Source organism: Serinus canaria, chromosome 25 (genome assembly GCF_022539315.1).
Source record: "Serinus canaria isolate serCan28SL12 chromosome 25, serCan2020, whole genome shotgun sequence".
Lineage (NCBI taxonomy): Eukaryota > Metazoa > Chordata > Aves > Passeriformes > Fringillidae > Serinus > Serinus canaria.
The window spans coordinates 14,745,480-15,006,703 of NC_066338.1; the positions used below are offsets into that span (position 1 = coordinate 14,745,480).

The 261,224-nt window shown below is 54.8% G+C and overlaps 9 protein-coding genes and 2 long non-coding RNA genes across 37 annotated transcripts in view; 8 read left to right on the forward strand and 3 right to left on the reverse strand.

The window, feature by feature from the left end:
- Positions 1–14,150, forward strand: part of NRBP2 (nuclear receptor binding protein 2) — a 30,898-nt gene extending 16,748 nt beyond the window's left edge. The window contains exons 3-12 of the mRNA XM_050984872.1: positions 339–394; positions 1,739–1,834; positions 2,869–3,001; positions 4,181–4,283; positions 4,685–4,735; positions 5,330–5,465; positions 6,004–6,057; positions 7,741–7,804; positions 8,733–8,788; positions 11,272–14,150. Of these exons, the coding sequence (XP_050840829.1) occupies positions 339–394; positions 1,739–1,834; positions 2,869–3,001; positions 4,181–4,283; positions 4,685–4,735; positions 5,330–5,465; positions 6,004–6,057; positions 7,741–7,804; positions 8,733–8,788; positions 11,272–11,340 (818 nt within the window). The 3' untranslated portion in view covers positions 11,341–14,150. The remainder of the gene's footprint in view (positions 1–338; positions 395–1,738; positions 1,835–2,868; positions 3,002–4,180; positions 4,284–4,684; positions 4,736–5,329; positions 5,466–6,003; positions 6,058–7,740; positions 7,805–8,732; positions 8,789–11,271) is intronic.
- Positions 10,344–11,249, forward strand: LOC127060605 (uncharacterized). 7 transcript variants are annotated; one of them, XR_007779791.1, is made up of 4 exons: positions 10,344–10,789; positions 10,867–10,942; positions 10,981–11,018; positions 11,058–11,249. It is a non-coding gene; the product is annotated as an uncharacterized LOC127060605 (long non-coding RNA). The 7 variants fall into 7 exon arrangements; XR_007779785.1 differs by having other exon boundaries at positions 10,867–11,018; XR_007779790.1 differs by having other exon boundaries at positions 10,867–11,018; positions 11,096–11,249.
- On the forward strand, positions 11,961–14,150 carry LOC127060759 (ice-structuring glycoprotein-like). The gene is made up of 3 exons (XM_050984873.1): positions 11,961–12,057; positions 13,004–13,172; positions 13,278–14,150. The coding sequence occupies exons 1-3, from the start codon at positions 11,961–11,963 to the stop codon at positions 14,131–14,133; spliced, it is 1,122 nt and encodes a 373-aa protein (XP_050840830.1). The 3' UTR covers positions 14,134–14,150.
- A 4,080-nt stretch (positions 14,151–18,230) lies between these two features.
- PUF60 (poly(U) binding splicing factor 60) lies at positions 18,231–44,283 on the forward strand. Of its 3 annotated transcripts, XM_050983841.1 has the most exons (11): positions 18,231–18,361; positions 25,400–25,495; positions 27,708–27,797; positions 28,726–28,776; positions 32,818–32,979; positions 34,013–34,105; positions 35,065–35,278; positions 35,683–35,873; positions 38,950–39,085; positions 39,873–40,108; positions 43,807–44,283. In XM_050983841.1, exons 1-11 carry the CDS (start codon positions 18,335–18,337, stop codon positions 44,104–44,106), a joined length of 1,596 nt encoding a protein of 531 aa, XP_050839798.1. In that variant the 5' UTR covers positions 18,231–18,334; the 3' UTR covers positions 44,107–44,283. The 3 variants fall into 3 exon arrangements, with proteins under 3 accessions (XP_050839798.1, XP_050839799.1, XP_018769645.1); XM_050983842.1 differs by lacking the exon at positions 28,726–28,776 and having other exon boundaries at positions 43,807–44,282; XM_018914100.3 differs by lacking the exons at positions 18,231–18,361; positions 25,400–25,495; positions 27,708–27,797; positions 28,726–28,776 and adding an exon at positions 28,802–29,098.
- Positions 44,284–48,257: 3,974 nt separating this feature from the next.
- Positions 48,258–51,354, reverse strand: LOC103814858 (NAD(P)(+)--arginine ADP-ribosyltransferase 2-like). Of its 2 annotated transcripts, none has more exons than XM_018914287.3 (3): positions 51,216–51,354; positions 49,615–50,390; positions 48,258–49,208 (listed from the first exon to the last, which is right to left on the reverse strand). In XM_018914287.3, the coding sequence occupies exons 2-3, from the start codon at positions 50,354–50,356 to the stop codon at positions 49,123–49,125; spliced, it is 828 nt and encodes a 275-aa protein (XP_018769832.3). In that variant the 5' UTR covers positions 50,357–50,390; positions 51,216–51,354; the 3' UTR covers positions 48,258–49,122. The 2 variants fall into 2 exon arrangements, with proteins under 2 accessions (XP_018769832.3, XP_030089104.2); XM_030233244.2 differs by having other exon boundaries at positions 51,139–51,354.
- A 1,985-nt stretch (positions 51,355–53,339) lies between these two features.
- LOC127060577 (erythroblast NAD(P)(+)--arginine ADP-ribosyltransferase-like) lies at positions 53,340–62,842 on the reverse strand. Its single transcript, XM_050984245.1, has 4 exons — positions 62,787–62,842; positions 59,359–59,586; positions 53,812–54,590; positions 53,340–53,425 (listed from the first exon to the last, which is right to left on the reverse strand). Exons 1-4 carry the CDS (start codon positions 62,840–62,842, stop codon positions 53,340–53,342), a joined length of 1,149 nt encoding a protein of 382 aa, XP_050840202.1.
- A 14,306-nt stretch (positions 62,843–77,148) lies between these two features.
- SCRIB (scribble planar cell polarity protein) lies at positions 77,149–193,869 on the forward strand. 13 transcript variants are annotated; one of them, XM_050984939.1, is made up of 44 exons: positions 77,149–77,462; positions 97,543–97,660; positions 97,855–97,933; positions 99,268–99,357; positions 99,974–100,030; positions 103,873–103,936; positions 105,434–105,508; positions 105,638–105,782; positions 106,067–106,185; positions 107,881–108,080; positions 110,617–110,783; positions 111,325–111,449; positions 114,083–114,208; positions 114,769–114,993; positions 115,526–115,843; positions 118,536–118,598; positions 130,998–131,087; positions 131,855–131,932; positions 132,964–133,278; positions 133,896–133,976; positions 138,704–138,952; positions 139,510–139,620; positions 141,658–141,834; positions 143,136–143,252; positions 144,919–145,107; positions 149,411–149,530; positions 149,724–149,780; positions 153,096–153,152; positions 153,824–153,907; positions 160,842–160,910; positions 164,363–164,404; positions 165,190–165,318; positions 167,402–167,515; positions 169,116–169,163; positions 170,563–170,728; positions 174,502–174,667; positions 176,029–176,118; positions 177,887–178,060; positions 182,491–182,655; positions 183,335–183,474; positions 184,110–184,147; positions 185,481–185,555; positions 188,672–188,723; positions 191,697–193,869. In XM_050984939.1, the coding sequence occupies exons 1-44, from the start codon at positions 77,301–77,303 to the stop codon at positions 191,858–191,860; spliced, it is 5,490 nt and encodes a 1,829-aa protein (XP_050840896.1). In that variant the 5' UTR covers positions 77,149–77,300; the 3' UTR covers positions 191,861–193,869. The 13 variants fall into 13 exon arrangements, with proteins under 13 accessions (XP_050840896.1, XP_050840890.1, XP_050840887.1 ...); XM_050984927.1 differs by lacking the exons at positions 77,149–77,462; positions 177,887–178,060; positions 182,491–182,655; ... (3 more) ...; positions 188,672–188,723; positions 191,697–193,869 and adding an exon at positions 88,651–88,830 and having other exon boundaries at positions 176,029–176,159; XM_050984933.1 differs by lacking the exons at positions 165,190–165,318; positions 177,887–178,060; positions 182,491–182,655; ... (3 more) ...; positions 188,672–188,723; positions 191,697–193,869 and having other exon boundaries at positions 176,029–176,159.
- On the forward strand, positions 176,638–177,776 carry LOC127060768 (uncharacterized). Its single transcript, XR_007780074.1, has 5 exons — positions 176,638–176,863; positions 177,010–177,187; positions 177,218–177,307; positions 177,395–177,604; positions 177,635–177,776. It is a non-coding gene; the product is annotated as an uncharacterized LOC127060768 (long non-coding RNA).
- Positions 193,870–200,940: 7,071 nt separating the features above from the next.
- Positions 200,941–222,642, forward strand: FAM83H (family with sequence similarity 83 member H). Of its 3 annotated transcripts, none has more exons than XM_050983754.1 (5): positions 200,941–201,203; positions 215,274–215,734; positions 217,075–217,239; positions 217,549–217,673; positions 219,781–222,642. In XM_050983754.1, exons 2-5 carry the CDS (start codon positions 215,288–215,290, stop codon positions 222,422–222,424), a joined length of 3,381 nt encoding a protein of 1,126 aa, XP_050839711.1. In that variant the 5' UTR covers positions 200,941–201,203; positions 215,274–215,287; the 3' UTR covers positions 222,425–222,642. The 3 variants fall into 3 exon arrangements, with proteins under 3 accessions (XP_050839711.1, XP_018770200.1, XP_018770239.1); XM_018914655.3 differs by lacking the exon at positions 200,941–201,203 and adding an exon at positions 202,582–202,770; XM_018914694.3 differs by lacking the exon at positions 200,941–201,203 and adding an exon at positions 202,582–202,765.
- An 898-nt stretch (positions 222,643–223,540) lies between these two features.
- MAPK15 (mitogen-activated protein kinase 15) lies at positions 223,541–237,723 on the reverse strand. 2 transcript variants are annotated; one of them, XM_018914871.3, is made up of 14 exons: positions 236,688–237,723; positions 233,498–233,596; positions 233,206–233,235; positions 231,079–231,169; positions 230,818–230,948; positions 230,116–230,279; positions 229,061–229,200; positions 228,597–228,654; positions 227,685–227,822; positions 227,360–227,465; positions 226,666–226,969; positions 226,276–226,418; positions 224,586–224,813; positions 223,541–224,497 (listed from the first exon to the last, which is right to left on the reverse strand). In XM_018914871.3, exons 1-13 carry the CDS (start codon positions 236,811–236,813, stop codon positions 224,607–224,609), a joined length of 1,737 nt encoding a protein of 578 aa, XP_018770416.1. In that variant the 5' UTR covers positions 236,814–237,723; the 3' UTR covers positions 223,541–224,497; positions 224,586–224,606. The 2 variants fall into 2 exon arrangements, with proteins under 2 accessions (XP_018770416.1, XP_009083502.2); XM_009085254.4 differs by having other exon boundaries at positions 223,541–224,813.
- Positions 237,724–239,336: 1,613 nt separating this feature from the next.
- THUMPD2 (THUMP domain containing 2) lies at positions 239,337–254,094 on the forward strand. 3 transcript variants are annotated; one of them, XM_018914988.3, is made up of 10 exons: positions 239,337–239,483; positions 240,371–240,503; positions 241,653–242,068; positions 243,225–243,302; positions 244,631–244,683; positions 244,989–245,076; positions 245,768–245,839; positions 246,520–246,634; positions 249,226–249,343; positions 250,877–254,094. In XM_018914988.3, the coding sequence occupies exons 1-10, from the start codon at positions 239,385–239,387 to the stop codon at positions 251,325–251,327; spliced, it is 1,623 nt and encodes a 540-aa protein (XP_018770533.1). In that variant the 5' UTR covers positions 239,337–239,384; the 3' UTR covers positions 251,328–254,094. The 3 variants fall into 3 exon arrangements, with proteins under 3 accessions (XP_018770533.1, XP_050840220.1, XP_018770584.1); XM_050984263.1 differs by lacking the exon at positions 239,337–239,483 and adding an exon at positions 241,088–241,272 and having other exon boundaries at positions 239,622–240,503; XM_018915039.3 differs by lacking the exon at positions 239,337–239,483 and adding an exon at positions 241,192–241,272 and having other exon boundaries at positions 239,622–240,503.
- The last annotated feature ends 7,130 nt before the right edge of the window (positions 254,095–261,224 follow it).

A 261,224-nucleotide genomic window follows, 5' to 3' on the forward strand; every position in this document is an offset into this window, starting at 1 on the left:
GCCCAGGTGGGGCTGTCCAGGTGGGGCTGCCCAGGTGGGGTGCCAGGTGGGGCTGCCCAGGTGGGGGTGCCAGGTGTGGGTGCCCAGGTGGGGCTGCCCAGATGTGGGTGCCAGGTGGGCTGTCCAGGTGGGGGTGCCAGGTGTGGCTGCCCAGGTGGGGCTGTCCAAGTGGGGGTGCCAGGTGTGGGTGCCCAGGTGGGACTGTCCAGGTGTGCTGCCCAGGTGTGGGTGCCCAGGTGTGGGTGCCCAGATGGGGCTGCCCAGGTGTGCTGTCCAGGTGTGCTGCCCAGGTGCGCTCCAGCCCTGAGGCCCCGCCCCCTGTCCCTCTCCTGGCCCAGAGCAGGCAGATGGCACAGCCGTGGACATCTTCTCCTTCGGGATGTGCGCGCTGGAGGTGCGGGAGGGGCGGGGCCTGGGGACACTGTCGGGAGGTGTCACCGCTGGGGCTGTCCCCTGTCTGGGGCTGTCCCCTGTCCCTGCCCTACCTGGGCGTGTCGTCCCTTGTCTCCTGTCCCTGCCCTATCCCGGTCTGTCCCCTGTCGGGAGGTGTCACCGGCTGGGAATGTCCCTTTTCTGGGGCTGTCCCCTGTCCCTGCCTGGTCCTGGGCTGTCCCCTGTCCCTGCCCTGTCCCCTGGAAGCCCCCCCAGACTGCCCATGTCCCCTGTCTCTGCCCTGGCACCCCCACAGACTGGCCTTGTCCCAGTCCCCTAGAAGCCCCCTTGGACTGTCCGTGTCCCCTGTCCCTGCCCGGTCCTGGCCGTGTCCCATGTCCCTGTCCTTAGAAGCCCTCCATACTGGCCCTGTCCCTGTCCCCTGGCAGCCCCCGGACTGTCCCTGGAACCCCCCTAGACTGTCCGTGTCACATGTCCCTGTCCCCTGGAAGCCCTTGGGCTGCCCCTGTCCCTGGAACTCCCCAGACTGGCCCTGTTCCCTGTCCCTGCCCTGTCAAAGGCTGTCCCCTGTCCCTGGGAACCCCCCAAGCCTGCCCCTGTCCCTGTCCCTGCAGATGCCCGTGTCCCCTGTCCCTGGACACCCCCAGCCAGCCCCTGGCTGTCCCTGTCCCTGTGGCTGTCCCTGCACATGTCCGTGTCCCCTGTCCCTGTCCCTGTCCCCCCCAGCCAGCCCCTGTCCCTGTCCCTGTCCCTGCAGATGCCCCTGTCCCCTGTCCCAGCCCCTGTCTCTGTCCCTGCAGATGGCCGTGTCCCTTGTCCCTGTCCCCCCCAGCCTGTCCCTGTCCCTGTCGCTGTCCCTGTCCCTGTCCCTGTCCCTGTCCCTGTCCCTGCAGATGGCCATGTCCCCTGTCCCTGTCCCCCGTCCCTGTCCCTGTCGCTGTCCCTGTCCCTGTCCCTGTCCCTGTCCCCTGTCCCAGCCCCTGTCTCTGTCCCTGCAGATGGCCGTGTCCCCTGTCCCTGTCCCCATCCCTGTCCCTGTCCCCGTCCCCATCCCTGTCCCTGTCCCTGCAGATGGCCATGTCCCCTGTCCCTGTCCCCCCCCGCCTGTCCCTGTCCCTGTCCCTGTCCCTGTCCCTGTCCCCATCCCTGTCCCCGTCCCTGTCCCTGTCCCCATCCCCGTCCCTGTCCCTGCAGATGGCCGTGTCCCCTGTCCCTGTCCCCCCCAGCCTGTTCCTGTCCCTGTCCCTGTCCCCCCCATCCCTGTCCCTGTCCCTGTCCCTGTCGCTGTCCCTGCAGATGGCCATGTCCCCTGTCCCTGTCCCCATCCCCGTCCCTGTCCCTGCAGATGGCCGTGCTGGAGATCCAGACCAACGGGGACACGCGGGTGTCGGAGGAGGCGATCGCGCGGGCCCGGCACTCCCTGGACGACCCCAACATGAGGGTGAGACACGGGGACCTGAGGGGACAGCCCTGTCACCCCTGGGGACAGCCCTGTCACACGGGGGGACAGCCCTGGGGACAGCCCTGTCACCCCTGGGGACAGCCCTGTCACACGGGGACCTGAGGGGACAGCCCTGTCACACGGGGGTTCACCCCTGGGGACAGTCCCTGCCCTGTGCCACCCCTGGGGACTGTCCCTGTCCTGTGCCACCCCTGGGTTCAGTCCCCTCCTGCCAGCTCCCAGTGGGGGCAGCTGGGCTCTGGCCCTGTCCCTGAGTGTCCCCACCCTGTCCCTGCTGTCCCTCCCTTGTCCCTGCGTGTCCCGGGGCTCCTGCTCCCTTTGGGTTCATTTCCTGGGAAATGGGGTCACAGCCAGGCCTGGGGCAGTGCCCCCTGTGCTGGCACTGCCAGGGCAGGGCTGGGGAGGGGTCTGGGGTCCCCAGGTGAGCACAGGGAGGGGCTGGAGGGTGCCAGGGCAGGGCACAGGACTGGGGCAGCTGGGGGAGCTGGGCAGGGGGCTCAGCCCGGAGCAAAGGGGGTCAGGGGGCTCTGTGGCTCTGCACAGCCCCTGCCAGGGGGGCACAGCCGGGGGGATTTGGGATCTGACCCAGGAGCAGGGACAGGAGCAGAGGGAACGGCCCCAGGCTGGGCCAGGGGAGCTCAGGGGGCACAGCCGGAATTTCCCCATGGAAAGGGGGGGTCAGGGGTTGGCACTGCCCAGGGAGGGTTGGAGTGCCCAAGGGAGGCTCTGGGCACTCAGAGCTCTGGGCTGGGCAGGGCACAGGGGAGCTCCCCGGCTGGGAGCTGTGCCCGGGGATCCCGGGGTTGCCCTGGGAGCTGCAGGGCACTGCCCAGGGAGGGTTGGAGTGCCCATCCCTGTGTGCCCAAGGGGAGGCTCTGGGCACTCAGAGCTCTGGGCTGGGCAGGGCACAGGGGAGCTCCCCGGCTGGGAGCTGTGCCCGGGGGTCCCGGGGTTGCCCTGGGAGCTGCAGGGCACTGCCCAGCCCTGCCCAGCCGTGCCCCTGCCGTGCCCAGGAGTTCATCCTGTCCTGCCTGACCCTGAACCCCGAGAGGCGCCCCAGTGCCAACAGCCTCCTGTTCCACCGCGTGCTCTTCGAGGTGCACTCGCTGAAACTGCTGGCAGCCCACTGCTTCATCAACCACCAGTGTGAGCCTGGGGCTGGGAATGCTCGGGGGGGACGGGAGAGCCGGGATGGAGGGCTGGGAATGTTCAGGAGGGAGAGCTGGGACTGGTCAGGCTGGGGAACAGAGCCAGGCTGGAGGGCTGGGAATGGTCAGGGGGGAGAGCTGGGAATGGTCAGGGTGGAGAGCTGGGAATGGTCAGGAGGGAGAGCTGGGAATGGTCAGGAGGGAGAGCTGGGAGGGAGAGCTGGGAATGGTCAGGAGGGAGAGCTGGGAATGGTCAGGCGGGATGGGAGAGCCAGGCTGGAGAGCTGGGAATGCTCCCCTGGAGAACAGAAGGGTCCAAGGAGAGCTCAGAGCCCCTCCCAGGCCCTGAGGGGGCTCCAGGAGAGCTGGAGAGGGACTGGGGACAAGGCCTGGAGTGCCAGGACACAGGGAATGGTTTCCCACTGCCGAGGGCAGGGTTGGGTGGGAGTTTGGGAAGGAATTCCTGGCAGGGTGGGCAGGCCCTGGCACAGGGTGCCCAGAGCAGCTGGGGCTGCCCCTGGATCCCTGGCAGTGCCCCAGGCCAGGCTGGACACTGGGGACAGTGGGAGGTGTCCCTGCCATGGCAGGGGTGGCACTGGGTGGGTTTGGGGTCCCTCCCACACAACCCCCCCGTGATTCCATGTGCAGAGCCTGGGGAGGGGGCTCCCATCCTGGGGAGGGGGTTCCCATCCTGGGGAGGGGCTTCCCGGCCTGGGGAGGGGGTTCCCATCCTGGGGAGGGGGCTCCCAGCCTGGGGAGGGGCTCCCGGCCTGGGGAGGGCTCCCGGCCTGGGGAGGGGCTCGCAGCCTGGGGAGGGGGCTCCCATCCTGGGGAGGGGGTTCCCAGCCTGGGGAGGGGCTTCCCGGCCTGGGGAGGGGGTTCCCATCCTGGGGAGGGGGCTCCCGGCCTGGGGAGGGGGCTCCCAGCCTGGGGAGGGGCTCCCAGCCTGGGGAGGGGGCTCCCGGCCTGGGGAGGGGGCTCCCAGCCTGGGGAGGGGGCTCCCAGCCTGGGGAGGGGCTCCCAGCTTGAGGAGGGGGTTCCCTGCCTGGGGAGGGGGCTCCTGGCCTGGGGAGGGGGTTCCCAGCTTGGGGAGGGGTCTCCCAGGCTGGGCAGGGGTCTTGCCCCGCCCCGAGCGGGGCTGCAGGACCCCCCCCCCCAACCCCGTGCCTGTGCCCAGACCTGATGCCCGAGAACGTGGTGGAGGAGAAGATCAAGGAGCTGGACCTGAACATGGTGATGGCCGAGATCCGCAGGGAGGGCCGGCCCGGGGTGCAGTGGAGGTGAGGAGGGGGACACCCCGGCCTGGAGACCCCCCCCCCCAGAGCCTGGAGACCCCCCCCAGCCTGGGGACGACACCCCCCAGCCTGGAGACCCCCCCAGAGCCTGGAAACCCCCTCCAGCCTGGAGACCCCCTGGCCTGGATATCCCCCCCAGCCTGGAAACCCCGGCCTGGAGACCCCCCCCCCCGTCTGGAGACCCCAGCCTGGAGACCCCCCCCCGGTCTGGAGACCCCCCAGAGCCGGGAGACCCCAGAGCCTGGAGACCCCTCAGCCTGGGGACCCCCCCCCAGAGCCTGGAAACCCCGGCCTGGAAACCCCCCTGCCGTGGGCAGCAGCCCCCTGGACCCCCCCTGACCCCCCCCCGGCCCCCCCCAGACCCCCCAGTGCTGTTCCCTGCCCAGGTACTCCGAGGTTTCCTTCCTGGAGCTGGACAAGTTCTTGGAGGACGTCAGGTGGGTGTGAGCGGCCACCCTGCGGGGGGACCTGGGGACATGGGAGGGGACACGGGGGGGTCCCTGCTGTCCCCAGGGGAGGGTCCCTGCTGTCCCCTGCTGTCCCCATGGAGGACATGGGGCTGAGGTGGGGACACGGGGCTGTCCCTGCTGTCCCCAGGGGGATCTGGGGTCGGGATGGACACACAGGGGAGTCCCTGCTGTCCCCTGCTGTCCCTCCTGTCCCCAGCCCTGCCGGGCTGGATCAGCCCTGTGCCCCCTCGGTGTCTGTCCCTGCTGTCCCCACAGGGCTGTCCCCACAGGGCTGTCCCTGCTGTCCCCACAGGGGTGTCCCCGCTGTCCCCAGCCCAACCGGGGTGGATCAGCCCCGTGCCCCCTCGGTGTCTGTCCCCAGCTGTCCCTGCTGTCCCTGCTGTCTCTGCTGTCCCTGCTGTCCCCACAGGGGTGTCCCCACTGTCCCTGCTGTCCCTGCTGTCCCCAGCTGTCCCCACAGGGGTGTCCCCGCTGTCCCTGCTGTCCCCAGCTGTCCCCATGGGGGTGTCCCTGCTGTCCCCAGCCCTGCCGGGGTGGGTCAGCCCCTCGGTGCCCCCCCAGGAACGGGATTTACCCCCTGATGAACTTCGCCGCCCCCCGGCCGCACGCGCTGCCCCGCGCGCTGTCCCAGCCCCAGGAGGACCCCCAGAAAGCCAAGACCCCCACCCCGGAGCCCTTCGACGTGGAGACCAGGAAGGTGAGGGGGCACGGCCCGCCCTGCTGCCAGCCCTGCTGCCAGCCCTGCTGCCAGCCCTGCCCCGGGCACAGCGCTCCTGGCAGCCGCGCCAGGGAGAGCCGGGACGGGAATCTGGGGTTCCTGTGGGAATTCCCAAGGGCTGCACGGGCAGAGAGAGCTGGGATGGGAATTTGGGGTTCCTGTGGGAATTCCCAAGGGCTGCACGGGCAGAGAGAGCTGGGACAGGAATTTGGGGTTCCTGTGGGAATTCCCAAGGGCTGCACGGGCAGAGAGAGCTGGGATGGGAATTTGGGGTTCCTGTGGGAATTCCCAAGGGCTGCACGGGCAGGGAGAGCTGGGATGGGAATTTGGGGTTCCTGTGGGAATTCCCAAGGGCTGCACGGGCAGAGAGAGCTGGGATGGGAATTTGGGGTTCCTGTGGGAATTCCCAAGGGCTGCACGGGCAGAGAGAGCTGGGATGGGAATTTGGGGTTCCTGTGGGAATTCCCAAGGGGTGCCCACGGCCGTGCCCAGGCCGATGCCAGCTGGGCTCCTGCAGGTGGTGCAGATGCAGTGCAACATGGAGCTGAACGAGGACAAGAGCCAGTGGCACGTGAGTGGGAAATACTGGGAATGGGAATGGGAAATGGGGCTGGGAAATGGGAATGGGAATGGGATTGGGGAATGGGAAATGGGACTGGGAAATCTGTCAGTGGCACGTGAGTGGGAAATGGGAAATGGGAATGGGAAATGGGGCTGGGAATGGGGCTGGGAATGGGGCTGGGTAATGGGATTGGGAAATGGGAAATGGGAATGGGAAATGGGAATGGGAAATGGGAATGTGGCACTCAATGCCAGTGGCATGTGAGTGGGAAATGGGCATGGGAGATGGGAATGGGAATGGGAATGGGAAATGGGAAATAGGAATGGGAAATGGGGCTGGGAAATCTGCCAGTGGCACATGACTGGGAAATGGGAATGGGAAATGGGAATTGGAAATGGGAATGGGAATGGGAAATTGGACTGGGAAATCTGCCAGTGGCACGTGAGTGCCTGGGTCCTGCCCATCCCGCTGGGAATGGGAAATGGGATTGGGAATGGGAAATGGGAAAAGGAATGGTAATGGGAATGGGAAATGGGAATGGGAAATGGGGCTGGGAAATCTGCCAGTGGCACATGACTGGGAAATGGGAATGGGAAATGGGAATGGGAATGGGAAATTGGACTGGGAAATCTGCCAGTGGCACGTGAGTGCCTGGGTCCTGCCCATCCTGCTGGGCATGGGAAATGGGAATGGGAAACAGGACTGGGATTGGGGTTGGGATTGGGATTGGGACTGGGACTGGGACTGGGACTGGGACTGGGACTGGGACTGGGACTGGCAGTTGGGACTGAGAGGTCTGGCTGGGAAAGGCCTCAGCCAGATTCCCTGGCGCCCCAAGAACTCCCTGCTGTCCTGGGCAATGAAGGGATTCCCAAAGGAAACACGAACCCCCCCGAGCTCCCAGTTCCCCCAGAGCTCCCAGTTCCCCCACTTCCCCCAGTTCCCCCAGAGCTCCCAGTTCCCCCAGTTCCTTTGCAGCCCCCCCAGTCCCTGCCCACCCCCCCCAGCACCCCCAGTCCCTGCCCCCTCCCAGTGCCCCCAGCCCCCCAGTCCCTCCCCAGTCCCTGCCCACCCTCCCAGACCCCCAGACCCCCCAGTCCCTGCCCCCCCCCAGTCCCCCCGTCTCTCCAGTCCCTCCCCAGTCCCTGCCCCCCCCCCCAGTCCCCCCAGTCCCTCCCAGTCTCTCCCCAGCCCTCCCAGTCCCTGCCCACCCTCCCAGACCCCCAGACCCCCCAGTCTCCCCTGCCGCCCACCCCAGTCCCCCCAGTCCCCCCCAGTCCCTGCCCACCCCCCAGTCCCCCCAGTCCCCCCCAGTCCCTCCCCAGCCCTCCCAGTCCCTGCCCACCCTCCCAGACCCCACAGACCCCCCAGTCCCTGCCCCCCCCCAGTCCCCCCAGTCCCTCCAGTCCCTCCCCAGTCCCTGCCCACCCCCCAGTGCCCCCAGTCCCCCCCAGTCCCTCCCCAGCCCTCCCAGTCCCTGCCCACCCCCCAGAGCCCCCAGTGCCCCCAGTCCCCCCAGTCCCCCCCCAGTCCATGCCCACCCCCCAGTTCCCCCAGCCCCCCCCAGTCCCTGCCCACCCCCCAGTTCCCCCAGCCCCCCGTCCCTCCCCAGCCCCCCAGTCCCTCCCCAGTGCCCCCCAGCCCCCCCAGCCCCCCCCGGGCAGCCTCCAGCCCCCTCTCCGGTCCCTGCAGCTGACGCTCCTGCTGATCCTGGAGGACAAACTGCACCGCCAGCTCAGCTACGACCTGCTGCCCAGTACGTGCTGCAGGGAGGGAGGGAGGGAGGGAGGGGGGGGCTGCTCTCCTCTGGGGGGCCGGGGGAGCCCCCGTTGGGCATGGAAGGGGCCAGCTTCCCTGCCAGCCTCCCTGCCATCTTCCCTGCCAGCCTCCCTGCCAGCCTCCCTGCCAGCCTCCCTGCCAGCCTCCCTGCCAGCTTCCCTGCCAGCCTCCCTGCCGCTCCCTGCCAGCCTCCCCGCCAGCCTCCCTGCCAGCCTCCCTGCCAGCCTCCCTGCCAGCCTCCCTGCCAGCCTCCCTACCGGCCTCCCTGCCAGCCTCCCTGCCAGCCTCCCTACCAGCCTCCCTGCCAGCCTCCCTGCCAGCCTCCCTGCCAGCCTCCCTGCCAGCCTCCCTGCCAGCCTCCCTGCCAGCCTCCCTGCCAGCCTCCCTGCCAGCCTCCCTGCCAGCCTCCCTGCCAGCTTCCCTACCGGCCTCCCTGCCATCTTCCCTGCCAGCCTCCCTACCGGCCTCCCTGCCAGCCTCCCTGCCAGCCTCCCTGCCAGCTTCCCTGCCAGCCTCCCTGCCAGCTTCCCTGCCTTGCCTTCCTCTCAGCCTCCTCTTCTTCCTTCTCCCATTCCTTTCCTCTCTTCCTCCTCTTCCTTTTCCCTTCCCTTCCCTTCCCTTCCCTTCCCTTCCCTTCCCAAACCTTCCCTTCCCTTCCCAAACCTTCCCAAACCTTCCCAAACCTTCCCAAACCTTCCCTGAACTTCCCTTCCCACTTTCCCGAACCTTCCCTTTTCCCTTCTCCCTTCCCCCTTTTCCCTGGATCTCCCCTCAGGGAGCTGGGGAATGGTGCCTGGCAGCTGCTCCTGCCCCAGGCTGGTCCCTGCTGAGCCCTCCCAGCCTTTCCTGGTGGATCCCGCTGGATCCATGCTCCTCCTCTCCTCCTCTCCTCCTTGTCTCTGCAGCTGACAACTCCAAGGACCTGGCCACAGAGCTGGTGCACTACGGATTCATCCACGAGGTCAGTCCCTGCTGTCCCCAGGCCCTGCTGTCCCCTGCTGTCCCCTGGAGCCCCTCAGGATTCCTGGGATCTCTGCTCCAGGGGGAGCTGCCCGCTGTGGCACGTGTTAATTAGCTGCAGCCTAAATAATTCCGAGTGGGAGGGCCAGGGGAGCACCAGGGCAGGAGGCTGATTCCCTAGGGAATCCCAGAACCATTCCTTTTGGAGACCACCTCCGAGTCCGAACCCCCGAGGTCACCCCGAGGACACCCCCAGGTGTCACACCCAGGTGTTAATGGAGCTCTTCCAGATGTGGGGACTCCCCCCCTGCCCGGGCAGCTGTGCCAGGGCTGCACAGCCATTCCAGGAGGGATTTCCCCAAAATCCCACCCTGAGCTCCCCTGGCCCAGCCTGGGGCCGTTCCCTCTGCTCCTGTCCCTGTTCCTGGGAGCAGATCCCAAATCCCCCCGGCTGTGCCCCCCTGGCAGGAGCTGTGCAGAGCCACAAGAACCCCCCTGAGCCTCCTCTGCTCCAGGCTGAGCCCCTGCCCAGCTCCTTCAGGAATTCTCCAGCCCCTTCCCAGCTCCCTCAGGGATTCTCCAGCCCCTTCCCAGCTCCCTCAGCCCCTCCTGGGGCTCCAGTCCCTCCCTGGACACGCTCCAGCCCCTCCATGTGCTCCCCTGGGCACCCCAGAGCTGCTCCAGGAGCGGAGCCAGCGCAGGAGGGGCTCGGGATGGGCACTGGGGGGGGGGGTCAGGGTGTCTGGGGGGGCTGAGGGTGTCTGGAGAGGGGCTGGGGGTGTCTGGGGGTGTCTGGAGAGGGGCTGGGGGTGTCTGGGCCGGGGGTCAGGGTGTCTGGGGGTGTCTGTAGAGCCCAGCAAAAGGAGCTGCTGCCCTCTCTTGGGGAAGTTGCAGGCAGCCCCGACGAGGGGAGAGAGGAAATCCTGGCTCCGTGTTTCAGAAGGCTGATTTGTTATTTTATGATATCTATGATATTAAAAGGAAATGAGAGATTAAAACTAGACTAGAGAAAGAGAACGGAGACATCAGAAGGCTGGAAATGAGTGACAATGACACCTCGTGGCTGCTCACAGCCCCGACGCTGCAGGCTGTGGTTGGCCTCTTGTAGCCGTGATCTTTTCTGGACAATCCCTCTGCCCGGATCTGTTCCCTGAGAAGCTGAGAGGCCCCAGAAATGAAATTTAAACAATAATTACATTTCATTTCTGCTGCTGTGGAATTCCACGGGTGCATCCGGGATTGGTCTCACCTGGTTGTTTCTAATTCATGGCCAATCCCAGTCCGGCTGTCTCAGACTCTCTGTCAGTCACAAGATTTTATTATCATTCCATTTTTTCCTTTCAAGCCTTCTGATGAAATCCTTTCTTTCATTCTCTTAGTATAGTTTTAATATAATATATATGATAAAATATATTTTATATCATATTATATATATCATATATATCTCATATATCTCATATATATCATATATTTTATATCATATTATTATATATCATGTTATATATTTATATCATTTTATATCATCCATCAGTCAGATGTGGTTTTTATTCACAATATGGATTATAATCCCAGTTCTTTTGAAGCCCAGGCTCATCCACACCCCGAGCCAACACAGGGAGCTGCTTCATTAAAAATAATCCATCAGCCTTCCGGAGCACGGAGTCACCATTCCCATCCCCTCCCTGGCCCTGGCACCCCTGTGGCACCGGCACAGCCATTAATTAAAAACAATTCCCACGCTGGGGAAACGGCTCCAAATCCCAAATCCCACCCAGAGCAGGAAAACAGGGAGAGGCTGGAGCTGCCCGGCCTCTGAGGGGGAGAGCCTGGCAGAGGGATTGCCAGGGAGGTGCCATGGGAGAGCCTGGCAGAGGGATTGCCAGGGAGGTGCCATGGGAGAGCCTGGCAGAGGGATTGCCAGGGAGGTGCCAGGGGAGAGCCTGGCAGAGGGATTGCCAGGGAGGTGCCAGGAGGAGAGCCTGGCAGAGGGATTGCCAGGGAGGTGCCATGGGAGAGCCTGGCAGAGGGATTGCCAGGGATGTGCCAGGAGGAGAGCCTGGCAGAGGGGTTGCCAGGGAGGTGCCATGGGAGAGCCTGGCAGAGGGATTGCCAGGGAGGTGCCAGGGGAGAGCCTGGCAGAGGGATTGCCAGGGAGGTGCCATGGGAGAGCCTGGCAGAGGGATTGCCAGGGAGGTGCCAGGGGAGAGCCTGGCAGAGGGATTGCCAGGGAGGTGCCATGGGAGAGCCTGGCAGAGGGATTGCCAGGGTAGGTGCCATGGGAGAGCCTGGCAGAGGGATTGCCAGGGAGGTGCCAGGGGAGAGCCTGGCAGAGGGATTGCCAGGGAGGTGCCATGGGAGAGCCTGGCAGAGGGATTGCCAGGGAGGTGCCATGGGAGAGCCTGGCAGAGGGATTGCCAGGGAGGTGCCAGGGGAGAGCCTGGCAGAGGGATTGCCAGGGAGGTGCCAGGCCCTGTCTGTTTGCAGGACGACTGCGAGAAGCTGGCAGCGTTCCTGGAGAGCGCCTTCCTCAAGCACCGCTCCCAGCCCCTGTGAGCCCGGCCCGGGGGGATCCCGAGGGCGCCCCCGCCCCACCCGGCTCCGCAGGACCCCCCCGTGCCCTCGGGGGGCCCAGCCCCGCTCTGGGCAGGCAGCAGCTGGCAGAGGACTCGGCCGAGCCCGGCAGCTCCGTCCCAGGACGTGCCCTGGTCCTGCTCCGAGGGGGCTGTGGGGAGGGGGCTGCACCCCCCGGCAGCCCCTTCCCAGGGGTGGGTGGGAGCTGCTGCAGGAGCCCCCGGGCGGATCCGTTCCCTCTGGGAAATCAGCCCCTCTCCTGCAGGTCCCCAGCTGATTTCTCCCTCTTTGCCATCGGGGGTGCTCCTTGCTGAGGGGAGGAGCAGGCTGCGAGAGCCCCGCGGAGCGTCCCACCGGCCACATTCCGCCCCCAGCCCCGAAATCCTCCGGGTCTGAGGTCCCCAGCGTGCTGCCTGTGCCCAGAGCCCTCCCGTGAGCTGGGACCGTGGGAGCTGCACCTGGCTCCAGGAGGAATCCCCGACCCACCACAGGAATCTCACTGATGCTCCTCAGAATCCTCGTCACGTTCCCCCTGCAGCCTTCCAGAATCTCTGGGCACCCTCAGGAGAGAGCCCTGGTGCCTGCTCCTGCCTGGCCTGGAGATGGGGCACGGCCGCTGGCACCACCCCAGGGCTGCCCTTTGCCAGGGGCACACGGGGAGAGAGCTGCAAACAGGAATTGTCCCTGTGCAAGAGCCGTGTGGGGCTGCTCCTGGCAAAGATGGCTCTGAAATCTTTGGGAAAGATGGCTCTGAAATCCTGCTCCAAGGAAAGATGGCTCTGAAATCCTTGGGAGAGATGGCTCTGAAATCCTAGGGAAAGATGGCTCTGAAATCCTTGGGAGAGCTGGCTCTGAAATCCTTGGGAGAGCTGGCTCTGAAATCCTTGGGAAAGCTGGCTCTGAAATCCTTGGGAAAGCTGGCTCTGAAATCCTAGGGAGAGCTGGCTCTGAAATCCTTGGGAGAGCTGGCTCTGAAATCCTGCTCCAGGGAAAGATGGCTCTGAAATCTTTGGGAAAGATGGCTCTGAAATCCTGCTCCTGGGAGAGCTGGCTCTGAAATGCTGCTCTGTGCTGGTGCTGCTCCTGCTGTGCCAGGGAAAACCACCTCTGGCATCCTGCTCTGTGCTGCTCCTGCTGTGCCATAGGAAACTGGCTCTGGCACCCTGGGCTGCACTGCTCTGTGCCAGGGTTTGTGCCAGTGCTGCTCCTGCTGCTCCTGCCAGGGAAATCTGCCCCTGGCATCCTGCTCTGTGCTGGTGCTGCTCCTGCTCTGCCAGAGCAATCTGGCTCTGGCATCCTGTGTTGTGCCAGTGCTCTGTGCTGCTGGCATCCTGTGCTGTGCCAGGGAAATCTGCCCTTGGCACCCTGCTCTGCTCTGTGCTGGTGCTGCTCCTCCCTCTGTGCTGGGGGAATCAGCTCTGGTTCTGTCCTGGTGGTCTGCACCACGTTGGTGTTCTGTGCTGGTGCTGCTGCTGCTGTGCCAGGGAAAACTGGCTCTGGCACCCTGCTCTGTGCTGGTGCTGCTCCTGCTCTGCCAGGGAAATCTGCCCCTGGCACCCTGGTCTGCGCTGCTCTGTGCTGTGCCAGTGCTGCTGCTCCTGCTGTGCCACGGAAAGCTGGCTCTGAAATCCTGCTCTGCTCTGAGCTGCTGCTGCTGCTGTGCCAGGGAGATCTGCCCCTGGCACCCTGCTCTGTGCTGGTGCTGCTGCTGCTGTGCCAGGGAGATCGGCCCCTGGCACCCTGCTCTGTGCTGGTGCTGCTCCTGCTCTGCCAGAGCAATCTGCCTCTGGCATCCTGTGTTGTGCCAGTGCTCTGTGCTGCTGCTGCTGTGCCAGGGAGATCTGCCCCTGGCACCCTGCTCTGAGCTGGTGCTGCTGCTGCTGTGCCAGGGCGATCTGCCCCTGGCACCCTGCTCTGAGCTGCTGCTGCTGCTGTGCCAGGGAGATCTGCCCCTGGCACCCTGCTCTGAGCTGGTGCTGCTGCTGCTGTGCCAGGGCGATCTGCCCCTGGCACCCTGCTCTGAGCTGCTGCTGCCCTGTGCCGTGGGAAGCTGCCTGTGGCCTCCTGCTCCGTGCTGTGTTCCGCTCCCTGCAGGAGCTCCGTGTGCCGCCGCCTGCCCTGCGCTGCTCCTGCTCCAGCTGCATCCCACCGGGATTTCATCCACGCTCAGCCAGCGCGGGCTGCACTCCCGGCTCGGGCTGCACTCCCAGCAGTGCTGCACTCCCAGCAGTGCTGCATCCCCAGCAGTGCTGCATTCCCTGCAGTGCTGCATTCCCTGGAGTGCTGCATTCCCGGCTCGGGCTGCAGCCCCAGCAGTGCTGCATTCCCTGCAGTGCTGCACTCCCGGCTCGGGCTGCACTCCCAGCAGTGCTGCATCCCCAGCAGTGCTGCACTCCCAGCAGTGCTGCATTCCCAGCCGTGCTGCATTCCTGGCTCGGGCTGCAGCCCCAGCAGTGCTGCACTCCCGGCTCGGGCTGCACTCCCAGCAGTGCTGCACTCCCGGCTCGGGCTGCATTCCTGGCTCAGGCTGCAGCCCCAGCAGTGCTGCACCCCCAGCAGTGCTGCATCCCCAGCAGTGCTGCACTCCCAGCAGTGCTGCATTCCCGGCTCGGGCTGCATCCCCAGCAGTGCTGCACCCCCAGCAGTGCTGCACTCCCAGCAGTGCTGCATTCCCAGCCCTGCTCCATCCCAGCAGTGCTGCATTCCCAGCCCTGCTCCATCCCCAGCCCGGCTCCATCCCCAGCAGTGCCAATGTTCCACCTGACAAATCAATAAAGCCCATTCCCACTGGAGGGCTCTGCTTGTGATTCCTGACTGCCGGGAAGCCAAGGGGAGGGATTCAGGGAACACCTGCAGCTGCCCATTCCCATTCCTCCTGGGTGCTCTGTTCCAGCCTGCTCCTGATTCCGGACTCCTGGGAGGTCAAGGGGAGGGATTCAGGGAACACTTCCACCTGCCCATTCCCCCTGGGGCTGTGCAGGCTCTGCTCCATCCTGCTCGTGACCCCACTCCCAAGGGGAGGGATGCAGGGACACATCCAGCTGCCCATTCCCAGTCCCTCTGGAGGGCTCTGCTCCATCCTGCTCGTGATTCCCCACTCCCAAGGGGAGGGATGCAGGGACCCCTCACAGCTGCCCATTCCCAGTCCCTCTGGAGGGATCTGTTAATGATTCCCAACTCTCAGGAAGCCAAAGGGAGGGATTCAGGGACACCCCACAGCTGCCCATTCCCATTCCCTCCAGAGCAGCCCCAGCCATTCCAGCACATCCCAGGGCCTACTTGGCACCTCCTGGCACACCCCTCCAGTGAATCCATGGATTTAACAGGTCCAGTCCAGCCCTGAATCTATGGATGTAATGAGGTCCAACCCAGCCCTGAATCCATGGATTTAACGGGTCCAACCCAGCCCTGAATCCATGGATTTAACGGGGTCCAATCCAGCCATAAATCCATGGATTTAACAGGGTCCAACCCAACCCTGAATCCATGGATTTAACAGGGTCCAACCCAACCCTGAATCCATGGATTTAACGGGTCCAACCCAACCCTGAATCCATGGATTTAACGGGTCCAACCCAACCCTGAATCCATGGATTTAAGGGGTCCAACCCAGCCATAAATCCATGGATTTACCAGGGTCCAACCCAGCCCTGAATCCATGGATTTACCAGGGTCCAACCCAGCCCTGAATCCATGGATTTAACGGGTCCAACCCAGCCCTGAATCCATGGATTTCAGGGATTCCATGGATTTCAGGATTCCATGGATTTCAGGGTCCATGGATTTCAGGGGTTCCATGGATTTCAGGGGTTCCATGGATTTCAGGGTCCATGGATTTAATGGTTCCATGGATTTCGGGTTCCATGGATTTCTGGTTTCCTTGGATTTCAGGGTCCATGGATTTCGGGGTTCCATGGATTTCGGGGTTCCATGGATTTCAGGGGTTCCATGGATTTCCGGGTCCATGGATTTCAGGGATTCCATGGATTTCAGGGTTCCATGGATTTCGGGGTTTCCATGGATTTCAGGGGTTCCATGGATTTTGGGGTTCCATGGATTTCAGGGTTCCATGGATTTCGGGGTTCCATGGATTTCAGGGGTTCCACGGATTTCGGGGTCCATGGATTTTGGGTTCCATGGATTTAGGGGTTTCCATGGATTTCAGGGATTCCATGGATTTCGGGGTTTCCATGGATTTCAGGGTCCATGGATTTAACGGGTTCCATGGATTTGGGGGTTTCCATGGATTTCGGGGTTTCCATGGATTTCTGGTTTCCATGGATTTCAGGGGTTCCATGGACTTGGGGGTTTCCATGGATTTCAGGGATTCCATGGATTTCAGGGTTCCATGGATTTGGGGGTTCCATGGATTTAGGGGTTTCCATGGATTTGGGGGTTTCCATGGGTTTCAGGGGTTCCATGGATTTCGGGGTTTCCATGGATTTGGGTCCATGGATTTCAGGGTTCCATGGATTTCGGGGTTTCCATGGATTTCAGGGTTCCATGGATTTCAGGGATTCCATGGATTTCGGGGTTTCCATGGATTTCAGGGTTCCATGGATTTCAGGGTTCCATGGATTTCAGGGGTTTCCATGGATTTCAGGGTTCCATGGATTTCAGGGATTCCATGGATTTCGGGGTTTCCATGGATTTCAGGGTTCCATGGATTTCAGGGGTTCCACGGATTTCGGGGTTTCCATGGATTTGGGGGTTTCCATGGATTTCAGGGTTCCATGGATTTCAGGGGTTCCATGGATTTCAGGGTTCCATGGATTTCAGGGGTTTCCATGGATTTGGGGGTTTCCATGGATTTCAGGGGTTCCATGGATTTCAGGGTTCCATGGATTTCAGGGGTTCCATGGATTTAGGGGTTTCCATGGATTTGAGGGATTCCATGGATTTCCGGGTCCATGGATTTCAGGGTTCCATGGATTTCAGGGATTCCATGGATTTCAGGGTTCCATGGATTTAGGGGTTTCCATGGATTTCAGGGTTCCATGGATTTGAGGGGTTCCATGGATTTCAGGGTTCCATGGATTTGAGGGGTTCCATGGATTTCAGGGTTCCATGGATTTCGGGGTTTCCATGGATTTCAGGGTTCCATGGATTTGGGGGTTTCCATGGATTTCAGGGATTCCATGGATTTTGGGGTTCCCGGGCTGCCCCCTGCCCCGCCCAGCCTGCTCTGACCCTCCCAGGGATCCCGGCCCTCCCTCCCAAGGAACAATTCCCCATTCCCAAAATCCCATTCATCCCTGGGTCCCACCCCTCCCTCCCTGTCCCCAGCCCCATTCTCCGGGGCTCTGAGGCGTCTCTGGAATGTTCTGGAATGTTCTCCTCCCCAGATGAACATTCCCAGCCCTGCTCCATTCCCTGCTCTGGAATTTGGGCCCCGGGGGCAGAGCCGAGGGGTGAAAAACGTTCTTGACTTGAGATTAATACAGCACTACTTAGAGAGATTAATACAGCACTAATTAAAGAGATTGATACAGCACTAATTAAAGAGATTGATACAGCACTAATTAAAGAGATTGATACAGCACTAATTAAAGAGATTAATACACTAATTGAGAGAGATTAATACAGAACTAATTAAAGAGATCAATACAGCACTAATTAAAAGAGATTAATACAGCAATAAGGATCAGCCTAATTAAAGAGATCAATACAGCACTAATTAAAGAGACTAATACAGCACTAATGAAAGAGACTAATACACTAATTGAGAGAGATTAATACAGCACTAATTAAAGAGATTAATACAGCACTAATTGAGATTAACACAGCATAAATTCCAATTTAAAACACATAGCATTGATTTCAATATTTGTGTGAAAAATGCCAATCACTCGTTTTATTTTAATTTTAAATTTTTAATCGTAATAAGCGGTTATAACAATAGCAATATAATTGGAGTAATAATAATTTGGGCAATTAGGACAATATGAGGCAATAAAAACAAAGAGTTACAGACAGCCCGGGTACCTCTTTCTGGGCAGAATCAGCCCAAAAAGGCCCCAGGGGCACAGAGGATTAACCCTTAACAGCCACAGCCTGTTGCACACTCACCCAGCCCATCCCTGGGGCATCAATTCCAGTCTCACACAGGATTCTGGCTGGGCAGGGGCAGCTCCTGCCTCTGGATCCTGGCGGCGCCTCCAGCGCTGAGCAGGAGGAAGGAGTTCCTTTGTTCTGGTCATGGGGCAATAAATTCTCTTTTTTCTGAACCATTCAGGTGTCCTGTGGCTGCTCTCTGTGTCAGTCCTCTCTTAAAAAAATACCTTACATGGCATAGTTTCTATTTTAACATTTTGTTATAACCTAAAACTGTATTTAACACACTACTCAAGGAAAGTAACACAGCATCACCTTCTAACGCAACACATACATTATTCACGTGAATATTTGCGAAAAGCCAACCACAAAACACGCATTTTTCACACCTGCAATTTATGATTAATTGATCCGTGACCCATCCCGCACCTCCCGCTGCCCACGGCCGGTACCGGAGGGTTCCGCGGCTCCCTCCCCGGCTGCGACCAAAGGCCACCCGGCGGCAGGCAGATGTAGCAAGTTTTATCCCGTTTTAGCTGGGTTTACCCGGGTTTAACACATTTTAGCTCGTTTGAGCTCGTTTCATTCGGGGCCCGGCCAGGTGGCACCGGCAGCTTTGGACGTTCCCTGGCTGCCACTGGCGACCCAGAGGCGCTGAGGCTGCAGCAGCCGCGCTGGAGCCCCGTTCCCCCTGGGATCATACCATATTTTTTTAATTTTATTTTATTTTGTCCTGTCTTGTCTCATCTCCCCTCTGCGGCTGCAGGGCGGCGCCATCTTGGAAACCTCTGCGATCACATGACCTTCTCCCGAGCTCTCGCGAGACTTCTCCTCGCGAGGGCCTCCCCTGTTTCCCGCGCGCGCGCGCGCTCGCCCCGCGGAGCTCTCGCGAGAGTCGCGTGCTGCAGACGGGAAGGACAAGATGGCGGCGACAACGACGATGGCGCTGGTGAGGGGGCGGCGGGACCGGGCCGGGCTGGGCTGGCCGGCTCCTCGGGGCGGGATACAGCGCGGCCACCGAGCCGATCCGCCCGGGCCGAGCCTTCTCCGGACCCTCGGGGTGGGCTGGAGGCTCTGAGGGGAGGCACCGCTTCCCGCCGGGTCTGCTGTGGGCTCCCGTGGCGGCCTTCTCCGTGTGGGGAAGGTGTCGGGGCTCCCCCGCCGTCCTGGGCTCCCGCCCCGCCGTGCCTGTCCAGGCCTTCGGGGAGCGGGCCCCACGGGCAGGCAGGCCGCTCTTCTGGGCTGCTGCAGCTCCCAAAAGCATCGCTTGAAAGGCTTCCCGTTGGGGTTTAAATGCTCGGTGTTGGCCTAGGTTCCCCAAATGCATTGCTGTGGGAATGCACGCTGCTCTTTGGGCTCCCACATCCATCGCTTTAAACGCCTCTCTTTGGGCTCCTTTCCCCAAATTCATCGCTTTAAATGCTGCTCTTTGGGCTCCCAATCCCAAATGCATCGCTTTAAAAGCCTCTCTTTGGGCTCCCAATCCCAAATTCATCGCTTTAAACGCTGCTCTTTGGGCTCCCAATCCCAAATGCATCGCTTTAAACGCTGCTCTTTGTGCTCCCATTCCCAATTTCGCCTGTTTAAATGCTCGGTGTAGGGCTGGGTTTCCCAAATTCGCCTGTTTAAATGCTCAGTGTTGAGCTGAGTTTCCCAAATCCATTGCTTTCGATGCTGGTTTTGGGCGCTCATTCCCAAATTTACCAGTTTAAAAGTTCGGTACTGGGCTACGTTCCCCAAATCTGCTTGTTTAAATGCTGGTTTTGAGCTCCCGTTCCCAAATCCGCCTGGATAAAACCTGAACTCCCTGGTTTTACGGGAGCTCTTTTCGGGCTCTGGGGCATTTAGGCTCCTTGCTGGGTGGCTGCGGGTGAGGGAGAGCAGGGATCTCGGGGTGGGGGCTGTTGGTTTTTGGGAAAAACGCCAGTCACTTGTTTTTAGAATTTTTAAAAGTTTAATAGTAAAAAATGGTTATAAAATAATGTGAAAACCGCCAATCACTTGTTTTTAAAATTTTAAAAGTTTAACAGCAAAGAAATGGTTATAAAAACAGTAATATAATCAGAGTAATAAAAATTTGGACAGTTGAGATTAGGACAATACAAGACAATAAAAACAAAGAGTTATGGATAGTCAGGGTCCCTTGGTGTGCTGTGGGACAGAGCAGGGCCAGGGGATGTGTGTGGGATTCTCAGGGATGGCTCCTTGGTGTGCTGTGTGGGATTCTCAGGGATTGCAGGATGCCTCCTTGGTGTGCTGTGTGGGATTCTCAGGGATTGCAGGATGGCCCCTTGGTGTGCTGTGTGGGATTCTCAGGGATTGCAGGATGCCTCCTTGGTGTGCTGTGTGGGATTCTCAGGGATTGCAGGATGCCTCCTTGGTGTGCTGTGTGGGATTCTCAGGGATTGCAGGATGGCCCCTTGGTGTCAGTGCTGGCCCTGGGATCACCTGCTGAGGCTGGTCCAGCTGATTCCTTGCTGAAGGAATCTGGGCAGTCTGGGAGTTGTGTGGCTGTGCCCCCAGTTCAGTGTTCCCCTCATTTCTTGGGCTGGGTCCTTCCCATGTCCCCTGGTGTTCTCCTGTGCTCTCTCCTGCTTCCTGGCAATCTTTGGGCTCTCTGCAGCCCTGGGAATGACCACGATGTTCCAGGCAGCTCACCAGGGACCTTTGGGACAGTAAATCCTCTTTGGGGGCGTTTTGGAGCGCTCCTTGTGAGCACCAGCTCCTCTGGCAGTGCCTGGCTTCCTTCTGCATTCCTGCATCCCCGCTGGGTGGGTGGGTGGGTGGTGGTCCTGCCCTGCAGAAGGTGGGGTCTCCAGTGGGGCTCAGTGACAGCAGCTGTGTCAGCCACAGTTCCCTTGGCTGAGCCGTGCAGTTTGGCAAAAGCCATGTGGGGGCCTGAAAGGGTCAGTGATGGAATCACGGGACCACAGCCTGCTTTGGAATGGCAGCAGCCTGAAATCCCATCCAGTCCCACCCCTGGGAGCTCTCAGGGCTGGGTTGGGTGGAGGGAAGGCTCCATCCTTGTCCCTGCCATGGGGGAGCTGTCAGCCCCTTCCCACCCAAACCGCTCCGTGGTTCTGGATGAACAGAGCCGTGGTCACTGTGGCTGCAGCTGTGGGAGCCCTTTGCTCACAAAGTGCTGCAGAAGGGCCCATCTCGGGATGGTTGGGCTCCTCTAGGAACACATCTGGGAAGTCCTGGAGAAGCTTTGGAGGTGCCCCACGCTCTGGATTCTGCACGTGGCAGCAGTGGCTGCCTGCACTGCTGCTCCCAGCTGGGAAGGAGCATTCCAGGGTGTGTGGGAAAGGAGATGCCAAAGCCATGAGGAGTGCCAAAGGTTACCATGCCCACCAGGGCCTCCAGAGTTCCCCAGGGAGCTCTGTGGGATCCCCAAGGCTTAGATGGGAAACAGGGACTGAACTGGAGTGTGGTTGTAGCCAGCAGGAGGGGCCTTCCCTGGACACTCCCCTGGGGTTGAGGAGTTTCTTTCTGGAAGGGGTGGTGAGGCCATTGGAAGGGGCTGCTGCTCGAGGTTTGAGGTGTCCAGGGAATGACCGGGCATGGCACCGAGTACCCTGATGTGCTGAGAGGTGGGGATCACCCACAGGCTGGGCTCCGTGATCCTGGAATCTTTTCCAGCCCCGTGACCCTGGCATGGCTGTGTTCCAGCCCCTGCTGGGGGCACTGTGAGGGGACTCCCTGAGTTCCTGTTCACCCTGCCAAGGAGGGGGAGCAGGGATGGAGCCAGTGCCCTGGCCTTGTGCTTCATCCTCCTCTCTGCACTTCTGTCTCCTTGGATCTCCTGTGATTGGCTGCAGTTTGTTCCCAAATAAACGGGATGCTGTCCTCTCTGTGTGTTCACACTCCAGAGGAGTTCTCAGCCCTGTAACAAATTTCCAGGAGTGTTCCTGAACTCTTTGAGTTCAAACCCCCCAAAGGGCCCAGCCGTGCTCAGATGGCAGAATAGCAGCAGCAATCCAATTCCCAATTATTTCTTTCCAAAGAAGCTCCTGTTCTCCTGCTTCCTCTACCAGCTTTTCTCAAGTTTTTCTGCCACTTTGCCGGGTTCCTCCTGGCTGTTGTGGAATGTGGGAATAAGGTTTCAGGGGACATGGTTTGTGGTGTGTGGGGGAATTGTAATTGTTGTGTGGTGTGCAAGAGAGATCTTCCTCCAGAGAGAGAGGAACAGTCCTAGTGGAGAGAGAGGGGAGATGGTTGTAGCTGCTGGGGCTGTGTCTTGTTCAGCTAGTTCTTGGATGATAAGTCATTTGGGGAGGGAGTCCTGCAAGTGAGAGTAGGGTTGAAAGTACTATTGCATTTAGTGAGGGCACTTCAGTTCAGGAGGTTATTAGGGTGGATAGTTCTTGATTGAGTTTAGGGTAAGGAAGGCAGTTGTGGTTATTAGGGCGTACAGGGAGAAGTTGAGGAGGTTGAGTTTAGGATTGTAAGTGATAATGACTGCTATTCAGCCTAGGTGGGAGATGGAAGAGGAAGCCAGGATTTTATGAATTTGTGTCTGGTTAAACCCTATTCATCCTCCTAGGGCTGCTGAGAGGATAGCCATGATAGTCAGGAGTGTTTAATGAGGAAGTTGTGAACAGTTGTGTAATTGGCAGGAGTTCTGTGGCAGTGGGTAAGAGGAGGCTGGTGGTGAGAGGGGAGCCCTGGAGCACTTCTGGAAATCCCAAGTGGAGTGCTTCTCGTCCTAGCTTCGTTGCACTTGCTGAGGTTAAGATGAAGCATGGTGTTGGGTGATATCTCATTGTCCGGTGTACCAGGCCTTGGGGAACAGGACTGGGGCTGAAGCAGCTGCTTGGACCAGGAAATGTTTAGGGGCAGCTTCAGTGGCTCCTGGGGGGTGGGATTTGGAGAGTACTTGTAGGATGGCGAGTGTATTAATTTGAGGCTGGTTTGGGCTATAATTCAGTGATTACCTGAGATTGTAGTGGTTGTTCCTAGGAGTAAACGAGTGATGAAGGTTAGTTTTGCCTGGGCACAAAACCCCACGTGCTGTTGTCTGGCCCCAGGGAACAGAGCTGAGCCCGTTCCTGGGGGCAGGGTTATCCCTGGGAGCAGGGCTATCCCTGGGGGCAGGGTTATCCCTGGGGGCAGGGCTATGGAGCAGGGTTATCCCTGGGGGCAGGGTTATCCCTGGGGGCAGGGTTATCCCTGGGGGCAGGGCTATCCCTGGGGGCAGGGTTATCCCTGGGGGCAGGGTTATCCCCGGGGGCAGGGTTATCCCTGGGAGCAGCGTTATCCCGAGGTGCCTGGAGAGAGGGGAGCAGCACTCCAGACTCTCGGAGGATGAGGGTGGGTTTGCCCAGGGTGCTGCTCTCCAGGGAGCCCAGAGTGACAGGGTGGTGGTGTTCCTTGGGGAATGCTCCATGGTGAGGGATCTGTGGTCAGGAATTCCTGGTGGAGCCATGCCCGTGGGCAGCAGAGATCACCCCTGGATCTATGGGCTCTGCCCACAGGGGTGTGTGGGGGCAGGGAGCTGGAGCCAGCAGTGCCTGGGTGCTCCTGGGTCCTTCCCATCTCAGCTTTGCTCTCTGTGCTGGAACTGCGGGGTTCCAGAGCAGTTTTGGGAAGCTGTGCCTGTTAATGAGCCCAGATATGTAAATTATATTAAACTCAGCTGTGCAATGGGCTGGGTTTGGGACAATCACAACAGATTGGGCTCCTGACTGTTTTATTTTGAACAGTTACACTTGGCAGCCCTCCACTGTTCTTCTCCTTCCACATCTCTGAGCTCCTAAACTGGAATAATTGAGCTTTTAAAGCTGGAGGAGATGGGAGCAGCAGTGGGAGAAGGATTTGTGGACTTGGGAATTGGCTGGAGGAGATGGGAGTAGCAGTGGGAGAAGGATTTGTGGACTTGGGAATTGGCTGGAGGAGATGGGAGTAGCAGTGGGAGAAGGATTTGTGGACTTGGGAATTGGCTGGGGAGAGCTCTGGGTGTCCAGTGGCAGAGACGTGGGAGGGGACAGGGACAGCTGGGGACAAACAGGGCTTCAGCCAGCTGGGAAAGGACAAAAAGGATTTTTAAAATTAATTTATTGGATGTTCCACAATCAAAATGAATCTTGGAGATGAGGGAGCCTTCTTTTATAACCAGATCAGCGTTTCTGGGTTGTGTTTGTGGCCAGGTGGAGATGGCATCTGGGGACGTGGTCGCTGCTGGCCTGGGCACTGCTGGGGACAGTTGGACTCAGTGGACTGTGAGGGCTTTCCCAATCCCAACAATTCCATGATTCCACATCGCTTTGCTGGTCTGGTTTTCAGCTTGGCTGTGGCTTTGTGCACTGGAGTTTGCAGCTCCAGCCACCTCTGTTCCTGTGTCCCTGTTGGTGCCCTGGTGTTCCCATCATCCTTGAGTTCCCTGTGTCCCACTCCAGCCGTGGGGAACACCTGCAGCTCTGGGTGCTGTCCAGACACCTGGAGAGCAGGATTTTGTCTTGGGAGGGTTTGTTTTCTGTCTGCTCCATGTTCAAACCCCCCCAGGGAACCAGGAGCCTGGTTCTTGCTGTAAAAAAAGAGTCAGAATATTGAGGGTATGTCCTGGAATGGCTGGGCTGGGAAGGGAAGTGTGGTTCCCCCATCCCTGGAAGTGTCCAAAGCCAGGCTGGAGCAACCTGGGCTAGTGGAAAGTGTCCCTGCCATGGCAGGGGGTGGGATGGGATGAGCTTTGAAGTCCCTCCAACCCAAACCATTCCATGATTCAGGACAGTCCAGGAGAAGCTTTGCTTTTGGTTGTGGCTCCTGCTTTGAACAGAGGTTTTTCCATGCTGCTTTTACTCAGGCAAAGACTTCCCACAGGAACATGTCCAGGACCACAGGCTGGGGCTTGTCCCCTCTGGTTTTTGGGTGGTTGGTGGGAAGTGTGGAGTTGAGAGGAGGAACCAGCTCTGTTTTGATAGATGGTGCCACCAGAACCCATGTGAGCACCGAAGGAGGGCCAGGTCCTCCTGCTGGGACTGAGCTGGGGGTCCCAGCACGATCAGGCTGGAATTGGGGTCCCAGCAGTGCCAGCACCGGGCTGCTGGATTGCTGGAGTCAGTCATGGTCCCAGCAGTGGGATCCATGGTCCCAGCAGTGGGATCACCATGCAGGAGTCAGTCATGGTCCCAGCAGTGGGATCACCGTGCTGGAGTCAGTCATGGTCCCAGCAGTGGGATCCATGGTCCCAGCAGTGGGATCCATGGTCCCAGCAGTGGGATCCATGGTCCCAGCAGTGGGATCCATGGTTCCAGCAGTGGGATTGCTGGGCTGCAGTCATAGTTCCAGAGAGCTGGAGTGGGACTTCAGACAAGGGCTTGGACTGACAGGACAGAGAGGAATGGCTTCCCACTGCCAGAGGGCAGGGTCACTCGGGGTATTTGGGACAAATCCTTCCCTGTGAGGGTGGGCAGGCCCTGGCAGTGGTTGCCCAGAGAAGCTGTGGCTGCCCTGGGATCCCTGGATGTGTTCCAGGCCAGGCTGGACAGGGCTTGGAGCAGCTTGGGTCAGTGGAAGGTGTCCCTGCCCTGTCAGGGTGTTGGACTGTGTGAGCTTTAGGGTCCCTCCAAAGCATTCCATGATTCTGTGATTTGGGAAAGTTTCAGAGAAGGTTTTGAAATGAGAACTTGGGAAAGCTGTGTCAGCAGAGCTGGGAGGGAGAAGGGAGGAGAGCAGTGATGGGGACATTAGGCAGTGGGTCTGTTGAGGGGGTGGGGATGCTGTGAGCAAGGACTGGGGATTATCTGATTGTCTGTTCACAGAAAACATGACTGGAGAACTCTGTAAGTGTCCAACCTTCTACAGTTGCTGGGATGGCTCTTCCCACAGGGAATGGTGGGAATATGAACTGGTTTTCCTGACATACAGCTGGGTTTGGGAAGGGTTTTTAGCCAGCTGTCATGTGACATGAAGTGCTTTGATTTTCTGGGAAGAAGGACAGATCACTGCCGTGAGAGCAGTATTCCCTGAGCATCTTCTGTTTCCTTAGGGCACGGAGTCCATTAAGATGGAGAACGGGCAAAGCACGGCAGCCAAGCTGGGGCTGCCCCCTCTCACCCCAGAGCAGCAGGAAGCTCTCCAGAAAGTGAGTAAAACTGGTGGGAATTTGCTCTCTGGGGGGTGGTGGAGTGTTTTAACGAGCCTCTGGCACTGGTGGGGCCAAAGGGAACTCACCACCGGGTCTCTGGGATCGTGGCCATGCTGGCACAGTCACATTTGGGCTCAGAAATTGCTTGGGTTGGTTTATAGACACTTCTGGGAGCGTGGTGGGAATTGGGGTGGGTGAGAGTGGGTTTCATTTAAAAAGTCAATCCATTCAGAAAAATGGCATCCTGAGTCAGATGGGAATTCTGAGCTGGGGTGTGGGTGCCACCGAGGAGCTCCAGGAAGACTGAAATTGGGATCTGCTTCAGCTGCCTGTCACTGTCCACACCCAGAATGGGACACATCCCAGAATATCCCTGTCCTCGGGGTGGCAGGGACACAGAGCTGTGTCCTCGGGAGGCTCTGGGTGGCTGTGCCTGGGCTGTCCCAGCTGTCCCTCTGTGTGAGGTGCCTGCCTCCCAGCCTCCTTCCCTCTGGCTGCTCTGGAGCTGAGTGATGCAAGCCCCTTGTCCATTTCCAGTTCCAAAGCACAGCCCTCAAATCCCTGGGTTAGATCCTCCCGTTCCCTGGCAGCTCCCCAACACAGCCAGGGAGACTGGGTGCCAAGGGTGGCTGGGGGACAGTGTGGGCATGAGGTCTGCCTTGGCACTGAGCTCCGTGCTGGCACCCCAGCATCTCTGGCTCTGCCAGATTTGGGGGGGACTGAGAGAAACCCCAAGGGAGCCTTGTGGGGCAGGCAGAGACAGAGGTGAGCTGGTGTGTTTAGGGAGCAGAGAGGAGAGCTGGTGTGTTTTGGGAGCAGAGAGAAGAGCAGGGTCAGAGGTGAGCTGGGGCACTTAGGGAGCAGAGAGAAGATCTGGTGTGTTTTGGGAGCAGAGCCAGAGAAGAGCTGGGGTGTTTTGGAGGGAGGGAGCAGAGAGAAGAGCTGGTGTGTTTAGGGAGCAGAGCCAGAGGGAGCTGGGGCACTCAGGGAGCAGAGAGAAGAGCTGGAGTGTTTAGGTAACAGGGCCAGAGGTGGGCTGGGGTGTGGTGATGTTTGTGGGTCCCCAGGACGAGGGAAGAGATGAGAATCTTGACTCCATGTTTCAGAAGGCTGATTTATTATATTATGATATATATTATATTAAAAGAAAATTATATACTAAAACTACACTAAAGAAATAGGAGACATCAGAAGGCTAGAAAGGAATGAATGATAAAATCTCTTGACTGACTCAGAGAGTCTGACACAGCTGGCTGTGATTTGCCATTAATTAAAAACAATTCACATGCTGGGTAAACAGTTCTCCTAATCACATTCCGAAGTAGCTTCTCCATGTTTCCACATAGCAAAACATGGAGAAGCTGAAGCTTCCCAGCTTCTCAGGAGAAAAATCCTGGCAAAGGAATTTTTCAGAAAATATGTCAGTGACACTGGGGCATTTAGGTAGCAGAGGGAAGAGCTGGTGTGTTTAGGGAGCAGAGCCAGAGGTGAGCTGGTGTGTTTAGGTAGCAGAGAGAAGAGCTGGTGTGTTTAGGGAGCAGAGAGAAGAGCTGGTGTGTTTAGGGAGCAGAGCAGAGCGTGGCTGGGGACCAGGGAGCTGGAAGACGGTGTGTTTAGGGAGCAGAGAGAAGAGCTGGTGTGTTTTGGGAGCAGAGGGAAGAGCTGGTGTGTTTAGGGAGCAGAGCCAGAGGTGAGCTGGTGTGTTTAGGTAGCAGAGAGAAGAGCTGGTGTGTTTAGGGAGCAGAGCCAGAGGTGAGCTGGGCCATTTAGGAGCAGAGCCAGGGAAGAGCCGGCGTGTTTAGGGAGCAGATCCAGAGCAGGCCGGGTGTGCTGAGGGGGCAGAGCCCAGCCCAGGGGTGGCCATGGGGAGGAGGAGGGAGGTGGAGCCCCTTCCCTCCTGTAGCAGCTGTCTGTGCAGAGGCTCTCTGAGAGGACAGGACAGGACTGGAGGAGGCCGTGCCCGCCCCGGCCCTGCAGGTAAGGGGCTGCGGTGGGCTGCGGGGCTGGAAGAGGGGAAGGCTGAGCTCCCAGTGCATGCTGCTTCCCTGGGCTGCCCCTCACCACGTCCTCTGGGTCCCAGGGCCTCGGGGAGCTGGGGGCAGTGCCCTGGTGCTTAGGCATGGAGACCGGAAGGTTCTGGGAGCTGTGGAGGCCTCCTTCCCTGCCCCGCTGTGCTGTGCTGCCCCTACAGCCCCTGTTTTCCTTCCAGGCCAAGAAGTACGCGATGGAGCAGAGCATCAAGAGCGTGCTGGTGAAGCAAACCATCGCCCACCAGCAGCAGCAGCTCACCAACCTCCAGGTGAGAGCCCCCTGCGAGCCGCTCCCTCTGCCTCGTGCTCCCCCCGACACGGTGGAGTTCTCAGGGCCCTCGGAACCAGAGCACAGCCCTGAGCCTGCAGCTCACCCAGGCACCCTGACTAACCTCACAAATTGCCCGCAGATCTCTCTTGTTCCGAGAGGAAATGGTTAAAAGTTCCTGTCCTGTTGGACGTCCCTTCTTGAGATAGAAGAAGCCAAAGACTTTGCCGTGGGCTTTGCTTCTGAGCCATGTTTGAGGTGGTGAAGGCAGAAGGGATCCTGGGAACGGTGTCCTGTCACCATCTCCTCTGCCTGAGGGAGGGTCCCTGTGTCCCAGTGCTGCCCCATTTCCCTCCCCTGCACCCGGGTGCTCTCAGTTTTGGAGAAGTTCTGTTGGCTGTTCCTGCTTGCACTGGAATGCCCATACCGGGAGAGCCCTTAACTGGGGTTTGACCTCCCCTCCTTCAGGTGTTTCTGGAACACGTCTCAGCGCCTTTGCTCAAAGTCAGGAAGCCCAAAACGAGGGCTTTGCCTGAGGAATCCCTGCGGATGTGCTCTCCCTGCCCGGCAGCTGAGGCCGTTTGGGGCTGTGCCTGGTTCTGAGGGTCTGCTCTAGTTGAGGGGCTCCTTTTAAATGCTGGGGGTGATCCAACGACAGTGGTTGCAGAGGTCACTATTGCCTTGAGTCCCCCCTGGGATCCCACCCTGCTTCCCGAGGCAGCGGCAGCAGCACAACCCCACCCTGGCCTGGTGGGACCGGACTCGGCAGGGTCCTGGCGCCGGACGCTCCTGGGGACCAGGCAGTGAGGGCCGAGGAAGGAGAGGCCTCTCCGCAGGTGCCCCTGCGCCGCCGCTCTGCTTGAGTTTGTACAAACAGCCGTAGTATGCTCAGCTCCAACAGACTGAACTCTGTCTTTACTGTCTTTCAGATGGCAGCAGTGACAATGGGCTTTGGAGATCCTCTCTCACCTTTACAATCGGTCAATAGACATATTCACTTCTTCTGGGGCACTTGTCTTAGTCAGGGCCTAGCGTGGGGACGTTCGTAGTGGTGCCAATGCTCTTGTCCGCGCCCAGCGCAGCCCTCCCACATCCCCACCTGTACTGGACACGCCCAGGAGCAGAGCGAGGTGTCACTGCCCCGAGAAGACCCCAGGCTGTGCAGTCTGCGGGGACACTGCCACTCGGGGGCACAGACAGCTTTAGATTTCCACCAGTTCTGAACACACCCGTGAAATTGTGGGAGCTGCATTTCTAGGGATGCTACAGTTCTGAGGTCCCGACCTAAATCTAACGGCCAAGGTAACTCACCAAGGGGCGACTTCTTGTGGAACGACCTCCCAGCAGCCAGAGCCGGCCGGTGCTGGGAGGGCCGGGGTGCCGGAGGTTGGCAGAGCATGGTGCAGCCCAGGCTCAGACTCTCTTTACTGTGCACGCTCCAGACCAGGGCAGTATGGCACGTTGCGAGTGCAGCAAAAGCAGGATGGAAGGGACAGAACTGCAGGGCTGACCAGAGAACTCGTGTGAGCCTTTGTGCCCCTTCTAACCAGAGGCCACAAAGAGCTGAATGACTTGGCACGAGCCATCCCCTCCTTTTTCCAAGACGTGCTGGACAGGGTGTCCTGTGACTCCTCTCTGCACCCAAAGGTTCATTTGGAAATTCTCATAAATACCTCTCCGGCTTGCTGGAATATGAGATTTGTGCCTGGTGTAAAGCACGGGCAGAGGTCTGAGCCTCAAGATAAAGGGCACTGAGGTGAAATGCCCAGTCTCCCTCCTTTGGCAGTGGATGGAGCCAGAGTGGCTGTTCTGGGGCAGGGCTAAGTTTGGGGTGGAGCAGAGCAGCCTTGGTGTGGATGATTTGGCAGAGATGGTGTCGGAGCCCTCATGCCCAGGAACTCCCCCCATCCCTGGAGCTGCTGCCTGACAGTGGAACTCCAGCAATTTGGCCTAGATTGTTTCTGGCTCATTCTCCCCAGCTGGGCACAGCTGAGTTGGTGGCACAGGAAAGGTTTAATGGCTTGTGACCCCCAGGGCACGGGGCTGTGACCCCTTTTCTTCAGCCATTCCTCCCTGGCCAGTCGCAGGTGGACACGGCCCAGGAGCAGGAACCTGGTGCCGTTCAGAGCAGTCAGGCTCTCCCATTCTTGGCAGGTGATCATCCTAGAGCCTACTCAGAATGCACCAAGTGCAAACAGGCCCCTGTCCAGCACTTTTCCTGTTGCCAAGGTTCCCCAGCTCCTTTGTGGAGGCAGCACAGCCTGAGCTCCCTGAGCTCTGGGTCTCGTGGCCTGAGTTACAGCTTCCCATGGGCTCAGTTCTCAGTGTCACAGTGTGAGATTGCCACATCCCTTCACCACCCCCTGTGTCCTGGCTGATGCTTGTGGTGAGGTGAAGCATCACCTGCTTTGGTTACAAGAGCACCCCAAGGGGGGGTTTTGGCCTGTCCTTAAAATACCCTCCCAGTCCCTTTAGAGCAGCACTGCACAGCTACAGGTGGGTGCTGCTGCCTGGCTGAGGCTTCAGGTGCTTTTCCATGTTACAGGAGGAGAAAGAGGCACAGGGAGCAGTGAGATCAGCCTGGGGGCTGCTGAGAGCACTGACATGTCCAGGCAGGAGGCCCTGACCCCAACCTGTGCTGAGCTCAGGGGCCCAGGGCACATCCCCCCTCAGATGCTCCTGTTGGTGACCCACGGACACCGCAGTCAGCACAGCCCATCTCAGCTCTGCCTTCTGCAAGCCCAAAATCCCGGGGTCATTAGGGCTGGAAAAGACCTCCAAGGTCAGCGAGTCCAAGCTGTGCCTGATCCCCACCCTGTCACCAGCCCAGGTGTTCCCTGGACACCTCCAGGGATGGGGACTCCACACCTCCCTGGGCAGCCTCTTCGGTGCCTGACTACCCTTTGCAGGAAGGAATTCTGCTGCTGCTGAAAATCCTGAGTCCTCCTCACTCCCCCAGCACTCCTTTAGAGTTCTGTGGCAGGGCAAGGTGGGCATTTCCTCCTGCAGAGACTCCTCGGGAGAGGCACCTCCCTGGGACACCCAGGGTGACACTGGTGGTGGCTCTGACCCCTCAAGAGATGAGCTGCAGACTGAGGGGCTTTCCTGCACCAAAGCTGGGAATGTGCTGGAGCACCTGGGCGAGCAGCCAGCCTCTGTGCTGCGTGTGTACGTGCCATAGTCCTGCTGGTCACAGCCTGCAGAGTAAAGAGAGCCGTGGCCCAGCCCTGCTGGAAAATCCTTAGCCAGGCAGGGGGCAAGCTGGATGTCACCCCAGGAGCAGCAGCTGGGGCTGGATGTCACCTCAGGACAACAGTTGGGGTTTAATGGCACCTCAGGAGCAACAGTTGGGGTTTAATGGCACCTCAGGAGCAGCAGTTGGGATTTAATGTCACCTCAGGAGCAACAGTTGGGGCTGGATGTCACCACAGGAGCAACCATTGAGGCTTGATGTCACCTCAGGAGCAGCAGTTGGGGCTCGATGTCACCTCAGGGGCAGAGTCTGGGGCTTGATGTCACCTCAGGAGCAACAGTTGGGGCTGGATGTCACCTCAGGGGCAGAGTCTGGGGCTTGATGTCACCTCAGGAGCAGCAGTTGGGGCTCAGTGTCACCTCAGGGGCAGAGTCTGGGGCTTGATGTCACCTCAGGAGCAGCAGTTGGGGCTCGATGTCACCTCAGGGGCAGAGTCCAGGGTTTGGTGTTGCCTCAGGGACAGTCTGGGGTAAAAGCTGTCCCTGTTTGCAGTGGCCTGTATGGAATCAGGAGTCAGACCCTCCCGTGTTGTTTCCTCCCGTGGCCAGGAGCAGGAGTCCCTCGGGTGCAGGCTGTGTCCCTGCTGCTGTGCCTGTCACAGATGAGCTCTCCCTCCTTTTGGGCTGCAGCATCCCCAGGCAGAGCTCCTGTGCTCATTGGGGCACCCCAAAAATCAGCCTTGAGGAGGCCCTGAGTGCTTTCCCTCTGCCCCAGGGGTCCCCAGGCATGGCAGAGCTCCTGTGCTCATTAGGGCACCCCACAAATGGTCTCCTGAAGGCCCTGCTTGCAGCCCCTCTGCCCTGGGGGTGCTCAGAGCTCTCTGCTGTGCTGCTGGGCAGGGCCACAGGCATCACCTGCTGCTGCTGCACGTGCTCTGCACCAGCCTCTTGGTGCCCCAGGTGTGTCCCACCTGCCCCAGAGCCGTCCCCTCCCATGCAGGCAGTGACTCCTCCAGAGCCCCGAGGTGTGGCCGCATCTCCAGGGCCAGTCCCTCAGCAGCTCTAGAGCTGCTCTGGGGGTGACAGACACGAAGGACACACTGTGCTCTGCTTTTGGGATCCCTCCTGTGAGGAATGGCTGGATTTGTCTTGAGAGCAGGTTCCCAGGCAGACGTAGGGCACCGTAGCAGGAACGCTCCGTGCGGCGCCCGCGTGGTGGGGCTGCCCCAGCACAGCCAGTGCCGCCAGGCAGGGATGAGTACTGGCACCACACGCTTCCCAGGAGTCCCACTGGGCCACAGAAGTGTTTGGCTTTGCTGTTGAGCTGTGGAAGTGGTGCCCAGTACTGGATCTCGGACTGCCGGGGGTGGGGGGAGGCTCTGGTGCCAGAGGGAGGGGGGGAGGTTCCCAGTTCCAGGCCCTTTGCTGCCGGGGAGGCCGGGCGGGGGCGGGAGTGCCGATGGATCTCTGCTGCTGGGGGGAGCGGGAGGGGTTCTCCCCGTGCCCAGAGCTGAGCCCTTTGCTGCCTGGAGGGGGGAGCTGCCCTAGAGCGAAGGGATTCCCTCCTCCTGCAGGCGAGGCTGGAGATGAGAGCCGGCCGGATGGGCCGAGCCGTGCGTGCCCCGGGACCAGCCGGACTTTATCCGGGACCGAGGCGGGCGGATCCGCTCCAGCGGCCTGTGCAGCGAGCAGGGAAATCCTTGAGGTCCAGGCTGTGCCAGAGCTGCCGGCAGGGCAGGGCTGGCTCCGGGAGGGAAGCAGCAGGGGGAGGAGGCCCCGCTGGCCGCGGCCAGCCCGGCCCTGACCGGCCAGTCCTTGTCTCGCTACAGATGGCGGCCCAGAGGCAGCGCGCGCTCGCCATCATGTGCCGGGTCTACGTGGGCTCCATCTACTACGAGCTGGGCGAGGACACCATCCGCCAGGCCTTCGCCCCCTTCGGGCCCATCAAGAGCATCGACATGTCCTGGGACTCCGTCACCATGAAGCACAAGGTGGGACGGGGCTGCTGGCAGGGTGGAACTGGTGGAGCTTTAAGGTCCTGTCCCAGCCAAACCCTCGTGGGATTGCCTGGGTCTGGCAAAGAGGAGGTGATCTGTCCTGGGAAGGGGTGGAATTCCTCGGGGACAGCGAGAGGTGCTGATGCCTCGTGATGAGGCGTTTTGGGGTCGTCTGCAAGGACGTTTCTTTCAGCCATGTGTCCCAAACACAAAATAAGCAGTTTTGCAGAATTCTGAAAGGAATTCTTCCCTGTGAGGGTGGGGAGGCCCTGGCACAGGTTGCCCAGAGAAGCTGTGGCTGCCCCATCCCTGGAAGTGTTCAAGGTCAGGCTGGATGGGGTTTGGAGCAGCCTGGTCTAGTGGAAGGGGTGGAACTGCATGGGCTCTAAGGTCCCTACAACCCAAACCTTTCCATGATTCCTTGATTCCCAGCCCTCAAGGAACATCCTCCTCTCTTCAAGGCATTCCAGATGCAGCCAGGAGAGGAAAGGGCCTCTATCCCTGTGAAGAACAGGCTCCTTTTAGCACTGGGGGTGAATGTTTGCAGCTCCCTGATCTGCTTAGGGCAGGATTGTGGTGGGAGCCAGGGGTGCGTGGGGTGAAGTGCATGGAATCAGAGTCACTGAGGTTGGAAAAGAGCTCCCAGAGCACTGAGTGCCACATTCAGTCATCCTCGGACTTCTCCAGGGATGGAGACTCCACACCTCCTTGGAGAGCCCCTTCCCATGCCTGACCACCCTTTTGGTGAAGGAATTCCTCCTGCTGTCCAGCCTGGAGCTCTGGAAGTGCTGACAAGGCAGCAGCCCGTAGTTAGGCGGGGTTCTGCTGCAGGGCCTCAGAGGCTCCAGGATCAGGTGTCCTTGGGGGAACCTCTGCAGGCCCTTTTCTGCCATAACAAAATGCTTCTCTAAGCAGTCTCCTTGGGCCAGGAGCAGGAATCAGGGAGGTGGGAGTCAATCCCACCTGTAGGTCCGTGGGCAAGCTTGGCACTGCTGGAGTGACTGACAGGCGTCTCCTCCCATCCCAGGGCTTTGCCTTTGTGGAATACGAGGTTCCCGAGGCCGCCCAGCTGGCCCTGGAGCAGATGAATTCTGTCATGCTGGGGGGAAGGAACATCAAGGTGAGTAACACACCGGCTCTGAAAATTCCTGCTTCTCTTTTCCTGGTTCCACGCCTGGAAATGCTCCCCACAGCCCTGTGGTGGGGAAAGGAACCTAAAGACTGTTCCCTGATGGACCTTGATGTCCAACATGGGGCACACCCTGGCTCTGGGTCCCTCTTCCCTGAGGAGAAACCTGCAAGTCCCACCTGATTGGCCCCAGGGACTGCACTCAGGTTTTCCCACCCACACGTGGAATTCTTTTGAAGACAAAGCAAAGGTGGTTCTTTATATCTTTCATGGTGTCTCTGACACACCCTGAGTGTGAGCAGAGTGCTGTGGCCCAGGGGGTTCAGGAGAGAGGGAGGGATGCTGTGGTTGGCTGGCAGAATGCCTCTCAGTCCCTGGAAGTTTGGCAGGTCAGGGGAGGTAAATGGGTTCGGGGAGGAGGAGCAGAGCCCAGGACCCGTCAGTGCAGGCTGTTCCTGACCTGCTCCCTCTGGGGTGTGCTGAGCTTTGCACAGGCAGGGAGGGGCCAAGGGCTGCCCTGCTCCGTGGGCTGTCCATACCACAGAGCAGTGGAGCTGCTCACATGGGAGCATCCCTCCCAGCCCCTGAGTCCAGTCTGTCACCCAGCCCAGAGCACTGAGTGCCACATCCAGCCATTCCTTTGATGCCTCCAGGGATGGGGACTCGAGCACCTCCTGGGTGGCCCCTTCCAATGCCTGAATGCCTTTCCTTGAGGAGATTCCTCCCGATGTCCACCCTGAGCTCCCCTGGCCCATCCTGAGGCCGTTCCCTCCGCTCCTGTCCCTGTTCCCTGGAGCACAGCCCGATCCCCCGGCTGTCCCCTCCTGGCAGGAGCTGTGCAGAGCCACAAGGTCCCCCCCCGACCCTCCTCTGCTCCAGGCTGAGCCCCTTCCCAGCTCCCTCAGGTCCTCCAGGCCCTTCCCAGCTCCACTGTCACCCTGTCCCTGCAGGTGGGGAGGCCCAGCAACATCGGGCAGGCTCAGCCCATCATTGACCAGCTGGCAGAGGAGGCGCGGGCCTTCAACCGCATCTACGTGGCCTCGGTGCACCAGGACCTGTCCGACGACGACATCAAGAGCGTCTTCGAGGCCTTTGGCAAGATCAAATCCTGCACCTTGGCCAGGGACCCCACGACAGGGAAGCACAAAGGCTACGGCTTCATTGGTACAGCTGGCTGGAGCTGGGCCAGGGCAGGGCAGGGGGGTGTCCTCTGCTCCTGGGGCTGCCCTCCCAGCTGGGATTTCCACCCTGGCGAGGGAATTGCCTTAGGGGTGGGAATAAATTTGGAGCAGGTCAGGGCTGGATTTAGAAACACAGTTTATGGTGGCTGTGAGGGGGTGAGGTGCTGGCACAGGGTGCCCAGAGCAGCTGTGGCTGCCCCAGCCCTGGCAGTGCCCAAGGCCAGGTTGAACAGGCTTGGAGCCCTCTGGGAGAGTGGGAGGTGGCCCTGCCCACGGCAGGGGACAGGGAGCGGGGCTGGAAGTCTTTGAGGTCCCTTCCCACCCAAAGCATCCCATAATTCCATGACTGAACAAGGGAAGGCTCATTTGTGAATGTCTCCCCTGCAGAGTACGAGAAGGCCCAGTCCTCCCAGGATGCCGTGTCCTCCATGAACCTCTTTGACCTGGGGGGTCAGTACCTGCGGGTGGGCAAGGCCGTGACACCCCCAATGCCACTCCTGACACCTGCCACACCTGGAGGGCTCCCCCCTGCAGCTGCTGTCGCTGCTGCTGCTGCCACCGCCAAGATCACAGCACAGGTGAGACACGGGGAGGGACAGGGGAGAGACAGGTGAGACACAGGGTGGGACAGGGGAGGGACAGGTGGAACAGGTGGGACATGGGGCTGGAACACGGGAGACACGGGGCTGGAACAGGGAGTAGAACAGGTGAGACACAGCGGTGGAACAGAGGAGGGACAGGTGAGATGGGGATGGAACAAGGAGTTGAACAGGTGAGACACAGGGATGGAACAGGGGGGACACAGGTGAGACATGGGTGTGGAACAGGGGGAACACAGGTGAGACATGGGGGTGGAACAGGGGAGGCACAGGGACAGCTCAGGGTGCAGCACAGGTGAGACACAGGGGAGGCACAGGGACAGCTCAGGGTGCAGCACAGGTGAGACACAGGGATGGAACAGGAGGCACAGGGACAGCTCAGGGTGCAGCACAGGTGAGACACAGGGATGGAACAGGAGGCACAGGGACAGCTCAGGGTGCAGCACAGGTGAGACACAGGGATGGAACAGGGGAGGCACAGGGACAGCTCAGGGTGCAGCACAGGTGAGACATGGGGACGGAACAGAAACAGCACAGAGCACGGCACAGGGTGCCCAGAGAAGCTGCCCCACCCCTGGAAGTGTCCAGGGCCAGGTTGGACAGGGCTTGGAGCTACCTGGGCTAGTGGAAGGTGTCCCTGCTCATGGCAGGGGCTGGGACTGGATGGGCTTTAAGGTCCCTTCCAGCACAAGGCACTCCAGGATGCCATGATTCCAGATCTCACTCTGTCCCAGGATTTCACACGTGGGGGCTTGTCCATGGCAGTGGGGAATCTGAGACACCAGACTTTGGAATGATGTGGCACAGCTGATGAGAGCTTTATTCCAGGAACTGCTGGGGAAGGGTGGAGGGAATTCCTGGTCTGGAAATGAAACCAGCAGGGAGGGAAAAGTGTTTTCAGGAGAGGCTGAAAGCAGGCAGGGGAGGACGCGGAAGGGGTGAGGGCTGGGGGCAGGAGCAGCTGTGTGAGCAGCACTCTGCCTGAAGGTCACACCTGTAGCAGGGTGGAGCAGGCCTGGCATGGCTTTAGGCTGCTAAAAACAGGGAAAGGCAGAGATGGGCTGGGTTGGATATTGATACAGAACTCGAGTTCTCTGATTTCCTTTTCCTGAAGTACCAGGAGCTCCTGGGTGGGACCACTGGGCACAGATGCCCACGGCTGTGCCCCCCTATGGCACTGCAGCCATTGGAACAAGACAGTTCCAGCTCTGCTGTGCTGTGGGGTTTTCTTGGGCAGGAATTGCTGGCCAGTGCAGCCCCTGGTGCTGCTGCAGCAGAGTGGGGCTCCAAAAGGCTTTTTGGGGAGTTTCCCTGAATCAAAGGTGGAGGCAGGAGTGGGAGGAGCTGCCCCTCCCACGGCACTCACAGGTCCCCAGGGGAGGTTCCACAGGGCTGGACAGCTCTGCAGTCAGGGCAGGGAGGAAGGTGAGACATGGCTGGAATTCCTTGGGTCAGAATCACTCTGGGAAGGGAGTATGGACTCTGCTGAAGTGAAATGGTGGGGATGTGGTACAGACACGGGTAACTCCTGCTGTTGTGGCAGTAACTGCAGCATCTCCTCCTGTCAGGAGAGGGGCACTGAAGAGGGAGGAGCAGGGGTCACCCCTGTCTGACAGGGAGGAAAAGTCAGACTTGCAGGAGTGAAGGAATCAGAAGTATAGGGAGAAGTTTTTTAGCCATTTCCAGTGGAGCCAGAAATTCCAGTGGTTTTGTTCCAGCACTTTCCCATTCCCCTTCATCGGGAGCTTCCTCTCCAGTGGAAACAGGAGTGGCCTTGTGGGCACTGGGAGCAGAGCCCTGATGGGATGGGTTGGATCCCAGAGCTTGGGCATTTATTTAGGGCAGAGTTGGGATGGAAGGTTGGGAGCCCTGGTGGGATGGGTTGGATCCCAGAGCTTGGGCATTTATTTAGGGGAGAGTTGGGATGGAAGGTTGGGAGCCCTGGTGGGATGGGTTGGATCCCAGAGCTTGGGCATTTATTTAGGGGAGAGTTGGGATGGAAGGTTGGGAGCCCTGGTGGGATGGGTTGGATCCCAGAGCTTGGGCATTTCCGCAGGGGAGAGCTGGGCTATCACAGCAGTCACAGATCCACTGACATCTGGGATGGAGGGACAAAACCTTGGCACCTTCTGCTCTGCCCCATCAGGGATTACAGAAGCCCTGAGAATACATGGGGGAGAAAGATGTGAGCAATTAAACCAGGACTGCAATGGCCTGGAAAGCAACAATAGCCAAAAGCATGGGCATCCTGGGGTGTTAGGCACACTATTTCAGTACTTCCATGGAACAGGGGGGACAGCTGGATGTTCCTCCTGGATGTTTTTGGAGTTCTGGATGTCTGGAGTCAGGGTGTTCCTTGGGATTGTGGTTCCAGGAGGAGGTTTATCTTCCATGGGATTGGGGTTTCAGGAGGAGGTTTATCTTCCATGGGATTGAGGTTCCAGGAGGAGGTTTATCTTCCTTGGAATTGGGGTTCCAGGAGGTTTTCCTTCCTTGGGATTTGAGTTCCAGGAGGAGGTTTATCTTCCATGGGATTGGAGCTCCAGAAGGAGGTTTATCTTCCTTGGAATTGGCGTTCCAGGAGGTTTTCCTTCCTTGGGATTGGGATTCCAGGAGGTTTTTGTTCCTTGGGATTTGAGTTCCTGGAGGTTTTTCTTCCATGGGATGGGAGCTCCAGGAGAAGGTTTATCTTCCTTGGAATTGGAGCTCCAGGAGGAGGATTTTCCTTCCTTGGGATGGGAGCTCCAGGAGGAGGTTTATCTTCCTTGGAATTGGAGCTCCAGGAGGAGGATTTTCCTTCCTTGGGATTGGGGTTCAGGAGGAGGTTTATCTTCCTTGGAATTGGAGCTCCAGGAGGAGGATTTTCTCCCAGGGTGGTTCAGAGTTTGTGTTTCCCTGCAGGGCTGGGTGACACCTCTGCCTTCCCTCTGCCCTGGGAGCTCCCGGGGATGGGAGTGTTGGGATTTCCCAGGTGCAGGAGCCGAGCCTGGCTGGCTGCTCTGCAGGGACAGGCCCTGGGGCAGGGCTAACCCCAGGTGTTCCCTGTGTCCCACAGGAAGCCGTGGCAGGAGCTGCAGTGCTGGGCACGCTGGCCACCCCGGGGCTCGTGTCCCCTGCCCTGACCCTGGCCCAGCCCCTGGGGGCCCTGCCCCAGGCCGTGATGGCTGCACAGGCCCCCGGTGTCATCACAGGTGGGTCCCCTCCTCCTGGCACCTGTGTGTGCTTTGTCCTTGTCACCTCTGTGTGTCCCCTCCTCCTGTCACTGCTGTGTGCTCTGCCCTTGTCACCTCTGTGTGTCCCCTCCTCCTGTCACTGCTGTGTGCTCTGCCCTTGTCACCTCTGTGTGTCCCCTCCTCCTGTCACTGCTGTGTGCTCTGCCCTTGTCATTGATGTCCCTTTTCCACAGATTGCACTCTGTGCCTGGAGTCCACAGGAAGCTGGACTCCTGCTGCTGGCCCTGCCTGGGCAGGAGCTTGGATGTTCCAGGGATTCATTTTGGTGTCCAGTAGATGGGACAGGCCCTGGGTTCCAGCAGGAACACCTGGCATGGGGGGAGAAGCTGGATAATGGGCACTGGGGGTCACTGACCACTGCCCAGGTGTCACTGACCATTGCCCAGGTGTCACAGACCGTGGCCTGGGTAGCACTGAATGTTTCCCAGGTGTCACTGACCATTGTCCAGGTGTCACAGACCGTGGCCTGGGAATCGCTGACCATGGCCTGGGTACCACTGACCATTGTCCAGGTGTCACTGACCGCTGCCCAGCTGTCACTGCCCAAGTGTCACTGCCCATCACCCAGCTGTCACTGACCATTGTCCAGATGTCACTGACCACTGCCCAGCTGTCACTGACCATTGTCCAGGTGTCACTGACCATGGCCTGGGTAGCACTGAATGTTTCCCAGGTGTCACTGCCCAGGTGCCACTGCCCATCACCCAGCTGTCACTGAGCATCCTCCTGTCCCGTGCTCTCCCAGGTGTGACCCCTGCCCGGCCGCCCATCCCGGTGACCATCCCGCAGGTGGGGGTTGTGAATCCCATCCTGGCCAGCCCCCCGGCGCTGGGGCTGGTGGAGGTGAAGAAGGAGAAGGAGGAGGAGGAGGTGTTCCAGGAGTCGGAGCGGCCGGAGATGCTGAGCGAGCAGGAGCACATGAGCATCTCGGGCAGCAGCGCCCGCCACATGGTCATGCAGAAGCTGCTCCGCAAGCAGGAGGTGAGCATGGCAGGGGACAGCTGCCACCTGTGTGCCAGGCTGGGCTCTGCAGGGTGGGGGGCGAGGGGGCACCCACGGCACCTCTGAGATCAGCAACAGCACATGTGAGCTCACCCACAGCACCTCTGAGATCAGAGACACCCACAGAACCTCAGAGCAGGGGCACCCACAGCACCTCTGAGATCAGGGGCACCCACAGCACCCCTGAGCTCACCCACAGCACCCCTGAGCTCACCCACAGCACCTCTGAGATCAGGGGCACCCACAGCACCTCTGAGCTCACCCACAGCACCTCTGGGCACTCAGGGGCACCTGCAGATTCCTCTGAGCTCAGGGGACACAGGGAACACCTGGGGGGGCTCAGGGGCACCTGGCCTTGCTCTTCAGGATTGATTTCCATGGGCCTGGAGTGCCAGGACCAGGGAATGGCTCCCCACTGCCAGAGGGCAGGGATAGGTGGATTTTGGGAGGGAATCCTTCCCAGTATTCCATAGAATCCTATCATATAATATCCCAATAACGAGAGGAGTTAGGCCCTGGCACAGGGTGCCCAGGGAAGCTGTGTCTGCCCCATCCCTGGCAGTGTCCAAGGCTGGGCAGGGCTTGCAGCCCCCTGGGATGGTGGAAGGTGTCCCTGCCATGGACAGGATGAGCTCTTGTCCCTCCATCCCAAACCATCCTGGCATTCCATGATCTTCCCCAAGTCCCTCGGAGGGCTCAGAGCAGGCCCTGGTGAGGTGTCTCTGACTGAACTCTGGTGTCACTGGGTCCTCCCCTGGTGGCCTTTGGGCTGGGAGGGTGGGACTGGCACAGGCCAGCCCAGTCTGCCCCAAGAACCAAGGTCACCTTTGCCCCACCACATTCCATAGTGGGGTGAGTCCTGTCCAGAATCCCAGAGGACAGGGTTGGCCTCGGGTTGGACTCAGTGGTCTTGGAGGTCTTTCCCCACCTGAACTGATTCTGTGAATCCCTGAGGTGTTGATCAAGCAGGAGTTGATGGGAATTGCAGTGAGGAGGAGGACCAGAATGAGGGGTAGAAAAGAACGTTCAGCAGAAGAATGGATCATGGATTTTTGGGGGGCTGTTGGAGGGGACTTGGTGATCTTGCCTGGGCATGTCCAGTTTGTTCTTTGCTGGAGTCTCCTGGCAAATTTCCTGAGCTTTGGCAGGGAACCTACAGTACTTCTGCCCCATTTGCTAATAGGGACAGTGCTGGCAGCATTCCCCGAGGAATGAGGGTTCCCTCTCTCCCCAAGAGTGCCTGAAGTTAAACACACCTGTGAGTCCTGTCCCCTCAGCCACAACCACCTCAGTCCGTGGGACAGCCTGGCTTGGCAAAAGCTGAGCAGAGCTAAACAGTCTCATTTAAGATTTAAAAAAATTTAAAGCCCCAAAAAACCAAACCTTGTGAGTATTTTTGATAAATACTCCATCCCAACCCGTTTGGAATTCTGAGCCTACAGGGGCCCTTGGTTTGGGCTGTGAGGAGCAGCCCCAGGAAATGTGTTCACGTGGAGCCTGGAGTGGGATGGGGCAGAGCCTGGAATGCCCCAGGTGTGCCAGGTGCACAGAGCAGCCTCACCCAGGGGTGGTGGAGTTTCTGTCCTTGAAGGTGCCCAGAGGCCACCTGGACGTGGCCCTGGAGCTCAGGCAGGTGGTCTGAGAGCCCGAGGGGCTCGGTCATGGATGGGCTGGGTGCAGGTGTGTCACCCACCTGTGTGTCCTGTGGGAGCACCCAGAGCACCTGGGGAATGCTTTACTGGGAGGGGGGGAAAGGAACACAAAGGGAATTGTGGCAGAACTGAGGAATTGTTGAGGAAAAGCCAGCAATACCTGTGTGGTATTTTTGGGGTCCCCTGTTAAAGGCAAGGAGAATGGTGAATCTGACTCCATGTCCTTAGAAGGCTAATTTATTGTTTTATGATATTATATTATTAAATAATACTAAACTAAACTAAAGAACACAGAAAGGATACAGACAGAAAACTGGAAAGACACTAATGAAATCTGAGACTCTCCCCAGAGTCTTGACACAGTTTGACCACGATTGGTCATCAAGTAAAAACAATTCACATTAAACCAGTGAGGCAATCACCTACCACATTCCAAAGCAGCAAAACACAGGAGAAGCAAATCAGGGAATTATTATTTACATTTTTCTGTGAGGCTTCTCAGCTTCCCAGGAGAGAAACCCTGGCGAAGGGATCTTTCCAGAAAGTGTGACAGTGACATACCTGGGTGGCAGCAGCACAGGGAAATGAGAGTGGTGCCCAGGGCAGGTTGTGCTTCCAGGGTGTGTCCCAGGAACTGGCACACAGCATTCCCAGCCGGGGGAATTCTGATCCAGGGGCCAGCAGCACGCAGACCTGCAAACTTGTTGCCACGTTTGTTTTCACAGGGAAAAGCAAGGCAGAGTTCTTCCCAGGAATATTTCTGAGTTTCACATTCTCTGAACATGGGAGAAGGGAAAAACAGTTCTGGTAGTTTGTGGTGCCAAAGCAGAATGCAGTTTGGGGGTTGTGTGCCCAGAGTGAGGGTGGTTTGTGCCTTGGCCTGTCAGGGCTGGGGGTGTGTGCGTGTGCGTGTGTGTGTGCGTATGTGTGTGCGCGTGTGTGAGTGTGCGTGTGTGAGTGTGTGTGTGAGCGTGTGCGTGTGTGTGCGTGTGAGCGTGTGTGTGTGTGGTTGTGTGCGTGTGTGTGTGTGTGCGTGTGTGTGCGCGTGCGTGTGTGTGCGTGAGTGTGCGTGTGTGTGTGCGTGTGAGCGTGTGTGCGCGTGTGTGCGTGTGTGTGGTTGTGTGTGTGAGTGTGTGCGCGTGTGTGTGGTTGTGTGTGTGCGTGTGTGCGTGCGTGTGTGTGTGTGTGAGAGTGCGTGTGAGTGTGCGTGTGAGTGTGCGTGTGAGTGTGCGTGTGAGTGTGCGCGTGTGTGCGCGCGTGCGTGTGAGTGTGCGTGTGAGTGTGCGTGTGCGTGCGTGTGTGCGTGTGTGTGTGTTATGTGTCAGGGCTGTCGGGACAGTCACGACAGACAGTCAGGAGCTGGGTGCAGAGGGTGCAGTGGTGTGCAGAGCGGGTGCTCGGCAGATCCAGTTCAGGTGTAATATATTCCAGTATAATAAAGTAATTAATTAGTAACTCCAGGGTGATTAGGTTCTCCTCCTCCTTCCTCCTTTGTGGGGTTGCCAGGCAGCAATGGATGCTCAGTGATAATCCCGGGAGCCTGAGCCTGCAGCCCCCTGGAGCCTGAGCCTGTGTGCCGGGGTTCACAGGGGTCCCAGGGCCAGGGAAGAGATGGGAATCTTGACTCCATGCTCCTGAAGGCTGATTTATTATTTTATCATACATATGATATTAAAACTCTGCTAAAAGAATAGAAGAAAGGATTTCATCAGAAGGCTTGAAAGAATAGGAAAAGAAATGATAATAAAATCTTGTGACTGACCAGAGACAGCTGGACTGGGATTGGCCATTAATTAAAAACAACCAGATGAGACCAATCCCAGATGCACCTGTTGCATTCCACAGCAGCAGAGAATCAGTGTTTACATTTCATTTCTGAGGCCTCTCAGCTTCTTGGAAGAAAAAATCCTAGCAAAGGGATTTTTCATAAAATACCATGGCTACCCTGTGGTGGGGTTTGGGTGCTGGGCTGTGCCCCGTGCGTGTCTCCAGGCCTTCATCCCCTCCTCTCCTCCCTCCCTGCAGTCCACAGTGATGGTGCTGAGGAACATGGTGGATCCCAAGGACATCGACGATGACCTGGAGGGAGAGGTGACGGAGGAGTGCGGCAAGTTCGGGGCCGTGAACAGGGTCATCATCTACCAGGAGAAGCAGGGCGAGGAGGAGGACGCCGAGATCATCGTCAAGATCTTCGTGGAGTTCTCCATGGCCTCAGAGACTCACAAGGCCATCCAGGCGCTCAACGGGCGCTGGTTCGCGGGCAGGAAGGTGGTGGCCGAGGTCTACGACCAGGAGAGGTTCGACAACAGCGACCTCTCGGCATGAACTGCACCCCGGGGCTGGGGCTGGGCCTGACCCTGATCCTGGGGCTGGGGCTGGGCCCAGATCTGATCCTGGGATTGAGCTGGGCCTGGACCTGATCCTGGGATGGGACTGGGCCTGCATCTGATCCTGGGGCTGGGCCTGACCCTGATCCTGGGCTTGAGCTGGGCCTGGACCTGATCCTGGGACTGGGCCTGGACCTGCATCTGATCCTGGGGCTGGAGCTGGGCCTGGACCTGATCCTGGGATGGGCCTGGACCTGCATCTGATCCTGGGGCTGGGGCTGGGCCCAGATCTGATCCTGGGACTGGGCCTGGACCTGCATCTGATCCTGGGCTTGAGCTGGGCCTGGACCTGATCCTGGGACTGGGACTGGGCCTGCATCTGATCCTGGGCTTGAGCTGGGCCTGGACCTGATCCTGGGGCTGGGGATGGGCCTGGGATGGGCGTGGACCTGATCCTAGGCCTGGGATGGGCCTGCATCTGATCCTAGGCCTGGGGCTGGGCCTGGACCTGATCCTGGGGCTGGGGCTGGGCCTGACCCTGATCCTGGGGCTGGGGCTGGGCCCAGATCTGATCCTGGGACTGGGCCTGGACCTGCATCTGATCCTGGGCTTGAGGCTGGGCCTGGACCTGGACCTGATCCTGATCCTGGGGCTGGGATGGGCCTGCATCTGATCCTGGGCCTGGGGATGGCCCTGGACCTGATCCTGGGTCTGAGGATGGGCCTGGGCCTGGGCCTGGATCTGATCCTGGGATGGAACTGGGCCTGGACCTGATCCTGGGATGGGACTGGGCCTGGACCTGATCCTGGGTCTGGCATGGGCCCAGTTCTGATTCTGGGGCTGGGGATTTGCCTGGGCCTGGATCTGATCCTGGGACTAGGCCTGGATGTGATCCTGGGCCTGGGATGGGCCCAGCTCTGATCCTGGCTCTGGGGATGGGCCCAGCTCTGATCCCAGCTCTGATCCCAGGGCTTGGCTGGGCCTGGGTCTGGGGATGGACCTGATTGATCCCAGGGCTGGGCTAGGGAATGGGCCCAGCTCTGATCCCAGGGTCTGGTTGAGCTCAGATCCAGGGAAATGGTCCAGCTCTGATCCCAGGGCTTGGCCAAGGTTAGATCCAGGGAAGCAGCCCAGCTCTGTCCCAGGAATGGGCTAAGCTCGGATCCAGGAACTCAGCCCAGCTCTGATCCCAGGGCTTGGCTGGGCCTGGGTCTGGGGATGGGCCTGACTGATCCCAGGGCTGGGCTAGGGAATGGGCCCAGCTCTGATCCCAGGGTCTGGTTGAGCTCAGATCTAGGGAAATGGTCCTGCTCTGATCCCAGGGCTTGGCCAAGCTTGGATCCAGGGAATCAGCCCAGCTCTGCTCCCAGGGCTTGGCCAAGGTTAGATCCAGGGAAATGGTCCAGCTCTGATCCCAGGGCTTGGCCAAGCTTGGATCCAGGGAATCAGCCCAGCTCTGTCCAAGGAATGGGCCAAGCTCTGCTCTGGGCCCAGCCCTGCCCCCTCTGCCTCCCAGGGTTTTTGTAGCTGTGTGTAAAGGACATTCCAGAACATTCCAGGGCGGGCACAGGGATCTGGTGTCTGGGGAGTTGCGATAAAAACTCAAAGAAAGCCAGTGTCATTTGTGTGTGTGTGTGTGTGACAGGGCTGGCACTGGGCTGGCACTGCACTGGCACAGGCCTGACACTGCACTGGCACCTCCTCGGCCTGGGCTGGCACAGGGCTGGCACTGCCCTGGCACTCCGGGGAGCAGGGCTGGCACTGCCCTGGCACAGGGCTGGCCTGCGGAGGTGCTGCGGGTGCCCGTGCCCGTGCCCAGCTCCCTCCGGGCACACTGGGGTCAGTTCCCTGGGGGCAGGAGCAGCCCTTTCCCTGCGGGACGGGCCCCAGGGGTTGGGAGGGAGCCAGGGGGAGGGGGGCACCCTTGGGGGCTCCTGCCCTGGCACTGGGGGGGCTGGGGGGGAGCCAGGGGGAGGGGGGCACCCTTGGGGGCTCCTGCCCTGGCACTGGGGGGGGCTGGGAGGGAGCCAGGGGGAGGGGGGCACCCTTGGGGGCTCCTGCCCTGGCACTGGGGGGGCTGGGAGGGAGCCAGGGGGAGGGGGGCACCCTTGGGGGCTCCTGCCCTGGCACTGGGGGGGCTGGGAGGGAGCCAGGGGGAGGGGGGCACCCTTGGGGGCTCCTGCCCTGGCACTGGGGGGGCTGGGAGGGAGCCGTGACCCACCGGAACTGAGCTGAGCCTGCGCTGGGAATTCCAGAGGTCTGGGACCCAGCTGGAGGGAATGATCCTGTTCCTAAGAAATGCAAATCTGAGCGGTGACCTCGGGGAACTGCAGCGGGAATTCCGGGAATTCCGAGCCCAGCCGAGCCTGGGACACTCACCCGGGGCTGGAACGGCTCCGCCTGGAGCTCAGCCAAAAGATTTAACACCGCTGGCTTGGTGGGATGCCGTGTCTGAAACAGCTGGGGTTTGGGATGCAGGGATTTGGGGATGCTGTGCCTAAAACAGCTGGGGTTTGGGAATGCTGTGCCTACAGCAGCTGGGATTTTGGGACATAGGGATTTTGGGATGCTGGGATTTGGGGATGCAGGGATTTGGAGATGCTGTGCTTACAGCAGCTGGGGTTTTGGGAGTGCAGGGATTTGGGGATGCTGTACCTACAGCAGTCAGGATTTTGGGATGCTGGGATGTTCTATCTACAGCAGCTGGGGGTTTGGAATGCAGGGATTTGGGGATGCTGTGCCTACAACAGCTGGGATTTGTGGATGCTGGGATTTTGGAATGCAGGGAATTGGGGATGCGGGGATTTGGGGATGCTGGGTTTTGGGATGCCATTTCTACAGCAGCTGGGGTTTTGGGATGTTGGGATGCTGGCATTTGGGGATGCTGGGATGTTGGGGTGCTGTGCCTACAGCAGCTGGGATGTTGGGATGCAGGGATTTGGGGATGTTGGGGTTTTGGGATGCCATTCCTACAGCAGCTAGGGTTTTGGGATGTTGGGATGCTGGGATGTTGGGATGTTGGGGTGCTGTGCCTACAGCAGCTCTAGTGCTGTCTTTGGCAGCCCCAGGGTTTCGGTGCACAAATCTCTGAGCAGCTCCGTTTGGGGCCATGTCAAAGGAGGCTCTGGTGTTTAGGGGAAACATCCCAAAAATGCAGGGGTAAGCACGGGAGAACCGCTGTGCCCAGCGGGCAGCGCTGCTCGCACCAGCACGGGACAGCCTGCTCTGCTCGCCCACAGGGCGGGCCACTGACCCCACACCACCTGCCCGGGACCTGGAGGAACAAACAGGGAAGCAACAAAATCCCTGTGGCCGTGGGAGCGCTGAGGGCCTGGAGCTCTTTTCACAAATACATTTATGGACCAGATCCACACCGATGTTCTCCTGTCCCAGAGAAGCTGTGCCTGCCCCATCCCTGGAAGGGTTCAAGGCCAGGTTGGGCAGTGCCTGGAGCAGCCTGGCCCAGGGGAAGATGTCCCTGCCCATGGCAGGGCTGGCACCTGGACGGGCTTTAAGGTCGCTCCATCCCAAACCATTGCAGAGCCCCCGGGGCCGGGATGGGGCGGGGCGGGCGCTCGGCAGCGCCACCAGCTCGTGCTGCCGCCTGCTGTTGGCACTGGGAACTGCAGCTGGGGGCGGGGCATGCGCAGTGACGATGCTTTCCCACTCTCGCTGCTGCCCTCCGGTGGACAATTCCCGAACCACAGCTCCAGGAGATGAGCGGGTAAAGAGGGAAAATCCCTGATTTGAAAGGAAAAAGAGTTTCCTGAACGAAACACCAGGGTTTTCATCAATAAATGGGTGGTGCTGACTCTGTCCCCATTTCTCTAGTTTATTTTTCATCCTTCTTCATTCTGTTTACTTTTCTTTTTTTTCTCTCAATGTTTCTTCTGTTGTGTTACCTCAGATCAGGAACTTTGGAACTGGCCCCAAACTGATCATTCATCCTTTTTAAATTGCACTGAGCAGCCCTGCCAGCTCCCTCAGCCCTTCCTGGCGCTCCAGATTCTTCCCCAGCTCCATCCCTTCCCTAGACACTCTCCAGCCCCTCCAGGTCCTTTCTGAGGGTCTGCAGCGAATGAGGAAAAAGGGAGGAACATTTCCCCATCACCTCTTTGAAGATCGAGGTTTGAAAAATAAAGCTTTGAGTGGCCTCTAAGGAACCTCCAGGAGCTGCTTTATTTTAGGAAATGAGGCACCCTGCAGGAGAGGCATTAAAGGAGCTGTAGTGGAAACATCAGGTGAGCCAGCAGCAAATTTTGGTAAACTTTTGATACACCAGGCAAGCAAGGATCAAATTTCTGATAAATATTTGATACACCAGGCGAGCAAGGATCAAGGATTTGATACATTTCTTATATGGCAGGTGAGCAAGCGGCAATTTATCGCTACATCAGGTGAGGCAACCAAGGAGTGCTAGCAGGTGGCCGTGACATTGCCACTCCCAAACCCCTCTATCGGGAAGTGCCCAAGTGGCCCCAGGTGCTGCCCAGTCTCTGCTGTCCGTGCTGTCCTGTGCTGTCCTGGCTGCTCCAGCCCCCCTGTGCTGGTCCTGCTGCCCTGGCATTGCTCCCTGGCTGCGCAGCTCTCGGAGGGGCTTTTCCAGGATGGACGCTATGTTACAGTGACTGTGGTGGCCATGGTGACTGTGGTGGCCATGGTGACTTTGGTCACCTGGGTAACCATGGTGGCCATGGTGGCCTCGGTAGTTACAGTGACCATGGTAGCCACAGTGGGCATGGTGACATCATGGGTCACTGTGGGCACAATGGCCATGCTGACCATGGTGGTTGCAATGCCCAGAGTGGCCACAGTGGTCACAGAGGCCAAAGTGGCCACAGTGGCCAGAGTGGCAATAATGGCCACAGTAGTCACAGTGGACAAATGAACCATAGTGGCCATAATGGCCTTGGTAGCCTTGGTGGGCACATTTCTCTGGGGGTCCTGGTGGCCTTTGTGATCATGGTGGCCACAGTGGCCTCCAAGACCACGGCGACCTTGGTGGCCTTGTGGCTTAGAGGGTTCCAATGGCCACTGCCATGGCCATGATAGCCAGGAGAAGCCCCCCAAGGTGGGGGGAGTTCCTGGGGAGGCTCCCACCTGTGGGGACAAAGAGAGGGGTCAGGGGGAACATGGGGTGAGAGGGTCAAGAGGCCATGGGGGGAGGGACAGAGGTGACGAGGGGGTCCTGAGGGTGTGGGGTCAGAAGAGCCGTAATGAGGTCCCTTTCCCCTGTGCCCAACCATTGGAGCCCTCGTCCCCCAACCCCAGGGGTTGTTCCCAGCACTGGATGTCCCTGTCCCACTCACCTGGCACTGGGTGTTCCCACCCCCTGTGCCCAAGCAATGCGGTCCCTGACCTTGTCCCCAGCTCTGGGTGTCCTTCCTCCCACTCACAGTGGGTGTCCTTGTCCCCTCTGGGCCATGGGTGTCCCCTGCACCGTGTGTCCTTGTCCCCAACCCTCACTGAGTGTCCCCATCCCCCCAGGTTGTCCCCAAGATGTCACCTCGCAGCCACTCGCAGTCGTAGTTGCTGGAGTTCCCAGTGGAGCGAAGCTCAATCTGCACCTTCTTCCCTTCCCTGGTGACATTGGTGACCTCAAAGGTCTCGAAGGGCGGGATCAGCACCTCCCTCTCACTTTGATTGAAGGAGAACCTCTGGATGTCTGCTCCGTGGCACGTGTGCACCTGGAACATCGTGACGTTCCCATAACCCTGGGCCACCACCTTGTCCAGCGACGACGAAGCGAATTGACCAAAGCGAACTTTCTCTCCAGCTGTCACATTGAACCGGACCGTCCTCACCCCCCGGAACACATCTGGACACTCATTAGGGTGACTCAGCTTCTGCAGGGCCTGGGTCAGCAGGAAATGCAGCGTTTTGAAGTGGAAGTTGTCCCGGTATTCCCGGCGGGAGCGCCCGGCCGTGCGCACAGCCGCGTTGAACTGCTTGTGCACGCCCGGCATCGTGTAGGCCATGAGGGCGATGGCCTGGGCTGGGGACAGAGGGGACAAATTGGAGCCACGCTTCTGCCACTCGGCCGTGGCCTTCACCCAGGCCTGGGAAAACTCCTTGTTCTCCTGGAACTCGGAGCCATTGAGGGCCCACAAGGCCTCAGTCATGGCAGGGCCACAGTTGAGGTACTGGTCATCAAAGGAGTCCTGGGCCATGTCCAGGGGCAATTCCATGATGGCTGCAGTGGCCACGGTCATTGCCAGCAGTGCCAGGATCTGAGCCAAGGGGGCCATGGAGGAGAGAGTCCACAGTGGCCAATGTGGGACACTGGGGGACACAGAGGGGACACAGAGGACAGACTGTGTGACACAGGGTGGACACTGGGGAACACCAGGGGATGCTGAGGGGACATTGATGGGACACAGGGGACTCTGAGGGACCTGGCAGAACATGGAAAGGCTTCCTTGGGGAGGGGCTGGGGAGGGACAGTGGGGTCAGCCCAGGCAGGGAATCAGCCCTGGCCAGGAGACCCCTCTAAACATTCTGGGACACTGATCCCAAATTCTGGGGTCACTCTTGGAGGCCTCAGTGTCCTCCAGTCCCCCCAGGGACCCCAATGCCACTCCCACAGTTTTGTGTCATTCCCCTGGTGTCCCCTGAGCCCCCCAGGACCCCAACCCAAATTTGGGGTAACCCCCTGACTCCCCAAGTGTCCCTCTTGGCTCACCCCCAGACCCCATTCCCACTCCCAGCCTGGTGTCCCCTTTGGAGTTGTTGAAAATGACTCACCCCAGGACCCCAACCCAAATGCAGGGACCACCCCCTGCCCCCTGCAGTGTCCTCCAGCCCTCCCATGGCCCCAGTCACACTCCCAGTTCCCCCCTGCTGCCCCCCAGAGCTCAGTAAACCCCATTCCCCTGTCCCCCAGTGTCCCTCAGGTTTCTCCAGAACTCCAATCCCACGTCACATTATCCCCCAGGGTCCCCCCAGTGTCCCCCAGGGCCCCCAGTCCTGATGCCATGGTCCCTTCTCTCCCCCTCCAAGGGTCCCCTGGAGTCCCCCCAGCCCCTGATACCGAAATCAGCCAGAGTGAACTCCCTGATGGAACTGGAGCTATCAGAAATCCGGAATCCTTCCTCAGCTCAGACTCACAGCAGATCTCTCCTGGTCCTGCAGCTCGGGGGGACTTTGCCACTTCTATCCACCGTAATTATAAATATTTATTAAAATGGACTTCTTAGCTAACACAAAACCAGCTCGTTTCCTGTAAATAAGTGGCATGGCTCCACCTCTCTCCGAGAATTCTTTTATTTTCCTGCAGAATTCCTAAGAAGTCATCTGGAAGTCATTGTCACTGAATGCCCAAATATTGCAGATGACATCGCCAGAATTTCCACTTTTGGCAGGCTCTGATCCTTCTGTGTTACAGAACTTGTCCAAAACCCCTCTGGAGTTCCCCTTCTTCTCTTTCTCCATTGCTTCCAGCCACGTTTATTGTCCTCTGTAAATATTTTTACATCCTTTTATCATTTTTGCCAGTCAGACTTTAAGATCTATCCAGAACCTTCAACATGTGAGGAAAAGCCACGCTATGAAAAGCCAAGTGCCCTCAAAGTTGTCTTGAAACTTGATTGGAATAATGGACAGAGTTTCCACAGCCATCCCCCCGAGGGGTTTCTCTCTCGAGGTTTTAGAGAGCACAGCCACCTTTTATCCCAAACTCCTGGCCACACGTTGCCCTCTCCCCTTCCCCATTGGCTGAGGTACCAGGAAGGTGCAGCACTCCCAAACCACCTACCCCACATCCCCCTTGAAACTGTCATTGTCTCCAGCAGTTCAGAAGTTCAGGCTGTCTGGGTTATGGAATAGACTGTGTGGGGACCCATGTCTCTTATTACCCAAAAGTTCAGGACTTCAAACTTTCTGCTCAAACCACCAGGGTGCTGTGACAAATATCATGTCTTCTCATGCACAGATGTCAAGACCCATTTTGAAGACACCGACACCGATTTCTCCTAAAGATCCCCAACCCTCTGAGTCATTTTTCAAAGACATCACCACCCATCTTTCCTAAAAATCCTTCCCTGTGACAGTGGTGGTGCCCTGGCACAGGCTGCCCAGAGAAGCTGTGCCTGCCCCATCCCTGGAAGGGTTCAAGGCCAGGTTGGGCGGTGCCTGGAGCAGCCTGGCCCAGGGGAAGATGTCCCTGCCCATGGCAGGGCTGGCACCGGACGGGCTTTAAGGTCGCTCCATCCCAAACCATTGCAGAGCCCCCGGGGCCGGGATGGGGCGGGGCGGGCGCTCGGCAGCGCCACCAGCTCGTGCTGCCGCCTGCTGTTGGCACTGGGAACTGCAGCTGGGGGCGGGGCATGCGCAGTGCACTGATTTCCTGTGCTCGCTGCTGCCCTCCGGTGGACAATTCCCGAACCACAGCTCCAGGAGATGAGCGGGTAAAGAGGGAAAATCCCTGGTTTGAAAGGAAAAAGAGTTTCCTGAACGAAACACCAGGGTTTTCATCAATAAATGGGTGGTGCTGACTCTGTCCCCATTTCTCTAGTTTATTTTTCATCCTTCTTCATTCTGTTTTTCTTTTTTTCCTCCCAATGTTTCTTCTGTGGCATTGCCTCAAATCAGGAAGTTTGGAACTGGCCCCAAACTGATCATTCATCTTTTTTAAATTGCACTGAGCAGCCCCTGCCAGCTCCCTCAGCCCTTCCTGGTGCTCCAGACCCTTCTGTCGGTCCGTCCCTTCCCAGCACATGCTCCAGCCCCTCTGGGTCCTTTCTGAGGGTCTGCAGTGAACAAGGAAAAAGGGAGGAACATTTCTCCAGCACCTCTTTGAAGATCGAGGTTTGAAAAATAAAGCTTTGAGTGGCCTCTAAGGTAAATTCCAGGAGCTGCTTTATTTTAGGAAATGAGGTTCCCTGCAGGAGAGCCATTAAAGGAGCTGTAGCAGATACATCAGGCGAGCCAGCAGCAAATTTGGGTAAACTTTTGATACACCAGGCAAGCAAGGATCAAATTTCTGATAAACATTTGTTATGCTAGGCGAGCAAGGATCAAAGTTTTGATACATTTCTTATATGGCAGGTGAGCAAGCGGCAATTTAATGAGGCATCAGGCGAGACAGCCCCTCTTGTGCTGGTTCTGCTGCCCTGGCATCCCTCCCTCACTGGGCAGCTCTCAGAGGGGCTTCCCCTGCATGGACGCCTTGTTACAGTCACCATGGTGGCCACAGTGGCCCCCAAGACCACGGTGACTGGGTGGCTGTGTAGCTCAGAGGGTTCCGGTGACCACTGCCATGGCCACGGTGGCCAGGAGAAGCCCCCCAAAGTAGGGGGAGTTCCTGGGGAGGCTCCCACCTGTGGGGGACAAAGAGAGGGGTCAGGTGGGCTATGGGGGGGGGGGCAGAGGTGATGGGGGGTCCTGAGAGTGCGGGATGTCAGAGGGGGCCATAATGAGGTCCCTTTCCCCTGTGCCCAACCATAGGTGGCCTTGTCCTCCCCACACCAGTCAGTGTTCCCAGCACTGGATGTCCCTGTCCCACTCACCTGGCATTGGCTGTCCCCACCCCCTGTGCCCAGCAATGGCTGTCCGTGTCCTCCTCCCCAGCTCTCGGTGTCCTACCTCCCACCCACAGTGGGTGTCCCTGTCCCCTCTGGGCCATGGGTGTCCCCTGCACCGTGTGTCCTTGTCCCCAACCCTCACTGAGTGTCCCCATCCCCCCAGGTTGTCCCCAAGATGTCACCTCGCAGCCACTCGCAGTCATAGTTGCTGGAGTTCCCAGTGGAGCGAAGCCCAATGTTCAATGTGCTTCCTTCCATCTTGACTTTGGTGACCTCAAAGGTCTCGAAGGGCGGGATCAGCACCTCCTTCTCCCTTTGATTGAAGGAGAAGTTGTGGATGTCCGCCCCCTGGCACGTGTGTACCTCAAACATCGTGTCTGTCCCATAACGCTTGGCCACCGTTTTGTCCAGAGATGACAAAGTGAATTGACCAAAGCGAACTTTAGCGCCAGTCTTCACCTCAAACTGGTACCTATCCACCCCCCGGAACACGTCCAGACACTTAGCAGGGCTTCTCAGCTTCTGCAGGGCCTGGGTCAGCAGGAAATGCAGCGTTTTGAAGTGGAAGTTGTCCCGGTATTCCTGGCTGGACTTTCCAGCCGTGCGCACGGCCGCGTTGAATGGATCGTACAGGTCCCCCATCGTGTAGGCCATGAGGGCGACGGCCTGGTCTTTGGTCAGGGAGGATGAATAGCAGCCTCGTGTTTGACACTCGGCCATGGCATTTGTCCAGATCCTTTCAAAAAAAGTGTGATTCTTGAGGAAATCAGAGCGCTTGAGTTCTCGCAACTTCTCAGTCATTTTATCCCGACACTTCAGGTACTGGTCATCAAAGGAGTCCTGGGCCATGTCCAGGGGCACCACCGTTATGGCTGCTGTAGCCGCAGTTATTGCCAGCAGTGCCAGAGTCTGAGCCAAGGGGGCCATGGAGAAGAGAGGCCACCAGGACCGGTGTGGGACACTGGGGGACACAGAGAGGAAACACTGTGTGACACAGGGAAGACACTGGGGAACACCAGGGGATGCTGAGGGGACACTGATGGGACAGAAGGGACTCTGAGGGACATGGTGGGACATGGGGAGGCTTCCTTGGGGAGGGGCTGGGGAGGGAGAGTGGGATCAGCCCAGGGAGAGCGGGGCAGCCCTGGCCAGGAAACCCCTGGACATGTCCCAGAAAATGATCCCAAATCCTGGGGTCCCTCCTGGATGTCCCAGTATCCCCCAGATCCCCCAACTCCCAGTGCCATTCCCACAGTCCTATATCCCCCCCTCAGGGTGTCTCGTCAGCCCCCCTGCAGGACCCTGACTCAAATCCTGGGGTCACTTTCTTGACCTCCCCCCCCAGTAACCCCAGTGACCCCCAGACTCCCAATCCCACTCCCACAGTTCTGTGTCCCCCCATCCTGGTGTTTCCCAGTGCCTCCATTACCCCAATCCCTCTCCCAATCCCTTGTACCCCTCCCAGTGACCCCATGTCCCCCAGGACCCTGACCCAAGATTTGGGGTCCCCAATGGCTCCCACTAGTCCCTGTCCTCTCCCCCCCTTACTCCAATCCCACTCTCAATCCCATGACCTCCCCAGTGACCCCTGGACCCCGATCCAGTCCTGTGTGCCCCCCAAGTGCCCCCCAGCACCCCACTGCCACTCCCATGGTCCTGTGTCTCCATTGCTAGCACCCGGACCACCCCAGGACCTCAGTCCTTGACACCCCCAGTGCTCCCCCAGACCCGAATCCCACAGTCCCATGTTCCCCTCCCAAAGGTCCCCAGTCCCTGACACCAAAATTGGCCGGAGTGAACTCCCAGATGGAACTGGAGGTATCTGAAAGCCGGAATTCTTTCTCAGCTCGCACTCACAGCAGATCTCTCCTGGTCCTGTAGGTTGGGGGGACTTTGCCATGGGGTATTTATCCATCATAATAATGAATATTCATGAAAACGTGTCCCTTACCTAATACAGAAACAGCACTTTTCCCATAAATAACTTGCATGGCTCTGCCTCTTTTAGGAAATAAATTTTATTGTCCTGGAGAGTCAAAAAAATGGAATGTCCGGGTGTGGTTTTCACTGAGTTCCCCAATACACCAGATGACCTTGCCTCAAATTTTGCTTTGGGCCGGGGCTGCTTGTTCTGTGTTAGAGAACGTGCCGAAAAGCCCTCGCTGCAGTTCCCTTTATTTGTTACTCCACAGGTTCCAGCCACCTTTGTCCTGCTGTGTCCACACTTTTACATCCTTTTATTGGTTTTTGCAAGTTCTTTTTTAAGCCCTATCCAGCACGATTCAGGGATCTGAAACTTTCCTTTCTCCCTCTTGTTGCTCACCCGTCACGACCCCACTCCCATGGTCCCATGTCCCCCCAGTTCCCCCCAGTCCCACTCCCCACTGCTCACTGAGTTGCTGCCACACCTCAGATACCAGTTGGGGTCCCCTCTCAGATGACATCCCTGTAGGCACCTTGAGCCTGGGGGTGATCTCCTGGGGGAGTGCCTGGGTGACTTCCCTGGTCTTGCTTGGTGTGACAGGAGAAGATCTGGACCCCGTAAAAGGGATCCACCAACACCAGGAGATACCTGAGCCCAAGCTGGTGTGCTAGCTCAGAAAATCCATTTGCCAGTGATCCCCCGGGGGTCTTTCTCTTTCAGTGATGGCTGGAGGTGATGGTTTTGAATTGAAAGGGTTCTTTTGAAAACACATCAGGCATTGCTCTGTAACAGACCTGACAGTTTTGTCCTATAGGTCACTGAGGATCTGAGGCCACAGATGAATCCCCATTGCATCGATTCCCCAGAGCTTTGCTGGTGCTTTTCTCCTTTACAAATTGCAGCATCAGCTGGGGAGGGCCTGACCTGGTTATTGGGAGTTACCTCTCACCCACCCACCCACCCTCTTTATTTTGGGCTTTTAGATAAATAGTCAATTTTCAATCTGCCCAACTCTCTCCAGGCCTCACCTCTGGCAGTGAAACTCCTTTCTCAGGAATTAACACCAGGATGCTTTGTTGTGGAACCTCTCGTGCAGCTTCATTGCAAGTCTATTTCCCACACAGGGATTTGTCAATCCCCAAACTGGTGTGCCCTGGATTGTAGTACAGCCACTGCTTTGGGCAGCTGGGTGGAGTCAAGGAGGAAGAATAATTCTTGATTATATTTAATTGGCGATCACCCTGTGCTGTTAATTGACTTCTTTTTTGATATGGCTCGATGGGCATGAGCAATGCTCAAAGCAGATGCCAAGTGAGTTCCTCTGTTTGCCCCCTTTCTCAGTGCCAATTCCACAGCTCTTTGTAACACTGTCTGAGAGGGGACTGGACATTCCCAGGGTCAGGCGATGGACTGCCAGGCCCAGCTCTGGTGATCCACCCTCACCTGTCAATTCAGGGTTGGTGATTTGGGCTGGCTTTGGCCCAATTCAGCACCAAAATCAGCAACAGACCCTCTCAATGCAGCCCCGATGGCCACAAATGGGACATTGTCCCTGGGGCACATTCCAGGCAGAGCATCCTGCCACAACTTGCACTTCAGGGGGACATTTCAGGCTGGCATTTGGGACGTTCAAGAGGCCAAGGGCAGATCCTGTCCTTGCGGAGGGACAGTCCCCAGTGCCAGTTCTGGCTGGTGGGGACCTGCAGGAGCAGCTGTGGAGAAGGATGTGGGGTTGCTGGTGGGTGACCAGTGGAGCTGGCTGTGTGGCCCTTGGGCCAGGAGAGATCCAGAGGGCATTGGGAGGAGCAAAGGCAGGAGGTCAGGGAGTGATTGTGCCCTTCTGCCCTGCCCAGTGAGGCATGTCAGGAGTGACATGTCCAGCTCTGTCCAGTGCCGTGTCCAGTTCTGGGCTGCTCGGGACCCAGTCCTGTGCTCAGTGGTGACGCTGCCTGAGCTGGGAGGTTGTGCCAGGTGCCCACTCTGGGTCCTTCCAGCCTGACCCATTCTGGGATTTGGGCATTCTGGCAGTTGTGGTTCAGGAATTGTCCACCGGAGGGCAGCAGCGAGAGTGGGAAAGCATCGTCACTGCGCATGCCCCGCCCCCAGCTGCAGTTCCCAGTGCCAACAGCAGGCGGCAGCACGAGCTGGTGGCGCTGCCGAGTGCCCGCCCTGCCCCATCCCGGCCCCGGGGGCTCTGCAATGGTTTGGGATGGAGTGACCTTAATGCCCGTCCGGTGCCAGCCCTGCCATGGGCAGGGACATCTTCCCCTGGGCCGGGCTGCTCCAGGCACCGTCCAACCAGGCCTTGAACCCTTCCAGGGATGGGGCAGCCCCAGCTTTGTTATGGATGGATAACGTGATAATTGGCTCTCACAATTAAGGGATGAATATTGTGTGTATATTAAGAGAAATTTTGCTAATTTATGGTTATGTTATTGTAGTTTGTTCTTTGGGCACCCTCTGTTCTCCCCACAGTCCCTTTCCCACTCTGTATTGTTGCCAGCAGACGGCCCTGGTTATCAGGGTTGCCATGGACACTTGGAGGGAGGGCGTGTACCTGTGCCCCCTGCATGGGGCAGCATGGAAAGAGCCAAGCCCGTTGCTGGGGAGGCGTGGCATGGCAACACCTGTCCTCCAATCAGACTGCAGGAAGGTCTCCACCAATGGACAGCAAGGAAAATCAACTGGCAGACTTTGGGAGGGGCCAGGCATTTATATGGAAAGTTTTTTGAGTATTTATGACTGCTTACAAATTTGTATTTACCTGATGCAACACCAGGGGTATAAAAGGCAGAGCTGCCATCTTGTAGATGAGCCTCTGGCAGTTGGCCCTGTTCCCAGTGTTGTCTCGTTTTCCTTATTCAGTCCCTTTGTTGTGTTGGTTTGGTTTAATAGACCTTTAAAATTTTAAAGTGAGCCATCATTTCTCACAGGTTTCTTTTTTTTTTTTTTTTGTTCCTTTTTACTTGCAGAATTTTCCCCCATAAGTTGCTAGAAAACACTAATGCCTGGGTACTTAAGAAAAACCAAAGAAGCAGCCAAGCTCAGGGGAGGAGGGCATCTGGTTGTGCTTGTCTTATCTGGGAATTTCTCTCTGAGGGGCAGAGACACCACAAGGATTGGGCAGGTGAAAGATGTGGCCGGGGCAGCTGCTGGCTCTCTCTCTCTCTCTCTCTCAGCTTTAGAGAATGACAGTCAGAGCTGCTGCTTGGGGAAGGGAATTCACTGCTGCCACCAGAACCCAGCCCAGAGCTGCTTCTTCTGCCCCCATCTGTGGCCATCGGGGCTGCACTCAGAGGGGTCTTTGTCTAATTTTGGTGCTGAATTGGGCCAAAGCCAGCCCAAATCACCAACCCTGAATTGACAGGTGAGGGTGGATCACCAGAGCTGGGCCTGGCAGTCCATCAGCTGACCCTGGGAATGTCCAGTCCCCTCTCAGACAGAGATTCCTCTCCCCAGTTCCCGCTTGGAATGAAATGTGTGTGAGGTTCCTCTTTTGGGAGGGGGATGCTCCCCAGGGTTCCTCCTCGAGCCTGAGAGAAAGAGACATTCCCACGAGTGTTTTCTGCTTAAGAATGGTCACTTTTTGCTGGCTTTGTCAGAATTATTTAATGGATTATTTTTTAATAGAATAATTTAATAGAATTGCTTTGCACCATGGCCTTGGTGTGCACAGAGGCCACAGTGTCTGTGGTATCCTTGTGGCTCAGGGAGTCTTGGTGATGAAGGTGGTCATGGTGGCCTTGGTGGTTACAGTGGCCATGGTGGCCAGAGTGCTCGGGGTGGCAATAGCCACCATAGTGACAGTGGTGCCAACAGTGGCCTCATGGTGGCCATAGTGGACATAATGGCACTGGTGGCCTTGGTAGCCTTGGTGACCTCATTTTTCTGGGGATCATAGTCTGTGGTAATCACAGAGACCATGGTGGCCTTGGTGGCCTCATGGCTCAGGTGATCCTGGTGTCCACTCCCAGGGCTGCAGTAGCCAGGAGAAGCCCTCTGAGGTGGGAGGGGCCCTTGGGGATGCTTCCACCTAGGGGAAAAAGAAGGAGGTGAGGGTTCCATGGAGGTGAGGTGGTTAAGGGCAGTCAGAGAGGGGTCAGGGGTTACAGAGGGGCATACGATGGTTTCAGGTGGAATGGAGGAGGATGGGGGTGGGGATCAGGGGTCAGGAGGGCAATGGGCAGTGAGAGGGGTGCAGAGGGGGCCATAACACAGGGTGAAGAGTGAGAGGAGAGATGGGGGCAATGGGCAGGGTTGGGGGTGACTGGTGGCTGGGGTGCAGGAGGTAGGTTGATGGTCAGGGGGCCACTTTAGGGATGATGGGGTGTCAGGGGTGCAGTGGGGTTTCAGGTGGTCATGGTGGGCTTTAGGGCTGACAGGGGTCAGGGGTATATAGGGGGTGCACTCCTGCGCCATGAGGGGTGTCGGGGGGGCAAGAGGTTCGGGGGTGATCAGGCTGGTCTTGGCCCAACTGCATCCAGCACACACAGCCAGTCCCCACAGAGCTGTTCTGCAGAGGGGAGGGACAGACTCAGCAGAGGAGGGTTCCTATCCCTGTCCCTTTCCCCATCCTTGTCCCTGACCTCCCCTGGCAGGGGTGTCCCTCTCCCCTCCCAGATGTGGGAGTCCCCATCCCTGTGCCATGTCAGGGATGTCTCTCTCCCTGTTCCCCATCACCTGTGTGTCATTGTCCCCTCTGCCTAATCATGGGTGCCCTCATACCCACAATGGGTGTCCCTGGCCTCCTAGCCAAAACAGAAACAGCACTTTTCCTGTCATCAATTTTCAAAGCTCTGTCTCTCTCTGGAAATCCTCTTATTGACCTGGAGACTTCCTATAAAGTGATTGGGAAGTTGTTTTCATTGATTGCCCCAATATCTCAGAAGACCTAACCTCAAACTTCTGCTTTTCGCAGGCATAGCTCCTTCTGTGTTACAGAATTTGTCAAAAACCCCTCTGGAGTTCCCTTTATCTATTTCTCCATTGCTTCCAGCCACTTTTATTGTCCTCTGTAAATTCTTTTCAATGGTTTTATCATTTTTGCCAGTCAGACTTTAAGCTTTACCCAGCACCTTCAGTATGTGAAAAAAAGCCACACTCTGAAAAGCCAAGTGTTCACAAATCAGTCTTGAAACTTGATTCAAATAAAGGGACAGAGTTTCCACAGCCATCGCCCCGTGGGGTTTCTCTCTTGGGGTTTCAGAGAGCACAGCCACCTTTTATCCCAAACTCCTGGCCACACGTTGCCCTCTCCCCTTCCCCATTGGCTGAGGTACCAGGAAGGTGCAGCACTCCCAAACCACCTACCCCACATCCCCCTTGAAGCTGCCATTGTCTCCCACAGTTCAGAAGTTCAGGCTGTCTGGGGTATGGAATAGACTGTGTGCGGATCCCTGTCTCTTATTAGCCAAAAGTTCAGGACTTCAAACTTTCTGGTCAAACCACCAGGGTGCTGTGACAAATATCATGTCTTCTCATGCAGAGATGTCATGAACCATTTTGAAGACACTGACAACAATTTCTCCTAAAGATCCCCGACCCACTGAGTCATTTTTCAAAGACATCACCACCCATCTTTCCTAAAGAATCCTTCCCTGTGACGGTGGTGGTGCCCTGGCACAGGCTGCCCAGAGAAGCTGTGGCTGCCCCATCCTCGGCCATGTCCAAGGCCAGTTTGGGCGGTGCCTGGAGCAGCCTGGCCCAGGGGAAGATGTCCCTGCCCATGGCAGGGATGGCACCGGACGGGCTTTAAGGTCACTCCATCCCAAACCATTGCAGAGCCCCCGGGGCCGGGATGGGGCGGGGCGGGCACTTGGCAGCGCCACCAGCTCGTGCTGCCGCCTGCTGTTGGCACTGGGAACTGCAGCTGGGGGCGGGGCATGCGCAGTGCCGCTGATTTCCCACTCTCACTGCTGCCCTCCGGTGGACAATTCCCGAACCACAACTGCCAGAATGCCCAAATCCCAGAATGGGTCAGGCTGGAAGGACCCAGAGCGGGCACCTGGCACAACCTCCCAGCTCAGGCAGTGTCATCGCTGTGACCAGGACTGGGTCCAGAGCAGCCCAGAACTGGACACGGCACTGGACAGAGCTGGACACAGCACTCCCATTATGCCTCACTGGGCAGGGCAGAGGGTTATCATCACTCCCTGACCTCCTGGCCCCACTCTTTCCAACACACCTGGATCCCTCCTGGCACTTAGCCACACAGCCAGCTCCACTGGTCACCCACCAGCACCCCCACATCATTCTCCAGAGCTGCCCCAGCAGGTCCCCTCCAGAAAGGACTGGCACTGGGGACTGTCCCTCCCCAGGGACAGGATCTGCCCTCGCCCTCTTGAACCCCCCAAATCCCAGCCTTTGAGGTCCCCTGAAGTGCAGGATGTGGCAGGATGCTCTGCCTGGAATGTGGCCAGTGGACAATGTCCCATTTGTGGCCATCGGGGCTGCACGCAGAGGGATCTGTTGCTGATTTTGGTGCTGAATTCAGCCAAAACCAGCCTGAATCACCAACTTCAAATAGACAAGTGAGGGTGGAGCACCAGAGCTGGGCCTGGCCATCCATCAGCTGACCCTGGGAATGTCCCGTCCCCTCTCAGCAAGAGATCCCCCTCCCCTATTCCTGCTTGGAATTAAATGTGTATGAGGTTCCTCCCTTTCGGAAGTGCATGCTGCACAGGGTTCTTCCTCGAGGTTGAGAAAAAGAAACATTCTCATGAGTGTTGGTGTGGGGAGTGACATTGAGCCCTGCTTTGGAATTGTCACTTTTCTGGCTTTGTCAGATTTATTTAATGGAATAGTTTTGAGAGAATTTTAAACTACAGTTTCTTTGCAACATGGTATTGGTAGCCACGGTGGCTGTGGCAGCCTTGTGGCTGAAGGTCTCTTGGTGATCATGGTGGCCACAGTGACCTTGGTGGTGATTGTGGTCATGGTGGCCACAGTGGCTGTAGCGGCCTTCGTAGCCTTGGTGGCCTCATTTCTTTGGGGGTCCTGATGGTCTTGCTGGCCATGGTGGCCACAGTGACCACAGTGACCTTGGTGCCATGGTGGTCATGGTTCCCACAGTCCCACAGTGACCACAGTGACCTTGGTGCCATGGTGGCCATGGTTGACACAGTGACCTTGGTGCCATGGTGGCCATGGTGGCCATGGTGGCCACAGTGACCACAGTGACCTTGGTGCCATGGTGGCCATGGTGGCCATGGTTCCCACAGTGACCACAGTGACCTTGGTGCCATGGTGGCCATGGTTCCCACAGTGACCACAGTCACCTTGGAGGCCATGGTGGTCTCTCTGCTCAGAAGATCCCAGTGGCTGCTGCCAGGGCAGTGGTGGCCAGGAGGAGTCCTCCAACATGGAAGGGCACCCTGGGGACGCTCCCACCTGGGGGACAAAGAGAAGGACATCAGAGGAATCATGGGGGGAGTGAAGGACTCAGGGACAGCCATAATGGGGGGGTTAGGGGTGACAGGAGAGATGGGGCCATGAGGTGACAGGTGACAGATGGGGCCACAGTGTGGTACAGGAGTCAGGGAGGTCAGGGGTGTCATGGCGGACTCAGGGATGAAAGGGTTCAGGGGGAGCTGGGGGGGCCATGGCAGGTGACAGGGGGTGACAGAGGTTCAGGGAGTGCCATGAGGGGGGCTAGCCCACCCACATCCACCAAACAGGGCCCATCCCCACAGCACTGCCTTTGGTGGGGAGGGACAGGATGGGAATGGGGACATCCCTGTCTCTGTCCCTGTCCCAGTTGTCCCCTGGATGGGGTGTCCCTGTCCCTGATCCCTCCCATAACTGGGGGTCCCCATCCCTGTGCCCCATCATGGGCATTCCTGTCCCCGTGCCCACAATGGGTGTCTCCAAACTTGGTGTGCCCAGCATGGGCTGTCCCTGTCCCCAAACTCTCAGTGAGTGTCCCCTCCCCCTGTTCCCTGTCATGGATGTCCCCTGTTCACAGTGGGTGTCCCCAGCACTGGGTGTTGCTGTCCCCCCACCCCCAGAGAGTGTCCCCAGCACTGGGTATCCCTGTCCTTGTTCCCAGCCGTGGGTGTCCTTGTCCCCCCCACACAGTGGGTGTCTATGTCCCTGTCCCCCATGCCCAGTGAGTGTCATTGTCCCTGTGCATTATCATGGGTGTCCCCAAGGCCTCAGTGGGTGTCCCCATCGCCCCAGGCTGTCCCCTGTGGTGTCACCTCGCAGCCACTCGCAGTTGTAGTTGCTGAAGGTCCCGGTGGAGAGGAGCTGGATCTGTGTCGTGTCCCCTTCCCGGGTGTATTGGGTGACCTCGAAGGTCTCAAAGGGTGGGATCAGCACCTCCTTCTCGCCAGGATAGTTGGAGAATTCCCGGATTCCCACCCCACGGCACGTGTGCACATGGAACACCGTGTCATTCCCAAAGTCCTTGGCAGTTGTTTCACTCTGTGACGCCGACGTGAATTGACCGAACCGGACGATGTCACCGTGCTCTGCCTTGAACATGACCCCGCGCACCCCCCAGTACACGTTGTGACACTGAGGTCCCCGAGTGTCCCTCAGTGTGGCCAGGGCCTGGGTCAGCAGGAAATGCAGCGTTTTGAAGTGGAAGTTGTCCCGGTATTCCTGGCTGGAGGACCCAGCCGTGCGCACGGCCGCGTTGAACTCTCTGTACACGTCATCCATCGTGTAGGCCATGAGGGCGATGGCCTGGGCTGGGGATGACAGAGGGGACACAGGGGACCCCCGACTCTGCCACTTGGCTCTGGCCTTCACCCAGGCCTGGGCAAAGAGAGGGTTCTGCTGGAACTCGGAGCCGTTGAGGGCCGGCAATGCCGCGGTCATGGCAGGGCCACAGCCCCGGTACTGGTCATCAAAGGAGTCCTGGGCCATGTCCAGGGTCACCATCTCCACAGCTGTGGTGGCCACGGTCATTGCCACAAGTGCCAGGGTCTGTGCCAGGGGGGCCATGGAGTGGAGAGGCCACAGGGACCAGGGTGGGACACTGGGGGACACAGAGGTGAGGGCTCCTTAGTGAGAGACTGGGGACGGGAGTGGGGCCAGCCCAGGGGAAGGGAGGCACTCCTGGCCAGCAGACCCCTGGACATGCCCGGGTTCCCTGATCCTGAATCCCAGGTTACTTGTGCCTCCCCAATGTCCCCCAGCCCCCCAAGGACCCCAATCCTACAGTACCATGGCCCCCCAGAAACCCAATCCTATTCCCATCACTGCAGGTCCCTCAGCCCCCATAGGACCCCAACCCAAATCCTGGGGTCACTCCCTGAGCCCCCCATTGTCCCCTTGGCCTGTCCCCAGGCCCCAATCCCACTCCCAGTCCCCAATTTCTTCAGTGTCACCCCAGAACCTCAACTCAAATCCAGGCATCACCCCCTGTCCCCACAGTGTCTCCCAGCACTCCCATGACCCCAATCCCACTCCCATCATCCTGTGTCCCCCCCTCATTTCCCCACAGAGCAGCCCATGACCCCGACCCCAGTCCTGTGGCCCCCCCCAGTGTCCCTGCAGGACAGCAATCCCAATCCCAATCCCAATTCCAGTGTCATTGTCACTTGTCTGTTCCCCCCCACCCCCCAACCAAGGGGTCCCTGGAGTCCCCCCAGCCCCTGATACCGAAATCAGCCGGAGTGAACTCCCTGATGGATCTGGAGGTATCAGAAAGCCGGAATTCTTCCTCAGCTCGGACTCACAGAGGATCTCTCCTGGGCCTGCAGCTCGGGGGGGACTTTGACACAGGCTATTTATCCACCATAATTATAAATAGTCATTAAAATGGGTTTCCTATCTAATACAGAAATAGCACTTTTCCTGTAAATAATTTGCATGGCTCTGCCCCTTGGTGGAAATCCTGCAAGACCAGAGGAAGCTCGTGTGGGTAAATGCTGAAATATTGTGTGCTGTGATGTGTTGTGTCAAGTGGGCACTTTGAGAGTTATGCCCTATCCTGTTGAGTTTGTGTGGTTCTTCCCCCACACTGTAGTAATTTGGTGCTCGAATTGTGTAGTGGTGTTTCTGGAGATTTTAGGATTTTCTTTGCAACAAATGTAGCATTTTACACAGAAGAACTAGGGTGTGGTGATTTATGTTTAACTGTGGTAAAAAGAACTAAAGGAATTCCAAGAATTCCCCCCCACACACAGCAATTCCAGCCCTGACTCATGAATTTGAGATATGGGGGAGCAGTGTTTGTGTTTGTGGGCATATCACAGTTTTTGCTGTAACAAGCACAGCCTTTTGCAAGGCAGTAAAGTGAGGGTCAGTGGAAACAATGCTTTAATTAGATTGTGCAGGAAGAGAACAAGAAAAGACTTAGATTTTGTAAAATAGAGTTTAGATAGAAGAGACAAATGAGTTTATGAGACTTCAGCTGGTACTAGAGTAAGTTTGGCCTGAGAACAACCCGCGGTAGAGGTTAAGTGATAAACGCCCAAGTGATGAACGGGATAGTCTGCAGGCAATTCCTGAGAGCTTGGGAGGAGAATTCCTAAACAGCCATCAGGAAGCCATTTCAAAGAGTGCCCCAATACCCCCATGACCTCGCCTCAAACTTTCACTTTCACCAGGAGCTGGTCCCTCTGTGTTACAGAACTTGTCAAAAACCCGCTAGAGTTCCCTTTATCTCTTTCTCCACTGAGAAAGAGACATTTTTATTGACCTTTGTAAATACTTTTTCATCCTTTTATCATTTGTTCCTGTGAGACTTTAGGCTCTACCCAGCACCTTCAGCAGGTGAGGAAAAGCCACACTATGAAAAGCCAAGGGTTCACAAAGCAGTGTTGAAACTTGATTCAAATAAAGAGACAGAGCTTCCACAGCCATACCCCTGTGGGTTTTCTCCCTCGAGGTTTTGGAGAGCTCCTGTTATCCCAAACTCCCAGCTGCACGTTGCCCTCTCCCCTTTCCCCATTGGCTGAGGTGCCCGGAAATTGAGGCCATCCCAAACCACCTACCCCACATCCCCCTTGAAGCTGCCATTGTCTCCCACAGCTCAGAAGTTCAGGCTGTCTGGGGTATGGAATAGACTGTATGGGGACCCCTGTCTCTTATTAGCCAAAAGTTCAGGACTTCAAACTTTCTGCTCAAACCACCAGGGTGCTGTGACAAACTTCATGTCTTCTCACACAGAGATGTCAATACTTATTTTGAAGACACTGACACCAATTTCTCCTAAAGATCCCCAACCCACTGAGTCATTACATCACCACCCATCTTTCCTAAAAAATCTTTCCCTGTGACAGTGGTGAGGCCCTGGCACAGGCTGCCCAGAGAAGCTGTGGCTGCCCCATCCCTGGAAGGGTTCAAGGCCAGGTTGGGCGGTGCCTGGAGCAGCCTGGCCCAGGGGAAGATGTCCCTGCCCATGGCAGGGCTGGCACCGGACGGGCTTTAAGGTCGCTCCATCCCAAACCATTGCAGAGCCCCCGGGGCCGGGATGGGGCGGGGCGGGCGCTCGGCAGCGCCACCAGCTCGTGCTGCCGCCTGCTGTTGGCACTGGGAACTGCAGCTGGGGGCGGGGCATGCGCAGTGCTGCTGATTTCCCACGCTCGCTGCTGCCCTCCGGTGGACAATTCCCGAACCACAGCTCCAGGAGATGAGCGGGTAAAGAGGGAAAATCCCTGGTTTGAAAGGAAAAAGAGTTTCCTGAGCGAAACATCAGGGAATTTTTTCATCAATAAATTGGTGGTGCTGCCTCTCTTCCCCCGCCTCGGCTGCTCTATAATCTCAGAAATGCCCTCAGACCCCAATGAGCAGCACCTGTTCTGGGCTCCTCCCAGCTTACCAGGAGCACAGTCTGCTCCCAGGAATTCCTGCTGGATGGATAACGAGCTCCTCCTCTAACAAACGGCCTTGGGAACTCATTTTTCTTGCCTGAACAACAACCCAAGTGGAACATTTTCTCTGTGGAGCTTTCAGTGAGAGCTCCTGGTCCGAATTGCAGCCGGGATGGAAAACAACCATGGCCAAAGTCCACCCTCTCTGCTGTGCCCTGCAAACGCCTGCTGGGAGCCTTGGAGCTCTCCTGCCCCTGGGCTGTGCCCAGCATTCCCTGGAGGGTTCCACCTTGGCTCTGCTCGGAGCCTGGGCTGCTCCCCCGGCCCTCGGGGCTCAGCCCTGCAGAGGAGCAGAGGCACCGACCCCTCCCCGAGCCCTTCCCCGAGCCCTTCCTTCCCCGAGCCCTTCCTTCCCCGAGCCCTTCCTTCCCCCAGCCCTTCCCCGAGCCCTTTATGATTGGCTTTTTGCAAATATTAAAATGAATATTACATGCCTTGTGTTAGAAAGTTATGCTGTGTCAATTTTTTAAAGCAGTGTGTTAAAAATAGTTTTAGATTATAACATAAGGTTAAAATAGAAACTGTGTATGTGAGATGTTTTTTTAAGAAAGGAATGAGGTACTTGCACCAGACAGCAGCCACAGGACACCTCAGTCGTTCAGAGAAAGAGAATTTATTGCCCCATGACCAGAACAAACGAACTCCTTCCTCCTGCTCAGCGCTGGAGGCGCCGCCAGGATCCAGAGGCAGGAGCTGCCCCTGCCCAGCCAGAATCCTGGGTGGGACTGGAATTGATGCCCCAGGGATGGGCTGGGTGAGTGTGCAACAGGCTGTGGCTGTTAAGGGTTAATCCTCTGTGCACCTGGGGCCTTTTTGGGCTGATTCTGCCCAGAAAGAGGTACCCGGGCTGTCTGTAACTCTTTGTTTTTATTGCCTCATATTGTCCTAATCCAAATTGCCAAATTATTATTACTGTATTTATATTTCTATTTTTATAACCATTTTATTACTATTAAACTTTTAACATTTTAAAAACAAGTGATTGTCATTTTTCACAATCCCCATTTAGGTTGGGGCTCAGTCAGACTGGGGTGATTTTAGCTTTAGACCAGTGTTAGATTTTTGTCTCTGTGTGCTTTAACCACTGAGCGAGCAGCAGAGCGAGCCTTGCCCACAAACCTCACAGCGCTTTTGCTTTTATTTCAAACCTGCTTTTGCTGATGCCTTTGCTGGGGGTTCTTTGAGTGACCTCAAGCCTCTCACGTGACACAAAATGTGAAATGGCAAAATAAAACCACTAAACTGTTGGTGGCAGTGCCAGCGGTTCACATCTGGGAATATGTCACCACATGCTGGAAAACTGAATTGTGTTTGTAAATTGTCTCTTTCCATTGTTGGGGGGGTGCAAAATATCAGCCATAGAGGAATTCCTGAGTTGTTGCAGAGCTAAAATGACATTCCCATGAGTTGTGGGTGCAGCTGATCCTGGCTCTCAGCGGGGCAGGGAGCTCTGTGTGGGAGCAAGCAATAGTGGGAGGGAATGTTTAGAATTTTCCTTATTTCATGCAGATTTTAAATCCATCCAGGTTTTTTTGTGAAGCGTGAGAAGGATTCCTTACCTGTGCTGCTGAGCTTTAGTTCTTCATTGCAGTTGGGCAAACTTTAAAAACTTTAAACCTTTAAGTTTTCCACCAATGATATTAGACACTTCTATTCAAATTACACATTTTCTATTCAAATTACACTAATTAAAGCCACAGCCTTTGTTACCCCAGGAGTAGTGGATTCATGTTGTCAGTATCTCTCAAATGTTTTTAATTACTGGGATTTATATATTTTAAGTTACTGGAAGTTTTGCCAGCTGGCAGGGCCTGGTTTTCCCTGAAAAACGCTTGGCAGAGGTGTTATTTCAGTGAAGGAATTTTGAGTGAAACACAGTTCTGGGGTTTTTCATCTCTGCACGTGAAATGATCCAACCAGATGATTCCAGCTGGTGTCCCTGGCAGGGCGGATGGGGGATCCTGGGATGCTGTGTCTGCAGCAGTGGGGTTGGGGATGCTGGGATTTGGGGATGCAGGGAGTTGGGGATGATGGGATTTGGGGATGCAGGGATTTGGGGATGCTGGGACTTTGGGGATGCTGGGACTTTGGGGATGATGGGATTTGGGGATGTTGGGATTTTGGGATACTGGGATTTGGGGATGTTTGAATTTGGGGATGCTGGGATTTGAGGATGTTGGGATTTTGGGATGCTGGGATGTAGGGACGCTGGGATTTGGGGATGTAGGGATGCTGTGTTTGCATCAGCTGAGATTTGGGATGCAGGGATTTTGGGATGCTGGGATTTTGAGATGATGTGCCTACAACAGCTGGGATCTGGGGATTTGGGGATTTGAGGATGTTGGAATTTTGGGATGCTGGGATTTGGGGATACTGGGACTGGGGATGCAGGGATTTGGGGATGTTGGGATTTGGGGATGTTGTGTCTGTAGCAGCTGGGATGTTGTGTCTACAACAGGGATGCTGGGATGCTGGGATTTTGGGATGCTGGGATTTTGGGATGCTGTGCCTACAGAGCTGGGATTTGGGGATGCTGGGATTTTGGGATGCAGGGATTTGGGGATGCTGTGCCTACAGAGCTGGGATTTGGGGATGCTGGGATTTTGGGATGCAGGGATTTGGGGATGTTGGGATTTGGGATGCAGGGATTTGGGATGCTGGGATTTTGGGATGCTGTGTTGGCAGCAGCTGGGATTTTGGGATTCTGGAATTTGGGAATACTAGGATTTTGGGATGCCTGGATTTGGGATGCTGGAATTTGGGGATGTAGGGATGCTGAGATGCTGTGTCGGCAGCAGCTGGGATTTTGGGATTCTGGGATTTGGGAATACTAGGATTTGGGGATGCAGGGATTTTGGGATGCTGGGATTTTGGGATGCCGGGATTTTGGGATGCCATGCTCCTGAGACCTTCACCTGCAGCCAGACCTGGGGGTGGCTGAAATCACCTCAGTTTACAGCCATGGGTGTTGTTTCAGGAGGTTTTTCTGTGGGAGCTGATTCCCAGGCTTGTCCCTGGCAGCGGTGTGGGGAGTGAGCAGGGAAGCCTCTGTTGGTCCAACAATTCACACCTGGAGCTCAGCCAGAGCCTGCAGCAGAGCTCCAGCTCCATCCCACCTGTTCCCAATGGGGAGGGTCCTTGGGAACCTCCCTCCTGCAGAGCCCGGGAGCTGCTGCTGCGGGCACAGGTCACTCCCACAGGAGCCATTTGCACTGAGAACCAAAACTTCATGGGATTCTGGAAAAGCCCACCCCGTCTCACCCCACTGCCATGGGCAGGGACACCTTCCCCCAGACCAGGCTGCTCCAAGCCCCATCCAAGCCTGGCCTTGAGCCCTTCCAGGGCCGGGGCAGCCACCTCCTCCCTGGGATAGAAGGAGATCAGTGTGGATCTGGTCCATAAATGTATTTGATGGGTCCTTGTGACAAGAGCTCAAAGCCCTCAGTGCTCCCACTGCCTGAAGGCTTTGGTTGCTTCCCTACTTGGCTCCTGCAGGTCAGGGCCAGGTGGTTGGGGTGGTTGGGGGTCAGTGGCTGGCCCTGGCGGGCGAGCAGGGCAGGCTGTCCCTGCGGCGCCGCGCCTGCATGAGCTGGAGACAGCGGTTCTCCCGGAGCAGCTGCTCCTGCTGGTCCTGCAGCCGGATCCTGGTGTCCTTGAGGAGCTGGCAGTGCTGCAGGAGCCCCAGCAGCTCGTGGCGCAGGAGCCTGTTCTCGGCCTTCACCTGCTCCACGTGCTGGATCAGCGCCTTCATGGCCACCTCCTGCGCCCCCCAGGTGAGCTGCTGCATCCTGCGGTGGAACTGCTGCTCACAGTCGGCCTTTTCCTGCAGGAACCTGCTCCTGACGGCGTGGGTCTCCTCAGCGCAGCGGATCCGGGTCACCCGCAGCTCCTTCTCCAGCGCCTTCACCTTCTGCTCCGCCTGCACCTTCTGCTCCTTGTAGGGCTCCAGCTGCTCCAGCTCCGTGTCCAGGTGCGAGGCCTCAGCCTCCGTCTCCTCCAGGGCGCTCCGCACCTCCTGCTCCTTGCCGGCGTAGCGCGGCACCAGCTCCTCCTTCTGCGCCCGGATTTGGGCCAGATCTCGGCAGTTCTGGTCGTTCAGGGTGATGATCATGCCCGGGGGGTCCTGGCTGAGCTTTGCTCCGCAGCGCAGGTAGGACTGGCTCTGCTCCTGAGTGCGCTGGGCTTCCTTCTCCAGGCTCTTGATGCCGTGCAGGAGCTGCTCCGCCCTTCCCATGTAGGTGTCCAGGTGCTGTGTGACGATCCTGCGTTCCTCCTGCAGGTACAGCTTCCTCTCCTGGATGGGGTCCTGCATGTCGCCGCTTTCTTGGGGTGCCTCTTCATCCTTGCTCTTCTTTGTTTTGGATGCCATATCCCAATCAAACTGAAAATCTGAAACAAAGGGAAAATGAACCAGCTCAGAGTGAACGTTTTTGCCCCAGTCCCGCCCTTGAGTTTCCAACTGGTTCCTCCAGCAGCTCAAATGTTTGACCCAAAACTGTTTGGTGCCGTTCTCGGATTTGCATTTCCCATCCTGATTTTCCCCAGGAGAAAAACAAAAATGCACATTTTTAAAGATTTCTCTTTTTTCCCCCATATGGTGTTGGGATATTCCTGCATTTTGGAGGAAAAAGTGCAATTCTGCCCCGTTCCTCCCTCACTAATTCCAGTGTTTGAAGAGGCAGCTGCATCCCAAACCAGTATCTCCTGTCCAAAACCCCAAATGACATTATGAATAACCAATATGCCCACGAAAAAACCAGAACCAAAAATATTATTGTTATAGGTTTTTTTTCCACTGTCTTTGGCCTCCGATTCCCGGCCAATGCACCAAAAAGTTAACTGTCCTGGTTTAGGACAAATTAGGGGAAATCTCCGAAAGGGAGTCCCCTAAAACAAACCTCCAACCACCCCTCCCCCAATACCGGGTTCGGGAAGGAATTCCTCGGAGGAGCAAAGTGGAAAATAAACCTATTAATAACAAGTAACAAAGGAACACTCCCCAACACAAGAAAAGAAAAAGAAACCAGGCAGTGTTGTGGAGGGTGCTGAGCTTCTTCTCGCAGACTCCGGGGGGTCCTGGACGTTCCAGGTCAGGTCCGGAGCCGGTACGGTATCTTCAGGGGAGGGTAAGAAAGAGGGAAAGGGAGGAAAAAAAAAAAAAAAAAAAAAAAAGAAGAGCGCAAAAGAAGCAAGCCAGCCAAGCTAAGCAGCAGCAGCAAGCAAAAGCAAAAGCAGCCAGCAAGCTAGCAGCAGCAGCAGCCAGCCAAAAGCAAAAGCCGAGGTGCCCGGTCACCCTCACCCCCCCCCCTCCCCGCCCCGCCGCAGCAAGACGGCCTGGGGGGGGGGGGGGGGGAAGAAAAGGCCAGACACAACACACGATTGGGATAAAGGCTGTCACCCCACGACACGCTCACATCCCAATTTCAGGAGACTCTCTTTAAAAAACATATTTGTCAGCATTAATTTAATGAGACTCAGGTTTTTAAACACTTTTTAAGCATTAGTTTCAGGATTGGCTGAATTTCTGAACTATTTATTCCAGTGTAGGATGCTGGAATTTTCAGGATTTAGAGCTGGAGTCTGACAAGTCTGATTGTTTCAGTGAATATTTTTAATCACAAATTCTCATTTCTTAATACAACCCATGTAAATTCTTAAGGCGAAAAAAAAAACTCCGCAAAATTCCAGAAGATGGGTGAAAACCAGAATGAATCCAGTAAAATCCCAGCCCAGGGTGCAGGGATTTGGGGAATTTCGGGGGGTTGGTGCAGGGGATGTGTGAGAGTCAGAGAATTCCCAGGTGCCCGTGGGAAAAGGACGAGGTTGGGATATAAAATGTGGAATTTCAGGGCACTGACCTTCCCTGCTCCCAGGTTTTCCCGGGTCCCGCGGCTCCCGGCGCTGCTGGCTGGCTCCGTGTGTTTGACCGTGTCCATGGAGACGAGCTGAGGTCACAGGGGAGGGCTGCAGGGGGATCCCACCCTGCCAGGCTCCACAGGGGTCTGGGAGATGGAGCAGGAGAGAGGGGAAAGGGGCACTGACTTCCTCCTCACCTGCCCGGCTGTGCTAGGGCCCCTTCCTCTTCCTCACACCCTCCTCCTCCTCCTCCATCCGGCCAAGGTTTGGGAATGAGAAATCCTGGATTGGGGAAAATGCAATGTGTGGGAACATTGGGTTAGGCGGCTCCTCCCACCCAAGTCCATCTCTGGGAGTCACCGGGAATCTGCTGCTCATAAAAAACTCCAAAACACCAAGATTCAGTCCCCAAAATACACACATGAGCGAGATTCAGCAAAAACAGCCAGCCCTGAGATTCCCCTCTCTGGGCTCACCACTTTGGGCTCCTGGAGGCTGCTCCTCTCTGGGTTGCTGTGGGTCAGGTTTGTATTGGTGTTCCCCTTGCTGGGCTCCTGGCAATCCCGCAGGATCCCCCTCTCTGTGCTCCTGGCAATCCCGCAGGTTCCCCCTCTCTGGGCTCCTGGCAATCCCACAGGATCCCCCTCTCCGGGCTCCTGGCAATCCCACAGGTTCCCCCTCTCTGTGCTCCTGGCCATCCCACAGGTTCCCCCTCTCTGTGCTCCTGGCAATCCCACAGGATCCCCCTCTCTGGGTTTCTCAGAGCCAGGTTTGTATTGGTGTTCCCCCTCTCTGGGCTCCTGGCAATCCCACAGGATCCCCCTCTCCGGGCTCCTCACTTTGGCATCACGGGTGTCCCAGGGGTCAGCACTGCCCGGGGTCCCTGTTTCAGGGTCCTGGGCTATCCATGGGTCCCCGCTGTGAAAAATGCGTGTTTTATGATTGGCTTTTCGCAAATAATAAAACGAATATTTCATGTGTTGTGTTAGAAGGTGAAGCTGTGTTACTTTCCTTGAGTAGTGTGTTAAATACAGTTGTAGGTTATAACAAAATGTTAAAATAGAAACTATGCAGTGTAAGATATTTTGTTAAGAGAGGACTGACACAGAGAGAGCAGCCACAGGACACCTGAATGGTTCAGAAAAAAGAGAATTTATTGCCCCATGACCAGAACAAATGAACTCCTTCCTCCTGCTCAGCGCTGGAGGCGCCGCCAGGATCCAGAGGCAGGAGCTGCCCCTGCCCAGCCAGAATCCTGGGTGGGACTGGAATTGATGCCCCAGGGATGGGCTGGGTGAGTGTGCAACAGGCTGTGGCTGTTAAGGGTTAATCCTCTGTGCCCCTGGGGCCTTTTTGGGCTGATTCTGCCCAGAAAGAGGTACCCGGGCTGTCTGTAACTCTTTGTTTTTATTGCCTCATATTGTCCTAATCCCAACTGTCCAAATTATTATGACTCTAATTACATTTCTATTTTATAACCATTGTATTACTGTTAAGCTTTTACAATGTTAAAAAGGAGTGACTGGCATTTCCCACCCTGTCCGGCTCCTGGAGCACCCCCAGCTCTCGCCCTGCCCTCTCTGCTGCCCCAGAGCTGGATTCCCTCCAGCCCGGCCGCTCCCGGCGATCCCACCTGGCTCCGGGCTGACCGGATCCCCTGGCACGCTCTGCCAGCAGCACCCGAGCCCTTCCCGACCTCCAGCCCCTGTCCCAGCCCTGGAGCCTTCCCGGGAATGTGGGGAGCCCAGGGCAGGAGGAGCGCCCGCCCGGGCCGACCCTCCCACCGCTGACCTGGGCCCCTGGATCCCAGGGATTCCACGGATCCCAGAGATCCCAGGCATCCCATGGATCCCATGGATCACACAGATCCCATGAATCACACACATCCCACAGATCCCAGAGATCCCAGGCATCCTATGGATCCCTACAGAACCCACAGAACCCACAGATCCCAGGCATCCTATCGATTCCACAGATCCCAGAGATCCCAGGCATCCCATGGATCCCATGGATCACACAGATCCCATGAATCACACACATCCCACAGATCCCAGGCATCCTATGGATCCCACAGATCCCAGAGATCCCACAGATCCCAGGCATCCTATGAATCCCATGGATCCCACGAATCATACAGATCCCACCGATCCCACGGATCCCTGGTCCATGCACACAGATCCACAGTTCAGGATCCACAGTCCAGGCATCCTATGAATCCATGGTCACAGATCCCGATCCACAGATCCCACAGATCCCACAGATCCTATGGATCCCACAAATCACACAGATCCCATGAACCCCACGGTGTGAGGCGGTGTCACAGCACAGGTGTGAGGCAGTGTCACAGCACACAGGTGTGAGGTGTGTCACAGCACAGGTGTGAGGTGTGTCACAGGTGTGAGGTGTGTCACAGCACACAGAGGTGTGAGGTGTGTCACAGCACAGGTGTGAGGTGTGTCACAGGTGTGAGGTGTGTCACAGCACACAGGTGTGAGGTGTGTCACAGCACAGGTGTGAGGTGTGTCACAGCACAGGTGTGAGGTGTGTCACAGCACACAGGTGTGAGGTGTGTCACAGCACAGCAGAGCACAGGTGTGAGGTGTGTCACAGCACACAGGTGTGAGGTGTCTCAGCAGAGGTGTGAGGTGTGTCACAGCACACAGGTGTGAGGTGGTGTCACAGCAGAGGTGTGAGGCGGTGTCACAGGTGCGTGTGTCACAGGTGTGGGATGGTGTCACAGGTGTGGGATGGTGTCACAGGTGTGGGAGTGCAGGGCTGTCACGGTCAGACCGTGGGGAAGGAGGAGCTGATCCCTGACAGGCAAATCAGAAATGGGATAACCATGGCAGGAGCTGCTGGGAGCCGTGTGCCAGGTGGGGAAAACGCCAGTCACTCGTTTTTAAAATGTTAAAAGTTTAACAGTGATAAAATGGTTATAACAATAGCAATATAATTAGAGTAATAAAAATTTGGAGAATTAGGACAATACGAGACAATAAAAACAAAGAGTTACAGACAGCCCGGGTACCTCTTTCTGGGCAGAATCAGCCCAAAAAGGCCCCAGGGGCACAGAGGATTAACCCTTAACAGCCACAGCCTGTTGCACACTCACCCAGCCCATCCCTGGGGCATCAATTCCAGTCCCACCCAGGATTCTGGCTGGGCAGGGGCAGCTCCTGCCTCTGGATCCTGGCGGCGCCTCCAGCGCTGAGCAGGAGGAAGGAGTTCGTTTGTTCTGGTCATGGGGCAATAAATTCTCTTTTTTCTGAACCATTCAGGTGTCCTGTGGCTGCTCTCTGTGTCAGTCCTCTCTTTAGAAAAAGAAATATCTTACACGGCACAGTTTCTATTTTAACATTTTGTTATAACCTAAAACTGTATTTAACACACTACCTAAGGAAATTGACACAGCATCACTTTCTAACGCAACACATATAACATTAATTTTATTATTTGCGAATAGCCAATCATAAAACACGCATTGTCCACACCCAGGGGCGGCGCGGTCCGATGCGATGTGCCCGGAGCCGGGTCCCGCTCAGCACCAACCAGCGCCGCCGGTGCCGCGGCCGGAGCCGCCTCCGCTTCCCGGGGCTCCGCTTCCCGTGTCCCGGGACTCCATTTCCCAGCATTCCGCTTCCCAGGAGTCCATTTCACATTTCCCAGCATTCCATTTCCCATTTCCCGGACTCCATTTCCCAGAATTCTCTTTCCCAGCACTCCATTTCACATTTCCCGGCATATCCGTTCCCAGCACTCCATTTCCCATTTCCCGGGACTCCATTTCCCGGCATTCCCTTTCCCAGCACTCCATTTCCCGTTTCCCGGACTCCGTTTCCCAGGCGCACCCGCGGAGGGCGGCGCGGCCCGGGAGCGGCCGGGAGCGGCGGCAGGCCAGGGCGGAGGAGCGGAGCGGGGCGGGGGCGCTGCCGCAGCCGCAGCGGGAGCAGCCCGGCCCGGCCTGGCCCGGCCCGGCGCGGCCCCCGCACATCCGGGCGCTGCTGCAGGCCCGGCCCGTGCTGTGGCGGCGCGGCCCGGGCGCTCCCGGCCGGCGCGGTCCGGCGCGATGCTGCGCTGCATGCCGCCGCTCTGGCGCTGCAACCGGCACGTGGAGGCGCTGGACCGGCGGCACTGCTCGCTGCAGGCCGTGCCCGAGGAGATCTACCGCTACAGCCGCTCGCTCGAGGAGCTGCTGCTGGACGCCAACCAGCTCCGCGAGCTGCCCAAGGTGAGCCCCGCCGCGCCGGCCCCGAGCGCTGCCCCGGCCTGCGCCGCCCCCTGAGCCCGGCTGGGCCCGGCCGAGCCCTGCCCGTGCTCCGCGGCCGGCGCCGAGCGCTTCGGGGGGCCCGGGGCTCCCTGCGGCCATCCCGGGCTGGGGAGGAGCCCCTCGGCGGGGAGCGGCACCGCGGCTGCCGGCCGGCGGGTAAAGGGGGCCCCTGTCCGTCCGGGAGATCCTGTACCCGGGGCACCGGGATAAAGGGGTCCTCTGTCCGTCCGGGAGATCCTGTACCCAGGTCACCGGGATAAAGGGGTCCCCTGTCCGTCCGGGAGATCCTGTACCCTGGTCACCGGGATAAAGGGGTCCTCTGTCCGTCCGGGAGATCCTGTACCCAGGTCACCGGGATAAAGGGGTCCCCTGTCCGTCCGGGAGATCCTGTACCCTGGTCATGGGGATAAAGGGGTCCCCTGTCCGTCCGGGAGATCCTGTACCCGGGTCATGGGGATAAAGGGATCCCCTGTCCGTCCGGGAGATCCTGTACCCGGGTCATGGGGATAAAGGGATCCCCTGCCCTCCTGGGAGATCGGGATAAAGGGGTCCCCTGCCTGCCAGGGCGATCCTGTACCCGGGTCATGGGGATAAAGGGATCCCCTGCCCTCCTGGGAGATCGGGATAAAGGGGTCCCCTGCCTGCCAGGGCGATCCTGTACCCGGGTCATGGGGATAAAGGGGTCCCCTGCCCGCCAGGGCGATCCTGTACCCGGGTCATGGGGATAAAGGGGTCCCCTGCTCGCCAGGGAGATCCTGTACCCGGGGCACCGGGATAAAGGGGGCCCCTGCTCGCCAGGGAGATCCTGTACCCGGGTCATGGGGATAAATGGGTCCCCTGCCCGCCAGGGAGATCCTGTACCCGGGTCATGGGGATAAAGGGGTCCCCTGCCCACCGGGGCACCAGGATAACGGAGTCCCCTGCCCACCTGGAGATCCTGTACCTGGCCCATCAGCCCTGTGACGGTCACAGCTGCTGCCAAGCCAAGCACAGCATTAATTAAAAAACTCTGGTCTAGGCAATAAGTCAAGTTAGTGAAAAGTGATAGAATTGCTTTATAGTTCTGATCATAACTGAGCTGCTGGAGCATCTCTGCCATGCAGACAGGCTGGGGGTGTTTGGCCTCAAGAAGAGGAGCTCTGGGGAGACCTCAGAGCCCCTTGCAGTGCCCAAAGGGGCTCCAGGAGAGATGGAGCGGACTTGGGACAAGGAGGAATGGTTTCCCACTGACAGAGGACAGGGTTAAAGAGTTATTGGGAAAAGATTATTTCCTGGAGGGTGGTGAGGCCCCGGCACAGGCTGCCCAGAGCAGCTGTGCCTGCCCCGTTGTTGGCAGTGCCCGAGGCCAGGTTGGACAGGGCTTGGAGCAGCCTGGGACAGTGGAAGGTGGCCCTGCCCATGGCCAGGAGCACCTGTCCATGTGCACTTCCCCCTGTGGAAGGGGGTGGGACTGGGTGGTCTTTCAGGTCCCTTCCATCCCAAACCATTTTGTGATCTGGGGCTGCAGCCTGCATTTGCAGCTTCTGTTCTGTTCTGTTCAGCACAGAGCTCTGCCCACAGGAGCACCAGGATCAGCTCCCTGTGTGCTGCTCCATGCCTCCATGGTCCCTGCAGGGCACAGGATGGAGATCTGCCCTGCTGCCAGCATCTCGTGCCTCCCCAGGGTTTGCTCTGCAGGGCAGGGTGTGGGACAGGGGAGCTCTCGTGGTTGGTCCTGGAGCACCATCCAGCAGGAGCCCAGCCGTGGTGTTCCCATTCTGCCTGGGATGCTGCAGGTGGGAATTTGAGCCTGCCTCTGGGGAAGGAAAAGGCCTCCAGACAGTAACTGGGCTGTGGGATACTCCAGGAAGTTTTATTGTGTATCCCCTTTGGAAGCTGAGTGATTTTTAAGTTATTGGCGTTCTGCCTGTGCCAGAGAGAGAAGGTGTTTGGCTGCCCTGTGTTTGGAGAGATGCTCTCCAGGGAACGCTGACTGAGTTGTGTGTTTATTAAAAAAATTGAGAAGTGGGTCATTAGCTTTCAAGGTTTTTGTTGAGTACTGTCATGTTATGGAATTTGCCATCAAGTCTAGATAAAATAAACCCTTACAAAGCAGAAACTCAGTTTTGGTTCAGGCCAGAATGGTTTGGTTCAGTTTTGTTTAAACATACAAACATCCACACCTGAGCAGGTTCTCTTGTGTGGAAGCAGGAGTTCCTGCTCTGGGGTTTTTGGGTTCTGTTTGTCTTCCCTGCTTCTCTCTTCCTGGTGAGCTGGGCTGCCTGTGGGATGAGGTTGTTCAGGTGTGGAGACACCAGTGAGAGACTCTGAGCTCTTCTCTCAGCATCTCGTTGTACTTCAGGCAGGGAGCTTTCCCAGACTGCTGGAAAATGTGTGTTGTGGGCAGGCTGGGGCTGGGCATGGGTGTAAGTCTGTCTGCAGAGGAGGTGACTGTGACACACCCACGGAGCAGAACCTGCTGGGCCCTGTGCTCTCAGCTCTGTGTGCCCTGCTGAGCAGCCACAGCCTGGCCTTGTGCTGCTCTGGACCCCTGGAACTGGGACAGACGGGGGCTCATGAGCTCGGAAGAGCATCTTTTGGATTGTAAATGCAGAATTTATACTGGGTTTTTGCTTAGCCTGTACTCGTGTGGGTGCAATCCTGCCTGTGATGACAGGCGCTGTGTGCGTGCCCTCAGTGCCCTCCTGAGCCACCCAAAGAGCTTCTGTGTCACAGAGCTGTGGCATCTGTTCAGCCTGGAGCGTCAGAGCTCCTGCCATGGCCTGTCCTGGGCCCACGGGCTCCTCTCTGTCCTGTCAGCTCCCCTTCTGGAGCCTCCTGGCAAAGAATTGTGAGAGGAGCAAATGGAACAGAGCAGTGAGATCCTGGTCCCCTGGTCTCAGGAGAGGGATGGAGGATGGGGAGCAGCAAGGGGTGTGACCAGACCCAGTGCACAACAGCTCTGCACAAGGGAGCTGAAGGCTTTCAGGGTGCCTCCATCTGTCTGGGGAAGGTGGTGAAACGTGGAGCCATTCCCCACCCCATGGCAGGGGCCTGGAGGGTGAATGATGGCCCAGAGGAGGGAACAGGGACTGCTGCTGCTGCTTGCAGGAGAGTGCTGAGTGAAACCAAAGAGAGCTCAGTTCAGAGCTAGTGGAATCATTCTTCGTGCAAAGTGTAGTTTATCTGAGCTGCAGAACCACTTGGCACATGGCATTACAGTGCTGTGGGTTTGCATGAACTCAGGAGAGAGCTGGAGCAGTTCAGGAAAGAGAAGACAACCAAACATGAGGCTCTGCAGAGACACCACTGTGTGATTGCACTCCCTCCTGGGAGAGGCTTGGAGGGAGCTTGGCTTTGCTGTACTCACACTCTTCCTTCCCAGCCCCTGTTTGGAGCTGCCCAGGGCTTTCTGTGGCCATGCCAGGTGTCCTCCCATCCCCAGCCAGGCCTAAGTGCCCTCACAAGGCAGGTGAGCATCAGGTGCCCTGAAGGGAGACAAGCAGAGCAGCCCCAAATGCTGCTGCTCCTGAGAGCAGAGTTTGGGGATGCCAGAGGTTGGAGACATGCTGGGCAGGGAGAGCAGAGTCCCCCCTGTCCCTCCCCTTCCCAGCCCCTCCAGGTTCCCTGTAGCTGCTCCAGAGGCACGTGAGGAGGAGGAGGAGGAGATCTGCAGGTGGTGGAACTAGGAAGCAGGTTTGAGGTGTGACCCAGTGTGCGTCCTGAAGGTTCCCTGAGCTGTGCCAAGGTGCCTTTGGTCCTGGGCACACAGGTCACTGAGGGAAGGGCATTTTTTGAGGGTATTCCTGTTGGCAGGGACAGACACCTAAGGCAGGGGTAGGAGTCTGTGTGGTATGAGGTGAATATGGCGATGAAAATTGAAAATAAATTCCCCTTGCACCAGGAGGAGGAGGGAAGGTGGGAGCACTGGGTTTAGGCACATGCTGACCCTGCAGGATGGTGGTGGGAGAGCTCTTTGGCTGGGCCAGGGAAGTGATTTCCAGGTGAGGAGCCTTCATGGGAAAGGAGCTTTTTTGGGAAAGAGACCTTGGGAGGAGGGTTTGTGCTTGTCATGAGGTGGAGAAAGGGCAGCGTGCTTGTTTCACAGGACGGGCTGCACGTGCCCATTCCCTGGGAGAAGGTCTGAAGGACACAGGGATGTGTCTGCGAAGATCTGTCAGAAAAGTGGGAAAGAGAGAGCAGGCACAGCCCTGGGCAGCAAGGTTGTGTTTGAGGGCTCAGGCAGGGCTTTTAGGGAAGACTTCCCTGTGGAGGTGATCTTGGAGGTGAAAGGATTGGAGGGGTGGCTTTTGGGAAGGTGAAGCAGCTCTCTTGAAAATCCCCGAGTTTATATGGTTTATCTGAGTTTAATGGTTCCTCTTCCGAGGGTTTCTTACCCAGCACCAGCTGGGTGCTTCAGACAGGCTTTTCTGTGTCCTTATTTCACCTGCTTCAGAAACATGGCATCTCCTGCTCTTTCTGTGGCACTGTTTTCCTCTGCAGGATTTCCAGTGCCCTTTGTGCTGCTGCTGTGCTCCAGATCCCATGGGATGCTCTGCCCATCTCCTGGGATTTCTGAGGCACTCTGTGCCCTCCTCACTTCTCCCTTCCCAGCTGCAGGACTCAGCCTCTGTTTCTCTCCATCCTGCAGTGCCAAGTCCTCTTCTGGCTGCTCTTGCTTCTTTGCCACCTGTCCCTTGTGGAAACTTTGCCTGTTTTGAGCCTAAATTTCCCCTCAGGGTGGCTGTGCTTGGGCAGTTTGGAGGGATAGATGAAATCTGTGTGGGAGCACCTGCTGCCCCATTGCAGGGATTTGCTGCCAGGGCGATACCACATGATTTAATGGAAAATTATCACTTCCCTGTGATAAGTTCCCTGTGCTTTCCAATTCCAGAGGTGGAAACGACTGGCTCCGTGCTGACTTCTGCTGTGCCCATCTTGCAGAGAGTGGTGTCTGCAGGGTCTCTGCAGGAGCAGGGTGGAGAGCAGTTTTGGTGGTGAGGGTTTGGGAGTACAGCTGGCTAAATCCCCGCATTGCAGCTGTGTAACACCTCAGTCATCCAGGCCACTCCTGAGCACTTGAGAAGCACAGGTCCCACTCACCAGGCAGGAATGAACACATTCCATGGAATTTGGAGCACTCGGAGGTGGCAAACGGAGCCGGTCACAACCCAGAAGGATCCAGAGACTCTTGGAGGAGTGCTCCAGTTTGGAGTATGGGAGGGAGGCTGGAGGAAGGCTGGGTGGAGCAGAGCTGGTTGGACCTGGTGTAGGAGGACAAGAGGGTGGAGCTGAGTAGGAACTGAAATCCTGAACAAGTCTGTGCAGAGGGAGGAGACCTCGGAGCCGGTGTGTCAGCATGAGTGTGCCCAGGGACAGGCTGCTGGACACCTCCCAGGGGAGTGCTGGGCTGGAAGTGTCTGAGGCTGTGGGCTGTGCAGAGGGGGAACCCCAGGGCTGGCTGTGGCCCCAGGGCTTTCAGCAGTGCTGGTGCTGAAGAGGGAAGCCCCAGGCTTTTCTCATGTAGGGGCTGCAGTTCCTCGCTGCAGCTCCCAAGCTGAGCTGAGCCCAGTGCAGAAAACACTCTTCTCACTGCCCAGTGGGCTGATACCCACTTGCACTGGAAGCTGTGGGAGACACTGGGGAGAGGAGCCCATTTCTGTCCAGGGCAGGTCCTGCCCTGTTTGGGCTTGTTGCTGTTTGCATCCTGGCAAGGCCCTTTGAAACTGGCTGGGTTTCAGCAGTTCCTCCTGTTTGGCTGCCATGGCCTGGGGTGAGAGCATCCCTGTGCTGTGTCCACAGCCTGGATCCCACTGGGAGCTAGGATCTCCCTGGGAGCCAGGATCCCATTAGGAGCCGAGATCCCACTGGGAGCCAGGATCCCACCCAGGGCCAGGATCCCACTGGGAATCAGGATCCCACTGCACCTGGGAGCTGGGATCCCACTGGCAGCTAGGATCCCACCAGGTATCAGGATCCCACTGTACCCGGGGGCCAGGATCCCACCAGGAATCAGGATCCCATTGGGAGCAGGATTTCACCAGGAATCAGGATCCCAATGCACCCAGGAGCCAGGATCCCACTGGGAGCCAGGATCCCACTGGGAATCAGGATCCCACTGAACCCGGGAGGCAGGATCCCATTGGGAGCCAGGATCCCACTGGGAGCAGGATCCCACCGGGAATCGGGATCCCATTGGGAGCAGGATCTCACCAGGAATCAGGATCCCACTGCACCCAGGAGCCAGGATCCCAGCAGGAATCAGGATCCCACTGCACCCAGGAGCCAGGATCCCAGCAGGAATCAGGATCCCACTGCACCCAGGAGCCAGGATCCCAGCAGGAATCAGGATCCCACTGCACCCAGGAGCCAGGATCCCACGTCAGGATCCCACTGCACTCGGGAGAAGCTCGAGGCCACGCCTACCAGTCTCCCAAAGCGAAAAGGGGCCTCGCAAAGCTAATTAAGAGCAGCTTTTAATTTCCTGGCATGTGAAGGCTGTAAGGAGGATCTTGGGGTTTATTTACTTCCATGGAAGAGTAAAGCTTCTCCTTCTAATCTCTGTATTAACAGCCCTTCGCTGAGAAAGTCAGGGAGCCAGGAATGCTCCGTGGAGCCAGCCTTGGTGCCTGCCAAGGCTTGATGTGGGGTGGGCACCTCCTCTTGCTCTGGATGTGGCTCTTTCCATCCTAGGCTGTGTCAGAGCTGCAGCTGCATTTGTTTAACAAAACCAGCCAACAAACTGGTTTCACTTGCTGCTTGTGAGACTGGAGTGTGGAGCCAGCACAGCTCTCGGTGCTTTGCAGGAGCTCAGGAGCCCTGTGGCTTACTGGGACAGCTGGATGTGTGTTTGTCTCTCCAAAAGCCATGTGTTCTGCATTGCTGCTGCCCAGAAGGTAGAGTAAGTGCAGGCCATCTCCCCTGCACCCTCCCCTGGTGACAGCAGAGGTGTAGGATCTGTGCTGGGGCGGCAGCAGCCAAACACCAGCTCAGTCATGGATGAAATAGCTGATAAAACTCTTGGACATGCAGTTCTTGGGTACGCAAACAGGGAACAGGGAAGAGGCACACAGGTGGATTTTCTGCTTGAGGTCTGTGGAAGGGAAGTGACTGTTAGCATTCAGTTCTCTCAGGTGTGTTCAGCTCTGTGGGACAGGTGAGGATGTGCTGCCAGCCTGTGTCTCCCCACCAGCTTGGGCCTTGGAGGGGGTTCAGGTGTGTGGAGTGGGAGGTGCAGAGGCAGCTGGGCAGTAGAGAGGTTTAGTGGAGTAAAAAATGATGAAAATTCAGGTGGCCGTGGTTGGAATGGCTCTGCCTCTCACCAGCCCCAGCTTGGCACTGGTTTGGTACCTGCAGGGAGGCCAGAGGTGGAAGCACCTGCTCAGTCCTCCCTGGGTTGTTATAAAGCTCCCTGTAGGTCTCTGCTGGGTCATTAACACCTGCCCCGTGTGTGTTGCTGCCAGCTGGGTTTGCTGTGCCCCTCTGGGGTTCCTGCTGCTCTGTGTCAGGTCCCCAGCCCCAGCTGCTGCTCCCAGGGCTGTCCCTGGGTGTGGCATTGCAGAGGCCCTGCCTGCTCCTCCCAGGTGTCTCGGGTTCCCTTTGGTGCTGCTGAGGATCTGCCAGGGAGAGTTAGTGCATTGATGGCTGGAGGTAGGGGCAGGGCTGGGTTAACCTCTTCAGCTCTCCTCTGTCCTGTTCTGTGTGTTTCCTGCATTTCGGGGCCCTGGTTTGGCATCTCCCTGGCAGGAGCTTGGCTGAGGCAGGGGTGGGAGCGTGGTGGATGGAAGGATGGATGCTCAGCTGTGTGCTGAGCAGGGGGATGTGGCATCACAGCACCTCTGTGGGCTCTGGCTCCTCCTTCCATTCCTGGTTCAAGGCATTTACTGGTGTATGTCTGAGCTGTTCCCCTGGGAGCTCTCCAGCACCTTCTTCCTTGTGCTCTTCCTGCTCAGGGGAGGCGTTTGGCTGCACTTCACTCTTCCTCAGGACTTCTCCAGTCCCCCAGATGCGCTTTCCTGCACCCCAGGGGTACAGGCTGCCATCGAGTCCCCCACTTTGCACCAGTTACTGGGCTTGGATTCCTAGTTTCAGGGTTAGACCTGGTTGGGGTTTTTTTGTTTGTTTTAAGGTGCCTCACTGTACCTGTTGGATAAACCCACTTTTGATTTCTGCCTCTGGAAAACACAATCTGATTGGAAACAATTGCAACAGGTTATTATATAATACAATTTCTGGCATTTTTCCCTCTGCTAGTAGCTGTGGCATTACAGATCAGTCAATTGCTTTTTGTAGTTGCAAGCTGACCCTTCTGTGCTGAGAGGGTGGTGTAGAAGTAGATGGTGTCCCTTGGCTGAATGGAGGAGGTGATTCCTGAGGTGCAGGGGTGCCAGGGAGGGGCTGACTGGGAAAACCTAAATGCTCAGGCAAATCAGAAAGGGGCAGAGGTGCTTGGGTAGAACCTGGGGTGTGCTGGGTTTGGCTGCTTCACCCACACCCAGGATGCTCTCCCTGAAATGATCTCCGCAGGTCTCTCCAGAGTAATGATTTGCAGTAGTCACAGAATCACTGAGGCTGCAAAAGACCTTCAAGTCCTACCTTTGACTGAACACCGTTTTGTCACCTAAACCACAGCACTAAGTGCCGTGATTATTTCATATATTCCAGTATATTTATATAAATATACTAGAATATGAAATATAGTCATATATTTATAGTATATTATTCCATATATTTCAATGGAAAGTGCCCCTGAGTGCCCTGTGCCTGCCACAGGCAGTTCTGGTCCTTCCTTTCTTGCCCCATCCCACTGCACAGACCAGGGTGGAGGCTGTGAGTGCTGGGGCTGTGCTCAGGGCCTCCCTTCACACAGCCAGGGTGCTGTCTGGTGTGGAGGATCAGCGTGGGAGCATCGATCACTCCCCAGCCTCTGCAGCAGTGGGATGCTGATTGTGGTGTCTGGGTTTAATCCTGGCTCAGGACTGCCCTTTTGGGGTCGGATTGTTGTTTCACCTGGAGCAGGGGCTGCTCCCAGCTCCTGGCAGCGTGCTCTGTGCCCAGCAGCTGCTGCCCTGGCCCCTCTGAAGGGGACAGCATTCCTCAGGCCTGCTGCAGTGCCTGAGCAGCAGCAGCTGCCGGGCCTTGGCTCCCAGACAGCTCGCTTTGTCTTTGCTGGAATGCATTCCCAGCCCTTGAGTGCTTTTAGATATTGGAGTGCATTCCTCAGGGCGCGATACGGGGTTAAATAGTCGGAAATCCGCCGGGCTGCAGGGGAGGGCTGTGTGGGGCTGGCAGGGAGCAGCCTGCTGTGCCTGCCCTGCTCCTCTGCTGCCTCCTGAGAGGGCAGGAGCATGTGGGGCCACTCCTGTGGCTGCCCCCAGCGCCCCTGCCCCACCTCGCTGGCCCCGCCGTGCCTCTCCTGCTGGGGCACACAAGGAGTGTCCTCTGTCCTCTCCTGCGCGCCCTCTGCAGTGTCCCTGACTGCAGAGCTGAGCTGGCTGCCGTGCCAGCAGTGTCTCTTTGGGACTGAGCTGCCTGAATTGCCACCTTTCAGGTGTTGGTGACCGTGTGCCTGCAGCCAGAGAAGTTCACTGGCCTGGAGGTGGTTCAGGATCTGGCTGTAAATACTGTGAGCAGGAGAGAAGGAAGCACTGGTGGGGTGGGAGCACATGGGAAGATGTGGTGTTGGGGGGCAGGTGGTCTGTGTCCACTGCCTGAGGTGGCTCAGAACAAGTCCCCAGATAAAGGACACCCGGATGGTGGCTGTGGTGCCCTCCCTGGGGCACCAGGGTGCCCTGGGGCTGGGTAGTGGCTGCTCGGCTGGAGCTCCACACTGATGTTCCCACCTCTCAGCAGTGTGATAGCTTGTTTGACCTCAGCTCGGGTTAACTCAGTTATCCTCCCCTGATTCCAGTGATTCTTCCTGAAGTGAGCTATTCTGAGAATAACCATTTCCTTCCTGGTAGGGACAGGTGTCTCTTGGGTTTGCTGCTCTGCTGTTACCTGCAGGCACAGGGCTGTGCTGGAAGTGAGTCCTGCCCTGCTGAGGGAGCTGAGCAGCCTCTGGAGCTGGGCCTGGGCTGCCCAGCCATTGCACACAGGTCTGGCTGGGTCTGTGGCCTCACCTGTGCCATGCTGCCTTGGAGCACTGGGAAGTGCTGGGTTTAACCTGAGAGCTGAACAGCTCCTGGCTGTTTTGCTTTGCAGTCGCTGCTTCCAGCTCCTCCTGATTCTGTTCCAGGCTGGATTTCCCCAGAGACAAGCCACTGGCACAGGTGTGAGATCTCTCAGCACACCTGTGGAAGGAGGGGCCCCAGGTCTCTTCACCTCTAGGTGTCTGAGGCAGGCTGGGTGTCCCAGTGGCCAGCTGTGGAGCATGCAGCAGCTCTGCTTCCTCCAGGGACAGGAGGGAGATGTCAAGCCCGTGTTTAAGCAGGAAAATGGGAATGGAACTCAAGGCTCAGATGCATGAGCTGGTTTTGCTGCCACAGGAGCTGCTGTGTTGGACTGCTGACAGATGGCTGGACAGACACCTCCTGCCTGCAGTGCAGGGTCCCGTGCATTCATCCAGCCTGGAGACAAACTCAGAGCTCATCTAGGAGCCCAGCCCATGGTGGCATGGGAAGCAGGCCCTCCTGCTCGTGAATCACAAGGAGCATTGTAATTATTTTCCTGCTGCACAGTCTGATCCTGCCTTTAATTAAACATGTGCTGTCCTGCTGGAGGCAGGGGCTGCTCTAGCAGGGCTGGACTGGTGGACTCTGAAGAGAAATGAGAGGTGAGGAGACTGAGGAGCACCTTAACAGGGTACCTGCAGGGCTGGAAGGGGTGCAAAACCTCTGCCTTGGAGCCCCTTAGCTCATGGTGGAGGAGTGGTCACGCAACAGGCACTGCTGGGGTGCCTGGTCCCTGAAGAAAATCACCTGCTACCAGCACTGCTGGCCCAGGGCAGGTGTGTGGGACAGCCTGGCTTGTCACAGGTTGTTTTGAGGAAGAGGAGTGGGAGAGCAGGTTGTAAAAGAATAGAGATGGCGCTGAAGGCAATCTCACCCCTGATGAATTGCAGCTGTACTAATTACCAAAGAGTGGGAACAGCCTTGCCCTTAATAGGTCACAGCTGTGTCCAATAAGCATGGGTGTTATAAAAGAGGGGGTTAGCTGCTCGGGAGTCCTTCAGAGGCAGAGTTTGCTGGCTGTGCTGTGAGGAGGAAGGGCCAGGATGCGCTGTAAGGGACAGATGGGGTCAGGTGGCTGTGCGAGGGACAGGAAGGAGTTGGCTGGTCCTGCAGAAGGAAGAGGGAAGGAGAGGAGGAGGCAATGTTGTGTGGAGCTGCCCAGGAAGTTTACAGAGAAGGTAGGAGAGTTTTTTTCACTCTCAGATGATAAACTGATGGTGCCAATCAGTTTGAGTCCACTGGTGGTTGGTGCCAAGCACCAGCACCAATAAATGGTGCCCCATGTGAGGAGAGAACACCTTCAAGAGAGGAGGTGTCTGAGCCCTGCTGTTTGGGCAGCAGAGCTGGGAGCACCATGGTGGTTTGGCTGCAGGAGCAGCGTCTCTGTCCCATTCCAGAGCCAAGATTATGCCTGTGGTGTAGAGCCTGTTCCCGATTCCAGCCGTGTAAATTGTCACCACCTGGTTCCAGAGCCCTTGGCCTGAGTGTGACATTGTTGTGGCTCTGTGGTTAAGCTGGTGCTTGACTCCTCTTCCCCTGACACGTGTCCTGCTCTGCTCCAGTAGTGCTGCTGTTGGTTACCTGGAGAGGGTCTCAGGTGCTGCACTGGAACCTGCCTAAAGCCTGCTTGGCTGAGGGAGGGAGGGATGTGCCCACAGCCTGTGGGGGCACTGGGCAGCCCCCCCTTGCTGCCTGCTGTTGGCAGGAGGGTCCCGGGGCCAAGACAGCTCCAAGAGCTGTCTGTGCTGAGGACAGCATGGCTCCTTCTCCATGGAAACTGGTGGAGAAGCACAGGTATCTGTCTGTCTGTCCTCCTCTCTTGACAGATGGGGATGGCTCTGGTACGTGGGGAGCACGAGGTGATGCTGGGGAACAAAGGCCCCCCCATGTCCTGGCTGCCCTCCCATGGCATTATGAGTTTAGGCACTAGGTGAAGGGAGAGCTGGAGCTTAGCCTGGGTTAGGCCACAAACCTTTTTTTGTAGCCTCAGGAAAGCAAAGGTTTGGGAAGGAGTGGTGGTGCTGACCTGGGAGGGGGATCAGCCTGCATGCAGACACATTTGGTGTTTTCCAGGTGCCAGGCTCAGCAGCCAGACACTTTCTCTGTTTCCCTGGCAGTGCAGATGCATCCCCTGCAGGTGTGCAGGAGCACCCAGGGCTGGTGTTGGCATTGTGTGCCCAGGGGATGGGCACAGGGCTCAGTGCTTGCTGCTGACCCCAGCAGGCTGCCAGGGGAGCTCAGTGGCTCTGTCCCTGACCCTGCCATGCTCCATCAGGGTGATCCAGGGCTGCAGCCCGTTCCCCCCACTGCCTGAGCAGCTGCAGCAGCCCCCTGGGCCAGTGTGGGGGTGGCTGTGGTGGCCCAGCACTGTCACCCCAGAGCCAGGCTGCCTCTCTGTCCCTAATCCTCATGGCTGGCTTTCCAGGCCTGCTCTTGGGATTTTGCTGTTTCTGGGAAACGGCATAGCTGAGTGGTGGCTCACAGGGTTTGTCCTGAGCCTTTTATCCACTGTCCTTTCTCCTTTTTTCATTTTCCACCTCTTGGTCTGACTGAATGAGTGAGTGGGGGACGGACCAGGCTCTGCCAAGCATCAGCTGCAGCCGGAGGGAGACGTGGGGGTGGTGTCTGAATTCCTGGCATCACTGGACACTGTGGTTCTCTTAGATCACCTAACAGCTCCAGCAGCCCTTTGTTCACTCCTGGGGCTCTGCTACAGCCTCAGCACTCTTGCTGGGAGCTTCACAGACATGTCACATCAGCTGGAGAAACACAACGTGAAGGCTTGGTCATAGCAGAGAGGGGATGGAACCTGCTCCAGATGGTTCCTTAAAGACAGAGAATGGGCTTAGAAGGCCTTTTGAGACTCTGTTGTGTGTGTACATGTCTGTGACTGCTGTGTGTGCATGTCACATGTGACCCTGCTCTGTGTGTACGTGTGTGTGACTGCTGTGTGTGCATGTCACATGTGACCCTGCTGTGTGTGTGACTGCTGTGTGTGCATGTCACATGTGACCCTGCTCTGTGTGTACATGTCTGTGACTGCTGTGTGTGCATGTCACATGTGACCCTGCTGTGTGTGTACGTGTGTGTGACTGCTGTGTGTGCATGTCACATGTGACCCTGCTCTGTGTGTACGTGTGTGTGACTGCTGTGTGTGCATGTCACATGTGACCCTGCTGTGTGTGTACGTGTGTGTGACTGCTGTGTGTGCATGTCACATGTGACCCTGCTCTGTGTGTACATGTGTGTGACTGCTGTGTGTGCACATCCTGCCCCAGGTGCTGTAGCTGACCTTTTTCTGAACAGAGCTTGGACTACCTGGGACATCAGGTCCCTTCCAGCCTCACCCCTGTGTGGACCTGCATGGATCTGTGTTGCAGGTTGCCTTCTGGAGTGAGCTGCTGTCCCTGACAGCCTGTCCCTGCACCTGTGCAGTTCTGGAGCTCTTGGCTCTCCAGAACATCCCCTGCTGTGTGGACATGCCCTGCAGCTCTGTTCTGGAATCTGCAGGGCCTGGGACGCCTGCCTGCTGCTGCTCCGGGCTGTGAGGACAGGTTCAGTCTCTGGGGCAGGGCAGGAGGTGGCTGGTGCAGGTTTGGAGCAGGACAGTTGTTTCCCCATGCAGGGACTGAGGAAGGGGTGCAGGGGTCCTGTTGTCTCTGCTCAGGAGTGGCTCATCTTGTCCTGTTGTTGGCCACTGCCTCCTCCAGTGCCACCCATCCGTGCTGCTGCTAGGCCATGCTCAGGTGGGCACCTCCTTCCTCCTGAGAGCACTCTGCTTCCCTGTGGACCTGGAGCCGTGCCCTGCCCTGGCTGAGGTACAGGCACACCTCGTGATTCCCCAGGGGCAGGGACTCTGGTGCTTGTGCCTCCTGCTGGCTGCAAAGCTCTGCCAGTGGGTGTTGGGCATCCTGGTGTTGGCAGGGAGAGTCATGTGCAGGGTCAGCCACGGGTGCCTGGGGCTGCCCAGGTGTTCCCCTGCTCAGCAGGAGCCAAAGGTGAGTCTGCCAGGGGAGCCTGTGTGTGCTGCTACCAGTGTGTCTGGTTTCCCAAACCGGCTGAGCCTGTTCCTGTTTCTGTGGGTAGCCCCAGTCCAGCCCAGTGTGGGGTGTGGGAATGTTCCTGGGGCAGGACTGGCCTCCCCACTGAGGGTGAGCTGGGCTGGCTCTGCTTCACAGAATCACAGAGTAATGAGGTTGGAAGAGACCTCAAAGATCAGCAAGTCCAACCTGTGCCCTAACACCTCGACTGTAGCACCAAGTGCCATGTCCAGCCTTTTTTTAAACACATCCAGAGATGGCGATTCTGCCACCTCCCTGGGAAGAGCATTCCAGTATTTTATTATTCTTTCAGTGAATGAAATGTCCAACATTTCTTCTTAATGTCCAACATGTCCCTTCCCTGCCATAGCTGGAGACTGTGTCCTCTGGTTCTGTCAGTGCTGCCCGGTGGGAGAGACCGACCCCACCTGGCTACAACCTCCCTTCAGGAAGGTATAGAGAGCAATAAGGGCACCTCTGAGCCTCCTCTTCTCCAGGCTGAACAGCCCCAGCTCCTTCAAACGTTCCTCACAGGGTTTGTGTTCCCAGCCCCTCTCCAGCCCTGTTGCCTCCTCTGGTTGTGCTCAAACATCTCAGCCTTCCCAAACTGAGGGCCCAGAACTGGACACAGCGCTTGGCTGCTGCAGGGGCTGACCTGGAAGGGCTCATTTTGGGCACAGCTTTGGCTGTCACCATGTGACCCTGCTGTCACCACTGGGTATTCATAAATTCATCCTCTTTCATAAAGTGATCCAAATGCAGTGCTCTGGACCAAGAGGCTCACTAATAATTGTGTGGGGCTTTCATCCAGTCTCACTCCTGCATAGATCAGCCAGTTGGAACAGGCCCAGGGGAGGCCACAGAGATTAGAGGGCTGGAGCACCTCTCCAGTCATGAAAGGCTGAGAGGCTTGGGATTGTTCAGCTGGGAGGAGAGAGGGCTCTGGGAGACCTTAGTGCAGGCTTTCAGTACCTACAGGGGCTGCAGGAAAGCTGGAGAGGGACTTTGCACAAGGTCTTGGAGGGACAGCGCAGGGGAATGGCTTCCCACTGCCAGAGGGCAGGGCTGGATGGGATATTGGGCAGGAATTGCTCCCTGGGAGGGTGGGCAGGCCCTGGCAGAGGGTGCCCAGAGCAGCTGTGGCTGCCCCATCCCTGGAAGTGTCCAAGGCCGGGTTGGATGGGGTTTGGAGCAGCCTGAGCTGGTGGAAGGTGTCACTGCCCATGGCAGTGGGTGGCACTGGGTGGTCTTGAAGGTCCCTTTCTACCCAAACCTTTCTAAGGGTTGGCACCCCAAAGCTGCATCACATAACTTCCAGTCAAAACAGAGTTCAGCACTGAAAACCAGATGTCTCCATTCTCCAGTTAAAGGGGGGGAAACCCACCCTGTGACAAGGACAGGATGCAGAAAGGAAGAGGCAGGTCTGCAGAGGGGAGCTGTGGGTGTGTAGAGATTGTGGGGTGTCACTGGGCAGGGCTTGGCTCGTGAGGAGCCCCCCAAATTCTGCTGGATCCATCTCGTGGGTGATGCTGACCACACTCAGTATGTGACTGGCAGCAGCAGTGAGGGATCTTTGAGGGGCTTTATTGGTTTCACAGAGGCCTGTGAACCACTGGAGCCAAGAGGCTGCCCTGGGAGGATCATTATTTGGTGAAGCCAGGGGCCCAGAGGAGTTTGGGGCCATCCCCCATGGCTGAAGGTTTGACAGCCTGCTCTGGCCTCATCCTGATCCTGTCCTGAGCAGGAGGCTGGACTGGAGATCTCCCAGGTACCTTCCAACATGAATTGTTTCATGGGTCTGTGATCAAGGTCTGTCACATACAAAGGATTGGGAGGATATTGTGTCAGGTTATAGCTCAGTCCCTTTGGACTGAAAAATCCATGGGTCTAGGTTGCCTTTTTTTCTTCTTTAAAGATTGAAGTACCTGAATTTAGTTTCAGAACTTAGCGAAAACGCTTGGAAGTGTTTGCCTACATTTGGCTCTCAAGGGGCTGTTGAGGGAGGATGTTACATCTGAAAACCTGCTGCAGAGCCTGAATTTCACAGTTTTCTGCCTTTTTTTGCAATGTTGTCATTTTGTGGAGCATTTCTTATCTTTTGGCATATGGCTCTTTACAAACTCTTTATACCTGTCCCATATTAATGACTGTTCAATAAATTTCCAGCTGGCTGCACTGTGGCTGCTCTGGGCATTGTAAGAGCTTATGTCCCTGAATTTGAATTGTAGGACTGTTTTGTAGCTGTTTTCTGCCTTATCTACCCTGTGAATACTCCCAGGCTTCAACAGAGAATATCTTTGTAGTGCACCCTGCTTTGCAAAGGCTTTTCCCCCCAGTCACAGCCAGCTGCTATTATGCTGGTACCCCCTAATCTTTAGCTTTTCTTTTTGTTAGTGATAACTTCCATGACACTCTGAGCTGCTGGAATATTTCTGTTCTGGCCCTTGTGGGCTTTGGGCTGCCAGGAAACAGGGAGAGATTTGGCTTACCTATTTTTCTTCTTCAAACTTCTATTTTTAATCTACTCTGAGTCCAGTTTGGACATTGAGGGATCTGGTTGGGCAGATTTGTTCGTGTTTTATTTTATAAATCAGAGAATGTTGAAGCTGGGGGAGTTTCCCTTTCTTGGAGATGTTAAGTGTGGTGCCAAGTCCAGGGGTTTGCTTTGTCAGCTCTGGGAATTGGGGTAAGCTTTGATTAGCAAAAGGGATAATTGCCAGTCTGCAGAGACATGTAATCAAGGTTTCACTCTTAGCTCTAGTAAGAATTTTTAAATCAGTTTGTTCTCACTTTCAAGTGTCACAAGTGAATCTCCTGTGCAGCCTTTGCTTTGAGTTGTTGGGCTGAGCTGAAGTCTTCAGCTCCCAGAGTACTGAGCTGGAATGACGTGGAAATTCATGTCAGAGGCAGCCTTTGCAGCTCTTGGTCACATCCTCTTGCCATCTTTCTTTGGCAAATATAAAACCTGCATTCAGGCATGAAAACACTGTAATTCTCACGTTTGTTTTTCTGGCTACCACTGATGGCTGTTGGCTGTTTTACTTTTTGTCACATCTAAGTGTTTTATTCAGGCCCAGTGTAAGTGGTTCTGCCAAGTGGGACACAGCTCCTGCAGCTCTGCACGTGGGCTGTGCCCAGCCCTGGCAGTGCCAGGGGTTTAGAAACCTTTTCATTTTCTTTCTAAGAAAAAAGAAGGAGATGGGAGCTGCTGCACCACACACAGCCTGGGTTTATTCCTTTAATAAACCTAATGTCATTTAAAAGTGTGGACATGTGTTCTGAGGCTACCTGAGCCCTGGGCAGCAGTGCTGCAGCCTGGGCTGTGGGTGCTCAGCCCCTGTGGTTATTTTCCAGTGTGCAGACTCTGGCAGGCCAGCACCATGTCTTGTCTGGAATTTCCTTGCATTCTAAAATTAGGAGAAGGCTCTAGGAAACAATAGCAAATCAAGTCTGTGAGCTCCTGCTCCGCTGGACCTTTGTTGTCGTTGAGACTTTCACCCACTTCCTTTTCACCACGCTGGTCTGCAGTAGATAAACAGAGTTGAGCAGGGCCACTGATGAGCTGGTGAGAGAGGTTATTTCTAAATTTATTTACTCATTGCACCATTATTATGGCTCTTTAGGACAGCAGAGGTGTGACTTTCCCATCGGTGCTGTTCATCCCTGATCACTTCCCCTGTGCAGAGCAGAATCAGGACAGCAGCAGGGGCTGTGCTGGGGTTTGTGCCCCTCAGACACACACCTGTGCCCAGCAGTGTGTCCTGGCAGGGCCTTGGCTCTGTGCAGAGCTGCTCCAGGTGCACCTGCAGAGCTCGTGGTTGTCACTGCAGGAGGGGCAGCAGCTCGCTCGTGCCCTGTGCATCTTCTCAGGGTTACGTTTGCTCCTCCCTTGTCTGCCCTGTGCTCATTTTCCGTGGTGTGGGGGGGTCCTGGGGGTGCCCCGCACCTGAAGGCACCTGCAGGTGTTCCTGGGGAGGTGTGCCCAGCGGCTCTTGTGCAGGTGGGCACCTGGAAAGGCACCTGCAGGTGTTCCTGGGGAGGTGTGCCCAGCAGCTCTTGTGCAGGTGGGCACCTGGAAAGGCACCTGCAGGTGTTCCTGGGGAGGTGTGCCCAGCAGCTCTTGTGCAGGTGGGCACCTGGAAAGGCACCTGCAGGTGTTCCTGGGGAGGTGTGCCCAGCGGCTCTTGTGCAGGTGGGCACCTGGAAAGGCACCTGCAGGTGTTCCTGGGGAGGTGTGCCCAGCGGCTCTTGTGCAGGTGGGCACCTGGAAAGGCAGCTGAGGAGGGAGGTTCGGAGCCTGCTCTGGTTTGGTGCCTGTCATTGTGGGCTGCAGGAGGAGCCCCGACCCTGGCCGTGCTTTGGGACCTCGGGATGACCCCAGGGTTGCCTCTCCTGTGCTGCTGTGACCCCTCCCTGCCTCTGCTGAGGACAAACAGGGGGTGATGTAATTCAGACATGGCCTGTGCGTGTCCCTGCACAGACCTGAGCTCGTCCTCGGTCACTTGTGAGCGTTTTCTGCAGTGGGCCCACGTTGTTGTTTGTTATTCCCAGTGCTCTGAAACAATGCAGGAAATGCAGCAAACACCCCAGCCCTGGTTCCCATCCTGTCCAGGAGCTGACCTCTGGCAGTGGTTAGAATCAGCTGCAGCATGTGGTCAGTTGATAATTACAGTACATTGTGTTTACTGAACTCGCTGGGGCTGTGGTGGCTTGGAGGAGTGGTTGGTGGATCCTGGAATTTGCCATTTGCAGCTGATGGACTTCTGGGAGCCCCAGGGGGTGTGTGGAAAAGTCAGATGTTGTGAGGGCCCTTCCAGCCACCATTCCTATGGCCGTGGTGTTTCTAGAAAGGAGTTCTTGTGTCTTGTCTAGTTCAGTGTTACCTGGGGCTGTGCTGACAGCTCACCTGTGCCTTTTCCACCTGGCACAAGGGGCACAAGCCTGTCCCTGATGGCGTGGGGACCTGCCCCTGATGTCCTGACCAACGTGTGCCACAGCAGGGACAGCTCTCTGGGCTGCTGCTCTCCTTGTGCTTCTCCTTTGTTGGCCCTTCTGGACCTGCCTCACGAACCCAAGTGTCTGCTGCAAGCTGCTCTAGAGGGACTTCCCTGTGGTGCTGGGCTTCAGAGCCTGAGGGGAACTGTTATTGTAGGAAAGTGTCTGGTCTGTGTCCTGTGCAGGAGGGAGGAGAGCAGTGGGGTATCAGATGCTAAATGAATGATCAACCTAAACTCATTCATCCTTTTTTTCTTGTACCCTCATCCCTTGTCGCCATCATATTATCTGAAAAATCCCCTTGCCCAGGATTCTTCTCCTGGGAAGCTGAGAAGCCTCTGAGAAAAATGAGAACAATAATTATCTGATTTGCTTCTGCTGTGTTTTGCTGCTTTGGAATGTGTTTGGACATGGTTTACCAGCAGGTGATTGTTTAGTTGGTTTCGTGTGAATTATTTTGACTTACTGGCCAATCAGGGCCAAGCTGTGAGGCTCTGGAGAGAGTCAGGAGTGTTTTTTTTCATCAGTATCTTTTAGCCTTTTGTCTCTATCCTTTCTGTATTCTTTAGTATGGTTTAGTATAGTATTCTTTAATATAACATAAATCATAAAATAATAAATTAGCCTTCTGAGAACATGGAGTCAGAGTCCTCGTTACTCGCCTTTGTTGGGGCACCCTGCAAATCCAAGAATCCCTCCTGGCCCTTCGTGGGGGTTCTGATCCATGCAGTGACTGCCCCTGGTTGGGCTGGGGTGGTGGGAGCAGGCAGGGGTCTCGGGGGGATGCTCAGGCTTCTCCTGAGATGAGGAGTTCCCCAGAGCTGCTGCTGACCCCGTTGTGTCACTCTGTCTCAGCCTTTCTTCAGGCTCCTGAACCTGCGCAAGCTGGGCCTGAGCGACAATGAGATCCAGAGGCTGCCCCCCGAGGTGGCCAACTTCATGCAGCTGGTGGAGCTGGACATCTCCCGCAACGGTGAGGCCAGAGCTGGGCAGGAGCAGTGCCCACAGCGCTCCCGTGCCCTCCTGCTGGGGAGGAGCTGTGCCTTCCCTCGCCCTCCGCGCTCCTCAGCTCTGACGGGGGCTCCTGCTGCCATGTCTCAGGCTGCCACCCCTACCTGCTGTCCTGTTTTCTCAAGCCTCTTCTGTTCTTTCACCTGTTTTTTCCAGACATTCCAGAAATTCCTGAAAGCATCAAATTCTGCAAGTCCCTGGAAATCGCAGACTTCAGTGGGAATCCTCTCTCCAGGTAGGAAGGCACACGCAGCCCGTTAGTCCAGCTGAGAAGGAGAACTGGAATTGTGCCTGGCTTTCTCTGATCTTCATCTTGTAATTGTCTCCCTGTGAAGCCAAGGCCTGGGGTTGCCCTGCCTCTTCCAAAGCTGCAGTGTCTGCTCTCCTGGCACTGGAACATTGGTGCTGGAGGAGCTGGGGTGAGCTCCATCCTCGGGGCCTGGGGCTGTGGGTGATGAGCTGCTGTTGTACTGGTGTCAGCAGTGAGAACTTCTGTCCTCTTGCAATGAGTTTATTGCTCCTTTTGCAGTGCTCACAAACCTGAATGCATATGGGCTTTTGCTGCAGAGCAGAAAAAACCTGCATGCCATCCTCTGCACCCCAGAGCCCCTTTTGGGCCTAGTTCTCAGCCCTTTTTTCCCCCTCTTAGCCCCCTTTCCACCTCTCTGTTATTCAGAACTGAGGACAGCCATGCTTTGTGTCCCTCTTACCTCAGTGCCCAGAGCTGTGCCCAAGCAGGAATCTCTGATTTGTCTTTCAGTACTCTGTCTCTGGAGCTTTTAACACATAAAGTTGGGATTCAGTGTGGCTCCCCTGCCTCGGTGAGCCACATTTCCAGGCACTGGTGTCTTGCTGCAGGGGTCTCTGCAGGTGCCAGTGTGGTCCCGGTGTCCCTTTGTGCTCAGGGCAGGTGCTGCCCAGGTTTGGGGCACATTACCTGCTCCCTCTTCTGGTCCCAGGCCCTGCTGGAGTGGGACATGCTTCCCTGTTGGTGACAGTCCCTGTACCGCAGGAGTGACCAGCACTTCTGCACCAGGTGTCACTTGTCAGAGCTTTCTCTGCTCAGGGTTCAGATGAGTTGGGGGGTGGTGCTGAGGGGGCTCTACGAGCTGCCTGTGGAAGCAGAGGAATTTCCTCCCGGAATTTCCTTCCAGGGCTTTTCCCTGTTCTGTCACACCTTGGCTGTGTTGTGATGGTGCTTGGCCCTGGGGAATGCTGCAGTGTCATCTGCAGGGATATCCTTTGTTTTGGGCACTTGGGGTGCTTGGGAGCCCTCCTTTCTCCAAGTGTCAATGCTCCCATGGCATGATTTAGTCTGGGGTTTGTGCTCAAGTACTGCAGGGCTGAGTTTGCCAGCCTGGACAGGTAATGTCTGGTGCAGGTGGGTTTTGTGGTCTGGGAAGCAGACCTTGTCCTGGATCAGCAGCCAGGGTTGGTGATGGTTCCCATTCTTCTCCTTTCCACACGTTGATGCCAACTGAGATGAGATTGGCTTTGGTGGATCTAAGTGTTTTGGGGGATTCTGTGCTGTGTACCCAGGGTTAATGGAGTCTGTTGATGTTCTCACAGGCTGCCCGAGGGCTTCACCCAGCTCCGGAGCCTGGGCCACTTGGCCCTGAACGATGTGTCCCTGCAGAGCCTCCCCACTGACATTGGGAAGTGAGTATGGCCTGTTCTGGCAGCCCCTGGGGAGGGGGCTGGGCTGGGGACACCTTGCTGCTGGCACGAGGACAGTGGCAGGACCTGGAGGGACAAGCCAGGTGCAGCTTTGCCCAGGTGCTGGCAGAGAGCCCCTCTGAGCCTTGGGTTGGTAAAAGACCTTCCTGCTAAGGTTCCTGTCCTGCTCCCTGCTGTGGTTTGTGGCACAGCAAGGATGGATCCAGTTTTTCCCTGTGTTCTGAGTGCCCGTTTGCCCCTTCCCAAGCAGGTGTGGGCTGCCTGATGGTGTTTGATTCAGATTTATGCTGCTGGCCAGTGGCCTGCTGGGGTGCAGTGCCTCTCCTCATGTGAGGGGTTTGACCTTTCTGGGCAGACAGTCCTGTGTGTTCCTTGTCCTGAGCGTGGGCACAGTGTTGTTCCTTGTGGCTGCAGCCAGCACCGTGTCCACCAGAGCCATCTCCATCGTGTTTCTGTTGCCCATCTCCATCCACGTGTGCACATCCATGCATTGCACAGGACACCAGGGGTGGTTCCAAGGGAAGGGAGATGAGCAGCCCCTTGTGTCCCTGAGCCCTGTCCAGTGAACCTGGCTTTCTTGCTCCCTTTTCTCTTGCAGTTTGGCAAACCTGGTGACTTTGGAGCTGCGTGAGAACCTGCTAAAGACTCTCCCCACGTGAGTGTCTGTCTGGGGGCTGTAGGAGTCTCCTGTCTGGTCCTTCTTGCTGCTTCCTCAGGGACCAGTGCAGGCACCATCACTTGGCTTGGGAGGGCTCAGGCTGGGCACAAAGAGGCTGCATCTTGCAGGATTTCCATAAACTGGGGTGAGGAGGGAGAGGATGGTGCAGGGCTGGAGAGCAGCAAAGGATGCTCAGAGCCTGTACTCAGCCTGGGTAAGGATTGATTTAGAATAGGCAGGGCTCCCAAAAACAGCTGCTGGAAATAGTAAGAACCCCATTTTTCCTGAAGAGGCGGAGCAGGCGATGGATTCTTTTGGAAAGAAAAAGCAAACTGTGGATGGGGGTGTAGGGGGAGCTCTGTGCACAGTGAGGTTCAGCATCTGAGGAGCAGCAGGATACAGCTGAAGGGTCCATTTTGCTCCTGAGATCTGTTCTGTTGGATATCCCTCCTGGTTGTTCTGGAGAGGATAACTGCCTCCCTGCAGCAGCCAAGGCCTAGCCAGCAAGGGAGAAGAGGTAAGTGTTGTTCCACGTGCTGGAGTCAGGGTAGGGGTGAGTTCTGGCAGGGAACGTGGCTGGTGGAGGTAATGCTCTCAGGATGGACGTGGAGAACTGCCCAGTTGCTACTTGAGTCTTTGCTCTGGCCCATCAGAGTTTATTGAGTTTTCTGCCCTCCAGCAGCTCTGTCAGCTCATTTCCTGCCTGCTTATGCTTCCCACTGATGATTCCCCAGCTTTCCTTGGATGTCACTGAAAGGATTCTGCTGACTCCTTTTTGAGCAGCAGTTGTTGTGGGGCCACCTGAACTCCTCAGGGAAGGTGTGCTGTGTGCAGCTGTTGTCACCTGTCCTCAGAGCTCCCTCACAGTTGCTGGCAGGAGCTCAGTTTGTCTGTGGGAGCACAGATCAGAATCACAGATGGCCTGGTCTGGTGCCAGTCAGCAGGGCCCTTGTGCCCAGCAGTGACCCTGTCACAGAAAGGTGACAGGAGGGGGCAGCTGAGATGGCCCCACATGGAGTGTCACCAGAGAGGACAATCTGGGTTAGAGCTGGAGCCCCAGGATGGTTTGGGGTGGAAGGGACCTCAAGGCCCATCACGTTCCAGCCCATTGCCCTGGGCAGGGACACCTTCCACTGGAGCAGGGTGCTCCAAGCCCCATCCAGCTGGCCTTGGACACTTATTCTGGGCTGAGAACTGGCAGGAGGAGGAGTTGGGGTCCTGGTGTTGGGCTGCTCTTGTGTCTGCTCCTGTCCTGGGTGCTCACACAGGCAGCTACCACAGCTGGCTGGCACCGTGTCAGCAGAGAGGTGCAGAGCTTCATCCAAGGGTGGGCTTACAAACTGCAGTGTCACTGATATTTTCTGAAAAATCCCTTTGCCAGGATTTCTTCTGGAAGTTGAGAAGCCTCAGAGAAAAATATAAATAATAATTGTCTGATTGCTTCTCCTTGTGTTTTACTGCTTTAGAATGTGGTAGGTAATTCTTTTATTGGTTCCATGTGAATTGTGTTAATAACCAATCACAGCCAGCTGTGTCAGACTCTGAGTAGTCACGAGTTTTTATTATTCATTCTTGGCTAGCCTTCTGTCTGCATCCTTTCTCTTTATTTAGTATAGTTTTAGTATATCATTTCTTTTAATATAATATAATAAAATAATAAATCAACCTACTGAGAACTTGGAGTCAAATTCTCATCTCTCACCTCGTCCTAAAACCCATCAACACCACAGCAGAGAAGTTAGTCCCAATAGCTTTTGGCCATTTCAGAGCCTCCAAGTCTCTGGAGTCTTGAGAGTTCAGGCTGTGGCCAAGCCCTTGGGTTTTTGGGGAGATCTCTCCTGCCCAGTGCTCCCACGGTGGCCCCCAGTGCTGCCCTTTGTCATTCTGGTGCCATCCAGCAGGATCTCTCCTGCCCAGTGCTCCCACGGTGGCCCCCAGTGCTGCCCTTTGTCATTCTGGTGCCATCCAGCAGGATGCTGGTAGTGTGCTGAGAGGTTCTGGTGGTTTTCACTGGAAGGTTAATCCAGGCTTGATACTCATTCTGTAATGCAAATTCAGCTTCTTTTCATCTTTCCCCAGTTCCCCAAATTCTGTTTTGGGGTGATTTCTGGAAGTAGAGCGTGGATCTTGAAGGCCAGGGTGGTTCTGATCAGAGGTATCAGGATGGCAGTCCATGGCCAGACCCTTTCAGTGATGCTCTGGGGTTCTCTGGCTGCACACTGTGCCCAAGAACAGCTCTAAATGAGATCAGGGGCCTTGCCAAAGAGGAGAATGACTTGAGCAAGCAATGGCTTTTGCTCTGTTCCAGGGTTCCTGAGCCCTGTGGATAGATAGGTGAGCTTCAGTGCTGAGAGTTTGGGGCAGCATAATGCATCAGGGTCCTTTTGGTGTTTTGTTGTTGTAGAGCTTCTTGGAAGGTCCAGCTTGCAGTGACCTTTGTTTGCCAGAATTCCATTTAATTGGTCAGTCTTCTGATACTGCCTGAGTTCTGGAGTGGTTCAGCTTGTGCAGCTGGTGCTCACCCCTCATTTCTCCCATGCAGCTGGGGTGCAGCCAGAGACTTGGGAAGGGCAGCTTTCCTGGATCCTTGTGGAATAGTGGGGGTGGTCTATACTGAGACCTTCTTGCCAGATGTCATCAGTGTGGATTCCCCAGCTCACTTGTTCCTGTTTTGGGAATTCAGGCTGTGAAGGTGCAAGGGGACAGTCTGGGCTGCGTCACCTCCAGAGGAGCTAGAGTTGGTGTACATCCATGGTGAAGGAGTGCTGTGCAGCAGGATTCTTTGGGTGAAACTGTTGATAAACTTTTGCTGCAGTTTATCTCAAAATCCACCTCTGCATGCAGCAGGAAATTATTTTCCCTGCATAGCCCAGATGTTTTTACAGCCTGGCCCAGGCAAGACAGCTCCCTTTTATTGCACCCCCAACAGGCTTGGATTGGGTGGCCTTGAGAGGTGGGCCTGTTTCCAGAGAAATGTGGGGATTTCTCTATTGGAGCAGTTCCTGAAGAAGAGAATGAAGCTGTTCCCTGCTGGGCAGTGGGCAGGGCTGGCAGCTGCACCCTGGCACACACTGAGGGGCAGCAGCCCTCTGGGGAGGTGGGGCTGGAGTGGATGGGTCAGACTCAGGTGTGAGGACGTATGAGCACCTGGACCATGTCATGAGAACCCCCCCCCCCCATGGGTTTGTGGGACTGCAGGGCTTGCCCCCCCCCCCAGGTGTGGTGTGTGGGGTGCTCAGGGCTGCTGCCATGGGTGTGGACAGGTCCTGTGCAGTGCCTTCATCGTGAGCTTCTGTCTGTACATGCCCCCCTCACCCGAGATGTCAGGCCACTGTTGTCTTCCCTTCCTCTTCAGTGGCGTGAGCTTCCTGTAGGGGGAAGCTGAGGCTGTGGAAGTTGTCATTCCTCCCTGTCCCTGCAGCTGTGTGCTCCCTCGCCCCCCACACGTGTCCTGTCCTCTGCTGAGCACCTCCTGTTGCCTGTCAGTCCGTGCCCAGGTCCCTGTCCTTGCTGTGGAGCAGGCAGCCATGGCAAGGTGTGGCTGCTCACCTGCTGTGCTTGGAATCAAAGGGTGTGTTGTGGTGGGAAGGGCAGAAGGCAAACTGGGACCAGTGGGGCTGCTGGAGCCTCTGGCCCAGTTCCCTGGGGTGAACGGTCTGGCCTGGGGAAGGGAGCAGCTCCACAAAGTGCTGGGCTCAGAGGGGCCGTGAGAAAGGCCAGGATTGCCCCACCTGCTGTAGGAGTTACTGGAGATGATGTGGTTTGTGCAATGTGTGTCCCAGATGCTAACCTTCCGCTCTTCATTTCTTGTTTTATCTCTCTGTCCCTGTGCCTTGCAGCTCCCTCTCCTTCCTTGTCAAGTTAGAGCAGTTGGATCTCGGTGGCAATGACCTGGAAGTGCTGGTAGGTGAGGGCTGCTGGGGAGGGCTTTGGGGGGTTGGCAGGGGTTTCCACCTGGCCTGCAAAGACATAGGCCCTCAGGTTATTTGGGGAGATTCTGATCTGCCCAGCGTGGCCCAGTCACCATTCCCAGATTAATTTTCTCATCATGTGTCAGCCCTTGTGTCTCATGTCCTGCTGGCCTCACTCACTGCCTGCCCTGTCCTTTCCAGGCTCTGGGGTGGTGATTCTTCCTGTCTGGCTGCCAAGGATCTTTCCTTTCCAGCAAGGCTCTGGTGCTTCCCTTCTCTGTCCTGCACTGCCCCCAGCTGTTTTTCTTCTCATCCAGCTTCCTGCCTCTCTGCTTTCTGATATGATTTCTGCCCCACAGAGTGCTGGGCCATTCCATGTTGTGCATGGCAGTGAGAGCCCCCCAGTGTCGGGGCTGTCTTTCTCTCCCTGGAGGGCTCAGTGTGTGGAGAGCAAGGGCACAGCCTCAGAGTTGAGGTTATCTGGGCATTTGGGGCCACCCCGTGATATTCTGCAATTTGCAGCTCTGGATTAAGCTATGACTGGATCTTCCTCTTTGTGATCTGGAATGGGTTTTAGCACAAACCCTTCAAAGCTGGGAGGCAAAGGGGCTTCTGCAGCTTAGTTGTGCACAGGCTGAGCTCAGCTGTGAGAACAGGTGTGTCACACCTGAGCCATGCTCCAGTGGGGCAGACGCCAAACCCTGATTGCTTGGGGGGCTGTGGGATGTGAACACGTGTCTGTCACAGCCCATGGTGCCACTGCGTCATCTTGAGCTGTTCATTTTCATGCTGAGAGGGGGAAGATGCTTTTCTTCTGTGAGGCCAGAATTTCCAACCCTCTGGAATCATGGAATCATTTAGGTTGGAAAAACCCTCTGAGACCACTGAGTTCAAGCACTCTCCCAGCATTGCCAAGGCCACCACTAACCCGTGTCCCCAAGTGCCACATCCACACAGCTGTTAAGTCACCCCAGGGGTGAGGATTCCACCTTTGCCCTGGCAGCCTGTGCAAGGGCTGGACAGCCCTTTCCAGGAGGAATTTTCCCCGTATCCAACCTGAACCTCCCCTGGCACAACTTAAGACCATTTGCCTTTGTGCTGTCCCTTGTTCCCTGGGAGCAGGGCCTGACCCCCACCTGGCTCCATCCTCCTGCCAGGGAGCTGCAGAATTAAGATCTCCCCCGAGCCCCCTTGTGCCCCAGCTCCCTCAGTTGCTCTCCATCAGAGCTGTGCTGCAGGCTCAGTTCTGCCTTGGCTGCTGACACAGTCCTGCTGCTGCTGTCAGTGTTTGCCACTGGGGCTCCTGCAGCCATCCCAGACATTCCCAGACATTCCCAGTGTGCTGCTCTCTTGTAACGATCCCTGGACGGTGCTGGGAGGGGTGAGAGCAGAGCAGTGCCTGGCTTTGCTCTAAGCCTCGAGCAGCCTCTCCCTGTCCCTGGAAGGGGCTGATGTCCTGGCTGATGTCCTCACTGTCCTGTCTCTGCAGCCAGACACTCTGGGCGCGCTCCCGAACCTGCGTGAGCTGTGGCTGGACCGGAACCAGCTCTCAGCCCTGCCACCGGTGAGTGTCTGCTCAGCACACCTTCCCTTCCTGAACCTTCCCAGAACCTTCCCTGCCCTGCCCCTCCCTGAGCACACGCCCTGCCCTGCCCTGCCGCTCCCTGAGCCACAGGCTCTCCTCTCTCTCCAGGAGCTGGGCAACCTGCGCCGCCTGGTGTGCCTGGACGTGTCTGAGAACAAGCTGGAGCAGCTGCCCAACGAGGTCAGCGGGCTGGTGGCACTGACGGACCTGCTGCTGTCCCAGAACCTGCTGGAATGCATTCCCGATGGCATCGGTGAGCGCTGTCAGCTGGGGGTGCTGCAGGACTTCCTTGGCCAGAGTCTGTGCCAGGGAATCAGGGATTCGTGGACACAGCCACGGAGGGCAGGAGCAGTGGGTGGGACAGGTGAGCAGAGCTCTGCAGGACAGAGCAGGTGCTTCACCTGTGACCAGGCCTGGTGGGAGGAAAAGCAGAGCCTGCGAGGCTGGGTTGTGTGATGCTGGATGGGATCACAGCCAGGTGAGCGTAGGGCAGCATCCTTCTGGCACAGCTCACACCTAACTTGTCGCCCTGGCCAGGTCAGCTGAAGCAGCTCTCCATCCTCAAGGTGGACCAGAACAGGCTGACAGACATGACAGAGTCGATTGGGGACTGTGAAAACCTGTCTGAGCTCATCCTGACTGAGAACATGCTGACGGTGAGTGCACAGAATCACTGTGGAAGAGACCTTCAAGGTCAAGTCTAACCCAGCCCCAACACCTCAATTAAACCCTGGCACCCAGTGCCACATCCAGGCTTGTTTTAAACACATCCAGGGATGGTGATTCCCCCACCTCCCCAGGCAGGCCATTCCAGGGCTTTATCACCCTTTCCATGAAAAACTTTTTCCTAATATCCAACCTGTATTTCCCTTGGTCTCAGCTTGAGACTGTGTGCTCTGGTTCTGTCAGTTCCTGGAGAGAGAGAAACCAACCCCACCTGAGCACAGCCACCTTTCAGGAGCTGAGCAGAGTGATAAGCCTCTCCCATGCTGTTCTCTGCAGCCAGCTGCAGGGATCCCTTCCCTTCTGCCCTCTGAGCTGAATTCTGAGCATGCTCCAGCTGCTTCTACAGTGTCACCAAATTCACACAAGTTTGGAAGCTGCTAAAACATTCCCTGGGATAGCAGGGATTCCCATCCCAAAGACCATCCCAGGCTGCATTGCTGAGGGGTTTGGCGTGATGTGATTGAGAATGGCCCTGCTCCAAACTGCCTGTGATTTGACTGGTAAAACATAAGGATTGGGAACGGGCAGCTGAGCAGATGGGAGGTCTTGACCAGCGGTGCTTGGAGTGTGCTGTGTTGAGGGGAAGAGTTGGCATGGATCAGGCAATGAGCCTGAGGGAAAACCCATCCCAAAGATGTCCCAGGAACATTTTCCCAAACGTGTCTGTTGGGATGGAAGGCAGCTTGTTCCCCAGGCTGAGGGCTCTGTGCCTTTACCTCTGTGTGTTTACCCTTTCCTCTTGTGAGACAGAGCAGAAATTTTCCAGAGTAGAAACCTATTTTGATTTAGGTGAAATGTACATCTTTGAGTTAAGTCTGTAGCTTGCTGTTTAGTCTGACTGCCTGTTCTCACAAAAAACTTACGCTCAGAGAAACTGCTTCAGCCAAAAGACGAGAGATAAAGGAGGAGGAGAGGGGCAGACAGAGCAAGGCAACATGACTCAGGAGTTATTTCTGATAAAGAAGAATTAGCAGCAAATGTCACAGGAAATCAGTGGAATGAATATGTGTGAACCTACTGTGAAATTGCATGCATATGTGTTTGAGAGAGTTAAAAAAAAATCTAAAGTTCCCAGAGGTGCCCATGTCGCCTGAGGAGAACGGTTCCAACACGGGTGCAGTGCTTTAATAAACAAACCTGTGTTATTGTATCCTCCGGAGCCCGGTCTATTGAGCTCCAGGAGGCCTGTAACACATCCGAGATAGCTCAGCTACCCTTGGAGGCACAATAGTCAGCAGGATGGCTTCTGTTGCAGTGTTGGAAACGGAAAGGTTTAATAAAGGGCAAAATTACAGAAAAAACGAGCCAAGTGCTAGACGTTCCTGCGCCTGGTAAAAACACCTCGCAAAAGCAACTGGTTTCTTTGTTCACATCCTTTTCTAGTGGGACTTTTTGGCTTCTGTCCAATTAGCTATCCTTAAGTTTGAGGTCAATCCCCTGGGTCCTATGAGGTCTCTTTTCACTTAATTGAGGAGAGAAACCTCTGGGCTTCTTTCCTTTTAAGGGACAAAGGATAGTTTTGTCATTCCATCAACACACAGCACACTCCTACATACCAGCTTCACAACTCCCACAAAATTTGTGGGGTTGGTTTGTTTGCAACCACTGACTGGGCTCCTTCTCAGGCCTTGCCCAAGTCCCTGGGCAAGCTGGCCAAGCTGACCAACCTGAACGTGGACCGGAACCGGCTGACGGCGCTGCCCGCGGAGATCGGCGGCTGTGCCAACCTCAGCGTGCTGTCCCTGCGCGACAACCGCCTGGCACTGCTGCCCCCCGAGCTGGCCAACACCACCGAGCTCCACGTGCTCGACGTGGCTGGCAACAGGTGAGGCTGCTGCTCGGCTTTGGGGGGTCTGGCTTTGGAAATACGGGTGTCTGCTAAGGGAGGGAGGAGCCTCCCCTGGAATGGAAACTGTAAACCCCCTCCCTCCTGGAAACTGTGAGCACCCTCCCTCCGAATTTTCATAAATTTGAAATTAAAAGGGGCTCTCAGACAAAGATATGGGAGTGGGAATAACAGTTCTTTACTGGGGAAGAAAATAAAAAGGCAAAATAAACAATGCAGTAAATCAAAACAACACTGACAGAGTCAGAGCACAACGTGGGTATTGGAATTGGACTGCTGGTAGCAGTCCAGTTGGAATTGTGGCTCAGCCCTCCTGCAGTGTCAGGGGTGGTTCTGTTGGAGCAGGGATCCTGTAGCAGTCCCATTGGAATTGTGGCTCAGCCCTCCTGCAGTGCCAGGGGTGGTTCTGTTGGAGCAGGGATCCTGTAGCAGTCCCATTGGAATGGTGGCTCAGCCCTCCTGCAGTGTCAGGGGTGGTTCTGTTGGAGCAGGGATCCTGTAGCAGTCCCATTGGAATGGTGGCTCAGCCCTCCTGCAGTGTCAGGGGTGGTTCTGTTGGAGCAGGGATCCTGTAGCAGTCCCATTGGAATGGTGGCTCAGCCCTCCTGCAGTGTCAGGGGTGGTTCTGTTGGAGCAGGGATCCTGTAGCAGTCCAACTGGAATTGTGGCTCAGCCCTCCTGCAGTGCCAGGGGTGGTTCTGTTGGAGCAGGGATCCTGTAGCAGTCCAACTGGAATGGTGGCTGCAGTTTTTTTGGGAGTGTCAGGTGTGGTTCTGTTGGATCAGGGATCCTGTAGCAGGGTGGAGATTTCCTCTGCAGATCCAGTGGAGGGGGCAGCTGTTCCTCGGGGAATCCAGTGGCAATGCTGTTCTGCTGTCCCAAGATCTCGGATTATTTCCAGTTGGGAATGCTTGGCCCCTCCCTCTGGGCAGAGCACCTCACAGTGGGATTATCAGTTATTTTTATCAGTCCTGCAGTGACACTCAGTGGCCCATGAACAGCAGGGGTCCCTTGGAGGGGGATTGGTTTGTGGAAGAGATAAAGAAAACTGCCCAATTAACAAAATAGCTGCCACACCTCTGACAGATGGCAAATAGAATACACATTGCCTCACAATGCCCCCCAGGACATTGGGGGTTTTTAAATTTTTCTTAAAGTCGGGATTGAAGTGTTAGAGATCATATTTTGTGTTTATGTTTAGATGTTTATTTTTATTTATATTGTAAGTTGTGAGTTCTGTAGTATTTTACTAACAAGTTACAAAATGGTTAATTATTTTTCTATATAAGGTCTTTTAAGGTTAAATTATCTAATTAAGAAATTATATTTTAATTATTTTACTTTTCATTTAATAACTAATTACTTAAAATTTGTCATGTGGAGTTTTTGTGTAATTATAAAATATTACTTAGGAAGAAGAAGGTGAAGAAGGACTAGTTGCTGTTTTAAAACTTCTATTTTAGCTTTATGTATGTTACTATATTCTAAAAGTATTGTTTTTTAAATTTATAATAAAACTATTCTATATTTTTATTTTAAAATATGTAATTCTTTTTAAATTTTATTTTTATATATTTCTATATAAAATTATATAGAACTAAATTTTTAAATGCTATTGTATAATTTATTTTTAATATTTAATTATTATTAAATTATAATATTTTATATATTGATATTTAAATTTATATAAATTATAAAGTTTATATAATGAAAATAGTAAATAAGACTAAATTCTAAAATTCTAAATTTTCTACTTGGTGGTATTATATACTTTTAATTGACTATATACTTGTAATCTCAGTGTTATCAATTAATTTTGGAGGTCTTTTCTATGGCCTCAGGTCAAAGGCAGTGTTCTCTTGGGAGCGGGAGTTTGTTGGTATAGAAAATTTAAAACCCTTGGCATTTAGGACTCGGGGGGCTGCTGGAGCTGTGTGGATCCCGGGATCCAGGGGTGGGAGAGCCCAGGCTGGTGCCTGAGGGCTTGAGCTGTGAACCTGCTCTGAGTCACCAAATCACAGGGTGGCACAAGTGTGAGGGCATTGCACGCTGTGTGGAACAGACACCAGGGGAGATCCCTCCTCTCCCTCCCCTTTCCTTTCCTCCCCAGATTTTTGGGTTTGTGTCAGTGCCCAGCTGGTCGGTGCCAGAGCCTCGTCCATGGCGTGTGGGTGCCTGGAGCTGCTCTCAGGCCCTGTGGTTCTGTTTGTGGGCTCGGTGGTTCTGGGAGCAGCTGGACACTGACCAGAGGTTCTGTGGGGAGCATTCTCTGCACTGGTCTGTGAGAGCTTTGCTTTTCTGGCTGTACACCCCTCCACACTGTTGGAGGGAGCTGCTGAGGATGGGGTGCTGCAGCCCACTCCACAGCCAGGCACAAAACCAGCTGGGAACAGGACTGGGCATCCAAAGCAGCTTGGCTCTGTCCCTCTCTGCTCAGGTGGGACACTCTGGAGCTCAGGTGAAGCTCCTGCCTGACCAGGTGAGTTTAACAAGCAGCTGCTCTTCTCTTTTGCAGGCTGCAGAACTTGCCCTTTGCCTTGACAAACCTTAACCTGAAAGCCCTGTGGCTGGCAGAAAACCAGTCCCAGCCCATGCTCAAGTTCCAGACAGAGGATGATGAGAAGACAGGGGAAAAGGTTCTCACTTGCTACCTGCTCCCCCAGCAGCCCTCTCCCAGCCTGGGTAAGAATCTGCAGCACAAGCCCTGCCTGCAGAGCCTTGTGCTCTGGAGGGTGCTTGAACCTTCTCTGAGTGGCTGGGCTGTCCTTGCAGTGATTCCTGTGGCAGATCCAGGCTCTTGGATGGATGGATGGATCTGGGGCACCTCTCCCAGGCAGTGACTGTTAAAACTGAGGAATTGCTTTCTGCCAGGTGACAAGGCCCTGCAGCCTCATCTTTGAGTGTTCTGCTTGGATCTGCTGACCGAGCACTCAATTTTCATTGTCCTGTCAGCAGGGTATTCCTGCCTGAATTCTGCCTGTCCTGCACTCCTTGCTAAGGAGTGCTGGAGCTGCAGCATCAGACACTGCTGGAGGCTGTTGTAGGCCTGGTGGGAGATGTCCAGAGGGTGACAGGATGGTGAGGCCACAGCCTTTGTCCTCAAGGCCTGTGATGCCATGGGCAGATACAGCAGAATCCTAATGGGATAAGAGCTGACCTCCATCCACATCTACAACCCTGCTCTTCCCAAAAGGAGCTCCCACTGTGTTCTCTTCCTCCCCAGAGAACCTGCTGCAGAACAGCGTGGATGAGAGCTGGACAGACAGCAACTTGAACAGAGTCAGTGTGATCCAGTTCCTGGATGAGCCCAAAGGAGATGAGGATGAGGAGTCTGGAGCTGAGAGACGGGTAAGGCATTCCTGGAGCTCCTTGGCTGCTGTGGGAGCTCAGGGACAAGCTGAGTTTCCAGAGATGGGGCCGCTGTGGTGTCCATGTTTTACGCTGCTGTAGGTGTGTGATTTCCCCAGTCTGAAGGCTCTTTGGTGCCCTGAGGACCCAAGCAGGAGGGGAAGGCAATGCATTCCCTGGGAGCCGTGGAGCACAGTCATATTTTGAGGCTCTTCTATGGGAGTGGAGCACTCCAAATGTCCAGAGATCCCAGTGGAGCACTGTCAGGGTAGGGTTTTAGCTCACCCCACCGTGGGGAAAGGCTGTCCAGCCAAACCCAGGCCATCCCCATCCTTCCAGCCGTGCAGGCAGTGCAGCCCATTGTCAGGGTTAAATGTGTGAGATGGGATTTCTTGTTTGGACTCCGATGTTTATTAGTTCTTATCCATGTTACAGTCTCACAAACCCTGAGTTCTGCAGCACTTCACTCTAACAAACTAAACAATGGAGCTGTATCTCACTCTCTACAAGGCCTTTTGAGGATAAACTGTCCAATTAAGAAATGACACCTAAATTATTTTACTTCTAACCCAATAACCAACCACCCATGGCCCACAGTGTGGACTTTTTTATCCAGTTACACAAAACCACCCAAACCCATGGAGAAGGTGAAGAAGAAGGACCAGCCTCTGCCCTAAAACCTCCATCTTGCTGGAAAACCCTGTGTTTTCCACCATGTGATATTATGCACTTCTATTCAAACTCCACACCCACAATCCCAGATCTGTCATTCAATTTTGGAAGCCCTCTCCACAGCCTCAGGTCATTGCAGTGTTCTCCTGGGGGTCAGAGTCTGTCAGCACAGAAAGTCTGAAATTCCAGCAGCCCATGCTGTGGGGTGTCCTGTTAGTAAATACTAAACGCTGCCTCAAAACCTGCAAGAGATGGTTGTGCTTCCAAGGCAGCAGTTCTCAGCAAGTGCTCTGAGGGTTTCAGTCTCCTGCAGCACTTTATTCCCTTTTAGTTTATGGGAAGCCATCCTTGAGATCTGAATCTTCCTAAGGAATGGTGTTAGCAGCTGTCCTGGCAGTGCGTGGGTGCTGCTGGCACTGGGAGCTTTGGGGTTTGTTGGAGCTGTTCTCAGCATTGTGGCTAGTTGGAGAATGCTGCTTTTCTTGGCTCTGTGCCTCACTAAGCAGCACCAACTCTGCTGCCTCGGGCTGGGCAGACCTGTTAGGTCCAGAGGAGTTAGAAGGACATCCCCAGATTTCTCTCTCACCTGTGTTCTAGAGGAGTCTCTGTGTCAAGAGTTTTTCATTTACTAAGCCTGAAACACCACTTTAAACTTCCCAGCTCCATCATTCTTCCCAAAGCCCCTGTCAGCTGGAGAGCAGGATGATGGAGCTCTTGGGGCTCCCTGCCTCTTTCCCATCCCAGCTGCAGGCTGGGGAAGGCCTGGAGCAGCCCTGCAGCAGGAGGAGTCGGTGGTGTCCCCTTGGGGCTCTGGCTCTGATGAAGGTGTTGGTCACCTGCAGAGGGTCATGGCCTGGTGTCTGGGTTTGAGCAGACAGGTGTGTGCTAAGGAAGGCAGGAGCCTCCCCTGAAATGGAAAATGGAAACCCCCTCCCTCCCTGTCATTGCAATTTTGAAATTAAGAGGCTCAGGCAAAGATACGGGAATAGGAATAACAGTTCTTTACTAGGAAAATTAAAAATGCAAATGCAATAGTACAAAAAAACCCCAAACCAGTGCCAGAGTCAGAGCAGGCCCTGCCCCCTGTGTCTCAGGGTGGTGGCACAGTCCCATCCCAGGGGGCTCAGGGTGGTGGCACAGTCCCATCCCAGGGGGGCTCAGGGTGGTGGCACAGTCCCATCCCAGGGGGGCTCAGGGTGGTGGCACAGTCCCATCCCAGGGGGCTCAGGGTGGTGGCACAGTCCCATCCCAGGGGGGCTCAGGGTGGTGGCACAGTCCCATCCCAGGGGGGCTCAGGGTGGTGGCACAGTCCCATCCCAGGGGGGCTCAGGGTGGTGGCACAGTCCCATCCCAGGGGGGCTCAGGGTGGTGGCACAGTCCCATCCCAGGGGGGCTCAGGGTGGTGGCACAGTCCCATCCCAGGGGGGCTCAGGGTGGTGGCACAGTCCCATCCCAGGGGGGCTCAGCCCTCCTGCAGTGCCAGCTGTGGCTCTGCTGGAGCAGGGATCCTGCCCAATGGGGGAGTTTTCCTCTGCAGCTCCAGGGCTGCTGGAGATGGGCCTGCTCTCCCTCTGGGAATGCAGGGCAGCAGAAAGCTGCTTCTCTGGGAATGCAGGGGGCAAAGGCTGCTGGGGTGTCCCAAACCTCAGATTGGATCCAGGTAGGAATGCTTGGCTCCTCCCCTGGGCGGAGCATCTCCCCATGGGATGCTGGAATTTTATCAGCCCTGCAGGGACACTCACTGGCCAGGGACAGAAGATAATTAATAATTAATGGCTCATGAACAGAAGCTATCTCCTGGAGGGAGGATTGGTTGTGGAAGAGATAAACTGCCCAATGAACAGCAGATCACTGCCCCACCTCTGGCAGATGGTGATAGAGTACACACACATATCTTCCACGCCAGGACCCTGGCAGTGCTGCCAGGCTGGAATCCCCTCCTGAGGGTTTCTCCTTGGCAGGGCCTGCAGCGCAGAGCCACCCCTCACCCCAGCGAGCTGAAGGTGATGAAGAAGGTGATCGAGGTGCGGCGCAGCGAGGTGAACGCTGCCAAGGCTGATGCCAACCCCAGCTCTCCCAACTCAGAGGTGAGTGCTGGTCCTGGGGAGTGGATAACACAGAGAACGGGGGGTCATGGAATGGTTTGGGTTGGGAGGAATCTTACACATCACCAAGGTCCTTACACATCACCTCCGTGCCATGGGCAGAGACACCTGCCACTGAAAACATCCAGCATATGAAAGGACTGACTTTGGGAAAGATTGGGAATGGATTGCCTGGGAAGGTTGGGAATCTGCCTTGAGATGTCCTGGGGGCCTGTGAAACAGAGCAGGAGATAGAACCAGGAGGCAGAGAACAGGGGAAGGGGAGTTCGTGTGGGTACACAATTTTATAGCACAGGGAGAGGAAGAGAAGGCTCTGATATTCCCAGTGAAGAGTGGTGGGAATGGAGCACTTGCAGGAGGCACCTTGCCTCCATGGTGGGAGCTGGGAATAAATCCCCACACAGGAGGTGGAGCACCCAGTCCCATGGAGGGGGCTCAGGAGGGGAAGCTGGTTCTGTCGGTGTGCATTCCCACCTCACCCCAGTCCCACTGCACGGCTGCTCTGGTTCCATCCTGAGCAGCACAACCCTCCCTTCTCCCAGGAGAAGAGGCTGAGTGCCACGTCCAACCGCAGCGAGGACTCTCACCTGTCCACCAGCACGGCCTCTGTGGAGGGCAGGGCAGAGGAGAGGGAGCGGGGCTGGCCCAACGGGCAGCTGCCCGACCTGCACAGGGAGCTGCACAAGGAGGGCAAGCCCTGGGCCCAGGAGGAGCACAAGGAGGCTGCTGACCACGAGGAGGAAGATGTGGAAGTGGAGTACAATGAGGTAGGAGCCTGGCAACTGCATCAGAGTTGTGAGAAAAAGTGAAAGGAGCTGGAAGTTTCAGAGGAAGTGGGAAATAGAGGTGTACAGGTGAATGGATGTGGGATCTGGGCATCGTGGAGGCAGATCCAGGCCACGGAAGGCAGTGCAAGCAGAGGCAGAGGCAGCCTGTGGGAGCCTGGCAGGCTGTGGGAAAGCTGGGGTGACTGTGAGGAGTTTGAACACCCTCCATCCTGGAGCTGACAGAACTGTGCCTGGGGAAGGGGTGCTTGTGGAAAAAGGCAAGGATGGGGAGATGGGAATACATTCCTGTCTTGTGCTGGGCACAGCAGCAGTGCCACTGGGCTGGGGAAGGGGTGCTTGTGGAAAAAGGCAAGGATATGGAATTTGGAATACATTCCTGCCTTGTGCTGGGCACACCCGCAGTGCCACCGGCCCTGCCTGTGTGGGACAGGGCTCCCAGGGACAGCAGGTTCTGTGCTGCCAGCCCTGTGTCCCCTGAGGCTCACGCTGTGTCTGGGCTTTGCTGTCACAGCCCACCGTGCACTTCGCCGAGGACACGCTGATCCGCAGTGAGGATGAGGATGAGGACGAAGAGCGGCCGTTCCCAGTGGAGAAGCAGAGGCTCATCCGCAAGGACACGCCCCATTATAAGAAACACTTCAAGATCACTAAGCTGCCCAAGCCAGAGGCAGTGGTGGCACTTCTGCAGGGCCTGAACAGCGACGGGGTGCCCAAAGAGGAAGAGGAGTTGGGAGGCTGCAATAATAACACGGAGCCCAGGGATCAGGAGGAAGCGTGGGATGAGGATCACAGAAAGAACGGAGCTCTGTCTGCTCAGCCATCCGTGAAGGTAGGGTCTTGTGGGAGGGGGAGCTCACAGGGGTGCAGGCCGGCCCCCTGCTCCTGTGGCCCAGCAGCCAGGTTGATGTGGTGCTGAGGAAGGTGCTGGCAGGAGGCTGCAGCACTTGGGCTGTGCTGAGGGTGGCAGAGCTGGAGGTCCCTGGGGCTCGTGGGGCTGTCCTGGAGCTGTGCTGTGTGGCTGTGTCTGACCCCTCCACTGAATCCAGGTCCTTGCACCAGCCCCATGCACGTGCTGCAGGGACAGTTGTGTCTCATCACTGGTGGGTTCTGCTGTTCCTTCCAGCCCCTTCCTCACTGCTGGTCCACAGGAGGATGAGCTTTGTCCCTGAGTGGATTCAGCCTTAGACTGGCGCTTGGGCCACTGGCACTTGTTGGCACAGTGCTTCCTGGAGCATGTCAGTGCAGCCAGGAGTGTGCCCTTCCCTGTGCTTGTACCCAGACACAGCCTGAAGGAGGCTGCACTGGGATTTAGGGCAGCTTGTGCTTTGAAGTTTTGGCCTTACTGGTTATACTGGGGCTTGAGAGATGGGGGTGCTGGGCTCTCTTCAGCTGAACCACCAGGTTTGGTTAGGGACACACAGAGGCTCCTGCCTGAGGAGGTTCCTCACAGGGGAATGGGGGTACATGGGTGAGGGACACCCCACAGGATCAGTTCTCCCAGTTCTCACCCAAGGGCTTGCGGATTCTGAGTTGTGTTTGGTGGCAGAGGTCAGGATGTGGCTGAGTCTCCACCGCAGTCTGACACCAGCAGATCTCAGGGCTGAGATGTGGGTCTCTGGAAGGTGCAGGGGTTATCTGCTTCTGCTGTAACTGCACATGCTCCAGGTGTTGGGATCATTCCCACCCCTGCTGAAGCTCAGGTTGCCCAGGGAAAGGTCCTTTCCCTCACTGTCCCTCAGTGGGTGCTTGCCTTGCTCTGTTTGAGCCAGTGCAGCTCATCTTGTGCTCCCTGGGGGTGAGGCCACTTTTCCCACTGCTGGTGAAGTTCCTCAGAAGGAATGTTTAAACTGTCCCAAGTCCCCTTCATCCAAGACCTATCATCCTTGGGAACAGCCTCACCTGAAAAGGTTATTTTAGCTGGGGGCTGAGCTGAGGAGGCACTGACCCACTGCAGAGCCTGTGGTGCCTGTCAGAAATTACCCTGGCTGCCAGCTGAGCCTCTGCCTGGGGCTCAGCTCTCCTCCCTGCGGGGTGGGATGGGTGCCTGCTCCGTGAGGACAGCTGTGGGGAGGGATGCAGGGAGCAGTGTCCCTGGGCAGGGAGGCTTGTGCTGGAGGTGCACTAAGGAGGAGGCAGCACACGCTCGGCAGGGGGCTGAAGCCTAAACCAGAGGGTTTTATTGCAAGGATAGTTGGTTTTCAGAAGAAATCCTGAGATTTCCTGTGCTTGAGAGCAGGATCCCAGGTGTCTGTCAGGGTGTGCTTTGTCACCAGAGAAAGGGTTTGGTGCAGTTGTGTTTGGGACTGCTTTTTTGATTTTCCGCTTTTTTGCTTTTTTTGCAGTTGTGTTTGGGACTGCTTTTTTGCTTTTTTTGCAGTTGTGTTTGTGAGTGCAGTTGTGTTTGGGACTGCTTTTTTGCTTTTTTGCAGTTGTGTTTGGGACTGCTCGTTCCTGTACAGCAGCTTGTGGCACCACAGGCCCCTTGGTGCTTCCTCCTGTGTTTAACCCTTCCTCTTCCCAGAGTGTGACCTGGTGTGGAGGGGATGAGGTCAGCCAGTGGTGACCCTCAGGGTGCCGTGGACACAGCCTGGCCTTAGGGGTGCTCCTTGGCAGGATGTGCTGGCACTTGGCACTCTGGGAGCCCATGAGCAGGGCTGGGGGCTGCTCTGGGGCTGAGGGGTCAGCCCTGGAGCTGTGCTGTGAGGGGGCTTGGCTGTGGAGCTCTGGAGCTCAGCAGTGACTCTGGGAGCTGAATCAGCCCCCTAGCTCTGGAGCTCAGCAGTGACCCCAGGAGCTCTGGAGCTCAGCAGTGACCCCAGGAGCTGGATCAGCCCCCTAGCTCTGGAGCTCAGCCGTGACTCTGGGAGCTCTGGAGCTGAGCAGTGACTGCAGGAGCTCTGGAGCTCGGCAATGACCCCAGGAGCTGGATCAGCTCCATGGCTCTGGAGCTCAGCAGTGACCCCAGGAGCTCTGGAGCTCAGCAGTGACCCCAGGAGCTCTGGAGCTCAGCAGTGACCCCAGGAGCTCTGGAGCTCAGCAGTGACCCCAGGAGCTGGATCAGCCCCCTGGCTCTGGAGCTCAGCAGTGACCCCAGGAGCTGGATCAGCTCCATGGCTCTGGAGCTCAGCAGTGACCCCAGGAGCTCTGGAGCTCAGCAGTGACCCCAGGAGCTGGATCAGCCCCCTGGCTCTGGAGCTCAGCAGTGACCCCAGGAGCTGGATCAGCTCCATGGCTCTGGAGCTCAGCAGTGACCCCAGGAGCTCTGGAGCTCAGCAGTGACCCCGGGAGCTGGATCAGCCCCCTGGCTCTGGAGCTCAGCCGTGACTCTGGGAGCTGGATCAGCCCCCTGGCTCTGGAGCTCAGCCGTGACTCCTCTGGGAGCTCCTGGGCTCCGCAGCGCCTCGGGAGCCGGCCCAGCTGCGGCCCAGTGCGTGTGTTGGGTGGTGGTGGTGGTCGTGGTGGCGGGTTTGGTTGATGCTCCACTAATCCGCATGCCTCTTTGCTGGTTCCTGTCCTAACAGGGGGTGTCGTTTGATCAAGCCAATAATCTGCTGATTGAACCTGCTCGCATTGAGGAGGAAGAGGTCTGTACCACTCCTACTGTTCTCTCTCTGCCAAAAATCATCCGGCCTGCTTGATTTGCTTCCCAGCCTCACCCGTTGTTGTAGGGGGACTCTGATCTCTCTGGGTCAAGTGGCTTCTGGACCTGGCTGATCCCAGACATGATGATTGTTTCCTCCTTGCTTTCCCCTTTTCCTCCTTTCCCGTCCTTGAGGTGAGAGTGGCTGCTGCAGAGCAGGAGTGAGCTGGAAATGATGTCAAAACCACAGGGGCTGAGGTGGGAAGTTCAGTTCCTATTTGCTGTGTGTTGGTGGAGAAGTGGGGTTGAACAAATGGATATTTCTGCACGTGTGGGTAACCCTGGTGGAGCACAGACACCAAGAATCATCTGATTATGCTGTGTCCTGACCCTTTGATAAAAGGAGGAGGATCTCACTCAGGGCACTGTGCCCCTGCCTGGGGAAAGGACTGGAGCCAATTTGTGCATCTCCTGCAGCCTCCCCTGAATCCTTTCAAGGCTTAACATGCAGCACCTTGAGGTGTCAGGGGCAGGTGGGACCTGACATGGGGATGGTGGGTGTGCTCAGGGTTAAAACCCTGTGGCTGCCTGCCTGCTCATCCTCTGGCTGTGTGTCCAGGTTTTCAGTGCCTGACCCATGGTCAGCACCTTTCTGCAGGCAGGTTTCCCAGGAGCTGCTGGAAGCAGAGTGCTGCTGCCACTGAGGAGAGTCAGGAACAGCATCCCTGCTGACAGCTTGCACGGGGATTTCTCCCCTAGGACAGGCAGTACAGGGCCCCAGAGCCGTGTGCTGCCTGGGAGTGCTGGCAGGGTGTCTGAGAACTTGGCTCTGCTGTTCCCTCGGGTGTGAAACAGAGATTTTTCTTGGTTTTGGAGTGAGGCTTTCCAGGAGTGAGGTGACAAATCCTTTCCACCAGGCAGAACATGAGCTGGCTCAGGTGTGGTCTCCTGTTAGTGGAGCCTGAAGATTTCTCCTTCTCTAGGTCCCTGAAAACCACAGTAGTATTTCTTACATTTCTCTTCTGCATAATCTTGTGTTCCTGGAGGTCTTTTCCAGCCTCAGTGATTCTGTGATTCCGGGGTGTGGCTGGTGCGAGGCCCCAGGCTGGCTCTGGAGTCCCCTCTGCACAGTCCCCTTTGCACAGATGTGTTCCCACTCTGAGGAAAACGTGGCTGTGCAGCTCACAAGGAGCTGGAGGTGGTAGCTGGAGTCACCCAAGGGCAGACCAGCTTTGGGAGGCTGATTGGGAATACTTGATTGTCCTGCAGCTTTGGGGAGGGCTCAGCAAGGAACTTTGCATGAGACTGGGTTGGGTTGCTCCAAGCCTGAGCAGCCTGTCCTTGAACACTTCCAAAGGGCATCTGCCTGCTGCTCCAGGGATGATTCCTTGAGAAGAATCATGGGATGATGGAGCTGAGCAGAGAGCCTGGAGCTCTTGAGCAGCAGGGTTTGAAGTTCATGATACTGCTGTCACATTCCTTATATAATGTAATACAGCCCTGGGAGAAGAGGGACTGCTGATTCCTGACTGTGTTCCTTATCCCTGAGCCATGGTTGTGAGCTGGAGACTGATCTTGTTGGAGCAGAACTGGAGAGACACACCCAGCTTGTGCCAGCCCCAGCATGGGGCACACCCAGAGCTGCTCTTGGTGCCAGGGGGGCTCTGCTGCAGCAGAGGAATAACTTTGTCAGAGTCTGGGATACCCTGTGGGGGATATCTGGGTTGCAGGGCTGGCTCTGTCCCAGGGTTTGGTCTCCATCCCCCCCTGCCTGGCAGAGTGGCTGTGCTGGGGTGTAGGGAGGCTCTGAGAGGAGGAATGGAGCCTGTGGAGCACCTGTTTGAGGTTAGACCTGAGCTCTGTTTTCAGCTGGTTTTCAGCTTCTGCAACCTGCCCAGCAGCAGGAAAGCTGCTGGGCAGGTTGCAGAAGGGTGGAAGGGGGGTCCCAAGGTTGCAGAGCAGTGGAAGGGGGGTCCCAAGGTTGCAGAGCAGTGGAAGGGGGGTCCCAAGGTTGCAGAAGGGTGGAAGGGGGGTCCCAAGGTTGCAGAGCAGTGGAAGGGGGGTCCCAAGGTTGCAGAGCAGTGGAAGGGGGGTCCCAAGGTGGCAGAAGGGTGGAAGGGGGGTCCCAAGGTTGCAGGTGGGTGGAAGGGGGGTCCCAAACTGTGTTTCAGTGCCCGAGGCTGCTGTGCTGTAGCAAAGGCTGGTGCCATCCACGTCCTGGGCTGTGCCCAGCCTCAACCCTGTCGTGCAGAGCCCCTGCAGGTGCAGGAGCTGCAGAGGGCTCTGTGCTGCCAGAGCTTCTGCTGCTGGGGACATGGACAGGATTCCTGCCAAAGCTTCTGCTGCAGGGACAGGAGGTTGTCCCTCACTCTGCCCAGGGACAGGAGGAGCTGCCATCCCACTCCCTGGGGAGGGCAGGAGGGTTCCAGAGGGGCTGGATGTCTTCTTTGCTGCTGCTCAGGTGTCACATCCTTTTGCTCTGCAGGCAGGGAAGGAGCCTGATCCTGTGGAAACTGCTCAGGAGTGTCACCTCTTGTGTTGGAATGCCAGCCTAAAGCCTGGCACCAGCTAGGATTTGCCAGCACAGCCTGGTCCTGGAGCATCCTGTGCTCAAAGGGTTCAGTTTTGGAAAGGCTCCACAGGGACTGGGGAGCACTGGGATGTGCTGGGAGCCATCCTGAGGGCAGGACTGAGCTGTGGAAAAGTTGAATAAACCTCTGTGTAGTGCAGGAGAGGTGACATCACCTGTGTTTGCTCACCTGGCTTGACTGGAATATTACAGTGGACTCTTTCTGATGTTAAAAAAAAGACACAACACTCCCATTTCTCTTGTTTAATTTTTAGGATGATCATAGTTCCTGTTGAGCAGACAAAAATGTGCCATATTTTCTCCTTTAATTTGTCTGGCTTTTAATTTATTGCCATCAAAATGTTTCTGTGACCTTTTCCTACTGGGCTGAAGGGTCCTCAGTGTTTTTTATGGAATCACAGAATGGAGTAGAAGGGACCTTTTAAATGTCAGACAGTGCCACCCCCTGCCATGGCCTGGGGCACCTTCCACTGTCCCAGCCTGGTCCCTGCCCTGTCCAGCCTGGCTTCAAACAGGGATGGGGCAGGCACAGCTCCCCTGGGCACCTGGGGCAGGTGTGCTGCCAGCTCTCCAGGCTGTGACCCCTGGGGGGGACACAGGGGGTGACACAGCTGTGACCTGGGGGTGGGTTTGTGACCCCTCAGGGTGGGTTTGTGACCCTCAGGTGGGTTTGTGACCCCCTCAGGGTGGGTTTGTGACCCCTCAGGTGGGTTTGTGACCCCCTCAGGGTGGGTTTGTGACCCCTCAGGTGGGTTTGTGACCCTCAGGGTGGGTTTGTGACCCTCAGGTGGGTTCGTGACCCCCTCAGGGTGGGTTCATGACCTCAGGTGGGTTTGTGACCCTCAGGTGGGTTGTGACCTCAGGTGGGTTTGTGACCCTCAGGGTGGGTTTGTGACCCTCAGGTGGGTTTGTGACCCTCAGGGTGGGTTTGTGACCCCTCAGGGTGGGCTTGTGACCCTCAGGGTGGGTTCATGACCCTCAGGTGGGTTTGTGACCTCAGGGTGGGTTTGTGACCTGGGGTGGGTTTGTGACCCTCAGGTGGGTTTGTGACCCCCTCAGGGTGGGTTTGTGACCCTCAGGTGGGTTTGTGACCCCCTCAGGGTGGGTTTGTGACCCTCAGGTGGGTTTGTGACCTCAGGGTGGGTTTGTGACCTGGGGTGGGTTTGTGACCCTCAGGGTGGGTTCATGACCCTCAGGTGGGTTTGTGATCTCTTGCTGTGAATGTAGACCCTCACCCCTGGCCCTGTGTCAAGGCAGAACTGGACACGAGTCCCGCACAGTGTCAGAGTCTGAGGACTGATTTGTGTGCCAGCTGCTCATTCCTCCTCACTGATCCCTGCCAGCTGCAGTTTTGTCTGACCCAGAGTTCTCTGGGGACCAAAGCAGAGCGGGCAGTGATCCTCACAGCTCCCTTTGCCTGCTCAGGAGTGGGGCAGGACCATTTTGGTTCTGCTCTGCCTCCCCATCCTCTCGTTGGCTTTCACAGAGAGCAGAGAGCATCAGGAAAGGCCCTGGTGCAGTGAAAATTGCACGTTCAAACCCAGTGCTGCAGCAAATCCAGCTCTCCCTTCTGCACTGGGCAGGGGCCTGAGTGTGACAGCAGCTTTGCTGCTCGGGGCAGGGTATGTAGGAGACATTGCAACAACCCCCAGAAATCACAGGGCTGAGGCATTCCCCCCCAAGCTGGTCCCTGTTTGCTGCAGCGTGCTCTGAGTGTCCCTGGGGAGAGCAGGAGCTCCCAGCCAGCTCCAGGGCCCCACTGCAGTGGGCAGCATCCCCAGCTGGGCACTGGGCAGACTGGGACAGGCTGGAAGGGACAGTGTGGCTGGAGAAGGGCTGTGTCAGTTTGCAGGGGAGAGAACAGGGTTTAGGAGGAGGTGCTGAAGTCAAATCTCCTCCCAGGACTGGCAGCCCAACACCATGCTCTGGTTAATAGGTCAGTCAAACTTTTTATTCAATACAGCTTGTTTCATCCTGTTGGCAGTGTGAGCACACACACAGACCCCTCCTCCAGGGAGAACCCCAAAACTTCTCCATATTTCTGCTCTGGAGGGATGTGAAAACTTACTTTAATCTGGCCTTTGTTAGGCCATTGTTTTCACTGTAGTTTATCTGGTGCCATCTCCTCCCTGCTGGCTGACCCATTGCCTGCTTGTCTTTGGTGTAATTCTATGGACCCCAGTCCTGACATCTTCCAGCCTTCCTTTTGCTGGATTAGAGGAACCAAATTTCTCTGGTAAGAGGGATTTCCCTTTATTCCCTGCCTTCTCTTTCCTCTGATCTGCCTGAGCTGAGTTTGGTGACTACAGACAACATGAGACAGTGTATCCAGACCTTGCTCCACTGAATTCCATGCTTCCTTTTCCATTTCAGACGTGGCAGTTCCTGCTCCTGCGTGGGAATTTCTCCTTGTTCTTACCTTTATTACACCTTCAGCTTTTCTTGCTGTGTCCTTCAGGACTCGGGGAGGCTTGGCCTCCAAACAGGGTGCACTCAGAGCTGTCTCACCTGTTGGTTCTGAGGCAGGTGATGCCAGGTTTAATGGAAGTTTTCCATGTATTCCAGTGCTCCTTGGATAAATGCTCTCCTCCTGCAAGGCCTGCCCTTAGCAGCACAGTGTTGGAGGAGGCTTTAGCAGAGCTGTAAACTCCCCAGTCTTTATAGCCTTGTAATTGTGTATTGAGTGATGGCCAAAAGGACTTCAGAACAGTCTGAGACTGCTGGGCTGAGAGGAGTCTCCAGCTGAATTTTATAGGGCAAAATCTAGTGGAGAAAAATGACTGCTCCAAGGATTTCCCCAACAAGAAGGGTCAGTAAGAGCAGGAATAGAAATTCTGTGCTGCTGAAGAGATGAAATGGAGTGTTGTTACCTGTTCCAGCTGAACTCAGGTGTAGGTTTTTGTCCCGTTTCTGGTTCTGAAATGGTTTGAGGATTGGCAGCTTTGGACAGTGCTTTTTGCTTCTCTTTAAGCATTTGAGTGTTTTCATTTCAGGGAGACCCTGTCCTGCTGCATTCCATAGTTTGGCCAGGCCAGATCCTTGCAGGATTCCCTTCTTTTTCTATCCCTGTGCCTATGACAAAGCTGGCTCCCAACTGTGATAAGAAGGAAGTGCCAGCTTCCTAAGTCCCTCTCTGTCTAGTTCATCAATGAAATAACTCATCCTGGAGTCCCATTTTGTGTAGTTCATTAATGAAATAACTCATCCTGGAGTCCCATTTCATCCTGGAGTCCCATTTTGTGTAGTTCATTAATGAAATAACTCATCCTGGAGTCCCATTTTGTGTAGTTCATCAATGAAATAACCCATCCTGGAGTCCCATTTCATCCTGGAGTCCCATTTTGTGTAGTTCATTAATGAAATAACTTGTCCTGGAGTCCCATTTCATCCTGGAGTCCCATTTTGTGTAGTTCATTAAGGACATGGCTCATCCTGGAATCACAGAGCAGCCCAGGGGCCTCGGCAGGCCCAGGGCTTTGAGGGGAAGGAGCCTTGGTGAGGCTCTCAGCCCCCAGCCTGTCGCAGCCAGGGCTGTGACTCAGCTCCCCGCTGTGGAGCTGGTCCCAGTGGAGGATTGTTGTCCCTGCAGGCATTTCCTGCGTGCCCCAGGATGAAATCAGACCCTGACCCAGGCACACAGCAGCACTCTGGTCTGGCTGTGTCTGCAGCCCTGGCACACAGCTGTCAGGTGGGGTCTCGGGTGGTGTGTCAATATTCACGTGGCTGTAGGAGCCCTGGGTTCATTGATGCTGCAGTGTGACCGTGCTCCGTGTTTTAGAAAGGCATCCTGGCCTCCTTCTCCCTTTGGGAAGTGTGGTCACTGTCCTCACGTGTCCTGGGGAAGGGATGTGCAGGAGCAGAGCACACCCTGAGAATGGCAGCTCCCTGTCCCTGTTCCCAGTGCTGCTGTCCCTGTCCCAATGGGGCTGTGGCAGCTCCCTGTCCCTGTTCCCAGTGCTGCTGTCCCCAGTGGGGCTGTGGCAGGTCCCTGTCCCTGTTCCCAGTGCTGCTGTCCCTGTCCCCAATGGGGCTGTGGCAGCTCCCTGTCCCTGTTCCCAGTGCTGCTGTCCCTGTCCCCAATGGGGCTGTGGCAGCTCCCTGTCCCTGTTCCCAGTGCTGCTGTCCCTGTCCCCAATGGGGCTGTGGCAGCTCCCTGTCCCTGTTCCCAGTGCTGCTGTCCCTGTCCCCATGGGGCTGTGGCAGCTCCCTGTCCCTGTTCCCAGTGCTGCTGTCCCTGTCCCCAGTGGGGCTGTGGCAGGTCCCTGTCCCTAGATCAGGAGCTGTGGCAGGTCCTTGTCCCTATTCCCAGTGCTGCTGTCCCCAGATCAGGGGCTAAGGTAGATCCCTGTCCCCAGTGGGGCTGTGGCAGGTCCCTGTCCCCTGTGCTGCTGTCCCCAGTGGGGCCCTGGCAGGTCCCTGTCCCTGTTTGCAGTGCTGCTGTCACCAGTCCCATCTGTCCCCAGTGCTGCTGTCCCCAGTGGGGCCATGGCAGGTCCCTGTCTCTATATCAGGAGCTGTGGCAGGTCCTTGTCCCTGTTCCCAGTGCTGCTGTCCCCAGTGGGGCTGTGGCAGCTCCCTGTCCCGATTTGTCCCCAGTGCTGCTGTCACCAGTGGGGCTGTGGCAGGTCCCTGTCCCCAGTGCTGCTGTCACCAGTGCCATCTGCTCCCAGTGCTGCTGTGGCAGGTCCCTGTCCCCAGTGGGGCTGTGGCAGGTCCCTGTCCCCAGTGGGGCTGTGGCAGGTCTCTGTCCCCAGTGCCATCTGTCCCCAGTGCTGCTGTCCCCAGATCAGGGGCTATGTCAGTCCCTGTCCCCAGTGCTGCTGTCACCAGTGCCATCTGTCCCCAGTGCTGCTGTCAAAGGTCTCCTTTTGGGTTCTGTGCTTTGCACTGTGTTTTGTGGAGGTGCTCAGTGGGAAGTCAGTGAAGTGCTCAAACTCCTCTGCCCTGTGCCCCCATCTCTGCCCTCCTGGTACCCTTTCCTTTGAGAACTGAGCCCGCTGGAACAGGGGAAGGAATCATATCAGAGCCAGGAAACCTCCAGCCCCTGTCCAGGGGCTGCTCTCCTGCCAGGGCTGCTTTTCCTTTGTGTTCCTTTCCCACTGTCGGGGGTTAATTTAGCTCTCAGCAGCCAATCCCATCTCCCTTTGCTCACTGTTATTTTCAGCCTGTCTCCTTGTCCCCATGAGCTGTCACTGACCAAAGCCAGACAGATTTAGCTCTTCTCATCTTTCCTGGTGGATCAGTGCTCCAGCTCCTGCTCTTCCCTGTCCCAGCTCTGTGCACCCAAGGTGAGCAGAATCCCAGCCTAATTTAGGTTAGAAAAGACCTCCAAGACCATCAAGTTCAGCCTCTGAGTGATCCCCACCTTGTCACCAGCCCAGAGCCCTGAGTGCCACCAGTCGTTCCTTGAGCACCTCCAGGGCTGGTGACTGCCACCTCCCTGAGCAGCCCCTGCCAGTGCCTGGTGACCCTTTCTGGGGAGAAATTCTCCCTGATGTCCAGCCTAAACCTGGAGGCTGCAGCGTGACAGAAACTGATGTGTTGTGTCATGCTGCACTGACTGACCGTGTGTCAGAGGGGAGTGACAGGGGCTGAGGGGCCCAGGCCTCAGCAGGACAGAGGGATCCTTCCTCTGCTGGGTGCTCAGCTCCTGGCACTCTGTGCATCAAGATTTCTGGGCTGTTCATGCCCATGTGTGAGGCACCATGGAGATGCCATCCATGGTTTTGTCTGATCCTTCTATACATTTCAGTCCCACAGAATCCAGTGGCAGTCAATTATTAATTTACTTGAGCTTTATATCCAAAAGAGTTTTTTAAGCCGGACACTGATATTTCATTTGGTATCTTACTGAGTTCCACTGAATATCCTTAACTCTTTTGTGATTACAAACATGGAATAGCCATCTGCTATAAAGTTATTAATGGCATGAAAAGATAAAAAGGGTCTGTTTCTCTCTCCTGAATTGGAAGGCCCCCAGCCTCCCCTCATGGGGAATTATTTCAGTTCTGGCTGCTTTAGAGTAAAGCCACGCCTGACAGATCCTGACAGAGCCCAAATTCTTGTTTTTCTCCCAATGGCTCTTACCTGGCTCTTGGCTTGTGCACCACACACCTGTCCTGGCCTTGGCTGAGGCCAGTGCCAGGTCTTGGGGCACAGCTTCCATGTTTTGCTTGTGCAAAAGTGAACCTTCACCTCATCAGCCAAGTCTGGAGTCTTCTCACAATGAAATAGTTTGGGTTTTGAAGGACCTGGTTTTCACAGAATTCAGCTGTTCTCGTGAGAGCCATTTGGTGCCTGCCAAGAGCCACCTGTGCTCCTCAGTTACTCCTGGAGTGGTGTCTGGGTGAGGAGCTGATGGTCACAGGATCCCTCTGGGTCTCTCAGCCCATCAGCACAATGTCAGGGGGCTCAGGGTGCAGAAAGCCCAGAACTTTGAAATGCTCTGTGAGCTTCTCAGGCAAATGGTGGGACTCTTGAACACAGGTTGTCCAGCCCTTTTGATTTTTGAAAAGGTTATTGATGATATTTAATGGATTCTTCAGTTGAAGTGGAATCCCTCACCTTCACATGGCACTCATCACACATCTGTCCCAACATAAATCCAAATTACTTATTGCAGTGTGCATCTCCTGTTGTCAGTATGACAGTCTCAAATAAATCTTTTGGGACATGTAAATGCCAGGATTGGGTACTGAGAGTCTGGGGCTCTGTCTGTCCCAGCAGAAATCCAAATTACTTATTGCAGTGTTCATTTCCTGGGTCAGTATGACAGTCTCAAATAAATCTTTTTGTAAATGCCAGGATTGGACGCTGAGAGTCAGGGAATCAGTAAGGCTGGAAAGGACCTGTAAGATCAGCAAGTGCAGCACTTTTCCTGCAGGGCTGTTCCCTGCTGAGGATCTGGGAGCGTGGTGTGCTCTCCATGAAGGTTTGTGCTTTCTGCAGAGGGAGAAGCAGCCCAGATCAGATCATCTGAGAGGGGCCCTGGGTGGATCCCTGCCTTTGGGGAAAACAGACAAAGGGTAAATACCCAGTGAAGCCCATGGCAGGAGCAGTGCCAAGGAGGGAGCTGAGCTGTCCCTGCTGGGGCAGCTCTGTGCTGTGGTTTCAGTGGTTTCAGTGTGGTTTTGGGGCAGTCCAGGCAGCCCAAGAGCAGCCTCAGGAAGGAGGAGCTTGGGGGAACAAACAGCTTCAGGGTTTGGTGCCAGACACAGCCTGAGCTGCAACGTGAAGGGCCATTCCAGGCTGCTGGATCCAGATCCTTCTTCTTGAGGTTCCTGTTTGGTTACTGTTCACATTGACCTCAAACAAACATCCACCAATCTCACCACACTGCTCTTTGTGGGATTTTCTTGGGAGTTTGAAATCTTTTCAGCCTACATGTATTTATATCTAATTCAAGCTCCTTTGCTGCAGTTGTCTCAGTGTTTTTAATCTGACCTGTTTTCTCCTGGGTGTTTTGCTTTACACACTGATGAACAGAGGGTTCCTCCCCCTCAGGCCAGTTGGCTTTTCTGGCAAGTTTCCCCACATTTTTAGACTGGTTTGCTTGAATTTGTGAAATCCAGGGGGATTGTGGCATACCTTTCTGTTCTGTTAGCATCAGCTTCCCATGCAGCTGGAAGTGACTTCCTGTGACCAGTGACATCAGACAGTCCTCAGTCATTGTCCAAAATCCTAACCCTGTCCAGTGGATCTGGGCACTGAGCAGACCTGGGAAACACCAGGATCCTGCTCTTAGACCAGTCTGCAATCCCTGCCTGAAGCCCTGGTTTGCTGTCATTCCTGCAATCCCTGCCTGGAGCCCTGGTTTGCTATAATTCCTGCAATCCCTGCCTGGAGCCCTGGTTTGCTGTCATTCCTGCAATCCCTGCCTGAAGCCCTGGTTTGCTATAATTCCTGCAATCCCTGCCTGAAGCCCTGGTTTGCTGTCATTCCTGGAATCCCTGCCTGGAGCCCTGGTTTGCTGTCATTCCTGTAATCCCTGCCTGGAGCCCTGGTTTGCTATAATTCTTAGAGACTTTTGTGTTGAACGTAGAATTACACAATTTCCTGATCACCAGGATCATCAAATCCAGTTTCTGGCCCTGCACAGAGCAGCCCCAAAAATCCTCCCTTGTGCCTGGGAGCGTGCTCTGAGCACTCCTTGGGCAGTGCAGATGAGAGTCTTCAGAGCATTTCTAGAGTCCAGTGAGTCTGGATGGAAAACATGGGTTTTGTAGTTAGTTCCTAATAGACAGGGCCATGCCAGAAGCATTGTCTGCTCAGGAGCTGGTTTGAGTTGGGCTGTCTACCCCATTTCTGTCTTACTTGGGTATTCATAACTTGGAATTTTACTCAGTTTCTGGCTCCTGCCCCAGGGACAGTGAGCTGATGGCAGGTCTGGCAGCAGGGATTTCCCTGGGAAGATCCCTGAGCGTTCTGCTGTGCTGTTAGCTGGGCACCAGGGGAGCTGGCAGAGCCCAGCACCTCAGCTTGTTCCACATTTCCTGCAGGGGTTTTGGTTTGGATTTGTTTTAGCCTTAGCAGAATATGGAGCTCCACGAGACATTGGTTCTGTCATTGCAGAAGTGAAAGAGGGTTGGAAGGGGAGTGTTAAGGAAGGTGATCTCCTGCTTCCTTTGCTGCCCATGCTGTGGCCACGTGCAGCTGACACACCTGAGATCTCTGCAGCAGCCTCTCTCCATCCTGGGCTTTGTTTGCAAAGAGGTGACATGGAGGACAGCCAGTTTGGTTCTCTAGAGGAGTCTGTGCTGATTTCTGTCACTTAACTCCTTGGTCCTTGGCCCTGAGAGAGTCCTGTCTGTCCTGTTCCTTTCCCTGTGTCCTACCACGTGCTCCCTGTCTTCCTTCTCCTGACTGTGGCATTGGGAAGGGCTCGTGCTGGTGTCCTTAAAAGAAACAGCTTCAGCCTGAGTCACGTCAGCTGTTGGCAGTGGGCACGGCTGGGTGTGTGGAGGAGGGAGGTAGGAAGGAGAAGACTTGTGGATTGCTCAGCTGTGATCCTGAGCAGCTGGGGCAGAGGGGAGCAGAGCATCGGGGTTTTGGAGTTGTGTGTTGATTTCCATCAATACAACAAAGTCAAGTGTCCATCCAGAGTCTTCTGGACAAGGTGCCATCCTTGTCACTGCACACTGCTCTGGGGTGACCTGGAATGCCCCAGGGGCTGCTGGCATTACACTCAGAGGGAGCCCCATGGCAGAGCCAGGCTGTGGTGTGAGCGCTGTCCCTGTCCTGTGGTCCAGCTCCAGTCCAAACTGGCTGCCCAGTTTGCCTTGTGGTGCAGTCCCCTCTGCTGGGTCCACCGTGGGCAAGCTGACTGTTGGCTCAGGGCTCACTGTGGGAAGGGAGTGGTGTGTTCCCTGCCTTGGGGGGGTGCTGCCTCTGAGGCATGAGTGCCCTGGCTCACCCTCAGGTGCCATGGCTCACCCTCAGGTGCCCTGGCTCACCCTCAGGTGCCATGGCTCACCCTCAGGTGCCATGGCTCACCCTCAGGTGCCATGGCTCCCCCACAGGTGTCGCAGCCCCCCCAGAGGTGGCACAGCCCTCCCAGTGCCAGGAGATGACCCAGAGGTGCTGTTTTCCATGGAAAGGAGTCGTGCCTGACTCTGGGTGCCCTGACCCACACCCCGTCCCTGCCACAGTCCCCCAGTGTGTCCCACAGGTGCCATGGCTTGCCCACAGGTGTCACAGCTCTCCCAGAGGTGGCACAGTCCCCCAGTGCCAGGAGGTGACCCAGAGGTGCTGTTTTCCATGGAAAGGAGCTGTGCCTGGCTCTGGGGGCCCTGACCCCTGTCCCTTCTGTTGCAGCTGACCCTGACCATCGTGCGGCAGACAGGGGGGCTGGGCATCAGCATCGCGGGGGGCAAGGGCTCCACGCCCTATAAGGGGGACGACGAGGTAAGGCCTGTCCCTGTCCCTGTCCCTGCTGAGCCAGCTCCTGCTGGGGACGGGGTGTCCCTCCTGGGAGCTTTGGGGTGGGTGGGAGCAGCCCTGGATGCCCCCAGGGGGGGTGGTGGGGTGGAGCAGACCCCATCAGGGTGGGGATGAGCTGGATGAGCCAAGGTGGTGGGGTGGAGCAGACCCCATCAGGAGGGGGATGAGCTGGATGAGCCAAGGTGGTGGGGTGGAGCAGACCCCTTCAGGGTGGGGGTGAGCTGGATGAGCCAGGTGGTGGGGTGGAGCAGAATCCTGCCCCCGAGCCAGGAGGGTCTGAGCTGGAGCAGCCGTGGGAGCAGGGGGTTCCTCCCCAGCTGTGGGGCCCAGGGCGTGGGGTTGTTCCCCACCTGGTGGCATCAGCTGTGTCGTGTGATGCCAGTTCCACTGGAAGAGGGTCAAGGTGTCATTCCCTGGTCTTGTGGCTCACCTGGGGCAGCCCTGCCGTGGGGCTCCTGTCCCCGTCTTGTCACCCTGGGGTGGCCCTGCGATGGGGTTCTTGTCCCTCTTGTCACCTTGGGGTGGCCCTGCAATGGGGTTCTTGTCCCTCTTGTCACCTTGGGGTGGCCCTGCAATGGGGTTCTTGTCCCTCTTCCCAGCTCCTGAGCTGCCTTGTCCCCTCATTGTGGGTTCAGGACTGGCCAGGGGCTGGAGCTGAGGGGCTCAGGGGTCTCTGCACTCTGGAGGGGTGAGGAATGGGCTCTCCAGAGAACAGAGGGTTTTGTTTCCAGGGCATCTTCATTTCCCGTGTGTCCGAGGAGGGTCCTGCAGCTCGGGCAGGGGTCCGTGTTGGTGACAAGCTCCTGGAGGTAAGGACTGAGTCCTGACGAAGCAAACGCTTCTGATAGCTTGGAGGGGAGGTGTGAGGTGATTGGAAATGGATTTGCATCACACATGTTTTAGACCAAGATGTGTAAGAGCTAACAAAATCCCTTTGGCTCGGAGATGGTTTTTTAACTTACCCACGTTACCATGAATCTTCTGTTGCTTTATAAGCTCCTGCATTTGCTCTGGCCCAGGTGGGAATAAATACAATACGAGAATACTGGGCAGAGCAAAAGTGAACCTTGTAAAATAACTTCTTACCCAGGGAGCCAGCCATGGGGATTGTTTGGGAAGGGACCTTAAAGCTCCTCTCATTTCACCCCCTGCCATGGGCAGGAACACCTTGCACCAGCCCAGGCTGCCTGGACTGATCCCTGGTTCTCCTTTTCGTGCCACCCTCGGGATGATCTGCTCTGTGACATCCCCACACCCAGGGACTGTCCCACTGACAGCTCCGGGTGCTCCAGGCCTGTGGGCAGCTGCATGTCCCTCCTGGAAGATGAACAGGGGTTCCCCTGAGTTGTGTTGGATTGTGCTGAATTTTGTTGGTGGAGATGGTTCTCCATGGGGGGATTACCTGTCTGGGATGTTACCTGTAGGGGTGATACAGGTGTAGGGAATTCAGGACTCCCTGTGGGGAAGGAATTCCTCTGAAAGGGCCTTTCCTTGGTTGGCCTGGCCTAGGACAGGTAGCAGGTGCTATGGGAAGGCAGGAAAAACTTCACAGCAGTCTGGGCACACCTGTGGGAGCAGGGCCCAGGTCGGGTGTGAGGGGCTGAGCCAGTTCCCTCAGGCAGCAGTGGCTGGAGTTGGGATTGGGATGTGAGGTTGGGTTGGGGCTGGGTGTGAGGGAGCAATGGGTGTGAGATTGGGTTGGTGTGAGAGGACACTGGGTGTGAGGTCAGGGCTCTGTCTCACGGCACGCTGTCTCTCCCTGCCCAGGTGAACGGCGTGTCCCTGCACTGGGTGTGAGGTCAGGGCTCTGTCTCACAGCACACTGTCTCTCCCTGCCCAGGTGAACGGCGTGTCCCTGCACTGTGCCGAGCACCACGTGGCCGTGGAGGCGCTGCGGGGCTCGGGCAGCTCGGTGTCCATGACGGTGCTGCGGGAGCGGATGGTGGAGCCCGAGAACGCCATCACCGTCACCCCGCTGCGGCCCGAGGACGACTACAGCCCCCGGGAGCGGCGCGGGGGGCTGCGCTTCCCCGAGGGCCCCGAGGCAGCCCCGGCCACCGAGCGCTTCTCCACCTGCCTCATGCGCAATGAGAAGGGGCTGGGCTTCAGCATCGCCGGGGGCAAGGGCTCCACTCCCTACCGGGCTGGGGACACGGTCAGTCTGACCCCTGGGACTCATCCTCCTCATCCCCTTGTGTGCAGCAGGGCACCCTGGCCCTGGGCTGGCAGGCAGGGTCCTCTAAAGTCAGGGAATCATGGAATTCTAGGATGGTTTGCGTTTGGAGGGACCTTAAACCTCATCTTGTGGTGGGCAGGTTCCACTGTCCCAGGTTGCTCCAAGTCCTGCCCACCCTGGCCTTCGACATTTGCAGGGATCCAGGGGCAGCCACAGCTGCTCGGGCACCTTTGCCAGGGCCAAACCACCCTCAGAGGGAACAATTCCTGCCCAGTGTCCCATCCATCCCTGCCCTCTGGCAGTGGGAAGCCATTTCCCCTTGTGCTGTCACTCCAGGCCTGTGTCCAAGTCCCTCTCCTTCTTTTTTTATAGGAGAGTGGCTGGGGCTCCCAGTCCCTGCCAGTGACATCTAATCCCACTGCTGCCCTCTTGGCACAGATTCCAGGCTCTGGGCCACCGGAGGACTCTGCTGCCAGGGGCTCTGGGAGCAGAGGGAGGGGCAGGGCAGGGGAGAGGACTGAGACCTGCCTGGGTTTGGGGAGCCAGGCTCAGTGGGGACAGCCCGGGCTGCCCTGACCCTCCTGCCCGTGCTGCAGGGCATCTTCATCTCACGGATTGCAGAGGGCGGGGCAGCCCACCGGGACGGGATCCTGTGCGTCGGAGACAGAGTCATCTCGGTGAGTGCAGGGAGGGGCTGGCTGAGCCCCCTGCCCCCCTCTTGCAGGGGCTGCTTCTCTGCTACTGGAGCTGCATTTTGGGGGTCCTTTCTTCAGCTCCTGAGCCTTCTGGGGGAGTGTTTAATTTGGGTGGTTCTCCCCTGTCTGGGGGTGGGTGCAGTCACACCTGCCCTTTCCCCAAATGCATTATGCCAGGAACGGCATGGAGGGAGGGGACACGGCAGCACTGCCCAGCCTGGGGGGCTCGGCCACGGGGAGGGGGGGCCCCTGGGGCACAGTGGGGTGGGCTGCAGCAGAGGGAGCTGCCCAGGGGTGCTGTGGAGCAGGGCAGGGGTACCCCAGTGCTTCCCTGCTTCACGTGGAGCTCTGGCCTCAGCCTGCCATGCTGTCCCTGCGGATCTCGCTGCTCTCACCTGTGTCTCTGCCTCCTGGTCCTCACTCTCCTCCTGTGGGAGCCTCTCCTCAGCCTCCTGACCCTCCTCCCACGCTGCATGCTGCCTCTGGGAACCTCCAGCTCCTGGTGCTGGTGGTGGGTTTCTGCCCAGCCGCTGTGGTGAGAGCACGTGTTGCCACGGCGCTGGCGCGAGTAAGCACTGATACAGCCTCGTCAGTGCTGGCTTCTGTCTGCTCTATCCCTGGGCTGGGGCTGGCTGGGATTTGCTCAGGCACAAAACTTTAGTGCAGCTTGGGCCCGGGTCTGACACTTGGCAGGAAGCTTGAACTGGTCTGGCATCTCTCACTCCCTCCTGGTGCTCCCCGCTGCCCAAAGTCGAGCCCTGACCCTGATTAATGCCAGACACAGTGGATTGTTTTGGATTTGCTCATGTTTTGGTGCTCCATGGTACAGAGGCAGTACTGAGGCCCATCATTGGGGGTTAGTTTGCTCAACCTGTGGAAAAAGGAGACACAAAAGCTTAGAAAAGATTCAAAAGTCAAACCTGCCTCCACCCTGCTTCAGCAGCTCTATTTATATCCATGGGCAGCTTCGTAGGAAAAGCAGATCTAAGTCCCTAGTAATAGCTTGCAGTGCATTCCTTATGGGATGTGTGAGCTCAGGGCTTACAGAGCTGGGGCCACTGCTGGATTTTGATGTGGCTGAGGTGTTGCTGTCATTATTCCTGACACCCCAGCATGGTACCCTCAGTTCCTTGTGTGAGGGGAAGGTGGAGGTTATATAGGAATGAAGTTTGGTCACTGTTCCTGACACCCCTCAGTGCCCTGTGTGAGCTGTGTGTGTGACCATGGAGGTTTGGTCACTGTTCCTGACACCCCTCAGTGCCCTGTGTGTGACCATGGAGGTTTGGTCACTGTTCTGACACCCCTCAGTGCCCTGTGTGAGCTGTGTGTGACCATGGAGGTTTGGTCACTGTTCTGACACCCCTCAGTGCCCTGTGTGAGCTGTGTGTGACTGTCATTGAGGTTTGGTCACTGTTCCTGACACCCCCAGCAGGGTCCCCTCAGTGCTGAGCTGTGTGTGACTGTCACAGAGGTTTGGTGCTGGGCACCAGCTGAGGCTCAGGTCCCGTGCTCACCTCTGAGGAGTGCAGGAACATGTCACGTCTCAGGAGAACAGAACACTCCCAGGATTACTGCCAGCACTTCCAAGCCTGTTTCCCTTGCTCTTTGGAAGCAGCAATTGCCCATTTTAATTGGAAATCCTCCAATGCCGTGGTTTTGGGGTGTGGGTGCAGGTTGCCCCTCTCTGCATGGGGAAGGGGAGGACCCTGCTGGGACAGGACCCATTGCCAAACCTGTGCTCTCCTGGTCCTGCTCAGCTCTCACTTTGCCTGAGAATTCTGTTTTCTTAATAAATACAGCACAGCTTCCTGCTCTTCCCCTGTGCTCTAAATCCTCCTGGACTTCTCCTCAGGAGAAGAACTGGGAATTGCTCCTTTGATTTTTCTCAGGGGAGCTTTGAGCACAGGGATTGAAGAGCCCAGCTGGGTCCCCTGAGCTAAGATCCCTCAGCATGCCCCCGTGACTGTCACTCATTCCCTGTGTTCCTGTGTCTCTTGGGAGTCATTCTGGGGGAAGACACTGGACAGGGACCTGCTGGGGGGTGCTGGAGCTCTGGAGCTGTGGGGTGGGAACCCAGCAGGGAGGGGAGGGTGCAGGTCTGGGAGCAGTTGCTAAGGGCAGCTGATTTTTTTGGGGTGGGACTGGGAAGAAAAGTGACTGTGTGGAGATGTGGGATAGTGGTGGGTGACTCGTGGAGCCCTGATGATGCAGTGTGACCCCTTAGGGATTGGCCAGGATGAGATAATTCCCTGCACACAGAGAGACATGTGGAGCAGGGGAAGGGCAGGCACTGTCCCTTCCCCATGGCACTCGGAGAGCCATGCTGCATGGCTGGCCTTGCTCTCTAGCTAGATAAAGGCCACGGAAAATTAGCTGCCCCAAAAGCTGGGTACCCACCAGATTCCTGGCAGGGCAGAGTTACAGCTGAGACAGCCCTGACTCCTGGAGCCCTGTGCCCTTCTGGTCTGACCCCATCGGAGCACTCTCCTCCTCTCAGGGGCAGGAAAACAGCAGAGGGGACGTGAGGAATGAGAGTGCTGCAGCAGCTCTGTGTGTGCAGTGTCACACAGTCAGAGCAAGCCTTGGCTTGGAAGGACCTCAGAGATCACCTTGTTCCCTCTCAAAGAGCGTGTTTGGCCTTGATGTGGTGATAGAACCACAGAGCCAAGTCTCTCCTGGGTGTTGCCCTTGTCCACCATCGGAGGACCCCAGGAATCCTCCCCTGCACACACAGCTGCTGCTTTCCCTGCTCCAGCTGCAGCCATCAGCAGGGAAAGTGCAGGCTCCAGCTGTGGAACGTGGTGCAGACACAGCTGGTCCCAGACCAGGGGGCAGGACAGGGCAGTACCCCTGCAGGTGCACACCTGAGCACAGGTAGTGCTCACAGGGCAGCAGCACAGCCTGGTGCTGCCCTCTGGCCCCTCAGGGCTCAGCTTGCTGGGGGATGGCACACGTCCTCCCTCCCTCCTGCCTGCAGCTCTCCAGCTCCAGCTGCCGGGGCTTCCAGGCTCCTTGGTCGGACCAAGCCTTTCCTCCAGCCTCTGGGCCACCTCCTGAGTCTTCCCACGTTTTGCTGGCTAGTCCAGCTGGAGTTTTACCAGCAGCTCTGCACGTGACCCCGAGCAGAGTGAGCTGGCCCAGTAAACACAGAGTGTGGGGAGAAGGCAGAGCAGATGTGCACTCAGGCCCAGGGCTTGGCCAGACCAGCACTGACCAGCAGCCTCTTGCTCTCCCCTGTACTTCCCCGTGCTTGTTCCTCACCTCCAGTCCTCTTTCCGTTCTGCTAAACGTCCCATAACAAGTGCTGCATATTCCCACAACGCCTCCTTCAAGCTTCCTGCAGCCACTTGGCCTTTTCCCACGAGGGGTGTGCTGAGACAGCCCCTCACAATCTCCGTTCCTTCTGCAGACTGTTTGCCAGGTTTGGTCACGCTCCTCTGCTGTGATTCCTTGGTGTGATTGCTTTTGGTGACTCTGAGGATCCATCTGGGTGTCTGAGCCGTGTGTCTGTCACCTGCACTCCCCTGGGGGCTGTGCCCCTGTGTGGTTAATTTGTCACCTTTCCTGCTTGGTGCCCTGTCCTGTGCTCAGCAGCCACTGCCCAGGTCCCTCTCATCCTTCCTCCTCCTGCGGGCACGTGCCAGCTGCTGCCCTGGCATCCTCCTGGTCCGTGCCAGGGGTGTCCTTTGGGGACAGTGCTCTCAGCAGAGGTGACACTGGGCAGTTCCCAGACAGCACAGGGACAGGGCAGGTGGGGGCTGGGAGGGTCAGGGGGTTGTGGACAAAGCCCTGCATGCCAGCTTAGTCCAGAAACTGTTCTCTGGGAAGGAGCAAAGGAGTTAGAATAACATTTCTGGGAATCAGGCCTGGGGAGTTGGCCTACAAAGCCCAGTTGCTGTGACTGTTACAGTCATGTTGTTATTTCATGAGCTGATCAAAGCCCATCTTGGCAGCTCCTTTTTTCATGTCCTCTGTGTTCATTTTGGAAGGCTTTTCCAGAACCTAATGACTAGAAACCTTTTAATTTTCAGCTTTTTCCTGTCTGGTTTTGTTGTTCTGGCTGTGTTCTCTCAGCTCAGCTCTCCTCAGGTTTCTGCCCCTTGTACATCCATGGAAAGCAGTCATGTCCTTTGGGTTTCTGGGGAGGCAGTTTTAAATCTTAGTTTTGCAGGAAAGGCTCTCTGTTCTTTCACATCTCCCTGTACCTGGGGTCACCTCTAATGCCTTAGAGATGGCTACCATGGCCTTGCCCAGCACGGGCAGTGGGGCAGTGCCAGTGGGGCAGCGACCAGCGCCAGGTCCTGTCAGCCACCAAGTCCTGCCCGCAGGGTCTGTCTGGGGGCTCTGGGTGACTGGTGAGGGCACGTGGCTCAGTGACACAGCAGCAGCTGCTCCTGCCATGCCTGGGTCGTGGCCCTGCTGCTGGAAATCACTGTTTTGCTTCTCCCACGTGGAGGTGTTTGGCTGTGGGAGGTGGAACATCACCCCTGGCCCACGTGGTGCCCTGCAGCACCGTGTCAGCTGTGCAGGGATCGGGGAAAGGGGCAGGAGAGCTGGGTAGGAAGGGAGCTGGGATCAGTGGGAATTCCCAGGTGCCTGTGCCCCTTTGGCAGGTCGGAGGGAGCTGGGAGCCCACGAGGTGCTTGGGGCACAGGTGCCAGCAGGACAGGGCTCGGCCGAGCGCCGCTCTGACGCCGGCTCTGTTCTAGATCAATGGGGTAGACATGACAGAAGCCAGGCATGATCAGGCCGTAGCGCTGCTTACCGCGGCCTCCCCCACCATCGTGCTGCTGGTGGAGAGAGAGGGCAGAGCAGAGGAGCAGCCCGGCGAGGGAGGCTCGCCCCGCGCCCGCATGCACTCCCCGCCGCCGGGCCCCGGGGACTGCCCGCCCGAGGAGACGCCAGCAGCACCCAGGAACCAGCTGGCCAAAGGGCTGGAGGATCAGTACCCTGTCGAGGTGAGCTTGGCTTGGGGGCACAGTGCAGTCCTGACAGATGGGTGCGGGGTGGGGACCGGCCTGAGGGTTACTGGGGGCTGCAGGTGTCATTGTAGAAAGGCTTGGGGTGGAGGGACCTGAAAGGCAGACCCACCCCTGCCACGGGCAGGGGCACCTTCCACTAGCCCAGCTTGCTTCCAGCCCTGTCTAACCTGGCCTTGAAAATTTCCAGGGATGGGGCAGCCACACCTTCTCGGGGCACCCTGTGCCAGGCCTCCCCACCCTCACAGGGAAGGATTTCTCCCCAGTATCCCATCTAACCCTGCCCACTCTCAGGGAGAACCTGTTCCCCCTCGTGTCACTCCAGGCCCTTGTCCAGAACCCCTCTCCAGCTCTCTTGGAGCCCCCTTGTAGCTCTTCTCCAGGTTGTCGAGTCCCACATGGGGAGCCCCCTTGTCCCATGAGGGTTCACCTTGTTCTTACCCATGCAAAACACCCCTGACTCTATGTTTGTCAGCATCTGTGGTCTGTAGGTGATATCCTTCATTGCCTTTGACCCTGCTTCTTGTTCCCTTAAGGAAATCCACCTGGTGAAAGCAGGGGGTCCCCTGGGCCTCAGCATCGTCGGGGGCAGTGACCACTCCAGCCATCCCTTTGGCATTCATGAGCCAGGGGTCTTCATCTCCAAGGTAGAGTCCCAGCAGAGCTGCTCTGGCTGTGCTGAGCTGTGGGTTTTTGGCATTAAGGGAAGGGTTTTGATGTGAGTCCAGCTGTACACGATGGATTTGTGAAATAAGGGCGTGGGACAGGGGTGTGTGAGGTTTGTACTGCCTGTGCTGCTGCTGGAGCCATCTGAGGGCATGGAAAAGCCTCAGACCTTTACAATGCATGCTGAACCCTTTGGAGGGATCCCAGTCAGCTCTCGAAACTGCTGGGTGCACGTGGGCTTTAGTGAGCCTGGCAAGGTGCTGGCATTGCAGGAAGGCAGCCATTACTGGGAAGGTGCTGGTGGGACAGTGTGTGGCTGCTGGGGACCAGGGCTGCTCTGCTGCTCTCAGGCAGTGACCTTTGATCCCACCTTCCCATCCCAGTGATGCCATGCAGGGGCAGCACACACCTGGCCACTGGCTGCAGCCCATTCCCTCACAGTCCTGCACATCCACACTCATGGGAGTAGGATGCTGGAGAGGACATCCCTGTGGAGCCCCTTCTGCTTCCTGACTGCTCTTGTCACTTGGAGGAGCTGAACCTCTGACCCCTGTGGCTGGGTTCACACCTTGTTAAGGGCTGTTTGGAGTTCTAGGAATGATGCCTGCCAGGCCTCCTCCTTGGTGTGCCCGTGGTTTTCCTTGCAGTGCACCAGCAGGTCACTGAGGCAGGATTTGCTCTTCTCAAAGCCTACCTGCCTCTTTCCCACCATCCCTGCTTCCCACGTGCTGACAGATTTCCCGGCTGACTCCTCTGTTTCCCCAGGAGCACAGGTTTGGTGGTGTGCTCAGCTCTCAGGAGCCCCTCAGAGCCCTGGGTGAGGCCTGGAGCAGTCCTGGTGCTGTCCTGGTCACACTCACAGGCAAAGGAACAGCAACACTGGCACAGGACTGGTGCAGATTAAATAGGGAGCATGAGAATAACGTGTGGAAGAGCACTTGAAAGCACACCCACCCCACTTGGTTCTTTGCCAGTGCTCCCAGATGTGTAGGGGGAGGTTTGTCTGCAGAGAGAGGAGGCAGAGCAGGCCTGCAGGGTGTTGGGGGGTGCCTGGGGACACAATCACATCTCCAAGGAGAGAGGGGCTGCTGAGTGGAGATGGAGACAATACAAAGCAGCACACTCCATTCTCAGAAGGCTTCCAACTGTTTTTATTACAGCATCCATGCTTTTTATACATTCTGTCAGGGTCCCAGTTGTGGGTTTCTCTGGGTCTGGACTGAAGGCACTGAGGCAGTAATTCATGTTCAGACTCAGGTGTTTGTTATTTCTTATCAGTAAAACACTCTCACTGCTGGGAGTTGGGCAGCCTTTCATTAGAAGGCACAAAATGGCCATCAGTCTCTTGGTACAAGGTCTTTTAAGACTAAACTGACACCTGGATTATTTTCTCTTTTAACCCCATAACTGATCCCACAGAGCCCCAGTGGGGACTTTCCTGCCCAGTTACAAAATGCCACCCAAACCCACGGAGAAGGAGGAAGAAGAAGGTGAAGAAGAAACCCAGGACAGCACCCTGTGCCCTCCATCTTGCTTCCATCCACAACACACTAAAAATCCCAAAACCTGAATTTCTCACCCAGTGACACACCTGTACTGCTCTCTAAAATCTGTTTCACACTTTTGTGGGTTCCAGTCTATCTTGAAGTCTGGGAAACTTTCTCCAGGAGTGAGGGTCAGAGTCAGTGCTGCCCTGGGGTCGGGCACCCCAGAGCAGACAGAATGTGCTGTGGTGCACTGGGTGCTCAGGGTTTCGACAGCATTCTTACAAAACTCATAAATTCACACTTTACTCATTGATCACAAGAGGCAGACAAAGTGCTCATTGGAATAGGCAGTTGCAGGTTTCTTTATTTATCCTTCTTTCCTTCGTGGTTTCTGTGTCAACGACCTGGGTAGGAAATCCTCTCAGGGGTACCCTGGGTCCTGTTATCAGACTTGTCTCTGGCTCACAGAAGCGCTGTAAAGCCTCCCCCAGGGAGGAGTGCCCTTCTCTGGTGGTGTTGGTGTGCCCGCAGGTGATCCCGCGGGGGCTGGCGTCGCGCAGCGGGCTCCGCGTCGGGGACAGGATCCTGGAGGTGAACGGCATCGACCTGCGCCACGCCACGCACCAGGAGGCCGTCAGCGCCCTGCTCTGCAGCGCCCAGGAGCTCAGCATGCTGGTCCGCAGGGACCCCCCTCCTCCGGGCATGCAGGTGGGCTCTGGGGCAGGGCTGGGGCAGCCCTTACCTGGGGAGAGCTGGGATAGGATACAGCCAGACTCATGGCTGGGAATTCCTGCTCCTGACACCTTGGGCAGGGCACTGGGGCAGTCCTTACCTGGGGAGGGCTGGGATAGGATACAGCCAGACTCATGGCTGGGAATTCCTGCTCCTGACACCTTGGGCAGGGCACTGGAGCAGTCACAGCAGGTTCTGGGGCAGTCCTTACCTGGGGGAGGGCTGGGATAGGATACAGCCAGACTCATGGGAATTCCTGCTGCTGACACCTTGGGCAGGGCTGGGGCAGCCCTTACCTGGGGAGGGCTGGGATAGGATACAGCCAGACTCATGGGAATTCCTGCTCCTGACACCTTGGGCAGGGCACTGGGGCAGTCCTTACCTGGGGAGGGCTGGGATAGGATACAGCCAGACTCATGGCTGGGATTTCTCTTCTTGCATCCTGCACCACCCTTGGGGGCGGAGGACGCAACTGGGATTCTGCAGTCACCTGCAGGGCACTGGGGCAGTCCTTACCTGGGGGAGGGCTGGGACTGGGATACAGCCAGAATCATGGCTGGGATTTCCTGCTCCTGACACCTTTTGAAGACTGATAGAGAGCAGAGGCTGGATGGAGCTAAAGAATAAAGTGGGGATTTATTAGGAGACCTCAGCAGATCCATCTTGGGCAGCACAGGAGCCCAGCCAGGGCTACACCCAAGATGAACCCAAAATGGTTACAAAAAATGAATGACAGGTCATCACAATTCTGTAAGTTTTGGTCCATTTGCATATTGGAGCTAGTTTTCCAATTCCAGCTCCAGCCCAGGTAGTCCCATCCTTCTTGTTTTTCTCTCTTCATTCCACATTGTTTGTGCTCTTGGGCTGAGATTTGGATCATTTGTCCTTGGTCCCCAGGTGGAGCAGGAATTGTTTTGTCTCCCTGCTCTGCACAGAGCTCACCATCCCCTCATATGAAGCCCAGACCCACACACTAAAGCAGCACAGAATGTGAAAAACACAAAATCTAAAACCTGAGACACCACTCCTGTGGCAGAATCCAGTCACCTTAAGTGTGTCTTCATCTGGGGCGTGCTGAGGATCCCTTGCCATGCCTGTGGTGACTCTGTCATCAGGGAGCAGAAAAGGGCAGGTCCTCCCCAACAGGAATAAACTGCCAGATGAGGGAGGGGGCTAATTCAGGCCCTTTTCAGGGCATTTAGGGCTGTGGTCACTCCAAGGAGTGTTCCCTCAGCTGAACTTGGCCCAGACACTAGGAGGCTCTTCTGTGTTTCCAGGAAATATGCATTGAAAAGGCTCCAGGGGAGAAGCTGGGCATCAGCATCCGGGGTGGAGCCAAGGGCCATGCTGGCAATCCGTTTGATCCCACTGATGAAGGCATCTTCATCTCCAAGGTACCCGAGCAGCCCCTCTGCAGGCTCTGCCAGGGAGGAGGGGGAACCCTGGGGGAGCTGCTGGAATGTGCTCCCAGTTCTGGAGATTCTCCCTCCAGCAAAGGGACAAGTCCTTGTCCTTGCAGATTTCCTCCTCTGCAGCAGCTTCACAGTTTCTCATTTTATCTCCTGCTTGCCTTTATTTTGCTTTGTGTTTTTTCCTATAATGCAAACCCACACATCTTTCCTTGTACCCATATTTCCGTTGGTCCCCCTGTGCCTGTCCCTTCCTGCCCACTTAGACATGCAACCTCTTTCCTCCTTCCATGGAAAGCACCAGGAATTCCTAGCCTTTCCTCCTGTGCCATGCACCGTTTCTGTGGCTTTGTTCCTTTTTTAGGTGACTGCTTGTGTCACACAAAATTCTCACATCAGTTTTCCTCTAGAAATTACACGTTTTCTTGTTCAGCTTATGCTTATCATTTTATGCTCCTCCCAGCCCTTTCCAAAAAGTTTTTATTGCTTCTTCTTTGCTGGCAGCAGAGCACAGCAATGAGTGGTGTCATTTTGGTCTGGCTGCTGACAAAGAGGACTCTGGGCGTTGACTTCATTGTCACTGTTTCCCTCTTCAGCTGTTTTTTGGGGGGTAGAAACTGGTGTGAGTTGTCCTCATGGCTGAAGACAGTCCATAATTGGCAGTCAGCCCTGATAATTGATAACTGGTTGCTGCTAGGGCAAGGAAACATTCAGCATTTGTTGGTATGTGGCTGTGACTGTTGTATCTGAGTTCTAAAGATAAAAGAATAAATTCCCTCTTTCAGAGTGACAGTTGCACGTTCACCCGGGACATTTGTAACAGCAGGAAAAGAAAACCTGGGATTATTCTAACTGGCAGTTATTTTGAGTAGTTGGGTCTGGTTTTCTCTCCTGCAGCTTTACAGGATTTAGGAATGGAAAGTTCACAGTTTAGCCACATCACAGAGCTAGTTTACCCATCTCCCCTCCCTGATTTTCCCAATACTTGTTGTTTTAGCCTGCAGAGAACCAAAATCCTGAACTTCCCCGCTCTCCCTTGAGCTATGTTACTCCCCTCAACCTCTCCTACCTGCCCTGTCTGGAGGGGTTTTCCTGCCTCTGATTTTCCCTGGATATTTGTGGTAACCAGGAGACAAAGTGGTGCTTTTCCTCTTCTTCCTCTTTGCATGTCTGATCCCTGCCTCCTTCCTCCTTAGTTTGTCTTCATTTGCATTTCCATTGTGTCTCTCTCCCACCACAGAATTATTTCTCTTTTTGTGATGTGACAGCTTTTCCTTCTGACCTGCTTCTTTCCTTGGTTACATGGAAGCAAGAAGGCTTCTTCAGAAGGCTTCAAACTGCTTTTATTACAGCATCCTTGCTTTTTATGCATTCTGTCGGGGCACCAGTTGTGGGTTTCTCTGGGTCTGGGTTGAAGGCACGTGAGACAGTAGTTCATGTTCGGACAAAAAATTTCAAAATCACCTTCTTTTATCTCACACAAAAGATTCTTCCACACCTGTTCCCTCCACCAGCCTGTTCTTCCTGTTCTGCCCTCTCCATAGTTCTTGCAGATCCTCCCCCTGCCCTGCAGCTGCCAGCTGTTGTCCCCGTTCCCTGTGTGTGCTGTCACCCCTCCGTGTCCCCTCCAGTGGCCCCTGGTGTGTTGCAGGTGAGCTCCTCGGGGGCCGCTGCCCGGGACGGCCGCCTGCAGGTGGGGATGAGGATCCTGGAGGTGAACCACCAGAGCCTGCTGGGCATGACGCACACCGAGGCCGTGCAGGTGCTGCGCGCCGTGGGCGACGCGCTGCTCGTGCTGGTCTGCGACGGCTTCGACCCCAGGGCTGCTGCTGCCATCGAGGTGAGGCTGCAGGGCAGGGCTGGGGCCACCACGGTCCCCGGGGATCCCAACAGGGTGGGTGCCAGCTGTACCAGCGTGGGTGCCAGCTGTAGCAGTGCGGATCACAGCAGGGCTGGGTGCCAGCTGTAGCAGTGCGGATCACAGCAGGGCTGGGTGCCAGCTGTACCAGTGTGGATCCCAGCAGGGCTGGGTGCCAGCTGTAGCAGTGTGGATCCCAGCAGAGCTGGGTGCCAGCTGTACCAGTGTGGATCCCAGCAGGGTTGGTGCCAGCTGTACCAGTGTGGATCCCAGCAGGGTTGGGTGCCAGCTGTAGCAGTGTGGATTCCAGCAGGGTTGGGTGCCAACTGTACCAGTGTGGATCCCAGCAGGGCTGGTGCCAGCTGTAGCAGTGTGGATCCCAGCAGGGCTGGGTGCCAGCTGTACCAGTGTGGATCACAGCAGGGCTGGGTGCCAGCTGTAGCAGTGTGGATCACAGCAGGGCTGGGTGCCAGCTGTACCAGTGTGGATCCCAGCAGGGTTGGGTGCCAACTGTACCAGTGTGGATCACAGCAGGGCTGGGTGCCAGCTGTAGCAGTGTGGATCACAGCAGACCTGGGTGCCAGCTGTAGCAGTGTAGATCCCAGCAGGGTTGGGTGCCAGCTGTAGCAGTGCGGATCACAGCAGGGCTGGGTGCCAGCTGTACCAGTGTGGATCACAGCAGGGTTGGGTGCCAACTGTACCAGTGTGGATCCCAGCAGGGCTGGGTGCCAGCTGTAGCAGTGTGGATCACAGCAGGGCTGGGTGCCAACTGTACCAGTGTGGATCCCAGCAGGGCTGGGTGCCAGCTGTAGCAGTGTGGATCCCAGCAGGGTTGGTGCCAGCTGTAGCAGTGTGGATCCCAGCAGGGCTGGGTGCCAGCTGTAGCAGTGTGGATTCCAGCAGGGTTGGTGCCAGCTGTAGCAGTGTGGATCCCAGCAGGGTTGGTGCCAGCTGTAGCAGTGTGGATCCCAGCAGGGTTGGGTGCCAGCTGTACCAGTGTGGATCCCAGCAGGGTTGGTGCCAGCTGTAGCAGTGTGGATTCCAGCAGGGTTGGGTGCCAGCTGTAGCAGGGTTGGGTGCCAGCTGTAGCAGTTTTAATGCCAGCGAGGCTGGGTGCCAGCTGTAGCAGTGTGGGTGCCAGCTGTAGCAGTGTGGATCCCAGTAGAGCTGGGTGCCAGCTGTACCAGTGTGGATCCCAGCAGGGTTGGTGCCAGCTGTAGCAGTGTGGATCCCAGCAGAGTTGGTGCCAGCTGTACCAGCGTGGATCCCAGCAGAGCTGGGTGCCAGCTGTACTAGTGTGGATCCCAGCAGGGTTGGGTGCCAGCTGTAGCAGTGTGGATCCCAGCAGGGTTGGGTGCCAGCTGTACTAGTGTGGATCCCAGCAGGGTTGGGTGCCAGCTGTACCAGTGTGGATCCCAGCAGGGTTGGGTGCCAGCTGTACCAGTGTGGATCCCAGCAGGGCTGGGTGCCAGCTGTACCAGCATGGATCCCAGCAGGGTTGGGTGCCAGCTTTAGCAGTGTGGATCCCAGCAGGGTTGGGTGCCAGCTGTAGCAGTGTGGATCCCAACAGGGTTGGGTACCAGCTGTAGCAGCGTGGATCCCAGCAGGGTTGGGTGCCAGCTGTACCAGCATGGATCCCAGCAGGGTTGGGTGCCAGCTGTAGCAGCATGGGTGCCAGCTGTACCAGCATGGATCCCAGCAGGGTTGGGTACCAGCTGTAGCAGTGTGGATCCCAGCAGGGTTGGGTACCAGCTGTAGCAGCATGGATCCCAGCAGGGTTGGTGCCAACTGTAGCAGCGTGGGGTTCAGATGCTGGTGGTGGTACTTATTTACAGTGAAACAAGGTGACCCCCTCTCAGGTTTCTGTGGTTGAGATCACCCTGAGGTATTAGAAATTCTTTTTCCTCCCAGCCCCACGACCAAAGAAGAAGTTGCGATTTGTCGGTTCTGCCTTTCAAGGCTGTTTATTTTCTCTTATCCATCACATTCTTTCTCTGCCCTGCTGAGATCTGTCCAGCAGGTCGGGTTGGGGCACAGTCCCTGCCCTCGGGGTGGTGTTGGCATTTTGTACTAAGAACCACGTGTACTTCATTTGCAATAATTTTCCAAAACCTATCACCTGTGTTAGACAGTCTGTCTCTGAACCAATCCAAAAGTGCCACCATCACAGCAGAGGATGGAGGACAAGGAGAAGAAGGACAGGGCAGATTCCTCCATCTTGCCTCCTGAACCCCCATTCTAAACCCCCAAAATTCTACTTTTTCACACTGTGACAAATTCACTATCATTCGACTCAAACCCCTGTGGCTTGTAACTCCTCACACAAAGTTGGTAATTGTTTCCATGGGCTAAAATCGAAGGCACAGGTGGTTTTGACTCAGTGCCAAGGTCTCTGAGCCCCCTGCCAGGGTCTGGAGTCATCCAGGGCAGCCAGAGGAATGTGCTGGGAATGATTGGCATCTGACTCCAAGGCTTTGGAATGCTGAACGCTCATTTTATTAAATCTATATTACATTATACTATATTAAAGAGTGTTGCTATACTATATCATACTTACTACAGACAGCCAGGACACAGCTTTGACCCAATAGGTCAATTAATATAAACAATCATCACCAGAATCCAATTACCAAATTCCTTCAGGTAAACAACCTTCCCAACACATTCCCCATGTGCAAAACACCAGGAGCAGCAGGCAGAGATAAAAACAGCTTTCCCTCTGTGCCTCTCCAGGAGGAGAGGGAGAGTTATGTCTGTCTCTCTGTTCAGAGTGTGAATGCCACACCTATGCCCCAGGAAGCATCTCCTGTGGAAAAGCTGGTTGGGTGAACGTTCAGGCAAGGCAGTCAGGTGCACACTCAGCACAGAGAGGCAGAAGGGCCTTTTGTAGGGTCAGTGCCAGCACAGGTTTATTGCAGCACACAGAAGGGAAATCAGAGCAAAGCACAGGGCCCTGTGCTCTGCACAAGGTTTGTGTCACTGTTGTGTCAGGGACAGGTGACTGAAGTGACAGACTCCTGTGTTCTCAGAAGGCAAATGCCCAGTTTGTGAGACACCACACATTCTTTTACAGACAGTTCTGACAAAGCTGGACCTGGTTGGTCCCTAGTCAACACCCCTCACCTCGTTGGCTAATTAGGAACAACACATCTTATACACTTCTTACCTGTAAACACCACGTTCAAAACTCCAGCTGCAAAGATTAAGGATTGTTTTAGTTCTTTCTCTGAGCTTTCTCTGAACTTCCCAGAGCAGTTCCTGGGAAAGTTATCTGACTTTCCCTCTGCCCAGACTGTCAGCATCCTCAGGTTTAGGTGGGGGCGGGTACAGGGGCAGGGCAAGGGGCACTGGCCTGCAGGGAGGACAGGGCTGGCCACCAGGGGTACCACAGCCACTGAGGGAGCTGGGAGAGGAGAAACCACCAGAATTTGGGACATGTGGGCAGAGGAATTGGGGTGGATGCAGGGCTCCATGGAGGAGTCCTTTCTGCCCACCTAGGTGGGGAGAACTCTGTGGTGGGTCCTTCCAGGCAATGCCCTGGGGATTTCCCTGAGGGGGAAGGATTGAGGGGATTCCACACTCCACAGAACGCTGATTTTCCCAACCTTCTGCTCTAGACTTGTTTGGTTTTTTGAGGTCCCAGGTTTCAAAGTCTGACCTGTGATATGAACTTGAGGGGGTCTCCAATCCAGAAAAGCAGTGGTTCCTCAGGACTGTCTTTCTCCTGCTGGTTCTAGAACCGTTCCACAGTAGCACTGCACTGAAAAAAATAAGTTTTCAAGCTCATTTTCACCAAACTATTTATGCCCATTTTTTCAGTGTTACATTTAACATAAATGGTCTGGCTGTTTTTTGGTGTTCATCTTTCCCCACAGGATAGAACTTCCCTGGAGCAACCCCATGCCCTCTCAGATTCCTGCTTCCAAGGCTTAGCTATTCTCCAGTAGAACATGGAGCCAGTCCCTGCTCACCTTCTTCCCTTCTTGCACCTGGATCAATCTGAATTCAGCTTACTTAGGCCTAGAATAGTTCTAGAATAGCTTACTTAGTTCCTAGAATAGTTGTCAGCCTGAATGGCAGGGGTGGAGCTGGGTTAGGGTTAGGGTTATGGAGCTCTTCAGGCCCCTTCCAACCCAAACCAGTCTGGGGTTCTGTGGGATTCAGGTTGTTGGGAGAGTTGTGTGTCTGACTTGCTTGGGGTTGTCCTGGTGCTCTGTGTGTGGGAGGCTGGAACAGGGAGAGTTCTGTGGCTCCCAGCAGGTGTGATGTGCTGTTTGCTCTGCAGATGTCCCCAGGGATCATTGCCAACCCTTTCGCTGCTGGCATCGGGCGCAAGAACAGCCTGGAGAGCATCTCCTCCATCGACCGGGACCTGAGCCCCGAGGAGCTGGAGATCCTGCAGAAGGTGGGTGTGTCTGAGCACTTTGTGAAGCCTCTGGTGTCTCCCTTGGTGCATGCAGCCTGCAGTGGGATCAGCAGGGCCCAGCACGTGGATAGGAACGCGCTAGGATGGGACTGTGACACCTTGGTGAGGTTCTAGGTGCTGCAGGGGTGGAGAGAGCACGGGCTGAGGTGGCTCTAACTCTGCTCTCTCCTAGGAGATGGAAATGGTGAGAGAAGCCACTCAGTGGGAGAGAGAAGAAATGGAGAAAGTGGTGAGAGCTCATTTGTGTAGCAGAATGTGTTTGTGGCAGTGGCTCTGCCGAGCCCGTGGGTCCCAAGGAAGGTGTCACAGGTTATCTCTGCTGGTGTCAGTGCCATGGGGAGCTCTGGAGCTCTGCCCTGGTGTCAGTGCCATGGGGAGCTCTGGGTCTCTGCCCCCTTGGCAGTGCCATGGCAGCTCTGGGTCTCTGCCCCCTTGGCAGTGCCATGGCAGCTCTGGGTCTCTGCCCCCTTGGCAGTGCCAGGGCAGCTCTGGGTCTCTGCCCCCTTGGCAGTGCCATGGGCAGCTCTGGGTCTCTGCCCCCTTGGCAGTGCCATGGGCAGCTCTGGGTCTCTGCCCCCTTGGCAGTGCCAAGGCGTGGAGCTCTGGGCATTCCCTCTCTGTAGGGCACTGCTCTGTTGCCCTGGCTCTCTTAGGCTGTGCTGCCCCTCCCTGTGCTCCTCTCTGGTGACGTTACCCTTGTTACTTGCTGGTACCTCCTGGCCACGCTGCAGCTTCCAGAAAAATGGCCAATGAGCTTGGAAGTCCCAAATTAAATCAGTTTTCTCTGTCCAGCACCCTGTGTCTGACAGAGGATTTGTGAGCAAAGATGAGAGCACGCAGCTCTGAGCTGCCCTGAGTGGAGAAGTGCTGCTGTTGGTCAGTCACAGCTCACATGGCCATTGCTCTGCTTTGCTGTGAGAGTTTCATGTCTCTGCCTCTGGCTCAGCCTGCACAGAAAGAGAATTTCACAGAAGTGGATCAGCAGGCTCAAGCCTCTTGAGGACTTAGGGTTTCCAGTCATCCCTCTTAAAACAGAAATTTATCCAGTCAGAGTCACTGGAAGAAGTGGGAAAACAGGATTCTTCCGTGCTGTCAGTGGGGAATCTGCTCTCCTGGCAGAGGTGTGTGTGCATTTTGAGGTGTTTTGTCAGGTTTCAGGTTCAGATACACCTGAAGGTTCCCTGGGCTCTCTCTGCACTGCAGTTCCTGAGCTGGCTCACATTTGCTGCCCCACAGGAGCAGGGTGAGGTTGGCAGCTCTGGGTGGAAGTGGCATGACCCCACAGAGGGATCTTCAGCCCGATCCCGCTGAGGATGTCCCTCCTTGCAGGGGTTGGACAGGGTGGCCCTGGAAGGTCTCTTCCCCCCCAGACCATCCTGACTGGTTTGGAGAGGAGGGGCCTCAGTAATTCTCCTGGTTCAGCCCAGATCAGATTTAGGATTTTCCTGTAAGATGTCTCATGCCTTGCCTGGGAAGGAACTCGGTGTGGTTTGGTGTGGTTTCTGCAAACCTGATTTCATTGTGTTTCTGTCTGAGCAAAGGATATTCCTGCCAGTTTTAATGTGGGCAGGATGTGGATTTGAACATGGATGTATGGATTGAAATACGTTCCAGGAGAGTTCAGGTGCTGTGGGTCAGTATCAGCATTCCTAACACCTGTGAATATAGCAGGTGTGGCCCCAAATTGTGCTGCTGGGGCTGAGCAGGTGCCATTTGTCCAGGCTCAGGTAGAGAAAGACTTTGTCAAGATTTATATTGAGATTACTTAAAAATATTTTGGCCAAAAAAAGCCCAGAGAAACCTTTATGATTGGTGAAGTGGCCTTGGCCATACCTCATTTTAAAAAAGCTGATGTGTTTTGGTGCCCCTTCCCTCGGTGTGCCAGGAGGAGGCAGCAATGGATGTCCCTGGACCTCCTGGGATCCTCAGGCCCCTGAGCAAAGACATGTTTTTCTGCTGGGCCTCTTAAACCTTGAATCTGGGGTTGTCTCTAAAACTGGTTTTAATGATGAAATTTGTCCCAGTGATGGAGCCAGCACTCTGTGGTGGCCGTTGGAATACTGAAGGAAGTTCCTGTCCCAGTGCCAGATCCCTGGTAATTTCTGTCACCATTTTTGGACCGTTTTTCTTACCCTTCAGTGTTTCATGTTCATTCTTGCACAAGAGCAATGGAGACCAAACGTGTCCCCAGCCCACAGCAACTGAACTGAGTGACTGGGAGGAATTATGCCTTTGCTCTGCTCGTGGTGGAAGTTTTCAAACCCACTCACTGCTGGCACCTCCTGCCTCCAGCTCTCTGACAGTCCAGTTTCTAGCAGAAGTGTCAGTAACTCTGAGTCCCTGTGGACTGATTCCTGCTGCTCACTCCTGCCCCTGTGGCTGTAGTTAATTTCTAGTCTTAATCCAGATCCCCCCCAGCTATTGTCAGAGATGGATTTGGAGCAGAATTTGGAGCCGCAGCCCCATATGGGCTGACTGGTGCTCCTGTCACTCCTCAGAATGTGACCTCAGAGTCACACACCACATTGGTGTCACCTGGAACCCTCACCCTACAGAGGACTCCTGGTCAAAACAGGCATAACCAGGTTCAGAATAAACTTTACCTTGAATATCCCTCAATATCCTTTGGGGAGTTTGATCCTCCAGAGCATCAGTGACTTCTCAGGCAGCTTATCCTTGCTTGGAGCTCACGGGGTGATGTGGAGCAGTGGGAATCTGCACTGCATGGAATCTGTTAAAAACAGGGCCCAGGTGCTCAGCAGAATTCCTGGTTGGTCCCTCTGAGCTGCCTTCCACCTCCCAGGGTCAGGACTTCTGGACCATCTGGTCCCTGCTTGGGGAGGGCAGCTGGGAGGGCTCCATGGACCAGAGAAGGATGCTGCTGTGCTGTCCCCAGGCCTGGCTCTGCCCAGAGCTGCCAGGTGACGAGTCACAGAAATATCAGTGCCTAGAATCAGTCCTTAGGACAAGCCCTGCCCTGTTCCTTCCTCTGCAGCCTGGAGCAGTCACTGGTCACTCTCTCGTGCCCCTGCAGTGCTGAGTTTTTGGCAGCTGGTGCTGAGCCAAGACCTTTCTGTCCCTTTGGGTGTGTTAGTGTCGTCGTGTCCGTGGTGCTGAAAGCCAGCAGGGCCTGTGCTCTGTGGATTTGCTTTTCCATTCCCTCCCAGCCTGTCCTGTCTGCTCCATCAAGGTGTCTCTTCCAGCAGTGAGCAAACTCCTCCTCTGCCTTGGTGTGGTTATGCTTGGGGGCACGGTAGCTCTCTCACTTTCCCAGGACTGTCCCTGCTGAGGATCTTGGGGACACCTGCTCTCCTCACCTGTGGCACCCAGATGTTCTTGTTCTGTCCCTGTCCTTTCCTCTGGCAGTAACAGTGCCCAGTTCCAGCTCCTCCCTGCCCAGTGCTAGTGTTGGTGCTGGGTTCTGCTGCCCCTCTCCTGGTGCTGGCACTGCCCCTGTGTCCCCTCAGCAGCCCTGCCCAGCTGTGTGACCTCTGTGCCTCTCTCTCCTCTCTGCTCTGCTCTGGCTCTGTCTGTCCCACGGAAGGAGCGGCTGCGTAGGGAGCGGGAGGCAGCCACGCAGCAGCTTGAGGAGGAAGCAGAGGTGAGCAGCACAGGGGAAGGGCTGGAGAGGCCCAGAAAAGGGCTGCAGCTAGGCTGGAAGGCTGGAGAAGTCCCCAGAAAGAGTCTGTTGCCCAAAGCTTGTGTTCTCCACTCCCTCCCCTAAGAGGATGTGGCTTTGGGGATTAGAGATCAGAACTGGAGAAATGTGTGAGGGATTGAGGAAAATGGGCTGGGTTAGAAACCTTGGCTTCTCTTTGGGGTCAGAAAGGCAATATGTGGGAAGCAACATGGAGCAAAGTTGTACAGGGGGTGTGAGTTAAGGCTGGAAAAAGGAGCTGTAGAGGAATTGCAGACTTGCATTCTTACATGTGTCCAGGTCCATCATTCCAGGTGCTGCTGGTATGGCACATTCTCTGCTCCATCAGGAGGTGGAAGTGGGGCAGGAGGAGTGCAGGGATCTGAGCAGCAGTGGGTGGCCAGGGGTGCACAGTGACACGTTCTCTCAGGGGTTTCTCAAGCCTGGCTCCTGCCACGAGTTCATGTGGTTGTGCTTTGAGCAGTTCCTGCTCTTTTCCCAGGTAGTGGGAGCTCTGGTGAGTTTGGAGATAAGACCTGGGTTATTCCTGGGGGGGGGTTCCCTTTTCATTGCCCTTTCTCATTGATTTAGTTGACTTTGGGCCTGACCTGTTCCTGGTTTTTCACCCTCTCCAGAACGTCCCCAGTGAGCCCCTGCGCCTGGACTACCGGACCCTGGCAGCGCTGCCCAGCAGTGGCCTGCAGAGAGGCAACCGTGCTGTGAGTGGGGGTCCTGGGGGGCTGTGGAGGGGGGTCCCTGCAGGGGAGGCACTGAGGGGCTGGGGAGGTGTGATTCCCTGCAGGTGTGATTCCCCACAGGTGGTCCTACCATCACCTGCCCTCCACCTGTGCCATGGTGTGGGAGGTGACACAGGAAAACTGGGCAGCACAGAGCTCTGGGGGGCTCAGGCCCTCTGAACCAGGAGCTGCAAAAGAAAGATGGGAATAAGAAAAGGAGGAGAGCAAGAGCCAGGCAGCTTTGCCTTTTGGGGAGGGAAGTGGCAAAGTTTGAGAAGCTGCAAAAAGCAGAGTTGGGAGCAAGGCAGAAAGAACAGCCTGGTGGGAGAGAAGAGGATGTGAGGGGGGAGTGCAGGGATTTGTTGTGGAAGGGAGAGAAAGATCCTTCCCACAGTGATGGCAATGTTGTGTGCACAGCTCCATTGTGGGATGGTGTTTAGGAAAGGGGAAGGATGAGGGTCCTGAAACTGAAAATATTGAAACTAGAAAATGTTTAAGGCCAGGTTGGACAGTGCTTGGAGCCATCTGTTCAGTGAAGTGTCTCCCCCTGGTGCTCCAGTGGAAAGGTCTCTGAGCATGGCAGGGTGGGACTGGCTGCTCTCAGGGTCCTTCCAGCCCAGGCTGCCCTGAGGGTCTCTTGCAGCCAAGCTTCCCCCAGGCCTGCAGAAGGGAGTGGCTGTGGCTGTGTGTCCTGGCTGAGCCCTGTGGCTCCTGTATCCTGCTGTCTATCGTGACTCCTGCCCTGCACATCCCTGTCCTGTGCCCTGCCTGGCAGTCTCTCACTGGTTGTGGCCAGGAGAAATTCCAGATTTCACAAACTTCACCGATTACAGACTTACCTCTCTCCTGTGGTGTTTGAAATCTCACCTCTCCATCTTTTCTTTCTTTTATCTGTCCTGCATCACACCCATTCTCCTGGGTTTCTGCCTGCTCCTTCACACGTCCTCAGCCTTCCTCCTTTCCCCCTGTTGCAGCAAGATCTCCCTTTGCTGTCATTGACCCATTCTGCATTCCCATCCTGGTGTTTCAGGATCATCTTTTACCCTTCCTGTCTCCATCTCCTTCCATGCAGACAGGTCTCCTCTCCTGTTCTCTTTGCCCTGTCACTCCAGTGACAGCTCTGCTTTGGCTCCAGCTCTGCCTCCTTTTCTTCCCACCCTTCCCAGCTTTGGGTTTTTCCCTCTTATTCACACAGCAAAGCAGTATCAGGAAAAGGTTTATTTTTAGTATCTCTGAGTGCAGCTCAGGAGCTGGTAGAGGGGAGAGTCAGCCCCAGGCAGCAGCTGGCTGCGTGCAGGGCAGCTCAGGGTGGTGCAGAGCAGAGCAGCTTTGGGGCTTGCCTGGCAGGGGGGTCAGCCTGGGAACGCCAGGCACGGGAATGTGGGGCCGGGCACGGGGCTGTGGGTGCTTCTAAAAATGTCCCATTGCAGGGAGGGCCCCAACCAAGGGGGCCTGTGTTGGTCCAGCTGTCACCAGCCCTGTCTGTGCCCTGGGTGGAAAAGGACATCTGCCTGGGTCCTGGGTTCAGGGCGGTGCTGGTGCTCCTTCAGGAGCTGCCCTGGCCTCTTGGGTGGCACTGGAAGACTCAGCCAGGGTCAGTCCAGCCAGTGGAAGAGCAGGCGGGTCAGTGGCAGTCAGTCTGTCTCTGGGCAGCCTCCTCCAAGTGACTGGTGCCCCTGCCCTGTTCCCATCGTGGTGTTCTTCTTCCTGTGGAAGGGCAGGCAGGGCAGGGCAGTGGTGGAGGGGCAGGCAGGGCAGGGCAGTGGTGGAAGGGCAGGCAGGGCAGGGCAGTGGTGGAAGGGCAGGCAGGGCAGGGCAGTGCTGGAAGGGCAGGCAGGGCAGGGCAGTGGTGGAAGGGCAGGCAGGGCAGGGCAGTGCTGGAAGGGCAGGCAGGGCAGTGGTGGAAGGGCAGGCAGGGCAGGGCAGTGGTGGAGGGGCAGGCAGGGCAGTGGTGGAAGGGCAGGGCAGTGGTGGAAGGGCAGGCAGGGCAGGGCAGTGCTGGAAGGGCAGGCAGGGCAGTGGTGGAGGGGCAGGGCAGGGCAGTGGTGGAGGGGCAGGGCAGGGCAGTGGTGGAAGGGCAGGCAGGGCAGGGCAGTGGTGGAAGGGCAGGCAGGGCAGGGCAGTGGTGGAAGGGCAGGCAGGGCAGAGAAGTGGTGGAAGGGCAGGCAGGGCAGGGCAGTGGTGGAAGGGCAGGCAGGGCAGGGCAGTGCTGGAAGGGCAGGCAGGGCAGGGCAGTGCTGGAAGGGCAGGCAGGACAGTGACAGACTGTCTCTGGGCAGCCTCCTCCAGCTGGCTGGGGCTCTTTCCCTGTTCCCATCGTGGTGTTCTCCTCCTTCCTGTCTCCAGGCCAGTTCTCTGAGCAGTGGCTGGGTGTCTCTTACTGCTGCACAGCCCCTGTGAGGGAGCTGCAGGGAGCTGTTCCTGTCCTCCCTGTGCCACAGGGGGATCTGTAGGGAGCTGTTCTCGCTGTGGAGCAGGAGGAGGTGCAGGTCCATCTGTCCCTGTGGAGCAGGAGTGCAGATCTCTCCACTGACCACTGCAGCCGTGGGTGGAGTTGGTCAGGAGGCTTCCTCCAGAACAGCCTCCAGGGAAGGGAGCAGTGGTTGTCTGTCTTGGATCCATGTGAGCTGCTGCCTCTGGGGCCCTTTGTGAGCGGGATTTAACAAAGGCTGAGGAGATGCCCTTTCTCTTTGTCCACTGCTACAAACCAAACTGGAAATTCCCGTTGGAAGCAGCCTGGGAATGCTTGTCTGGGGGATGCTCTTTGGCCACGCAGTGCACTGCAGCCTCTGGAGAGCAGCTGTGGCTGCCCCTGGGTCCCTGGCAGTGTCCAAGGCCAGGCTGGATGGGACTTGGAGCATCCTGGTCAGTGGAAGGTGTCCCTGCCCATGGCAGGGGTGGAACAAAATGAGCTTTCAGGTCCCTTCCCACCCAAACCATCCTGGGATTCTGTGACTCTGGCATTCCCTTACAGAAATAGAAGAGCTGCTGCAGTCTCTGTCTTCTGCATTGAACAGGAATGAAAGCCAGACCCCTGAGGGGCTGATCTCAGCAAAACCATCAAAGTCCAGTTTTGCTTTCTGGGCTGTGAGAGATGGAGAAGACTTGTCATGTCTCAGTACCAGGTCACCATGATTAGTTAATTAGCAGCCTGTACTTTCTGTTCTGAATCTATTTCTCTTCAGTTTCTTGCCACTGATTCCTTTTTTTCACTTGTTCATGGATTTAAGACTGGATTTCTTTCAGTGCCAGGGAGGTGCAGGGTAGCACGTGTCTGTTCTGTCTGCAGGCTGGGAAAGCTCGCTGCATTGCCCAAATTCTTACTTACCCAAAATAGAAATTGTGGCTTGTCTGACAGGAATAGCCCTGGTGAGGCCAGGGAGTGAGGAATCCCTCACCAGGACGTGCTCCAGCAGGAGCTGGAGCTTCCAGGGAGACCCAGACCCAGCCCAGGCCCAGCTGGGCCCAAGAACACAGCAGGGACTGAGGCTGCCCCCTGACCATCAGGCATGGTGGCACTCTGGGGAAAAGGGGCTAAAAGGAGGGGTTTACACTGAAAAATCACACACAGCAGAGTGTCCCAGGGTAGCACAGGCTTCCCTGGTGAGGAAACACGATATGAGCCAGGGCTCTGCCAGCCACAGAGGTTGGGTTGGGGGTTAGGGGAGGGCCTCCGAAATTCCTGAGCCTCCCAGCTGCCATTGTAGTCAGCAGCCCACCCCTGAGAGCTATTTTGGTGACCACTGCCATGACACAGGAGCTGAAGAATTTGCTCTGAGCAGGAGAGGTCTTTCTGCTCCCTGGAGGCACTTGGATGGAAGCTTTGGTCTTTGCTCTCTGGCTGTCCCTGCTCCCCTGAGGAAGGCTCTGGCTGGGGTAACAAACTCTCTTCTGTGGCACTGAGGGGAAGGGTCAGGGCTTCGCTGGGGCTGTGGGAATTGAGCCTGACAGAGCTGGGGCTGCCTCAGGGCTGCCACCAGCAAGAGCCACCCAAAGGGTCTGTGCTCACTGAGCTCTGGTGTTCGGGGTGTGCTGTGAGCACTGGGGCCCTTAAAGCATGCTCACCTGGGCAGGTGTGGGGTGTGGTGTGACTGTGGCAGCACTGGGGGACAGCAGAGGCTGGGCCATAGGTGGTGGGGCTCAGTGAAGTGGGGGTTGAACTGGAGGGTCTCCAGAGGTGCCCCCCAGCCCCAGCAGTGCTGTGGTTCTGTGTGCTGAGGTGAGGGGGGAGCATGGGCTTGTACAGGTGTTGGAGGTGAGCTTGGCTGGGGAGCAGCTGCAGTCAGGTGTGTGAGTGGGAGCAGTGCAGCCTGTCAGCTCCCTGGGCTGTGTGCACAGCAGGGTCCTCTCCCAGGAGTGACACTGGGGGTCACAGGTTGGTGGCAGAGCAGGAGAGAGGGTCGGGATGCTGTGCGGGCGTTAGCACTGGAATTCTCTCCCCTGTCCTTCAGCAGCCGCTCTGTGTTTTCTCCCTCCTCCTCTTTACTGTGTTCCCCTCATTTCTCTCTGACCTTGTGTTTCCTCTCAGCCTGTTGAGTGCTCTAAGCCCAGCTGCAGCATGGAGGGTGACTGCGCCGTGCTGTCCCCGCGGGGCTGGCACGGCCGGGCAGCGTCCCCAGAGCCGGCGGCGGGCATGGCCGGGCCCCCCCGGCTCCCCACGCCTCCCCAGCCGGGCCCCGAGGGGTGCCCCTTGTCCCAGGAGCAGCTGCCAGAGACGCCAGAGTGTCTGATCGACTCGCAGCCCATCCCCTTCAGTGAGAACCCCTTTGTGGTGGCCAACCGCAGGGGCAAGGCCACGGGCACGGCTGGCCTGGGGGGGCCCCCCCTGGGCTACGGCAGGGGGGGCGTGCTGAAGACCAGCCTGTACTCCAAGGCAAGCAGCGTGTGGTGTGTGGCATGCACTGACACAGCCCGGGCCAGCGCACCCTACTAAACCTGGCACCGGGCAGCACGGCGCCCGAGGGCCGGTCCCCACCCCGTGTGCCCCCGCCCTGTGCCACCACCCCCGGGTCACACAGCGTCCTCCGGCCACTAACACACCCTGGTGGTGGGGATGTGGGGACAGGACGGCATCTGTGACCTCCCTGCTGTCCCTGGGGTCTGGCTGGAAGCAGAGGTGTCCCTGCCCGCCCGGCTGGCAGCCGGGAGCTGGCAGCGCTGGTGGGCATCGGTGCTGGTGCCACACTTGTGGCCCTGGGCCTGAGCTCAGCCCTTCTCAGACATCTGGAAGCCACAGCAGATCCGCAGCCCAGGAGCTGCTCCTCCCAAGTGACACCGTTCACTAGATCAAGACTTGGGAATTCCAAGGGAGAACTTTGCTTTCTGTTCTGGGAAATCTGTATTTGACTTTGCTGTGATGGAGCAGGCACTGGACCCAACGATACCACCCTCCAGAGGAGCACCACTTTGCTCTCCCCTTCTTCCTTTTTAAGCCTTTTGGGAGGTCTGAAAAGCAAAGCAGCCCCACTTAAACAGCCCCATACAGAGCAGATCCACCAACCAATCAACAAACCCAATCCTCAGCTCTAGTGATCTTGGAGGTGGCTTAGTTCCTTGCTAGGAATTTCTCAGGTGTGTAGCCGGGTGAGCTTAGAGCAAGGTGTCTGGAATCTGTGCTCCAGTATAAACTTCAGGTCACTTCAGCCTTGGTGTGTCAAAATACTGACTTGATTCAGCTGGGTGTGGCTGTGGTATTAATGATTGGGAGCTGTAGGTTTGCCTGAATAGTTCCCTAAATCCAAAATGACCTGTCTCTACCTTAAGGCATTAGAAATCCTTGTGAAACGTGCTGCTGGTGCTGTGGTGGGAGTGCAGGTGGTTCCTGGGATGCTGCTCTCTGCAGTGCAGGTGGTTCCTGGTCACTGCTCTCTTTTCAGCTGCTGGCAGCTGAGCCTCGGTGCCAGAGGTAGCTCTGGGAGCCAGGAAAGCCCCATGTCCCTGAATCCAGGAGAGCCCCGTGTTCCTGAATCCAGGAGAGCCCCGTGTCCCTGCAGCCAGGAGAGCCCCGTGTTCCTGAATCCAGGAGAGCCCCGTGTCCCTGCAGCCAGGAGAGCTCCGTGTCCCTGAATCCAGGAGAGCCCCGTGTCCCTGAATCCAGGAGAGCCCCGTGTCCCTGCAGCCAGGAGAGCCCCGTGTCCCTGAATCCAGGAGAGCTCTGTGTCCCTGAATCCAGGAGAGCCCTGTGTCCCTGCAGCCAGGAGAGCCCTGTGTCCCTGCAGCCAGGAGAGCCCCGTGTCCCCCCAGCCAGGAGAGCCCCGTGTCCCCCCAGCCAGGAGAGCCCCGTGTCCCTGAATCCAGGAGAGCCCCGTGTCCCTGAATCCAGGAGAGCCCTGTGTCCCTGCAGCCAGGAGAGCCATGTGTCCCTGAATCCAGGAGAGCCCTGTGTCCCTGAATCCAGGAGAGCCCCGTGTCCCTGAATCCAGGAGAGCTCTGTGTCCCTGAATCCAGGAGAGCCCTGTGTCCCTGAATCCAGGAGAGCCCCGTGTCCCCCCAGCCAGGAGAGCCCCGTGTCCCTGCAGCCAGGAGAGCCCTGTGTCCCTGCAGCCAGGAGAGCCCCGTGTCCCTGAATCCAGGAGAGCCCTGTGTCCCTGCAGCCGGGCTTTCTTTGCTCAGTGTCTGTGCCCAGGAGGTTTCCCTGGATCGTGACCCTGCCTGTGAGGGCAGGGGGAGTCCGGGAGGATTCCCGAGGGTGCTGTAACCTGATCCAGCTGGCCTCGCGGGCGCTGGGGTGTGATCCTGGTCTTTAACTCATTCCCTCGCTGCTCCTGGCGCTTTTTGGCTGTGCCAGCTGCTGCTGGGCCCTGCCAGCCTTGCTGCCTGGATGTGCAGGGTGTCCCGTGCCCTGGGCTGCACTGACCCCCTCCTGCTGTGCAGTAACTCCCGAGCTTTGTCCTGAGCTTTGTCTTCTCTCTTTCAGGCTCCTGTGGGCGAGTCTGGCACAGGAAATTCCAGACGTGAATCCCCCTATTCTCCCAGTAATCCTCAGGTGAGACTGCCCCCAGGACAGGTGATGTGGGAAGGGCAGGGAGGCGCTTCCAGGGCTGAAGGACAGAGGGAACTGAGGGCAGTTTCCATCCTGGAGTGACCCTGTCGGGGTGGAGGGATCCATCACAGCAGGCAACCAGAGAGCAAGAGAACAACTCCCTCCTTCAGAGTGTCCCAGAGAGCCAGAAGGGTAATTAGCTGGTCTAAATGAGCTCTGAGGGGTGGCTTAATTGCAGGGTGATGAGGAGGGGGCTGCAACATGTAGTTGTGAGTTTTTTGGGAATGGTCTTTTTGGACCAGTGCCTTGTACAGAGATTCTTTGATTCTGGCAGCTGGTGTGTGGTAAGCAATGGAGGAGTCAGGGTTTGGTCTGTAAACCAGGGCTGCCCAGGCTTGCAGGGCATGGCTGGCTCTCCGTGTGAGCCTGCAGAGCTGCTGGGCAGGAGGTGGAGGGATCCTGCTGCTGCCAGTCATGGGTGACCCTGCCTCAGGGAGGGATTTGCTGCAGCTCCTTGCTAGAGGCCTTCCCTCTGCAATGGGAAGTAAACTTCTGATGATTTTTTTCTTTATAGATGTCACTTCTTATCCTTTGACTTTCATACTCCTTATTTATCTCTGAACTTTTCAATATCTGAGCCTTTGATCCCCCTGTCCATCCCACGGCAGGAGGTGTCCCAGCTCAGTTGAGCCTTTTGAAGTTAAATGAACTTAAAGAGATTTTTAAATTTTCCCTTTACAGTCATTGCCCATTACTGGGTTTTATACTGGGGGCTGGAGTGAATTGCCAGTTCTTTTTTCTCTGTCATTTTGGGTCTGTTGGTTCCTTTTGGAGTCCAGCTGTTCTCCAGCTGCTCTCCCCACAGCTCTGGCACTTCCCTGCTCCCCAGTGAACCATTTCAGCTCTTGGGCTGGACAGGAGCTCTGCAGGTGGACAGGGTCACCTGGGAGTGAGGAGGCTGCTGAGACAGGCTGAGGAGCAGGGTCAGGAGCAGCACCCCAGTCCAGCCTCTGTTCCTTCTCAGGCTGTCCCACATTCCCTCAGTTTTGGATCATTTAGAATTGAGTGTTCATCAGGAGCCCAGCACAATTAGAAGGTGGTGTTACAGCTGAGCTATTCCAATGCACTTTGTTCCAGCTGTGTTTCCCTGTTTACATTTCTAATAGCAGCTGTGTTTTTTGTAAGTTTTCCTTTTATCACAAGTGCCAATTTTCTTTATTTCTTTGAGATCAGTTTTCACAGACTCCCAGGATGGTTTGGGTGGGAAGGGACCTTCAAGACAGTTTCATTCCAGCCTCCTGCCAGGGCAGGGACACCTTCCACTGTCCCAGGGTTCTCCAAGCCCTGCCCAGCCTGGCCTGGAACAACACCAGGGATCCCAGGGCAGCCACAGCTTCTCTGGGCACCCTGTGCCAGGGCCTGCCCACCCTTGAATGAAAGAAGTTCTTCCCAAAATCTCATCTAACCCTGCCTCTGTCAGTGGGAAGCGATTCCCCCCTGTCCTGTCCCTCCAGGCCCTTGTCCAAGGCCCCTCCCCAGCTCTCCTGGAGCCCTTTAGGGCAGTAGAAGGGGCTCTGAGGTCTTCTCCAGGCTGAGCAGTCCCAGATCTCTTCTGTTCCAGGGATTCAGGAGTCTTGGCTTTCAGGCTGTTGCTCCAGAGCAGAAGTTGTGAGGAATTTTGTCTCTTACTCTCTGGCTCCATGTATTTTTAATGTTAATTCTTTGGTTTCAACATTTTGTACTCCAGCCAGAATTGACTGGCTGATTTCAGAGAATTCCTTGAGGGAAATGGAATCCTTTGTCCCGAGTAGGCATTGTGAGGGTCCTGCCTGGCCTGAGCTCTGCACGGGGGTGGGGGAGGCAGGAGGTGTCTGTGCTGGGTCTGCGTGGGCCAGGCAGGGCAGGGGGCTTCCCACAGGCTCTCTGCAGCCTCTCTGCTCCTCTCCCGTGGAAAACCCAGTCTCTCCTTTTCTCTCCCGTTCTCTCTGTGCTGCTGGCCCTCCCCGCAGGTGCCCACAGCCCCCCGGGCCCCTCACCTGGCCGGCAGGGAGACACGCTTTGTAAGTGCTGCTCGTGGTGTGCTGCTCCTTGTAGGGGCTGCTCAGGGTGTGCTGCTCCTTGTAGGGGCTGCTCAGGGTGTGCTGCTCCTTGTAGGGGCTGCTCAGGGTGTGCTGCTCCTTGCAGGGGCTGCTCTTTGTAAGTGCTGCTTTATTAAGTGCTGCTCAGGGTGTGCAGTGCTGTGTAAGTGCTGCTCAGGGTGTGCAGTGCTGTGTAAGTGCTGCTCATGGTGTGCAGTGTGCGCTCTGCACGGCTGCTGCACTGCCACCCACTGTGCTGCACGGCTGCTGCACTGCACGGCTGCTGCACTGCCACCCACTGCGCTGCACGGCTGCTGCGCTGCACGGCTGCTGCGCTGCACGGCTGCTGCGCTGCCCTGCACCGGCCCCACAGCCCACAGGGGCCCACGGGGGGCCTGGCCATCCCCACGGGGACTCCATGGGATCCTGGCATCCTTATGGGGTCTTGGCATCCCCACGGGGGCCCATGGGGACCTGGCGTCTCCACAGGGACCTGGGATCCCCACGGGGTCTTGGTATTCCCACAAGGGCCCCACAGGATCCTGGCATCCCCACAGGGACCCGACATCCCCTGGGGCTCCCCCAGGGAGCAGCACCCGGTGGCACCCAGGGCACGAGGGGCTGCTCCCTGTCAGCTGCTGCTGTGGTGGCACCTGCAAGTGCTTGGGAAGGAGCTGGGGGAGACGGCTTTGCTTGGGCTGGGGCAAGTGTGCAGGGTGGGGATGTGCCCAGGGAATGTGCCAGGGACCAGCAGCAGGGGATGTGCCCAGGAGCAGGGGATGTGCTCAGGGAATGTGCCATGGGCCAGCAGCAGGGGATATACCCAGGGACCAGGACCTGGGGGTGTGAGCAGGAGACGGGAGTCGGGACTGTGCCCATGGGCCAGGACTGGAGATGTGCCCAGGGAGCAGGAGCAGGGACTGTGCCCACGAGCCAGGACCTGGAGATGTGCCCAGGGAGCAGGAGCAGGGACTGTGCCCACGAGCCAGGACTGGAGATGTGCCCAGGGAGCAGGAGCAGGGACTGTGCCCACGAGCCAGGACCTGGAGATGTGCCCAGGGAGCAGGAGCAGGGACTGTGCCCACAGGCCAGGACTGGAGATGTGCCCAGGGAGCAGGAGCAGGGACTGTGCCCACGAGCCAGGACTGTCCCAGAGTTGGGGTCAGAGTGTGGAGGTGTGCAGAGAGCTGTGAGAACCTCCTCACACAGCACAGAGGCTGGGAGAGGCTCGTGCAGGTGGGCTGTCCTCACCTGAAGAGGCAGGTACAGGGGCAGGGGTTCTGTGGGTCCTGGAGCTCCCCACACAGGGTGGGCAGTGGGGCAGGGGTAAACAAAGGCTTCCAGATTCCTGATTTACCCCTGTATTTCTGTTTGCAGGCTTCCATTAACTTCATCACATCGCAGGATGACAGTAAATCTGTGAGTACAGCTGAGACCTGACTGTGCTGTCCCTGTGCATCCCCCAGCACATGGAGCTCGTTTCTTCCTCCTCTTGGCTCCTATTCTGTCTCCTCCAGTCCTCCACTCTGCCTCTAGTTTGTACAAATGCATCAGGTCTCAAATGTGGTCCATCTGAAAACCCAACCTGTTTCTGCAGCTTTTATTGCTGTTTCCCCTGGCAGCTTCCCCTCCTGCAGGTTTTGCTGGCTTACCCAGTTCCTGCTGCCCCTCTCTCCAGTTGCAGGTGCTTTGCTCACTTTCACACAACATCCAGCAGTGATGGAGACATCTAGGAGAAGTTTTAGCCTCTCACCTCTGCTCCAGTAACTGCATTTCTCATCAGAGCTCTGACTCAGTCAGGTTCACTTCCATCCACAGCTTCTGCCAATTCCCATTCCTGCCTGATGTTTCCCTGCTTCCATCCCTGGTGCTCACATTGTCTGAGCTTGGTCACACTTACCATACCCTGCCAACCTTTGTATCTGCTGCTGGCATGGCATGTGCTTGCTTTAGTCCTGGCTTTCTGTGCAGTCCCGTGGTGCTGTGTAACCCTTCCTTGGCTGAGTCTCCCTTGGTGCTGGCTCCAGGAGCTGGAGCAGGCAGCACAGCCGAGGAGAGAAGTGGGAGTGCACGGATTTGCATGGATTTGTTTATTCACCTGCATGGCAGACACCTCACCGCCCTAACTGCTCGTTTCTCTTCTCTTTCTCCCCCCTTGTCCTCCTCTGCCCTGCCCACGCTGTCCTGGGCCCTGGCACAAGCAGACCAAGCCTGGCGTCATTCAGCCTCTCTCCCGCCTGCGACCGAGCGCTGCTGTGGCACTCAGGGCTGAGGAGGGGGACAGCCCCAACCCCTTCCAGCAGCCCCAGCCCTGCTTCAGGACCCACAGCTCTGTAAGTGGCCAGGCTTCCCTCCCCAGAGCCCTGTGTCTGCCCCGGCTGGCTGCAGTGCCTGTCGTGGGGCAGGAGCCCTCCCTGAGGGGGCTCTGCTTTGGTGACCACATGCCTGGTCACTCTGCTTGGTGACCACGTGCCTGGTCACTCTGCTTGGTGACCACGTGCCTGGTCACTCTGCTTGGTGACCACATGCCTGGTCACTCTGGTTGGTGACTACATGCCTGGTCACTCTGCTTGGTGCCCACGTGCCTGGTCACTCTGCTTGGTGACCATGTGCCTGGTCACTCTGGTTTGGTGCCCACGTGCCTGGTCACTCTGGTTGGTGACTACGTGTCTGGTCACTCTGCTTGGTGCCCATGTGCCTGGTCACTCTGGTTGGTGACTACGTGTCTGGTCACTCTGCTTGGTGCCCACGTGCCTGGTCACTCTGGTGTGGTGCCCACGTGCCTGGTCACTCTGCTTGGTGCCCACGTGCCTGGTCACTCTGGTGTGGTGCCCACGTGCCTGGTCACTCTGCTTGGTGACCACGTGCCTGGTGACCCTGGTTGGTGCCCACGTGCCTGGTGCTGTCCATGCAGCAGCCTGGGCTCCCTGAGAGGCAGCCACACTCCTCGCAGGCAGGGCCAGGTCAGTGCATCCCTCTTGCTTCTCCCCAGCTGCCCGTGTCTCCATGGCCCTTCCAGGAGTCAGCACTGCTGAAGCTTTTGTGGCCAAAATCCCCAGAGCAGATACAGGTTTAGAGCCGTATTTGTGAGGTGTTGAGTTCTGTGGAGACATGAATCTTACAGACCCTGGGCTGATGTCTGGCACCTTGGGACAAAAGCTGGTACCATCCTGCTGATGGGTTTTATGGTTTGCACATGATTGCTTTTGAAAGATTTGTGTTCCTGGGGCTGTGTTTGACGGGGGAGAAAAGTTCAGGTATTTTTGTCTTTGTCATGAGGTAAGACCTGTGTCCCTTCAGCATAAAAGTGGAAGGAATAGTGGGAGGTGTCCCTGCCCATGACTGGGTGGGCTTTCAGTCCCTTGCCACACAAACCATGCTGGGTGAGATCCCATGAATCCAGCCCCCCTCTCCCTGCTGGAGCTGGTACAGTGGGATCCCAGAGCATGGACCTGATTTGCAGGCAAACAACTGGGCATGGTTCACATTCACAGCCTCTCCTGATCTCACTGTGCTGTCCTTTAGCCCATGCAGGAGCATCATAGACAGCATTGTATAGCCATAGTCCAGGACTAAGAAAGACCAGAAGGCCTGGAGCTGGATTAGTGCAGCTGGAGGGATGAGCAGCTGGAGGGGGTTTACTCTCCAGGAGAAGGAAGTCGTGGTGCCATTGCCCCCACCCCTTCCATTTCTGTGGTGCTTTGAGCAGGTCCCCCCAGTGCTGCAGGAGGGCTCACAGGGAAGCTGGGTGAGTCAGGGACCAGCAAAGACAGTGACAAGCACTAGGAAGGTCCCTTCAGACCGTGCCAGATGTTCCCCTGTAAGTGCAATTCTGCAAAGGAAAAATTTGAGGTCAAAGGCAAATCTCCACATCACAGATCCCTGGGTCAGATCCTGGAATCACAGGATGCTTGGGTTGGGAGGAACATTAAAGACCTTAAACACCTTCCACTAGAGGGACTCCTGTTCAGCCCTAAATAGAAGTCAATGTGTAGCCATCCTGTTCTAGCCCAAAAAACCCTGATTCAGGTAGGCACTTGCTGGTTGAATTGAGTGGAAATCCTCAAGGACTGGGACAGCAATGTGCCCTTGGCCAGAGCATGTGTCACAACATTCCCATCAGGTCAGTGAAGATCTGTGCCACCAAAAGCACCATTCCTTCACTGTCCATGGAACAGAGTGGGCTGTGACCCTCGTGCTGCTGTCCATTGTGTGTGCAGTGCTGTGCCCCTGGTGGTCATGCCCTGGGCTCAGCAGCAGGGCTGCTGCTTGCCAAGGCTTACACATCCCTTATGTGTTCCTGACCTATTCCTCTCCATATCCCCCTCACCAGGCTCTGCAGGCCAAGAGTCAGGCTGTGTTCCCCCACCTGTGCTCACCTTTGCCTCCTGTCTGTCTGTCTGTCTGTCCCCGTAGCCAAAGCCGTCGCCGCCGTCGCCACCCTCCCCTGATGAGGTGCCCATCAACGTCAAGCAGGCCTACAAGACCTTCGCAGCAGTGCCCCTGTCCCAGCCCCTGCTGGGGACACAGGTAACCCAGCTGCTGGTGGCACCAGCCCAGGGCTCAACAGGCCAGGACAGGGGCGTGTGCCCTCCAGGGACAGCTGCTGCACAGCAGGGACACAGCGAGGTCCTGGGGCAGCTAGAGGGGCTTGGAGATGGGATGGTCACCCTGGCAGGGTCCTGTGTTGGTGATGGGATGGTCACACCCTGCAGGGTGCTGTGCTGGGGATGGGATGGTCACACCCTGCAGGGTCCTGTGTTGGGGATGGGATGGTCACACCCTGGCAGGGTCCTGTGTTGGGGATGGGATGGTCACCCTGCAGGGTCCTGTGTTGGGGATGGGATGGTCACACCCTGCAGGGTGCTGTGCTGGGGATGGGATGGTCACACCCTGGCAGGGTCCTGTGTTGGGGGTGGGATGGTCACACCCTGCAGGGTCCTGTGTTGGGGATGGGATGGTCACACCCTGCAGGGTCCTGTGTTGGGGATGGGATGGTCACACCCTGCAGGGTCCTGTGTTGGGGACGGGATGGTCACACCCTGCAGGGTGCTGTGTTGGGGGTGGGATGGTCACCCTGCAGGGTCCTGTCTGTGTCAGGTCCTGGAAGCTCATGGAATCTCAAGCATTGTTGTTCTCCCCAGACATTGGCATACTGATGTGCAACTATGCAAAAGAACTCTGAAAGTCCAAACTCCAGGGCCAGGCTAAACTTGTGCTGAGGCATTTTTGAATTGATTTTGATCTTCCTTGGGACTCTTCCTTTTCCCTGCTATCTAGCTGAATCCTGGAACAGTCCAGGCTAGCTGAGGCCTTGAAGATTGTTGTCTCAGTTCCCTCTGCAAAACTGGGCAACCTTGGGTGCTGGAATCCTGGGATGTCCTGAGTTGGAAGGGACCCACAAGGATGATCAGGTCCAGCTCAGGACACCCCCAGGAACCCCACCATGGGCCTAAGAGCATTGCTCAGACGTCTCCAGAGTTGTAGGAGGTTGCTAGGGAGATCCACTCAAGTTTTGAATTCTGGATTAGTTTTTGGAGTGTTTGGATAGAGCCAGAGATCAATTCCTTGCTCTCTTTTTGTGGGTCATTTCAGTTTGTCTAATGCTAAAACTTCCTTCTTTTCTCTAACGAGTTTGCAGTTCTCAGTTTGCCCCATGGATTCCTCGTTAACAGATGGATTTTGTGGATCAGTTTCCTCCCCCTGTAGTTCTGTTCATCCAATATTCTGTTATGCATCCCAGTAAATACAGGTTTCGTTCTTTCTGATGGCATCTCTGCTTCTTTAAAGTAAATTAAAGAAGCAGAGATGGGTGGTTTTGTCTTTGATGTAAGCAAAGTGAGAGTGAGCTTCTGCCAGCTCCTGTGAACCCCCTGCAGCCCTAGCTCAGCCCCTGCTCCTGTTTGGGGCCTGTTTCCCGTGATTTTCAGTTTCTGCCTTTCAGGAGTTGTCACACCTGGTTCTGTTTAACCCCCAGTTTAACATAAATCCTCATTCCTGACCATTGCTAAGCCTTGTTACATCTGTGTGAGCTCTGGGACAGTTTGGGCACCTGTGTCAGCTGTCTGGCCTTGGGGCACACGGCTGGAAACTTTCCTTTTAGAACATGCTTGTTTCTCTCTGTCCTTAGGAATTGTCTGGTCAGAGCAGCACAGAAAACACCAAACTGGCCTCGGAGGTGAGTGCTGGGGCTGGGAAGGGTGGGAGGCATGGGGGTGTGGGGGGGGAGATGGGGTCGTGCTGTGGGAGGGCTGGGGGGGAGGAGGAGGAGGAGGAGAGGATGGGGCAGCTGGCAGAGCAAGGATGGGGTGGCATGGGGAGGGTGCCCTTGGGTGGTGCTGTGCCTGGGTGGGCAGCGCTGGGGCTGGATGGGCAGCGCTGTGCCTGGGTGGGCAGCGCTGGGGCTGGGTGGGCAGCGCTGTGCCTGGGTGGGCATTGCTGGGGCTGGGTGGGCAGCGCTGTGTCTGGGTGGGCAGCGCTGTGCCTGGGTGGGCAGCGCTGTGTCTGGGTGGGCAGCGCTGGGGCTGGGTGGGCAGCGCTGGGGCTGGGTGGGCAGCGCTGTGTCTGGGTGGGCAGCGCTGTGCCTGGGTGGGCAGCGCTGTGCCTGGGTGGGCAGCGCTGGGGCAGGGTGGGCATTGCTGGGGCTGGGTGGGCAGCGCTGTGCCTGGGTGGGCAGCGCTGTGCCTGGGTGGGCAGCGCTGGGGCTGGGTGGGCATTGCTGGGGCTGGGTGGGCAGCGCTGTGTCTGGGTGGGCAGCGCTGGGGCTGGGTGGGCATTGCTGGGGCTGGGTGGGCAGCGCTGGGGCTGGGTGGGCAGCGCTGGGGCTGGGTGGGCAGCGCTGTGCCTGGGTGGGCAGCGCTGTGCCTGGGTGGGCAGCGCTGGGGCTGGGTGGGCAGCGCTGTGCCTGGGTGGGCAGCGCTGGGGCTGGGTGGGCAGCGCTGTGCCTGGGTGGGCAGCGCTGTGCCTGGGTGGGCAGCGCTGGGGCTGGGTGGGCAGCGCTGGGGCTGGGTGGGCATTGCTGGGGCTGGGTGGGCAGCGCTGTGCCTGGGTGGGCAGCGCTGTGCCTGGGTGGGCAGCGCTGGGGCTGGGTGGGCATTGCTGGGGCTGGGTGGGCAGCACTGTGCCTGGGTGGGCAGCGCTGGGGCTGGATGGGCAGCGCTGTGCCTGGGTGGGCAGCGCTGTGCCTGGGTGGGCAGCGCTGTGCCTGGGTGGGCAGCGCTGGGGCTGGATGGGCAGCGCTGTGCCTGGGTGGGCAGCGCTGTGCCTGGGTGGGCAGCGCTGGGGCAGGGTGGGCAGTGCTGTGCCTGGGTGGGCAGCGCTGTGCCTGGGTGGGCAGCGCTGTGCCTGGGTGGGCAGCGCTGGGGCAGGGTGGGCAGTGCTGTGCCTGGGTGGGCAGCGCTGTGCCTGGGTGGGCAGCGCTGGGGCAGGGTGGGCAGCGCTGTGTCTGGGTGGGCAGCGCTGGGGCTGGGTGGGCAGCGCTGGGGCTGGGTGGGCAGCGCTGGGGCAGGGTGGGCAGTGCTGTGCCTGGGTAGCCCGTGTGGCTGGGTGGCCCGTGGGCAGCGGTGTGGCTCTTGCAGGTGGCCGCACACAGCCCCGGGGGACAGCACAGCCCTGAGCAGAGGTCCTTCCGTGAGAGGCAGAAGTATTTTGAGATTGAGGTGAAGCAGCAGCACCTGGACAAGCCTCCCAAGCGCGTGTCCTTGGTGGGGGAGGACGACCTGAAGAAAATGAAAGAGGAGGAGGGTACGTAGGAATGTGTGCACAGAGGGTTGTCCTGCTTAGTGATTCCTTTCCTGTGGAAATGCAGCACTTCCAGAAGTCCCTGGGGATTTGAAGTGGGTGCTGAAGAATTCTGTGGATGCTGCACTGATACTTCCTGGGTTGGTGAAGTGCTGTAGTTTCAGGTGTCCTGTATCATGGAATCACAGAATGGTTTGGGTTGGAGGGACTTCTAACCAGGCAGTGCCACCCCTGCCATGGGCAAGGACACCTTGCCTCAAGACCAGTGGCTCCAAAACCCATCCAGTCTGGCCTGGAACACTTCCAGGGATGGGGCAGCCCCAGCTGCTCTGGGTGACCCATGCCCCACCTTCCTTGGGCAGGGTTCCTGCCCAAACCCACCCATCCCTGAAGCCATCCCCCCTCCAGGCCTGAGTCCAGAGCCCCTCTGCAGTCCCCTGGAGCCCCTCTGGGTGCTGCAGTGAGTTCTGCCTGCAGCCTTCCCTTCTCCAGGCTGAGCAGTTCAGCTCTCACAGAGCTCTCCCTGCAGGGCAGAGGGGCTTCAACCCCCAGAGCACTCCAGGGTCCCTGCTCTGGGCTGTGCCTGCAGCTGGCAATAAACACTTCAGGGACATTTGTAAAGCCCTGCACACAGTGGCTGTGCCAGCTGCAGGTGAGTGGCACCCTCAGACAGGACTGGCAGCAGAGCTCTGAGCTCACTCTGCTGCTCTGGAGTTGCACCAAGAGCTGCATTGCTGCTCTCCTTTTTGATGTCATTTCCTCTTGCTTGAGAGTTCACAGAATTCACAGAATGGCTTGGTTGGAAGAGACCTTAAAGATCATTGACTCCAACCCGTGGTTGCTTTAGGAGGTGATAAGGAACAATGTGAAGTGGAAAAAGGCATTTTTACTGCAGCCACTCCTCTCCAAAGCATACTGCACCTGGCGTTTCCTCTGGTTCAGTTTCATGCCATTAATGGTTGCCCAGTGCTCCAGCCTGCCTGGACCCTCCTGAAAGGCTTCATGGTCCTTGAGAGAGTCACCAGCAGCTCCCAGTTTGGGACCAGCAGCAGTGTTCCTGTTGCATTCAGCTCCTGCAGAATGCAGATAAAATGCAGATAAAATTATTAGTAAAATCTCAGCCCAGAGCTGGCCTGAGCCCTGAGGAACAGCCCTGGGTGACCTGCAGGACACCTGCCCCAGAGAGCTGCCTGCTCCTGTCCCCTCTGTCCCTGACCCTCTGGTGACACATGTCCCACCTGCAGAGCTGTCCCTGACCCTCTGGTGACACATGTCCCACCTGCAGAGCTGTCCCTGACCCTCTGGTGACGTGTGTGTCCCACCTGCAGAGCTGTCCCTGACCCTCTGGTGACACGTGTGTGTCTCACCTGCAGAGCTGTCCCTGACCCTCTGGTGACACGTGCGTGTCTCACCTGCAGAGCTGTCCCTGACCCTCTGGTGACACGTGCGTGTCTCACCTGCAGAGCTGTCCCTGACCCTCTGGTGACACGTGTCCCACCTGCAGAGCTGTCCCCAGGGCCACTGCCACGCGTGGGGCCAGCACCAGCCCCCAGGCCTTGGCTGCAGCAGGGGGCCAGGGGGAAGGTGCAGACTGCCAGGGAAAGGGCAGGAGAGACTGTGCCCAATTTCCAGTGTGAGCACTGGGAGATCTGCTAGAAATCTGCCCTGGGTGTGCAGGGGTGGGACTCTGGTGGGTCAGGATGGGGGGGCTGAGGAAACGAGGCAGAGTTTGTTCCATCATTGCTGGAAGTGTGGGGGAACAAAGCTGTTGGTGGGGAGGGGATGGCCTGAAACCAGCCCCGAACTGCAGGGATGAGGAGGACCTGCCAGAGGTCCCAACTGGGGGTTCAGTGCCAGGATCCCCCACAGTCCCACCCTGGGGTTCAGTGCCAGGACCCCCCCCCACAGTCCCACCCTGGGGTTCAGTGCCAGGACCCCCCACAGTCCCACCCTGGGGTTCAGTGCCAGGACCCTCCCCCACAGTCCCACCCTGGGGTTCAGTGCCAGGACCCCCACAGTCCCATCCTGGGGGCTCAGTGCCAGGATCCCCCACAGTCCCATCCTGGGGGTTCAGTGCCAGGATCCCCCACAGTCCCATCCTGGGGTTCAGTGCCAGGATCCCCCACTCCCATCCTGGGGGCTCAGTGCCAGGAACCCCCCAGTCCCATCCTGGGGGTTCAGTGCCAGGACCCCCCACAGTCCCATCCTGGGGGTTCAGTGCCAGGAACCCCCCAGTCCCATCCTGGGGGTTCAGTTCCAGGACCCCCCACAGTCCCACCCTGGGGGTTCAGTGCCAGGACCCCCACAGTCCCACCCTGGGGTTCAGTGCCAGGATCCCCCACAGTCCCACCCTGGGGTTCAGTGCCAGGATCCCCCACAGTCCCACCCTGGGGGTTCAGTGCCAGGATCCCCCACAGTCCCACCCAGGGGGTTCAGTGCCAGGACCCTCCCCCACAGTCCCATCTTGGGGGTTCAGTGCCAGGACCCTCCCCCACAGTCCCATCCTGGGGGTTCAGTGCCAGGACCCTCCCCCACAGTCCCATCCTGGGGGTTCAGTGCCAGGACCCCCCACAGTCCCACCCAGGGGGTTCAGTGCCAGGATCCCCCACAGTCCCATCCTGGGGGTTCAGTGCCAGGATCCCCCACTCCCATCCTGGGGGTTCAGTGCCAGGAACCCCCACAGTCCCACCCTGGGGTTCAGTGCCAGGACCCCCACAGTCCCACCCAGGGGGTTCAGTGCCAGGACCCCCCACAGTCCCGTCTTGGGGGTTCAGTGCCAGGACCCTCCCCCACAGTCCCACCCTGGGGTTCAGTGCCAGGACCCCCCACAGTCCCGTCTTGGGGGTTCAGTGCCAGGACCCTCCCCCACAGTCCCACCCAGGGGGTTCAGTGCCAGGACCCCCCACAGTCCCATCCTGGGGGTTCAGTGCCAGGACCCCCCCCCACAGTCCCATCCTGGGGTTCAGTGCCAGGACCCCCACAGTCCCATCCTGGGGGTTCAGTGCCAGGACCCCCCACAGTCCCATCCTGGGGGTTCAGTGCCAGGATCCCCCACAGTCCCATCCTGGGGTTCAGTGCCAGGACCCCCCACAGTCCCACCTGGGGGTTCAGTGCCAGGATCCCCCACTCCCATCCTGGGGGCTCAGTGCCAGGAACCCCCCAGTCCCATCCTGGGGGTTCAGTGCCAGGATCCCCCACAGTCCCATCCTGGGGGTTCAGTGCCAGGACCCCCACAGTCCCATCCTGGGGGTTCAGTGCCAGGATCCCCCACAGTCCCATCCTGGGGTTCAGTGCCAGGACCCCCACAGTCCCATCCTGGGGGTTCAGTGCCAGGACCCCCACAGTCCCATCCTGGGGGTTCAGTGCCAGGACCCCCACAGTCCCATCCTGGGGGTTCAGTGCCAGGACCCCCCCCCACAGTCCCACCCTGGGGTTCAGTGCCAGGACCCTCCCCCACAGTCCCATCCTGGGGGTTCAGTGCCAGGACCCCCCACAGTCCCATCCTGGGGGTTCAGTGCCAGGACCCTCCCCCACAGTCCCACCCTGGGGTTCAGTGCCAGGACCCCCACAGTCCCATCCTGGGGGTTCAGTGCCAGGATCCCCCACAGTCCCATCATGGGGGTTCAGTGCCAGGACCCCCACAGTCCACCTGGGGGTTCAGTGCCAGGACCCCCCCCCACAGTCCCATCCTGGGGTTCAGTGCCAGGACCCCCACAGTCCCATCCTGGGGTTCAGCCAGTGCTCTCTGGTGTGAGCTGCCTCTGTCTCCCTGGCAGCCCGGAAGCTGCAGCAGCAGCGAGCCCTTCTGCTGGAGGAGGAAGCTGAGGAGGAGGAGGAGGGGAGGCAGGTGCCCGAGCCCGTGCAGTCCAGTGTCATCATCGAGGGCGTGGAGTACAAGGTGGAGAGGCTGAATGGCAGGAGCAGCCAGGCTCCAGCAGCCCGGTAAGACAGCAGCCTGGGCAGGCAGCCCTGCTCCTCCCTCGGGGCAGAGTGTCCCAGGAGCTCTCAGGGGAGAGGGCTGGCTGGGATTTCTTCTTCAGCACAGAAAAGGCCAAGTTTTACATCTCCCTCTTTCCAGGGAGCAGCTCCTTCAGCTGTGCCCCGGGGTGTGGAGAGGTTGATTTTTAGAGACAGATGCTTCAAGATAAGCTAAATGATAAAGTGATGCTAAAACAGATTTGGGTGCTTTTTAGGCTTTTGTTTCCCCATTCTCTGGGACCTGGCCTCCAGGTTACCTTGATGGTTTTTTCCTAATTCTTGGGCATAGAAGAGCGGAATGAGAACAAGGTTCTCAAAGGCTCCAGATAAATTCAGAATGCACTGGAGTAAAGCTGAAGCTGTCCTTATCTGCCTTTGAAGTCTTTGGGACAGACAGCCTCCTCTCCACAAACACTTCCCAGTCACAGTGGCAGAACACACCCTGGCACGTGCAATCTCATTTCTCCCTGTTGTTTCTGCCCAGTCTCAGTGGAGGAGCTCCTCACATCATGATGCCCTGAGACTTCCCCTCTGGGCTGAGGCAGCTCCAAGGAGGAAGGCAGTCACACACAGCTCCTTGGTTCTCTGGGAAGCCCCACTGATCCCTCCTGCTCTCATCCTGAAACCTGGGATGCTGAAGAACAGGAAGCCTGGATCCATCAGATGACTTTCAGTTGCTTATTATTTATGCTTGAATGCAGGGGAGGCAGTGGAAGAGACTGTGTTTCTTCATAAAGAAATAATCTTCCTCATGCTGGAAGAGAAACTGAAATTCAGTTAAAATAGTAAAAATTAGAGCTGAGTGTCACTATAACTGAACACCCCCAGCTCTCCCAGCCAGGTTCCAGCCCTCAGAGCAGCTCCATAGCCCATCTCGTGTAACAACTTATGATAATCAAAATAAGCTGTTAATGAAGGTGTAAAATCAGGATCAGGGGACAGGTGTTTCCAAAGGGAATCTTTCTTGGGCTCCTTTGTTTGGAATCCCTTTGTGCCATTTCTAACAAAGCCAAGTGTGAGGTCCTGGTGCCCGGGACTGAAGGGAAGGAGGAAAGGAAAGCCCAACAAATATTTTTATCAGAAAAACTGAGGAAGAGCTTTTATATGTGTGTGTGTGTGTGTGTGTCTGGGTGACGTGCAGCTGCAGGAAATGAGCTCTGACATTCACGTGGCTGTTAAGGAGCCCCCACAGGAGTGCTCCCAGCAGAGCTGAGGAGGGCTCTGCCCTCACCCTGGGGCAGCTGCTGCGTTCCTGGGCTGGAGCTGTGCCACCCTTGGCTGGGTGTGCAGCCCGTGGTGCTGCAGCTCACAGGGGTTTTTTCCAGGCCCTTGGAGCTCAGTGAGAACAACAGCTCCCAGAGGAATTCCCTGGAGGAGGGGATCAAGCCTGAGCACAGAACCAACTCCATGTCAGGGTGAGTGGGGCAGGGGCTGCAAAGGAAGGATCTGGGGGAGGAGGGGGAACTGAGGGAGGATCTGGGGGAGGAGGGGGAACTGAACAGAACCAACTTCATAGAGCCCAGCATGGGCTGGGTTGGAGGGACCTGCAAGACCTCCAGTTTCAACCCCCTGCCCTCTGGGGATTGCTCCAAGGACAGTCCAAGCCCTGTCCAGCCAGAAACTCCTCAAGAGGAGCTTTCCTGTGTCCTCCCCCTCCACAGCAGCCCGTGCCAGTGGCACAGGGCCAGTGAGCAGAGCTGCCATGGCACAGGGCGGGTGAGCAGAGCTGCCATGGCACAGGGCAGGTGAGCAGAGCTGCCATGGCACAGGGCAGGTGAGCAGAGCTCCCAGGGGCACATGGCAGGTGAGCAGAGCTCCCAGGGGCACATGGCAGGTGAGCAGAGCTCCCAGGGGCACAGGGCTGGTGAGCAGAGCTCACAGGGGCAGGGGGCAGGTGAGCAGAGCTGCCATGGCACAGGGCAGGTGAGCAGAGCTGCCATGGCACAGGGCTGGTGAGCAGAGCTCCCAGGGGCAGGGGGCAGGTGAGCAGAGCTGCCATGGCACAGGGCAGGTGAGCAGAGCTCCCAGGGGCAGGGGGCAGGTGAGCAGGGCTCCCAGGGGCACAGGGCAGGTGAGCAGAGCTGCCATGGCACAGGGCAGGTGAGCAGAGCTCCCAGGGGCAGGGGGCAGGTGAGCAGGGCTCCCAGGGGCACAGGGCAGGTGAGCAGAGCTGCCATGGCACAGGGCTGGTGAGCAGAGCTCACAGGGGCAGGGGGCAGGTGAGCAGAGCTGCCATGGCACAGGGCAGGTGAGCAGAGCTGCCATGGCACAGGGCGGGTGAGCAGAGCTCCCAGGGCAGGGGGCAGGTGAGCAGAGCTGCCATGGCACAGGGCAGGTGAGCAGAGCTCCCAGGGGCACGGGGCAGGTGAGCAGGGCTCCCAGGGGCACAGGGCAGGTGAGCAGAGCTGCCATGGCACAGGGCAGGTGAGCAGAGCTCCCAGGGGCACATGGCAGGTGAGCAGAGCTCCCAGGGGCACAGGGCAGGTGAGCAGAGCTCCCAGTGGCACAGGACAGGTGAGCAGAGCTCCCAGGGGCAGGGGGCAGGTGAGCAGAGCTCCCAGGGGCAGGGGGCAGGTGAGCAGAGCTCCCAGGGGCACAGGGCAGGTGAGCAGAGCTCCAGGGGCAGGGGGCAGGTGAGCAGGCTCCCAGGGGCACAGGGCAGGTGAGCAGAGCTCCCAGGGGCAGGGGCAGGTGAGCAGAGCTCCCAGGGGCAGGGGGCAGGTGAGCAGAGCTCCCAAGGGCAGGGGGCAGGTGAGCAGAGCTCCCAGGGGCACAGGGCAGGTGAGCAGAGCTCCCAGGGGCAGGCGGCAGGTGAGCAGAGCTCCCAGGGGCAGGGGGCAGGTGAGCAGGGCTCCCAGGGGCACAAGGCAGGTGAGCAGAGCTCCCAGGGGCAGGGGGCAGGTGAGCAGGGCTCCCAGGGGCACAAGGCAGGTGAGCAGAGCTCCCAGGGGCACAGGGCAGGTGAGCAGAGCTCCCAGGGGCAGGGGGCAGGTGAGCAGAGCTCCCAGGGGCACAGGGCAGGTGAGCAGAGCTCCCAGGGGCACAGGGCAGGTGAGCAGAGCTCCCAGGGGCACAGGGCAGGTGAGCAGGGCTCCCAGGGGCAGGGGGCAGGTGGCCCCAGGTGCCCCTGCCCGCCGGTGAGCCCTGCAGCCCCCAGCCCCCCGTGCCCCCTCTCCCCAGCAGGCTGAGCCCCGCCGAGCCCGGCGCTCCCGTGCGCACGGCCAAGGCGGAGCGGCGGCACCAGGAGCGCCTGCGGATGCAGAGCCCCGAGCTGCTGGCCCAGCAGGACAAGGAGCTGTCCCCCGCTGAACGCCGGGCCCTGGAGGCGGAGAAACGGGCCATGTGGAGGGCAGCACGGTGAGCCAGGGCTCCCTGCCCTCCCGGGATGGAGCAGGGCAGCTCCTGCGGGTGGGGGCTGAAGGGGAGAAACCAGGGGATGGGGGATCCTTCCACAGCAGGGCTGCTCCTGAAGGGATAAAACCAGGGGATGGGGATCCTTCCACAGCAGGGCAGCTCCTAAAGGGTTAAAACCAGGGGATGGGGATCCTTCCACAGCAGGGCTGCTCCTAAAGGGATAAAACCAGGGGATGGGGGATCCTTCCACAGCAGGGCAGCTCCTAAAGGGATAAAACCAGGGGATGGGGATCCTTCCACAGCAGGGCAGCTCCTAAAGGGATAAAACCAGGGGATGGGGATCCTTCCACAGCAGGGCAGCTCCTGAAGGGATAAAACCTGGGATGGGGATCCTTCCACAGCAGGGCAGCTCCTGAAGGGATAAAACCAGGGGATGGGGATCCTTCCACAGCAGGGCAGCTCCTAAAGGGATAAAACCAGGGGATGGGGATCCTTCCACAGCAGGGCAGCTCCTAAATGGATAAAACCAGGGAATGGGGGTCCTTCCACAGGGCAGGGCAGTTCCTAAAGGGATAAAACCAGGGGATGGGGGATCCTTCCACAGCAGGGCAGCTCCTAAAGGGATAAAACCAGGGCATGGGGATCCTTTCACACAGCAGGGCAGCTCCTGCATGTCTGGGGTCTAAAGGGAGTAAAACCAGGGAGTGGGGATCCTTTCAAGGGCAGATGTTGAGGGAGGTTGTGCAGGATCTGTTCAAGCAGTGCCAAGCCTTGGTGGCCTGGCTGAGCCTGTCCCCTTCTGTCAGCCCAGGGCAGGGGCAGGGCTCCAGATTCCCCCAGTGCCTGCCCAGCCCTGGACACAGGGAGCCCAGCTGAGTGCTGTGCTGGCTGTGTCCTTCCCTCACACACCTTCCCACCTTATCTGTAACCCTTTTGGAATGGTGTCACTGAAGCTGCAAGGTCACACATCTGAAAGGAAAAATGGAATTTCACATTTCCAGTGTTGCTGGGCTGGAAATCCTGCTGCAGCCAAGAATGGCAGCATCTGGCCATTCCCACTCTTACCCACATCAGCCATGAAAGAGTGACTACAAGTTGTTCTGGAAGAAAAAGAACTTCCTAATCCAGAACTTAAGACTTGAAGCTAGTCCAGACATTTACTGCATCATAGAATTCCTTCCAGGAATCCAGGCTGCTCCTATTGATGGTTTTTCTTCTCCTGATATTCCTGTAGGAGACATTCAAAGGACAGTCTGAGCTGGCCCTTTTGGGGTTTGGATGAGGCCTGGGGAGAGCAGGGTTTTAGAAAAGACTGGAGGGATCACTGGGAGCAGTTCCAGTGTTGGTGCTTGACATGGGTGATCCTGGGGCTGTTGCTCCCAGGGAGGCTCCAAGAGTGGAGAAGTGCAGAGCAGATCCTCACTGAGAGCTGGTCTGATGTTCTGGGGCTCTGAGCACATTTTCTCTGAGAATGGTTTTCAGAGAATCCCAGAGTGGTTCAGGGGACAGGGACCATCAAGGCCATCCATCCCAACCTTTCCATGGCAGGGACAACTTCCACTGTCCCAGGCTGCCCCAAGCCCTGCCCGGCCTGGCCTTGGGCACTGCCAGGGATCCAGGGGCAGCCCCAGCTTCACTGGGCACCCTGTGCCAGGGCCTCCCAGGAAAGGATTTTCCAAGATCCCCTCTAACCCTGCCCTCTGGCAGTGGGAAGCCATTCCCCCTTGTCCTGACACTTCAGGTCTTTGTCCAAAGTCTCCCTCCAGCTGTCTTGGAGCCTCTTTAGGGACTGCCTTGCTCTGCCATATCCTTCCTCATGAGGTTGGAGAGACCACCAAGCTCCTTGTGCTGCAGGTGCTTGGAGAGGGCTGGAGTCACATCTGTGTCTCAGGAAGAGCTGTCAGGGCTGGAGTCACATCTGTGTCTCAGGAAGAGCTGTCAGGGCTGGAGTCACATCTGTGTCTCAGCTGGAGCTGTCAGGGCTGCAGTCACATCTGTGTCTCAGGTGGGGCTGTCAGTGTGAAATTCTGCCAAAAACAGCCATCAGTGTGGCCCTGTGCAAGCACCAGTGTCACACATCCTGCACAGACTTACTCTTGGTCCTTGGACCTCCTGCCAGCCTCTCCTGGGAGTGCCCATCCCTGTGCTGGGAGAAGGGCACTGCCCACTCTGCCCTCCCTTCCCAGGAGACATGCAGGGTTCACTCCCTTCATTCCTCACACGTGGGGAGGGCTCCCTGAGGTCTGTCAGCTCTGGTTCATGCCCAGGCATGACTGAATCCAGGGAATGCTGTGGTAGAAGCTTTGTTTGAGCTGGGTGTCAGAAGGAGAAGCAGGATGTTGCCCATGCAGACTTTGGGAAGCAGAGCCCGTGCTGCTGTCCCAGCTGTGCAGCTCCAGTCTGGGCACTCTGCTCCTCCAGGAGCTTGGTGTTGCCAGCAGGTAAACCTGAAGATGCTGGGAGGGGGGAGGATGCTGTTAGTGATGTGATGATGTGATTTGCTCCTGTAATGTTGCTGTTTGTGTGCCCGTGGTCTTGGGCCAGCTGGGACGTGGCTGGAGCTGCTCAGGGCACAGTAAAGTTTCACACGACACTTCAGGAGGGTTAGTGAGTGTGGAGCACCAGGGGTTCATCCACTGTGGGCACAAGAGAGATCTCTCATCCCAAACCTTCACTCTTTTCAGTGTGTTTTGACCATGGAAAATGAGGCTAGCAAAATCAGAGCCTTCCTGAGGAGGGAGTGCCTGTCAAGGAGAAGCTGCCTGAGCTGTCAGATCCAGCCTCTCTGGCTTTAACTGTGGCAGACCAGGGCTTCAGCTGCCTGAGCTGTCAGATCCAGCCTCTCTGGCTTTAACTGTGGCAGACCAGGGCTTCAGCTGCCTGAGCTGTCAGATCCAGCCTCTCTGGCTTTAACTGTGGCAGACCAGGGCTTCAGCTGCCTGAGCTGTCAGATCCAGCCTCTCTGGCTTTAACTGTGGCAGACCAGGCTTCAGCTGCCTGAGCTGTCAGATCCAGCCCTCCTGGGTTTAACTGTGGCAGACCAGGGCTTCAGCCCCACTTTGCTTCCAGTGCCAAGGCCCAGCTTTCTGTGCAGGTCCTGGAGGAGAAGGGCCTGGCTGTGCTCTGGGCAGGAATCAGTCAGGCACTGAATGCTCCTTTCTGAGACAAGGAGGGGCTGTTCCCTGCTGCCACAGATCTCCAGGAGGGTCAGTGCTCTCAGGACCCCTTTTCCAGCTCTGGAATGGGCACATGCTGTGGTCAGGTCCTGTCTGCAGAGACCCCTGTGCTGCAGGGGAAGTTCTGCACTGCCCCATTCGGGGGGCTCAGCCCCACCAACCCACTGGGTTTGTTCCTCCCTTTCTAATCTCCTGTCTTCTGCTTCTTTCCAGTTCTCTGCTCTGTGCTGTCACTCATGACCCCTCAGTTTGCCCCTCCTTGGGCTTTCCTTGCTCTCCCTGTGCCATCAGACCTGCCAGGACGTGTGATGCCCCCTTCCCCAGCACCCCCCTGCTCTGTGCAGACACACAGACACCCACCTTACACACAGGTTCTGGGCTCACACAGCCCCTGGCACAGAGTCAGGGAATCATGGAACAGCTTGGGGTGGAAGGGACCTTAGGGCTTGTCTGGTTCCACTCCTGCCATGGCAGGGACACCTTCCTCCATCCCAGGGTGCTCCAAGCCCCATCCTTGGGCACTGCCAGGGATCCAGGGGCAGCCACAGCTGCTCTGGGCACTGTCACCACCCTCACAGGGAAGGATTTTTTCTGGATATCCCATCTAACGCTGCCTCTGGCAGTGGGAAGCCATTCCCTGTGTCCTGTGGGAAGAGGGAGGTTCAGAGGCTGTGGTGCACGCCCTGGGGCAGGTGCCCAGCCAGGCCCATGAGCATTTTGGCACAGTTGGTTTAGGGGCACACTGACCCTCGGTGTCCCAGGACAGAACAGGTGTCCTGTGCTTGGCCACTGTGTTCCCCTTTCCCATGGTGCAGCTGAGGTGCAGGGAGCACATGGTCAGTGTAGCTGAGGGGCTGTCCCAGGTGTGCCCACAGCCCTCAGCCCACTCTCACACCCTCTGATTCCCCACGGCCTTTCCTGTGGGGCTGGAGCTGTTCCTGGTCCCTCCCAGTGCAGGGAAGGCAGCCCTGGGTGCCGGCACTGATGGAGGCTGGTGTTCCTGGGCACAGTCCCAGGCTGCCCCAGGGCTCCTGCTGCCTCAGCAGTGGCCAGGGTTGGGTGGGATCAGATGTGGGACCAGCCAGCCCAGGCTGCCCCGTGTCAGACCCGAATTTCCCCTCCCCAGGGTACGTTCCTGTATCTGTTTCTTTCTTTTCCTGTTCTTGTCTGCTGCAATGTTCATCACCATCATCTCTTCCTCTCCCTCCTCCTCCTCCTCCTCCTCCTCCTCCTCCTGTTGCTCCTGCTGCTCCTCAGATGCTCAGCTCTTGAAGACAGTGTTAAGCAGTACGAGCAGGACCTGGCCAGGAGGCTGTACCAGTCCCGGCAGTGGGCTGCTGCTCCCGGGGCCAGGCCAGCTCCCGTGGCCAGCCCAGGGCAGAGCCACACCTCGAGAACCCCTGGGTCAGGAGGCCAATCCAGGTGTGCACTGCCCCTCCCCACAGCTGCATGCTCCTGTCGGTGTCCCCGTGCCCCTCTGGGGCCTCCTGGGGCAGGAGGACGTGGGCTGGGCCCTGTGTCCACTGCCAGAGAGCAGGGGGGATGCTGGGGCTGTCTGATGGGGAGGAAGGAACAGACACCCCTGATGTTTCACAGCTGTGTCACACAGTCCCAGGGGGGTTGGAAGGAACCTTAGAGATCACCCAGTTCCGCCCCCTGCCAAGGGACACCTTCCACTGGAGCAGGGTGCTCAGGGCCCCATCCAGCCTGGCCTTCCACGATCTCCTGCTGGCTGAGGAGAGTCAAGGTGCAGCACATGAGCACCGAGGAGGGAAAAGCCCCCAGGACTGATCCTGCTCCTGTGATCCCTGCAGTTTTGTCCCCAGCTCAGGTCACCGTCCTGTTGTGTGGCACTCCGGGCTGCCCGCAGCCTCTCAGTGTGTTGATCCATAGCTTCAGGCTCTGTGTGTTTGGCACGTGTGGTCCCACGTGTGTCTTGGGATGGCAGCCAGCCCAGCTGTCCCCCTGCCTGCCTCGGGGACCCCGGGGGGCTTTGTTCCACCAGCTGTGCTGGCCCGGGGCTCTGTCCCTGCCCTGCTGCACGCGGGTGGCACTGCCCCTCAGCAGCACTGACGGCTTCTCTGCCACCCGTTCCTGGCAGGATGAAATCCCTGGAGCAGGATGCCCTCAAGGCCCAGATGGTCATTGCCAAGTCCAAGGAGGGGAAGAAGCGCAGCACCCTGGAGCAGCTGGCAGAGTCACCCTCGCCCGCGCCCACGCCGTCACCGACCCCGCTGGAAGGTGCAGAGCGGGCACACAGGGCTGGGGGCAGTTCTCTGCTTCTGGGGGTGATTCCCTGCTTCTGGGGGGAATTCTCTGCTTCTGGGGGGTGTTCCCAGCTTCTGGGGGTCAGTTCCCTCCTTCTGGGGGGGCAGTTCCCTCCTTCTGGGGATCAATTCTTTCATTCTGGGGGCAATTCCCTGCTTCTGGGGGGGCAATTCCCTGCTTCTGGGGGCAATTCCCTCCTTCTGGGGATCAATTCTTTCCTTCTGGGGGCAATTCCCTGCTTCTCGGGGGCAATTCTCTCCTTGCACCCAGCTGGAAGGTTCAGAGCAGGGGACACAGGCAGGGCTCCTGGAGCTCAGCCTGCCCACAGCACAGCTCTGGGCAGCAATTCCCTCCTTCCACCCGGCTGGAGATCCTTGGGGACAGCCCAGGGATGGGCCTCAGCTGCAGGGCCTGTGACAGCCCCTGGGGCAGAGCCCCAGGGAGCAGGGTGGGAGCACAGCCAGCATCCTGATTTCCTGAGAAAGCAGTGTGGAGGTGTTGTTTGGGAGGGCAGGGGCAGGGCCTGCCCTCAGCTGGTGTCAGCACCCTGGTGCTGCTGAAGGAGCTGGAGACTGTCACTAACTGTGCTCTTCTGTCCCCTCCTGCAGACTGCAGCCCCAGGAACGTCACCTCCCCAGGAAGGCTGGTATGGTCTTCTCCTGCTTGCTTTTGTCACCTTTCCTAAATCCTGGCATTCCTGGTTGCTCAGCTGTGCTGGGAGCTGTGGGCCCCACGTGGTCCTTGGGCCAGGCCTGGCTGCAGGGAAGGGTGGGGGCTGTGGGTGGAACTTGGCCAAACTCCTGGCCACAGGCACCCCCCTCTATTGCAGCTCCCAGGGGACATCTGCTCTCTGCTCCCTCTTTTATGATGCCATCCTTTCCGTGGTGCTTCACCTCCTTGTTCAGAAAGTTTTCCACCAGGTCCAGAGGGCCTTTCCCCAGGTCCAGAAAGCCTTCCCCAGGTTCAGAAGGCTTCTCCCTAGTTCAGAAGGCCTTTGCCTGAGTTCTGAAAGCCTTTCCCTGGTTCAGAAAGCCTTTCCCCATGTTCAGAAAGGCTTCCCCAGGTTCAGAAAGCCTTTCCCAGGTTCAGAAAGCCTCTGCCTGAGTTCTGAAAGCCTTTTCCTGGTTCAGAAAGCCTTTCCCTGGTTCAGAAAGCCTTTCCCTAGTTCAGAAAGCCTTCCCCAGGTTCAGAAAGCCTTCCCCAGGTTCAGAAAGCCTTCCCCAGGTTCAGAAAGCCTTCCCCTGGTTCAGAAAGCCTTCCCCAGGTTCAGAAAGCCTTTCCCTGGTTCAGAAAGCCTTTCCCTGGTTCAGAAAGGCCTTTCCCAGGTTCAGAAAGCCTTTCCCTGGTTCAGAAAGCCTTTCCCTGGTTCAGAAAGCCTTTCCCAGGTTTAGAAGGCCTCTGCCTGAGTTCTGAAAGCCTTTGCCTAGGTTCAGAAAGGCTTTCACTTCACGTCAGGGACTTTGGCCCTGTGTTTCCCCAAGAGACAAGGCAGACCTGCAGCTGCAATCAGCATTTTCCTTTTCCTAGCCCTGAGTAAAAGCCATGGCCACTGCTGCACAGCACAGTAAGAACCTGTGGCACAGAGCAGGGGGAGCAGCTGCAGAGAGGGAGCCTTGTCCTGCCAGGTCACCCCAAAACACAGCCCTGGCTTGAAACTCTGACTCTGCTCTGGCTGTCAGAAATCTTGCCTTGAGCTTCCCCCAGAGCCAGCCCTCCTGCCTGACCTGGTGTGCAGTAGCACTTCACTGCAGCAGGTGCTGTTTCCTCTGTGGCTCAAACCCTCCTGGCACCAGCAGAGCTCCAGGGCAGTGTCCCAGGGGTGTCCCAGCTCTGCCCAGACACGGCTGCCTCTCCCTGAGCCTGTCCCTCTGCCTCTGCTGGGATCTCTGCTGGCCTTGCTCAGCTTGCTGCTGCCTCTCCAGCCCTTCCTCTCCCTCACTCTCTCTTCTCTGTTTCTTCCCTCCTGCTGTCCCTTCTAGTCAATGTCTGAAAAGAAGTTTGACTACCGGGAATTTGCTGCTATTCCTTCCTCCAAACCTGTTTACGAAATCCAGGTATAAATTGCATGCTGAGCCAGCTCTGCACAGCCCAGGCCTTGGTTTGGTGGAGGAGCTGAGGCTGAGGGGTGTGGGGGAGCCCTCTGCAGAGGCCTTGCCTGTGCAGGGGCAGGGACACCAGTCCTGCTGGAAACTGAGGCCTTGCTGGAGGCTCCAGCCAAGAGGAATTAGGAAAAGGTTGGTCCAGGTGGTTTTAAAATGGAATGACAAAAGCTTTGCAGATAGAAAACACCTGCATCTTCACCAGAATGGCTCCTGAAATAGTTTTAAGTGAAAGATGAGAACTAAAAGGGAAGAAAAAGTGACAGAAATGACAGCAGGCAAATGCCAGATTGGAGCAGATGTGAACTTGCAGCTGGGCCGTGCCTGGGGTCCTGCCCAGGAGCTCTGGGGTGCCTGTTCTCAGGCTGTGGTTCTGCTGGCAGTGAGCTGTGGAGTCAGCACCTGGTTCTGAGAGTGAGAGCCACGGTGAGGTGCTTCTCCTTCCTCAAATGGGCTGTTTGGGGCTGTTTTGTCATGGATTGCCAGCTCTGGAGGTGATCCTGACCCCCTGCTCTGGGGGCCACTGGAACCAATCTTGTGGGGCTGGGAGCTGTAACTGCCTGGGTCAGTCAGTCCCTGATGGCATTTGTGACAGCTGAACTGACAGATTCCCTGTGTCTGAAGGGTTCAGGTGGGTTTGTTAGTTCTGTGTACAGACCATGAACCAGATTCAGTGTGTGGAGAGCCAGCAAGCACTGCCACACTGGGCTTCACCTCCCTGTGGGGACACAAAGGTGTCCCTGCAGACAGGCTGGCTGTGGCAGTGGGAGCATTCTCAGGCACTTCTGCTTTATTTGGTGTTGGTTCTTCACTGACACCTGTCCTTCTGGTGTTGCTCTGCTCCTGGGAGGGATTCCTCATTTTCCTGGGGTGCCTTCCTTTGGGACGTGCCCCTCTCCAGCTCTGTCCCAGGCGAGTTGGGGGCTGGCTGCTCGAGCCCTGTGGCAGCTCCAGACACCCAGATTTCTCAGGTACAGCACTGGCTCTGCATGCAGCTGAGAAGGTGCCTCCAAAGAAGGCTGCTCCTCCAAATCCTCAGGCAGTGTCTGTGGGTGCAGTAGTTCACAGAATCCTGGTGTCATGGTTTAAGCCTGGCACAATACCAGTGCCCCCACGAAAACACCTACTTCCCTGGCACCTACTGTGAGATATGATCAGAGACAGAGCAAAGCAGGCTCCAACTTAAGGTTAAAAGGAAAAAAAAAAAAGCATTTATTAACCTACAACTACAAAGAAAGACACACAAAACACAATAGAACATAAGATGAAAACCTTCCAAAATTCTTCCTCCTCCCCCCCACCAAATTTCCAATTTCATTGCCACCCTTCAGACAGTCAATTCTCAGTCTCTCGAGGAGAGAGAAGTCCCTCTTGCGCCACACGCCTTCCATGTCCAGTGCTCTCACCACTGCACATGGATCAGAGCTGCTTCTGGGGTTTTTCATTTTAAGGATACTTTGACCAGTTCCAAAGGGAGCACAGCCCTTCTCCTTCACGCCGGGCCACTATCACAGCCGCCACAGGCACCGGCTCTGTCTCTCTCTCCCTCGCAGGGGGGGTGGGGGGAATGGAGGATGGCTGCCCGAAGCCCTTGCAATGTTCTCCTCCACCCTTGGGCCCAGGCCTGTCCTACCTCTCTCTCTGGCCACATGGCTCCCCTCCCCCCCTGCCCAGCCAAAGGAGCTGGGCAGGGGGGTCTACTCACTCTCAAGCGGGACTCCAAGAGGAAGTTCCCCTGGGAGATCACAGCTTTTAACCCCTGTGTTCTCAGAGGCGTATCCTGCCCTCAGTGGACAAACCAGGTGCCAATATTAAATCTGAACACTGATTGGATTGCCCACACCATCACAAAAAACTTCATTTCCTTTCAAACCACGACACCTGGGATGGTTTGGGTGGGAAGGGGCCTTAAATCCCATCCCATCCCACCCTGCCATGGCAGGGACGCCTTCCCCTGCCCCAGGTGCTCCCAGCCCCATCCAGCCTGGCTTGGGATCCAGGGGCAGCCTCAGCTCCCTGGGCACCCTGTGCAGGGCTGCCCACCTCCTAGGGAAGGATTTCTCTCTCATCTCCAGCACAAATCCCCTCCCTTTCAGCTCACAGCCTTTTTCTTCCCTCTCTACACTTTGTGCCTTTTGTGTTTCTTCTCTCCTTCCTGCACACGGGAAGTGTGGGGCCTGGCCCAGGCACGAGGGATCCCTGCTGGAGTCTCTGTGGCAGTGTCCCCTCTGTGGCAGTGCCAGTCCCTGCTCGGGCAGTGTCCCCTCTGTGGCAGTGCCAGTCCCTGCTCGGGCAGTGTCCCCAGTGGGCAGTGTCCCCTCTGTGGCAGTGTCCCCTCTGGGCAGTGTCCCCACTGTGGCAGTGTCCCCTCTGGGCAGTGCCAGTCCCTGCTTGGGCAGTGTCCCCTCTGTGGCAATGTCCCCACTGTGTCAGTGTCCCCTCTGGGCAGTGTCCCCACTGTGTCAGTGTCCCCTCTGGGCAGTGTCCCCTCTGTGTCAGTGTCCCCTCTGGGCAGTGCCAGTGTCCCCACTGTGTCAGTGTCCCCTCTGGGCAGTGTCCCCTCTGTGGCAATGTCCCCACTGTGGCAGTGTCCCCACTGTGGCAGTGTCCCCTCTGTGGCAGTGTCCCCTCTGTGTCAGTGTCCCCACTGTGGCAGTGTCCCCTCGGTGTCAGTGTCCCCTCGGTGTCAGTGTCCCCTCTGGGCAGTGTCCCCTCTGGGCAGTGTCCCCTCTGTGTCAGTGTCCCCTCGGTGGGTGGGCACCCCTGGGCAGTGTCCCCTCTGTGGCAATGTCCCCACTGTGTCAGTGTCCCCTCTGGGCAGTGTCCCCACTGTGGCAGTGTCCCCTTGGTGGGTGGGCACCCCTGGGCAGTGTCCCCTCAGTGTCAGTGTCCCCTTGGTGGGTGGGCACCCCTGGGCAGTGTCCCCTCTGTGTCAGTGTCCCCTCGGTGGGTGGGCACCCCTGGGCAGTGTCCCCTCAGTGTCAGTGTCCCCTCTGGGCAGTGTCCCCTCGGTGGGTGGGCACCCCTGGGCACAGCTGTTCCAGGTGTCAGTGATCCCATTTCTCTTGCAGTCCCCTGATGCAGCTGATGACCTCAGATACGGGGATGACCGGAGTAACTCAGGTAAGCCCAGGCCCAGGTAAGCCCAGGCCCAGGCAGTCCTGGCTGTCCTGCTCGTGCCCTGCTCTGGGTCTGGAGGGTTCCCCTCCCTTGTGGAACCCCCCTGAGCACCTCACCTTCTGCTGCTTGAAGCAATGCCATGTTTTGTCTGTTCTAGAATGACAACTCCACGCTCACCACGTTCATTTTGGGTAGGATATTTGCATATTTGCATCATTTTCAGTGATGACTAATTTCCCAGTGTGCTGTGTTGCAAGCATGCCTGGTTTTCTCGTTTTGTCCTGGAGCAGAGTGGCAGTAGGGTGTGGCAGGGAGGTTTTGGGCTCTGTCACCTGCTGCAGGTGCGTGGTGTCCCTCATGCAGGGGCTGCCTGGTGCCCCTTCTGCTGGAACAGGGAATGGTGCAGGTAAATTCATCCAAGGTGCACCTGTGGGCCATGGCCAGCTCAGTCAGCAGGAGTTACAGGTGTGCAGCTGGAGCTCTGGGCTGTCCAGCTGGGCTGTCTGCCTGTCCCCCCTGTAGCACACAGCTGAGCCTCACCAGCTGCTTCCAGGGCCTGCAGCAGCACTGGGCAGAGCCTGCCTGCTCTGCAGCCTCCTGTTGCCTCTAACAGTTGGTGCTGGTTTGCTCCTACCCTTTTTACATGTTTCACCCCTTTATTAAAAAAAAAAAACAAAAAAAAAAAAACAACAGTTCCTTTTATCTTGACAAATTCCTCTGAGTCCAGGCTGCATCCCAGACAGCTGACCCATGGCTGAGCTGTTTCCAGAAGGAGGTTCTGCTGCAGGACTCAACACAAACTTACTTTCCTGAGAACAGGATCTGTTCTTCATCCCTCAGAGTCATCCTCCAAGCTCTGGGTTATTCTCTTGAGGTTGTTTGTTCAGGCAGTGCAGGGATGAGAGCTCAGGGAAGGTCTGGGGAATAGCAGCTGCTGCTCAGGGCATCCAGAGCTCACTGTTGCCTGTCCCTGCTCTGTGGGGCCCTCAGATGGGATGAAAGCCAGAAAGAAAATGTGGTGCTCAGTAGGAGACCCAGCCCTCAGGCCTGAAGTAATGCTTAAGCCATGTGTGATGTGTGTGAAGCACACAAACAAGAAGCAGGTTTTGCCCAATGATCTGGAAAGGATGCAGGTGAGGATGCCAGTCAGCTCTCCTGGCATGGGACCAGGCTCTCCTGGCTTTTCAGAGCCCCCCATCCCATCTCACTCTCCCAGGCAGTGCAGCATTCCAGCCAGCATAATCAGAATTGTCCTGGATCATGGAATTATGGCTTTTTGACTCACAGCAATTCTGAAACTTTGTGCTAGCAAACCGTTACATCAGGAACTCTGAGGAAATCCAGTGCAGGAGAGTGTTGGCATCTCACTCCTCCCAGCACACCCATGTCCTCTTGCCCATGCAGAAACCATTCCTTCCATTCTCTGGTCTGACTTCGTGGTCATCATCTCTTAAAGGGATTTAAAAACTTTTATTCCAAGGTTTCCATGAGGCCGTGGAGTTACTGAACTGCAGAGCAGCATTTTCAGGGTGGAACCAAGCAGTGTTCCCTTTGCTGTGGCATGACTTGTCCAGATCACCTGGAGACTTTTGCTTCCCAGTCCTGTAACCCTCAGGCTGCAGAAACTCCCCTGCTGAGTGTGTGCTGCTCCTGTTACTGGAAAGCTGCCTGTGGGATGTGAGGAGCTGCTTCTTCCCTGTGCTCCTGGCCCACCTGGGCTGTCTGCTGTTGGCAGCAGCTGCCACAGGAACGGTGCCTCCCCACCCTGCACCTGCCCTAATTGCTGTTGGCTAATGAACTTTGCAGCTCTGACACTCTGTTCTCTCTGCCCTCTTGTGGCTTTAATTTAAATCTCTCTGCCCTCCTGTGGCTTTAATTTATCCCTGTGCAGCCTTTTTAGCCACATCACTACTCCGAGGTAGTGCATCCATCCTGTTTTTCTCCAGACTTGCGTTTCACAGGCTCTTTCCCACCAAAATGCCAACACAAAACTGGAGTCTCTGGATTCATACCAGTGGCAATGCCTGTGCTTTCCTCCAGTAGCTCATCCTCAGGATGTCAGCTGTCCCTGGTCAGGAGTGTCACCTGTCTCTGCAGTCCTGACCTGTGGGCTCTGGTCAGCTCAGAGCAGCTCCCTGCATCCACCTGGGCACGACACAGGGCGTGACCCTCACCTCATTGCCCCTGTCCTTCCCTAAGGGTCTGGATCCTCCCATTCCATCACCTGAGGCACACCAGATGTGTGGTGCCCCTGAGTTTAAAGCCCTGCTGGGCCAGTCTGTGACCCAGACTCTCCTCCTGCTCTGTGACAGAGGGACCCCTCAGCCCCTGCAGACCCAGGCCAGGATGGATCACTGCTCTGGAGAGCAGAAGCATTTCAGGACACTCGATGTTCCATGCAGCTTGGCACTTCAGTCAAGTTCAGTGAACCAGGGGTGTTACAGGCAGCTGTCTTCTCACCCAAGGCTCTTCCAGCACCCACAGTGCTCCCTGCATGAGCTGTGGGTCACCAGGAGGTTACTGTGAGTGACTGAGACCAGTGCTGTCCCAAATCCAGCACCTGGGAATACCCTGCAACACTCCCTGAAAGTGTTCCAGGCCAGGTGGGACAGGGCTTGGAGCAACCTGGGACAGTGGAAGGTGTCCCTGCCTGTGGCAGGGGTGGGATGGATGAGCTTTCCTACACAAACCATTCTGCCATCCTGTGATAGCCTTGACATCTGCATTAACTGTGCCAGCTGTGCCAGTGTGCTGCCAGAATCACAGCATGGTTTGGCTGGGAAGGGACTTTTCAGACCGCCCAGTCCCACGCCTGCCCTGAGCAGGGACGCCTTCCATCAGACCGGGTTGCTGTGAGCCACAGCTCCCCTGGCAGCCTGTGCCTCACCACCTCACAGGGAAGGAATTTCTTCTCAGCATCTCCCTGATTTAACCCAGGGCTCTGTCTTCAGATGCGAACACCTCTTGTTGTTGCAGTTCCCCGGGAGCAGGACGGGCAGCCGGAGGAGGAGGAGGAGGCACTGGGAGCAGGGGATCCAGCAGCAGCAGCTCCCTCAGCCCTGGAGGACATGGCCCTGTACAGCAGCAAGCGGAAGCTCCGGCACAGCCGGCGCAGCCTGGAGACCGCTGTCCCCACATAGGTGACCCTGGGCAGTGGACTGGCCTGGCACAGCCTGGCAATGGACTGGCCTGGCACAGCCCTTCGGGAGCTCCAGGGACAGCAGCAGGCTGCCCCCCTGCCTACGGACTCTGGATGGGACTGAGCTCCCCGCGAGCTCTGTGGCCAACCGACTCCTCTGGGGCTGTGAAGCGCCCTCGTCTCTCACCCAACAGTGCACTGGGGCGCATCCCAAAACTGGGACAACACTGGACTGACTGCTGGCAGATGGAGAGGAAGGGTGGCCAGGACAGTGGGCAGCTTTTTAGCCTGTAAATATTGTGTGTGGGGAAGAGTAGGACAGGGAGAATGTAGGAGTGTGAGAGTGTGTTGGGCTCCAGCTGTTACTGCCTCAGCTTGGGTTTTGTAGTGGTTAAAAGGAGCTTCTCCTCTGGTGGGAATCAGGAGGAAGGTCCAGCCTGCCTTTACTCCTATTTAATTTCCAGTCTTTTGCCAAAAAGCATCTCCTCCCAGCTCCTGCACTGTCACCTCACTTCCCTTTGGGAGTGTTTGGGAATGGGAAGCTTGGAGGCAAAAAGAAGGAAAAAAAAGAGAAAAACCCACCAGAATTCCAGCAAAGTGCCTCCCTCTGCCACTGGCACTCTGTGCTCAAGGAAAACCGAGCCAGCTCTCTGCCACCTGCCTCTGTCCTGGTGGGACACTGCTCCTGCTGGGGCTTTGTGCTGGTCTGGAACAGCTCCCTCCCTGGGTGGGCACATCCCCCTTTGTCACCATGGCGGGAGCCTCTCCAGAGCACACGAGTGGAGGAGTCTCTCCTGTGGCACTGGGGCTGAACTGATCAGCTGGGGCAGGAACGGGACAGGGCCGACAGCCAGAGCAGGGGTGTAGGGGTGTGTGACAGCACTGGGGGCAGGACAGGGGGCAGAGGTGGGAGGTGTGACAGCAGGTATCTTAGTGGGTAGAGTTCAGGAACTGGGGATGGGTAGAATGTGGAGTTGCTGGGGTCAGGTTGGGAGTTACAGGATCCTACACATGGAGATGTTGGTGGGGAGTCCACAGTGCCCACGCTGGCTGTAGGGTGGGGTGGGATGTCACGGGTGCCTGGTGTGGTGTGGGCTGGCATGGAGCACCAGGAGCAGGATGGGGCTGGCCCGTGCCTTGCAATAACCACACAGTTCCACTTTGCCAGCTCATTGGCTTCAGGCCCCTTCCCATGGAGGACAGGGAAAATGCACGTTTGCCCACACAAGAGGGGAAAAAGGAAAATGAGAAATGAGTGGGGGTGTGAGCCTTGGTTTCCACACGTGGAACAAGGGCTGTGAGCAGGTTCTGAATCAAGTGAGCTCTGCAGATGTGGAGGTCACAGCTGCTGCTCCCAATTCTGTCATCAGCCTCTGCTGCCACTAGTGAGGGGAAACAACCCTTTTCTTTTTATCACTGCCTCTCACCGTGAGGAAGGTCCGAGCTCGGCACAATCCCGGTCCCTGTCCATTGGTGCTCTCTGACTCCCCAGTAAGACCAGGGTTGGACCTTGAGCCTCACAGTGGCTGGGCACTGACAGGCACATCTGCTTGTACATTTGCTGAAGGAAAGAGCTGGATGCAGTTTTTGGGGTGCAGTTTTTTAGTTGAGCCTCTCCTTTCATGCCAAAATCCAGCGGATCATTTTAACTGACTCTGTACGTTTTGATTTTACAGACTTGTGAAGGGGAACTCTGATAATCTCACGCTGCAGCCGCAGCTGCCTCCATCATCAGCAATTTGAGCTTTTCCTTTTTAAATCTAATTTTAGCATTTGCTTTTTAACAAGAGCAGTTTTGGAAACAATCCTGGCTGGGTTTTGGTGACTAACTTGTGATTCTTCTCTCCTTTCCCTGTGCGGTACCTGGTGCCAGGCTCTGGATTCTCTCCCATTCTCTCCCAAGAGACTCCGAGGGAAAATTAGCGCATCAAGACTGTAACTAGTGAAATTTGTACAACCAAAGAAATCTATTTTGTGGTTCAAGGATAATAAAGTTTACTTTACATTTTAGAGCCTTTAGTCACAGTGGTTTGCCCGGTATCAAGTCTGCAGTTTCAGTATCAGCGCTTTGCTGGTGCTTGTTCCTCACTGCATAATCCAGCAGAGATGCTCCTGCTGTCCCTGCTTTGGGGAGCAGGAATTGATGCACACTCCAGTTACTGCCAGCTGAGACTATCAATATTCAGGGATGGGGAAAAAAAACACAGTGGTACCAGAAAGATCTTCAGTCTCTTGGCTTTATTTGCCTGTGTTAAAAAAAAAAAAAAAAAAAAAAAGCTCCCCACACTATTTTGTTTATATTATTAAAGCTGTAAAAATAGTTTGACTGGTAAAAACCAACCCCATTTCCTGTACCTGAGTCTGGTTCAGTGGATGGGCACCATGCTGTGCCACCCAGGGAAGGAGGACAGTCTCAGAAGAGGGTGGATTTCCTTTTCCTAGAGCCAGGGTGCTGCCAGACCTCAGCCTCAGTGTTCCACCTGTGTGGCAGGTACAGCTGGAAGAGGGGCCTTGGCCATGGTACGTGAGGCACAGCCTGCTGCTTGGTCAATGAGGGCTCAGAGCTGCAGCTGCCAGCCTCACACAGGCTCGGGTCCTGGGCTGTGTTTGATTTATTTGTTTATTTATCTGCTCTCTCCCTTGGGCCAGGCTTACTGCCAGGCTCCTCTCTTAGTGTGTATCATTTGTCCCCCAAAACTGGACCCTCATTAGGTAATGGGAAATAGTTTACCCCTTCAGACAAAAGTAAACCCAGAAACATCATCAGTGGGAATTGTTTATTTAGGGATATTTATTTAGGCATTATTCATGTAGGGTTGGAACTAGATGGTCTGTAAGACCCCCTCCAAGCCCAACCATGCTATGATTCTATTATTTATGTATAAAAAGGAACAGAAATAACCCAGTTCAATACATGGGGAGAATGATCTGCAAGGTGGCACAGGCAAAGACCATCCCCAGCTGGCTGGGCTGCAGGGTTTGCAAGGAACTCTTGCAGCTGACTGCCTTGAGCAGCAGCAGCAATTCACAGCCAGGCTCTGGGAGATGGAGGGAGGAAAATGTCACATCTGGACACAACCCCAGCTGTGAACCTGCACTGCCTTCCCCTCTGATCCTGCCAAACGCCAGTTCTGGTTCCAGGAGTCAGTCCTGCCTGGCGTTGGACTGTGAGCTGAGGGATGGAATTGTTGGTCCTTCCCTGCATTTGCCCCATACAGAACAGTCTGGAATAACTGTGGGATTCTGCTCAAGGACTGCCTGCCCTCCGACAGGAGGGGCTGTCCTGGAAGCTGCAAACCACAACAAACTCACCTGTTGGTCAGTATGGCCCCTGGAACACCCGGGACAACGGGAGGCTGGGGAATGCTGATCTCCAGCCTTGCCCACGGGCCACCAGCTGCCTCTGGAGAGCAGCAGCTGCAGGAGTTGAGCTCTGTTTGTAGCTCAGTGTCGCTCTGGTCCTGCTAGGTGTACTTTTCGTTGATTCTGTGCTTTCAGCCACCATCAGTGACACCCGGAGCAGCAGAGAGCCCGGAGCCGCAGCCCTGCCGGCCGTCCCACGGCGCAGCTCCCACCGCCGCCACCGTTAGCTCCGCATCTCCGGGCCCTGGGCAAAGCCACTCCCGGGCTCGGGCGCTTCTGTCCCGGTTCCTCCCGTCTCCGTCTGCACCACCCGTGAGCCGCAGCTCCCCGGGGGGCAGAGAGGCACCGGCAGTACCGGCGGGGATGAGCCGGGCCGGGAGCAGTGGCGGTACCGGCGGGGATGGGATGGGCCGGGCCGGGCCGGGAGCAGTGGCAGTACCGGCGGGGATGGGATGGGCCGGGCCGGGCCGGGAGCAGTGGCGGTACCGGCGGGGATGGGATGGGCCGGGCCGGGCCGGGCCGGGAGCAGTGGCGGTACCGGCGGGGATGGGATGGGCCGGGCCGGGCCGGGAGCAGTGGCGGTACCGGCGGGGATGGGATGGGCCGGGACGGGCCGGGAGCAGCGGCGGTACCGGCAGGGATGGGATGGGCCGGGACGGGCCGAGAGCAGCGGCGGTGCAGGCAGGGATTGGATGGGCCGGGAGCAGTCGCGGTGCCGGCAGGGATGGGCCGGGCCGGGCCGGGCCGGGCCGGGAGCAGCGGCGGTACCGGCAGGGATTGGATGGGCCGGGAGCAGCGGCGGTGCCGGCAGGGATGGGCCGGGCCGGGCCGGGCCGGGAGCAGCGGCGGTACCGGCGGGGATGGGCCGGGCCGGGCCAGGAGCAGCGGCGGTGCCGGCAGGGATGGGATGGGCCCGGAGCAGCGGCGGTACCGGCGGGGATGGGCCGGGGCGGGCCGGGAGCAGCGGGGGCGTGGCCCTGCCCGGTGACGCCGTCACTTGACGCTGCGCGCTGACGCTCCCCGGTGACGCCGCAGTGACGCGACAGCGGCGGGCCCAGGCCGAGTCCGGGCCGAGCGGAGCCTGGTAGGGGATCCTGGAGCGGGGAATGGAAACGGCTCCGGGAGCGGCTCAGGGCCCGTGCTGCGCACCGCGCATGAAAAGGTGCAGTTCTGTGCCTGCAGGAACCCGCAGTTGTGGTGACTCCTCATTTGTTTAATAACCCTAAACCAGCATTTAAATCACTTAAGTCAGGAGCCGCTGTGCAGCGAGGCTGTTTCTTCTCAGGGAGGACGGAGCAGGTACAGAGTGCCCCTGACTGCCAGGCCCTGTGCTCTCCCTGCGGTCCCGCAGCCGTGTGGGTGAGTCACGGAGTCGCAGAGAGCTGAGCTGAGCTGGCGGGACCCACGGGCGCCATCAGCCCGGCTCCCGGCCCTGCATAGGCCCCCAAGGCGCACACCACCGTATTGTATTGTCCGAACACCTCTTGGGGCTCTCTGTCACCGCTGCTCTGGGGAGCCCATCCCAGCGCTCAACCACCCTCTGCGGCCAGAACTTTTTTCTGATATCAAACCTAACTCTCTCCTGACACAACTCCAGCCATTCCCTCTGGTGCTGTCCCTGGTGACCACAAAGATCAGTGTCTGCACTTCATCCCCTCAGAAGGAAGGTTCAGACTGCGACCGGTCTGGGCTAGGAATTAAAATGTTTCATCTCCCATGACCACTGAAGACAGAGGCCCTCCCAATGCAGGGTGAGCTGTGGCTCTGGATATCCTAGTTCCTGAGGGGGAGTGGGGACTGGCCCAGCCAAGCAGGTCTGGATTTTCACTTACTCAAGTCATACTGGATGTTCTGAATCCCCCTGTCTGCACTGGGGACGCTGCAGTGGGACATGGTTAAGGCCAGGTGACCTGATCCCAGGAACCTTCCTTCCTTAGGTCAAGGACCCTTCCTGGGTTTTCCCCAGAAGGAAAGGACAGCCATCAGGGCTGAGCACTTGTAAACAAAAAAACAGCAAACCCTCACAACAGCTTCCTGCCCTGGTACCAAACACTGCTGCTGTATAAATACAACACTGATTCTTTGCAGATTATTTAATTGAAGGCAGTTTTCTTTAAAAAAGCAAACAACTTCTAACAGTGAAACTGTGCAAGACCACATTTCTGTTTCCATGCCCACAGTTCCATGCAGATGTTTGTTCTGCTTGTAAGGATAATGTGGGATTTCTCCACATTAAAAAAGTCACTGTGAGTAACTAGAGGGGGATGACTCGTGCAACCACTGAAGAGACTTTTCCAATTCTGTCAGCACAGCAGGGGTGGGAATTGTATTAGGGACCTGTGAGATGACTGACCAAGCCTGCGGTCACTGCAGAAAAATCAGCTCAGTGCTCAGTGCCAGTCAGTGCCTGGGACTCCTGAAACTGAGCTGGCATAAAAACAGGCAGATCATGTTAAACAGCTTCAGAGCAGACAGATAAAGGGCAAAAGCAAAGCTGCACTTAACCCAGATAATCTGATATGTACACATGCAGAGCCTGAGCAGATCAAACCCAGAGTGGCAGCTGGGATGAGTCACCCGTGTGGAGTCAAGGGGAAGATTCACCACCTTCTCCACTATCAAAGAGCCTGTGGATCTGCTCTGGTGGAGAAGCAGCTCTGGAATAAATTCCTGCTCTCCAGATTACCTTGTCTGTGCTTGTGGTGCCTCTGGGGCAGGTAATGTGTCTGTTCCTCACATCCTGTCAGTGGTGACAGCAGGCCAGCGGCTCACTGGTGGATGGAGCCAGGGGCCCTGTCATAATCACAGAATCATGGGATGTTTTGGGTGGGAAGGGCCCTCAAAGCCCGTCTAATCCCACCTCTGCCCTGGCAGGGACACCTTCCACTGTCCCAGGTGCTCCCAGCCCTGTCCAGCCTGGCTTTGGGCACTGCCAGGAACCCAGGAACAGACACAGCTGCTCCAGGCACTCTGTGCCAGGGCCTCGCCACCCTCACAGGGGAGAACTTCCTCCCAGGATCCCATCTAAACCTACCAGAAGCCAAGCTCCTATCAGGTCACATTTCCAGGATTTCAATTTTAAAATCATAGAATCACAGAATCATTATGGTCACAATAGACCTGTGAGAGCACCAAGACCAAGCACCAGCCCAGCACCACCACCATGTTCACCACTAAACCACATGCTTGAGTGCCATATCCCCATGTGTTCTGAATTCTGTGGCACTTGAGGACACAAATTCGTGCAATCCCCTCCTGATCAGTGCTGAGACCCCTCGCAGTGCTCCTGCCCAGGCTTTTGCCAAAAGTGAGGGCTGGAGCAGTACCCCAGCATGACCTGTCCGACACCCCTGGGCCGTGTTGGTTCCTGGGGAGAACAGTGCAGCAGAGCTCTCCCAGCTGCTGCCCCCCTGCTCAGGGTGTTCTCACTGCTGCTGCCCCCTGCTCAGGGTGTTCTCCCAGCTGCTGCCCCCCTGCTCAGGGTGTTCTCCCAGCTGCTGCCCCCCTGCTCAAGGTGTTTCCCCAGCTGCTGCCCCCCTGCTCAGGGTGTTCTCACTGCTGCTGCCCCCTGCTCAGGGTGTTCTCCCAGCTGCTGCCCCCCTGCTCAGGGTGTTCTCACTGCTGCTGCCCCCTGCTCAGGGTGTTCTCCCAGCTGCTGCCCCCCTGCTCAGGGTGTTCTCACTGCTGCTGCCCCCTGCTCAGGGTGTTCTCCCAGCTGCTGCCCCCTGCTCAGGGTGTTCTCCCAGCTGCTGCCCCCCTGCTCAAGGTGTTTTCCCAGCTGCTGCCCCCTGCTCAGGGTGTTCTCCCAGCTGCTGCCCCCTGCCCAGGGTGTTTCCCCAGCTGCTGCCCCCTGCTCAGGTTGTTCTCTCAGCTACTGCCCCCTGCTCAGGGTGTTTCCCCAGCTGCTGCCCCCTGCTCAGGTTGTTTCTCAGCTACTGCCCCCTGCTCAGGGTGTTCTCCCAGCTGCTGCCCCCTGCCCAAGGTGTTTTCCCAGCTGCTGCCCCCTGCTCAGGGTGTTCTCCCAGCTGCTGCCCCCTGCCCAAGGTGTTTTCCCAGCTGCTGCCCCCTGCTCAGGGTGTTCTCCCAGCTGCTGCCCCCTGCCCAGGTGTTTCCCAGCTGCTGCCCCCTGCCCAAGGTGTTTTCCCAGCTGCTGCCCCCTACTCAGGGTGTTCTCCCAGCTGCTGCCCCCTGCCCAAGGTGTTTTCCCAGCTGCTGCCCCCTGCTCAGGGTGTCTCCCATCTGTTCAGCATGTTCTCCCACCTGTTCAGGGTGTTCCCTGCCTGCTCTGCTGCCTCTGAGAGCTGCAGTCCCAGCGGAAGCAGCCACCACAATCTGAAATTAGGTCTCACCTCATTCCACACACTTTGTTTTACCCCGTGTGGTTAATCCAGGCATCATCAATCTGGGACACGAGTGTCTCTTGTTTGAAGGCCGTTGGCAGAGGGAGCCTGGTGAGACACTGGTGACAAACAGTAATTACCCAGTTTGGATTACTGCACTAATCCAGTGTAACAATGCAAACACATTGTAATTCTTGAAAACCAAACAAACGCCACTTACACACCTACATTGCATTTACAAGGAAGGAAAATTCTCTCAAATACCCAATATTATCTTGGAAATAATACAAGAGAATAAACACAACCAACATTCAGAATAGAAAAGCAGCAAAACTTTATTACTAATTCCCAGGTGGAAGGATGAGGCCTTTTTATTCCGTTAGAAATAGTCCTAAAATCATCAATTCCAGGTAATATTCACTCAGGAGTACAAAAGAAATTGGCTCAGGAGAAGTCAAATCTACTCCAATAAAATGTTGGTGACGTGTTTGTGTAAACAGCAGTAGTGAAACTGAAAGTAAAAGCATCCTGTTTGATATTCCGATTTGAAAGTTAGTTTTGAAAAGCTGGAACAGAAAAGGTCCACCAATACAATTTAATTGATGGGAAAAAGAGAAATTGAGAGGTTTAAAATGTTTTCTATTTAATAGTGAGAAGACTGAGAGGTGATAATTGTATTTACATTACTGAGAAGTACTTTACCCAAATAAAGGTTATGAGACTTAATCAAGTAGATTAAACTGGTGTGAGATAAAGGCTGAAACAAGAGTGCAGGGGGTAGTTCTGACCACAAGTTCTGGGAAGGCCAGTGTGTTTTCACTGGGATTTAATAACATCTCAATAACTCACACAGGTCCTTGCTGGCTGATAGAATCTAAAAGTTCACAAAGATTTTAAGTTCCTTTACGGATAATTCTAGACTCTTACTACAAGTCTTCACTATTTAAGGATATAAGGTTTGTAAAGCCACACACTGAAACCTTGTACAAAAACTAATGAATCAGTTTAAACCTGACTTTCTGAGGGTTTTCACCAATTCATATTTCAGTATCACACAGGGAAAAGCTCCAAACTCATATTGAAACTGGATTTCCTTACAGGTAGGATTGGTTCAGCTCATTCTGAATCACAGGGGCACTGCTTATCCAATCTAAGTTTATATGTGAGATACCAGATAGATGGTGTAGCTCCCGTGTATCCAGTGGGGTTCAGCTACAGTTCATCTTTTTGGCCTGGAAGGTCTGAATTGGCCCCATGTACATAGTGGCACCATTCCAAGGTGTCTGGGATGGCTGGTGCTGATACAGCCACCTCTGCAGCAGTCACCAGTGTTCGGCCTGATAGGTCCTGCCTTAAACAGCCATATCATAACCGTGACACTACCAACAATGCCATCATTTTGGGGCCTCAAAACAGATCCTTTGCAGTTTCCTGATGACAGAAGAGGGATTATATCAAAGATGTAAACAAAGACAACACTGCATTCCGTTAGAGAGCAGAAGTGTTCTGTCCACAGAAGAGAAGCCAAGCCGTTGATGAATCATTACTTTGATTCCAGCCTGAAGGAGCTCCAAGAGATCTGGACTTTAGACAAGGGCCTGGAGTGACAGGACAGAGGGGAATGGCTTCCCACTGCCAGAGGTGAGTTTAGTTGGGATGTTGGGAAGAAATCCTTCCCTGTAAGGGTGGTGAGACCCTGGCACAGGGTGCCCAGAGAAGCTGTGGATGCTCCATCCCTGGCAGTGCTCAGGGCCAGGTTGGACAGGGCTTGGAGCAGCCTGGGCTAGTGGAAGTGTCCATGGCAGGGAGGTGGATGAGGTGTAGGGTCCCTTCAACCCAAACCGTTCCATGATTCAATGATCGCTGAGTCCAGCTGCTCCCCCAGCACTCCAGGACCAGCACTAGCCCATGTCCCCAGGCGCCACAGTCACACCACTGTTCAGTCTCCTCAGGGATGGGGACTGGGCAGCTGTGCCAGGGCTTTCCAGGAGGAATCTTCCAAATATCCCACCTGAACCTCTTCTGGTGCAGCTTGAGGCCATGACCTCTGTCATTTATTAACTGGCAGCAGAGCCTGACCCCCGCCTGGCTCTACCCTCCTTTTATGGAGTTGTAGAGAGAGAGAAGGTCCCTCCTGAACCCCTTTTCTCCAAGCTGAGCCCCCCAGCTCCCTCAGCCCGGTGCTGCAGACTCTTCCTCAGCTCTGTTCCCTCCTTGGACACGCTCCAGCCCCCCAGAGGAGCCCGAGCCTGTCCCCGCACTGCAGACACCCCGGCCCGGGCTGCTGGGCGCTCCGTCCCTCCCGACCCCGAGCCCCGCGCGGCTCCCCGCCCCGCCTGAGTCACCGCCGGCCCGGCCCTCACGGCGGCGGCGGCCGGGCGGGACGAGCTGGGACATGAAAGGTGGAACAGGCGCTGCCACGCCCGGGGCTGCGGGGAATCTCGCTTAACCCTTCCCTGCCCACGGGGCCCCGGCCGCGGGAGCGAGGACGGTGATGGGGGTGGACAGGAGGCCGCGGCTGTCTCCTCAGAGCCCCTTCCACGGCACCCCGGGGACACGGGGCCACGGTCCCGCCGCAGGGGAGAGGGCGCTGCCCCCGGCCCCTCCTGTTCCACGGTGCCACTGCCCAGGAGCTGCTGCTCGTCTGTCCCCAACAGGCACAGAGCACCCCAAGTGCCCGAGGAGCCCAAATCCCCCTTCCTGGGAGCCGCAGGGCCACGACCGAGCTGGGGCCAGCGCCCAGGGGCCCTAGCCGGGGCTGGGGGCCGAAGGCCGGGCCCGAGGCTGGGCTGGGGTCCGTGTCACGGGCCGAGACAGGACCGGGGCTGCGGCGAGCCCTGCCCCGCTGCCAGTCCCAAGCTGGTCTGACAGGCTCGGGGTAGACGGAAGGGAGAGGCCTCCGGCGGCTCAGGAATGCGCAGCCCTTATCTCTGGCTCCCTGCGCGCCTGGGGAGGGAACAGCTCTCCGGAGTTTGCCTTTCTCTCGCTGTTACTCACCCCCGCTCTGCCCTGGGTGGAGCCTCGCTCGCCTGGCTCCCAGGTGAATCAGGTTGCAGGCACGTCCAAGTGAGCAGACAGTGACCCACCACCTGCCCCAGCTCACCTGGGAAGGTAGAGAAGGGTGGAGACCTCGTGGGTACCTGCATGGCCGCCTGAGCCAGAGAGCGACCCACTACCTACCCACCACCTGGCCGGCTTCCCTGGTAAGGTAGGAGAAGGGCAGGTACCACCTGGGGTACCTGTACGGCTGCCTGAGGTGGAGGGCAAGGGCTGGGGAGGGCCTGGCCTGCTCCTCTGCACAGAACTGGGTATCTGGGACAGGGAATTCCATAGGCAATCCATGGGCTGGAGGTTGCTGCTTCTGTGCGGGAAGGCTCCAGTGTCAGGAGCTCCCAGTCAAGCCATGATGGCAGGAAGGGATAGAGACAGAAGGAGATGAGAGAGGCAAGGAGGGGTGAGAGAATGTCCCAGTGCTGGCAGCAGGACTAGGGATGGGGAAGGAATGGACCCAGGACGTCCCAGTACAGGCAGCAGGGATTGGAGATGGTGAAGGGGGGGACCTGGAATGTCGCAGCTGTGTTGGGGATGGCAAGGGAAGGGACCCTTCTGTCCTCAGATCAGAATTGCTTATCAAACACTTCATAGAATTGTGTCCCTTCCTCTTTGAGAAATCCCTCAGGAGTGGATATTCCCAAACTCAGTCTCATTCTTTGGGAAGAGTCCTGCAGCCTGATTGATCTCCCCATAACAAAGCCCAACCCGGTGTCCTGTTTGGACCAGGAACACTGTAGGGATGTATGGTCAAGAGATTGGGACAGAGGGGATGTGCTGTGAGGGCCAAGATCTGCGGTGGGCAAGGAGCTGGGAAGCAGCTCCGAGGCCCCTGCATTCCAAACACAGGGATTGGGTGTGCACTGAGTGCTGACACGGCCCACGAGCCCTGGCACAGCCGTGCACGTACAGGCAGGAGCATGGACAGATGCGTGTGGACAGGCACACGGGCTAGCACTTGCTGAGTTTTCCATAGGTGTGAGCCTGACAGACCTCAGGACTTGTGTGTGAGGACAGGAAGGGGATGGTTCCGTGTTGCTCACTCTAAATTGGCTGGGGTCAATAGGGGTCAATTGTGGATCTTGCCTGGCCTGAGGATTGGGTTCTCCATCTAGAACAGTTAGAAAGGGAAGAGGCACCTGTGAATGAACAGAAGTACTGATCACATCATTCTGCCACTCAAAACATCTAGTTTGTGGAAGCTGCAATAAGCTCAGCTGCAAGAGAGGCCAAAAATAGGTCAGTAACAGCAAACTACCCCAAACTGGAGCAGTGACAGTGGCAGCAGTGCTGAGCACCAGTTCCCATTCCCTGTGCAGATGTTCTCCCTGGATCAGGAGGCAGGAGAGCACAGTGTGTCCCAGCCACATTAGGTGAACACATGGGAGCTGCATTTTAGGGAGAGAAAGTTGTTTTCATTTTGGTCTCGCTTCTATTTACCTGAGGGATTTTAAAGTTGCATTTGAGGGGTAAAAGAGAGTTGGATTTGCTGTGACCTGGCAATAGGAGTATTCTGAGGGGGAAAAAGGTCTTGCTCTTCATATGGTTTAGGGGAAATTGCCTGCCAAAGGAAAAAGTTGTTGTTCCCCCATCCCTGGAAGGTTCAAGACTGGGATGGGGCTGGGAGCAACCTATCTATTGGAAGGTATTCCTGCCCATGGCAGGGGGGTGAAACAAGATGGGTTTGAAGGTCCTTTCCAACTCTAACTAGTCTCTCATTCTGAGATTCTGTAAGTGTGGAAATGTCTGTATGCTTGTGTCAGAGCAGGGTTGTGGCTCAGGACAGATTCACCCATGTTCTAGACATAATTTTTCTGGCAACCAAAACTTTCCAGGCAATGGAAATTTGCCTCCTGGAGGATTGGAATTCTTTGCTTTTTACAGTTACATGGGAACACATCTGGACTGCTTATCAGGCCCCATGTGCTGGATTTTTGTAGTCTTAATGAGGAAGAGGAGATTGATTAGTGCATTTCTAAAATCAGTGTATGAGGGAAGTAAAAGTCAAGGGCAGCACATGGTTCTCCCCCAAATTAGACCTTACACTGATTGTCCTTTTTTTTTTTTTTTTTAAGTTCTCCATTTTAGACTTCCTTATACTTGCTACCTTTTGAATAATAACCCAGGGAAAGAGATTGGCTGCAGGATAGTGAATGTGACATGAGCACTGCTGTCGTAGATGTGGCACTGGGACATGGGTTAGTGGTGGCCTTGGCAGTGCTGGGAGAGCCAGTTGGACTTGAGGGTCTCAGGGGGCTTTTCCAATCCAAAGGACTCCGTGATCATTCAGATTATCTGCTAAGAGATGCCTTTTGCCTGCAGGATGACATTTAATTTCCAGCTGCTGTAAACATCAGGTTTTGGCTGGTGACTCTGCTCTGTACCCTTGCTGCATGGGGCAGTTAAGGCTGACAGGTTCACATGCTGCCACTGTGGGACACGTTGACAGGTGTCTCAGTAACCACTTCACAAAGAAAATTACAACGTGTAACTCTTCTGCCACTTTTCCCTTCCTCTGGCCTGCAGAAAGATCCCCTGGATATTCTGAATGTCTGGCCACTTACTGATTCTCCAGCAAAGAGAGCAAAGAATGTTCTGTGGGAACCCTTGCCCCAGTAAGCAGAGATGAGTGAGAGTCCAGTGGGTTTTTGAGGTGCAGACCAGGCACCAGTTCTACACTAGCACATGCCTGCAGCATTCAGGGCATTCACTGCTCACCTGAGACACAGAAAGTGTTCTTGGAGCCATTTATCAGGGTCAGCTGCCACAGGTATGAACACAGAAAGTGCAGCTGCCATCTCTGGAAGCTCAGTAAAAAGTTGATTAATTGAAGCAGTTTTTTGTCTGATGGCCAAAACTTCCGCAGTGAACCTCCCAGCAGCAGGCAGAGGTACTCTCTGTTTTTTAATGATGACTGAGATCCACATAAGACCATCCAGAGTGAAGAATGGGGTGGCATTCTCTCAGATGATTAACACAGGGATCAGCTGTTCGGATGACCAGAGGAGAATGTCTGGGAGCATTATATGGCATTGTAACAGAAATAACAAATTCTGACCAGAAATTCTGACAGTAACCCAGGCTTTGAGCCTACTGCCTGAAGAGGATATTGAGCAGGAGAACATGGAACTCATCAGGAAATGCAGAGAGAAGAATGGAAAGAGAAAAAATAAGAATTAGGACTTGACAGAGGCAGTTGTGGCTAAAAAAGTGCCTAGTCCAGGTTATTTGTCATATTTCCCTGTCCTGTTGTGAGGGATGTGCCTGAGTCCTGCTTGGTGAGAAGAGCAGTTCAATGGAAGGTGTCCAGCATCTATTATCACACAGCCACGGGATGGTTTGGGTTGGAAGGGACCTTCAAGACCATCTCCTCCAACCCCCTGCCATGGACACCTTACATTAGCCCAGGGTGCTCCAAGCCCCATCCAACGTGGCCTTGGACACTTCCAGGGATGGGGCAGCCACAGCTTCTCTGGGCAGCCTCCTCTTTGCCCCAGCTCTTGTACAATTCCATGTTCTGACCAAAGTAGGAAATTCTGGGCTACACTTCCGAACTATGGATCCTGCACCCCTGTAAGACTGGCAGGATCCTTCTCAGGAGAATCCAGCCCTTGGGACAGAAAATGAGAAGCAGCTTTCGGAGAGGACGAGCATGTCCTGCTCTTCATACAGGTTCTTCCTCTGCAGCAAGATCAGAAGGCTCTGGCTTCTCCTTCCATCACACAGTGCAGAATTAAAAACCCCACACCTTAAACCATATTCGAGGAGACAGGTCCCTTCCCAGATCATTTACCAAGTACAACATTTTCTTGAGAGCAAGCTAACACTTTCCATGTCTCATTGTCACCATGTCTGCTCCAGTCATTTTCCCTCAGGCATTGCTGTCCTCTCCTAAACCCGACCCTCCCAGAGCATCAGCAGTTTGTTTGCATAGGATCTTTCTTTTTTTTTTTTTTTTTTTTTTTGAGGCTAAATATTTTCTTTTAAATAATTGATTTGTAAACTTGGTGTATAGAGCCAATTTGGAAACATGAATTTTTTTACAGCGCACCCTGAGAGATGTCAGTGATGCCACCTAATGTGGTGTACAGGCCAGGTGAGGCCCATCACAGGGATAAAAAGTGCCTTGATTAATTTCTTGCCCATAGTTCAGAAGTCCTTCGAGTGTTGATAGCACAGAGGGGTTTGTGGCTGGCTGTGCAGAGTGTGCCTAAAGAACAGTCTGAGTGTGCTGCCTTTCTCTTCTTGGTGCTGTCTAGGGCAGTGAGAAGATGAGGTGGTTGAGCCCAGGAACTTTTGTCTGTACTTGCACGTAAAGGGTCTGGGGAACAGCTTGGGTCTTCCCAGCCCTTTGCAGACTCTGGGATCCAGCCCTGCTTCCTCGCAGGCAGTTCCTTCCTGGGTGCTCCAGGCAGCCTCGGCTCCTGGGAGTGTCCCAAAGCAGCGGAGCAGGTCCAGCCAGGGAAGGGATCACCTGAGCGAGGCAGCCTGGGAACTGGCTGTGCAGGCAGAACACGTAACAACAAGCACTGGAGTCAGCACAGGGAGGCAGATGGAGCCAGCCCCAGGTGCTGAGGCATCAGCAGGGCTGGCACCAGGCACAGCAGATGAGAGACAAAGGGAGTACTGAGCCGGTTCCCTTTTGCTTAGACTGGGCAAACATGGTCCAGCGCCCTTGATTCACACCTGGCACAAAGGCTCTGGAGAAAGGCAGGTCCTTTTATTTATTTATTTTAATCTGTAGGGCTTTGTGGTGATCACAGCATGTCTGAATCTGTGATTTCCTGCTGCTCTGTTAGGGAAAAAACCAGTAAAAGTCTGTTGAAATGGAACATAATATGGACAGGCACCAAGTGCTGCCCACGTCAGCAGGTCTGTGCTTTTCCCAGTTTCTGCTCTTATAATGAATCCAGAGGTAAAGGGACAGTTTTTACCACCAACTTCATCTGTCAGCCACTTTTCCTTACATTAAGTATTCCCTGTGATTGAGTGTTTTTCAGTGTGGAGGAATCTGCAGGCTGTGATCACATCTGACTCTTCCCTTTATTAAGGGGGTCTGACAGCTTTTGGGAATCTCAAATCTGAATGCATGTGACAGGTATCGCAGCCAGTAAAGTCACTCCTGTTTATACCAGTGGGAACAGGGGCAGATCTCAGGCCAAGCTGAAGGGAAATTTCCTTTGGAGACTCCCTCCTCACCCCCACCGTGATCATAGCATGGGGATGGCTGAGACCTGCCTGCTCCTTCCTTTCCACCTGTTCCTCTTCTCCTGATGGTTTTTGGCCGTGGAGGGGAGTGACTCCACTGGGACTCCCCATGCTCTGCTGCAGCAACAGCCACAGCAGCAGCCGCAGCAGCAGCAGTGCAATGTCTGACGCAGCTGCAGCAGCAGTGCAGTGTCTGACACAGCTGCTGCAGCAGCAGCAGTGGAGTGTCTGACGCAGCAGCAGCAGCAGTGCAGTGCAATGTCTGACGCAGCTGCAGTGCAGTGCAGTGTCTGACGCAGCAGCCGCAGCAGCAGTGGAGTGTCTGACGCAGCAGCAGCAGCAGTGCAGTGCAATGTCTGACATAGCAGCAGCAGCAGCAGTGGACTGTCTGACGCAGCAGCAGCAGCAATGCAGTGTCTGATGCAGCGGCCACAGCAGCAGCAGCAGCAGCAGTGGAGTGTCTGATGCAGCAGCAGTGCAGTGCAGTGTCTGACGCAGCAGCCGCATCAGCAGTGGAGTGTCTGACGCAGCAGCAGCAGCAGTGCAGTGCAATGTCTGACATAGCAGCAGCAGCAGCAGTGGAGTGTCTGACACAGCAGCAGCAGTGCAGTGCAGTGTCTGACACAGCAGCTACAGCAGCTGTGCAGTGTCTGACACAGCAGTCACAGCAGCAGCAGCAGTGCAGTGTCTGACACAGCAGCAGCAGCAGCAGCAGTACATGTCTGACGCAGCAGCAGTGCAGTGTCTGACGCAGCAGCTGCAGCAGCAGTGCAGTGTCTGACGCAGCAGCCAGCAGCAGCAGCAGTGCAGTGTCTTTGGCACAGGCCAGGCAGACGGGTGGAGCAGACCTGGATCCTGCTTTTCCTCAGCCCATTCCATCGGCCTTCATCTCCCACTTGTTGGGTTTCCAACAAGCTGCTTCGTGCTCTCCTTTATCCACTGCCCCCGAGCATGGGAGGAGTTGCTGCAAACAGCCGCAGAGCTGCCTTCTGTTCTCCTGCAGCTTCCTCCTGCCAAACCCAGCCACCGGCCCAGATCTGTGTGCGGAGCAGAGTGCCAGCAGTACTCATACCACCTTCTTTCTGTGGGCTTCTTGGGGCTTCCTGTGCAGGGCCCGGAGTTTGGCTTGGTGGCCCTTGTGTGTCCCCTCCAGCTCGGGAGATTCTGTGGTTCTTTACACTTCGTTCTGTGTACCTGTCTGTGCTCATGCTTGTCCCAGCCATTGCATTAGGAGAAGGATTTCTTGGGGAGAAACTAAATTTTGCAGGTTTGGTTCTAAAGGTTCTGATCATGAGTGCTGATACTTCTAAATTTATGGACATAATTTCGTAGAGTGATCACTTAGGATAGCAGAGAAGTGCATGAAATGCCAAATAATGGTAACAGACTTCTACAATGTCTGAAGAAGTAACACTGTGACACATAAGTGTGGGCTGGAATCCTGCTGCTCTAGAGCCAGGCTGGGACAGCTGGGGCTGTTCAGCCTGAAGAAGAGAAAACTCTGGGGACACATCAGAGCCCCTTCCAGTGCATAAAGGGGCTCCAGGAGAGCTGGAGGGGGGCTTTGGACAAGGGCCTAGAGTGACAGGACAAGAGGGAATGGCTTCCCACTGCCAAAGGACAGGGTTTAGATGGGGTAGTGGGAAGGAATCACAGAATGTTTTGGGTTGGAAGCATCTTAAATTTCACCCAGTCCCCCACCCCTGCCATGGGCAGGGACACATTCCACTAGCCCAGGCTGCTCCAAGCCCCATCCAGCCTGGTTTTGAACACTTCCAGGGACAGGGCAGCCTCAGCTTCTCGGGGCAGCCCGTGCCAGGGCCTCCCCACCCTCACAGGGAGCAGAGTGTGTCCCCAATATCTGACTCATCCTCCTGTCAAAGCTGCCTCCCATCCTCTAGGTAAATTCTGGTATAAAGCACTGACAGTTCCAAGCAGGATCTTGGTAGGATGGCTTGTGTGACAGGGTAAGGAGGAATCTCTGAGTTAAAACAGTTGAGGTCTGAGCACTGAGTCTTTGGCAGGCTGATTTCTTAATGTATGGGAGAAAAATTAGGAGAATATTTGACCAAACATGAGCATGTCTGTTAGAAGATGAATCCTATCCCATATTTCTTGGATATTACCTGTAAGGGGTGCAGACAGGCACATTGCACATATGCGTTTGGTCACTGATCCTGGTCACTCCTGGAGGAGTAATCCTGGTTCTGAAACCTGGGCGTTTTGGGACATTCCAGGTGCCTTTGGGCATCTAAAGCTCAGCAGGTGTGACACCTGCCCTGCAGAGACCCTCAGCCTCCTCAGCAGCAGCTGGAGGCCAGGCCAGGTACCTTTGGGCATCCCAGGTGACATGGAGAGCCTGTGTGTGAGCACCTCAATTGCTGCCCTGGCCATGGCTTGTTTGCACTTTGTTTATTGTGACGTTCCCAAGGCCTAAGGGCTCGGTGATGGGGAGAAGTAGATTTCCCCCCTTGCTGCCTAATTTACCTTCAGGAATTTTTCTTTTGTTGAAGCACCAGGGGCTTGGCTGGATTTTTTCTTTCTGGAATTTTTCTTTCCTTGAAGCACGAGGGGCTTGGCTGCAGGATCAGTAGGGATGTTGCCAGTGTGCTCAGTGGTCTGAAGAATGTCTGGTCCTGTATCAGTGTTTTCTGCTCAAAACATCCAGCTTCAAACAATTGCTGGAATTTTTTCCCAGGTCATATGGTCAGGATGTAGCAGGATTCCTTTCCTTTCCTGTCTAATGCTGGGGCAGTTCTCTCCCACTCTTCCTGGGAAGCTTTTCCTGGTAAAATTGTGGCTATTGAAGGCATGGAGGACATTGGTGATGTGCTTGAGCTTTCTTTTTCCCTTCTGGAGGTACACTGCAGGGTTTTTGGACTAGGGGACTTCAGGGCCTTAGTTTTCCCATATTGTCATGGGAATGGAAGGAGGGATGTTCAGGGTTCCCTCTGGCTGAACACATCTCACAGCTGCAGGTGCTGGGTTGGCAGGAGCTCCTCCCCTCCTCTACCCACTGACAGTTCAGTGCCTGAGCTGTAACTGCACACAGAATATCTTGTTACCCATTATAAAAAAATATTATGTTACCCATTATAAAAAATATTTTGTTACCCATTATAAAGACCCCCAAGCAAATTGCCACACCTTACTCTTTTTAGCATTCTCATTTCTCCCTCAAATCCTCATTACTCATTTCAGAAGATTTTGTAAACTGGGACCAGCAATTAAAATAAAATTAAATTCCTAATTAAATAAAATAAACAAGCATGTGAGTAAGTAAAATTCTCGATTAATCAGTACTTACAGGCTGAAATCTACATTTGTGGTATTTTCAGTTTGTGGCTCAGTTTCTTTGTCAGTTTTGATGGTTCAGAATTCCAGAAATACAACATTTGTCTTTTTCTGGTGTGAAAGAAGCTGCAGGAAATAGATTTGCAGGTGAAATTCAAACAAGGAGCCAACCCCTGCTTGGAGTCACAGAGTAAGCTGAGTTGGAAGGGGCCTCACATCGAGTCCAACTGCTGGCCCTGCACAGGACCATCCCCAGGAGTCCCACCCTGTGCCCAAGAGTGTTGTCCAAATGCTTCTTGAGCTGTGCCAGGGAACCTGCTCCAGTGCCCACCCACCCTCTGGGGGAAAAACTTTTTTTCAGCTTCCGACCTAACCCTCCCCTGACCCAGCTGCAGCTGCTCCCTCAGGTCCTGTCACTGCTCACCCCAGAGAGGTGATCGGTGTCTGCTCCTCCTCTTCCTCTCATGAGGAAGTTGTGGAGTGCACTGAGGTTTCCCCTCAGTCTCCTGCAGGTTGTTTTACGTGCCCCTGATCAAGGAGACCCCAGCCATCAGGGAAGAAGAGAGCTGATAACTCTAATAACTGATGTGTGTCCAGGCTCCTGTCCCTCTGAGGGGAAACCTGACCCTGTGCTCCCTGAACTCTGAAAGGGACCGAGGCTTAAAACATGGAATGCCCTACAAAATACATGGAATACACAATTCTGGAGTAAAAAAATAGCAGGGCAATGTGGCACAGTAAGTAATCCATCTCCTATTTCTGAGGCATGTGAACTGCTCCTCCACCACATCCAGCCTTGCACTGGGATAATGGGCACACTTGGAATGGAGCAAGACTACTTAAGAGAGAAGTGAAAAGATAGGAGTTTAGAAGCCAGTTCTGTCTTAGAAACCTCCCTCTGGCACGCAAACACCAGTCAGAAGTGGCATGTGATTGCTTACATCTGATTTGGAGAGGAATTGCTTTCTGAACAGTGGATGGTTTGATCCAGAACTGGAGAACTGGCCTGGCAGTCAGTGGCTTCATGACACCAAATCTGACCCAGGGCCTCAGAGCTCTGCCAGCTGCAAACAGGTCATCCCAGGGGCTGGAACAGAGGAAAACAAAATTATAAAAATCCACGAACTAAGTGTAGAATCCATCTGAAGTCAGCAAGATGGGGTGAGAAATTTCATTTATTCCTTGACCTGAACTCAGCTCACACCCACCAAAGTGACGAAAGGTCATAAATATCCTTTGGGGTTCCACGTACTTTCTTCCCTTCTGCTTTACCTGACAGGGAAGGATTTTGGGAGATGAATGAAATATACAGAATTTTGTGTGTTTGTGTATATAAATGTATGTGTGTTTATATAGCTATTTATTTACATACTTACTTATATGTACAAACCAGCATTTTTCATGCAAACTGAGAATTCATCAACATGGTGTTGTTCTTGTTGCAACCCAGGGAATTAAAGGATGCCCGTAATTTATGGAGTCATTGACACAAGATGGTTTGGGTTGGAAGGGACTCATCTTGTTCCACCCTTTGCAAGGACACCTCCCACCAGACCAGGTGGCTCCAAGCCATGGAACACCTGAAGAGCTGGGGCAGACACCTGTGGGGGCCCAAAGACAACTTCTGGTTTTTATTTCACAGTTATGAGCCATGGGTCTTTTCCAGGCCCCTTCCAAACATCCCCTGCAGGCTCCCCCTGATCCTCCCTGATCATCCAAGCCAGCAGCCCACCCCACTGCTGGGTTCACTGATACCAGGACACCCCCAGCTCCGTGTCCATGTTCTTCCAGTGTCTCAGGGAAGCCTACAAGGAGCAGTTTGCTTTCACATCAAATTTACCTCTTCACTGGTTCCATTTTCTCTGCTTAATTCACAAAAGTACTCAAAGCCACTTGGGGAACTCAGGTGATTCCTCACTGTAAACTCTGGGAGCAGACCCCCCCTGGCTGCACCCTGCTGCCAGGGAGCTGCAGAGCAATGAGAGTTCCCCCAGCTCAGCCCAGGGGTTTCCTGGTGTCCCTCTGCCACCTGTAAGGTTCACCTTCTGTCCTTTTGGTCCTTGTGCTGGCAGCAGAGATGCCCTGGTCACAGTTTGTAGGTGTCTTCACTAGACTGAGGAATCATAGTTTAGGCACAAGCCTCCCTTTTTGGGAGTTAAGGAATAAAACATCCATATGCCCAGCCCACTCCAGCTGTGAGTTCCTCCTGAACCTTTGTAGTGCTGCTGTTTTCTGTTTCTGATCCTGCCCAGTAACAGTCAATATTGCCTGCTTCTTATTTAAAGCTCAGTCTTCTCCCTCTTCATTGATAACTGTTGTGAAATAATTATATTATCAATATAAAATTGCTTTGCCACTTCACCAGCATGACCTTTCCTCTGCTGTTTTGATTGCCCAGCAGTACCAGAGGGTTCTTCTGATATTCTTCCTTTTGATGCTGCACTTGGTCCTTTGTCTCTCATGCGCCCATCTCTGAGCAGTTTGCTGTGGGACCTCTGTCCCCTTCCTGGGTCATGTATGAATGAGTTGGATATGTTGTTCTTCTGTCCAAGATTGATGGAACAAGTGGGAGCAAGTCCTTAATATGACACTGCTGATACAGTTAAAAGCAGGAACATTGGTGACTTGAGCATCCTAAAATCCCAGAATCCCAGGATGGTCTGAGTGGGAAGGGACCTTAAAGCTCACTTTGTTTCACACTCCTGCGATGGGCAGGGGCACCTTCCACCAGAGATACATCCTGGAATGCTCTGTACTTTCTCCTCTTACACAGAGGAAATAAGACAGAATTAGAGAGGGAAGATAAATGCAGACAATTCAGACTGTGTAGGCAGCTGCACGTGAGAAGTATAGAGATTATTATCAATATTATTATTATTATATTATTAATATTATTATAATATTATATTATTATGCAATACCTCCCATATGGAGCTGTTGGATATTCTTATCCTTACATTAAGACTATAATTTTTCCTGTTGTATCACGCAGATTTACCAGGAATTCCAGTTTGGAGCAGGAGTAATTTGTGGGAAGCAGGAGTAACACAGCACTGCTGTGTGCTGGGCAGGTGGTCAGATAAGGACTTGAAACTGGTTTATCCTTACAGCTCCTAGTGAGTGATAGTCCAAGTGTGAGGTTTGATCTTCTCCCAGTCCCTGGCAATCCCTCCTGCTTTGGGAGCAGATGTGTTGGATGGCAGCGACAGCAGCGACCCTCACCTCCTGTGCTCACTCAGTAACGCCACTCAGCAGGAGTCACTCACTCTTTTGGGACCAGGAGGAAGTCTCTGCTGGCACCTCAGTGGTGGGGTGCAGGAAAAGAACATTCCAGCATTGGCATTAGTTCAGAGTCTAAAGCCAAAGTGCTTTGAGCATTTTGTGGATCAGTCAGATATTGTGGTAAAACAAACTTTTCTGTCAAAAATGGGTGAAAATCAGATTTGTCTATAGTCTCAAATAATTGTTCCCTTTTGACAATTACCAAATACTGCGTGTGAGCCCCTTTCAGCTGTTTTTTGTTAGCATGAGGAGACTGAAGAAGTGATCACATCCCTTGTTTTTATTTCTTCATTCATCTCATGGAGACTCCTCTACCTTCTGACTGTGTTACACCAGCAGGACACCCCTGCACCCCTGAACCACCTGCTTTGTTCACGTGCTGAGGTGGTGATAACACCCAATCTGTAAGGGTCCAGAGGGTGCCCTTGTGTTCAGGCAGGTGCTTTTGGTTTAGGGCCACATAACACATGGTGAATAAATTCTGCAGCATTTGGAAATTAATTTTAATGGGGTGTAAATAATAACCACCTAGAGCTTTGCTCTTGACTTTTAAACAAACGATAAATTGAAGCTTAGCAAACCAGCAGCCTAAAAGAGAAAGCTGATCATTCTGTTGGATGCATTGGCCTTGCTTATCCCAGGGCTGCCTGGCTGATTTGTTCCATATTTTGGCCCAAAACAGTTAACTGTGTGAAGGTAATGGTTAAGTGACTCACACCTCTGCCTAATTTTAGCTGCCATGCCTTTGGATTGAACTTTCTCCAGCATTGCTCCATGTTGTTTTAATCTCTGCCTTTGCTCCCTGAGGGGGATGTGTTGGAGGTGTTGCTGTCATGACACTGCTGTATCTCATGGATGTTTTTTGTTTCGCTCCAGCTCTCCCTCCCCTGATGGCTCGTCGATCCCAAAGCTCCTCACAGGGGGACAACCCCCTGGACCCCAACTACCTTCCCCCCCACTACAAGGAGTACTACCGCCTGGCCCTGGATGTGCTCACGGAGGAGGGCAAGGAGAGCTACCAGCGCTTCCTGGCCGAGGAGGCAGCCCCTGATTTCCTCTGTGGCTCCGAGGTGGATCACATAATCCAGAACCTCCAGAAGCCCCAGTATGCCAACCAGGAGGGCAGCACGGACACGGCGGGGGACAATGACATGGACGGATCCTCTGGGACTTACTGGCCCATGAACTCAGACCTGGCCGTGCCTGAGCTTGACCTGGGCTGGCCGATGGTCTTTGGCTTCAGGGGAACAGAGGTGACAACGCTGGTGCAGCCACCCCCGCCAGACAACCCCAGCATTAAGGAGGAGGCTCGCAGGATGATCCGAGCAGCTCAGCAGGTGAGACAGGGAGAGCCCAGCTAGAGCAGAGGTAAAACCACACATGTGCCAGAGAAGCGTCAGGATAGAGAATCATAGTGCAGTGGTTTGGGTCAGAGGGACCTTAAAGCTCATCCAGTTCCAACCCCCTGCCGTGGGGATGGACAGCTTCCACTAGCCCAGCTTGCTCCCAGCCTCCTCCAACCTGGTTTTGGACACTTTAGGGAATGGGGCAGCCAGAGCTGCTCAGGGCACGCTGTACCAGGGCCTTATCCCCCTCACAGGGAACAATTTCTTCCCAATATCTCATCTAACTCTGCCCTCTGGCAGTGTAAAGCCACTCCCCTTGTTTTGTCACTCCAGGCCCTTGTCCAAAGTTCCTCCTGAGCTCTCAGAGCCACTTTAGGCACTAGAAGGGGCTGTAAGGTTTTCCTGGAGCCTTCTCTTCTCCAGGCTGAGCAACATCAGGTCTTCTGCTAATTTCCTGAGCTTTGCTTCCAGAACCTGACAGAGGAGCAGGACGATCCAAATCCACCACTGACTGCACCTGAGCTTGTCTCTGCTCTGCTGTCATGGCACTGTGTCCTAGGCCTTGCCAAAATACACCAAGAGTTCACAGAATCCCAAACCATTAGAGATTGGAAGGGGCCTCTAGAGCTGGTCCTGTCCACCCTCCTGCTCAGAGGAGGTCAGTTAGAGAGGGTCACTCAGGATGTGTCCTTGAGCATCTCCAAGGGTGGAGACTAAACCTTTCTGGACAGCCTGTTCCCATGTTGATGGTCTCCTTACAGTGCCAGAGGCTTTTCTGTAACTGAACTGTAATTTCCTGTGTTTCAGTTTGTCCTTGTCCTCTCCCTGGGCACGACTGAAAAGAGTTTTACTCCTTCCTTACGCCCTTTCCATCAAGTATTTACACTCAGGGAGCTGGGAAGGACAGGAAGGTAGACCTGTGAAGCTGCTTCCCATAAAATCAGCACCTGGATGCAGCTGAGTAATGACTGCCTGAATGCTGGCCAGGAAGTTACCTAAAAATGGCATGGGGATGTTGGAGTGGGGGGACCAGCTCCATACACCATCCAGTGTGGTTACATGGCCAAAAATTATTGGCTGGATGAGTCAGGAAACACACAGGGAGGTTCCCCCTCACCTGCATACCCAGAACATGCACCTTCCTGGGCAGAAATTCTCCTTCCAGTTCAGGGCCCACAGTGCTTAACAGGACCTGTAATTGGGAGGTTTCCTGTTTCAGAAGGAAGCTGAGATGGGGACAGTGCAGCTCTGGGGTGTGAGAAGCTGGGATACATGCTTGGTCAGGCCATGAGGCAGTGCAGTGGCTCATGTGTCCTGCATCCCTTCCCCAGGTGGTGGCCATCGTGATGGACGTTTTCACCGATGTGGATCTGCTGTTTGAGGTGCTGGATGCTGCTTCTCGCCGGGTGCCTGTCTACATCCTGCTGGATGAAATGAACTCCCAGCTCTTCCTCGACACAGCTGCCAAGTGCAGAGTCAACCTGAACTATGTGGAGGTGAGCAAAGGCCTGCCCTACCTGATTGGTGTCCTGAGGGGTTGTGTCCTGCCACACAGAGGGCAGTATGGCAGGAAACACCTGAGAAGGGGGAGAACCTGGTGAAGATGTGCATGAAGAAAGTGAGGAGAGCTGGCACGACATGGGGCGAGGGCTGGACATGTGCTGAGAAAGGGGTTTGTACATTGGTGTACAAACTGGAGCTGGATAACCCCAGTGGGGGTGGATGGAGGTTAAAAGGAGGTGGGGAAGGAGGGGCAGGGGAGGGAATGAGGGTCCCATCTGAGTCAGTGCCTTTCTGGTTCGCAGTTCCTGAGGGTGAGGACAGTGTCTGGCCCAACCTACTACTGCCGCACGGGGATGTCCTTCAAGGGGCACCTGAAGGAGAAGTTCCTGCTGGTGGACTGCATGGTGGTGCTGAGTGGCAACTACAGGTGAGGAGCTCTGTCCAGCTCAGAGAGAGACTCAGGTGCTTTGTGCACGGGGCTGGATGCAGAGGAGCTCAGCTCCCATCTGATTCCCAGGGAGAATTTGCCATAGCATAAGGAGTGTAAGATTTGCATCTTAGCCCTGACCAAATGAACTTTGACTTCCACTCACAGAATCATCACATCACAGCACGGTTTGTGTGGGAAAGAACTTCAAAGTTCATCTTGTTCCACCCCACAGCCCCTGCCATGGGCAGGGACACATTCCACTAGCCCAGGTTGCTCCAAACCCCATCCAGCCTGGCCTTGGACACTTCCAGGGATGGGGCAGCCACAGCTCCTCTGGGCAACAGAGAGGTGGGTGGTTTTAGTTAGGATTGAGATCAGCCATTAACACATTACCATCCTTTTGAGAATAACAATCTTACCTTAGCAGCTAAGGTGTTTATTTCTGGCAGAATAAATGTTTTTAGTGAGTTGCAGTAGAAGAATTTCTCCTTCATATCTTAAAAGGGTGATGGGATAAACACCTGTCATGCTCTGAGAATGTAATCATAGAATCACAGAATGGTTTGAGTTGGACAGACCCTAAAGCTCATATGGGTTCTCCCCATGCTGTTGGCAGGGAAACCTTCTAAACCAGGTTGATCCAAGCCTACCATGAGTTGCTTCTCATAGTGGAAGTTAAGCAAATAGAATTAAGGGTATTTAAAAACACAGTATATGAAGAAAAAATTGTAAGAATCTCATTAAAATGTACATTCAATGACAGTAAGATTTCATTTTGGTTTTTTTTCCTGATGTTTAAAAATAATTACTCACATTTGATGCTGTACCAAACAACTAACTGTTCCAGTTGGATAATTTCTTGTTTATGAGAGCATCAAATAAATTGTTCAGGACTACTTCTGCCACACTCCCGTGTGCTTTGGGCTTTCCAATATTGTATCATTTCTGAAGTGGGAAGTTGTGGAAGTGTTCAAGATGAGGCTCACCAAGGCTTGGAGCAGCCTGAGCTAGTGGAAGGCATCTCTGTGCATGGCAGGGGGGTGAAACAAGGTGTGATGGTCCCTTCCAACCCAAACCAGTCTGGGATTCTGAGAGACAGGCTGGTGAATTGGTAAAGCAGCATTCTGGCACTTCCACATGGATATCAGGGACAAAAGTTTTGCTCACTGAAGGACACTGAGTAGCAATTTTTGGGGAAAATACTCCATTTTGCAGTGGAGGTAGATAAACCAACTGAAGAAGGCCTTGAGCCCAGACAACCTCAAACCAAGCTTCCTTCACATTAAGAATTAAAAAAATCTGCAGGGGGGTGGAAAAGACAGTCATTCTAAGGGGTTTGGTTAAGCCCAGCAGGCAGCCAAGCCTCACGAAGGTGTCCCTCATGATTCCCAGCAGGATGTGGTAGAAAACTGTAAAGGTGAGAACACTCCTGGGTTGTGATACAGTTTAAACAGCTGCAGCAAACCTGCACACACAGGCAGGGCAAAGTAAGGGATCCCTTCCCTGCTTCCCATCCCTCAGCACATGGGGGAAAAAAACCAGAGCTTGACTTGGGAAGATAAACACCATAACACTGAACATCTTCCTCCCCCATTTCCAGCCCAGCTCCTTCTGTTCAGTCTCCTCAAACTGTGTGGTTGGAAAGGCTGTGCCACCCCAGGAGTAAGATCTTGGGTTTGTCTTTTCAGAGGTTCTGTCCGCACATCTCCCAGCCTTTGGGGTCCCCCTGACTGGTGTCACCTGCCAGGTGCTGAGGGGACACACTGACTGTTGTCCAGGTCATTACTGACAGTGCTAAAGACAGGAACGTCTGCTTCACACAAGGGTTATCATCGGCTCACTCTGGGTGACATGACTGACTGGCTTTTTAGCACAGAAATCATTTATTGCCTTGTGAAATTCTCTGCAAAGATGTGATCCCGATCAATCAAGCTGTTAGGTTTGGGGACAGTCATGTGTAACACACAGCTGCGGGGGAATTGTCTGCCATTATTTTGCCCTATTTCTGCCCAATCAGAAAATTTAGAATTTTCTTCAGGTGAGCAAATGTTTTAATGAAAACAGGTACAGCTGAGTTACTCCATCACTTCTGTTTTCTCTTCAGTTTCATGTGGTCCTTTGAGAAGATTCACAGGAGCATTGCACACATCTTCCAGGGTGAGCTGGTGGCCAGCTTCGATGAAGAATTCCGCATTTTGTTTGCACAGTCGGAACCTCTGGTTCCGCCAGCCAACGTCCTGGCAAAGGCTGAGAACACGTTCGCCATGGCTCCCTTTGTCAATAACATGCCTTTCTTCCCCAAGAAAGGCCCCCTGATGTTCCAGAGGGACGAGAGTCTCTTCCCCTCCTTCATGGACAGGGTGGATCCGGACAGGTACTTCCTGTCCAATTTCCGGCGGGACGACATGCTGCGGCACACAGTGGAGGGGTCGGCCATGCGGATGTACAAAAAGGTGGAAATGGAGAACTCCCAGATGGATCCGGTCAGGGGCTTCCTCCGTTCCAAGCAGCTGGAGCTGGACGCTTTTAAGAGGCACAGTTTTGCAGAAGGAACATTTGAAAATTTTGCTTCTGCCAAGCAGTACACCCGGCAGATGTTCATGAACAACATGGACGAGTTCAAAATCCAATCCAGTCATTTCCAGAAGGACCAGTTCTACCAGTACCAGTTTGAACATCCCCATCTTCCTGGCAGACCTCAGGGATTCTTTGAGAGGATTCGAGGGGGGAGGCCAGGATTCAATGAACTAGAAGACTATGGGGAGGGATCCCGATACCCTGAACTGGAGCCCAGTTTCCCACAGGAGGGTTTCCCCCTACGGCTGGATTACGTGCCCTCAAATTCTTCCAGGGAGGTGAGACATGGCTCCGACCAGCTGAACCCCGCGGGCAACGGCCCCATGGGAATGATGTTACGGAGGCAGAACATAGGGCAGAAATTCATTTGCCAGACTTCTCCCACGCAGAAGCAGAGCCTGGAGCAGCGCCTGTTCCTACAGGACAAGGATGAAGAGCAGGATGACGACAAGAACGCGCAGGAAAACAGAACGGGGTTACGGAACTGGAGGATTTCTTCGTACCTCAGCGCGTACCAGTCTGAACCGGATGAAGGGCTCCCGATGCCAATGGAGTCCGAGGCGTACAACGATGCTCTTGGGGATCCCCTCACAAAGCACCCCACTGACCTCGTCCCAGCCTTCAAACCCCCCACGCCCTTCAATAGCAAGCCACTGGGAATTGACAGTGCCAAGGAATCTGCAGACTCGGATAGAGCAGGTGAAGAAACCTCGATCATGAAACCAGATGCCTTCAGGTCCAGGATAAATCCCTTGATCCAGAGGAGCTCCAGGCTCAGGTCCTCTCTGATTTTCAGTGCTGCCAAATTAGATCAGCCCAACACCACAATAGAAAAGGTGCAGATGATCCAAAAAGAGCAAATGTCCAGTGAGTTAACGAAGGACAATGAAACCATCAAGACGGCTGCCTCCTCCAAAGTGGCCGAGCTGCTGGAGAAGTACAAAGCTGTGGGCAAGGACATGGAACGGGTCACCCACACCAAAGCTGTTTCGGGTTACCTACAGGAGGAATCTCAGAATACGGAGAAGAAATGTACCAAATCTGTGCAGTATAAGATTCTGGAGAGCAGGGTGCTGGACTCCAAAGACTCCTGCAGTACTTACAAGATGCATGGAGATTTGGACAGAGCATTTGGAATGGCCTCATCCACCCCCCAGCTTGGGGATGCGTTGAGTAAAGATCCCCTGGCACATCTTGGCACTAAGGTGGACAAGCTGTCATCCCGGTTTTACCCCATCGAGAACAAACCTCCTCTTCCAGAGAAGGAGAGCCTGATATTTGTAGGAGACACTCAGAAATTGGCTCTTCCAGAGAAGAAGGACAGAGTGACCTTCAGAGAAGACTCTCCAAAATTAGTCAACACAGAATTGAAGAAACCACAGGTGAGGACAAGTACTACATCCTCAGTTCTAGAAAGCCTATCTAGAAGTCAAGGGTCTGACAGCTCTCTCAACAAATCTGAGGAAGACTGTTCAAAACAAGAGCAAAATCCCATGGAGTTTTTAAGAAAAGGGTCACTACGGCTGAAGCAGCTTTTGAACCCAAAAGGTGAAAAGAAATTGGAGGAGGAACCTGCTTCTGAGAGTGGGAAATGTGACAAGCAGGCAGTGGTGCTCAAACGATCATCCATAGGGGACTGCCAGGAAGCAATGGAGGAAGAAAAACCCCACAAATTCGCAGCACCACTCCCCCCCAAGAGCAGCCAGACAACGCAAGGGAGGTTCCCCTCCTCCACAGCCAACATCCTGTACAGCAGCAACCTGCGTGACGACACCAAGGTGATCCTGGAGCAGATCTCTGCCAACAGCCAGAAGAACAGAGCCGAGCTGGCCAAGCAGCTGCCATCCACCAGCAACCCTGACCTCTCCAGGTCGACCACAAGCTTGGAAAGAAAAGGGGAAAAGGAGAAAAGCTGCAACATCCACAGGTCTGAGAGCTTTGGGAGCCAGAAACGGAACCTGCAGCGGCAGCCGTCGGAGGACAGAGACACCCTCCTGAAGAAGATGGAGAACATGCGGAAGGAGAAGCGAGTCTACAGCAGGTTTGAGGTGTTCTGCAAGAAGGACGAGCACACGAGTCCCAGCGAAGAGGAATATGACACAGATGCCAAAGACAAGAAAATGGGAAAATTCATGCCCAAAATCCTGGGGACCTTCAAGACCAAAAAATGATCCTAGAAATCCTATTTAATTCCATTTAATCACTGACTGTCACAGGGAAACGAGGGAGAAACTTGTCTATGATGGCTACAAACCCCAATGGCAATGCTCTTGATTAGTGAGCAGAAATGTATCCAGCATGAGCCTCCCACGGCACAGTTTGCTCAATAAAGTCAGGTGGTATCAAACCTTATCACAGTATGTTCCAAATAAAACAATTAAAATGCCAATGTGCTTAAAAAACAAGTCTCTGTTACTGAACAAATCTAAGTGATAGTCTCTGTTAAACCCAAGGAATATTTTCAGCAGAAAAAAACATTCAAATTTCAGAAAAAAAATGAAAACGAGAAAATTCAGTACTTGAGTTTGAGCCAGAAAAGATAAATACATACAGACACACACACAGGTATTAACTGGAAAAAAAAATATTTAAAGCTCAGTGTTTTCTCAGGTTAGACTTTTTCTGTATTTCACAATGAATCAAACACAGGAGGAACCTTTTGAAGGTTTACATACAAAAAAAAAAAATTGTTGTAATCAACGTTTTGGCCTAATCTGTGGTTCTGATCTTCTCCAGCTTTTGTGTTTACCAGCTCTTGAGCCTGTGGGGTCTGGTTTGCTCCCTTGTGTAAAGGGAATTACCTGCTTTAGGGGCTGAGCTCAAAGAAGCTGCTGAGGTGCTATTGATGGAGAAAGGCTTGGTTTTAGGAGGCCTTTCCAGGTGAGTCTGAGTTTAAATAAGCATCTAAAGTCCTGCCTTGGCCAAGCAGTGACTTCCTTGAGAGTGTAACTGCAGTTCATGAGGTGACAGGTCTGGAGCAGCTGAGAGAGCTGGAGGAATAACAATCATCACAGGTAGAGTAAAACCTCAGGGACAGAGACAAGAGCTTCAAGTTAATGAGGAAAATGTATCCAAAATCATCATTGAAACAGGAATATAAAATTTCCTGTAGTCCCACTGTAGACTGGCAACACCTTTACGATGTCTCAGCAATAGTATCTCATGAAACTTTGCTTTCTGAAAGCAAAACCAATAAAAATGACCAATTATTCTTTGAATAAGACAGCCCTACCAATAGGCAGTTTCAACACAGCAAATGCTGATTTAAAGACAAAGGTTTTCTGCAGTGCAATATAAAGGATTTATTATTACAATATTATTACAATATTACATACTAGAGAAACTGTTAAATATTATCAAAGAGCCCACCTGTATTTCAAATGTTTTTCTACTTGATTTTAACAAAACCAGACCATAATGAATTCTGTTCATCTAGCCTAGAACAGTCATAGAAATGAGTGAAGGGCAGTAAGATTATCTGTGAAGAGTTAGGTCTTCATGGTCTTCAGAGAACAGTTACCTGTTCTGCTCAAAAAAACACCCACCACTTAGGCAGACTGCTGAAGAATCCTGGAATGGTTTGGAAAGGACCTTTTAAAGGTCACCCAGTCCCAACCCCAGCCTACCATGGCAGGGACACCTTCCACTGTCCCAGGCTGTTCCAAGCCCTGTCCAACCTGGCCTTGGACACTTCCAGGGATGGGGCAGCCACAGCTTCTCTGAGCTCTCTGTCCCAGGGCCTCACCACCCTCACAGGGAAGGATTTCTTCCCAACACCCCATCCATCCCTGCCCTCTGGCAATGGAGAGCCATTCCCCTAGTCCTGTCACTCCAGGCCCGTGTCCAAAGTCTCTCTCCAGCTCTCCTGGAGCCCCTTCAGGCACTGGAAGGGGCTCTGAGGTCTTCCTGGAGGCTTCTTTCCTCCAGGCTGGACACCTCCAGTTCTCCCAGCCTGTCTCCAGAGCAGAAGGACTCAAGCCTTCAGGGCATTTTCTTGGCCTTGCACTAGGCCTTGCTGAATTTCAGGAGGTTCCCCAGATCCTAAATATGTCTAAAAAAACACTCAAGTATCAGAATAATGCAGTTTTCTGTGGTTTTTTCAGTAATTCAAACAAGGAGTGTGAAGTGACAGCATTCACTGTTCTCAGGGTGTGAGAGCTGTGTCCTTGCCTGCTGAGACTGGAAGGCAGAGGAGTGGGATTCCCTTTCCCATAAGCTTGTCCAGAGCAGAGGAGGACAGTGTCCTAAGCAGTGAATAAAGCATTTTCTCATAGTTTGCTCTCCCCTGCTGCTCTTGCTCAGTCAGGGGCTGAGGGATGAGCTGTACTTCACCTGTCTGGAACATCTCCACAGTCACTGCTCAGGGTTTTTGGAGGCCTTTGCTATTGGAAGGCTCTGCAGTGCAGATTTACTGATGGTTCCATAGGCCTGGGAGTAGCTGCCCATGGATGCCCTTGGATCACCTGCAGCTCCCACATTGGCAGTGATCTGGAACATCTTTTTACTGGGCTTCAGAAGGGGACGAACATCTTTGCTGGGACACTGAGAGTTTTTGGGATTCTGTGTGAGAAAGAAAAGTCAAGAAAAGGTAATAAGCTGGAATCAGCTTTCTGGAGTGCAAATAGGACACAGGTTTGGCTTTGGTCAGCACTATCCTCTCAGGAAACAAACACAAACTCAGGACACGTGTAGGCTGATCTTCTCCCTCTTCTGCTCTTCTTGTCACAGAAAATTGGTCAGAATTCCCTAAAGATCCTTCGAAATGCATTGGTCATGTCTACACCTGCATGTCCAGCAAGCTCCACAATCCCATCCTGGGGAATTAATGGCTTCTCTTTCTCTGAAAACACTTTGGAAGGGATTCCAAATCAGAGGGGCTGAAAGGTGGGCTACAAGTGTGCTACTGGAAACACTTGAAGGTTTCTGACAACCTGGACTTGAACACCTAGTGGAAGGTGTTCCTGACCATTGCAGAGGGGTGGAACCAGATGAGTTTTTAGGTCCCTTCCAACCCAGGCAGTCTGTGATTCAGTGAATCTGTGCTGCCTCCTTTCATACTCCTCCTTTGTCACAAGCTTCCCCTATCACCTCTGCAGCTGCCAGCAGTCACCAGGCAGCAGACAGCCAGCTCAGGAAGGAAAAAAGCAGGAGCAAGAGGTCATTAAACAACCCAGTGAGGGGGAGGACTTTTCCAAGGAAGCATGGCCAAAATCAGAAAAGAGGGAGAGCAGAGAGGACAGGACTGACACCCTCACAGCTCAGCAACAGCAACTCATTAGATCCACAGAATCATGAAATCACAGAATCACTAAGGTTGGAAAAGCCCTCTGGGCCCACTGAGTCCAGCTGCTCCCCCAGCACTGCCAAGGCTTCCACTGACCCATGTCCCCAAGAGCCATTAAATCTGTTAAATCCCTCCAGGGATGGGGACTCCATCACTGCCCTGAGGCAGTCTGTGCCAGGACTGCACAGCCCTTTGCAGGTGGATTTTTTCCAGTATCCAACCTAAAGCTCTCCTGGAACCACTTGAGGCCATTTCCTCTCATCCTGCCACTTGTTTCCTGAGCAGACCCTGACCCCCACCTGCCTGTGCCCTCCCGTCAGGGAGCTGCAGAGACTGAGAAAGTCCTCCCTGTGCCTCCTTCTCTCCACAGCTGCTGCTGCAGCTCCAGCTCTGCTCCCTTCAGCTCTGCTCCCTTCTCTGGACACACTCCAGCCCCTCAATGGGGCCCCTCCTTTCTTGTTGTGAAGAGCCCAAACTTGCCCCCAGGACTGGAGGTCCCTCAGCAGTGCCCAGCACAGGGGATGTCACTGCCCTGGGTGTCTGGCCACATGGTGGCTGCTACAAGCCAGGTGCCACTGACCTCTTGCCCACCTTGGCACATCTGGGCTCATGTTCAGCTGCTGTCATCAGCACCAGCAGGTGACCTTTTCAGCTTTCCAGCCACTCTGGCTGGAGCACTACAGGGAGTTGCTGTGACCCAGGTTACCACAGGTAAGGGCTAGAAGTTAAGCTACGCACATTGTAAAGGTTCTGCACACTTGTAGGAGAGAGCTGAGTGTTTGGCCATGGGGTTTGTCTCCCTATCTTCTCATTGCTGGAGATTCTGGACTGTTGAAGTGGTGCAGAACAGTTCCTGATCCCAGCACCAGGATTTGCATTTCCTGCAGAAGGAAAAACATGAGAGAAAGTAGGAAAATCAGAAGAACACAGAAAACATTGACTGAGGCAGGGACAGTTCCATACTCAACACTCATTCAACAGTGCTTTGTTCTTATGTCATTTCCCTCCCACGCTTCCAGCCCCTCATTTTACCATGCCAACTCCATTTATTTTACAGCACTCACGCTCTCTTCCCCACACCAACATCCCAAGGTGGGTCACACGCCAGTGTAGGAGGGTGGTACCCACTCTGCACAGTGGTGTGTGTGATGGGGTTGTATATCATCACACTCATCTGTGATCTCTGACCCAGAGTTCTGGCCAAATCCTTGCTCTGGCTGGACCCTGCTGGCTGGACCCTAGCTGTGGCTCCAGGGTGCACATGTGAAGGGTTTAGCAGAGGGGGTGCTGGCTCTTGCTGGCCTTTCCTGGTGGGTGCAGCCTCTGAGCTGAAACCTGGCAGAGGTGTGCTGGACTCAGACTGGCTCAGCTGAATGTTTTCTTTCTGCCCTTGCTCCTTTGGAAGGCTCTTTGACTTCTTTTCAAGGATCATCTGCAGAACAAAAAAGCTAGTTAGACTTAACACAGCACTACAGCAGAAAAATAAAACATCAAAACAAAGAAGAATACTTATCAATATCTGCAAGGGTAAGTATAATTTTGGAACTAGATGATCTTTAAAGTACCTTTCAACCCAAACCATTCTGTGAATCTTTCTCAGATATCATGCTTCAGAGATTTTTCTTTGCCCTGTGGGAATTTTACATGTAAAAGTCTCTCAAAGATTAGGACAGTATGGAACTGTCAAACACCCAGCTGTAACTGTGCCAGCAGGTACAGAAAGCCCAGGGGAACACAGTGACAAGACGATGACAGAATTTGTTAAGTGTGTGTAAGAATGGCTGGTTACCTGGAGGATTAGGATTTGGGAAAATGAAAGTACCTCATATAATTTATTTCTATATTCTGCCACAGACAGCTGGACATCATCACCCAAAGGAAGGATCACATCAAAATCCAAAGATGGCTCCCTGGAAGGACAGTGGAATCTGAGGGAATGAGAACACATCATGCAATTCACTGACTGGAAACAGATTATTAAAATTTAAACAGGATTGTTAAACAATCTCGTGTAAATAGGGTTGGAGAAAATAAAGAATTAGCTTTGCCATTTTTTCTGTAATGCATTTAAAGAAATTGTGTGCCAAGAGCAGGTTTGTAATGTCTTAGAAGCCATCAGGAAAGCTGGACCTTGGTGTCACTCTCACCTGCTCACGTAAGGATGCTGCAGAGCCTCCTCTGCTGTGAGCCTTTTGTCAGGGTTAAAGACCAGAAGTTTCTTCAGCAGATCCAAGGCAGGCAGCGGAGTGGAGGATGGGAAAATCTCCTCAAATGCTACTCGCTGCCTAAAAGTCAGAAAAAAATGATACACGCTCTCAGTGTCTAATTTCCACTGAAGGCAGGAGTGACAATTCCAGGATCATATCAAGGTGACACCAGGCACAAGTTCACTCACCAAGTGTGCCATAATCACTGAATCTTAGAATGGTTTGTCCAGGAAGGAACCTTAAGGCTCATCACTTCCCAGCCCCATGATCCCATAAATCTAGACCTGAGATTATAGAAACATACTTCTCTGCAATTTACAGAGAAGATAAAATTTTAAAATTTTGGTTTTGCATTTTGAAGTCCTAAATACAATTGTGAACATCTGAAGAAGAAAGTATCTTGAAAAAAATCAGTTTTAAGCGCCAAATTTTACTCATATTTTAAATAATTTTTATTTAAGGAGACAACTTAGAGCCCCTTCCAGTGCTTTAGGAAGCTCAAAGGCAGCTGGAGAGGGACTTTGGACAAGGGTGTGGAGTGACAGCACAAGTGGGAAGGGCTTCCCACAGCCAGAGGGTAGGGTTAGATGGGGTACTAGGAAGGAATTATTGCTTGTGAGGGTACTGAGGCACTGGAATGGTTTCCTGGAGAAGCTGTGGCTGCCCCATCCCTGGAAGCCCAGGGTGGATGGGACTTGAAGCAGCCTGGTCTAGTGAAAGGTGTCCCTGTCCATGTCAGGGGGTGGAATGAGATAAGCTTTGAGGTCCCTTCCCACCCAAACTGTTCTGTGGTTCCGTGACTCCAGGGTCCTACATTAGATGATCTGAGACACACAAACACCTCAGGCTTACCTGGAACTCATGTGCTTAATAACTGAGGCCTTGTACTCTGACTGCAGATCCAAAATATCTGCAAGAATAAAAACATACTGTTACTGCCAAGATGAGGATTAGCAGAGCTGCACAGTTTACAAAGGAAAGCCAATATTTGATACTAATGTAGGAAATTATCTACACAGAACCTGGTCAGAGATCTGTGGAAGAGGGATGGAATACTTAGGAAGTTTTTAAGCTGATTTTTGAATTCCTATTTATTAATCATACACTTAATAAACTTGCATTCTCACAGCAACAGATGCAGAGCACCATGATATCTGAATTTCTGACTTTCTCTAACACTAACATTCAAGATGAAGATTTTAATTCCTTTGGAAAGGTGCCAGAATGAATGAAAAACCTTCTTCCCTGACCCAGCCAGGCTGCTTTCTGCCACTGAACCACTTCTCTAGATTCCTTTCCCCACAGCAGAGTCCTACCTTCTGGGGACGGAGCAGGGATGACCCTCAGGATCTGCTCTATTTGGTTCATTGTTGATGTTCCAGGAAAAAGGGGCTTTCCAAGCAGCATCTCTCCAAGAATACAGCCAATGCTCCACATGTCCACACCCTTAGTGTAACTGCAAACAGGAACAGAACAGAGGGAGGATTAAGTCAAGCAAATATTTTCCTGCACCTGGTATTCACATCACCTACATTGATTTATTTGTTAGAAAGTGTGCTTAGTGACTTCTCAAACATCAATTTGAACTATAAATTGAATAACATTTGGGAATCATGAGACAGGCAAGCATGAAACAGAAAGGAGATTTGTCTTACTCAAAGTCTAGTCTAAGAAACCATAAAAGAAAATACATTACAGGGAAATGCTAGAACAAGGTAATATATTAAAGGTAATGCCAGAACAAGATATTATATCCTTTTCATATGACCAAGAATGAAGATACACATTGTTCTTTGGTCATAATGCACCTACAAAGTAGTTACAATTACTTAAGAATTACATTTTTAAGCAAAGTAAATGCTAAACAGTGGGTATGGGACAGTTTGCAAAACACCCACATTTAAAAGTCGGGATACTACCCCACATCTGTTTATTGACTTTTCTGGTTTTTCATATTTAATTTTTATTAAAAGTACTTAGCCCAACGAACAGGCAGCTGGTTTAACATTCGATTAGGGAATATTTCGTGAAGGTCTATCAAAAAACACTGCTTCAATTTTGAAAAGAAGATTCATGTCCTCAAGCAGATGTTGTAAAGTTGTGGGTTTAAGGGAGAAGACATAAATCTGGTGGGAGAAAGGGTGACAAGCAGATGAGCTGCTCGTGTATGTCCACTGACACTCTAAGAACACAGGAAGAACATGTATATGTTCTTAAGAGGTTTTTGTGTTGCAGAAGTTTAATTGTTTACTGAGAAAACAGACTGCTGACATGACACTGCATCTGCTGACACTGACAATGGAAAGACTGAAGACTTTTAGACATATGTGCATGTGGTGCAGTGCCAGGCTCCTCTGCCCCCCCGACTCACCGGCGGGAGGCCAGCAGGATCTCGGGAGCTCGGTACCAGCGCGTGGCCACGTACTCGGTGAGCGCGGGGCCGGGCTGGGGCTCCCCCCGCTGGCACAGCGAGCGGGCCAGCCCGAAGTCACACAGCTTCACACGGCACTGGGCATCCAGCAGCACGTTGGAAGGCTGCGAGGGACACAGCACAACTAATGAGCCTTTTACTCTCTGAATAGCAGATTATCAAGGTTCTTTTACTAGTCTCATACACTTCCTCATACTTTTCCTACGGAGACAGGCTGGGACACCTGGGGCTATGGGGAGAAAAGGCTCCAGGGGAGACCTTAGAGCCCCTTCAAGTGCCTGAAGGGATGCCAAGAGAGCTTGAGAGGGACTTTGAAAGCAGCCTGGACAGCACAGGGGGGAATGGCTCCCCACTGGCAGAGGACAGGGTTAAATGGGATATTGGGAAGGAATTCTGCCCTGTGAGAGTGGTGAGGCCCTGGCACAGGTTGCCCAGGGAAGCTGAGGCTGCCCCATCCCTGGCAGTGTCCAAAGCTGGACAGGGCTTGGAGCAACCTGGGATAGTGGAAGGTGGCCCTGTCAATGGCAGGGGGTGGGAATGGATGGGCTTTGAAGGGCCCTCCCATCCCAAATCAATCTGTGATTTTATTTAGTGTTCAACAGAAAGCTGGAGTGAAGGATACAGACCATGACTGAAATGTACCTTCTGATCCCTGTGAATAACATTCCCTGAGTGGATGAATTTAGTTGCCTTCAGGAGTTGGTAGAGAATGTAACACTTGTGGATGTCTTTCAGCAAATTCCCCTTCTTAATCACAGCATGTAAATCAGTCTCTGTAATACACCAGTAATATACTGACATCAGTAAATATCAACAGAACTGAGCATTCACTACCAAAGTGATAACAAAGATAAATCCTAAGAGAGGCTGGGTTTGACTGGCTGCTGCAGTGCTGAGTCTCACCCATGGACTCAAAGATGAGGTAGATGTCCTTGTCATTCTCTGCTGGGATAACATCGAGCAGCTTGATGATATTTGGATGTTCTCCAAATTCCTGCACAGGGAAGAGACCCAGCTGTCAAAATCATGTGTTTTATTGTGAATTGGAATTATTGTGGCATGAAAATAGATCATAGCTGTCATCAACAATCAGAACATGTCGATCTGAGGGCTGGCTCAGACACTCACAGGCTGCACTGAGGAACCGACTGCCTGGAGATCAGAGATACCTGAACACAGGTACCACAGGTACCACACTGCAGGGGGAGGCCGTCCTCACATTTCCCCATGACTGACATTTGACAGACTGACATTTCCCACAACTGACATCATAAGATCGTTAAGTTCATCCCCAGCTTTAACAGCTTTTATTTCCCACTTCTGTGCAACCAGGGACACCGTAAACACTTCATAATACTGTGACATTTTATAATGTGTAACATCCAGGAAAGCTCCCAAAACAACACATGCACCTGCAGCAACCTGTGAAAACACTCACAAGGCAGTGAGACACAGCCAGCCCATCATACACTTTGTTTTCATTCTGAGCACAGCCACAATACCCATCCAAATAATCTAAAGAAGGTTTTTACCCAAAAGGGGGTATTGTTCTAGAGATGCAGCTAAATCTGGGCAGTGTTACTTGAGTACTATTTAAGAAGGAAAATTCCACTGTCTCACACTACCTTGCCCAGGAACTGATAACAGAAAGTCACGACAAAACTTCAATCTGTACTAAAAAATAACGTTACCTGGAAAAAAAGCTTGTCAGGGCCAGTTCTATTAATCTTTGCTTAAAGAATAATAATGCTACTAACACACTTACCAAAATGACATTCTAAAATTGGCCTAAAATACACCTGAAGATCTACAACTACACTGAACAGCAAACACAAAACCTGCAAGCAATGACCAGAGCATCAGAGAATCATTCGCACCCCAGATTCTACAGCAACTTCTCCATTAGAATAATTGAGATACACAACATAAAAAAAAACCTAGTCCATCAAATGACCTTGTGATCAACATCAAGATTGAACAAAACAATTGTTATGCACAAACAAACAAATAACGACAAACATGTCGTTATGAATAACAGAGTATTTTTCATATCTTTTCCCTTCTGAGCTCTCAGTCTTGAACCTCAAGAAAGAGGTTTAAAATAGGAGGGGAAACTAAAATTCTTAAAGTCTATTGAGCATCAGAAGTTATGGAAGTATGGGCTGAGCAGCACATTAACTTCCCTCTCTCTGCCCTCCTCTGCCAAGTGACTCCTCCTCTCCTTCAGAAGAAATATCCTTTTTTCCCCTGCTCCTACTCCATCCATCCATTCCAAAAGTGCTGAACCTTCAGAGATGATCAAACTTCTAAGGTAGTTCATTTCTAAGGAACTGTTTCTATTTTTAGCTTTAAAGTTTGTAGCTTCTATTTCACGCTTCAAGAATAACTAAAAAGTTAAAAAAAAAATCTCTTTCCTACTTAAACTTGGCAGTCCTAGGAAATACCTCTTCTATGAGCCCTACCTCACTTGCATCCTTAGAAAATCACAAGTTATAACTACATTATTCCAAAATATTGATGTTTCTACATTGTAAGTCTAAGGAGTAGAGGACAGATAACTGAAATGCCACTGATAAGGTCAATTATATGAAAACAACAGTAGTCTTAAGTTATTCCCTGCAGAACTTCCCTTTTTTTGGTTAGATTATTTTAAGTGATTAAATTGCTTACTGCATGATGGAGGAAAACAATTTTGGCATGTAAATCCCTCTCCCACCCTAGTCATCCTCCAATCATGGCAGTTAAAATGTAAGAGAAAACAAAGCAGCAATAAGTGACAGAAGGTGCTGATGTGCTGTGCAGCAGACACATTGCTAAAAATGGGGAAAGAGTAAAAACAAACCCAAATGAAGAGTGTTTTGTTCAGGTGAGTTCAGCCTGAAAGGCTCTTTGCCAAGATGGTGCAGAATAGAAATTAAAGACTTATCAACACTAATCAATGACTGCTGCATTTTGGAAAACAGTGGGAAGAAAATACTTAGACATCAGAGATAATAAAAAATAAGAGAAGAGGGGGAACATGGACATTACCTGCAGGAACATAATCTCTCGAAATGTTCTCTAGAAATAAAGAAAAAAGAGTTTATTATTACCTCAAGAGAACAGCAGAACAGAGATGCAGTTCAATGACAGGGTTAAATCCACTCCTCTTTTATACATGCCATGATACACAAAGCTTGATATTTATTGCTTGTTTTTATCCCAAGATAGCTGCAGACTGTATTGCTATTTGCATAATTATCATCTTTCAGAGACAAAAGTCCTGAAAATACCTATGGAATCCCACCACGTCTCAGAACACATCAGAACAGTAATTTCTCACCTGAGCATCTGTTCTGTTCCTGAAAGCATCAAAAATCTTTTTAACAGCAACTGTTTCTCCTGTCTGGCGGTCGGTTGCCCTCCAGACGATGCCGTAGGCCTGCGGAGAAGCAGGACAGGTGAGCAGAGTGCCAGCACCTGCACACAGCCCAGGCCTGCCGTGGAACCAGAACATGCTCAGGGAGGGACTGGAGCAGGGGTGATGGGAGCCACACGGAAGACAGAGAGATCAGGCCAAGGAGACAGACTCAGGAGACACACTGAGAGGGTTGGGGTTGGGCAGCCTGGAGAAGGCTTCAGGGAGACTTTAGACAAGGGCCTGGAGGGACAACACAACTGGGAAGGGCTTTCCACTGCCAGAGAGCCGGGTTTAGATGGGATTTGGGAATAAATCCTTCTGTGTGAGGGTGGTAAGGCCCTGGAACAGGGTGCCCAGAGAAGCTGTGGTTGCCCCATTGCTGGAAGTGTCCAAGGCCAGGCTGGATGGGGCTTGCAGCAACCTGGAACAGTGTAAGGTGTCCCTGCCCATGGCAGGGGGTAGGAATGAGCAGGCTTTGAAGTCTCTTCCAACCCAGAATGTTCTGTGGTTCCAGGATTCTGTATGGAGAGCAGCCCTGAGGACTTGGAGGTGCTGGTGGAAAAAAAACCTGGCAATGAGCTAACAACGTCCACTAGCAGCCCAGACAGCCAACCATGTCCTGGGATGCACCAAAAGGAGGACATCCAGGATTCCACAAACGAGGGCATTGGGCCCAACTGGTGCGAGGCTGTGACGGGCAGGTCCTGCCTGATCTCCCTCTGTGCCAGCGTCACCTGGAAGGGCTGTAGGGATGGGATGGGATGAGATGGGATGGGACGGGAGGGGAGGGGAGGGGAGGGGATGGGATGGGATGGGAGGGGATGGGAGGGGATGGGATGGGATGGGATGGGATGGGATGGGATGGGATGGGATGGGATGGGATGGGATGGGATGGGATGGGATGGGATGGGATGGGATGGGATGGGATGGGAGGGGAGGGGATGGGATGGGACAGATAGGCCGAGGCCAGTGGTGCACAGGTCAACAGGGCCACGGTCTTGCTCTTGGGTCACAACAACCCCATGAAACATGCCAGGTTTGGGACAGAGTGGCTGGGAAGCTGTAAAGGACTGGCTGAACATGAGCCCAGGTGTGGTAGTCACATGCCCTCTGAACAGAGAGAAGCTGTGAGACAAGCAGAGAAGAAGGAAAACACAATTCTTATCTGCTTGCTGTGCCTGTGTTGTGCTAAAGTAGAATGCAATATGGAGATTGTTTACCCAAAGTGAGGATGTTTTGTTCCCTTGGCCTATCAGGGCCAAGAAGTATGTGTGTGTGGGACTGTCACGGGACAGTCACCAGAGAATCAGAGATGAGTACAGTTCTATGCAGTTGTGAGCAAGAGTGAGTGCCTGGCAGATTCAGTTTAGATACAATGTACATAGTATAGTATAATAAAGTAGTAATTCATTAGCCTTCTGATGATGGAGTCAGATGCATCATTCTCTCTCCCCTTCATCGGGGGATTTACAATACCCAGGTGTGTCCAGGTGGCAAGATGCCAATGGCATCTGGCTTGTACCAGCCATGGTGCGGATGGCAGGTCGAGAGAGATCATTCTGCCCCACATTTCTCTTTGGTGAGATTCCCAGCTGGAGCACTGCATCCAGCTTGGAGCTGCTCAGTACAAGAAGGACATGGAGCAGTTTGAGCAGCTGCAGAGAAGGGCCACGGAGATGCTCCAAGAGCTGGAGGCCCTCTGCTCTGCAGCCAGGCTGGGACACCTGGGGTGCTCCGTCTGGACAAAAGAAGGCTCCAAGGACAACTTACTGTGCTCTTTCAGAACTGAAAGGGGGGTGGTAAGAAGGATGGAGAGAGACTTTTTAGCAAAGTCTGTAGTGACAGCATCCCAGAATTGCTGAGGTTGGAAAAGCCCTCCAAACCACTGGGTCCAACCACTAACACAGCACTGTCAGGTCCAACACTAAACTTTTTTTTTCAATTAAAAGCTGTGTTGTCTGTTAAGGGAATGGGAACTTCTGCTTGAGTTTTCCCTATTCTGCATGACTGTGATACTTGCAAATGATAATTACTCAGTCTCACTTGGGGTACAGATCCAGTTTTTTCCTTTTAGGCCATAGATTTGAATCTGGACTTTCCACAGCCTAGGAGCTGCCTTACCTTTACACAAAGGGATAATATCCTGCTCAGAAATGCCCATTTACTGTTTAAATACTTCTACAAAGCAAAAGAGCAGCAATGTATGATTCTAGTGATTAAACACTCATGTAAGGACATCAAGGAGGCTTCCCAGTAACGTGTGGTTCCCAGCCATCAGGCAGTACAAACAGTTGTACAAGTACCTCAGGTAAGTGGTACATTACTACCCTGCAAGCAACTGGGAAACAGCCTTGAGTTGTGCCAGGAGAGGTTTAGGTTGGATATTGGAAAAAACTTTTCTGCAAAGGGCTGTGCAGCCCTGGCACAGACTGCCTCAGGGCAGAAGGGAGTCCCCATTCCTGGGGGGATTTAACAGCCACGTGGACGTGCACTGGGGGAGAGGGTCAGTGGTGGCCTTGGCACTACTGGGGGAGCAGCTGGACTCCACAGGCTCAGAGGGCTTTTCCACCTCAGTGACTCTGTGAACATAATGAGGGAAATACTTAAATACTGGTATCAATGCAACTAAATGATAGCAAAGAGCTGCCAGAATAGTAAAGCAGATAACTCGGGAGAGTTTAGAGGCTGTCTGAGCAGTCATATATTAGAAATTGCCACTGTCTTACGTTTAAAAATACATTTTATAGAGAAGATATGACTTGATGCAGCATGATCTGAAGTGATGGGGTCACAGTAAATGTAGAAAGATTTGGCAGGCACAAAGAGAATGTACTTTGAGACTCAGATCAATTTTACTATTTACTTTTTAGAGTCCCACCGGAGGTGGGACCCACCTGGGTCCCAGAGGGCCCTGAGCGACAGACAGAGTTCCCACGGGCGCCTGAACTCCCAAACACCCCCTCAGCTCCGCCGGGCCGCCTGGAGACCTCACGGCGCCCTGAGCTCCACACGGGGCCCCCGAGCTCTCATGGGCCCTCCGTGCTCCCACAGGCCAGCCCAACTCCCCTAGGCCAGCCCAGCTCCCCCAGGCCAGCCCCCGCTAGGCACTCACCCCCTTGCCCAGGCGCCTTTTGATCTCGTACTTGCGGCCCACGAGCGGCTCCACCTCGGGCGGGCTCATGGCGGCACCTCCCTGTTGGCTCCCGCTGCTATGGCAACGGCCTCGCGTACCGCGCATGCGCACAGCCCCGCGGGGCCCGCCAGGGGGCGCAGAGAGAGTGGGCGCTGAGGGAGGAGAAGGAGCGGGGAGAGGGGAGGGGAAGGGAGGAGAGGAGAAGGGAGAGGGGAGAAGGAGGGGGGAAAGGAGGGGAGAAGGGAGGAGAGAAGGGAGGAGAGAAGGGAGGAGAAGGGAGGAGGGGAGGAGGGGAGAAGGGAGGAGGGGAGAAGGGAGAAGGGAGAGGAGATTGGGAGGAGAGGGCAGGGAAGGAGAGCAGAGCAGAGCAGAGCCCCTTGCAAGGCTCCGGGTGAGCCGGAGGGCGGCTGGGGGCGCGGGCCTGGAGGGACGGCAAAAGGGGACTGGCTTCCCACTGCCAGAGGGCAGGGCTGGGATGTTGGGCCGGAATTGTTCCCTGTGGGGGTGGGCAGGCCCTGGAACGGGTGCCCAGAGCAGGCAGTGCCCAAGGCCAGGCTGGATGGGGCTGGGAGCAGCCCGGGACAGTGGGAAGTGTCCCTCCCGTGGCAGGTTGGTGGTGTTGCAGTGAGTTATTCTAATATTTAAATAAGAATAGCAAAATTATGTATTAGACGTAGTTATGCTAAAGATTGTAACCCAAGTAGGCCCTTGGCACAATATATGTGAACTAAAACCAGTGTTGCAAGAAATCAGTAGAGCATGGTTATCTAAAGAATGTGCAGTAGAAGAAGAAATTGTCATTTACATGATGTATGTCCCTAAGGAATGTTCTGTTAGAGATACAATGTAACCGTTAGTCAAGGAAAGCTTAGAGAATGATAAAGAATCCTGTAAGTTTGTTGGGAAGCTGGGACTCTGATTTTGGGACGCTAGTCCGCAGAGACCCCAGGGCCCTTAATAAAGCACCGCATAAAACAACTTTGTTGGTTTGTGTTTTACTCTCTTTGGATACGGGCAGCAGTGGGACTGGACGAGTTTTAAGATGCGTTCTAAGGTAAACCATTCTGAGATTAAATTATACTTTGTAGGGTTTTTTCTCCCCCAGTTTTGATCCTTCCTCCCTACCCCCACCCAATTCCAGCTTTTCTGATTCCAACTTTTCTGATGAGGCTAAAGTTTATTTAATGACACTTTTCAGTGAGAGTTAACACTTTTGTCATGTTCTCTAGAGCTCTGTTTTTTTTCCTTGAGTTTTATGGCAGGAAGAGAAGATTTCTGATCCATGTCTGAATTAGATAGTTGAAATCAAAATTGCCAAGCCAAATGCACTCACTATATACTATGTTGTGACTTTTTTTTTTTAATGAGGATATTATGGACATAGATTTAGTACAATGGATTTGTATGACTGTAAATGTTTCTCTGAGATACAAATTCAGATTTGTTAGTGAACTGGCATCTTTGGTCATGCAGAGATTTGGATTGCTGGTGTATGCTTCCATCACTGACATCATTTTATGTTCAGGTTTCTTTTATATAATAACAAATTCTGACTCTTACAAAGAGGCTTATTCCTCTCAGCCCGTGATTTTTAAGAAATTGCATTCAGATTAGTTTTAAATGTTCATTTAGGATTCCTGAAGGGACTCATTAATTCCTTTATGCTGTATTGTTTCTGTCTACATTTATCTGCCTTATCCTGCTCATAGAGACATAAAGCTGTGTGTATGTGCACTTAGCAGCAGACTCCAAAGCTCAGGTCTGAGTTGTGACAATTGAGGATTAGATTGTGGACAATTGTGACTTAGTCGTGCTGTCCTGTGGATGGTGGTAATGAGAACAACCCTTGTATTGTATGAGCTTCTGCTCAGGCTCCTAATTCTTTGTAAACTTGATGTTTGAAGTTTATTTCTAGAAGAAACTTTAACCTATTTTAGTGAAATTTTCTGGATTGTTAAAGATGACGAATTTTAAAGCAGTATTTGTGTGGTGATTTTTCTGGTATTTTTCTCCTGGGTAAGCTTTTAAACAGTCCAGAGAATATTTCTGTATTTGAATGTACTGAACTCAGTAAGAACAACACAATCTAATGTTTTCACACCTGTTGGCTGTTTATTAAATACCATTGTGGAGAGGGGGTGGGTGCTAATTTGCACTTTCATTACCTTTTTTCATTCACTTTACATTATTTGAGTCTTGTCTGTTGAATAATGCACACAACTGCACAAAAATATTAAATGAGTAATTCTCAGACATTTATGCTGAAAACTTTTCCATGAGAATCTTGAAGGTTTCTGTCTTCTCCAAATGCTTCAGTTCCTTATGATTGCATATTGCATTTGCAGACTCCAGATGAAAACTCTGTTCTCCATTAGTAATTCCCAAAACTCACACAGATTTAGCTGGCAATTGAGGCAAAAGCAACTTGAACTTCTCAGAAGTAGAGAGCTGTTCAAGTCTGCACTGCCCTGTTTGAGTGAAAGAGCAGTTACTCAAATAACAGTATGGAATTGTGCAGGAAGCTAACTAGGATTTTTTAAATTAACTTTTAATTTAATTTTAATTTTTTTAGTTAAATTTTAATTTAATCTGACTGAATTAGGCCACGCCTCCGGTCAGGCCACGCCCTCGGTGCACCCGAGGAGCCCCGCCCGCAGCAGGCCACACCTCTCCAAGATGTCGGCGGCTGACCCCGGGTGGTTCTTCTGCACGGCGGGCCGCGGGCTGGAGCCCTTCCTGGCGCGGGAGGTGCGGGCGCGGCTCGGCGCCACCGAGGTGAGCGGGGAGCCGGAGCCAGTGACCAGCCGGGGGATCCGGGTGAGCGGGGAGTCGGAGCCAGTGACCAGCCGGGGGGTCCGGGTGAGCGGGGAGCCGGAGCCAGTGACCAGCCGAGGGGTCCGGGTGAGCGGGGAGTCGGAGCTAGTGACCAGCCGGGCGGTCCGGTCCGAGTGAGCGGGGAGCCGGAGCCAGGGACCGCTCGGGTGGTCAGGTCCGGGTGAGCGGAGAGTCGGAGCCAGTGACCAGCCGGGGGGTCCGAGTGAGCGGGGAGCCGGAGCCAGTGACCAGCCGGGCGGTCCGGTCCGGGTGAGCGGGGAGTCGGAGCCAGTGACCAGCCGGGGGGTCCGGGTGAGCGGGGAGCCGGAGCCAGTGACCAGCCGAGGGGTCCGGGTGAGCGGGGAGCCGGAGCCAGTGACCAGCCGGGGGGTCCGGGTGAGCGGGGAGCCGGAGCCAGTGACCAGCCGGGGGATCCGGGTGAGCGGGGAGTCGGAGCCAGTGACCAGCCGGGGGGTCCGGGTGAGCGGGGAGCCGGAGCCAGTGACCAGCCCGGGGGGTCCGAGTGAGCGGGGAGTCGGACCCAGTGACTAGCCGGGCGGTCCGGTCCGAGTGAGCGGGGAGCCGGAGCCAGGGACCGCTCGGGTGGTCAGGTCCGGGTGAGCGGGGAGCCGGAGCCAGTGGCTACCTGGGCAGTCAGATCCGGCTCAGCAGGGAGCTCCGCGCCCGGAGCCCGACGAGCACGGCCCGGGCTGTGCCGTCCCCCTCCGCGGGGCTTGCCGGGGTCGGAGGGGCTCACCATCAGGGAGCTGGGGCTGCGCTGCCCGCGGGGTGCGAGAGGAGCTCACCCGGAGCCGCTCGGCCTGGTCCGATGGGTGTTCTCCCCGGAGGTGGACTGCGTCTCGGGAAAAGTGTTCTTCAGGGCGGCGGCGGGGCCCGGAGAGCTGCGGCAGCTGCGGTCGGGGGAGCGCCTGTTCCTGCTGCTGAAGAAGCACAGCCCGCTACCTGTGTCCGGGAACAGAGGTACGGACACGGGAAGCCTTGGTTTGAGTCCTGGTTATAATATTGAAGTGTTTAATTTTTTTACTGGTGGCTGTAGTTCTAATTGACAGTAATCGATTCTGAAGTGTCTTTCACTCATGTGTGTTTTCAACATGTTTTTGACCTGAAAAGGGCTTTTAAATTATTTCAGTAGCTACCTTGCAGCCTGTATTCTGCTGGTACTGAGTGTATATGTGTATTTTAGAGACTCTCTCCCTGCCTAGCCCCAAAAAAGAGAATGATACCCCACCCAAAAACCAAAGTTCAGTCCTGGATCTCTTGTGTTTATTTTGAACAAGTTTTATTTTCTGTTAAACAAAGTGAATCCCGAGCTATATATTGCGTCAATTTACTCCTAAGTGTGCAGCTTCCTTCTAAGTCTCAGCTGCTTGGGTCATGCTCTCTGTCAATGTTGGAGTGAGAATTTCAAGTTAGATGAATGGATAGCTGCCTGCTGCTGGATTTTTATTAGGAAGATTACCTACAGCTTTGAGGATAAAATTTGATCAAGATTCTAAGATTTTACGTGATAACTAGAAGGACCTTTCTTTTTTTTCTTCGAACAGCTTTGATGTATTTAAGTGAATTGGTCTCTCTGTTCCTCATGCCTCTCTTGTGGACTGGGTAGTCCTCTCTTAGGACTACCCACACATGTAGGTGTGTGTTGCAGGTTTGAAGGCACAGTGATGAATGGAAAACAGAAATTTTCTTTCTGGAAGAATAAACTTGGTTTTGCCTGAGATGACTCAAAGTAATTCATGTTTGTATCTGTCTTTCAATTCTGGAAAGTGTTCTGCATCGCTTAAACCTGGGCCAAGTGCTTTCTGGGGAGGGTGGCATGGTAGGCTGATGCTCTGTCCCTGGGAATGACTCTGACAGGTGCTCTGGTTTTCTACAGCTGCTGAGTTCCCATGCAGAATTCAACCCTTGTGTGATTTAGTCCTGGTTGTGCAGAGCTGGTAATCAGAGGGGTGCTCCTGGTGGGTGCTGGGAGCTCTGCTGTGCCTGTGATTCTGGACTCACACATGAATGAAATCTCAACACAGCTGCTGTGAACAGCTGTTCTCAGTCCCTAGGGAAGTCAAATGCCGAGGCTGAGGTACTTTACCCCAAACTGTTTTTTTCTTCCAGGGAAAATGCTTCATGAGATTAAAAGCCTTGTCATTGAGAACCCAGAATACTGGCTGGATATTATCTCTGTTTGGAGAAAGCTTCATGGACACAAGGGGAAAACAGAGGATGGCTCTCAAGAAAACACATTGGCTCTGAAGAGAACGTCAGAACAAGAGATAAATACTGCAAGTAAAAGGCAAAAAACAGAGCAAGTTAGGGCAATCGTGTCTGAGGAGTGTCAGGTGGGAGCTGGAGAGACCTGTGAGGCACCAGACAGAATGAGCAGGCAGGAGTGCTGGACTGAGAGCAGGACTTGCTCAGAATTGCCTTCCAGAGGCAGTGGAGAGGATCCTGCTGCCAGTGAGGAGCTTAGCTTCAGCTTCAGAGTGTCATGTCGCTGCAGTGGAGCAATTGCCAGAATACTGACTTCACAGGTATGCTGAGGTACCTGCTTTAAAAGAATTCAGCAGGGGTGAACAGAGATGTGTAGTTTGTTTGTCATATCACTTGTGTTGTGTCTTCTGGAATAATAAACTGATGTAAGCTTTTTCTGTATTTTCTCAAAAAGCCCTTAACCTGTATTCACCTTAAGCAAGTGGAAATACGAATGCTGTTTTTGATTTCTGTGCACTATTACCCTTCATGTTTTTCAAATCAATACCTTTTGTTGAGGAAAAGCAAAGGTAAGAGTTTGAGGCTCTGGGCCTGTGGAGGCTGAGGAGTAATTGGATAATTTACAGCTACTTGAAGGGCCATTGCAAGGACTGTGGGGCCAGACTCCTCTCAGTTGTGCGGTCTGGACAAAGGGGTAAAAGCCAGAACTCACAGCTTCAGTTGCCTCTGGTTGGGTATTGGGGAGAATTTGTTCTTCAGGAATACAGCCCTGGGAGTCTTGGGAGAAGTGGAGCTTGGTCCTTGGAAAAGAATAGTGACATGCAGTCCTCCAGGGGTCTGTTCCATTCAGCCCTCTTCCCATCTGGGCAGGTTACTCTTACTGGAAGGTGTCAGTAGTTTGGATTTTTTCCTGCTAAAGCTAGTACCTTGCTGAGGTGAGACACATGAGCTTCTCTACAAGGGTGTTTGCCTAAATTTGTGCTGTGTTTGAACCTATACTCTGAAGGTAATCAGAGCTTTCTATATGTAATGAAAGCATTAAAACTGTGAATTGTAGTTGTGCACTTGCAGGTTTTCTGTTGGATAATCTGCCCTAGAGCCATTGGAAGTGTTTTGTGCATGTGATTAAGGATTCCAAAATGGTGGCAGTCACAGAATATTCTGAGTTGGAAGGGACCCACAAGGATCAAGTCCAGCTCAAGTTAATGTTTTATTGTGACTCAGTCAGGACTGGAACTTCAGCCTCTCCTCTCTTGCTGCAGCTGAGCGTTGGTTGTTTGCCTTGTGCTATGTTTGCTTTGCCCCTCACTCACCTGCTCTGCCCTATTCTACCTCTTCTGCTGTGAGTTGTGTGAGTTACTCTCTTAGGCATAGACTCTTCCCTGCAATTTCTGAGAGCTGTGCATCCGAGGCTGTGCTCTGCAGTTTCCCCAGTTCTGTGGTTTTTCGTGCCTGTGACTGTTCTCTCCCTCGTAGGAGGTCGGAAGAGCCATTGGCATGGCGCTGGTGAAGCAGTGCAGGTGGCGTGCTGATCTGCGGGACCCTGACCTGGAGGTAGGACTGCTTGTGTGCCTATGGATGCTTCCAGACTCACCCTGACACCTCTGGTTTGGTTCTCTGCTCCCTCTGCATGTGGGACCATGGCCTGTCCCTGCTGGTCTTCCTGCTGCTGAATTTACCTGAAAATCAGTATGTGTGTGGCCCTGGTGTGTGTGTGCCTTCCAGAGCTCTGGCTGGGTCTGTGGCTGGGTCTGCCTGCATGGGGGGGGAAGGATCCCCCGAGGAGCAGTTGCAGGATCCAGCAGTCTGAGGGTGCTGGGCTCTGAGTGTGTGAAAATGGAACTCACCTGAGCCATGGGGTGTCTGTGGCCTCTGGAGGGGAAGGGAGCAGGCAGCATGGGCTGTTCTCAAGGAGCTGGACTTGAGAATAGCACAGACAAGGCCTGGAGGAAGGCTCCTCCACAAATAGCAAACAGCTCCCTTTGTGCACCCTTGCTGGTGCAGCTGTCTGGAGACCTCCCAGAGGACTCCTTGCTCCTGACAAGGAGTGTTTCTCCGAGGATGTTTGTCCATACCTGCCCTTGGCTTGTGGAAGCTGCTCTCAGCTCTGATGCCGAGAGATCCCAGACCTGCAGAAACTCTGGAGTTCATTTCCTGGCACTGGTGCCCACATGTAGCACTATGTACTATGTACATCTTTGGTGAGGCTCATGTGCACCTCATGTTCTTGCCCAGATTTTTGCTCTGTAGCTGTTCAAGTGCTGAGGACTGGGATTTTCCAGCAGTGTCGTGTTTCTCTTTGTGCTTACTGGGGGCAGGGATTGCAGTCATGCAAGACCTGCTGGGGAGCTCAGTCTTCTTTTGGGATGTTCTCTACGGGACAGCAGAACAAATTCTTGTAGCTGCCTACAGCTGCTTGTTGTTGTTTGTTTTGGGTTTTTTTGTTTGGTGGGGTTTGGTTTAGGTTTTTCTTTGTTTAGTTGGTGTTTTAAAAATGTTTATTATTTTGTTGCTAGTATACAGTGAATAATATTCTTCCACTTGCAGTAAATGGATTTGTAACTAAAAATTCCTATGCTGTGTTAAGGAAAAATAGGCCCTCTTATAAATTCAAGTGCTTGCTGATGGATTCCCGGCTGACAAAATACCCCTCAGCTTGATTAAGCATTAAATAATCTGTAAAGTGGCATTCAGATAATCTAGTAGTATTTCTTCCAATTAATTGTTATTGCTTATAGTATGGATTTTTGTTCTTAAAAATTGAAATCAGAAGTTGTAGAAGCATCTATTTCTGGTTTAAATGAGTTAAAGCTATTGTCTTGTCAGTTTGAGACTTTAAAATATTGGAGTTGTTGTTTTTTGGGGTTTTTTTTCTCTTCTAGATCTTTGTGCATCTTAATGACATTCACTCTGTGGTGGGGATTCCTCTTTTCAGGTAAATGTTCTCCCCACCGGATTTGTTGTGACAGTATCAGAACAGACAGGATTTGTAAATCTTGCTATCCCCCATGAGTATTTATCTTTTGGTTTGATAATCACTGTTGTCAAATTAGTCTTGTGATCTGCCTGGGTTTTAAATAAACACACAGACCAGACTTTGCAGTGAGTTATGGTTAAAAGCAGATTTCTCTATCTCTCAGGAGATCTGTCCAGTTCATCTGTTCTTTGGCATCACATGGGCTTTTCTGGGTGGTTCTGCTGCTGTTTTAGTTAACTTTTTTGGTTTTTTGCTGTCTGCAGGCTTCCATTGGCAAACAGAGAGTATATCAGAACAGCAGGACTGCGGTCAACAGTGGCATGGGCCATGGCATCTCTGGCTGAAATCAGGGTCAGTGAAGGTTCTTTGTGAAGAAATGGGTCCTGAATTAAGGGAATGGGGTGCTGCTCATGGGGTCTGGAGCTAGGGAGGAGTGGGGTGATTTCAGTGGTACATTTACTGGGGAGGAGTGGGTGATTTCAGTGCCCCATTCTCCCCATTCACTGGGAAGGAATGGGGTGATTTCAATGCTCCATTCACTGGGAAGGAGTGGGGTGATTTCAATGCCCCGTTCCCTAGTGCTTGTGGACAGGGTCTGCCATGCCTGTGATTAGTGTGCTGTCACCTGCAGTTCAGCCAGGTTCTGCTGTAACTCCAGAGGCTTCTCAACAGAGCTGGTAATCCTTGTACAGATACATGTCTAAGTGGTAAGATTTTTTCTGCTGTTCTGTGACAGTGAAAAAAATGAAACATTGTTTGGTGTTGTTTTCCAAGGAAATGTGATGTTTTTTCACAGTGGTACCAATACCTGTCTGCAGTCCACTTCTAATATTTTCTCCTGAATGTCTCCTCAGGGCTGTCTGCAGTGAAGCTATTGGTGCTTTTCACTATATTCCCTTACAGGCGAGTCTGGCCAGGGATTACCAGAGATTCTTGTTAACCTGTGCTGGGTTCAGTGGGATTATGCACATCCCTCTGTGAGCTCTGTGCTGGGTGAGGAGTCTGTCTTGCTGGGGATGCAGTAACCCCTCTGTTTTTGTAGGCTGGCGGCCTTGTGCTGGATCCCATGTGTGGCCTAGGAACCATCCTGCTGGAGGCTGCCAAGGAATGGCCTGTGAGTACCCCAGTCCCAGCTGCTGGACCTCTGCAGGGAAACTGGTACTTGTGGGACAGGGTTTTCTCTCTGCCAGTTAGGCCAAAGCCCATTGCTGCCTGGAAAGGTGAAACCAAACCAATCTTTCTAGGCAGCTGCTAGAAGCATTTTAGTACAAAGGTTCCCCCAGATGAATGTGTCTTGCAGGCTGGTGCAACTGGTGATTCCCACTGCAGGATTTGTGTGAGGCAGCCACGAGCTTGTGAAGCTTCCTGGGCTTGTCCTGGGGTCTGAGGAGTCAGTGTCAATGGGACAGTCGTCAGCATTAGGGGTAATGGGGCTGGCTGTACCTAGCTGGGGTTGTGCTGTTAGGACATGCTCTTGGTATTTCTGTCATTTCAAGTGTCTTGAAAACATTAAAGGAGTGGACACAGCACATACTTCTGAACATTAATATTTCTGAACATTAAAAGAGTGGAAACAGCATATATTTGTGAACATTAAAAGAGTGGAGGCAGCACATACTTCCTCCATTTCTCCACCCTCTGGATTGTGAATTGCTTTGTGTAACAACAGCAGATGTCCCAGAAAGGGGGGTTGTATTGCAAGAACTGTGCAACAAGGCAGTTCGAGAAAGGTTTATGAAGTAAAGACCTGGGGTGTTCACAAAATTACTTTTCTCTCTCTCTCTCTCTGGACAGGAAGCCTGTTACTGGGGTGCTGATATAAGTGACTCACAGTTAGAGGGTGCAGATGACAATATCAGAACTGCAGGCCTGGTGGATAAGATTGAGCTGCTGAAAGCTTCTGTGAAAGGTATGTCTGTGGGATTTCCAGGTGGGTTTTTTGTGTTTCTGGGATTGTACAGGCAGGTTCTCCTGAGGTGATACTTTGCAGAGCTAATTCCCAACAAATAGCTGGGTGGTGACTCTGGTGCTAGTGAAGGGATAATTATTTGTACTTCCTTCTTGCTGCCTGCACCTGGAACTTTGGTAAGAATGAAGTCAGCAAAAGGCAACAAAAATTACAATTGTCTGCCATGGACAGTAGTTGTCTCTCTTCATGGTAAATGTGTGATTTACCACCACAATACCATAAAGAGTATGTACCATGCAAGAGTTCTTTGTATCTTAGTGGAACACAGCCAGGACAAATCCAAATTAAATGCAGCCTGTAAGTTAAATTTACCAGATGAGTATTAGTGAGGACATATTAAGCTGAGCTGAATTGTTCATATTTTGCAGTAGGAGTATTTTGAATGATGGTTCCCTTCTCCTGTAAGAGGGAGTCTGTTTGCTCTTGATGTACAAGCTATTCTATAGAGAAGGAAATAATTTCATGACCTTATTCCGGACCTCAGAGTCCGAGGCTAAATAATGCCTATATGAAATCCATGACAGGCAAGCTGGCTGAGTTTCCCTGTGCATGAGCGATGAAATGTGCATATTTTTTTACCTCGCAGTATTTATTGCTTACTGGAATGGTAAGAAACATTATTGACTTTTTTTAAAAAGGTAAGAGCTCACTTGAAAGCTGTGCTTGACTTGGTTTCTAGTATAATGGAAGGTACTCAGCTGTCATGTTTCCTAAACTGAGCAAGTTGGTGTCTCTGTCACTGGTCAGAAGCTGTTACTTCTGCATGCCTTGAGCAGGGCTGTAGGTGGCATGTCCTTTCATTTGCAGATAAAATTGATACCCAGTTCTTGTGCTGGAAGTGTTGACCCGAGAATGGTCCAGGACACATCTCCAGCTAGTTGTAGAAAAGTTGGCATAGAATCTCAGCAGAGTTTAGATGAGGAGGGACTGTTGGAAGTCTTTAGTCCTGCTGTCTGCTCAAGGCTGTGTCTGGTGAGTTTGGAGCACCCTGAGGGACGGAGGACCCCAGGGTCTGTGCAGGGCCCAGGCCTGCTGGCCTGCATAGCCTGGCATGGGATGAAGGACCCCCAGGGTCTGAGGAGGGATCCCAGCCTGATCTGCACAGCCTGGCATGGGATGGAGGATTCCCGGGATCGCAGCCTGGCTGCACAGCCTAGCACGGGATGGAGGATCCTCCATCCTGTCCCCAGCCTGGCTGCACAGCCTGGGGACAGGATGGAGGATCCCCGGGATCCCAGCCTGACTGCACAGCCTGGCACAGGATGGAGGATCCCCAAGATCCCAGCCTGACTGCACAGCCTGGGGACAGGATGGAGGATTCCCGGGATCCCAGCCTGGCCTGCACAGCCTGGGGACAGGATGGAGGATCCCCGGGATCCCAGCCTGGCCTGCACAGCCTGGGGACAGGATGGAGGATCCCCGGGATCCCAGCCTGGCCTGCACAGCCTGGGGACACGATGGAGGATCCCCGGGATCCCAGCCTGGCCTGCACAGCCTGGCATGCGATGGAGGATCCCCGGGATCCCAGCCTGGCCTGCACAGCCTGGGGATGGGATGGAGGATTCCCGGGATCCCAGCCTGACTGCACAGCCTGGGGACAGGATGGAGGATCCCCGGGATCCCAGCCTGGCCTGCACAGCCTGGCATGGGATGGAGGATTCCCGGGATCCCAGCCTGACCTGCACAGCCTGGCACAGGATGGAGGATCCCCGGGATCCCAGCCTGACTGCACAGCCTGGCACGGGATGGAGGATCCCCAGGATCCCAGCCTGGCCTGCACAGCCTGGGACAGGATGGTGGACCCCCAGGGTCTGAGGAGGGGTCTCAGCTGACCTGCACAGCCTGGCACGGGATGGAGGGACCCCCAGGATCTAAGGAGGGGTCTCAGCTGGCCTGCACAGCCTGGCATGTGGCCAGCCCTCATCACCACAGACGCAATGCTGCATCTTCTTTAGGGGAGCTGACCTCGGCTGGGATGCAGAAGCTCTAAGGTGACCCTTCAAAGGCATGAGCTCTGGCAGAATCCAAGCGATTCTGGCTGTTACCAGATTCCTGGGGGAGAAAAGGGGCATGGAGAGGAATTGGAGGTGGCTCCTTGCCATTCATACATGTGCACTTGAACATTTGCACTGAGTAACGTGCTCACAAATGTAGCTCTTCTTTTGTGTTTTGCTCCATGATTTTCATGTTTAAGATGTACTGGATGTTGAGAGGCAGTAATTAATTTGGGACCATGTAGTGCCCTAGGAGAGTCTTGCTGCAGGGGCAGACATCCTCCGGAGCAGAGACTCTGCAGACTGAATGGTACTGCCACACATTTGTCTCCTCCCAGTTTGCAGAGGGGTGGTGTCTCCATGGTGGAGGGCAAGTGCAAAAGGAGCTGTGAATCTGCCTAATCCAAAATGTGGATTATGTGAATGTGCATAGCCCAAAAAGAGCTGGCAAGCAGTATTGAAGGGGGAGCAGGAGCAGAACTGCTGTGCATTTTTCACACAGTCAGAAATAAATAAAGACCTGCCTTTATTCTGCAGCACTGCCATTGCCTTCAGAAAGCTTTGACAGCATTATTTCGGATATTCCATTTGGGAAAAAGTTTAAGACCACGAGTGATGCCCAGCTCCTACCAGATCTTCTCCAGGAAATGGAGAGGTACGTGTGGCCTTTGGCACAGTTGGGGTTTGATGGAAGTGCCATGATGGTTTATGATCTGAGCATTCAGCCAGCTTCAGATCTGCTTTGTTCCATTGTCTCCAGCTCTGTAGTGTGACCCTGTGCAGGCTGTGGAGGTCTCAGCCCGCTACTTGTCCCTTGGAGGCTGTTGTGTTCTGTCTCACCAGCTGTGAGTGCCGAAGGTAGCACAGCTGCTAAGGGAGGATCCTGTGGGAGCCATGCTCACAAATGCTCATTGCAAGGCACGATGGGGAAATGTTTCTGAGCCACACTCCAGTGTGGCAGAAAGGAGAAAGAGGAGAGGCCTACCTGGGCAAAGTTAAAGCATGGCCAGGCAAATAAAGCTATAATCCTTTTCTAGCTGAGGCCTGCTTGTATAAATTCATAGTCTTTCCTTTTTGAGGTCACAGCCCAGCTTTGACCAGCTTGCCTTGGCAGGAAGGATCTCAGACTGGAAGAAGGGTCATGTCCAGGGGCGTGTCCTTGCTGTCAAGGAATGGCTCGCTAGCAAGCTGGCTTTAGGTGTGTCCTTTCATCTCTCACCATGTCATTTGGTGGCAGAGTTGGGCCAAGCTGATAGCTGGGCCGCATCTAACTGACAGGTCAAGCCATCTTCCCCTCTACTTCTCGCCTGAAAAGAAGCCCTTTCTCTAGGATTGCTCTTCTCTGCAGGCGTTGATCTCACTCAGCCAATGCAGGAATGTGGTGGGAAGGTAATGGAGAAGGTTGCATGGCTCCACAGAATGGTGTGGCAATCTTACTGTGCTTGTTTTCAGGCCTTATTTGTTCTATTAGTCCATCCTAAGTAAAATATTCCCTTAGGAAGGTGGAGATGAGGAAGGGGCCATGAGAGCTCCACCAGTAAAGCTGTTCAAACTATTTGCTGTAAACTGAGTCAGGATAGTGTTTCTTTTTCCCTTCTTTCAAAGCCACGTGTAATGTTTGGACATATACCTAGAAAATTTAATTGCAAACATTGATTAATTTTCTTCTGCTTCCTGTGTTTGAAAGCCATTAAGGATCAGTGGAACAGGAAAAGTTCCAAAAGGCTGTTTTTTTAAGTTTCCAAAAGGAAGGGCCAGTTTCAGAACTGGCTAATCAGAACCATGTTTCAGAACCATGCTAATCTGAGCAGCCTTTGCTGCACTGGGAGGCTGTTCCTTTGCCATCTCCAAAAACCCCGGGCTTGATGGTGCCCTTGATCCTTGAAAGAATGCTGAGAGGAGTAAAAAATTAGTCCCTCTTTCCTGCTAACCCAATAGAAAGAACTGCTAACATCAGAAATGTTTTGGAGTCAGGACAGGGCCCTGTTCTCTCATTTAGAAAGAGGTAAGAAGATCGAGGATTTAAATTCCTCTTGTAGGTGCAGCTCACTGAGGTGAGCCATGACACACTCAGTGTTTCACTGAATGCAGGTGGCATCTGAAGTGTCAGCAGTGGCAAAGCTCTGCACAGGCAAAGGGATGCCACAAGGGATCAACACCTAACCTTTCTTTTTCCTGTGATTGCCAGAGTGCTTCGTGTTGGAGGGACCCTGGTGTTGCTGCTAAGCCAGGAGCTCTGCAGACGCATGGATGGTTTGACCAGGTGTGCTGGAAGTGACTCTGCTGAGGCCTCTGCTGATGGTGACAATGGAGCAGCCCCTGCACAAGCCATGAATGGTTTGACTAGGTGTGCTGGAAGTGACCCTGCTCAGGCCTCTGCTGACGGTGACAACAGAGCAGCCCTGAGTGTGGATGGGAATTCCTCCTCCTTGGCCCAGGGGGGTGGAGAACCCGTTCTCAGCAGACATTTCGGTTCTCTGCTGCCAGAGGGTGTCTATGCCGTCAGCCTGGGCAAGACTGATGCTTTCATACACAAATACAGGAAGGTGTCTGCTGCTGGGAGCAGCAGAACTGGGACTGGGAGCTGTCCCAGTACTGGGACACTCCCTGGAACTGGGAGCTCTCTGGCCCTGGGCTGAAGGGAACTTGAATGCTTCGGGAGCAGCAGGGCAGGACTCGGTGGGGCTCTGCTGATGCAAAGACACCCACTGCCATCCCTTAGATTGCCTCATGTTCTTGGGATGTCCTAAGGCATTGTGCTGTTGTGTCTCTGGTTTTTAGGAGGGGCGGAAGATGCTGATTCTACTGTATTGGATACAGTGAAAGAGGATATAGTGTATTGTAAAGTGGCAGAGTCCTCCAATCCTTGTTTAGGCAAAGCTGTTCGGTATTGGGAGGAGTTTCTGTAGGAGAGAAAGTCTTGATTTGCAGAACTGCAAACCCAGATGTGGCAGCCCATGATCTCTGGGCTGTGTACTCCTGCTGTTCATTTTAAAGTAATATTTAAGCTACAGCTCTGTCTATTCTGACTATTCTTAGTGTTCAGGTTATTCTTAGGTGGAGGATAGGTGATCCCCCTGAGATGCTGAGCAGGAAGGGAGGCCAGGAGAAGAAGCAGCACTGACAGCTGGAGTTGCAGCCAGTCCCAGGCCCTGGGCCCCAACTCTGTTTTGTGTGTCCTGGGTCCTCCCTGCCCTGTCTCTCCCCCTCTCTCCTGCACTTTTGTGACACCTTTTTTTATTCCTTGTACCTTTTCTCTTTGTTCTTCTGTCCCATGAAAATAGGACTTTTAGAATTGTACCAGCATTAAAGAAAGGGCCCAAGGCAATACTGAAATCACTCTCTCCTTTGGGTTTTAGCATCCTTTGTGCAAAGGCTGAGGTAGCAAAACCCAAAAATCATTGCACATTTTCTGTGAGAACAAAACATAAAGACTTCTCACTGCTTTCCTAAGCCATGTCAATCTGCAGGAACACTGGAGGCCTTTTGGGAAGAGAAAATTGGGATAAAATACATTTCTCTGTGTTTCTGTGTCAAGCTTTTGTCTGAAGATCACCTCAAAGAGCAGAGTTGGGTTTAATAATGTTATTTTCTTTACTTCAACCATGTTTCTCTCAAATGTTTTTACTGAGAAAAGTATAAAATAGGACTATATTTGCATTTTCAGACACACTTTTTTGTCCTTAAATATCTTGTAGTTGTTAATGTGTATTTTTGCAGCTGTGCAGTCTATGATAAAGACTTTGTTTTGAAACTCAGCAGCATTTTGGACTAAAGCATTTTGTTATGTAAGGGTAGGGTTTGAGGAGGTTTGTTTTTGTTTGTTCTAGTTCCTGGTTTTGTTTTTGTTTCATTTGGCTTGCCTTTTTTTTTAACACTGAGTGTATCAAAGAAATCAAAGAATAATATGTAATTGTAGTTTGAAATTGTTACTTTTTTTACAAACAATTACTTTGAACTCTGGTTAACTGTATTTATCTAGTGTGGTTCAGTATTCTTTGACCATTGTGCTTCCAAAAAAATTTAGAAATGTCTTGGTGAGAATTTTTGCTTTGGTATTTTAGAAGAAAGCAACTTAGGCCACGTTGTGCTACCCACATGCAGCTGTGAGATGTTTGCCCATGAGACATGAAAGGATGGTTTTGTGTTGTCCTGCCAAGTTCTGTTTGTGTATTGTAGTGCCTTTACCTATGTCCTAGGGCTATTTTTGGTCCCTTCTTGGTTTGGGTGGTTTTTTTTGTTTTTGGTTTTTTTTTTTTTTTTTTGGTATGAAAGCTGATTTTTCTAGCTTGCAGCACCAACAAAAAAGGAATGTAAATGGCACTTGCAGTGCTAATGTCACATCCCCCCTCATTGTTTGTATGTACTGTATTTTTGGAGGCAATGAACTGATGTCTTCAGTCTATTGCTTTTTGAAGTTGTTGGATGTTTTGGGGTTTAAAATGATGAGACCTGAATATAATGGTGTGTGCCCTGTACTTATACCAACACTGAACATTTTCCAGGTGTTTCCTCTAAGTTTCTTTGGTGCTGAACTATAGACACATTTAAAAACTACCAAAAAAACCCCATTCTGTGGAAAAACACATCCTAAAGAAGCATCTATGTGTGAAATTCTGAGACTTGCTGTAAGTATAGATGAATTATTCTGTAATCACTTGGATCATACGTTATCATATACAGAAGTCATACAAAGATAGTAGAGCTGTTCTTCACAAAATTCGTTTTCTGAGGAATGACAAGCAAAGTTTTCTGTATTTTATCAAAGCAAGTCAACTGCAAATACAAATAAATATGTACTTTTACATCTGTACTTCAAAATACTAAAATATATGCAGCTCTTTGGAAGAAATTAAAAGTGAACCCAGACCTTTGCGAATATTTGTTCTTGTACCATATACACTGTCTAGAAACTGAATACTTTAAAATTATATTTTTGCAACAGGACAGTTATGGTAATTTGCTGTATTCACAGAATATATAAAAGCAGACTAAATAGATTCTCAATACATTTTGGTACTGGATAAAGTTCTGTGTTATATATGCAAGAATATAATTTTAAATGTTAATGCCATTATGTTGTCACAATTCTTTTAGCTTGAGGAGAATAATAGATTAAAACTGATTTATCAGGGATTTTACAGTCAGGAGCTGTAATTTTTAAAATTACAGGAGCTGTAATTTTACCGGAAGTGAGGTAATTACAGGTAGATCCCAAGCTGCATGTTACCAGATTATAATTAGTCTTCTTTGAATAGCAGATTATGAGACACACTTGGTTTGTTACATATTGCCATTCAAAATATCCAAATATTAAATATAGCTAGTCATGTTATTACTGCCACTCTGTGCTTGTGTAACTGGACATCAGCATGTCTGGAATAAATACAGAAATTTCTGCTCATACTCATTTATGTATTACAACCTGTAAAGTTTCTCATTTTTATATACAGAAAAAATACTAATTTGTATATAGATGGATTTTAAAATAAAAATATATCTATTCTATACAAGATTTTAGAATATAAGAAATTATATGGAGACCCCTTCTGCAGGGGGGCTGTATGCATGTAAATGGCATTATTAAAGCAACACCCTGCTGTTTGGACTAGTTTCATTCATTTTGTGCCTCCTTTGGGGGCAAGTAAAAAAGGGTAAGAGTTGGAATCTAGAGGCTTGTTACATGGTTTTCTGAGGTCCCAGGATGAGGGAAGAGACGACAACGTTGACTCCATGTATCAGAAGGCTTTGATTTATTATTATATGATATATAAGATATAAAAACTATGCTAACAGAATAAAGAGAAAGATTTCACTACAAGGCTAAGCTAAGAATAGAATAGGAATGTGTAAACTGAAGTCTTCTCAGCCCGAGACGGGCCGAACAGGTGAATTGTGATAGGCTCTTAATTGGAAACAGTCCGACGGGGCCAATCACAGATTTTCCCGTGGCATTCCACAGCAGCAGATAAGAATTGTTTAGTTTGTTCCGAGGCTTCTCAGCTCCCAGGAAAGGAAAAATCCCAAGTAAAGGATTTTTCATAAAATATGTTGGCAACAGAGGCTGGTGGTGTAATTTGGGGCACCCCAATGTCAGTGGGAAAGTGAAGGTGGAGTAGAGGAGAAGGTGAGTTGGGTGTTAGAGGGATAGGTGGGGTCCTCCCAAAAAAGGAGGTTACAGCCCAAAAATGCTTGGAAGTTTAGGGGCTGTGTTTGTGCAAAAAAAGTTTAAAATGTAGCTTTCCTTATCTCTATACAAAAATAATTTTTTAAAAATTTGATTTGAAACAACAAGCCTGTATCTACTGAATTGTATACAGGATTCTTGGAGTACAAGAAATTCTAAATATAGATATAGAGGGTTTAAAAATGCAAATACAACTTTTATGTATGTAATTTAAGGGCTTGAAAATGGGAGAAAGTATCTCTGTGAAGACAATAGAAATAGCTATCAGTGCTCAGAGGGTTTTCTGTCTGACATAGCTGGAGATCTCAGCCGGGACTGAAATTGCTGCTGCTGCCTGATGATGAGCACTGCGTGCTGCAGCTCCCACGGGAAATGCCACACACAAGATGGTGGCCCAGGCGCGTGGGTGATGCCATCCTTCCCTTTTGTGGTGTGAAGTTAAATCTTGTCCCTCAGCTGTGACTGCTTCCTCCTTCCCTTCCTCCTGCCCTCTTCCTAATTGCTGTCTGTCAAGTTCCACATTCCAGTAAGGGCGTCGTGTGATTGGCAGAAGTTCAAAAGATGCTTTTCAGACCTGGAGTCATTGTCCCCTGAGACCCTCCCCCTCCCACCTGGTTGGTGGCTCACCTATCCTCTCCCTCCCACCTCCCTGTGAGCTTTAAAGGCGTTGAAGCCATGCGGTCGTGGTCTGTTGGAGTAGTTACCAAGATTCAGAACTGTATCACCCTGGAATAAACTCTGGATTTAACTCTCCAGCAGAACCCGCTCTCTTTCTCTTCACCATTGCCTGAACTTTTTCCACTAGAGGTAAACTGAGTTTCTACTTTGCATGACCTCATTCCAAGTGCCCGACTGCAACTGCCTGCGAGCCAAAGGTGTCTCTGAGGAGAAATATCCCCAGCAGTTACCTCTAGCTCAGTGCAATCAATACTTTCCAAGGTGGTGGCCAGTCACACGTGGTTTGAGGACAAAATGGCATCACGGCAGGACCTCTCTCCTTTTCCCACCTGCCTGAGCCTGACCCCAAGCCCAACCACGACTCCACACTTGAAGCACAATCTTGTGCGGCACTTTCCAGTATGGGGACATGATGGGGCAAGAGCAGAGTCAGAGTTGGGCTCAGGCAGGGGAAAGGACGCCTTTCTGAGGAGGAGGGCCCTTTTTCCCTATCACAGAAACAATGGAGGTGTAGCCGGAAGGGACTTCTGCCAGATCCCAAGCTGGCAATGACAGGCGGAAGTCACGTAATACCACATCCAAGGACAGTGATTAACTGGAAGTGACATCTGCCAGCCATAAAAATTGTGTGTAAGGGCAGAGTCACGTGATGTCACACGAAAGATGGCAGCATGCGACTCGCCATGTCCTTCTAAAGATGGCAGCATCGTGCACATGTGCTTTTGGGTAGGGACAGAAATGATGCTGCAGAAGGACCCCATTTGTCAGAAAGGTGTCTATTTGCCTGCCTGAACCAGACCCCAATTCTGACACTCCATGCTTTACCCGTGATTTTCCACCACTGTTCCCAGCATGGGGACGCGAGTGGCAGATTAATCCTGCGGGGACAGGCAGGAGACATGCTGGTAGTGGCAGGGAGCAGTGGGGCCAGCTCTGGTTCAATCAATAAAGTTGAATCAACCCTGAAGTAATCCCCGCCTTGGCTCCTGACTTTGGTGTGCTTCAGTCATTCTTTTCACTGTATTTCTTACTTTGCTTCTCACCTTACTTTTCAGTCTATTTCTCTCTTCACTTTTCTATTTTGGACTTTATTTCTGTCTGTCTCTAACTGCATCTCTAACTCTGTTTCTGTTTGTCACTGTTTCTAACTCTGGCTCTCTGCTTTTCTATCTCTGTGACTATTTTCCTACCTCCCTCTATTTCTTTTTCTCTCTTTCTCTAATTCTGTTTCCCTATTTCTTTTTCTCTATATACTTTATACTTTTAAACTCTGTTTATTTTTCCTTTCTAGCTTTAACTGTATTTGTTTTTCTCTCTAACTCTTATAAATATAATGCATCAATAAAACTGTAAATGTAAATGTGAATATAAATATGAAATATATAAATTTTAAAAAATTAAATACTGTTTAAAAGAAAGGGCAAAGGGCCTTTTGGTTTTCACTTGGGTAGAGGTATGAGTTTTATTTTAAATAATATCGGCATTATAGAAATAAAAATTAAATAGAGAAATATATAATCAATATATAAAGATATGTATAAAAATAGAAATATAAAGTAAAAGGAACAGATGTCATATAGAATATAAATAACAATATACATAAATATACATTTTGAATATAAATGTGAATAATAAAATGAAAAATAGAAAAATATATTTAAGTATAGTTTTAAAACAAGGGGGGTTTATTTTGGTTTTTATGGGTTAGAGGCAATAACCCAATAAAATAACCCAATAACTTTTTTCTTGCGGGATTTTTTGATGCATTTATTTCAGAGGAGTTTTTGGTAGGGGCCACCCCTGTTCTCTCGCCGCCTTCCTTGCCCGCAGCCCCGAGGAGCACGGCTGCCCCCGGCTGGGGTGGGTGGCGGTGCTGCCGCCTTGTGGGGAGAGCGTGGTACTGCGCGGGTACAGACAGCCCTGAGGCCGCCATGTTGGGAGTGGCGTCTCGCGGATGTCACGGACTCGCTTGACCTTCTCAAAATGGCGATAAAAAAGTGGGAAAATTGAGGACCTGCGGTCCGTCTAAATGACCTGCCTACACGGCACCCTGGCGCCAGCCCGGCTCCTATGGGATTTTCTGTGGCGTTTCAAGTGCCGCGGACACGGGCTGTGGGGCCAGTGGCGCAGCGGGCGAGCGTAATTCGGCGGGTTTCTGACAGGCATCTGCGTAAACGTCTCACTCTGCTGCGGGTCTTCTCATGGCCACCATGTTGGGAGAGGAGAGTGGGGAATGTGCCGGAATCGCTTGACCTTCTCAAGATGGCGACAAAAACGGCGGGAAAATCGAAAAGCGCCCCTCCCAGTAAGTCTGCCGCCTTGTGGACAGAGAGTGGTACTGCAGCCCCCGAGCCAGCGCCCCGCCCCTCCCCGGGCTGTGGAAGCGACGGCAAAAAGGGCGGCAAAGTGATATAAAATTATATATAACTGTACAGAGATATATACATATGGATTGTAAATATAAAAATATTTTAATGTAGTTTAAAATAAATTGGGGCTTTTTTGATTTTTATTAGGTTATAGGCTGGGGTTTTTAAAAATAATATAAATAGAAATAATATAAAAATATCAATCCAACTATACAAATATATATTATGTATACCGATACCTAAAAATATGTAATATATAAAATATAAATAATAGAAATATCTTTTAAAAATCTATTTTTATATTAAAAGGTATTCTCTAAAATATATATATAAATCTAACTAATGAAAATTATAGATCACATATGAATATAATTTGGACTAATAAAACTATTTTGTAAATTTTAAATATACTATAAATAAAGGGGGTCTTTGGTTTTTATTTGGTTAGAGGCAGGGGTTTTATTTTAATTATTATAAGTATAATAGAAATGTAAATCTAAAGATAGGAATATATAATAAATCTATAAAGATATATAACTATAACTAAATCTAAATTTACATTTAAATATAAATATATGTAAGTAATATGAAGAGATCTAATATAGAATATAAATAACAATATAGGGCAAAATAAATTGTAGATATCAATGCAAATATAAATATGAAAAATATTAATATAAAATATGTCAATATAGATTAAAAGAAAGGGCTTTTTTGGTTTTTATTGCTAGAGGCAGGGTTTTTATTTCAAATTATATGAAAGTATTTATTACTGTTATATATTTGTTAATATAGAATTATATAATCAAGATATAAATATTTATACAAATACAAAATATAAATAAATATAAATATTAGGAAGATGTAATATAGAATATAAATAACACTATACATTAATATACATTTTAAATGTGAATACAATTTAAAAAATGAAGAATATAATTTTTAAAAATTGAATTACAATTTCAAATAAAAGGGCTCTTTTTGGCTTTTATTTGGGTAGAGGCAGGGGTTTCTTTTACATAATAGAAGTGTTACAGAAGTTAAATAACACAGAAATATATAATCAATATATAAAAACATGTATAAAAATATAGAAATAAATCTAAGTAATGGGAATAGTTGTAATATAGACTATAAGTTTATATATCAATAGAAAACATTAAATATAAATGTATAAATAAACGTTATACATTGATATATATTACAAATGTAAATGAATAGAAATATTTTTAAAAATTAAATATTGTTTAAAAGAAACGCTAGGGGATTTTTTTCTTATTGCATTAGAGGCTTGCTTTTATTTAAAATAATGTGAATATAGATATTACTGATATATATTTCTAAATATAGAAATATAAAACCAAGATATAGAAATATAGATATAGAAATATAAAATAGAAACAAATATAAATAAGAGGAAGAGATGTCATATAGAACACAAATAATACTATACATTAATACACTTTTAAAATATAAATGTGACATTAAATATGGAAAAATTGAATTTAAAAAAAATTAAATATAGTTTAAATGAAAGGGGTTCTTTTTGGCTTTTATTTGGGTAGAGGCAGGAGTTTCATTTCAAATAATATAAGTGTTACAGAAGTTAAAATCTTAACCAGAAATATATAATCAATAAATAAAAATATATAAAAATATAGAAATAAATCTAAGTAAAAGGAATAGATGCAATATAGAATATAAATTTATATCTAAATAGAAATTATAAATACAAATGTATAAATCAACATTATACATCAATATACATTACAAATATAAATGCGAATATAGATATGAAAAAAAAATTAAATGTTTAAAAGGAATGTTTCAAGATGGTTTTTTTTGGTTTTTTTTTAGTTCTTATTGGGTTAGAGGCAGGAGGTTTTTTTGTTTCTTTCGGGTTGTTTTTTGGCATTTATTTCAGGGGAGTTTTGGCGGGGGCCGCCCCCGTTCTCTTTCGCCGCCTCCCCTGCCCGCAGCCCCGAGGCGCGCGGCTGCCCCGGCTGGGGTGTGCGGCGGTGCTGCCGCCTTGTGGGCAGGGCGCGGTACTGCAGCCCTGCACCGACAGGCAGCCCCTTCGGCCGCCGTCTTGGGAGTGGCGTGTCGCAGATGTCGCGGACTTTCCCTGACCTTCTCAAAATGGCGGACAAAAAGGGCGGGAAAATTAAGGCCCTGCGGTCCATCTAACCCGACTGCCTGCACCGCACCCCGACGCTGGCGCTGCTCCTATGGGATTTTCTGTGGCGTTTCAAGTGCCTCGGACACGGGCTGTAAGCTCAGCAGCCCCTCAAGAGCGCGTATTTTAATGGATTTCTGACCGGCATCTGGGGGGGGGGGGGGGCCCTCCTCTTTGGCGGCCATCTTGGGAGTGGCGTGTCGCGGATGTCGCGGACTTTCCCTGACCTTCTCAAAATGGCGGACAAAAAGGGCGGGAAAATTAAGGCCCTGCGGTCCATCTAACCCGACTGCCTGCAAGGCGCCCCTGGTGGGATTTTCTGTGACTTATCAAGCGACTCGGACACGGGCTGTCGGCTCAGCAAGGTTGCGAGCGGTTGTAATTTGGAGAGCTTTTTTCAGTCATCTGCGTAAACGCCTCAGTGGTTTTTGGGGGGAGGGGGAAAAGTCGTTTGGTCGCCATGTTGAGAGTGGCGTGTCGCGGACTCGCTTGACCTTCTCAAGGTGGCGGCACAAAGGGCGGGTAAATCGAGGTGCCCCGTAAGTCTGCCACCTTGTGGACAGAGAGCGGTACTGCAGCCCCCCGAGCCACTGCCCTGCCCGTCGCCGCCGGGTGCCGGGGGGCGGGCAAGGACGGCTGCCGAGCGAGGGAAGGGCGAGGGGCGGGAGCGAGCGCCGGGTGGGGCGTTGTCCTTAAATAGAGAGGAGGGGGGAAGCGGATTCCGGAGCGCGAAGGGACACGGTAGCTGAGAAAATACGGCGGAGGAGTGGCCCGGCGGGGCCGGTTTCGGCGGGCGGCGGAGGCGCGTTCGCAGCGCTCCGCGGGCCGGGGGCAGCGGGCAGGGCCGGGCGAGCGGAGTCGGAACAGGGCTGCACCCCCCGAGCCCCGGGCGCGCCCCTCTCCAGGCGGTGCAAGCGACGGCGTGCCGGAAAATCCCGGCGGGGCAGCGCCGGGCGGTGTGCAGGCGGCGCAGGAGGCGGAGCGGGCTCCGGGCGCTCCCCGCCCTTTCGGCCGCCGCCTTTGGAAGGTCGGGCCAGGTGCCCGTCCCGTCCCTCCGGCTCCATCTCTGTGAACTTCTCTCTGCCTTCACAGCTCCGTGCTGGAGAGTGGGAGAAAGGTCCCT

What these genes read in the sequence shown, in the direction of transcription:
- LOC127060759 (XM_050984873.1), top strand. Translation starts at nt 11,961, where the DNA reads ATGGGGCACGGCCGCTGGCACCACCCCAGGGCTGCCCTTTGCCAGGGG. An exon ending in TGTCCCTGTGCAAGAGCCGT is followed by an intron (nt 12,058 to 13,003) that starts GTGGGGCTGCTC and finishes CTCTGCTCTGAG; the next exon opens with CTGCTGCTGCTGCTGTGCCA. An exon ending in CTGTGTTGTGCCAGTGCTCT is followed by an intron (nt 13,173 to 13,277) that starts GTGCTGCTGCTG and finishes CCCTGCTCTGAG; the next exon opens with CTGCTGCTGCTGCTGTGCCA.
- PUF60 (XM_050983841.1), top strand. Translation starts at nt 18,335, where the DNA reads ATGGCGGCGACAACGACGATGGCGCTG. An exon ending in CTCTCTCACCTTTACAATCG is followed by an intron (nt 28,777 to 32,817) that starts GTCAATAGACAT and finishes GTCTCGCTACAG; the next exon opens with ATGGCGGCCCAGAGGCAGCG. An exon ending in CCGTCACCATGAAGCACAAG is followed by an intron (nt 32,980 to 34,012) that starts GTGGGACGGGGC and finishes CTCCCATCCCAG; the next exon opens with GGCTTTGCCTTTGTGGAATA.
- LOC103814858 (XM_018914287.3), bottom strand. Translation starts at nt 50,356, where the DNA reads ATGGCCCCCTTGGCTCAGATCCTGGCACTGCTGGCAATGACCGTGGCC. An exon ending in CGACTGCGAGTGGCTGCGAG is followed by an intron (nt 49,209 to 49,614) that starts GTGACATCTTGG and finishes TTGTCCCCACAG; the next exon opens with GTGGGAGCCTCCCCAGGAAC.
- LOC127060577 (XM_050984245.1), bottom strand. Translation starts at nt 62,842, where the DNA reads ATGGCCTCCAAGGTGACTGTGGTCACTGTGGGAACCATGGCCACCATG. An exon ending in ATGGCCACCATGGCACCAAG is followed by an intron (nt 59,587 to 62,786) that starts GTCACTGTGGTC and finishes TTTTTCCCCTAG; the next exon opens with GTGGAAGCATCCCCAAGGGC. An exon ending in TGACTGCGAGTGGCTGCGAG is followed by an intron (nt 53,426 to 53,811) that starts GTGACATCTTGG and finishes TGTCCCCCACAG; the next exon opens with GTGGGAGCCTCCCCAGGAAC.
- SCRIB (XM_050984939.1), top strand. Translation starts at nt 77,301, where the DNA reads ATGCTGCGCTGCATGCCGCCGCTCTGGCGCTGCAACCGGCACGTGGAG. An exon ending in TGACTGAGAACATGCTGACG is followed by an intron (nt 106,186 to 107,880) that starts GTGAGTGCACAG and finishes GCTCCTTCTCAG; the next exon opens with GCCTTGCCCAAGTCCCTGGG. An exon ending in GGATGACCGGAGTAACTCAG is followed by an intron (nt 188,724 to 191,696) that starts GTAAGCCCAGGC and finishes TTGTTGTTGCAG; the next exon opens with TTCCCCGGGAGCAGGACGGG.
- FAM83H (XM_050983754.1), top strand. Translation starts at nt 215,288, where the DNA reads ATGGCTCGTCGATCCCAAAGCTCCTCACAGGGGGACAACCCCCTGGAC. An exon ending in TGATCCGAGCAGCTCAGCAG is followed by an intron (nt 215,735 to 217,074) that starts GTGAGACAGGGA and finishes TCCCTTCCCCAG; the next exon opens with GTGGTGGCCATCGTGATGGA. An exon ending in GTGCTGAGTGGCAACTACAG is followed by an intron (nt 217,674 to 219,780) that starts GTGAGGAGCTCT and finishes TTTTCTCTTCAG; the next exon opens with TTTCATGTGGTCCTTTGAGA.
- MAPK15 (XM_018914871.3), bottom strand. Translation starts at nt 236,813, where the DNA reads ATGCGCGGTACGCGAGGCCGTTGCCATAGCAGCGGGAGCCAACAGGGA. An exon ending in ATTAAGCACATGAGTTCCAG is followed by an intron (nt 227,823 to 228,596) that starts GTAAGCCTGAGG and finishes TCTGACTTTTAG; the next exon opens with GCAGCGAGTAGCATTTGAGG. An exon ending in CAGCATCCTTACGTGAGCAG is followed by an intron (nt 227,466 to 227,684) that starts GTGAGAGTGACA and finishes TCATTCCCTCAG; the next exon opens with ATTCCACTGTCCTTCCAGGG.
- THUMPD2 (XM_018914988.3), top strand. Translation starts at nt 239,385, where the DNA reads ATGTCGGCGGCTGACCCCGGGTGGTTCTTCTGCACGGCGGGCCGCGGG. An exon ending in CATCTCTGGCTGAAATCAGG is followed by an intron (nt 245,077 to 245,767) that starts GTCAGTGAAGGT and finishes CTGTTTTTGTAG; the next exon opens with GCTGGCGGCCTTGTGCTGGA. An exon ending in CTTCTCCAGGAAATGGAGAG is followed by an intron (nt 249,344 to 250,876) that starts GTACGTGTGGCC and finishes TGTGATTGCCAG; the next exon opens with AGTGCTTCGTGTTGGAGGGA.